At 40.7% G+C, this 246,249-nt stretch overlaps 14 protein-coding genes and 1 long non-coding RNA gene across 20 annotated transcripts; 5 read left to right on the plus strand and 10 right to left on the minus strand.

Annotated features, from left to right (window-relative positions):
• Window positions 1-16,335: 16,335 nt before the first annotated feature.
• Window positions 16,336-22,793, minus strand: LOC138630807 (rac GTPase-activating protein 1-like). The gene is made up of 17 exons (XM_069715381.1): window positions 22,710-22,793; window positions 22,159-22,267; window positions 21,428-21,630; window positions 21,040-21,194; window positions 20,671-20,740; window positions 20,470-20,523; window positions 20,242-20,319; window positions 20,028-20,145; window positions 19,722-19,867; window positions 19,431-19,595; window positions 19,237-19,332; window positions 18,865-19,063; window positions 18,627-18,732; window positions 18,259-18,391; window positions 18,006-18,114; window positions 17,675-17,783; window positions 16,336-16,581 (listed from the first exon to the last, which is right to left on the minus strand). Exons 2-17 carry the CDS (start codon window positions 22,241-22,243, stop codon window positions 16,506-16,508), a joined length of 1,902 nt encoding a protein of 633 aa, XP_069571482.1. The 5' UTR covers window positions 22,244-22,267; window positions 22,710-22,793; the 3' UTR covers window positions 16,336-16,505.
• A 2,853-nt stretch (window positions 22,794-25,646) lies between these two features.
• LOC138628403 (major intrinsically disordered Notch2-binding receptor 1-like) lies at window positions 25,647-32,228 on the minus strand. The gene is made up of 4 exons (XM_069711439.1): window positions 31,990-32,228; window positions 29,047-31,054; window positions 28,357-28,569; window positions 25,647-28,027 (listed from the first exon to the last, which is right to left on the minus strand). The coding sequence occupies exons 2-4, from the start codon at window positions 31,042-31,044 to the stop codon at window positions 27,836-27,838; spliced, it is 2,403 nt and encodes an 800-aa protein (XP_069567540.1). The 5' UTR covers window positions 31,045-31,054; window positions 31,990-32,228; the 3' UTR covers window positions 25,647-27,835.
• Window positions 32,229-32,872: 644 nt separating this feature from the next.
• LOC138628316 (evC complex member EVC) lies at window positions 32,873-39,854 on the minus strand. The gene is made up of 20 exons (XM_069711303.1): window positions 39,395-39,854; window positions 38,997-39,110; window positions 38,799-38,885; window positions 38,055-38,278; window positions 37,875-37,959; window positions 37,679-37,777; window positions 37,466-37,594; window positions 37,232-37,393; window positions 36,906-37,122; window positions 36,076-36,224; window positions 35,806-35,904; window positions 35,506-35,718; window positions 35,307-35,416; window positions 34,918-35,119; window positions 34,530-34,754; window positions 34,285-34,420; window positions 33,856-33,958; window positions 33,624-33,750; window positions 33,425-33,521; window positions 32,873-33,339 (listed from the first exon to the last, which is right to left on the minus strand). The coding sequence occupies exons 1-20, from the start codon at window positions 39,572-39,574 to the stop codon at window positions 33,191-33,193; spliced, it is 2,907 nt and encodes a 968-aa protein (XP_069567404.1). The 5' UTR covers window positions 39,575-39,854; the 3' UTR covers window positions 32,873-33,190.
• A 321-nt stretch (window positions 39,855-40,175) lies between these two features.
• Window positions 40,176-54,129, plus strand: LOC138628350 (limbin-like). Its single transcript, XM_069711354.1, has 23 exons — window positions 40,176-40,651; window positions 40,930-41,005; window positions 41,357-41,535; window positions 41,652-41,708; window positions 41,821-42,007; window positions 42,119-42,219; window positions 42,376-42,441; window positions 42,584-42,718; window positions 42,959-43,098; window positions 43,494-43,818; window positions 43,920-44,159; window positions 44,426-44,601; window positions 44,967-45,126; window positions 45,271-45,447; window positions 45,563-45,873; window positions 46,033-46,207; window positions 47,044-47,187; window positions 48,166-48,393; window positions 48,578-48,810; window positions 48,912-48,999; window positions 49,129-49,304; window positions 52,908-53,009; window positions 53,255-54,129. The coding sequence occupies exons 1-23, from the start codon at window positions 40,430-40,432 to the stop codon at window positions 53,664-53,666; spliced, it is 4,110 nt and encodes a 1,369-aa protein (XP_069567455.1). The 5' UTR covers window positions 40,176-40,429; the 3' UTR covers window positions 53,667-54,129.
• Window positions 54,130-54,433: 304 nt separating this feature from the next.
• On the plus strand, window positions 54,434-56,381 carry cytl1 (cytokine like 1). Its single transcript, XM_069711312.1, has 4 exons — window positions 54,434-54,661; window positions 54,751-54,795; window positions 55,270-55,416; window positions 55,507-56,381. The coding sequence occupies exons 1-4, from the start codon at window positions 54,515-54,517 to the stop codon at window positions 55,606-55,608; spliced, it is 441 nt and encodes a 146-aa protein (XP_069567413.1). The 5' UTR covers window positions 54,434-54,514; the 3' UTR covers window positions 55,609-56,381.
• A 6,707-nt stretch (window positions 56,382-63,088) lies between these two features.
• msx1a (muscle segment homeobox 1a) lies at window positions 63,089-64,825 on the minus strand. The gene is made up of 2 exons (XM_069711472.1): window positions 64,306-64,825; window positions 63,089-64,061 (listed from the first exon to the last, which is right to left on the minus strand). The coding sequence occupies exons 1-2, from the start codon at window positions 64,736-64,738 to the stop codon at window positions 63,643-63,645; spliced, it is 852 nt and encodes a 283-aa protein (XP_069567573.1). The 5' UTR covers window positions 64,739-64,825; the 3' UTR covers window positions 63,089-63,642.
• A 61,596-nt stretch (window positions 64,826-126,421) lies between these two features.
• Window positions 126,422-129,654, minus strand: LOC138628459 (uncharacterized). The gene is made up of 4 exons (XR_011311462.1): window positions 129,587-129,654; window positions 128,961-129,256; window positions 128,617-128,749; window positions 126,422-128,433 (listed from the first exon to the last, which is right to left on the minus strand). It is a non-coding gene; the product is annotated as an uncharacterized lncRNA (long non-coding RNA).
• A 33-nt stretch (window positions 129,655-129,687) lies between these two features.
• stx18 (syntaxin 18) lies at window positions 129,688-143,722 on the plus strand. Its single transcript, XM_069711530.1, has 11 exons — window positions 129,688-129,870; window positions 138,384-138,451; window positions 139,932-140,047; window positions 140,160-140,237; window positions 140,432-140,498; window positions 140,582-140,673; window positions 141,835-141,926; window positions 142,275-142,333; window positions 142,800-142,869; window positions 142,968-143,048; window positions 143,143-143,722. Exons 1-11 carry the CDS (start codon window positions 129,718-129,720, stop codon window positions 143,236-143,238), a joined length of 972 nt encoding a protein of 323 aa, XP_069567631.1. The 5' UTR covers window positions 129,688-129,717; the 3' UTR covers window positions 143,239-143,722.
• A 503-nt stretch (window positions 143,723-144,225) lies between these two features.
• LOC138628477 (neuronal vesicle trafficking-associated protein 1-like) lies at window positions 144,226-149,411 on the minus strand. Its single transcript, XM_069711537.1, has 5 exons — window positions 149,140-149,411; window positions 148,709-148,843; window positions 148,310-148,426; window positions 146,712-146,822; window positions 144,226-145,650 (listed from the first exon to the last, which is right to left on the minus strand). Exons 2-5 carry the CDS (start codon window positions 148,835-148,837, stop codon window positions 145,450-145,452), a joined length of 558 nt encoding a protein of 185 aa, XP_069567638.1. The 5' UTR covers window positions 148,838-148,843; window positions 149,140-149,411; the 3' UTR covers window positions 144,226-145,449.
• Window positions 149,412-152,049: 2,638 nt separating this feature from the next.
• tacc1 (transforming, acidic coiled-coil containing protein 1) lies at window positions 152,050-181,294 on the plus strand. Of its 3 annotated transcripts, none has more exons than XM_069711568.1 (14): window positions 152,050-152,227; window positions 168,965-169,074; window positions 172,086-173,460; window positions 173,989-174,024; window positions 174,428-174,491; window positions 175,195-175,384; window positions 176,137-176,201; window positions 176,601-176,732; window positions 176,829-176,905; window positions 177,021-177,064; window positions 178,053-178,216; window positions 178,315-178,421; window positions 178,541-178,661; window positions 179,508-181,294. In XM_069711568.1, exons 3-14 carry the CDS (start codon window positions 172,151-172,153, stop codon window positions 179,571-179,573), a joined length of 2,376 nt encoding a protein of 791 aa, XP_069567669.1. In that variant the 5' UTR covers window positions 152,050-152,227; window positions 168,965-169,074; window positions 172,086-172,150; the 3' UTR covers window positions 179,574-181,294. The 3 variants fall into 3 exon arrangements, with proteins under 3 accessions (XP_069567669.1, XP_069567652.1, XP_069567661.1); XM_069711551.1 differs by lacking the exon at window positions 152,050-152,227 and adding an exon at window positions 167,007-167,570; XM_069711560.1 differs by lacking the exons at window positions 152,050-152,227; window positions 173,989-174,024 and adding an exon at window positions 167,008-167,570.
• On the minus strand, window positions 156,786-173,907 carry aggf1 (angiogenic factor with G patch and FHA domains 1). Of its 3 annotated transcripts, none has more exons than XM_069711584.1 (16): window positions 173,853-173,907; window positions 162,470-162,525; window positions 162,025-162,224; window positions 161,403-161,502; window positions 161,124-161,308; window positions 160,811-160,942; window positions 160,491-160,691; window positions 159,334-159,772; window positions 159,061-159,169; window positions 158,728-158,779; window positions 158,540-158,641; window positions 158,291-158,456; window positions 158,135-158,214; window positions 157,923-158,050; window positions 157,733-157,832; window positions 156,786-157,638 (listed from the first exon to the last, which is right to left on the minus strand). In XM_069711584.1, the coding sequence occupies exons 3-16, from the start codon at window positions 162,214-162,216 to the stop codon at window positions 157,390-157,392; spliced, it is 2,235 nt and encodes a 744-aa protein (XP_069567685.1). In that variant the 5' UTR covers window positions 162,217-162,224; window positions 162,470-162,525; window positions 173,853-173,907; the 3' UTR covers window positions 156,786-157,389. The 3 variants fall into 3 exon arrangements, with proteins under 3 accessions (XP_069567685.1, XP_069567677.1, XP_069567693.1); XM_069711576.1 differs by lacking the exon at window positions 173,853-173,907 and adding an exon at window positions 162,611-162,692; XM_069711592.1 differs by lacking the exons at window positions 159,334-159,772; window positions 173,853-173,907 and adding exons at window positions 160,228-160,297; window positions 162,611-162,692.
• Window positions 181,295-190,410: 9,116 nt separating the features above from the next.
• On the plus strand, window positions 190,411-224,562 carry loxl2a (lysyl oxidase-like 2a). Its single transcript, XM_069711661.1, has 14 exons — window positions 190,411-190,525; window positions 193,534-193,848; window positions 196,408-196,583; window positions 205,046-205,254; window positions 209,389-209,605; window positions 211,048-211,231; window positions 213,012-213,163; window positions 213,251-213,418; window positions 215,925-216,090; window positions 216,481-216,721; window positions 217,529-217,644; window positions 217,857-217,993; window positions 218,418-218,529; window positions 223,419-224,562. The coding sequence occupies exons 2-14, from the start codon at window positions 193,566-193,568 to the stop codon at window positions 223,487-223,489; spliced, it is 2,232 nt and encodes a 743-aa protein (XP_069567762.1). The 5' UTR covers window positions 190,411-190,525; window positions 193,534-193,565; the 3' UTR covers window positions 223,490-224,562.
• On the minus strand, window positions 222,305-231,024 carry r3hcc1 (R3H domain and coiled-coil containing 1). Of its 2 annotated transcripts, none has more exons than XM_069711669.1 (9): window positions 230,853-231,024; window positions 230,402-230,533; window positions 229,728-229,865; window positions 229,017-229,584; window positions 227,137-227,312; window positions 226,905-226,975; window positions 226,721-226,816; window positions 226,457-226,601; window positions 222,305-223,136 (listed from the first exon to the last, which is right to left on the minus strand). In XM_069711669.1, the coding sequence occupies exons 2-8, from the start codon at window positions 230,443-230,445 to the stop codon at window positions 226,492-226,494; spliced, it is 1,203 nt and encodes a 400-aa protein (XP_069567770.1). In that variant the 5' UTR covers window positions 230,446-230,533; window positions 230,853-231,024; the 3' UTR covers window positions 222,305-223,136; window positions 226,457-226,491. The 2 variants fall into 2 exon arrangements, with proteins under 2 accessions (XP_069567770.1, XP_069567778.1); XM_069711677.1 differs by lacking the exon at window positions 222,305-223,136 and adding an exon at window positions 223,189-223,491.
• Window positions 231,025-232,719: 1,695 nt separating this feature from the next.
• On the minus strand, window positions 232,720-235,960 carry golga7 (golgin A7). The gene is made up of 6 exons (XM_069711605.1): window positions 235,874-235,960; window positions 235,350-235,472; window positions 235,111-235,263; window positions 234,911-235,012; window positions 233,846-233,904; window positions 232,720-233,532 (listed from the first exon to the last, which is right to left on the minus strand). Exons 1-5 carry the CDS (start codon window positions 235,880-235,882, stop codon window positions 233,857-233,859), a joined length of 435 nt encoding a protein of 144 aa, XP_069567706.1. The 5' UTR covers window positions 235,883-235,960; the 3' UTR covers window positions 232,720-233,532; window positions 233,846-233,856.
• A 2,752-nt stretch (window positions 235,961-238,712) lies between these two features.
• rplp0 (ribosomal protein, large, P0) lies at window positions 238,713-241,156 on the minus strand. Its single transcript, XM_069711617.1, has 7 exons — window positions 241,026-241,156; window positions 240,740-240,915; window positions 240,386-240,473; window positions 239,908-240,054; window positions 239,577-239,762; window positions 239,315-239,455; window positions 238,713-239,060 (listed from the first exon to the last, which is right to left on the minus strand). Exons 1-7 carry the CDS (start codon window positions 241,077-241,079, stop codon window positions 238,905-238,907), a joined length of 948 nt encoding a protein of 315 aa, XP_069567718.1. The 5' UTR covers window positions 241,080-241,156; the 3' UTR covers window positions 238,713-238,904.
• Between the last annotated feature and the right edge of the window lie 5,093 nt (window positions 241,157-246,249).

The following is a 246,249-nucleotide window of genomic DNA, read 5'->3' on the forward strand; positions in this document are numbered from 1 at the left end:
AAATCTTTTGTTGGTCCAACAAAACCCGTCTCTCCATACTGTGTAATGAAGAGTTACACCTGAGAAGTGACAAATGACGATTAAATGTCCTTTCACTGTGTGCTGAAAGGTTTCAACACCCTACAGTTTCAGTCAATCATTACTTTTTGCGCCCCTATGGCCTTTTTATTTGGGACCTTTGCTGCATTTCATCCTGCTTGCCCACGCTCAACCTGTCAATCCGTTCCTGTCAATCTTCCCTGTCATTTGTCAAATTTGTCAAAAATTGCCTCAAAATCTTTTCCATAACTCACCTGCTTTGTCATTCATGACAGATATCCACAGATTTTGCCATCAGTTTGACTCCTGCCTAACGAGGCGCTGACAGGTTGCTCTCTCTTCATCCCGCGCTACACATTAAGCGCACGGTGGCCATGAATGTGAATTGCACCACCCAATTTATGTTTAGAATCTTTGAACGCAGAATTTCAAACATACCAGTGACCTTTTTGCCCAATGCTGCACAAGCCACTGCAATGAGAATCCGTCTGATGTCTGGGTGACATGAGCCCGGTAATTGTGAACCTCTCTCCACTTTCTCCGCTGGTTGTTGTGAGGGGAAGCAGCGAGCGTGTGCTGAGGTTTTGAGAAGCCCTACCATTCCCTCTAATAAGCTCCTGTGGGACCTACATGAACACAGCTGCAAGTACGTGCAAGCCGTCTGCAAAGTGAGAACGGCAGCTACTTTTAGGGGAGGGGGGGGGGGAGGTGAGCTTAGCAAGGCAAGTGTGAACATTCACGGTTATAGAATAATGACCTAATATCGCACTCCGCTCTGCGACAGGTTATTGCCAAACGCGCTGGGGTTACAATAAGATGTCAGATTCGATGATAGTTCAGCACTCGCTGCAGCATAAAAGGTTTCCTTGCACGAGAACCGGACTTATGATGTGTGTGATAGTGATATTGGTAAAGATGCTGGTCTAGTACACAACTTCCTTCAGCTGCTGGGGTTTCCTAGAGGAATGCCATTTAATTTCCTGGGAGCTTGACAGAGCAGTCCACTTTCTCAGAGATTTTCATCGTTCGACTCTCCTTTGTTCACCCTGGAGCAACAACATGGTACATGTTGTATGCACTGTGTATTGCCGAGAGTACAGGAAATATAATATATCATCAGTTTTGGAAACAACCCCTTAAAGAAGTACAATTCATGGAGTAAAGGACCCCAGTGATGTCTTCAGCAGGGGAGCTGAGGGGACTTTATTTCTCCAACATGAGGTTTCTACTTAACCCCGACTGTTGACACTCAAACCTCCACAACAGCTCGCCACGGTCTCCAGCCAAACCACTCGATGAAGGCGAGCAGAATGTCATCAGGTGCTGAAGATGGGAGCATTGGTGTAATTAATTTTTCTGGGAGCCTTGGCCCCAGAGCTCCAGAGCCGCTGCCTTTCATTTTATATCAAGTCCAAGGATCTCCCCCCCACCACCTCTTTGCAGCTCATGGTTCTGCCACAGGGGTCTACAGCTTTATCAGTAGCCCCCGTCTTATCTCTAACTTGTCCCTGCAACCTGACTGCGTGGAAGATTAGCTCTGCACCTCTTGTCAGCTCCTGATTTTTCCTTCAGTGAAGACAGGAAAAAGCTCAACATAAGCCAGGATTAAGGTGGTAGTGTGGGTGTGTTAACGCTGTTTTTCTGGGGGTCTTCTCGAGATGAGGTGGCTAGTGTAAAAGGTCAAGTCTGTTTAGTTTAAGCCTTCACTTTTACAGAGTAATTACACTCGGAAGAGTCGGAGGAAAGTTCACTTGGGAAGATATATTCCCTTATAGGCCTCATGTATCTTTACAGCTGCCTTCTTTTCAATGGAAGCCCACATCAACCTCAATGTATATTTCATTGGGAGTCCTGATGTCAGGCTGTCATAAGAATACAAGACAAGGAAATGTGCTCTGTTTAAAGCTCAGTTATGACCACTTCTACATTATTGTAGATCTGGGTCAGTTTTTGGCTGAGCTGTCATAAGAAGAAGGCTAAAAGCAAGAAATTGAATGCTCTGATGATTGGACCTTCTGGGAGAGATCGCAAGCACATCCAATTAGCAGCTGAAAGGCTGGAGATGAACTCTGACCCTGACCGCTGTAGTTTTATTCCACAGAGACATTTCGTTTTGTTCATTAAGCCCGGTGTGCTATATTCTCTGCCATCTACTGCTTATGTAGTGTGGTATATTCTCTGCCATCTACTGCTTACAATTACACCAGCATCAGAAGCAGGGCAAAGCCACACTTGGTTCAATCACTTGGTTTGATCTACAGTAGGTTACAGAAGGAAACCATAGTCATGACTCTGTTGGTCATAAATGAATCTGCCCATAGTAGCGAACATTGGTGCTTGTTCCAGCAGACTTTTAACAAACCAGCATAATATTAGTTCAAATGTTCTGCTGTGACTGAAGGAGTTTCAGGTGAATTTGTAAGGTTGTTGCTGTTGGTTTGTGGTCATGTCAAAGAATCCAGAGTGGATGGCAGGTCAGGAACAGTCAAACAAGTATACGACAGATCATATGATCAGAATGATGACAGCCAATTGAAACTGAAAACCATTGTAAAAAAAAAAAAAAAAAGACGTCAGCAGAAATGTGGTTACTTTTTTTCACTGCCACTTTTTTTCAATGCTAATACAATTTTTTTTTTTTAAATTATACATTTTTTGCTAATTGTATTTTCAGTGCCATAGACCATAGCCTTAAAGCTGCAGCTGTTCACTAAGTCCTGCCTCCATTAGTTACTGTTGCTATGCAAACTTTGCACTTTACAATGAAAGCAGGAACAGACTTATCATTTGTAATCTGCAGTAATTTTTTTCTTCATTTCAGCCTTCAATTTCATGAAGGCTCTTTATTTCTAGCCGACTGCTGTAGATATTGTCGACTAAAATAATAACTGTAGCGTATTGTGTCTTACTTCTGTTGCATAAGCGAAGGCTAGTGCTAAAACCTTGAGTTGATTGAGAAGTCTTAATAAAGTAATTAACATAAATGAACCACCAGTACAAATAAATGTTTAAATAGCCTTTATTGGAATTGTTTGTGGACACACTGAGCAGGGGAGCTTGGTGGCCGTTTGATTGGCCTCTGCAGTGAGTCATACGTTTTGTCCCTGCAGGAAGGGTGATTTAAAACATGTAGTGGGAGTTAACAAATCATACAAGATTAATAAAATTCGCAGTGTGTACCCATAGCTCATAAACAACACCTGTTGCGCTGCCACGACTCTTGTTTCAGCCCCAAACACCAGTTTGGCATGTGGAGAAATCCAAAACTTGACAGGCCTGCTGATCCTTGTTTGTTTGGTATTCTGTGATGGATAAATGCTCTGCTGGGTCATGGTTTAGTGAACAGTCAGTTAGATTCTCATCGATCTGTTATGGCATTACGTCATCATGGAAAGATAACTGACATGGACATCATCAGACGTCCTTTTCTATTTGATTCGCTAGTCCGTCACGATAACCTTCTTTTTACCAGTTATAGCGCCACTGTGTGTTTGATTTGGCATTTTACCTCCTCAGATATGCAGCAGAGCCTTAGGCTACTTGTTTGTACAGCTCATGTGTGGCTCTGTGTTTGCATATGCATGCACTGAACACACAGAGATATGCACAATCCCATCATCAGAATTTAATTTAGGAATGTCTTGCGTCATTTCAAAACACTTGACCATCTGCAGGCGTTCTCTCCACCCTCTGAGGGACTTGGACAGCATGGCAGCGGCTAACAGTCAGCCTGCTGTGTTTGCACAGGAACACGGTCTGAAATCTGTTATGCTCTTTGTTTATCTGTGCTCATGTCTCACCCTGCTGACAAGTGGGGGTCTGCTCCTTTCATGTGGAGGTTTTCTTAAACAAGAATGTCAAATATATATCGAGCATATTATATAATACGAAAGTTTTTTTTATGGCAGCATTGCCCTTCAAAAGGTGAAGTCTCAATTTGGCCTTAAACATCTAAAACTCAGCAATGATTTTATATGTCATATAAGTTAGGCTCAAGAAAGATGATAATGTATTTAGTATTACTGTGCTGTTCAATAGACCAAAAAAACTGCTGTGTGAGCAGGTGGTATTACTACCAAACCTCACGCCACACTGTCTAATTCTGCACGCACATCAAAGCGAGGACGCAGACAGAAACTGTTCAAGCACGATAGAAACTCTCAAAATGTCAAGTGCATATAGAAAATGTGTGGGGCTTACAGGAAGAGACCAATTTGTAAACTTATACTGTAGTTTACTTTACTGTTTACTTTATTATAACATTTATCCAAAAGAACATTTTACTGCTACCCATTTAAATAATCTCTTTTAGATATTCTCAGTAAAAAAAAAAATTAAGTTTTTTTGGAAAAGTTGAAAATACCAGCTAATTGGCTGTTTGTTATATTGAAATACAAACTTTACCAATATCTCAACTGGAATAATGGAAAAACATCTTCAGTGGACACATTCTATGTTTTCTGTGCAGAAAATTCATTAAACTCCAAAAAAACTATCATTTGCCGTAAGATCTAAGAAAATATTGTTTAAAAAAAATTTTTAAGACAAGTTTATTTTGTCTAAGTATTTTTTTTACATTTATTCTGTACTTTTGTTTTTGCTGATTTCCATGGATAGGAAAAAAGAAAAGAAAATCAGTGCAAAAAATAAAATCCAATGCGCATCCCGAGGGCCACCAAACTATGTATAACTTCATACATGTGGTTCTATTTTGAGAGATAAGGACAGGAGACAACTTCAGGAATGACTGACAAGCAACAGCTGGGAAGGAGGATAACACGAGCCTGGAATACATCGTCACAGGCACACTGGTGTCAGTCACAACGGCTAATTAAAACAAAGTCAGCGGTGTTAATGAGAAATGAATAGTGAATGCACTGCAGCTCTCATTTCCATCAGTTTACCTTTGACAAACTTATCAGCAACACAAGACTCTGTGATCTCAAGAAAGTTTGTTGACAAAAGGAAATAATTGACTCTTCTCAGTCAATCACAGAGTGATGCTGGATTAGTAACAGGTACGAACACATTTCATGGCTACACGTCACGCAGTTTGCAACATGATGAAGTCCTGATTTTTATTTTTCCTACTCATTTATATACATGTATAAAGACAACAAAGAACATGCTGAATAACAGAATCCTTTTTTTTTTTTGGCATGAAAGCTCGTCTGCACTCCACTCACTGAGTGCCATTTCCCATGTGATGCAGATTGCCTTTGATATATGAATAGAACAGCAAAACCTCATTTTATAATTCAAATTAAGCAATTAAAGTTAGCTCAATAATAAACTCTATGGCTATTATGTATGTAGGGGCTCTTTTAGGAAGTATATAGTCTATAGAAGCTATCACAGGTCACCCCTCACTTCATCGAGAGGGATGAGAGGAGGCTCATCACATGCAGAAATTAATGAGATTTTGTTTTTCTTATACTAGACCTTTGATAGCAACAGTGTTTTTAAAAAAGTGCCCATACATTACCTCGTGACTGACACTACTATAACGGTCAGTGAATGGCTAAACAGTGTTCCTTAAGAAGAGTCCAGCCAAAACAACAACAAAATGTCTTAACCACAATATTATCTTTCCCTTCTCCTAAGAGCGGCAAAGACTGATGTCTCAAGACGTCTGTCAAAAAAAGTCCCACTTCCTATTTTTCTAAAATGAAAGTTAAAATAATCAAGACAGCTGTGATAGAAAAAGAAAGCCTCACAATAATGGAACATCATTTATTTTTCGAGATTTCAATAATATGAAAAGATTTCGAGGCGATGGTGTATCAAAAAGTTAAAAGGCTTCTCCTGTTGTGCGCGAGCTGTGCACAGCTCAATGACGTGCACAGAGCAGACAGAAGCTGAAACCTTTGTTAGTAAGTACTCCAAGTTTTGTCAATTGATCCACACCAGCACTTGGGTTACACACATCAAAGTTTATGACAAATTATTGTAGAACAGAAATAAGTAGCAGGGAGCCAATGCTCATCCCTAGAATCTGGTTAGGCTAAACTAGTCTGTCCCACTGTCCTCAAAAATGACAGTGATGGAACTAAAGTGACCTTTTTCACATACACAGTCATTTGATCCATTTTTTATATTTTTAATGAGGCATAATTGTGCTTTTTCTAATGTAATCAATTTTTTTTTTTTTTTTAAATATAACATCAATATCACTGTAAAACTTTGATTTCAATGTTTAACAGTTTGCAATTGTTCATCACTACTTGACAGACCCAAAATATTTGTCAGATATTGATCCTAGTGCAGGACCCATTTGATGACAGCACTTGGTAAATGAGTTGACTATTATCTTTTTAGTTGACAGAATGATGAGGAGGTAAAAAGGGCTGTTGCATGTTTGGATCCCAGTACTTGTGTTTTTAATCCTCGAGCGTGGTCTTCACTGAACTTCAAATCTATACGTTTCTCTCTGAATTAAATAATTCCTCAGCAGAACCAGATCCAGAGTCCTGATAATCGTATTCCAGTGTGTCTCTTCTCAGTTGACGGACTTTGTCCTGCAAGCGGTCTCTCTCTGTTTCCAAGGCTCTATATTCCCTCAGTAGCCTTTGCAGCAGGTTGTTGCAGTAGGAACATACCTGCGTCTGTTGAGACTGCTCAGTTTGGCACAAGTCCGCTATGACAGAGCTGTTGAAAGGAAACCGATCGATGTCCTCTTTCCAACTAACTGCAAGAAAACAGAAGTTGTGGGTCATGGATGACGAAACGTATTCCGACATTGACTGCCAATGTGATATCTTGCGATTTGCATGAAAAGATTGTTTTGCATTAAACTTAAACTTACAGGCGAGATGCAGGGAGATGTTGAGAGTGGCTTGTAGTATACACAACACTGCCAGAGTTAAAATCCCTATTCTGAGGAGTCTTCTTTCTGTGAACACATATACACAGTACAGTCAATCATTCGTTGTCAGACAATGCCATGTGACCATCTCCAAAATTTGATATAACACTTTGAGCCATAATATTTCTTGTTAAATGCTTTTGAATTGAAGTTCTTTATGATGACAGTTGAGCAGCAAATGCGATCATTGTTGAGTATTGCTTTATCATTCTGATATCAATTTAATAAAATAACGAAGTCAAAGTAAATTTCACAGCAGCCACAAGAAGCAATTATTGATTTAATACCTGAAGAACAAAAGATATTTTGTACTATTCTTTCACGAGATCTCCTTAAGTAGTTGTAGTAGTTGTGAGGTGTCGTCACTCGTACTCTTATCTGATTGTTTCGGGTTTCTGCTGGTTGCTTCAGTCCCCTGAAGTCCTCCATACACCTGAATAGTGGTGTAGTCAGAAAGCTCAATGTCTTGCTGCATGGTGATCTACCTACTGTGAGAAACTGGCTGAATTTCTGACTTCACTCTGTGTCATATACTGCTGCTTCGGATGGTTTGTGCTCAGCTCTTTCAAATGAAGGAAGTTTCATTTGAGGAAATGCAAAAATGAAAGTCTGGTCTTGTTGAGTCAGCCTCCAGAAAGACTGAATTTAAATATAATGGAATTCCAGTTTATGCAAGTATTTATCATTCAGCTTCTTTAGTATATGAAAAAAATTATTGGGTCTATTTGATTTACATTCCATTCAAAGAAATGTCAAACAGCTTATCTAAGCCAACATTTAAAGGCTTGAAACTTTGCTTGTCGCAAACTGAACAGAGAACCAATTTGTTGAGGTCTTGAACCAGGTCGGTCAAATTTGTCGTAAATTGATCGGCACCACGGAGGATTAAATATTTTTCCAGGGCTCCAAATCAATGTTTTTTTTACACGGCAGCAGTCTGCAGGCTTCAGAGTATTCAAAAGGTAATATGTTTACATGACTTTGACATGAAGGTCATATTACTCATACTGAAGTACTAATAAGATCTCAGGCAGTTTTGTTTACTTATTTCCCACTTGTGGTAAGGAAAAATTCAGAGTAGCTGGTCAAGCGTTCGGTTTGCTCGTCTATCTGGATTTTGGTCCAGATCAAGATTTTGTCAACAAATCCCGAGCAGACTCATGAAATGTGCTTCAGATAGTCAGGGTCCTCAGGGAATGGGTCATAATGATCTGGGTGATCCTCGACTTTACAACTAATGCCCCCATAAGCAAAAAATTTTTTAAAAAAATTCACATTAACACAGGAACCTAACAGGCAGATTTACTGTGCAAATTTATGCTCCCCAGACCTTGATCACTTTCATCCAGTGCAGCCCACAAGCCAAAACATCATTTTCATTGTCATTTTTATGTCGCTATTTTTACAATTGATGAAACACGTTTTACACTTTTGATAGTTCTAAAAATAAAAATATCTGACTGACTGTAATGCTGTTTGTTCCTACACTTTCGTAATATTGAATGTAGCTTGTATCTTGCCTACTGTACAGATGTAGAGGCAACAGTCTCTTTGACCAAGCAGCGGGGAAAACTTTTTAAAAACTCCAATAGTTTTTAAATTACCACGAGGTTGACACCTAGTTGGATGCAACGATTGAAAATGACTCTGTGGCGCATTGCCAGACCCATTTATTCACGCAGTTCATTTGGGCAGTTCATTTGGGTAATACCATGGTTGCCTGTCTGTCCCACTGTGGTCCAAAATGACACTGATAAGAGTGTTGGTCGGTTTGGCCTTTTTAGTCCTTAAGCCTTGATTGCCAGTTGTAAAGCAAAAGGTGTTTCACCGTGTGAGAAATCTGTGGTGTTAGTAGCAGGTAGAAATAAGCCTTCTGAATACCAGTGATTTCCATGTGAACATTTAATTAGAGATTTTATCAATCAAGGTCGCTGCAAAAGGTGGAGCAAAGAAGGGTTTTGTTCTCAAAGTCCAGTGTTACAGTCTACACCTGACAATACGTGTCGGTGGTGTTTCACAGCCATACATTGTATACATGCCATGGTTTCAAAACACCGGTCAGTGTTGATTCATAAACAATTTTAAATCTGTGTACACATAAAACACTTAATAATGCAGTCATATAAGTTTGGCATGATGCAAATATTACCGAAATCCAGCGTCGAGAAAGAACAAATAACCGCTTATACTGTTGCGATGACATTTTTTTTTTAAATGCTACAAACAACTGAACTGAAACTAAATTGAAAACATAATTTATAGATGCGTTTTAATTAAATGGAATTATTAAAGTTGTTACCAGACGGTGCTGCACAATCAGATTCATTTACATATTTACAATTATAATACAATCTATTATTTGGGCAAACTCACTTTGCCTTGAATTTTCAAAAGAACAGAAAATCGCATTGAAAACTGCCGACAGGGCCAGCTGGCCATTGAATGTGTGGCTTAGAACAGAAAAGTAGATATGTAGCTATGCATCTGTAATTTTAGTTTTATGAGCTTGTTATTGCAATTTGGAATGTGCAAGTGTTGAGGGCAACGACTATGTACAAGAGCTAGTATGAGCATCAACACAGTCGAGTTTATAGTACTGAACGGCAAGTAAATACAGCTACGGTAAGCCTGAGGGGAAACCGTGTACAAGTCAGTCACCACCTGCCCTGCTTAAAGGAAGGTAAACACAGCACTCAACAGCTTCTTACACTATTTAAGGCTGTGATGCTTTAATTTAAAAGGCTGGTAGTTAGTTTGGTAGCATATAAAAGCTAAGTAGGTGGTAGAGGGAGAAAGGTTTTGATAATATCAGACTGTAGACTGTGAGCATATGGTTACTTGCAGATGGCAGTGTGTATCAGTGCACTCTATTCACACCGAGCCTTCGAGTACACCAGTGGAGAAGATGTGCTTGGTCCTTTCCGGCCAACATCATTCGGCCGCAGTGCTCAGCCTGTCGTGCAGCTCTTCACGACTTGCCAGTTGCTGCTCTCTCCGAGCTTCAAGAGGCAGACCACAGACTTCACGCACCCAGGCAGACTCTGACCATGTGAACATCTAATGTATAACATCTGTATAAACCTGACGACAGATGAGATTAAAGATTGATGTCTATTGGCAGTCATGAGACTCGTGTTAGCATTTGGTTTTGCTGAATCAAAGCTTTTGGCTCCCGTTACCATCACTGCTGCTTCTTGACTGGCATGAATTCTTTGTGAGCGCCGTCTATTCAGACCAATGTGCAGTAGCATTCGGTTACCTCATATATAAAACCAGCTTAGCATATTTAGATCTACTCTGTTTTATTGAACAAATTGTAACTGTTTTCCTGGTTTTTCCTTTCCTCTCTTTGCCATTTTCTGGAGATCTTAGCAAGGTGATCTGGAAACTAGACATTCGTTCAGTCTAACGCAACAGCCCTGCTGTAATTCCTGCTTTTATGCAGGTCCTAATGTTCCGTTTTTGTTGAAAAGATGTACTGAAAGGTGTCGTCAGTATGTATAAGCTTACAAAACATAAGATTACAGACACAAAACTCTGCTTTCAAGCACACCCTTTTCATGATGTTATGCTCCACCCAGCATTTGGTGATAGGTATCAACTAACACATGCAGGGTGTGCAAATAGCTGTCAACCTCAGGGTTAAGATGAAACCATGAACATGTGAATTATACATGCGATAAGGCTCCTACACATCGGTGCCTGTTCATTTAAGATTTATGTATGAACTCTGATCCACCCAATTTAACATTTTCCCTAGAGGTGAAATCCAGAGGAGGAGGATGTTAATATGTCACCTGAGCAGACTGCCACAGTCAAAGCAATACTTTATCAGTTCAAATTAAAGCTTCAGTGGTGCAAATGATACAAATACTGACAGTACTGTACCACTCCCATATCCTAACAACCACAGGGGAGTCCTACACCATAGAGATGTGGAGATGGGTGAAATTAATGGGTGTGTTCGGCTGGAGAGGCGCCGCTTCATGACACGGGGGTGGATTACAGGATGCAACAGTGCATTCTAGTGGACGAAAGGAACATCACACGAAGCATTTAAAAGAATGCTCGGATTATTTTGGATGCTTGGATGATGGAGTTTGGATGATGGAAAATGTTGGAGAAACAAATAAAATGCCTCATGGGACAGAACAGACTGATTATTAATGCTGTTAAGGTTTAACTTTAGCTAAACTGAAAAAATGATAATAGCAGTGATGTAGTTGTGTGCTCAAGTTTGAGATGTGACCATTTGGAGTGTGAGGTTTCTGAAGATGTGAGTATATCATGTCTTCTACAGTGTTTGTAGCTGTGTGCATCCGTGCAGAGAAAAATAATCCCAAATTCAGAGGCAGAGGCACATACACACCTCCACACATGGTCACTGCACACATTTACCAGAAAACACTCAGCCATTCTTGCACACAGCCCCTCTCTCACTATTCTATATCATGCACCCATGCACACACATTCACATTCAATCACATGAATTCAGATGCCCTCATGCAGGAGGGCACATTCAAACATCCAGCTGCATGCGTACAGGTATTTGTGTGTGTTTGCACGTGAGAGCCGGGATTGTAAAAACAATACATAAATCATGGAAACAATGGCAGCAGCCATCATTGGTGTTCACATACAGGCTGGCAGGAAACCTATCAGTAAAGATTGTCAAGTCTTTGAAGATTTTGTTAAGCCATGCCAGCTGCATAGCTCCCGGGACTATTAAATGGATTAAATTTAAAACGTGATTTTTATGCTCAGATTTTTTAGCCCTTCTTTTATCACAGATTAGTTCAGGTACTATTAAAAGGTCACTCCAAGAGTCAGTTTGCGATTCATGACAGCCAAACAGCATCCTTTTATTTGTTTTTGCATAATGTCATCTCCAGTATGATCAGTGTGCAGTGTTGATTTTTGAATAGAGAGGTTTCAGATATTTTCTGCAGCTTTGTCTGCAATGAAATTGCACAGGATGACCGAAGGTTCGTCAAGAAATGAGCCAGATGTGGCATGTTGTTTCTCATTAGCGGCATGCAGCTCACCTCCACCCCCCCTTAAAACAAATACCCTGCCTTGAATGTGTGCGTGACAGCTGGAGATGAGTACTCCGTTAAGTGGAAGAAAATAAATCAAAGCACTTGCTATCTTTTTTTTTGTGATGATTTGTCTAATTCTTGCCTGGTATGTCCATGAGGAGAGGAGATGGAGAGGTAGTAGAGGAATGTTGAGGAGTGTGTGTGTGTGTGTGTGTGTGTGTGTGTGTGTGTGTGTGTGTGTGTGTGTGTGTGTGTGTGTGTGTGTGTGTGTGTGTGTGTGTGTGTGTGTGTTTGAGATCAGGAGATGTGTGAAAGAGTGCGGTGGAAAAGATGGGAACAGAGCAAGTCAGAGAGAGACAGAGAAAGTGTGTGTTTTGACCAGCTGCACAGCAAATCTGTTTATTCTGCACAATTTGGCATCAAACACAACAGACTGCTGAGTGCCTGCTACTACTTGTGGTGCCCCATTAAAATGGAATTTATTGCTGCCTTAATAGCAAGCCTGAATTACACATTTTTTTTCCCTCTCTGCTCCATTCTTCTTTCCCTCTCCTTCTCTTACTCTTATTTGCACTTTTTGGTTTTCTCTAGCTGTAGGCAGGATAGTGAGTGTCGTCCCCCCCCCCCCCAATTCTAGCAGCAGCTGTCAGACAAGTTATTGGAACGGCTCATTACAGACCCAAACAGGCAGGTATGGTAGGCATGCCCACCTACAAGCCGGGCATCACTGCCATCTCCGCTGTCACCTTGAGTGAGCGGCGCTCAGACATCAAATTGAAAAGAGCCCCGAACGTCCACGTGTGGTGGCATGTCGTGCAGCTGTCGCCAAGTATGTGCTGCACCTTAAAGTTGCTAAACAACGTTTCATTGTCCTTCACTTCTCCCATGCATTTCAAAAGTGTCGTCCAAACGTGTTGGGAGACATTCTCGTCGTCTGAGGGCGTTGTGTGACCGAAATGATCAGATTCCTGGTCGGGCTTGAGGACACATTACATCATCAGTGTGACAACCCGTTAGCCACTTAGTTTACATTTGTAACCAGAACTTATGCTGTAAAGAGAGCGTGACCTGTGGGCGCACATCTCGTTCCATAAATCTCCTCCGCCAATGATAAATTCATATTTAATGACCATGGCCATCGTCTGGGAAGGAGGAGCATTCTTTCATTATTGCCTCTTTCCCCCTGCTGCTTGGTCGAGATAATTGATTTCTCTGTGGTAACAAGGTATCGACCACGCACGGTAGCCAGCTAAGACGGCGGTTCGATTCAAAGGAGGGGTGGTGCGGGAGGAAGAAAAAGAGGAGAGGACGCGGGATGAAGCTGAAGCTGAATAAGAGACAGGGTGAGCCAGACAATTATTTGCGGTTAAGGAAAGTCCGCGGCCTTAGGTGGGTGTAGATTGTACAATGACTCTTGTCTTGTTTTTCAGGGTTTTTAAGGCAGAACATAGTTTGGTATTTCAGCTGTTTGCCAGCATATGTTTAATTCACCAAATGGAAAGCATATTGATCACACAATCTGTCACATAATTAATTGAAAACAGTGTCAGAAACAAATCTGGAGGGCCACTTTTCAAGCACATGCTCAGCCTGCTAAGGAAGCGGTATACAGTATTGGTCCTCTTCATACATTTGCAGCTTTATACTTTTGCTCCTTAAAGCTGACTTTAACAGCTCTTTCTGAACAGCCCATTTTAATGTGAGTATAAAAGTATGATGCCCCGCCTCGCCTGATCCACCTGTAAATCTTCCATTGACATTGAATTACTACTTAACAAGTGCCAAAATACATAAAAAATGTCTTTTATTTGTAGCAAAAGTGCATACACAAGGAGTCAATCACGAGACATGCAACGAACACTCATCATGACTTTTGGCTTTAACCAAACATATTGATTATACACATGATCAGATGTGTGGATTTGACTGGCAGCTATTGAGTTGACATCTCTGAGGTGCTGCTGTTATTTGCCCTGACCTTAAGCAGGCGGTGCTGCAGACACCTGCTACATGCTGTAGGGCTCCAGCTTGACACCTATAGACCATGTTTTCAATCAGTCAATAACACCAATAACTAAACCTTGTGAATTGAGTGATGTATTGATTACATTCAGCTTCCAGAGACGGTGATACTGTTGCTTCCTCTGGCAGCACTGCCTGCAGTTCACTGTATAAATAGAGGAATTAAACAGTGTTGTTGTTGTTATGTGTTTACCAGCTTACATTGTAATTTATTTAAGAGCTCTTAATTGGACTAGTTACTCATTTGGCTCCTCGTGGGTCCCACGGCAGAGTGGAGCTCTATCACTGCACACTGGGGCATGCTGGAATATGGAGCTGCAGAGACACACTGTACACAGCCAGCTGTTTGATGTCTGCAGCCGCCGAGCGTATGCTGCACCGTGCAGCATAAATAAACACACAATCCCCCCGATGAGAGGACAGATCGACACACAGGAGACCTTATTTCAGGCTAATGAACTATTAATGTTGATTTGAAATTCAAACATTTTTGCAGGGGTCTTCTCCGCTAGTCATTCCCAGCTCTGTGTGCGAGAGAGAAAGGAGGCGAGAACAAACTAATTTGAATGAACCCTGGAAGTCATACACCCCTCCCCCCCCCCCCCCACACACACACCCTCCCCTCTCAAACAGCTGGGTTTAGATCTCAGAGGGCCTGATGTGCTCTGTATTAAATGAGGCCATATAAAATGTATGTCAGTGGGTTCAGCCTGGCTTAGTGTAACTGTTAATGGAATAACTATAAGATGTATAAATGATCCCTGCTTTAATTCATAATAATGCTGGCCCTCATCGCCTGCACATTCAGCCCAATAGATTATGGAAATAGCTGTAATGACTAGTGGAACAATGAGCCAAATTGCATTATCATTCAGTGCCACGTCGGCTTTGGAATAACTGGCCGTGCGCTTTTTTGCTCTTTTCACTGAAGAGCTTGAATAACAATGGCAAATATTCAATTTACACCAGGAAAAAAGAAAATGACGCCTTAACCATGAACAGAGGTGAGAATACGGCATTAATAACATACGCTGGTCACTATAATCCATGTCCAGGTGTAAGAGGGTTTTGTTTAGCCTGAATTGCCGGTAACAAAACCCACACGCCTCACGTGCCCTAGAAGTTCATTTCAGCAGGGTTCCTCACCACATGTCTGTCTCATGCGTGAAAACACCCACCAAGACAAAGGAAACAGTCTTTCAAAGGTCTATTTTTAGTGTAGCCAGTGTTATTTTATTTAAGCTAAGACAAAGGAATGAATGATAACAGTTCAAAATCTTTGGCGAAAGTTAGACAATCAGTTACACAGTTTCTCATTTAAAAGAACCATGTAAAGAGATAAATGTACAAAAATATATCAAATATGTATAAAACTATGCAGTATTACAAGTGTCATACAACCTCAAACAGAGCTGGGTTTAGTTTTTAGGACTCAATACTGGCTGTTTTTGTTTTTTTAACCATGATTACTCCCCTCTAAATAACTAATACTTAAAACAGTGTTATTATATTGAGACGAAAGCAGCATTGGGAAGACACATTCTTTCCCAAGTAACTTCTCTTGGTGTGCTGATACAAGAAATATACTGTAGTTACAAATACTTGTGAGGGTGTGCATGCAAATCAGTTTTTACCTTCAGATTTTATTCTGTGATGACTAAATTGAATGTTATTGATAAACCAAGACAAATTCCTTGCATGAGAAAACTGGGAAGTAAATGTGAGACTGAACGATACTACATTAGCATCAGAATCTTTACTAATGATCTGCTGATATATTAATATAAGGAGTGTCAGTAATTCTGACAGGTGATGTGCATAATACACAGTAAATCCTCTTTAATTGTGAAGGCTTGTATGTCAAATGTGATGCAACAGCAGCCTCTAGTGGTGTATATTAGCAGGTAGCAAATGCAATTGTTTTTTTACATGGAGTGCAAAATGCAGCGTCACTCCCAATCCAGTGTTTGCATAGAAGTTGTGTTAAAGTGATCAGAAGTTAAACAAATGTCATGATTGGTATAAATCAAAGCACATCAACATAAATGTTTCAGGACAATGCCAAGGCAACCAAAGCCAAAAGACAGACACTGGCCAGGAATATAGCTTCTCTCTTAGTTCACTCTAGCTGTGTATTTCACGTATGCTGCTGCATCTGTGTCTCTGTGGTTACAACCACATGTTCAGAGAACCAGCAGTAAATACACAGCAGCTCACAAAGCAGAAGATACTGATGTTTGAATCGGTTTCAAAAATGGTTGCTTGGTCATTAAAACCTTGAAACCTCTTACAATCACATAGATGTCTCCGCAGTTTTGGTCAAATAAAAAACATTAGTAATCAAAGTTAGAAAAAAAAATCTGGTTAGAAAGTTTTCTTAAAAACACTTAGATAAAGAAATTCAGTAATACAATTGTTAGATTGCACAGTAATTTTCCCATATGATTACACAGTATAATATATATTCTGTTATTGCAGTAGGTAACTCAGAAGTACAGTATGAGTGAGCTCTTTTTTTTTTTTCTTCTCCTTCTTTGTATTTACTTTAGCTGTGGAGAGGCGAAGAAGTTGCCCTGGCGGTGAGATGCAGATGTTGCTTTGCTCTTGCTCCCAAATCTAAAGGTGAGGAGGTCGGGGGGGGGCACACAGATATACAAATTTAGTTCCAATGATTTTCACAAACACAAAAGCCAGAACTACTGTGAAGATGAACGTGTCGAGGGAAAACATGGAATTCATTCTTAATACATAAACAACTGAGTTGGCGTCATTTGATTTTTGATAATTTCACACCAGTGTAAACAGTCACCTGCCCACATGACACCAGCCTGAAAAGATTTTGAGAAACATTTTCTCTGTGGAATAACATGAATCTCAGTTGCTTTTGTTGATTGTAAAGACCTAAACCGTTTTGGTTCTTTAGTTTAAACATGCTGTCACGTTATGCTGCTGCAGCTGCTCAGGTGTTTTCACTTATGACTGATTAGACCAGGAACGATGGCTCCGTTCTATTCAAGTGTCCCAGGAAGACATGACAGTGACCCAATACCAGCTCAAAGGAATCCAGCCATCATTAAGTATATTATTTACACCTGTTTTTTACACCATTTTTTAGGGCCCCAAGAGGGCCCCATTCCTTCACAGGTGCCATGTTTGTCCACTACTGTGGTCATGGAAATACTTTGATTAGCTTTAACTAGTCTACATTGAGGTTGCATGTTTTTGCTGGCTGGGTGTTGCCATGTGCATTTGTGTTCATACATGGACCATGTTTGACATTAAAGACTGAAGATAGTGCAAGTTATTATATAACCTCACCAGTCACTAAAAGTACATTTACTGATTTTAATTATTGAGGATATGAATGTCATCGAGCTAAAACTAGTTGTCATATTTTTATTAATCTATGTTTCACTACTTCTCCTGACTTGTTTATTATCTTAACCAACATACAGCACATACTATAGCAATGAAAGCCTGAGATTGCACAATTAATTGCAACCAAACAAGCTGACTGCATCTCAGAGAACTTTATTTATCTAGCTTAGCATCATCAACGTGATTTGTTTACTGTATTTTCTTTCCTCAACAAGTGAATTTGAAACGGTCTCTATTTTAACCTGGATAAAGCTAAGTGCTACATGAGTTAAGCGGCCTAGCGTTACGTCGGTTTTGTGTGAACAGAATTTGAGTGTGTGCGTGAGCTTACATGGTGCTACTGGACAGGGTCTGCTTCATGCGCTGAGACAGCGAGCTGGAGGAAGGTGTTTTGGCCATCATCTGTTGCTCTGGAGTTGTCACTGGTCCCAACATGCTCCCTGCAGATAAATCAAAGATAAATAGTTATACAACAGTCAACCACAGATGTTGACTGTTTATGCTCAAAAATGGGAAAAGTTGGTTTCATTCGGGTTTCATTTCATGCTCACTACTAAAAAATAGTAGTAATAGTGGGGAGTTTTCTTCTAAAAATCAAATCCAGATCACTGTGGTAACCTAATGCTATTCATTTTAGAGGAGCATTTATGTCTGTGATTTACCTTTGCGGTTTAGACTGTCAGTGTGGAGAGGGTTTTCCATATCTGCATTATCTGGATAAGCAAACTGGCTCCAGTAGCTTTTTGGAATACTGAGCAAGCGCTCTACAACCTGAGAAAAGAAATCCAGTATTTATAGTCAAACTTAAAGTAAACAAAAGCACAGAGTCGTATACCTGAACTATGTGCTCTTTTATAAACACTAGGTTTTTTGAATATAATGGAGAGTCAGGGCAGTTATTCTCATTCACTCTACCCTTGGTTGTCTGTTGGTGTCATGCAGGATGGTCATAGGATCCGGGTCGGGAACAGCATGACCCACGAGGGTCGGGCCAAACACCCTGGCCAGGTTGTTTTCATCCATCTTGGTATCCACACTTTGAGACACCCTGGAAGAAGAAGAGAGGAAGATTTCACAGTCTTCTCAATAATGAAAACCTGACCTGTACTGCAGGGATGTAGGAGGTTTCAGCACGATCAAAACAAAGTCTCAAACCCTACACAGTTTGGACAAAAACAGTTGTTTACAGCACTCCCGTCTTATGGATAAACATTAACAGCAGCGAGGAGTAAAGATAGGATAAAACAAAAATGTTGTCTACAGTGCTGAAATGTGTGAATTACTTCTGCAGATGGATCATCAGGCAGGCCAGAGTGTCTCGGTTTGGTTGAGGCAGCTCGCTAATGGTCTGATACAACATGGCTAAGCTGTTACCATCATCCTGGATTTCTGTAAAGAAAAAAATTAAAAATCAAACATTTAATTTAGTTAAACCAGGAAGGTACTTTAATCATTCAGTGTTAATCCTCATTCTGAACAGTATTATGTAAACGGAGAGATAAAGACCCTGCAGATACTCACCGGCTGCTTCCATGAAGGCTTTGTTGAGGTGGAAGGTGAGCAGTGGCTCTACAAGGTTTCTGAGGAAGTCTTTGAGGACACCTGTAATGATGTTGATGTCTTCCACTTTGTTAAGCAGAGGCAGAGTCTTCCCTCTAATGAGCTTCTCCTTAAGCTCTTTCACCATGCGGTCATGGCCGGAGACTCTGTAGAGGCCAACCTGGGGCCAGGGAAAGATAAAAGAAACCAGCTCTCAGTGTCCGGCTGCCTGTGATACAACTAAATGAGATAACTAATTGGAGAGAAATTATGTTGTTATCATTCAAGGGAAATGATTAGAGCATTAACATGAATATGACACGTAAACTAGGACTTTGATAAAGCCGGTCTCACCTCATGTAGGCCTCTGTGTTCAATTTCCTTAATGCAGTAGACAACCAAAGCTGGGATCATTGGGGAGGTGACTGGAGCAAAGTCAGCCAGCGTGGCCTATACAAAAAAATGCATTCATTTATATGAAGGTACAGTATAATGAAAAGAGTAGAAAATACTATTTTAAAAATGAAGTAGTGGAAGTGGAACTGTACCTCTGTGGTCTTGATGGGAGTACTGACAGCTGTGGGATTACAGGGCAGGGGACATTGCTCACGGCACTCCGGGTGGCTCACTACCCTGCAATCTTGACAGCGAAGGTACACCTTCCCAAACTTTGTCCTTCTTTCACATGACCTGCAGAACTCAGACTTGATCACCTTAGTGAGAAAGAGAACATGCTGGTTAGTAGATTACAATTAAGATGAAGGAGCCGGTAGACTTAAAGAAGGTGGAGACCCAGGACTGTCTTTCGTACATTTAGTAAATAAGAAATTAAGTCATACTGTTTTGGGGATGAAGTGGTGCTTCTTTCCTCCATTAGCTCTGGGGGTTTGGAGTTGGGCTGGAAAAGGAGAGGCAGGCGTGCTGGGAGCCTCGCTGACCGTCTCAGATTGGTTAGTAGTAGTTGTATCACCCCACGCTGGAGCGACTGCAAACACAATCAAATGTTGGTCAAATCCCAAAACCACTGAGGAAACTCATGGCACAAAATTGTTTCAGCGATACATTTTGTTGCATTTTATTAAGCCAGTCTTATTTTAGGTTCCATAAACAAAAGAGGAACAAAAAAAGCTGCAGAAAATTCTCACCACTTGTCTTTCTGCTGCGAGTCCAGTAGGGCACAGTTTGGATGGTGGAGACAGCCTCAACAGCACCACCATTCACCGGCACAGTGATGGTTGTTTTAGCCACGATAGATTCATTAATCTGAATCATATGGAAAGAGATATTTCATGTGATGCAATCATCTAAACATGATTTAAAGAGTTACTGAACCCAGCCAGCTGCAGAGGTCAGTATTACCCTATCTGATGGACGTCCAGTGGAGCAAGGCTTCTTCACCGCCTGTGGGGGAACCTCAGCATGTTTTCTAGAGGAACGCTGTGGATTAAAGTGTCATTTTTAACAGACTAGATAAAGACTAACGAACCACTGGCTGCTTTTACCACTCCCCTAAAATATAAAAATTATGTTATTGTCAATGCAAACAAAGAGACATCTATTCAAAATGTGAGTAAAGACGTGACTCACTCGTTTCTGGCGTTTGCGCAGCCTCACATTCTTCATCACAGAGGAATCCCAGTCCTACAGGAAAAGTGGAGAAACAGAACATGATACTAAAACCGGCCATTTTACTATGGGAGCCTCTTAGAAATGCTATTCTTACACAATTTTATCAGCAGCTCTGTTAAAATAAACAAATAAACTTTTAGGAAAAAGGGGTCAGTTTACCAGAGAGTCATCCGTTTGGTCATAGCTGATGTCTGACAGCAAAGAAGCTGATTCATCAATAGTAGTTAATCTGTAAAATAGAAGATCAAAGTTCGTTATTCAAAATACTGTCTTGGTCTATGCCTAGCTGGAGAATGACACCTTGTTTTGGTAGAGTGTGCAAATTTTCTTATATTACACATTAAAAAAAATCCTCTTGCCTAGTGTTCAGGATTTGTGTTAAATTCTAACTTCTTGTTATGCAACTGTAATATCCCTTCAGGAATCAATAAAGAATGCTTCAAGTTTAGCCTTCATTGTGGTAATTTTTAAGGGAAAAGGATCAGGATGTACTCTAAATGTTTTAGAGGGAGATTAGGTGAGTCTGACCTTCGGCTGGTGTTGAGGTTGGTTTTAGCAGCTTGTGCTGCCTGGGAGTGAGCACTGAGGAAGGCCAGGGCCGAGCGCTGCTCTTCACTCAGGTGGACACTGCTACCGTTGTTCTCTGAAATCAGCAGCTCCCGGATCAGCTGCAGCTGCCGTTCCTGTTATTCCCACAAAGCAGCAGGTTGACACAGGTCCACACAGAAATATACATTACTTGGTAAGAATGAATAATTGTTAGTTCGACAAAAATAATGAACACTTAGTGAACCATATTGTGCAGTGATCAATGCCATTATTTTAAAAGGAATTTAGATTGATGTATTTTCCTTTTTATAATACCATATAAACAACCCTGCAGGCTGATTTACTGTTTTAATAGTGTGGCACTAACCAGCTTCTCATAGACTGCCTCAGCATTTTGCCGCCGGCGGATCTCCACGTCCACCTGGTTCCGAGCGTGTTTTAGTTTGACCTCCAGTGCTCCCCTCTCAGTCTCTGCTTTAGCCAGTGTCTCTTTACAGGAAACCAGCTCATCATCCGCCTGCAACCACTTCTTACGACAATCCTCAAAGTTCACTGCCATCTGCAGGAACTCTGTATAACAAGATAACAGAGAAAAAGATGCTGCTGTGCAATATAGACTATTTACTTATATGATTCTTGTCTGTTGGGCCTCCAAAAATGTAAATGGTTTTCACTGCAAATTAAGATAGAAGGCAAAAGGACAGTGCTTTACTGTAAAGTAAAATGTTGAATAATGATTTTCGGTTCGTTTTACTACACCCCATTAACTCAATAACTATTTCAATCCCTATTTGTATCAATGGGTGCACAATCAATTTCCAGTCTGTAATCCCGGCTCTGTCAGCCTTTAATGTACTACAACGGAGACTCAATATTCAGGACAGCCTGTGTATTCCTGGTTAATTTAATTCATTGCACCATTGAACACATGTTGGGATGGAAACAAATAAAACGCACTCAACATGTTACTGCTGATGATCGCACCATGCCGCACCACACGAGCTGAACAATAAAGCTGCACAAGTATGTCAACTCCACTGTGACTACAGGCCTCTGAGGACGTGGTAAATACCAAAACAAAGTGTAGAAATAACTTACGAGGTTCAATGTTCTCATTCAGACCGTCCACCTGGGCTCTGAGACTCTGAAACTGGTTGTACAGGTTCACCACAGGCGACTCCATAGTGTCTCTCTGCTGCTGCGTTAGCTGAAGACATTCACTTGGTTAGATTAGTAGGGAGAAATGGGTCAGTTAAAATAATGTGTGTTTTGGTGACGTTTTACGTTGTTGTTAGTGTTGAATTAGCCTCGGTCTAGTCAGTAAATGAGCAGTAACGTTACTACCACTACGTTTCATGTCGTTATTTTACCTTCAAACACGTGAAATGAAACAGCTACGATTACGTTGTATTACAGGATTAAAGAAGAAGAAGAAAAACAGCGCAACTTGTTTTTGTGCTACTTGTGTTTACTTTATAATCACTGTATTAAAACCAGCTCGAAAGCTGCTTGAACCCCACGCCAGATTTGCCAGTTTCACTTTTGTTGAAGCTATCGTCATGCTAACGTTAACGGCAGCACTGTTGTGCCGACCTGACTTTTACAACCTGTTGTTACGGTGCTCAAAACAAAAACAATAAAGCGGTTACCTGTGCAATACAGTTGCTGTGACCGTGCGGCGGACATGTAATGTAATACGGTCCGATGTTAAAAGCAGAGGTTCGGTTGTTTATTCCCACACCAGCAGCAGGACCACACCTGTCTGGTAAAGTTTTCACATTCTTCTTCAAAGTTCAAAATCTGCGCCGGTTTTCTTCTTCGTCAGCTGATAACGGGAGTTTGTGCGCTCTATCGCCCCCACACAGCCAGCGGTGCAACTGCAGGCGTGTGTGGCGATACAATAGACACAGTTTGAACTGTTCAGGATCCCCTGAGGGGGTGAAAAGTGTCTCAGCACATTTCAGTGGAAGTTAGCCCTATTTGTTAAATCTGTATTCAGAGATAACACATTTATGACATGATTATTACACTTATTCCATTATTACTGTTTGACACAAAAAAAATGAATGCAAAATTTTGTATAAATGATGTTACACAATCAATAAGTATGTACAAAATGTGTGCATTTTATGTCATTGTTGCTACATGTATCTGTTATTTTACCTGTGGTAAAATTAATTATATGACACATTTATTTGTTAAGTTTGTTTAGGTCTTGATTTCTTTTTCTGTTGTCCAACTTACTTTCTTTGATTTCTCCAGTGCATTTAACACCATCCAACCACTGCTGCTGAGTGAGAAGCTGCGGGTGGTGGGGGTGGACGCATCCACCGTCTCCTGGATCACTGACTACCTGACAGGCAGACCACAGTTTGTCCGTCTGGGCAGTGTGCTGTCTGATACGGTGGTCAGTGGTATTGGAGCTCCTCAAGGAACTGTTCTGTCCCCCTTCCTGTTCACCTTATGTACAACTCAGAGTCCTGCCATCTGCAGAAGTTCTCTGATGACTCTGCAGTGGTGGGATGTATAAGGGATGGACGGGAGGATGAGTACAGGGCAGTAGTGGAGGACTTTGTGGAGTGGGCTGGTAGAAATCACCTGCTCCTGAACGTGGCCAAGACCAGAGAGATGGTGGTCGACTTCAGGAGGAAGACGAGGGCTCCACAACCGCTGAGAGTTCTGGGAGAGGAAGTGGACATGGTGGAGGAGTACAAGTACCTGGGTGTGTCCATCGACAACAGACTGAACTGGAAGACCAACATCAACGCTGTCTACAAGAAGGGGATGAGTCGACTCTTTTTCTTGAGGAAACTTCAATCCTTCAATGTGTGCAGCATGATGCTGGAGATGTTCTACCAGTCTGTTGTGGCCAGTGCTTTGTACTTCGCTGTAGTCTGCTGGGGGAGCAGCATTGGAGCCGGAGACACCAACAGACTTAACAAACTGGTTAAGAAGGCCGGCTCCATCATCGGCTACAATCTGAATAGTCTGGAAAAGGTGGTGGAGAGGAGGACGCTGAACAAACTATTATCCATATTGGATAATCCTGACCACCCTCTCCACCTGCAGGGACAGCGGAGCACTTTCTCTAAAAGATTCCTCCAGCTCCGCTGTCACAAGGACAGATACAGGAGATCATTCCTGCCCACTGCCATAAGACTTTACAATAACTCACCTCTGGCAAAATCCATCACATAACAATAACACTGTTGACTGTGTTTCTTGGTTGTTTGTATATAATATATATAGATATATACTGTACTGTATATACTGTGCATTTTATATTTTTTACTGCTATTTACTGCTATTTTATTGCTTTTCTATTATTCTATTATTAGCTTATTGCTTCTGTATGCTGCTGTAGCGAAAAAAATGTCCCCTCGGGGATTAATAAAGTAACTACCTAACCTAACCTAACCTAACCTAACCAATTCATTATCAATTACCTGCTGTGTAACCATCTGAAGACTCTGGGGGTCCTTATACTTTACAAAAGTGTAGTGGATGTCCTCAACAATCCAATATATTAACCTCCAAAGTGATTTTATGCATTTTAATATACATTAAATATTCTGTAATGGCCCAATGTAACTTTTTTTTATACTGTACAGAAGACTAACACAACATTTTAAATAGAAATGGGTTGTTCAAATTCAGTGCAAACCTTGGCAGAGTCTGTAAATTAAAGAATCCATAGACATTAATAGATATTAACCCCATTATTAACGTCAGTAACATTAATATATACTTTAAAAAGATAATAATACTAATAAACAGGCAGTTTTGTTTGAGGTGTCAGGCCCAGTACATGTGCTTCCTGCTTTCCTTATGCGTGTCATGTATCAGTATGCAATATGCAGAGCAGTGCAGTTATGTTTGAAATCATAAAATCCTTAGAAACCGTCTGTAATTGTATTTTGTTGTCTTCGTCTTTTCACATGGGATCCACACAACAGCATCATTATGATTAATGATGCTGTTGTGTGGATGGTATGGATGGCATATCTGGGTGCAGCAGCAGCTCCACTCTTCAACATTTAATGAGCATAACACACACGAACACACACTAAATCAAATGCAGAATTTATAGGTCCATAACACATTTTAAAAAGTTTACCACAGACTCTAGCTTATTTATGCAAGCTTGTGTTGAGTTTTCTTTTAAGGAATTAACTGTCTGATTTAGCATTACACTTGTCCCAGAACTGCCTGTGTGTCTTCTGAGTACTGCAAGTCCATTATATTTGATTTGAGATAATAGGATCTGTCAGTCAATATGCCATTTCTGTCTTTATCGATTATTCATCTTTATATGTACATTTCCTCCAGTCATGATCATTTAACTGCCAGAACTGTCTTAACACCGATCACTGTCTTCCCTTTCTTAAACTGAGTCAACTAATTCTGCTGTCTACAAGTAAAAACACACACTAGACGGAAAGAAAAAAGGGAGATAAATAGATTTGCGCAGCAGTTCCTTTCAGGATACTTTTTTTTTCAGTCATCATAATCTATTGCATTTGGGTAATTATTTATTATTTGTTATATCAGATAATAAAACAGTAAAAGGCATAGAAACCTTTTGCTGAGTTTATTCAGACAAGCAATATAAGTCAACTTACACCCCCACAGTAATATGACGCGTTAAACACTTTAACCTGTGCTTTGATAACACTATATTTGTCTTTTAACAGTCAGTTTTTAAGACAGTGTTTACCTGAATAATGAGTTCACAGATTTTCAGTTATGTCTTAAAGATGCATGGATAACACTACAACAGTATTTCAAATCAAATCTTTTTTCCATCTCAGGAGTGGAAAAAGTATCAGGAGGCTTTAATGCTCAGAAGTTTCAGAGGAAGCACCTGCAGATTGTGCTGACTCTGGAGTTAGGCCTCTGCAGTGGCACCATTGGAAAGGTAATGGATCCACAAACAGCCTCACGGGGACCACTTGGCAGATAAACAGCACATCTACTTAGGAGGATACACTGAAGCAGAACACACCCTCTTTACATGCATATTCGTGTACAAAAAGCAAAGTGAAGTTTTGAGGGTGTGACAAAACCAGCGAGCTTCCTGATAAATGTCTTCCTTTGGCGTATGCACTTTTAATGGTAAAGTAAAGTGCTTGTTTATTGTTTTGATTTTGGCATTATGCCTTTATTCATCGTGGCAGTTGAGATACACACACCAAATGTGGGGCAAGAGTCCTGTAACACGGGCCTGGTTGAACCTGAAAACTGGACGTTGTAATAATGCAGGATACGATTTAACCTTTCGATCCCTGCTAACCTATTGTCGAACAAAATAATCCATATCAGAGGAAGTGGGCACAGTAACGTGAATGTTTAGAAAATGTCATGCAATCCAACCAGCCTGGTAGTAAATACTAATATTCTGGAGCTTGTAATGTCACCTTTTTGTGGAGATGTGTTATGTTGAGCTGTGTAATGTAATTATTTGAGGCTGTGGTCACTGATGGTGTTGTATTAGATTACAAGTCAGTGTATGTGTGCCTCATATTTTGACCACACAATATACAGTGCTGTACATTATGTTACAGCCTTACCTAAGAGTTCAATCCACACTACTCTCAGTAAAAACTGAACTATACAAGCTTTACAAGGGCAGTATTTGTTGTAGAGGTACTGTGTTGGGTTCCATTATATTTTACAGGTGTATATATTTTGTGCCAACCCTTCTGGAGTTAAACTCCTGATTTGACAGGATGTTTTTACAAAATGAAATGTCACAACATTGACAAATAAAAGGGCAGCAGATGAATGTGTTGGTGCTAAGTGAGTCTGCAGGTATGTGGAAAAGCTCTGGCCAAGAGAGCACCCTGAAAAGATAATGTGCATAGGTGCACTCCAAACCTCCCATCAATTGAATTACTAGTGGAATCTCCCACTCAGAGAGTGTTTACTGGAAAAGGCTCCCTCTCTTCTGCAGTGCTGCTGGGCCAAAGCACCGTCAACAACAACAACCCTTTTTGGAAACCTGACACTTGGTAAACACTCTGTCCCATTCACAAGTGGATTAACACTTCATATTTTTCCAGTTTGAAAAATGGGAGCGAACTCTATAAAAATATTATTTTTATTGATTCAAGCTTGTTCGAGCAGTGTATCTTGTTGCTTAAAGGAAATACAAGAACATTGATACTAAGTAGAAATGCTCCTGTCCACACAATCCGATACTATTTGTAAATTGTAGACGTAAAACTCTCAGGTACTGATGAAACTAATATCTTACACAGAAGTGAAATAAGCCCTGTATTGTTCTCAAGGGAACAGCATGAACGAGTCAGGCAGTGCTCAGTGCTGAAGCAGATTCACAATGCATTAGTAACAGTGTTGTTTCTCAGAAAAGTGCAGACAAAATGAGCACGTAAAAAGAAATTGACACTTTTGCATTGGCTCAGTATTAGTAGTTTCAACATAGACTGTCAGTTAGTTGAGAATGCTTAAAAACTTTCAGAGTTGAAATAAATCACAGCAAATGGATGGAGATAACTTTGCATGGGAGATGACTTACAGTTTGTTGCACCTGCATGAGTGAATGACTCAGTGTAATTTCAAAGTAAGTAACAGTTCAAATCCTCCTGTTTTTCTGCATGCAGAGAAATGCAAATAGCCACTGACTGATAACTGATCACCAATCCAGTCCGAGTGTCACAGTCTCTCATAGCAAGCACCTTAGCTGTTCAAAATGTTTAAATAAATAAATTAAACGCAAACAGGTAATAATGTGGGTTGTCTGTAAGGGTCCTTATTAGCCCACGGTGCAAATGGGAATGACAATGATGAGAATGATAGCCACTACAGTGGCAATAAGTGCAAGCAGCTTGCATATCTTGGCCCGTCGGATGTTAGCCTCTTTCCGCCTGAGCAGAGCGTCGTAGCCTGGAGTGTAGATGTCATCCATCCAGAACTCCATGTTGTTGGGGTTCAGAGACTCCTGAGCCTAGTGAAAACAATGCCATTTAATGTTACAGCAGATATAAAAGCATATGGATTGAGTAAACATGATCAACTAATTTAGCGAAATATTGTTTTGTCTTTCCTGCTGAAAATCTAATTGTTACATCAAATTGTATTTTACTGCCTCATGCATTTCTGTAAGGTCATTATCTCCAGAAATAAAGCGTATAAGCATAGGAGAACAAGAATTCAACAGCACAGTTAACTTATTCTTTTATAGACTAGAATCCCTGACTCACTGTAAAGGACAATACAGTAAACAGAACATATGTTTTTAACTATTGAAGGCCTTTAAAATGAAACTGTTTTTACCTGTAAGTCCAAAGGGGAGATTCGTGTCTCATCTACAGTCCATATAGGCCTTCCCCTCCCCTCAGGCAGTCTGGGCTCTATGATCTTACCAGAGGTTAGCCCCCCTGTCAGACTGCTGTCTTTGTGGCGGAACAGTGATGAGTTAAACACTTGTTCCACCAGCGTGCTGGACTTTTGGGAGAGTAGGTTCGTGGTGCTGCCTGACTGATCGACCTAGAATAAAAATGGAGCAAATATAGATTGTATATGTAACAGTATATTGAACAATACTTATTTTAACCTAAAATAAAAAAAAAAGTGAAATTCAAGCAAAGTTGATAAATCTTAGTATAACTGGTGGTATAACATGCATGTGAAATTGAATCGAATCAATTAACTTTTTCCCTTGCAGCCCTGAACAGACATTATTTACTGTAAAGGTTTGAACCACAAAGTGGTCTGATTAGCCTGTAATGGCCACTTAATCACATCTGTCTACTCAGCTTGTGTGCCTGTACAACATGGATACACACATTGTGCAACTACAGCACTACTTATTGCCTTCAAAATGATTTACTGTTGTATCTCTTTCACGACTGATTCTCACATGCTGAAAAAACTATTTCTCATCGAACTGTGATTTCTTTTCATATTATAGAAAAAACAACATAAAAAAAACTACAAAGAATGTAGTATGTAAAATGACTCTACCTGTACAGGTTTCATTTGTGAAGCTTTGCCATCTTTACTTTTTGAGAAAGACACGCTCCAGTCTCTCGCAGAGTTAGAAGCATTCACCTTTTTGGAATCAGAGCCACTTTTCTCCTCTAGCTGGGTTTTGGAGGCACGACGGGATGCTGCATCCTTCTTCCCTTCTTTTGCCCCCTTTGAACCCGCCTGACCTTTGCTGTTTTCTTTTTGATCCCTAGGATTATTCCATTGGCTCCACTCCAGACTACTTGTGCTGGTCTCTGGAAACAGATGCTCAGATACAGACAGAGGCTGAGGGTCTGATGAGTCAGAAGGAGTTATAGGGTGGCTCATGAAAGAGGAGACGCCACTGAGAGGCTCAAACCATCTCCCGTCAGTGGGTTGTCCTCCGCCACTGTTGATGGGCTGCTGTATCTTTTCATCCAGTCGGTGCAAAGCAGAAAGGACCTGGGAAATCTCAGACTTCACATCATTCAGTGACTCCAGTTGTCTTTCTATCTGGCTCATACGGAGCAGCAGCTTATAGACGCTGGCCTTGAGCCCATCGTCACTGCTTTCCAGGGAGTGGAAGAGCCTTTGAAGTTGACCCAGCCGGCCACGTCTGGCCTCAGGGGTGTCCTGGTTAATGGTGCCCTCGCTGGGGTGCAGGACTCCCGTAGAACCACACATGCTTATGTCATCTAAAAAACGAAAGATGGCGCTGATGTCATCGTCACCAAACTCAGGGTCGTCCAATGAGGTCATGAAGGAGAAGCGATCAGCGTGAACCAGGCTACGGAGTCGCCGGGTGTCCGGTGGGTCTGTCTGTGTTCCCTGAGCCTTGACCACATCACCTCCACTAAACAGTCCAACATCCCCACTCTTAACTCCTGACAGTCCACCCAAATTGCTGATCGCGGGGGTCGATCGTCTGGGAAGTTGTCCCCCTTGTGATTCCATCCCAATACTGCCGAGGCCTATCCGGTCCTCAAGACTGTGACTCTTATTGCTCCAGATGGACCTTTTTGTGTTGGGTGGTTGAAGGTGCCGGGGGGATGATTCTGGGATTGACCCAGGTCCAAAATAAGTTGAGTCCTGGAGGTCATCAAGGCTCTCATGTTTGACATGCTGCTCTGGTGACTGGTGAACTGTTGAGGGCGACGGGTAAGGATTCGTGATCAATTCAAAGCTGCGATTGTCGAAGCCTTTCTGCCCTTTGTTGGGACTTGGGGACTCACTGCTGACGGTCACCTGGGGTATCAGAGGCGGCTGGTTGTGGAAGTCTTTCCTAAAGATGTTTCTCTTATGGTCGACTGATGGTCCCGGTTCATCTTCAAACACATCCATGGGAGCAGAATCTCCACTAGACTCGCTGTCTGTATCCAAAGGCAGGTAGATATTCTTCATTACCTCATTGGGGATTTGACCGCTGGGGTACAAAAGCGTGGTGTGAGGCAAGTCGAAAGAGACAGCCCTCGCCCTGATAGGAGGAGAGGACACAAGTGAGATGGGATCCGGGGGAAGACTTGCTCGCTTGTGGGCGGAATAATTCGATTTTGGAAACAGCAAGTGCTGTTCGATAGGCCTGCCGCTGGAGTCAGAGTGGGCACGTGCTCTTTCGTGACCAGGAATGTACATCTGTTGGATTCCAGGGAGATTGGGGCCTGGAGACAGGTCGACAGGGAGGACTGTCTGGGCTCTCATTGGCTGGCTGTCATCAGAGACCCCACCTGTCATCTGAATAAGATTGAAGATAGTTACTATGTCAGCAGCGACACCTATGGGTGATAGGCCCTGGCCTCTGGTGGAAACCCGGTCTCTGAACAGAGTGGCTGGGAAACAGGGGTCCCTGCTGGCAGCAGCAAAAAGCAAACTCCTGAGCTCTATGAGGTGCTCCAGGTCAAAGCGGGTGCTGACCATGCGACAAAGGTCCTGGAAGGTTAGCCACTGGCGCATGTTGGCCAGCTCCTCCAGGATGCCCAGAAGGACCATAGGGTATTCCTGCTGCAGGTTAGCCATGGCTGCTCACCTGACACAGAGAACAAATCAGTAAGCAAGGCAAGATCACTATATTTATTGAGCACATATCAACAAAATACATTAAGGCAAAGTATGAAAGCCACATAAACAAGGTTGCAGGTGGAATGGAAGTCCCACATCTTAACATCCCTAAAGATTTTGCAGATGCAAATAAATGTTTTCTTTCAGTGTCCCAAGAAAATAGTTATTTGCTTCATAGATTACAAAATAATAGTATAATCATAATAAAACATACATCTGTACTCCATATTCATAACAGAGCTGAAATTATACCTCATTGTTATACCTTTAATGTTACTATAAATGTATTTTATTATTACCTAAAATATTATAGTGTACGTGTCGTGATTATACTCAATGTCAATTGTACGATCATCGTAAGCAGGCTGACCTTACAATCATTTTTTTGTTTTTCAGTTTCAAAACTCTCTTTCCAGCATGTAACTGCTTGAATATGTGCGACAATCAAAGTAGATTTGTTCTGTTAGAATGAAAAAGGGGGCTTTTCAGTGAGATTGTGGACAGCGACCTTATTTTGGGGTCCTAAAATAACCGACCATCTGATCTGGTGACGCCGTCACACTGCGCACATCCTTACCTCACTGGACGACTTTAATCCACTCATTTCCATTAACGGCTCCGAGTCATTTACTCGCCAATTTACCGCACAAATGCGGCAAATATATTTACTTGAATTTAGTAACTTTATACCAAAGTAGTTGTTGCATTTGAAAACGATTAAGATAACACGTCGGGACGTTTTTGTTTTTTGATTTTTATGAGGCGCATTAATTTGGTCAGCGACACCCTTTTGAGAGTTGGTGTGCTAGATGGGACAATAATGACAAAATGCAATTTGGGTTGTACACATTTCACGAACGGAGTATATAAATCCAAGGTAAACCACGGTGCATCCCTACTCACCTGGATCTACAGAAGGAGAAATACAGCCACGCCTCTACCCATCAACACAAGCCAGATTTACGCAAACAGCGAGGCCATATTCCAAATAGGTCCGGGTCGGCGGCGCATACTGTCACACTCCTTTCATGGGCTTCTCTGTTTGTAGCAGCGACTAGCCTACAGCCCAGGCAGGAGAGGAGAAAATTAGAAATCAGGTCATCTTCCCACAAGTCCCTGCAGTCCCCTAAGGGACCTCAAAATACATCCAAACGGTTTCCCCTCGTCACAGACCAGCGACGACACTCGCAAAGTCGCAGACGTTTCTAATTGATATATCGGAGGAGATACACACTCTTGGCAGGACAGTCCAACGTGTGTGAGTGGATCTGGACTAGGAGCATATTTTCTCAGAGTGCCATTGCAATAATTGGTTATGTGTGCAAGTTGAGCTCACAAAATAAAGGGCAGATTAAAAATTAATGTGTGCTAATTGACACGCCTAAAACTCCAAACTGACAGTAAACCATAAAGGGTTCGGGCTAAATTGCTCAGTGGACTGCTGCACACACATAGAACTGTGCCAGGCTTGAGCCCTCCCAGACTTTTCACCATTACTCTGCATTATCATCCATAAAGTCTCGTACTTAAAACCCCATTAGATCAAGAAGAGGGCAAGGCTTTCATCGCTGAGTAGAGTAGTAGCACTCTGCTACAATCTGAATGGACATCTCTAATTCATCTGACAACTCGATGAGGAGGGCATCCATCATCTCATGAACACAGGAATCAATACAGTGCAGGAGCCGTGGAGGTATGGGCATTAATGCTTTACTGTAAGGCCTGTTGTGGGGCAGTTCTCATAGGCAGGTAAAAAGAAAGAACAAAAGATGACACGGTCAAGAGATTAGCAGCTTTATTTTTCAGACTTGATAAAAAAATATAAACAAAAAAAAAAGGAAACTACTATAGTTACCTGCTTCAAACAAAATAGTTATAAAAACATTAAAAAATATACATATATATATATTTTTTTATACATTTATACATAATATATATTTTTATATATTTATTTATATAATTATACATAACATATAAAGTAGGGACAGATTATGTGCTGGCTTCCTCATACCAACATCAAAGAAACTTTATAAAGGTGCCAACTATAGAAACAAGACTAAGCTTTTATTAGGGTATTACTGTATGAATATGTAAAAAAAAGATTTCAGCTGAGACGAGACTCTCGTTCTCTTTTCTTCTTTGGTTTTGATTTCACCACCGGAGTTACAAAAGTTGGAGTCAGTGAGGGATTCAAGGCCGGATCTAAAGCCGGGTTCAGGGCGAGCAGGTCCAGTATTGCGGTACTCTGATCGCCTGTTGAAATACAACACATTGTAAAAGACAGAAAACAGTGACATAACATGCACATATTTGTATTCATTGGGGTAAGGTTGCTTACCGTCGTTGTCCTCGTCACCACTGGGTTCTGGATCTGGACTGTGAACAGAAATCCGGGCCAAAGCTGCCAGCTCAGTTATGAAGCTTTCTTCTGCCTCCTAATGGACACAGCAACACAGTGCTTACAAAAAAAAATTAACTGTAAGATTGTACACATATTCATACACCTGTCATCTTGTCGAGAAGCACAGCAGACTAACGAGCAACTGTCCGTTGATCTTTTCCATGGTTTGATTTTCGGCTACTTTCTTCTGCCTCAGCTCCTCATACATCATCTCCTGATCCAAAACACACCGCTCCAGCACCTTCCTTTTGTGAAGCTCAACCCTAATACATAAGAAAGCAAAGATTAATTCCAAATTATGCTCATTTAATGTATGAATTAAAAAGATAGTTGCCCTAAAATTACCAGCACCGCCAGTGTTATTGTACCTCTGTTGAAACTCTGCAGAGGCAGGTTTCTTGCCCCAGTTCACCAGCTCCCTCAGTAAGGCTCGGGTCAGCTGACTGCTGCTGTCTTGCATCTCAGTCCCCTCTGAAAAAAAAGTTTACAGCAGTAAAGTTAACTCAGCTGTTCTTTAAGTGTTCCTTCTACTTAAAATAGTTTGTTTATTTATTTTTAAGTGACCAGGTACAATTTACACAATCATTAACAATTTTACAATTTGATGTCAGTGTAAAGGTAATTTTCACCTGCGGCCTCTTTGCAGGTCACAATAACACCATATGTACACCGACAGGAACAGCATGTATGATACAAAGTCAAGTCATACAGAACTGTGGGACACTTACCACCTAATCCATTGAGTGGTGTTCATATGGACATGAATAGATGCATGTGTGTTGTAATTATTATCTCACCCTGGTGTATGTTGCACTGATCCTGCTGCAGTTTCTTGGTAATGTCCTGTAGGTGGGAATAGTAGCTTTGTACCAGTGCAGTAAGAGAATCTTTGGTCACATAAACGCTCTCGGAGGCAGCCTCTGTCAGGTGGTGCTAATAGAAAAAAAAAAAATGTTTGGTGTGTAATATGCTTTTCTAACTCCATAGAAAGTTGATTCTAACTTATGTAAGATTAATGGGATAACTTGAACTAAAAGCCTACCTTGAAGCCGTCGTCCTGTTTAGGAGAGGTCTGTGAGTCCACAGGCGGGGCCGCCATCATCTGTTGGATGGCGTGACTCAGGGCGTTGCCTAGCACCAGCTGTGCATGGCTCTGAAGAAGCTCTGTTCCCGTTTCCAGTTCAGACAGGAACTCCTGCTGGAAGCTGTTCCCCAGCAGCTGACTCTCTGGGCCCAGGTGTCTCTCTGCGAGGCTGGCGCTGCTATTCTATGGTTGTTAGGAGACAGCAGCAGTGCTCAACATGATGTGGTATCCTCATAGGTGGAATCTACCGAGTATCCCGAAGCAAATTATCAGTGTAATACAGAATGGGTTCTCAGATTCAGTACTAAGTTAAAATGCTGTATTTACATGTTCAAATTTTTCCCACCTTGAGAGCTGAATTAACGCACGTCTGGGTTTTACAGGGATCTTCCATCAGCAGAGCCCTGAAATCCATCTGCGAGAGTGCCTTCAGCTTGGACAGCCTCATCTCCTTCAGCATGTGCTGACAGCAGTGCCTGACCACAAAGTACCTGTGCACCGCCACCAACAGGTGCTCATGTTTCTTCTCTATCAGCCTCCCCATTTCACTGAGAGAAAGATCATACTCCATTACTTACTATTAACTCATAACAACTGATGTCAATACTGTATAAGTAGACATGGTGGCTACACGGACGACAGCTGTGTAGGAAATTTGTTGTTAAAGGCAAATGTAGTTTTATTTATCCCCTCAATATGCCATAAATAGTTATTGACAGGTGCTAAAAATTTTACCTGTTGAGTGTGTAGCTCTGTCTGACCAGCATGGCGCGGAGGATCTTCATCTGTTGTTCTTTCAGATGTTGCAGACAGGCCTGCACGAGAGCAATCCCTTCACTCCATATCTACAGAGACAGGGGCTCGGTTAGAAACGATGAAAAGCATTTGTATAATAAGTTTATGATATGTATATCATCCGCAAAGTGTTGTCTACCTGTCCATCTTTATCCAGCTCAGCCCTGATGTCCTCTAGCTGCTGCTTGGTGATGCACTCCGCCAGCTGCAGCTGAGCACACAACTCCTGCTCCAGATCCAACCACAGTTTCTCACAGTGTTCAGCAGAGAGCTTCGTCTGGGCAAGAACAGAGGTGAGAAAGGCGTCCTTGGCCAGCTCCCCGAGCCTCTTGGACCAGGAGGTACGAAGTTTCTGAATATACAGGGTTTTACATAAGAACAGCAGATATGGACACACAAGTATTCACACAAATACACAGTTTAATATTTAATCTTTTACCTTCCAAAGGTCACAGAGGGCTTCGGCCACCCTGTTGTCCTGCTGCAGCTCCAAATCACAAACCTGCTGCCTGTGTTTCATTAGCAGCTCCTGGTACACCTGAGGGACACATTTAGATACCAGTAGATTTACATGTGCTGTCTTTTCCGACATATGTGACCACTGTTAGTAAAGCTGAGAACAGAGAAGAGACTCAAAAAACCTACAGCCAGGTACTTGGCCTATTTATTAGCTCCTCACATTGAATTGTGGGAGACAGGAAGTTCTGACCTTGGTGAGCTCCTGTAGGTCACTGTGAGTCTGTCTCAGTTCCAGTGTGCTGCTCCTCTCCTTGGTCTGGCTCCTCTGAAGCTTTTTCTTCTTGGACTCCTTTTTGCTGCACTTCTCGTTCACCAGCTCAGTTGTCTTCCTCGTGCACTCTGAGAAACATGAAGGTTTAACTTTTAGATGAGCCTGCCTGGTTGAAGATGACCAAAAGTATCGCAGTTTGTAAAGTTAGCTTCCTGAACATGCTATAAATGTTTATTAAAATGCTTTATTTCTTGTAATAGATGAGTAGTATTAATAGTACATCTCCTAACAGAATGAAGTCTTGTGGCTGCATCGCTCTATAGTCTAATAAAGCTTCTCTGAGTGGATACCCTCCTGTCTAACTACTGTCAACACAGTTTACAGTGTTTTCACACCTTTGATTACTCATCAGGGCAGCAGGAAAGTCGTATGCTGAAAGATGCTGCCTGAGAGTCTGAGATGCACTAATGGGCCTGATATTCATCCACTGTCCTGAAAGAACCTGACCTTATTTAATGAGCTAAAGAGGATTTCCAGAAAATGGTCTATTTTGAGAGTGTGTCATTTAAGTTTGAAAAGTAGGCTAGATGTTATCCATTTCTACTTTTTAGGAGAAACTCGTTAAGTATAATTGAAGACATTTATGCTCACGTTTGGTCCATTTTTGGAAAAGTGATATTACATTTTTCATTATCTTCTTTGACAATCTTCCTTTAGCTATAAAAATGTTCACCTTTTTTTTCCCGATTGTACCTCAGTGAATTTTCCTTTAAAATAAACTGGCACCATTTTCAATTTACATATCTTACCCTGAGTGCACTGCTGAAGGCCTTCGGCCACAGTGGCCTGAATCTCTGAAAGAATCTTTTCCATGTGGCTAAATTTCAAGATGTCATCACTCGTCAGCTGTTCCAGTGTTGTGGTTATCAGGCCCTGCCTCAGAGTCACTTCCTGCCTCAGCAAGGCAGGCTGGGATTGAAGAAGCCCTGTCAACTCCTCCCACCACAACAACTTCTGTTGTATCCTCTGAGAAACGCAAAAGAACAGACATATTCAGAGCCACATGTGCAACCATCAGTCCGTCCAGGTCCTCACATGATGACACAAGGGATGAGAATCAGAAGAGTTGCTTTACCTTAAGATCAGCTTCTTGTACCTTCATAAGGTGGTTCTCCACCAACAGGAGTGTCTGGATGAGAGAGAGAATCACATTCTGCACTTCATCTGAAGGGAAAATGCTGGTCTTCTTCAGCAGATGTTGGCACAAATCCTCAACCTGTTTACTGAAACTTTTGGACTGTGAAGAGAAATAGAGATTTAGTTACATTTAAATTTAGAGGAAGTGTTAAATCATTTGCTTTTTCTTTACCGTTTGAAGGCCACGTTCAAGGAGATCTTTCTGAGCTCTCTCAATCTCTTCCAATGTACAGGGAGCATCGTGACTCTTCTCATTGACAGCTTGGACTGTTGGCAACTGTTTCCTCAACTCATTCAGGTCCTTAAATCATAAATGACATTACATCATGAAAGTATGTCTGTACATACAAAATGTCTTTTGCGAGTAATAGACATCTGCCTTTACCTTTTCCTGCATCTGAAGAATATTCTTTGCAAAGTCTGCATCATTTTTGTCTTTTGGAAACCGACAGCTGAATATTATTTTCACCATTTGTAGAAAAATCTAAAGTTAGCAGGAAAACAAAAAGCAGTTAGAACTTTGGCTTGCTTTAAGAAAACACTATATAACTACATAACAAATTTAAAAAAAAAAAGCTCACCAGATATTTTTCTTCTTGAAGCTGAGAGCAATAATGTTGTATATCCTGTAGGGCCAAACAGTAAAGGCTGATCCGACCTTCAAAACTGTGGAGATAAACAGATGAGTGTTGTCACAACCGGGGTCTGTGCATAAAGATTAAGAGGTTGCGATGTGTTGTTAAGGATTTAGAGAGTCCTACCCTGTTTGTGTCAGTGTGAGGGGATAATGAGAGACCCTGTTGAAACTCTGGTTCTGTAGGCTCTTTGGGACCAGCGAGGAGGAGATGAACTGACTGCTATCGTCGTGGTCCTGTTCTTGGCTCAGAGACTCTCCGTCCATGGAGGAAGATGAGTCCTCATTAGGCAGCGCTGGCAACTTTGAGTGCTCGTGCAGGGACGGGTTGGACGCTCCATCTGCCAAAGGCTAACAGGTTTCGTGAAACAACACACAAAACAAGGTAATTATAATCAGTGGCTAACTTGGCATTGTTTTTGTCTTATCATTGAAATGTATAACTAACACATAAAGTCCATAGAAATTATACTTTTTACTGGCTGTACATACATATATATTGCAGTAAATGAAATATCATCGTATATCAGCAGTTTGAAATGTATTGCTACTTGCAGTTATATGTTACTGGAAGCCAAACACCCAACGTTTATTTTGCATCAGGTTACTGTTTCCTATTCGTCCATCACTTGCACTGAACTGCATTATGGGTTGATTTTGCGGAACTTTTTTCGGATGTAATGTTGTCTACTCATGGTGCTTTGTTTATAAGTGTATAACTAGCAAAAAATACATTATACTATTCTTTGTGCAAAATAGAAGATAAAAGAACTGACGGATAAAATCAGTGGCTTTACATAAAACTCGGGCGGATTTGGAATTAGCCTCTGTAAAGGTGTTCTTGGATATGCTTTAAAGATGGAGAACTTACTCTGTACTTTTGGTTGATGGGGTAAACCACCTTCGCTCTGGATGCAAATGCAGCCACATCACTGTTCATGGGTGGCTGCTTCTTCTCCTGGTCAATCAGTAAACAGGGTGAAATGTAGTTGTATGTAACTACTGTATTCACCTGTGCAAAGCTGTTGTAACTTTCAGACAGTGTTTTGTTGTGAGAGAAAAGTATTACTTTGTAATTAGCGGTGCCACTTGGAGCCTCCTTTCTGCTGTTGCTGACACAGTCACTTTGGTTGTTGTCCAGTTCCCCATCATCAGGTTCAAGCAGCCTCCTCGCATTATAACCCTGTTGGGGTACAAGAAAATCAACAATGGAACATTAAGTGTTCATTATGAGTAAAGTCAGTTTATTTATACAGCACATTTAAACACAACCAAAGCTGAACCAAAGTGCTGCACAGCATTTAGACCAATAAACACAAAATAAGCAATAAAAACCGAAATTAAAGAAATTAAGAACAATATGAAGCCAAAACACACAAAGGTATACGTAAGCACGTGAAGGAACATTACGATGAGGTGTCAAGGAAGTTACTTAGTTGGTGGGGGAGAGAGCTGCTGTGTGCTTACTTGTCTGGTCAGTAACAAAGGCTTCAGGCAGAAGACATACAGCAGAGCAGCAGCTAATATCCCCGACAGCCCTCCGCACACCGTGGCCACCGTCAGCAGCCCCGTGTAGATGTGCAGCGATTCGGCGAAACTGACCAAGACGTCGGTGCCGCACTCCTCTATCACTTCCCGCGCTGTCATTTCTCTCCAACTCCAAACTTTAGACAAACCATAAACATTTTGTAGGATACTCCCTCCTCCAGCAATCGGCCACACGTTAGAAGCTAGCTGGAGACCATCTCCTCGAGCTTCTGGGTTTTCACGCTGACGTCTCAAGCTCGCATTCTGCTTTTAAATCATTTCCTTTTTTAAAAGCGTTTACATGTTGGTACGTTTGAAAGCTGCGATTTGCAGAAACGTATGTAGACAAAAAACTTTTCCTTAAAACGACAAAGGTCGCTTCGTAGTTTAGCCAATGGGTGGACTGAGATTTAAGAGGACCGTGCTGCATCAGAAAAAGTTTGCTTGCTAGACCGGAAACGAAACGAATCTCTTTACATTTTAAAACACATTTAAACAGTACGTGTGGCATTTTTGTCTATAATAACAATGACGACATTAACAATGACGCTGAATACGAATAACTCGGTTTCATTAAATATTTATATCTACTGAAGTATGCGCCTTTCCAACCGTCCTTTTTATCTGAAAGGTACAACCGGAAGTTAAGTAGTCTTAATTTCCCTCCTGACACTTCTTGAGGAGTTGCCAGTTTTTCCAAACTTTTGGAGATGTTTTCCGAACTTATGCCGCAGCAGTGGTAATGGAGGTTGTGTTCGCGTATATCTCTTTAAAACGTAGTACGCAGCTTCCCCTTAAACATTAACATCCAAAGAATATGTACTTGTGAGCCAGAGACGCTGTTGCATTTGATTTTTTTTCCTCACGAGACCAAAGGAAATGTTTTGTTTTGTTTTTCATCGCTGTGGCACCTCGCAGAACCAATGCAGCCAGCTAGCTAGCAGCTCTCCTCGGTGGTAGGACACCAAGTTACGAATGCTTCGGGGACACTTCGTCGTGGAGAGGGTCACGATATGGTCAATCTTCTTGAATATCCAAGTTTTGTGTTTGTATCCATCATATTTGCATTTCTGCGGTCACGATGTAACACGGCGTGCCGGTGTGCTGGAGGACAGGGCTGGACGTCAGCCTTGTTATAACGGCACGTCTCCGGACGCATCCTGGCTCACACCTCCTCCTCTCTCAGAGAAACATGGGGTGAGTATCTTGCACGAATCCCGTTTGGTAAAACAGCTGTTCGTACAGCTGCACATCACATCTTCCTGTTTTGGTTGAAACAGTGAATATTTATGAATGTAAATTATTTTGTTGTACCCTGAATAGAGTATTTTGATGCACTTGAAAATTGTAATTAGTGCCTTTTCATGTACTCCTGTTTATGCATGCAGGGTGTCATAAAGCGATTTTATATTTTTTTAAGTAAACAGTTAGCATGTTAAAAGTGTAATATCTAACCTAATTTTTTCCATTGTCAGGGCCTTTCTACTGTGCATGCATTGCAACATGATCCAGGAGGGAAATCAGCAGACCTGACATTGCTCAGGATAGATGGTTTGTGCTTTTTATCTTGCATCTACACAGCAAAAATTAAAAAAATAAAAAAACACCAATTGAGCAACTGCACTTCATAATAGGAAAATACAGTATACTGTATATTTTTTTTTTGGGGCATACACGTACATTTAATCTTAAATTCTACAATTTCTTCCATAATTGCTTTAATTTGAGAATAAATTATATTATGATAATCTATTAGTGCACTTTTAAATAAAAAAAAACAACAACAACCTAGTCTGAATGCATACATTAATGTACATGCATTCAGGTATTTACTTATTGTCAATTTCAGCTTTTCTCCCTTTGCCTTCTTTAACCTCTTCAAACACTGTATTTACCTGACAGGTACAGTGGAACTCAGTGGGCCCATGATGTTTTTAGGAGGGAGTCCGCTCTCCTCTTCAGCTCCTGCTGGTCCATGGGGACACTCTTTTTACTCTTCATTTACGTTCATGTCAAACATGTTGCACCTCAGGAACAGAAGGAGCACACTTACCAGATACTCTGGCCACACTCTGCCTCAGGTGTGTTTCTGCTTTGTCACTACAAACATTCTTAATTTGACATTTTAATTAGAGTTAGTTGAGTGCTTATCATGTTGGTGGTCACAGATCATACAATGTTTTGAATAACTCCGCAGGTTCAGAGTGTGGTGCCACCGTCTGCATTTGGAGTACAATTTCATAAGTGTGCACAGGTATATCAACATCTATGACCCATTTGATCAACATGTTTTGCTTGACTACTTAATCTGTAAATGTATATGTCAGACTATTCATACCCCTCCTTCTCAATCATGTGGGCCCCAGGTGAAGCTTGAGACCGATCCCCCTCAGCTGACATTCTTCCTGCTGATTCGCAACCTGGGCCCTGTGGGGGGCACCAACCTGTCCCAGGTGGCTGTCCGGGACTCCATTTCCGGAATAGTGCCTCTAAAAACTGAGGGCAGGGAAGTGGAAAAAGGCTACCAGACGTTTGCCATTGATTCACTGTCAGGTATGTCTGAGAATTAAAATGTTACAAAGATTATTTTTAACCCACATATGTCAACAGTTGGATTTTCTACATGCTCTGTCTTCAATTGATACATTTATTTACTTTCTTTAGCTGGATCCCAAGTAGTTGTGAATTATACTGCTCACATAAAAAGTCATAAGAGTGAAGTCCTCAACCTTCCATCTTTTCTCACCTTCTCTAACGCCTCACAGGTAATTTCTGCTTGTTTTAACTGGAAAAAACAAATGCTTCCTAATTGACTAAGTTGTCACCACTCCATTTTTTGTTTCACTATTTAAATACTTGCAGTATAATAAGAAAATGCCCTGCCTTCCTGCCCTCAGTATTGTTTTCTTTGCCTTCCACAGAATGATGTCAATATGTTTGGCCCATTAACAGCGAATCTAACGCTGAGGGTGAATTCCACTGACAGGGTACGTTGTGTACTTTTCGTTAAATGGAAACACATCTGCAGCATTGGGCATCATGTTTGATCTTGTAATGTCTGGTTTGAGATTTTCAGTGTTTATAAAACTGGATTAATGGGAAGTCTGACATATCTGCTCTTCGCTCTAGATTTATGCGAACCATGGTGTCCACTTTGCTGGATTTGTTGCTGGGTTCTTTGTCACTTTAGTGCTGCTGTCACTTGGGTTTCTGGCCATGAACCTGATAGGACTCAGAAGTAGACTGAATCTTCTTCAGCGAAGGGTATTACACATTCAAAAATGTTTTTTTTTTGTTCCCGTTAATCTGATAAACTGTTAAGTTAAGTGAGATTTTCATTACACTTGGTAAATACTTGTGATTAAAATGTTGCTAATATATATTATATGTATCAAACTTGATGCATATCGGATTAATGTAAATTTGTTTTTATTATTTTATGGTTTAGTTTAGGTTTATGTTGTCTGATTTCCTATTTGTTTTTGTTTTTGTTTTTTGCTGTAGAGAAACAGAGGTGATTCAGACCCTGAGTATGCAGACTGTAACCTGAGTGAGACCGTCAAAGATGAGGCATCATTTGAGGACAAGATGGTGGATATCATGGTGCTGGAGGATCCACAGAACATGTACCAGGCTTTGGAAAAGTGAGTAAACCATCCCAGAGAGAAATTACATATTTTCCTGCAAGAGATCATTTTTAAAATGACCCTCATTCACTACCAAAAGGAATGAATGAGCAAATGTGCAATTGAATTATGTGTAATTATATTAAAGAGAAGTTTTCAGTTTTCCCCACTTCAGTAAAGTTTATTTTTGTGCAGGATGAAACATTAATTATAGTTGGATTTTTCTGTTGTTAACCATTAAGATACTGCATCACCCAAATTACTACTCATTATAACATCTAAATACCTCAAAGAATATGGCACCATTACACATCACTCACATTCACCATCGACAACTAAATTTATTTGTTTCTACAGTATATCTTAAGCAAAACCTGCAACATACCCACTTATTCTATTTTGTATCCCTTAAGCCTTGAAATGTCTTCACTGCTACATGCTACCAACAACCTGGAGGCCACCCGGATTCAGATATACAAGGACGTGATGTCCTCCCTGCTTGGCGGCCTGCGATCACGGGGCCAGGCCAGCGCCCAGGCCCAGCAGAGGCTACTCAGTGTGCTCCATGGACAGCTGCTGGGTATGGAGGGCCGGCTGAAGGAGGAGCGAGGGGCCCGCATGGCTGCACTGGCTGGTCAGTGTAACCTGGAGACTCGGGAAGAAATGGAAGCAGAGCACCGCAGAGAGGCTGCTGAGAAGGCCCAGGCCGAGCTGCTGTGTCAACATGCAGACCAACAGGTAGTGATAACAGATCATGTGATTTGATGTTTACATTGTTTATTTTTCTGTTCTCTTACTGAAAAGAACAAGAGAAAGGTTCATTTTGTGTTTTATACCAGGAGCTCCTTCAGTGCAGTGTTTTCCTGGAGAAACTGCACAAGTTGAGCCAGAGTCGTCTTCAGCGCATCTTGTTGGTCCGACATGAAGAAGCCTCAGCCAAAGTCCAGAGGCAGATCATCGAGTGGCGGCGGGTGGAGCTGCACAAGATCTTCTCAGAGGAACTGGAGGAAGCCACCAGGATGGGCGAGTTGGAGAAGAGCACAGCCAAGAGTCTTCAGCATGATTACTTTACATGTCAGGTGAACAATTAAAGCTGATTTTCAAAGTATTGTCTGAGGATTAGAATCAACTATTTAAATATTTATCTGTCAGAATAAAATCTTTGGACCTACCTTTGTATGAACCTTTTGTGCTACTGGTTTGTTAACTCATCATCTTATCATTTGGGGTGGAAATATCAGTACTTTGTTGAAATTTGTATTTGTGGTGAAACATCGACATGTAAAAGGTGAAAATGAAATTATTGATGAATTAATGTTGCGATTATGTGACTGTGTTTGTTCAGGATCAGCTGGAGGAGGTGCTGGATGTCATCCTCGCCAATCAGCGCTATGTGCTAGCTGAACGCAGTGCCCAGAGGAAGTTCCTGGTGCACAGCCTCCACAGCCTCAACGGTCTGATTTCTGACACCTTTACCAGTGCCTCCAGCAACTTGGACAGCTGGTTCACTCACATCAAGAGGTTGGTGCTTATTGTAGTATATTTTAAGCAGTTTTTTAATACTGTAAATATGGATAAGTGAGTTTCTTAAGGAAACCAAATATTGTCACTACATCTTAATAATGTAAAAAAAAAAAAAAAAAGTTTTGATACCTATTATAAAATATATTTTTTATGAAAAATTAGGATCATAATGTTTTGTAGTTTTATTTGAAAAAACTGTTTATAGGTCATAACAGTGTCCATACTTGCATTACATACAATGTTTCAAATGTTTTGGTTTTTTTTACAAAGAAAAGGAAATAATTTTGTAATATTGCCTAGAAAACTTTTTTTGTTATTCAAACTTATTGTCAGTTGTGGCATTGTGTTGTTTTGTCCACCAGAGGGAGCACCGTGCCTGCAGAGCAGATCCAGCAGCTGCAGGAGAAGGCTCAAAAGGAGCTGGTGATGGTGAGACAGAGACTGGAAGAAGCACTGAACCAAGACAGGAGAGCCATGCGCTGCGGACTGATCAAGAAGAGGAGGGAGCTGATCTCTGACATGGTGAGGAGATCTTGCATACTCATGGTTTTATTCAATATGCCTAAAGTGTGTATGTTGTGGTCTAATACCACAAAACCTGCTGTGCAAGTTATTCCTGAAATAACATGATACCATTATTAAATCCCTGTTTCTTACCTTCTCCAGTTGAGGGTCCACAAACAGAGACAGAAGGACCTGTCGGGCATGTCCAAGGGTTTGGAAGAAGGGATGGAGGTCGCCCAGCACCTGCACTGTTGGCAGAATTTACTGACAGCTCACAGTTTGGAGCTGGCAGAGCTTATCAACAACCTGGATGAAGAGACAGCTGCAGACATTCGCAAGGTGCCACTCTAACAGTGTGCATCAGGCACTTTCATGAGAAAAGTATCCACACACAAATCTAGAATTGGGCTTGACGGTTTTTGGTTAATCAGCTGATCGTCTACCTGATCTTTAGGTGACCATGCATGTGATCCAGGGTGCCATAGCAGATGTCAAAGCCATCCAGCCCTCTGCAGCCCAGGCTGTGCTCACACTCTTGCCTCCAGGGGCGCAGCGCTTCCTGCTGCAGGTGGAGCCAGAAGCAGCACCGGGACAGGCCTCGGGACAAGGATCGAGCACTCTCCTGCAGGGCCAGGAGAAGCTGCACCAGGAAGGCAAGGCGGCCTTACGCACCCTCAGCTGCACCAGGGAGGCTCTGCAGGAAGCCATTGAGAAGGAGCTGCAAGAGCAGAGGGAGCTCCGGGCGCACTGCAGAGATTTCTTCAGGTCAGTGATATAATAACACTGTAGTTATCATCATCCTGGATTTATGTTAGTCAGAAAATGTAGGTCAAAAGTCAAAAGTTCTCCCAGCACAGCCTGTAAAGTCTCATGGTGGCATTTAGGTGTGTTTATCTGTCTCTCCTTTCCCCCATCCTGTCTCAGGAGTCTGTGTTCGTCCCAGCTGACTCTGTCTGACGATGACAGGCTGAGGATGAAACTGGAGTTTCAGAAGTCTCTGTCTGTGATAGACCGCTGTCTGGTGCTGCCCCACGCTGTCTCCAGAACCAAACTCCACACCGCGCTGTCAGCTTGGAGAAAGGAGAGCGAGAAACAGATGGTGAACACATAATCACACATTACAGAATTCACTTTATAGGCTCATAAAGAGCCGATGTGGAGCTTTACATACTTTTTTCTCGAGTGGCTGCTTTTAGTATTAAAAAGAAGACAGGGGTTAAACAAAACTCTGTCCTGCCTTAATAAATATGCTGAAATTAAATTAGCCATGACTCAATTTCAACTGCATTTTTATTTCTCCTTTTGATAGACATTAGCCAAATCACTTTATTAAGATTATTTAGCTTCTTTGTTCTGTAATTGTTAAATTGTGCACAATGTTCTGAATTAGATTTCTTTTGGAGACATTGGTCAAACCACTCATCATTTCATGAGGTCACTTAAAATGTATGTGGGAACAAGTAGAACACCAATTTTCAAAACCCACTGTCATTTATACATTTTTACTATAAATTGAATAATTAGTGTTCAATAAAACCAGTTGATAACATTTGTTCTTTGGTTCTTTCATACAAGTTTTTCCCTCAAGAAGAAATCCCTATACCCATTCTCTTTACTCTTCTGTTAACTTTGATAGAAAACCTTTTTTTTTTGGAATCCTCTAATCATACATTTCTGAATGTAATTCAAAGCATTAAATTACAGCAGGAGATTATGGTACTTTTAATGTTTCCTCAAATAAGTAAGAAATGGAGAACGGTGACCACCAGTACAAACCACACTGCCATCAGCCTCAATTGTGTGGCTGCTGAATGAGTGCACATTGTTATTCAGAAATAATAAAAGGCTCCACAGAGTGGTTTCCTTTCTAATAACATCATAACAGTGCTTGGAATCCCTTCCCAACCACCGTGTGGATTCTGTGGTTCTTTGCAGACAAATATACTATCCAAGAGGAAAACCAGTGAGACCAGACAGAAAACAGACACATCTGACCTGCAGCTTTTCCAGAAAAGACTTGAGGAAAAGATTCAACTATTTGAGAGGGAGAAGGAGCTGGAGAGTGGTGTGATGAACAAGGTAAAGTTAAGTTTTTATTGATTTCTTTCCAGTTACCTTTAAAATCAACAATTTATAAGTGCATTAACTTTTATTTTGTGAGTAAGTATTCTGAGTTAGATCAGTCTCTGAGTTACACAGTTTTGTTACAACTGGCATGTGAACATTTGCAGCTTTTTTACTGGCCTGAAATTTGAGCAAAGAACGCAGATCAAAGTTCATGTCAAATTTATTAGGAACAGAAAAGAATCTCCGGGAGCCAAATCCGGTGAGTAGGGGTGAAGGTGAATCAGGACGGTGTTCCTCTTTGAATAACTGAATTCTCTGACCAATTGCGCAGCAGTTTGGGTCAAATGCACCAAATGTTTTCCTTCAAGAGTCTCAGAATGTTTCAGTAGAGCTCGGCGCTGACAGTCTTGTCATTCACGGCGCGCAACCCTGCTAATGTCAAAGAAAACCCACCTGGTTGTATTCCTGTCCTGGGGAGCCTCCTTCAGTCTTGGACAGCAATGTTCTGCCCCTCTAAAACACAAATGTCATTCAAAACACCTCTTTGGGCTAATTACTTCCTCGCCGAAGACTTTCTGAAGCATTTCAAGGTATCTCTGTTGCCGATTTACCAAGTTTGACACAAACGTTGATGTGCATTCTGCTCAGGTCCATGGAGGCATCGCAATTGCACACATAAACATGTGTAACTCAGCTGCTGGTGTTGATCGAGCGACGTAACTTGGAATACTTATTCATTAAGGTTGTAGCTTTCCAATTCTCCGTGCATGTCACAGTGCGCTCCATTCGCAACATGAGCCGTCTCTGAACCTTTTGATACTCCCTTGTATTTTTTTACATCATATTAAACACAATAAGCTCATAGAGTCATACGAACCATAATCCTTGAAATAAATGATAATCCATGCTCACGTGTAATATCAAGATTATACGAGGCGGCTTTTGAGTTCATACAAGAGAACTGAAACTCATCCTTTCTAATCTTGGTAGGTGTTGGAGGAGATGCAGAGGGAGAGAGAGGATGATTTGCACTCTCAGGCAGACGTCCTTGCGATGCAGATGGCGACGATCCACTACCAGAAAGCTGAGAGGCGAACCAAAGTTTTGGAGACCTCCACAGCGATGCTCACCCTGCACAGCCTGCTCATTCAACAGCTCAGAGAGAGAAAAACCTTGGAGAGAGAAGACGTGGCTCAGAGTATACAGAGCCACTGCTCAGTAGGTGGTGTTTGACTCGTAGTTAACTCAGGTGCTCATACGCTGTGATGCATATAATGATCTTTACATTAAAGTGTCATTCTGAGATTTTAATTATAAACTTTTGCATTTATGTTCCCTTCTCCCTGAACTCGGTGAGAAAGTCCAGAGTACTTTTATTAGAAGGTTGATTTGACTCTCTCAGGGCCTGGAGGAAGCAGAGCATCAACTTCAGAAGGAGAGGACAGAGCTGGACAGCCTGTGGGTGTCTCGGCCCAGAGTAGAGTCACGAAAAACACACCATGAGGACTCTGATGAGGGAGAGGAGGAATGGGAGGAAGAAAATATTTTTGAGCTGCACCCAGATTGTAGGATGACGTCCATCCTGCAGGAGGCACTTTACAAGTGTGAGCAGGTCGTCACACTGATGGCTGAGAGGTGAGCTGTCACGTCCGTGTTATCTCGGGGGTGTAATGAGGAATGTTTTGGGTTGACACAGATCATTACATTTTACCGTGAGGAAACTCTGTTTTCTTCAGGTCTCAAGCACTGACTGCCAACAATCAAGCTATGGAAGATTTAAAAGAACAAACGCAGCTCAAGAGACTTTATGCAAACTGTGACCAGGTCTGACTTTATTCAGGAGGGTTTTAGGGCGAATATCTGTAATACAAACAATAAAAACATCACTTCTGTCCCAGATAATGCAAAAAAAAATCTGTCCATAAGGTTTATCTGCGCTGCTCTTCATTTCAGGATCTGGAGTTTGCTTCTCAGCTGGTGAAACAGAGTCAAGTGTCTGCTGAGGTTCTCCTGGAGGCTCTGCGTCTGCTCCTTCCAACTCTTCCTGAAAGTGAACTTCTCTCCATCACTGACGCCCTCTGTCCCAAACAGCGCCCTGTGTCAGCATCTGCAGAGCAGGAACACTCGGGGTAAGAACCAGCTTCAGGCCTAGATTGTCATTTTCATGCAGTGTCTGGTCATATCAGGTGAGTGTGTTTGACTTTATAGGGGTGAATATTACTCTAGTGGAATAACAATGAATATATATATTGAGTTTGTGTATAAAGCTCTTATCTTATTCTTTCCTTGGAAAGAGAAAAGAGAATTTCTGCACAGAAATAGGTTCACTTGGGACAATTAAACTGTCGACTTTCGGTTTGACTAATGACTGTTGGTTTAAAAAAAAAAAAAAAAAAAAAAAAAAAAAAAAAAAAAAAAAAAAAAAAAAAAAAAAAAAAAAAAAAAAAAAAAAAAAAAAAAAAAAAAAAAAAAAAAAAAAAAAAAAAAAAAAAAAAAAAAAAAAAAAAAAAAAAAAAAAAAAAAAAAAAAAAAAAAAAAAAAAAAAAAAAAAAAAAAAAAAAAAAAAAAAAAAAAAAAAAAAAAAAAAAAAAAAAAAAAAAAAAAAAAAAAAAAAAAAAAAAAAAAAAAAAAAAAAAAAAAAAAAAAAAAAAAAAAAAAAAAAAAAAAAAAAAAAAAAAAAAAAAAAAAAAAAAAAAAAAAAAAAAAAAAAAAAAAAAAAAAAAAAAAAAAAAAAAAAAAAAAAAAAAAAAAAAAAAAAAAAAAAAAAAAAAAAAAAAAAAAAAAAAAAAAAAAAAAAAAAAAAAAAAAAAAAAAAAAAAAAAAAAAAAAAAAAAAACTCTGATCTACATGCCAAGGCACAGCCCTCACAGTCCCACACTTTGCACCCCATTACCTGTGGTAATGATAGGAGACCTTTTGTTTCATACTCTAAAAGTCCTGGACGGATTTTATTGTATGTCAGGAAACTTCAGTAAGTAGGTTTTTGAACTGCTGCCACACAATATGACTTTTACTGAAAACAATGCAGATTGTTTATCCCTGAGTGATTACTTAATTTAATTCAATTTGTCATCATCATACAAAATCTGACTCTTCACATTTGCATTTGGTCACCAATTACAGTGCGTAAGCTGACTCGTGATTTTCTCATGCACTAGTCTCTCCGTTTGTGTTATTTTCTTTTGGCGACAAAAGTAATAAATAGAACAACTTGAATATAGTGAAACCTCTTCGACAGTTCTGGGGTTTAAGAAAGTAGTATTTTAAGTGAAGTCATTGAATAAGTGGCAGCCATGGTGCAGAGATGGAGAAACGGGGATTTAGACTGAAGGGTTGCCGGCAATGAAAAACATCCAAGGCTAAAGTGACCTTAAGAAAGCCACCTAAACTCCGAACTGTTCCACGGGTAGCTACAGCTGCCCACTGATCACTGGTGTGTGTGTGTGTGTGTGTGTGTGTGTGTGTGTGTGTGTGTGTGTGTGTGTGTGTGTGTGTGTGTGTGTGTGTGTGTGTGTGTGTGTGTGTGTGTGTGTAACTGCTCATGGATGAGTTAAAGTTAGAGGTCCTGTTCCTGCGTGTTTCCATAGCAGCTGCCTCAAACACAGCCTTCTCCAAGCAGTGTCTTAAATTTGAAGAACAAATAGTGTTTGAACTTGAACTCTCCCCTGAGCCAAGATGTAGACATGAATGATTTTGCTCATCATTTAATTTCCCTCTCTCCCAGACACACTGAACACTCACGTCTGGCCCCTGCAGAGTTTGGATTACTTTTCTGATGAATAATGTCTCATGCATGAGGTCGCTTTGAATCTGAGCTGTTTGGCCAAAAGACAAGAGAATGAAAATGCTCAGTTTGGAGCAAAATGCCAAACATGTGTTTTTCTTTTTCTTTTGTTTCTGCTTTTTGTTTGCACAATAGTGTTTATCTATTCTTAACAGCAGTTTTAAATCTTATTCAAGAAAATTTAAGTGAATGGGAGAGTTTCATGTGTATGTGGTGAAAAGGAAGTGTAGACTGTTTACGAATCAATTTTAATTTACTGGGCTGTTGTTCCTTTGAGATTCTCGATCATATTACTTTATTTAAAGCCAGTGGAAACACAATGAAATTCAGCACATGTATCATGTGAATAGTTGAACTGAGGGACAAAATAAATGATCACGGAACGCTGAAGAGGAGATAGAATTGGCCTTTTACCTTCCTCCACTGAGGCGGCCATGTTTGTGAAAATGCTACATGTGTGCCAAGTGATTGTTGTTGCTCCTGATTTTAACTGAATTTGTCATAAATTGGCAAACAAACAGAAATGGGTGATATTTTCTTTATATTTACACTAAACATTAGAACCATAGTTAAAAAGCATAACCTTAATACGCTCATCTTTCTTTGTCACTGAACTCACACAGACAATGTAGTTGTTATTTCTTCATTTCTGTGGTCTCAGAATGACCCATCCTGAAGGTGTCACTCGTACCTTCTCCGTCTGTCCAACGCTGATGTTTTCCTTCCTGCTCCTGGACGTCCGTGGCATCTGCCCACGTAGTACGAGTTTGATCGTTCACTATCCGAAATCTGTGTGTCTAAAAGTGTGCTTGGAAGTTCTGTCTAGTATCTGCTCTGTATGTAGCTAATGACACATCGCTACTGCCTGATACTCTCAATGCAGTCACGTGTCACCTGTTGTCACCCGGTTGATGAGCAGTTTGCTTTTTCTGCCTCTGTGCCAGCTGTGTCCGTCCGTCTGTCCGTCCAGCCCAGCCCATTCTCGTGAATGCAATTTCTCAAGAACGTCTTGAGGGAATTTCTTCAAATGTGGCACAAGTGTTCACTTTGACTCAAGGATAAACTGATTCGATTTTGGAGATCAAAGGTCAATGTGACCTCACAAAAACTGTTTGTGGCCATAACTCAAGGATTCATGCTCTAATTATGACAATATTTTACACAAATGTCCGAGAGGATAAAATAATGAAGTGGTGACATTTTATATCCAAATGATCCAAAATCAACTTCACAGTGTGACATCATAATGTTCTGCAAAAAACACTTTTCTGGGCGTTATTAAACACATAACTCGGGAACAGAAGGAAAGACTGATATTTAATTGGTGACTAATTTTGGGTATCTACCTTGAAACCGCAGTGATCGTACGGATCTTCTGTGCTGTCGGGTTGAAGATGTGTGTAAAGCATCTGAGTTTTAGGATTCGTAACTTCTTTGCAGAAACATCCATTTCTTGATTACATTGTCTACTGTAAATCATGTTTATTGGTCAAGCATGTGATCACCTACAAGGATTCCTCCACAGTCTTCACTACATATATGACATGAGTCTAAACAGACATGGATGTAAGCTGCAGCCTGACTGGTAGGTGGAGGCATACAACCGTGAGGTGGTAATGCTAGTTTGCATTTTGCTTTTGTGACCACTGTGATCCTTTGACTTTTTAAATTGTCACACAGGTTAGACAGAAGTATTCTCTCAAAGAAAATTTGTCTCGTGGGATTTGCGGCTTGAATTATCTGGACCCTTGAATTAGTTCAACCAACCTGACTGTACTCTCTAAAGAAAGATAAGATGTTTAATATCTTCTCGTCTGCCTCTAAACTGCTGAGTTATTACAGCTTGTCAATAGCTAGGCATCCCCCGACATTTTTTTAATCAAAGCCAATCATTGTCTGCAGAGATTGTATTTCAGTTAACTTAACATGTTGATGACTTGTTGACCAGGTGTGTCGGAGAGTTGAATCGAGTTCTTCCTGTCAAACTAAGGGAAGACGTGGTGCAGAAAAACATGCTAAATATGCCGAGCTGCACTGCGGACAGAGAGAGGTGAGTTCAACACATTTCTGTGTTTTTCTACCCGCTGCAATATAAAGACTTGATGTCATATTAGCTCCAAGACTAATTTGCAGTTAAGTAGTCAAACACATCATTGACAAATCCTAAATTGAAGTGAAATGTGCCTTTCATCAGAGGAGTTTCATGGCTTGGCGGCAGTGACCACACGCATGAGGTAAGCACTTTAACACTCCAGTACTGCTAACAAAGGCTCCTTTGTCCTCCAAATCTCCCAGGCTCCAGGAAAAGAGGCAAAGTCTGGTGGAAAAACTGCTCCCCAGATCCCGTCTGCTGCTTCCAAGAGATGCTGCACCGCTGCTGGTTGAGGAAAAAGCAAAGGAGGACAGTTTCACCAAAGCACAACGGCCTATTTATAAAGCAGCCGTGCCTGTTAAACAGCAGCCGAGCAGCGGTGGTGAAGAAAGAGTCACGGACACGGTGAAGGAAGCATTACAAGGCACAGGCGAGGAATACATGACCCCCACCTCGGCCTGCAGCCCACTGGGCAGCTCTGCTACTGGAGAACGGCTCTTTGTGTTTCGGGATCCACCTGAATCATGTGACAGTGTGACTGTCCCGAAAAGAAAAAGGAAAAGGAATTTCCTCAATCTGAAGAAATGTTCCGTGGCGCCAACAAACCTGCCCTGAAATGCATAAACATTGTCTTTTGCCAGTTTTGTTTTTATGATTGTATTTTATAATGATAATACTAAAATAGTAGTTTTGCTATGTTGCAAAAATTGCAAGTTTTCAGTACTTTTTCAAAGTAAATATAGCGTCTGGCTTTGTTTTTTTAAGTAAAGGCAGCTGAATTAACGTGTTACCTGAGATTTCTTCTTCTTCTCAGGGGTCATAAATGAGTGATTCATTCACAGATTATTTCTGTCTATAAGTGGCATCTGCCTAAAGCCACAGCCTCGGACCTTCTCGAAACAATACTCATCACCAACCGATTCATTGGGAAAAGAACAAAACAACGTAAACACAACTAGTCACGTAATACAAAATAATTGATGCTCTACAGTGAGATACACAAGTAGCCTATAACAAGTGTCCAAATGTGTTTTTTTTTTTTTTAAATAAAACATGATAGATAAACCTCATGACGCCAAATGAAGCCCCCCCCCCCAAAAAAAAAAAAAAAAAAAAGAAAGAAAAGAAAATGTGCCTGTCTTGTTTTGACATTAGTTGATTTATAGCTGACATTACTATATTGTGTTGACAAGCCGCAAAATTAGGTGGGACAAAACGTTTGGCTGTTGTCAGCAGGATGAGATCAATCATCGCTGGTATTTGGAGCTCGCGACTGATTTGCTCTCCAAGACACAGCAGACCCCAAATGTTTTCCTGTACTCCCACGTCATCCTCGTTTTTTTTTTTTTTTTTTTTTTTTTTTAAACCGCTCCATCCTTTAAAATGCAGCCGATCCTCCTCGGTGCGACTTGAGAGGCTGTTGAAGCAGCTGGACGTGGTCGCGAGCAGCGCCGTGATCCGACATGAGGCTCAGACTCGCGACGCTCGTGTGCTTCTTCGGCGTTGTGTGGCTGTCGGACTGCGCGCCTCCGACCTGCTACTCCAGAGCGCTCGGCCTGAGCAAGGAAGTCATGACACTGTTGGATAAAATACACACTTACCACCGCACGGTAACAAACTCCACCTTTATATCGTCGTCACGTTTTGAATGTTAGACTGGTACGTAATCTATGTTTTGTAATGGTCATTATTGTTACAGAAAACGTGTGCTGAAGTTCTACCTACGATCTTCCTTGATGTGCATGTAAGTTTCCACCGAGGATGCATATAATGTGGGAAACAGATTTGGGATATAGACACTGTCTCACACTGTAACATTTTCCGTTGATACAGGGTTAAAGTAAGTAGAATAAAAAAAAAAGTAAAGATTTATAGACCAGATCAATCGATCCCAGTTAGATAGGAGCTGTATCTTGCATGTGAACCTATTTTAGTGGAGAATTAATCAAATGAATGCAAAGTTAATTTTTCCTGTGAGAAAATATTATCTGATGGACATTAAAGGTGTTTTCTTTGTATGAGGAGGATTTTTAACATTTTTAAAATGAGAATATGAGACACATAACAGTATAATCAATGTGTTGACCTTTACCTGACCTACAAATGGTTGCGGTTTGTCAGTTGTCACTTTAAAACAAAAACTCTGACAAGAAAGTGAAAATATGTCACCGGAAGATGAGTTTAAGAGGTACTGATAATCATTGTTTAATTTTTCTAGAACTCGTGCATCACCACCAAGCTCCGTGACTTTCTCTACGTGGTGTTGAATCACCCCGACCAGTACTGCAGAGAGCGGCCCAGAATAGGGCTGCTGAAGCGTAAAATCCAAAACCTGTACACCATCATCACTAGAATTTGTTACCGGGTGAGAGCCCCTCTACAGCGTTGTTGACCTTGTGATTCGTGTTTTGGAGTTGGAGCGGCGTGACCACATGTCTTTGTGTTTCGTTGGCAGGACTTGGTGTTTTTCACAGATGACTGCGAGGCTATTGATACTGGACTCAGCAGCCCTCACTGGGCAGAGGACAGGCTTCAGCTACTGCAAGAGGAGAGATGAGTGACACACAGAGCCGACGACAGACCAACACTGGGGCTGTTGCATTCATTAAAAAAAAAAAAAAAACATAGTAGCAGTATGTAGAGCATGTACAATAAGCACCACAGCCTGCAGTGTATCACATGCACATGAGCACATCATATTGCTTTGGCATGCGGGACACAGTGCTGTTTCATGTCGTACCGAGTTGGCTGCGGGTTCGCTCCAGACTCATGTTAGTGGACATGTGTGGTTAAATTCCAGCAAGCAGCGCAGAACTTTCCACAGGAAATTTGCTGAATGCCAACCATGCTGATGGAAACCTTGAAATAATAAACCAATAAGAGATGCTTGTGAGCGGGGGCTTAACCTCTGCTTACTTACCAGGGCTGATCAAAGGTTCACGTGTCATTAAGAAAAATATGTTGTGTTGCCATAACCTTTAGTCCGACTAACATGTCTTAAAGGAGCACTATCCAGCATTTTGTAAACAGCGGAGGAGTCAAACATGATGGGTAAAAACGTTACGTAAGCAATGGATGTCCTGTAAGCATTGCTTTGTCACCTTCAGCTCTACAGTCCTTATGAGTTTTTCTGTATAGACAGTTTTATACCAGAGTAGTTATGATAGCGCTGCTGCTTGTTGCTGAAGCTGAACAAAATACATGTTTTTATGTCCTCGAGCAGAATGAATATGAAGTCACTCACAGACGAAGTAGAAGCGCGTTCCCTTTTATGCGTTCTTACTTTTAATCAACATACGTTTTGCATGTAATAAACCTCATTATTTGTCACCTTTTATGTGTTTGTTGATTTATTCTCTAAAGTTATTTCCAAAAATGTCTGCCAGTTGCTTTTGCGAAACACTATAAAAAAAAAAACTGGCCTGTAAAATACAAAGTCTTCTACTAACCCAAGTAAACTGAACATGCTGTCTTAAAATGATGACTGTGTTGTGTAAGTGTGTAAATGTGGCTTTTACACAAACCACCGTCTCCATCCTGATGGTTCATTAATCAAACAAAAATACCACCAAAGAAAATGTCATTTTTCTTTTGTGTTACTTTTGGCACCATCAATTTCTCCAGAATTAAAGCATTTGGACAAATAATGGCCCTGTTTTCATTATTTTGATAGCACTGTTATGACTTGGAAGCACCTCACCTTGATTGAAGTTGCAGCCTTTGCTGCCCTCTGTTGGCCAAACTATTAACTCAATGCAGAAACTTTATTGTTTACACCGGCATTGAACCTATTCAGGGACTTTGGAGACCATTTAGACCTAAAATATCTTTTATCTGATGTGCAGCATTTTTCTCAGCTCCATTGATTTCTGCCTGGAAGTCATTTAATGCATTTTGAATAAATCTGTTTGAAAGTATAATTCATTAAACTGAAACTAGATAAAGATGAGTGAAGCTGGACTGGACACCATGATCGAACACTTGCTTCACTGGCAATGCAAATTCCTAGTTTCCAATACAATGCCAATATGAAAATAAAATGTAAACATGATGAGTGATGTACACCAGTGAATGATCCAGTCAGCTTTCCATTTTACAAATGAGGCTTCAGTTCTTGTCATGTGGTCAAGTTTGACATCTTTTGTAGCTTGACTTAGCTGCCAAACAACAGCTATTAAAGGAAACAAACCAAAGGTCACCTTGTTTGTGGTACAATGAGTAATTTCTCTTCTGAATTTGCCTCTCTGATATTAGTTGCATATTTGATATTACTTATGCACACAAACATTTACTCCCATGAATCCAACATCTGCATGTTTGCCACAGTTGATGCTGTTTCTTTACTGTTTTTTATCTTTACATTTCTTCTTGTGCTGCCAGTGTTGTCGATATCACAGAAATCCCTTCAACAGGGAAACATGCCGCCTTACATTTTTTCTGGGTTTACATGTGGCTTCAGTGACGGATTGTGTGCCATGTCTGTGTCTTGTGTTCGGCCTGCAACTCTGTTACACAGTGATGTTTTCTCATCAGGTTCACAGGTGTTGAGCAGGATGCTGAAAGACTGCTGCCGTCAGTTTGGGCTTGTTGAAGTAGCAGTCACTCAGGAGTTTCGCTGTTCCCGGGTCAGTAGGATCAGGGACTTCTGGAGACTGATTGAGAGGCAGTTCAAAGGTCATATTATTAGCAAAAGTAGATGTTCAAGGTTTTTCCTGAGGGAGTTTGACAGTGCTTTGATTGATCACAAGGTGGCGCTGGTTGTCCTCGTTCAACATTGCTACACCAGAAGTGGAGGATTTTTCCAGCTGTTCATGCTACAAGGACCTCAGACTGTGCAGACAGATACACCTGACAGGATGCTGTAAAAGGTTTTAACTTCTGATATTTCACTGAATGTTTATTAGCAAAATATTACCAACTATGGCTCTTGAGTAATTTATTCATTTTTGCAAAAGATTTATGTTTTGCAATACTTTTAACAGAATTCATCTCCTGCTAAGGCTGGACGACTACAAATTTATTGTGCATCCTTTGAGGGCTCAGTGGCTTGAAACTTTTTATTTCCACAACAATGTGTCAGTAAGAGATCCCCAAAAAATTGAAACATGATGTAAGCGAGGGAATTTTCAGCAAACCTTCAGCTTTAACATTAGAAAAGTCTCACACATTACTGGATTGTTGGAATATCACAATGCACAATAAGGACACAACATCCAGCTGCCATGCTATCAATCTTTAAACACTAAATTTAAGCAAAAAAAAACAACACTCAGCTTCATGACCTCTGTGCAGAAGATTCTTTAAAATCTTTACAACCCAGATTAATCACTTTCTAATCATTGTACATCCTGCAGTTTAATTTAGTTTGACCCAAGTTGCAGTAAGCATGTTTGTTTGTGTGTTACAAAAAACAAGTTGAGCTCGGAACCCCTCACAGCTAATCAACTAACCCTGCAAAGACAAAAATGTTAGTGAGCAGCATGTGGCTTGTTAAGAAATCAGCCCACAGTGCGGCTATAAAGCTTAATTGCTGTTCTTATTAATCATCATTACATGGCTGCAGAATCCACTTTATTTTAAGGCACAACGAGAACAGAACATTTAAACCGCAGGCGGCCAGGTAATTTAACAACTTTATGTTCTGTGACACCGCACCAAAAATGTTTCACAATTAAAAAAAAGAAAGAAAAAACTTAGCCGAAGGGTGACAGTAATCATTCTCTGCTTTCCTGAAATAAATATCCTTGTAAAGGACAGATCACAAAGCGATTCAGCTACATTAAAGAATCGGTGATGCAGTTTTGTTTATGGGGTTTTCAGGCAATTTTCCATCACATTTAGCGCTTTTATGGCATCTTAAAAGAAATGTTGCCTCATTAGTGCACATAAGAAAATGTTTCCCCCTTGGTTTCCAAGCGATGACTGGCGCGCCCTCCACGCTGGTTAAAATAATTAGGCTGCTCTCTGAATTTGGTTGTGGGTAGATGCTTGTGTTTTTGTGTTCACTCTGCTCTGAGATCCAAAATAGTCGACCCACCCCACCCCCACCCAGCAACACTAAATGTACCTTATACACGCACAGGATGTACACGTTTAAATAATTAGGACACCCAGGAGAGGATTGCTCATATATTTCATTGTAATCACTTATTTGATATCTCTGTGGTGAACTACTTGAGCCTTTCGTGTTAAAAGGCCACAGTCAGGTCACCCAAACCCTTCATGCCCAGTCGGTCAAAACACCACTGCCCTCTGGTGGACCGTACAGGTAAACACGAAAGGAAAACGTGCGTCACTTTATTTTGTCATTAATGTTCCAGCTCTGCTTCTGGGCAGCAGTTTTATCACCCGCACTGATAGAGCTGATAAACAGACTGACAGTGACGACTATATTGATAAACAGCCGGCTATAAGTAGTGCGTTTTATGGATTTGATATTCACGCGCTGGACTCTGCGTGTACAATGGGCCTGTACGCCTGTTGCATTGATGCCGAACTAATGTCCGACTCAATGATGTATTTATACCTTTCCTTTAATATAGACTTTTACTGATTGTCTCCAAACAGACTTCATGGTGATTTCTTTTTTGAAAACACGCTGTAATATTTCTATAAATCCCCTCCATGAGAACATCTGGTTTTCTGCAGGAGACTGGTTTTATTGGTCTTTTTCGGTTTAGACATCCGGAAGAAATTGGTGATGATGGCGATCTTTGAGCCCTGATTTATAACATCCATGCTGTATTATTAATAGTATTTGTGTCTTGCGGTTCCTCTGAGGCGGCTTCCAGGCCTGGAACAAGAGCATAGTACGGTCAAATTAACAGTGTCCTCCACAGTTAAATTAAGATATTATTTATATTTCAAAACCAAATTAAAATATTTATGAAGGTCTTTATTTACATGGAACCGGGGATCATGCTTTTTCTTTTATTTGCTCTTACCTTTTTAAACGTGCGCGACATTTTCAAGTAAATGTTTGAATAAATTACCTGATTTGGCGAAATGAAGATGAAGACAATACATCCTAAACATTTCAGAGAGCCAATGACGTCCTTTTTTTAAAGTAAATTTTTCGGTAATTTCTTCATTGACATTTATTCCGCACATTGAGCCTGTTTTAGGTTGTGTGGCCTGCAGTAGCCCTACCACAAAGATTGTGCTGCAGATGCAATTAGGCTCAGTTCATCGTAAACTCATTCAAAATGAGTTTAGTATCGTTTAAGTGAGGTTAAGCTTTATACTTTTTCTGTTGCAACAGTTTGTGTTTGCTGTGTTACTCCGAGTCTGAACAGAAGGTGGTGGTGTGGGATCTGAAAGAAAGTTGGCTTTTACTAATTTTATGGATTTTGGCTTGAAAAAGGTGTGAGGTAAAATTTTCTGAGACTCAAATGGTAACGATAAAGGCATTTATTGTTTTTTATTAAGTAAACAATTCGAATTGTATTCAATACTGAATTATTATTCAAAGTGTGGTACATACCCTGGAAACACTATCTGATATAAATAGATTTTTTTTTTTTAAATTTATTTATTTTTTTAATGTAGGACCTGAACAGCCTTTGAAACTCAGCGGTTGGCATTAAAGTCAAATAAAATGTGCAGTCATTTAAAAAAAATTCATTAGTTAAACAGAATTTTGCTCATAAATAACCAAATATATTTAAAATATTTCTAAAACTTGCTAGAATTACTATTATTATTGAACATGTCAAATCGGGGCGTTTTTGATAACAAAAAAAAATGCTTGAATTATTCTCTAGGTTTCTTAATAATCTAATACAGATGAAATATTGAATTGTATGGTGGTAAATAAAAGAAGCAACCGGTTATTGAGAAGAAAATCGTTGTATCGATTATAGGATTGTAATTTACGTCTGACTAAATTCGTTGCAATAAAAACAAATTTAATGTAGTGTGTTTACAGATTTATTATCGGTATTGATCAGTTGACACCAGCTGTGTGATAGAGAAGGTGAGACTTTTTTTAAGCATCCGTTCATTGACACTCATTGGTGTCGATTTTGCTCGACAAACTTTCTCCTGTAATTCATTTTAAAACGTCTCACAACTTTTCCTGTATGGAAAAATGAATGACGGTTATAGCCTTCTTCTTTAATAATCATCTATCCAAGCTGTATGGGCGCCTTCTATATTTCCTTTCTTGGGGATCAAAGGGTTTTTACTACAGAGTCAAACAGCCTCCTGTGATCTTTTGGATGATATAAACAAGTGACTTTTGTTTTGTGTTTGGCTCCGGGCGAGATAGAGAGCGAACGGACAAAAGAATGAAAGAGTTTAAAAGAAAGGACGGATCCCCTTTGGCTCCTTTGTGTCAAGTTTCTCTTCTTTTCAGATGGAGCGTCCAGCCGTGTGATTTGAACTTATTGTCAGGGATTATGTTTTCATGCATGCCTCATGGATGAAATAGAGCCGAGTTGAGGAAAAGGCATACAAACAAAAGTAAACACTCTAAAATAAAATATGTATAATCAACGACTTCAAATTATAAAACTTTGGAGGTGATTCTCGAAAAACTGTGAAAGTAGGCCTACCTGAATAAATCACTCTCTGGGCCCTTGTTCGGGACAGCAGGAGGAGGAAATCACTGCGCACTCAGGAGAAGTGTTGCCCGTCCCAGTCCCCCGTTGACGTTTTAGGAATGATAAAAGTTCCGCCTTGCCTGGAGCTACAGCCTCGCTGGAGCCGGCCTCTGTCTGCGGCAGATTGCCTTTGCTCATTACAGCAATTATTTTACTCGCGTTTAACCCCTGCCTGAATGGCAGGGAAGTCAAGAGAAAGCCTTTAAAACTGCTGCGGAGTGGCCTGTAATCTATCTGATCCCTGTTTTGTCATTTAAGTCTTCCTGATGGCAGAAAATGACTCGGCTGTTCAAACTTATATTTTCTTTATATGCTCCAGGAATGTAATATTTTTGATTGTGGATTGGCACATGGGTCCCATCACCCGGTCCTCTCCGTAATGGGGTGTCACCGGGCTTATTTTACACCCTAAACACACATAATGACACTCCAGTGGATTGTTTACGAGCAGTTTAGGCCAGAGAAGGATCTCCAATATTTATCGGTGTGTTTTTGAAGTCAGCACAACTGGTTGCCCCCACCCCACCTCCTCATCTCCACCCCTAAACTCCTCTGGCGCCAACAAAATCTAGGTTAGTTGTTTCAAAGCAATAGGCGACAGCTGTAGCAATACACTCCACCTAATAACATGTGACAAGTTTACATTCGCAGTGCACACCGGCGCTGCGAGGCTGCGATGTGCGCACAGGTGACCTGTTCGATTACTGCCTTTTATTGTCAATCATTTTAGCGTGCGGGTCATTAAAAGATTTTAGTATTCTTTTTTTATATTGAAAAACACATAATATCTAAATTATTTTCCCGTTAAGCTCATCAGTATTTGTATTTTAACAGGCCTGAAAATATTATTTCCTTCTGGTTTTCCTATAGAAACATATTTGTTTTAAGATTACCAAGAAAACGTTTCAAGTCAAAAGAGGCTTGAACCTCGCTCTAAAAATATAGAAAGCACACTAAGTAAGACATAAAGTTTTCATTAAACATAAGACATATTTTTTTTAAGCTCCTTGTCCCGTAAAATGACCAAGAAATAGTCAACTTTGGTGCAACAGGCGTGTGTGTCAGTCAAAACGAACAACTTTTTCATGAAAAAGAATAAACAATTTATTGTTAAGTTATGTCACAAATATATTCATAATATAAATGAGGATATTCTTCAAATATACATTATTTTACAGTACACATATCCCTTCCGAAGGGAATCAATCCGACAACAGACAGTGCTGTTTATTAAAAAAAAAAAAAATTAAAAAAAAAAATGCTGTGGTTCTCCAAATTCTCAAAGAGCACTCAGTGGATTCAGTAATCCACTCTAGTCACGCATTGATGTGAATGCAAAAAATATGAAAAAAGTATGGATTTTGTAGTGTGAGAGCAGCCCACAGATGTTGGTGCAAAATGTCACTCTGCGCAATAGTCTCTGATTTAAAAAAAAAAAAAAAAAAAAAAGCCCTGTCACGTTTCACCTGGCTGTGAGCAGCTGTGAGGGAGTGGGCTGTCTTGGACACACTGGCGCACAGCTTACTGTCCATACTTGACTCTCCATTCATAATATCACAGAGCTACCAGTTGTTTCCCACCTCTGCACCACCGCAAAAATGTCCATCTTAAAGTCATTTAGTCTTAGCTTATCGCATTATTCTAAAATAAGATTTTATGTTTTTTAACTTCATTATATTCGTATTATATATATGCTCGACAAGAACAGATTTAAGACTTTACAAATAAAGTTGGATTATTTTTGCAGTGTGTGAACTTACTGGCGAGGTCAAGAGAAGTGCATAAACTTCAAGGTCCTCAGAAAGGGGTCTTTAAGGGGGCCCTGGCCCCTTGACAAGATGTGACACTGACCTCACCACCAGGATGCTTCTTTATTTAGTACAGTGTCACCTCTCCGCTCCAAAGGGCCCCTTCGCTCTTGGGGCCCTCACAAAGTAGGGTGAACCCCCTTGTGTCCCACTGCGCGTGCCCCTCGTCCTCGGTCCCTGTCAAGCGAGGTGGTACATACTGTATCCCACGTGAGCGGCGTACAGTCCCACAGGGGAAACCGGCAGCGAGTGCCTCTGGAACGGGTGCGACCCCGCGTAGGACGCAGGGACGTGCGCACCGAGAGGAAAGGAAATCCCGAAAGCTGGAGGCAGCATAGGCTTGGCTGCCATTTTCAGTTTTTCAAGTTCTGCCTCCTGCAGGCGCTTGGCTTTGGCTCTCCTGTTCTGAAACCAGATTTTAACCTGGGTCTCCGTCAAGTTGAGAGAGCTGGAGAACTCTGCGCGCTCGGCGATAGAAAGGTACTGCTTCTGGCGGAACTTCCTCTCCAGGGCGAGCAGCTGGGACGTCGTGAAGGGAGTCCGGGGCTTTCTGTTCGTCTTGTGTTTTCGTAGTGGACAGGCAGGAGGGCTTAGCCTTCCTGTAAGGAGACAAAACGCTTTAATGCAAAGTCATGATAGCATTACGCACTGCCGAATACAAGCAGGACAAAAACATTTCGGAAAAAGTTCGCATATGTAAGAAACACTGACAGTGAAACTGACGTCCTGGCATATTGCAGACTCGGTAAATAAAAACACACATCCTTGACTAAGATATGACTAAAGTTTGACTAATTTCTCTCTTCCAGGCACTTATTTGATGAAAACACAACTTTAACTTACTTGGAGGTGTGGGAGAAAAACGAGGACTCTGTATCCACGAAGTCCTCTCGTTACTGTCCGGGCTCTCGGGTTTAATCAGCACATCTTCTGACATGTTCATGATCTCCCCCACCGAAAACGAAGAGCTCATGGGTAACGCAGGAACTGAAGTATCCAGACCACCGAAAGAGCCCATCCGTACTGCCTTTCCCAGGGCTTGGGACGTCCCGGCCACGGACGGGGCTTCCGGGGATGTCACCTCTCTGCTCGGTTTCCTATCAGCCATCAGTGCCTCGACACTGAAGGGCAGAATAGCGACTTTGGGCTTCCCGGTCTCCCCTGCGGGGCTCAGGCTGGTCTGCATTTCGCCTCTGCTGACGAGACCCGAGCGGGGGGAGAGATCTTCGGATTTCAAACCAGCGGTCAAAGCTGACATGGCGGTCGATGGGGCCATAAAGGTCCGACTGGCACCGGTGAAGTTGACTTAGTAACTCGTGGGAAGAGTTTCTGTGGAAATGCTGCGGTGCGCCTTAAGGTGACGGTATCCTCATGTTTATGTGGCCAAATTGGAGCGCAAAGGCTGTAATAAGGCAGACGTGGAGAGAGAGGCGACCAATCAGGGGCGAGATGGGTCGGACCCTGTCAGGGAGGGAGGGGAGGAAGGAGGGGGATCAGAGTGGGAAAGTTAACAATAGTTACTTTTTATAACAACCAACTTCAGATAAATATAAACACAACAAACTCGTAATGGGCCATAGTTTCATCAAGACCAAATCCCACAAAATGAAGTTTAATCCCAACATAACTATTATCCAAACAAAGTTATTTGTATTTTACATGAGAGGGGCTATGTGCATGTTCGTGTGTATTTCTTCTATTAGACTATTACCCTCCTTGTTTATCATAACATAACTAACTCTTTTGACATTTTGACAGGATCGACCGTGCATGACTTTGGCCACGGGCTCAGAGCGCTGAAGTGAGTCTTGAATGTTGCGCAACACGTCGCTGCCCCTCTTTATGCGCTGAACCTCTTGCAGCGCCCTGTTTATTGATGGCTGCGGGGCTCTAATCAGATTGAAACACACAGGCCTTCGCAGTCATTTAGGGGTAATTATCGGGCTTGGGGGAGGGATCACTAGGATCCCTCCCCCCTCCCCCCCTTTGACTACAACCATTAAAGTATGTGGAGTCGGACCAAAAGGGGGAGGAGGCAGCGTGGAGCCAGGGAGAGATTTACCCCAGGACTGTCATTGATTTACCTGCTGCCGCTCCTGTACCTTCTGTAGTCCTCACAAAGGAATTTTATTAGGGCCCGAGCACCGAGCATCGGTGCGAAAGCCCTATTGTTTTTCGTAAAAATCTTCTTGGACGTTCTTATTCTTACGAAAAGTGATTTGCCTTTTTGGAGGCTTTATCATATTCAAAATCTCATGAAAGTGGATACACATATGTCTCCCGGCGAAAAATTTCGTATTCTAGTGGAGTCGCGAGTGGCCGTGGCCAAATGGCTCGAGAGCGCCCCCTAAAGAGATGCCCCGGCGGCCACATTTACCTAAATTCACGAAATCCGGTGGACAGGTGTATCACACCAAGACGCACAAAAAAGTTACATTGCACCATTACGTCAACTCAACAGGAAGTCCACCATTTTGAATTTAGTCGCCATTTTGGGCGATTCTGACACATTGCACTTTGTCCAACTCCTCCGAGGGATTTTGTCGCACCGACTTGAATTTAGGTTCTATGGATAGAAAACATGTTTGGGATTAAATCTTCTTAAAATAATTTGTTTTCGTCGATGTGTGTGCCCGTAAGAGGCGGGCATTTTGAGCGTCTCGCCAGGAAACTACGAGTTGCTTTAAATCTTATGTACATGGACCGACCTTCTCCAAACATCACAGGTATGATAACAGCCTGAAGACCCCTGCGTGGTAATATTCGCTCATAGTCATAGCGCCCCCTGTTGGCCACTGGAAATGACACTTTTCATACTTTCACATTCTACGTCGAGCTGGTTGATCACATGAACGTAAAGTCGGGTCACAATAACCTAAACATGTAGTTGATGATATATTGAGACATTCGTTCGACTTTGTCAATGGGCGTCGCCGTGACCACGCTGCAAAGTTTGAGGTCTCTCCGACACAGGAAGTTGATGTTTAAGGTCAATGGATGCTTGAAACCTCACGAAATGTGTCACATACATCCGGCGTGGTGAGACGCTTGTGTTTTGCGAGTTGGCCTGGCCAAACGGCTCGCCAGCGCCCCCTGCTGGAGACAGGAAACGAGACAAAAATAGCAACATTAACGACGCTGCACGTCGGGGATACAGCTTCGGGGAGATGGCTTCGGGGAGGCGGCGCGCCGGAGTGCGAGGGTCCGTACATCACTGCTTGCAGTTTTAATTTTTTTTACACTCGTTTATAGAATTTTTTTCCTGAACCTGTACTTGTACCTGAACCTGTAAAGGCCCATTACCTCACTGGATGCCTGCATACAGTTTAACTTCATAAATAAAATGCCGCTCCAGTAAAAGTTAGATTCACAAATCTTGGAGCAGAGACCTGAAAATACATCAGGCCCACCTTTTTACGGTATAGTCAGTTTCTCAGGATCACTTCTGCGTCGCTAATTGCCAAGCATAAACAATCTGTCACGATTTGTCAGTCTCCCTAATGGGCAGACAAGTTATGTTGTTTTTAGGCGCCAGCAGCGGCCGGATCAAAGCGCTGCGCTTTCGGGAGACTATTGAAAAAGTTGAACCCGCACCGAGAGCGCAGCACCGCCTCCTCCTCCACCCGCCCTAGCCCAGGGACACTGAGCCATTCAGCCTGAAAAATTAGCTTTTTCTCAGCTGATCGCACGCCATTTCCATCTATTCAAATGAGCGCTATAGTCGTGTAATAGTAGGTTCCTCAGAAGAAAAGGTCAGCGCCCACCGGTTACTCAGAGCGTCACTGAAAAGGATTCCTCGCTGCAAGTGTTTCCCAAGATGCACATTAGACCACAGATCCGTGTCTGTCTGAGGGGATGTGGTGTTCTGACTCGGTGCAGCAGTTTGTTGGGTGCTGAATGCAGGAAATCAGGGAAGTCCCTCTCCAAGACCAGATCAGCATCTCGCAAACTTTAAACTTGTTATTGTGGTTAGTATATGAATTTACTTCCTCCATCTTGACAGTTCATTAATCATTCAAGGTGACACCTTGATTTACACCAGGCATAATAAAGGTAACCTTATAATGTAAGTTAGTTGTGTGCTGAGAAATATCTGTATTATTGGTAATTATAGGAACATTTGCGGGGCTATAATACTGTAAGATTATTAGAATGATAAATCCGTGGAAGTCATTTAAATATTCCCAAAACAACAGGTAGACGTAGAGTCATTTCCGGTTGACACTTTCATATTTAAATCGCTGCCACAGGTGTTTCTTTATCGTTGCCTTGCATTTTAGACCAGATCAACTGATTCTAAAAAAACTAAACACACACATCTTCATTTATCATTTGCTCAGCAGCACATCCTGTGTGTGCAGGTATAGCAGGCTTCGCGTGCAGCTGCAGTGTGATTGGAAACACTTAAAACCTCGAACCTGCCTGGAACGAGGAGTGGCACTGCACCGAAAAAAAAAAAGCTTTGAAGTCACCAGAGTCTCCGGCCCTTCCACGTCCTGTCTGAAGTCCCCTCTGCTTGGGGCTCAAACACTTAACCCGTCCTCCCCAACACCAACTCGTTAAACGAGTCTGCGTAAACACAAATAGGCACACATGAGACGCATTAACGCGCACACTGCAGTGAGGCGCAGCAACATGCACGATCAGCTCATTTTTCCAGTGATGTGCAGAGACTCATATTTAAATTACAGGTCTGTGATCAAGTTTATTATTCCCTCTGCATCTCCCCCATTTTGGCCAACATATATTTGTATTTTCTGATCCCATGATATATTTGAAACATGATGATCCCTTAGAGTGTATAATGACAAAATAATCCACCCCACAATTAATAATGTAAAAACAACAAACTCATCACCAACAGTGATTTGATTGTGATCTCGACCAGAAGCTGATTATAATAAACCTCCATTTAATCTGAGGGATTGCTGCAGTATCATTGTCTCCAGTTTATTTGCCTTGTGAACAGAGGGGCAGCGGTGCTGGAAAACAATGTTGGTGACAATTAGCATCCCAAACAGTGACCTTTAAGGAAGACTGATATGCCGTGGAGAAGACGATTACCATACCGTTTCATTTAAATCCCGAGGCAACAAATGAGGGCAGAGTTGAGTTACAAAAAAACTGTAAGGTTCATCGGGCCTTTATTTAACTTTATAAACTACCTTTGATTCGCAGTCAGGAGGCAGGGACTCCACACAAAGGCCCATTGTTGCCTCCTCTCAAAGTTGTCTTAACCCTTTTCATGCAAGGTCTGTCAATTTAGACTGTAAAGACATAAAAGGCAGAGTCCATGTCAAAAGGTATTTTCAGGCAAAATATTTGCACTTGGTGCCAGTAAATTACATTCGTCTGGGGACAATGACATCGCGCGTGAGTATAACTCCTAAATCTTGGTCCTTTTAAAAAAAAAAAAAAATTATGGCAAAATTTGCGCCTGCATGCACGAGTATTAAAAACAAACAGGCTTTTTCATGAAGCCACTGAATCAAATTTGTGACCTCTCAGGAATCTGGTGAAATCATTTGAGCAGCACTTTACTGGTTTGGAGTTAATTTGATAGCGGATTTCATGATGCACCAAAAAGAGAGATGAAAGGAACAGCCGGCAGTCCAGCCCAAGGTCTCCATAATTATACATAATGTATCCTATTTCAAAGCAATTAGCGCAATCAGGCGGATCGGGGCACTTTGCTGCCGCTAAGTAACAATGCCTCACGGTCATTTAAGCTTCGGGATGCCATTCACACTCTGCAGATAGGCGGCTCTGGCGGGTTGCAGGTGTATGTGTCCAACGTCCACAAATCATCTGAAGCCACTTTATGTTACTTTGATCCCACCCCAAAAAAACATGTATAGTATTATTACATATGAATCTTAAATCCTGGGCAGCCATTAAGGATGGAATCCGGTTTGTTTTTTAATTAAAAACTGTTTTTATTATAAAATAAAGAAAGAAGAGTGTGGTGATTTAAAAAAAAAGAATTAGAATAATACTTTTTTAAATTTATTTTAATAAGCAACAATACAATAGTTATATTTTGACATGTCAAATTATTATAATTTAATTTAATTAAATCTGCCATGATTTTCGTACATAAAGTGGGGCCGGTAAAGGAGATATAATAAAAACAATAACCGCTATTTCACAGGCTATCAAAATGAGCGCAACCTTCACTTTTAAAAGTTAGCTCTGTAGTCCTCCGCGGCGCGCTGCAGCAGGAGGACGGCAGCCTGGAGAAAAAAGAAAGTCCAAATGTGAAGGCACGCCGGCTGAAGATGATGAATGCATCTGAAGCTACGGCGATTAAAGGACTCCGCGCGGCTGGGAGGAGGAGAAGGAGAGGAAGAAATAGATGTTTTTTTCGAATTATTAACTCTCGAAGTCGATCAGATGCAGCGCTTACTGAACTTTATTCCCCATTCATCTCCCTCACCTCTCTCCGGCTGACAGGCGGGATGAATGCGTCCCCACGGTGATGATGAAAACCCTTCTTGCGGTTCAGGAAAAAAACAGAGGTTCGGAGCTCGGTCGTCGCCAGCATTGCGGGGGGGCGGGTATTGTTAGAGGAGACTCTCAGAAGAAATATTTGCGTGGCATCGCTACAAAATCAGGATGATAATTTAAATTTTCAACAAGAAACATTAATATCAACTTGATTTAATTGGAAAAATAGAAGAAAAAACAATAACGCGTCCGGGTCACGCATGAGGATTGTAAAACAGTTCCGATGCTCGACTCTGATTGGCCCAGAAGTGTTAACCGCAGCAGCTCGCGCGTGAAACACACCTGTGACCTCATCAGTCTGTTTAAATATTAACCCGGTAATTAAAAACCATTGCCTTTATATAGAACTGTCACTCAGGTTGTTTAAGACCTACAGGCCAAATACTCGTGGGAAGATTCAAAGTAATGAACTGGCAAAGAAGTATAATTGTAAAGTATATAAACTGTGTCAAAATTAGGGAGCCTACACTTTTCAGCACAATGATGGATTATTATCATGGACTGACTCTTTAGTGGACTGACTTTTGCTTGTTGATTAATATAAAAAATGCACACAGGGTCCATTTTACTGCCTCATTAATGCTATTTGACTATGCTACATATTTAAATAATGCCTACTTTACATTATTATTAATATTTCATCATTATTATTATTATTGCTAAATTCAAAGTTGTCTGTTTATTTTAGCTTTCAAAATAAACCTTTTACCAAATGAATAGAGCAAAAATAAAGAAATTGGCAGAATAAATTTGAAAAAAAATTGTATTTAAAGCTAAAAATCCCACACACTTGATGGAGAGGTTTTTGTGTTGCATTTACATGCAAAGGTAGGGTAGGGTAGGTATATACTTTATTAATCCCCGAGGGGAAATTTTTTAAAAAGGAGCTTCTCATCCTATATTTCTGTCTTTTTCTCTGTAATTCACACACACACACACACACACACACACACACACACACACACACACACACACACACACACACACACACACACACACACACACACACACACACACACGCCCTCAGCCTGATAGGATCACTATCCCTCACACTCTGACCTCTGCGTGACTTTTTAAAATTGAAATAATTTCAGCATGTGAGCGGTGGTATCAGTTCTGGGCCTGCCGTCCATTGCTCTGAAAAACTTAGATAAAACTGCGGCTTTTTAAATTTACAACATTTCATCGTTCAGTCAGAGACATCTCAATTACCCGAGGTATTGGTGTGAAATTGAATTATCGCCCCTTTATTTCTTTCACGCCATTAAACAGGAAGCATACTAAAATCATTTGCAAATCACTGGTCTGGGTAATATGATATCTAAATGGATTGATTAACTCATGGAAATTCACGGGATTTATTCTGATAAGTCCATCATTTGAGCTTTTCAAACGCCGAGTGCTCTTGTTGATTAGAAACTAAATAGAGTCCTAAATGAAATGCTTAATAAGCGCATAACAAGCAATAGTTTCTGCAACAAATCATGTCCATAATCGGGAATTAAAAAGATGCTTGATGATGAAGTAAATGACGTGGAGCATCTAAACGCTGTCACCCATATTCCCAGCTCTCAAAACAAATTGCAGGAATAATGAAAACATGAAAACATGTTCAGTCTTACTTTAGTAGAAATTCAGCTTTTGCAGCCACTATTGTCGTAAAGTAATATCTATACATTGTGTTCTATTAATATAATAATAATAATTATTGTTTTTATTATTATTATATATAGTAATTAATAAACCCACCATATTAGATATTTATTATGACATTTTTTAATATTTGTTTTATTACAGTGACTGCACAATTATCTTTATTTATCTTTTTGCACAATTTTTATAAAACAAATTGCTTCACTACGTAATCACTAATATCACTTGCTCGCATTTGCTGGTACTTTGGATGTTATCACACAATAATGACCACTGTAATTTTCCATTTCCCTTGAATCAATTTCCCTTTGGAAAACTGTAATCATTTTCCATTTCCATCAAGATAAGCAGGAATAATAAGTGTAGGTAGTTGTGTTGGAAATCAATTCTGTGGGAACCGACATGAGATACAAAAAGGTTTTGAAATCCAATCATAAGGATTTATACAGTGGTGTGTGGCTCAGCCATTTTAAAATATCACTGCAAAATCTCTGGCTTGCCCTTCCAGTGACACCATGTACATAAACCATCCTTCACAAAAACCTTAAGCCCACCATTTCGGGCTGCTCCCTCCCGCTTTATAGATGTGGCCAAAGAAAAGCAAACCAAAACAAAAAAGGGGGGCAGAACCAGGGGGCTTGTCTGGGAAATTGTACTGTAGATGGCGAGGCGCTGCGTGCCCTGTCCTTCAGATCACAGCGTAGCAGACTTGGCTCCATCCTAATCTCACAAGTCTCAACAGTCTGCAACTCAAGTTTATCCAGAGGGGGTTGAGCCTCTTGTAGCCCCCCATCGCCGTCCCATCTAACCCAGCCCTGTCTTCCGCTTGCCTCCGCCCAAAGGAACACACTGTCAGTGACCCTTCGCTGACTCGGCCTGCCTAATCCTTTAAATGTAGGCAAAGCCTGAAATGATGAGGAGTTGGGCTATTTTGATACAGGTGATGTCCTTTACCTCTCTGTGTTTCCCTGTGGCCAGCAGGATCAGCCTAAAGGCGAGAGAGATCCTCTGGTTGTAATGGGCAACAAACTCCACGTTGAGCAGCAGGAATGCAGCCGGATTTGTGTCAAATTCAGCTGTGCAGGACACGACTGAAGGGTACATCCCCTCTATGTGCTGTGAGAAATCAAGAGGAGGAAAAATAATTGACAAATCAGGAGTGTTAAAAGCAGACTTGTTGACACTGAGCAGCCAGAAAGAAAACAGTCACAGAAAGTAACACTGAGAGATTAAATAAATGTTATCAACTTTATTCAATCAACTTTACGACGCACTTTCAGGTTGTGTGTTCAGGCTATAATTGTTTGGTGAGATATACTGTATATAGTGTGGTGGTGACTATTCTGTTTGGTTTTTGTGTGCTGTATTGGGTAGTGTGGTGAGGCCAATAAAAACCACACTGCAGCGAGTGTTGGATCAACCTGTCCTGTAACTGTCAGAGGAACTGAGTTTAACCAATAATACAGTGAACCTCTGCCTTAATGGCATTTCTTGAAGAGACCAAATGCATGCACAGGAAATGTGTTGGCACGCTGTGAAACAAGTTAAAATACAGCTGCATAACTACAGATATTATGGAGTCACTTGTGAAAAAAACATTTTCAGGTAGAATTTAGCTGTTAATGAATGTCGTTTGCAACATTTTTAAAAGACATCTTTACTCGGACACCACCTTTGCCCCTAATGAGCTCGTAGCCATTTAAGGGTGTTGTCAGATACCCATAATGCAACGACACCAACGATGCCCCTGCAGTCACAGTTCCTCGAACAGTGAGCTCACTCCGGCAGCAGCACTCGCACCCACCTCCCTCCACAGCCCCACCCCTCTCCTATGGGAGACATATTTAATTTAATTAAGGCCTGTCAGCGCTATTGATTTTGGCACTTTCAATTATGGCCCAGCCGTTTATGGGCTCCATGGGCTGTGGATCTACTGATCTGTGATGAGGGGGCCCTATCAGTGCAGGACCACATGGACGAGGAGCCTCTTTATCTTCCTTATGGCCCTGCGCTGTCTGCATGAGACACTGACACATGGCTGCTGCCTCCGTCCCACTCCCCTCCTGCAACCCATAATTAATCCCTCATTAGACAGGTCTTTATTGTTTAATTTGTGCCGTTCATAATCAAATTGGGCAGATTAATTGCTACAGAATTTAGAAAGCGGGGTGAAAAATAACCACTTTTAATTGCCTTCAGGTTTTTATGACGCCTGAGGCTCTTTAGTGAGCCATCACTGGACATCCTAAAGAATTTTCTCGACATCAGTTTTTGAGTGATGAACCATTACTGGGGAGCTCTTTTTAGAAAGCACAGCTACTTAGCCGAAGCTCATTAAAATGTTTCTCTGAGATATATTTTCCCTTGCAGTCCTAATTGGAAAAGTCAACCTTACAAATTCTTGTGTTTATTTATGGCCTTGGCCTTTTGCTTGTGTTGTGTTTGTGTGCTTCACGCTCAGCGTTGTGTGTGTAAGTTAAGTATTTTAAGGAGGTGTTAAAGTGAGCATGAGAGAGACAAAGCGTAAGCAAGAAACTATTTTTAATAGAGTTGCATGATACCAGTAAAAATAAGATATATTCTGATTTGTGTGTCAGCGTGCTGTAAGATTATTATTGGTGGCTCTCATATTGTCGAGTAGAGAAAAGTGATTTGGATGAATAGCATTAGGTGTGACGATAAAACTGTAACAACCTATTTGCTTGACACATTTTTACAGCATATATTTAAGTGGTGACTAAAACACCAGTAGCTGCTGACACTTAATAAAGAAATACTATTGTACGCTTTGCACAGGCACCTTGTAAATGCAGTTCTAAGCCATATTTAATTGAAAACAGAAATGAATATTGCCGTCACTTTGTATGGGTTAAGGTCCACAGAGTTGAATTAAGAAGTAAAGGTAGACCTTTGTTGCATGTGCCAAAACCAGGAACTGCTTGAACATTGCAAATTAAGCAAATACAGAGAAAGAAAAAAAATAATTCTGAAAAATAATTCCCGGCACAAAATTGAACCATAAAATAAGTTATAGGCATTCTTTGACAAAAGAAAGTAATTTCTTCACCAGTATTAATTATCATATTGCTTAAAAATCAACTTGATTGTGTGGCTGATGTTAGAAAACATGAAAAAACTCTTTAAAATGGTGGTTGCCACAACATTTTGATGAAACATAACGTATTGCATTCCTATTAACCCAATTTTTCCAGGTGCCTATAAGTACCAAATACCTGTAATCCCTTGTACAGACTGTGTGATGCCTGTGTATGTGTGTGCACACGTGTGAAAATGCAGATCTGGCTGGGTGCGTATGTGTGTATGCAAAGCGTCATGTTTCAATGACATCATTTAATGAGAGCATTGATGTCAAAAGTAGGGTAATTGCGTCGGCAGTCGTGTCACCATACACCTTGGCAATTATCGTGTCACTCAGCGATTATGGTTCATTATCTTTCTGAGAGGCCGGCAGTCCAAACAATGGACTCGCACAAAACCTATATACTAATTGCTAGCAGACACGTGGAGCCAGCTGAAGAGGTATATATTTAGCTTCTGTTGAGTGTGTGGGAATTATGAGGGTGAGTTACACAAATATGATTCATTAAATTTCACTTGATGGACAGGTGAGCATAGTGAGAAGTACAAGTGTGCTATTTAGTGATGGATCTAGCTGTGAACTACAGTGCAGGGGGACAGGATTGGATAGCTTAGTGGAAAATACTGAGAGCCACTTGAATGGTGGAATTAAGGGGAATTCAGGAGAGGATATTGACCCCGCTTTTTTGGGGGGGGGAATGAAAGTTGGTAACTCTGGCTCTACCTTGACTCATTGAATGCAGACTGCAGCGCAGGCATAAGACTCATAATGGAAACTCTCTTGGACGTGATTTTATTAATTAAACGTCTCTTAGTTCCACATTCGTAGATGATGAGCTCACGCTGTCCACCATTTTGTGCCCTCACGAATCCCTTTGCCCTCTCTGCACCAGTTGAGACCTTATAAGGCAGCGTTGGATTCCTCTGGCTAGCATGCTTCACATTATCTTCACATCCCCTTCTTTAATATCTCCGATGATTATCTTTGTTGAAGTTGAGGCCCATGACCAGGAGCCTCAGCCCTTTTATGCACAACTGGATTTCGGTTCTTGTTTTTTGTGTCATGTTGCAATAGTTGTGTAATTGGTTTTGTTTCCAGCAGATGGTTGTTCACTGTTACTGTGAACTGTTACAAACTCTGGAGTGGTTGTTTGGAGACATGCAGATTTAGTTACAATTTATTGTACTTTCTTCAACAGGTACAGATGTTTTACAGGAAGGCATGCTTTGGGAGTTATGATTGCGCGGCCCAGGTGATGACAATGAAACTCAGTCGGTATCACTGAATCATTTTTATATAACCGCGCTTCATTTAGTCTCACGTCATGGCACACAGCTCTCTTGGCCCGAAATCCTTCTTAGCAGGTGAAAGCAGTTTAACAAATACAAGTGCAATGACGCAGAAAATTTAAGGGCTGTTTTAATTTCTGTTTGACCTTCTAATTAAATCCATCCATTATCTATACCCACTTTATTCTGAACAGGGCTACGGGGGAGGAGGGGGGGGGCCCTATCACAGCTCACTTTGGGCGAAAGCAAGGTAAACCTTGGAAAGGTTGCCAGTCTATCACAGGGCCAACACAGAGACAGAAACAAAGACCGTTTACGCTCTCATTCACACCTAAGGGACATTTGTAGAATCACCAATGAACCTGAAATGCACATCTTTGGATGGGGGGGGGAGGAAGCCGGAATACCCAGAGAGAACTGCAGACCGGGAGAACATGCAAACTCCACACAGAAAGACCAGGGATCAAACCCAGAACCTTTTCACTGTGGGGCGACAGTGCCAACCCCTGCACCACAGACATCACCAATATAAAAATGTATTAATTACTAAATATAACTACACTACTTGGCTATGTCAGAATTTCTTTTACATTTTATTTCATGAGGATTATAACACAGAGGCTCATACGCACACATGAGTGAATGTATACATGGAGACTCATTTCGAGCTGAGGTTGAGTAGCTAATTATAGTTGTGTTGGGCCGCGATGGTGAGGCGCGCTCCTTGCTGTGTGGTGGAGCCACAGAGGCTGCACAAACATCTCCTCAGAGGCCCCTGCTCCTTGTTTAATGAAACATTGCAGGGGCCCTGCGAATGCACACAGAGAGGCACAGCACAATCTGATGGACAGTGTCACCGAGGCCATGCCAATTATGTTTTCAGCAAAAGCCCACCAACCCGTCTCCCTCCTCCTTCATCTGCACCCCCGTCCTCCCTGCCTGGACATAGAATAACAGGACAAAGATATGATTACTAATCTGACCCCCTCCAACCCCAGCGGTTGGGATTTGTTTGTTCAGTCATCAAGAAGTGTTTCAGACTGAAGTGTTGGTCTGGAGGGATGAAGGTTTAATGAGAGTTTGCAGCTTCAGATGTTTGTTTTTGTTCTGATTAGATTGCGTGAGGCTTGATGTGTCTCTGAATGCTCGCTGGGCTCATTATGAGCACTGCAATCTACTTTTAATAGCAGCAATTTGTTGGGCCTTACCAGGCCTGCTGTCTTTGTTCTGGACACGTAAGACAGTGAACATGTTTTCTGAGTTGGTGGCTTGTCTGTCAAGTCTCCTGTTTAAGCTTCTAAACATTTGTCTTCAGACTCGTGTGTCTTCTTCCTCTCGCCTCCTCTAATTGTCTCTGCTGAGGTGCCTCTGCTGCTCTTTCTACACATATCAGCATGTGATTAAGCACTCCTTTTACGGATTCATTGAAATTTGCTAGCAAAGGTGTTTCATCTGCCTGACAAGGAAGGATGAATAATTCATTTGTCAAATTCTGCAATTGTGTAGGAGTTAGACATCACATATGTAACTGAACAGAGAGCAAGAGGCCGGGGAATAGATGAGAAATAGGGTACAGAGAGCATTCTTTGAAGGTGATTTAGCTTCTGGTTTGAATGTGAATATGATCAGAAGAATAGGTGGCAGTGGTTATTGTCTGCTCGAATAAGATCCATCTCTTTGTCAGCCAGAGCTCTACTCATCCTGAAATCATTGGCCCAGTATTTATGTAGCCGTTTCACCTGCATGAAAAATTATTGGAAAGCTGACTTTTTTTTTCTCCATTTGTTTTAATGATATACAGCCCAGATTTAAAGTATTTTGACCGGTTTTGCTTTTCTGGCTCTGAGCTTCAGCACATTCAGTTTGAAATACAACAATAGGTGCCACGTCTCTGGTTTAATTTGAGTTGGTTTACATCAATATTGCCCATGGACATGAAGATGATGATAATGAAAAATATATAAAATAAACAAAAAAAACCATCAGGATTCAGGAAGCAACGATATGAACTCAGAGGTACAGCAGACAATTATTCATGCTCAGATTTAGCTGAATTAATAAAAACTAATTTGATAAAATTTCACCATAATCAGCAGGATGAATATCTTAATTATACAAAAAGAGTTATATAATATATCTTTGACTGGCTGAGTCACCTGATCTCTATCTGAATGAGCTGCATTCAACTTGTTGAAGACCAGACAGACACCACAGAGACACCACAACAATCAAAAGCTGAAGGTTGCTGCAGCGGAGGCGAGAGAGAGCTTCACCTTCCCAGAAACAATGCTTCGCCTGAGGCAGTCATTGACTGCAGAGGATTTTCCACAAAATCTTAAGTACAAAAACTGTGTCTGACTTCATTTGTTCAGTTCCTCTTGAACAACTTAACATTTGACACTGTGTTCTAAAGGGCTATATCTCCCACATGTTCTACACTGACGTAATCCTTCTCAAAATAAAGCTGCAGCTTCACTGTTGTATCCATTGTTATATTTCATATGAAATGTGCTGGGGCTCAGAGCCTCAATAACAATAATGTTTAACTGGCCAAATACTTATGAGTCTAGATAATGTAGCTATTAAACAATTAAAAAAATATAAGCAAATGACCAACAGATAGTGTGCTGTTTTCTAAAGAAAATTGTACCATATTACTATAAACATCAGCTCCTATCTTCTCTTTTCTGTCGTTATTCTCTTGTGTCTTGCAGGGGAGCCACTCAGCCAACAAGGATGGATAAACCTACATGTATACAAAAGGCAAAAGGGCCTGTAAATGAACAGCGGAGGGGCTCGGGAGCAGGGGACGTGGTCATGTCTTTATTTTTGCGTAACAGGATTACCGAGCCCATGAAAGGCACACAAAGTGACACGATTAGGAGCAGTGTCAGTTTCACCTTACAGTTTGATGAGTTCCAACTTGTGCCTTCCAGGCGAGGAAGCTCAGCGGAGCTCTGCCCCAGAGCATAGATCGCCTGGGCCGACTGTGAACCCTTTAAGGTGTGGCTTTATGTGACACGAGGGCCTCTTCCACTCTCCCACCCCCTGCAGCACGCAGCTCATTGGGCATAAGAAATACAATTAAATTCAGCTAAAGCAAGACCACTGACTGCTCGACTGTAGCCTAATAGGCTTAAGGGGGGAAAATAAATCTAATTGCGTGTTATTGGTCTGAAGTTAATCCCCCATGGTTTGACACTAGAGTGAGTTTTGGTGGGTGCATTGTTCTGCAGCAGCTCGAGATTGAGCAGCGTTTTCGGTAGTAACAAAGCCAAAGAGCTGCACTTGACTCCTGACAGGGGCTGAAAACCACTAAAACGCTTCTTAAGTGGCCGTAAGTCTTATCAAGTGCACACCCTTGTATGAAGAGAGCACCCCGTGAGAGTCCACACACGAGTGAAATGATGATGTCAGGACCACAGTGCCAAGCGATATAAGGTTTCAGTTTCTTGTGCATTTTCATTTGCGATGAGGGGATTATGAAAGCCTGGCAACTTTCCATTGACTGCAGGCGTGGGAGGTAAGAGGCAGTGTTGGGAATTAATTGTTTCATTACACAGTTTTGAGACATATTAGATGGGATTAATATGCAATTACTCTGTCTACCAGTGACACCTGAACGGATTTCTAAGAGCCGCATTAAACGAACCGAAGCAATAAAAAACACTTAACTTGCTGTTTGGATTCTGAAATGGTTTCCAGTCCTGCGAACAGATTGTATTTTTCTGCAGCCCCACTATAATTGGAGCCTCACTTTTTCTCCTTTTGTACATATTATTAAGTTGTTAAAACTATCAAGTCAGAGGTTGGACATATAACCGGATAGCCACACATTGCTAATCCCTTTTCTGTTATTTCAACGAGACAAGATTTGGCCTCTCAAGGTTTTTCTCTACGTGTACAACACCTTTCATCTGTGCATATGGTCGTGAACAGGCTGGTTCGAGACGGCTAAATAGCTCATGGTGTAAATAGGACCCAGACGATTGAGCTCCACACTGGATGGAAACAGTTTTCTATCTTATTTACTTTGGAACGAACAGGAAAACCACCTATTTACTCCCAAGCCCGTCGTCTTCTTTAGAAGATCTAAGTCTGCCTTTAATTTAGTAAGCACTTCAACAACTCACTTTTCACAATGAGTACTAATGGCTCTCTGTTGGACGGCAGCCCTGTGGCATGTGCGTTTCGCAGCACAGCGACGGCCTCCTTTGCTGCAAGCAAACTGCAAACAGAGACATCTGCTAACCTCAGATGACACTTGATTCGGCTCAGTGCAGCGAGGGCCTTTTCTTGTTGCACTCGGTGTTTATGCACCGCTGGTGGCCACTGAGACGCCCGACCAGGCCGAACGGTAACTCCCCGACAGCAGGTCGCCAAGACTGAGCGCTGGTTTGTGGTCACCTCCAGCATGGAGCTTAGCTTCAGCCTGTTGTGCAAAAACATGGAAACTATCCAATTAGAGGAGCTTCCAAAGGTTTTGTAATGGCTAACGTACTTTAGATGTAATACAAAGGATGCTCATACATACAGATGTTTTTCTCTGCTTGCATCAGTTTCACCTATAAAAACGGGCTGCATCAGCATTCCAAGTGTAACAAGGTCATGTCCAAACCAAGTCTTTTGAAATGCTATCCGAAAGATTGTCCTGCATTTTCATATCATGGCGTCACGTTAGTGTTTTATGTTTAGTTTACATGTTATCACCCAACATGATACATATTATAACCTCGCATGTAAAATTATGCAGATACAGAAGCATTCAGTTAGAGATGGCAAAACATGTAATGAAGCTCCAACTCCCCTTTACAGAGGTGACATAGAGACATAGAGATGGAGCAAACATGTGGACTGACAGTTGGCGGTCAGTAATTAGTCAGTTAATCAGTTATGTTTGAAGGGAAAGAATCCTATTGAAAGTTATGTTTTAGTCTTTGATCATAGCCCAATCACCTGTCTTCTTATCTGGACTGTCCTACACACAAGGCCTCTGTTTAGTGTTCAGATAGCATCTTTTGTTAGCGGTGGGGCTTCTTCCTTTGTGTGGTCAAGCGTAGAGCAGATGAGTCTTGGAGAGAGAGAGAGAGAGAGAGAGAGAGAGAGAGAGAGCGAGAGAGCGGCTGGACCTCCGTGGTGAACGCTCCAAACGTCAGCGAAACCCGAAGAGCGCATCAGGATTTTCCCTAACACTGATAAAACCCAGATTTAGTGCCGCTCATAAAACACAAGGCAAATTGTGCACGCTCATAGCTATCTACTTCAAGACCTGGTAATAGGAACAGGGTCCACTAAATTTCCATCTCAAATAGCACTGCCAACTGAGGTGGAGTTTTTGACCCTTTCAGCTCTGTGGGTGGGTGGATGTTTTAATCTTTATTATTCTTCCTAAAGAAAAGAAAGCAATATGGAGTTTTTTAAAATTAGTTTTTTAACATATGTTTATTTGAAGAAGAAAATGGTGTAAAAATGTCCTATAATCTATTTGTTATAAATTATTGATCAGAATATAGTGCAAATGTTTACAGTAATCAGTATTTTAAATAATGCTACATAGGCTTTAATACATACACATACTTGAATACCACAATCTGCAAGCTAAGGAGTAATAAGTGTTGTCATTGGATTAGCTGGCTCATAAATCTCCTTCCCGCTCTCATAGGTCTGGAAGAAAAGTCCTTTCACATGCAATTGAACCCAAAGTTCATATGCTTATGCATCACACCAATTATCTCAATATCCGGTGATACAGAACTTTTAAACTTGAGGAGTGTGGATAACTCTAAATCCAAATTTACTAAAGAGGAACAGCATATCAGACAAGTGTCGGGTGCTTGTTGCATACAGAGCAAATGTTAATTGTAAATTGACAGGTTCAAATAAAGGAGCAATCATTTCAATAATATAATAATAATATTGTAAGGATAGAATAAGGACATAACGCTTAGTCTCCTTATGTTTCTGTCTCGTTATGTGAAATTAACTTCTGTCAGGATATCAATGTGTTGCAGTTTGTTTGGTTTGTTTTTTAACTTTTGAAAAATAATCTAATCTGCCGTTATATATACCTTTTTGCCCAACAACACATTTCTTATTATTTCTTATCTGTTGTGGTGCAGCCTTTTAAAACCATGATGCTTTAACCATATTCCAACAGTAGCTCAGCAGTGATGGTGTGGAGACCACAAAATCAGCCCATGGCTCATTAAAAGTTAAAGAAGACAAGACAGCTGCACTTCCCGTAATTCTAAATGAAACTTTGTAATTTTTCTTAACTCCAACTTTCACTATTTCACATTCACAGACAGATTTTCTCCTCAGTACCCAGTGTTTCTTTTCCCTCTCTGGCTCCCAGCTTCTTTCCCTCACCCTGTCTTGTTTCAAAAGAATAAGGGGAAACAAGAATATTATCACGAGTAGTCAAGCGAGTAACAGCAGCCACGTTTTTGGAACAATAATGGTTACAGTGCTTCGTCTTGACCCTTGAAAATGGCTCGCAGTTAAAAGGAAAGTGGAGGAGGAAGGAGGACAGTGCCAGTGGGGAGTTTTACATGTGTGTAAAACGAATATATCAGCTTATATTTTAGTCGTTCGTCAGAGAAACAGGCCCGCAGAGACCGGGGGGGGAGTACAAGAGTGAGTGAGAGAGAGCAGGAACCTCTTCTGGTATCTAAATGATTACAATGAGTCCCTTTCAAGCCGTAGTGGCCATCGCTGTGACTTGATATGATTTTTATCAGATGCTGAAATGCTACATTACCAAGTGGGCAGTAAATTATGTCTAAACCAATTACAGTGGGACCCTGTGCGGCCCAACAGCCACAGAGGGCCAAGTAGGAGGGAATGAGGCAGGATGGGGGGGGGGGATGAGGGAGGGGGGGGGGGGGGGTTGGCGGCAGGAATGAGAGAAGGATATGATCGGGTGGGTTTTTGGGGGGTGAGGGGCAGGGCTGGAGTTTGTCTTGATTAGTGGAGTCTGAGGGCGCATGAGAGTCTGGCGATAAGGCTGCTTTCAGGGTGTGTGTGTGTGTGTGTGTGCATGCGTGTGTGTACAGAAGAAATGCACATAAACAAAGGTAAGCATGTGTGTTTGTGTCTTTGAATATGTGTGTTTGTATGTGTGGCAGATTCATTTGTGCATTTAAGGAAGGTGAGTCTGTCAGAGGTTAGAGAGGAGAGGCATGGGAAAGTATGTTTCAAAGCTTCCCCCAATAAATGAGAAAGTAATAAATTAGCCTCAGTTGCTTAATGCTTGTCGAATGAAATTGTTCAGTTGGTTTGGTATATCTGGCTAGTGAATCAGTACATATCCCCTTTTTTTAATGTCAACAAAATTGATCTGAAATACTTCACTGACAAAAGATATTTTTACAGCATTATGATAAAAAGAGAATCTTTTACATAATAATGGAACATAATCAATCGTTACATCAGCCACAGTCGTATCTTTTAAACTCGGAACAAGTTGTTAAAATGTATTCCATACTATTTAAAAAAAAATTGTCAGCTAACACTAAATGCTAAAGCTAAACCCAAATCCTTTCACTTTCACTTTCTGAGTGAAATACGGACGTATCAACATGACAGGTCGTCCCAAAGGTTCAATGTTGTGACCAGATGTGTTAAATTAAGACGAGTTATCAATCGGGCAATTAAAGCAGCCGATTTAGGGATGTCACAGGTCTTTCAATATCGGTGTATTTGTTGTTCAATATAAAAAAAGAACTCTACAGATCATATGGCAAGAAAATATTCTGTATTTATGATGTCATATTTGTGAGTGTGCCTGTGAATTTATTTCGAATTATTACACTCCCAGTAAGGATCACTGTTGGCATTTTGTACAGTAAAGTTTATCCTTAAACGGCAAAATGTCCTTAAACCATTACACATTTTTGTCATAAGTTTTTGATAACCACATTTCAGTTAATATATTGATATTTGAACATTTATATTTCCTCTAGTTGGTATTGGTGTCTGTCCCAAAAATCCAGTATCATTCGGGCTCTTGTATTAAATCACCAACAGCACATAACTTATAGCATGTGTTCTTGTGTTCCTCAAGAAGAAGGTCCTGGTTCCAACAAAAACATCCCAAAAAGGTTGCAATTCTCTCCTGATAAATTGAAATACATTATAGTTTATATTTTCTTCCAGAATTCAAATGTCAGTTGGACTTTGAGTATTACAATTCTGCTGAACTGTGAGTGGAAAAGTCATTTGCATTTTGTGTGTGTGTGTGTGTGTGTGTGTGTGTGTGTGTGTGTGTGTGTGTGTGTGTGTGTGTGTGTGTGTGTGTGTGTGTGTGTGTGTGTGTGTGTGTGTGTGTGTGTGTGTGTGTGTGTGTCTTATCCCGCCCATCTGCCCTAATTTGTTTATCCCCATCCTTTTCATAAACACCATTAGAGGGCAAATAGGTGATCATAAAGTGGAATGACTCTCCCGCCCATTTACGCCAACAATTAAGATAAAGTGAAGAGATCCAGCCCAACTTCTTCAGTGGCCTCTTCCTCTGAGGACGAATAGAGCAACTCTCCCTCATTGCTTTTGTGCAGCTGACTCTGCAGAGTTGTGCAATGTGGCTTGATGATTTACTTATTCATTGGGATTAGTTGTCATGCAGGGAGCTATTAAAATCTCCTTCAGGGGAAAGAAAAATGGCAACAATAATAGCAAAATCAACGGCAATGTTTTTTTATGCAAGTGCAGAAGTAATGACAAGGAATAAATAATCATCAGAAAGCTAAAAAAACAAACCCAGCCGCATCCACTTTAACGTGCACGTGGCTGATGTGATACTTCATGATTTTAGCCCTGTTTATAAATTTTCTATTTGGGCCCTTCATTTATTCCACTAAAATGCTATTGGCCTGTCATGTTTAATTCTGTGTTTTGTGTATGATGAAATCCAGTTTGTAGTTGACCCTGTTACTGGCAGCGAGTACTAAATATGAACAGAAAATTGAACCAGTTTGTTGTATGAAACCACCTGAGATGTAATGGAGAGAAAACATCATGCAGCCAATATTTGCCTTTCTGCTATTTTTGTGTCCATTTTATTGTTTAAAAAAGGGGCTTCATAGAACTGAAATAAAAATCCCCTTTCTCTAATGTTTATTCTGCCTTTTCCCATATCCGCTCCCGCTCTGTCTGTTGCCTCCCACCCCTATTCACCATATTCCCGGATGCGAGCGGCTTGGAGCCAGCGATAGACTGCAGATGAAAGGGGAGAAAGAAGGGGAAAGATGGTAATGAAGCAGAGGGAAGAGACAAGAGGTCCCCGCGGGGTCTCTGACGCCTCGCGGGACTTGTTTTGCTGTCAGGCCACGCTGGCCCCCACGTCCACAGTTCCCTGTGGAGTAGATGTGTCGGAGGATGTTCTGGGTCAGCCATGGGAAGAGTGCATGTTTGACCAGATAATGTCTTTTTGCCAAATTACCGCTTATGTGTTTGATGTCGAGGAGAGTAACTAAAAAAATAGAACTGACTTGAGCGAAGGAGTAGAAACTGCTGAGACAGTCTGAAAGTGAGCTGCCCAAATGCATACGTGCATTGAAGTAACAGAGCGAACCGTTTCCATGACAGCAGGAGATTAAAAAGTTAATTGATTGAATGAACGATCCCCAGAATAATTCAACACATCCTCCAAAGTCCTCAGGCCTTTTTCACTGGTAAGCCGAAAGCTTCCGTGAGGGGCAGGCGGCACCACGCTACGTCATCTTGTGTGCAGTTCTGCTTTTGCTCAACAATTTACCACTTTAAAAGGCCCAATGGCCAATCTGCAGACAATCGTCCCCTGTAACACTATCTGGGCCCTGTTGATAAAATGCAGATGTGGCTCCTCTCAATGTGAATTTGTGACCCATTAAGTGGAGCCCCTCCTCTTTCCTCACCACTCCATCCCTCCTGTTGGCAGAGTCTCCAGACCGCCTTTTCACATGCATTCCCTGAAAGCAGGTATGTGGATAGTATCAGGCTAACGAGTCACAATGGTGAATTTGTTCAACAAGGAATACCGCATTACTTAAATCCAAGTGTGGCTCTCCCTCTCTTTGAGATCTGCGGACTAGATTGGCACGGTCTCCCCAGTGTCTCGTTTAGGGACGAACAAAAGGTGAATTCAAGTGCTCCCTTTGAGGTTCACGAGACCTGACTCTAGTCTATTGATGTCAAGTCTCCCCTCAGTCTCCCAAAATGTCTCCATTGGTCAGCCGTCACTGCTGTGGCTCATACAACCTTTGTAACGGCCTGGTTGAACCCCAGTTATAGAACAATGAAAAAACCAACACAAAGAAATCATATTGGTAGAATGACACAGATCCACATGTACAAACCAATGTAGCTTTTAAACAACTGAACATGTGCTAACTCTCCCACTATTACCTGCTTTATCATTTTGATCTTTTCATAACCACTAGTTTGTGCTTACCTGCACAGTTTGCAGTGTTTGTTGATTTTGGAAGAGGAAATAATTATAATTGCAGGTTAGTTTAGAGTCAACAGTTCAACAAGTTCTGCAAGGTTATATAATTGAGCCTTGAGCTGTTGCCATTATGTGGAGCTGAGAAATCAGTGTTGGAAAAACTTTAGACTGCAGTGACGTGCATTATATTATATTATTATATATGATGCAGTTGATGGGAGAGAACAGACAAAACAGAAAAGTACTAATTTATGTTTTAAGCCTGTAGTGAGTGCAGCAACTTTGATGGCTCATCTTCACTTTCAATTTAATTCAAAATCTGATCCCTTTCAATAACACAATAGTCGCTATAATTTGATAGTCAAGCCAAAACAAGTCCAAGATGTGATCTGGTTAGCCTGGCTCCATCCCCTTATTGCTCACAGCTTCAGTTGTCACTGTCTTCATCATCTGGAAACCCTGTTTTCAAGAAGGTTTGCTCAGTCACGCTGGAGGGTTGACCAATCAGCAATCAGTGCGATGAGGTCAAGTCAAGCTAAATGCAGTTCCAACACTGGTGGCGGCGGTAGAGTGAGATGAAGCGATGCGAAAAGTTGTAGCATCACGAGAAAATTACAAGGAATTAAAGCACAAACAAAAATAGTGGCCAATGTTTGTTTTTTTTATAGTCTGTAGTGTGCATTTACCTAATTGGTGTTGCACTCTGCTCACATTGCGGGAGGGTCTCTGTTGTTTACTTCTTGGTGAGTTCTGGTGCTCAACATACATCATGTGGTGATCAATGCCGATTGGTTAAAGGCTGCTCCAGTTATTTGGAAATTATATCAAGGTCTACACCTGTTAGCATGCAACGACTGGAAACATCCCCAATGCAACGTTGCCAGATCTGGAAATACCAGGCTAGTTTCAGGTACCTATGAGACAATACAATAAGATCTAGGACGAATGGTTTGACTAAATGATCCACAAGTAGGAAGGGTTATCAGACTCTGTGCGTTGAGTTTACATCCAAAGTTGCCGCAGCTATGATGATTTTATCCTTCATGGCAGTGATCAGCAGATAAACAGTAGAATTAATCTATTAATATTACAAAGTCAACTCACTGCTCATTTGATTGGTCATTGCATTGGATTCTACATCAAGTTGTTTCATTGCAGCAAATTTTGCGCCAGGTTGAACTTTTTTGCAGCATCATTGAAATGAATAAGGAGGAGTATGGCACCACTGAACCACTAAGTGCAACACACTATCCCACTGTTTATCCATACACTGTGTGTAATTACATTAATATAGAATTAGTTCTGTTACAGTGAGACCAGTAGCAAAAAGTCGCATGTACACGCTGGGTACAAACAGAAGTGCAGCTATCCTGTTTGAAATGCTCAAGTTTCTGTTCCTAAGTTGTAAATTATATTTTATGATTTCCATGTCATTCCTGTAAATTTTGTTTTGACCACCCTGACCACTTCTGATTTGAAAGCAGCCAAATAGCAGTGTCTCAAACTGTTTATACTGACCTCATTGTTCAATTTGTAAAGATCCCCCCTCATCTGAGGCTTGGCCCAGTTCTGCCTCTGGCTATGCTTTTACATACTCTGTGATCTAGCTCATTGCACCACTTCACTGTGAATGGAGAGAGTTAAAGTCAAAGCCCATGGTAACAGAGGACGGCATTATGGATGAGCAGCTTGTGAAAAAGGCCCATTGAAAAAAAAGTCCTGTGACAGTTTAATTGGTCGAATTAGTCACGATATTCAAATCGTCTCTGTTGACCAGCCAGTGACTAAAGTGTGTACTACTGCAAGCTGGGCCAACCACTAAACTTTGTCCAGTTTGCAAATGAGACACATTAGGCTTTCCCTTCCTGCCAGCAAAACCCCAGTCCAGTGGCACAGCAGCTTTGCCAGTGCAGCTCCTTGAAAAAGTTTCATTGCTACTTTCTGGCTACATGGAAAAACATTGAAAACTCCTTTATAATATCTGTCAGCTCCTCCAGTCTCCAACATAAACAGGTGTTCCACCCAAGGCAGTGTATTTACTTATGTCAAGGCTGTGCTTACATATACAGACACTCAACACACTTTTAACATTCTCCTCAATGCTACAGTTGAGCGGCGTTTGGCATCAGTGTCCGCGGCAGCCTACACTGTCTCAAGAAGACAAATTAAAGCCATCTAATTTGCCTGCTGAAACCCAGCTCTGTATCGCAGGTGTCAGGGCCCGGAGCAGGCGTTAACTCCCTCCAGATCCCCACACACACACACACACACACACACACACACACACACACACACACACACACACACACACACACACACACACACACACACACACAGAGCAAGCTCACGCTAACATGTATGTACGACGGCTACAAAAAATATCTCAAGCTGTCACTTAAGTCCCCGTAGCATGGTTAACGCGGTTGTAAAACATACGGGCCTGCATGTGGCTCCGGCTTGTAATAACTGGTGATGACAGTAATATGAGTTTTGTGTGTGAGTGCAGATGGTGTGTGTGATTGTGAAAAATGGATGTTGGTGCAAAGAGAAAGTTTGGCTGAGATTGGTTAAATATTTTGGGAAATACTTTTAGTCTTTTGTCCAAAATCGACATAAGAAGATCAATATCAGTTTGATGTATGTTCAATGTCGTTTTGATGTCACCCATTCATTTGTGAACTGTTGTTTTGAAGAATTACGTCTGGCCTTTTTAACCAGAAGGGACCATATTTGGACAAAATGGGGGGGAGCGAGCCGTGACTCGAACCCGAGGACACTACTCCCGTCCACCTACATGAGGGACATGAGTGTACCACAGACATGTCAATGATACCCGACACGCTCTCAAACATACTGCTTTTTGAGGCCTAATATCTCATTAATTATGGAATCATTTTCAAAAGAACCACCAGAACACTGATCAGAAGGACTGAATTTAACAAATGACACCATAATGACTTGTGGAAAAACGTTATTGACTTTTTACTTCATGAGAGAAGTTGACAGTTTTTAAATGGGAGACAATGGTGCCCAGGGCTTTTTGGAGCCAGCCCCTAGTGGCCCTGAGTGGTATTGCACTTTAAAGCACTTTCACATTGGCTTCTCTTTTCAGATGTGGAATCTAAATACATTTTTATATGCCGTTTCTAGTTCGGTAGTTAGCTTAGCATAGCTAAAAGATTAAAATCAGGGCCCAACTGTTAGCCTGCCTCAAAAGTACATCTGCCAACGCCACTAATTCTCAGTAATGAACACATTCTGTCCACTTAAGTATAATGACAGTGACTGACAAATTGTTTCACTTTATACAATAACTTAGCATGACAAAAGGGCTGTTTTCAACTCCATCTGCTGACAGAGGAAAGTTCGTATGAGTTTGACTTTACTTGAGTTTAAAACTTGTTTGTTTGAGTGTGTCTTGTTGTTTTTTGCATATTATTTTGAAGTTTTAAGTATAAGTAGATGTAACACCTGAGCTTCAGCCAAAGATGCTGCATAAAATGACCTCGTGCTTGTCCAGACATCACACCAGCACGAGTGTCATGTTCTCCTTTTTTGTTTTATATGATATAGAAACAACATGATAGACTGTGTAAATAAGTCTGCGGAGTTGTTTTAGTTGGAAAAAGCACAGCTAGCTTCTTCCTGCTGCTTCCACTCTGAGAAAAGCTAACAGAGCCTTGGTCTCAGCTACATCCTTAAAACACACACTAGACTGATATCAATGTTCTCATCATACTCTCGGAAACCAAAGAAGCCCATTTTGCAACATGTCAAACTTCTAAAGACAGAGAATAAAAAAAAGAAAGAAAAAAGAAGTGGATTGAGCACAGAGGGAGAAGGAGAGGATGAGACGGAGGAGAAGGGGAGGGAAGTGATATTGCATATCGAAATGCCTAAAGTAATAATCCTTATGAGACACAAAGGCGTGCACTCCCCAGTGTTCGTATGTGTGATAATGTGGCTTGGCCTTCAGCCACTTCCAACAGTTAAAGAAAGCACTCGAGAAGAGAACAGAGGCTGTCCCCTCCACTTACACCCCCCTCCCAACACACACACACACACACACACACACACACACACACACACACACACACACACACACACACACACACACACACACACACACACACACACACACACACCTCCCTCTCCGAGTCCCTCTATATAAATGCTTGGCAGTTTTACGCATGGCTGGGAGCAATTTCCCACAATGTGTAAATTAGTCAATCTCCCAAGTCAGTAAAGTGGCCTTTGATGGGGAGGACATTAATGAAGTGTACCATTAGGCCTCACATTTGTATTCTTAGGGGCTCTCCAAGCTTTTGATGTCGCGGGGCCCCATGGCTGATTATCCACATGCCAGCACTGCATGCCTCTGTTACTTAGACGGGATGGAGGGAGGGAGGGAGGGAAAGAGGGAGAAAGCAATGATGCTGGACATTTAATGCTCCCTGCCTTCTCTCGCTGCCCTGCTGTACTGTCCGCGCTGTCCTGCTGGCCGTTTGAATTTGGCAAGAGAAATAAAGAGAACGAGGGAAGGAGCGGAGAGAGGGCGAGCGGTCCAAAAAGTTGCCGTCTAGGAGCTGGATTTCTCCCTGACACTTCAAAGCGCTGTCTGGAGTAAATTGCTGTGGACTGCTTCATTCAGGGTAAAAGGGCTTTCCCTTCGCAGATGACAGTTGCATGGTGACAAAGTTCAATTGGCAGTGGTAGGACTGGAGAAGTGGGGAGGGGGGCAGATCAAAGCGGGACCATTGTAATGGTTTTGTTCCGTGGAAAATCGCTTTTTGTCCCTGGCCTTTTCAAGCCAACTCCTGGCTCCAGTCAGAGTAAATGGGATTTTTAACTCCCTTGTGTGGGTGGAAGGGTGAGGGGAGGTGGAGGGGGAGAGGGAGGGGAGATTCTTAGCCTCGGGGTAAGGAACTCACCCCCCCCCCCACCCCACCCCACCCCCTCCACGCAGCCCCCCTCCCTCTGACAATGCAAGGCCAACTGTGTTGATGTTATTGGGCCTTTCATCTGAACTCGGCATCATAATCTTCACAGAGAAAGTTTAGCAGAGCAGTTGTGCAATTACATTTATTGTAATTACCAGAACGTGACGTGGCAATGACTTATGTCCTGAAAATGTTCTTTATTGTGCTCTCAAGTAGACACACACACAAATCCTCTCTTTATATCTTTCTTTCTGCCCTCTTTGTTTCACTCTCAGTCTCAGCTCCACACGTGATCCCTCATTTAGGAACTTCAGGCGGTTGATCGCAGCCAGTTATGGACGAATAAACATCTTCTCTCACCAGTTCTTTCATCTGTACTGTGTTGAAGCAGGAGACGAGAAGTTGAGGCCCAATTGTCTGCTTGAGTCAGCAAGAAATAGTAGCTGTGATGCGGGAAATAGGGTTTATTTTGATATGGTATATTTATGTCCATGTTGTGTCAGTGAGTAAACTGATCTCTGCAAAGACTTGACAAAAAAAATACACACGAAATCTTACACTGATGTTGTTCTTTTGGGACATACATTATATTACTGTTTTAATATTTCCTTTCTAGTTTAATTTGGTCAGATATTTCTGTGTTTTCTGTGTATTCATTGCATTTTATAAAAAAAAAAAGACACTTCCATACAGTATTAGCATTTTGTTTGGGCTGTTTGACCACATATGATGCAAAACACAAATTAATAAACCACGGCAAGCATCAAACATTTTGTTGCTGTCACTATTTGAGGTGAAATTAACAAATAAAGAAAGAAAAACTATCCTTGCTCTCCCAAAAAAGTTAAACTTACTTACTCCTTTCAGCAAAATTCTAAATTATATTGACATCTTCATCTTCTGCCCTGCTGATGAGTGAACCACACTCCCTAAATTAGAACAATGCAGTTCCAGCATCAAATCTTCATATTCTATTATGCTACATTAGTCAAACTAAGGTTCTGATTGACTCTAAAATATGTGTGTGTGTGTGTGTGTGTGTGTGTGTGTGTGTGTGTGTGTGTGTGTGTGTGTGTGTGTGTGTGTGTGTGTGTGTGTGTGTGTGTGTGTGTGTGTGTGTGTGTGTGTGTGTGCCCCCACTCACACTAGGTATGAGGATATTTTAGTAGCCAAGTGCGTCAGACGGCGCTTGAGCTCGGTCTGTGTGATTGACTGTATGAGCTGCTGGCCAAATGTCTCCATTTTTTTCCCCTGAGCTTGGGGGAGAAAAGTGTTATTTCTTCAAAAGCCCCATTTGAGAAACCCCGCAAGCCTGTAATTGCTAGGGAAAAGGCCGGACAACCTGCCAAGCCAAACACTTGAGAGGGAATTTGAAATATTGTAAACAGTAGAGTAACCCACTCACTGTCGAGACTGAGACCGAGACAAGGGTGGGAGAGAGCAGACGTGGGGGTGTTGGAGGGCTGCGGATGAAACACAGAGTGTGTGAAAGAGAAATGCTTTCAGATTTATAAGCAGGAGTGATGACAACAGCTCAAAGTCTCCTTTGAAGCTCCATCAGAAGGAGGATGTCTGTTTAAAAGGCCTTTTGACTTCCTCTCTATTCTTACCTCCACACAAGATGAATATGTTCCAAGATCACACCTTCTGCAAAACCTGCCGTAACTTCAACAACTTTTTATTCCTGCATTGAAGTTGTCAATTCAGCAACACCTCCCACTCAACAGTCGTGAACGGTGACTGTAGTTTATGATCACTAGCGACCTCTTTTATGTGTTGACACAATATTTTTCTTGTGCTGTCAAATAAAAGCGGAGGATTATTTTTCTAGCATGACCCCATTTTCCCGTCTTAATGACCCGAGCTATGCTCTCCTGGTGCAGGAACCATTAAAACCCAGTTTGGGTTCAGTGCAACTGTAGTTTTGTGGGCTCTAGCACCCCCACCGCCCCTCCCCACCACCCGCTTTCCTCACTCGTTTTTTTTTTTTCTTCACCCATCCCCCTTTTAAAGACCAAAATCCCCCGACACCAATTAGAAGGCAAAAACGGAAATCTTCGACCAAACATGACATTTACAGGCTAGAACTCAAGACTTTTAATAGTTCCACCCCACCCCCCTAACCCCACCCTCACTCACTTGGTTGTGAATGGCACGCACATTGGGTTTATTGTGATTCTTCAGCTATCCAAACTTTTCTAACTAATATTCTCAAGTTCAGCTTTATAGTTTGATGTTTACAAAGAGTCGGTGACCTGCACGTAAAAAGTCATAACGTTCCTTTCATTCAGTTCGTCTCGTGTCAGACCGCCACCCTCAGCGTCGGTCTGTGCCAGTCTTCACAAAATTACATCTACAAGTGTTTGTATGCCTGCACTTTAACCAGACTGGATCACAGCATTAATTAAGATGGAAACACATCATTACCCCCCCCCCCCCTCGATTCACCCCTCCCCCATCCCTCCCTCATCCAGGACGACAGAGCATACACAAAAGCAGTTGGGTAATTACTGTTAATTAAATCAATTACAGGCAGTCTCTGCCTTGCCAGCTCTGGATGGCGGCAGCTGTGTCAGGGCGCTGCAAATATTTGAACAGCACAATCCAAATATTCTCTGCGAGCTGTTTTTCACTTCGACGCAAATCATCCGCCAACCCTGCTCCAACAGCAGCAGTCAGAGTGGCCACGATGGCAGTGCCAGCGGGGTCCTGATGAGCTCCAGCATTAATGACAAGGTGATTAGTCAGCTTTTCCTTCCTGCGGAAGAGCCTCTGCAATTCCATCCCAATCATAGTTGGCTTTGAAAGGTTTTTGGACGACTGTAAAAAAAAAAAAAAAAAAAAAAAAAATTGTGGGGGCAATTAAATTGTTTTTACTCTTTTTTTTGTTGTTGCAGATTTCTATCTGGTGCTCTTGCAGTCATGGTTGACAGCAAAGAGATAAAATGGACCATTTACTGCCTCCTTAGGGGTGGGCTCAGGCAGGGAGAGGGAGACGCTGCAGGCCCAATGAGCACAACGCTCTGCTTCTCCTTTTCAGTGATTCTGCTGGCCAATATGTAACCTTTTACTTTTTTCAATTTTCTCTTGACTTTGCATTTTTGCCCCTGCTAAAATAATTTTTTAGATCTGTAGATGTAAACAGAAAGTGTCTCAGTAATAGCAGGCGCCACCTTTCCTTACTGTTGTCTTTACTTGGCATTTACAATCTAACTGATTCATGAGAGTATAAAGACTCATCTCGTCAACATGAGATGCAACAAGTCAAGCACTGTCAGATGGTTTTCTGTTGACGGTTCCAGTGTAAGCAGCCTTTTACTGTCTTACCAGGTTTTTGTGTGGCATTATTAACTGTCAGATTTGGAGCAGTGCAGTTGGTAGTGGGGGGATGGGGGTGGGGGTGGAGGGGTTTATCAGATACAGATTTGGTGGTTTCGGCGGCTGCAGTGGGGAGTGGCCACCAACGTCTCTGTGTGGTTTTGATAAAGATAGAGATTTATGTTCTTCCACCATTTACGGGCCATTGTGGCGATGCCTACTCAGACCTGCCGCCACCTCTGTCTCGACGAACTGGGAGGGAGGCGGATATCGTTAACCGCTCCTTACCCTCTTACCCCACCGCTCCCACCACTCTATCACCCCACCCCATCCTGCCAGCTTTGGGACAAACACTGATGGACTGGTGCCTCAATGAATTGTCACATGCATACAGTGACCTGGCTGATAAGGCATTTACCATGAAGAGGTAAAGATATGGCAGCAGTACATAGGAGTCCCTCAGGGTATCTCTGTTGGACCACTGTCTTTTTTTTTATTTTATTTTTTATAAGGTTATCAGATTAAACACAGACTTTAATGCCAGGGTTAATTATGAAGGCCTAATTCATATTTAAAGGTCATGGAGGAAGGGGAGTGTTGAAAGGGGAAGTGAAACCTCAGATCTTGCACATCTCTTCTCAGGATGTAGAAATGGAAAAAGGAAGAAAAATAACAAGAATATATATAATGTATAATACTGATCAGGATTCGGGTACTTCAGACCACTAATATAAACCCACTTTAACTTTTTGAATCAAACACAATAGTAAAACTATCAACATGAATCAGGTCTTAATTCTGGATGATTGCTCAGCGGAAGCTGCAGATTGACATGTGTTGCAGATAGTCCACAGAGGCTTCATTCGGAAGAGCGAGGGCACAGAGGGCACGAGGGGGAAGCAGTGCGCCGCTGCGCTTGTCCCCCCTGGCTTATTGAATTACCTAAATGAGCAGAGGAGACCAGGCTGGGGCTCTCAGTTGTTTGAAGTTTACAAATCATCCTGACTGCTCTGGGGCTTAGGGGGGGGGGAATTGGAGGGGGGGGGGGGTGCGAAGGAGGGGGGGGGGTCTTTTGATGCGTTAAATAAAAACATCAGGGAAACAAACAAACAAGGGAGAAAAGGGGGATGAAAATGAAGACGATGAGGAGGTAGTAAGAAAACCATTGCGTTACCCATGGCAACTTGGAATGGTGATGGTAGAGAAACCACTTCCTGTGTGTGATGGGAAAATTTGTTGCTGTTGTTGTCGTCTAGATAGACCGTGTGTGCATGCATGCGTGTGTTTGTGTGTATGTGTGTGTGTACTTCTCATGTAGTGAAGCTGCATCAAGCAGTCAGTTAGCTTAGCTTAGCACAAAGGCTGTAAACAGGGGCAGACGTTAGCCTGGCTCTGTTCTTGGTAACAATATCAACTTACATGCACCTCTAAAGTTAAATAATTTACACATGATAATTTATTGTTTATGGTATACAAAACACAAGGAATATAAACAACGCACTGTGGTTATGAGAGGTTATGAGCCAGATTTTTTTCTCAGTTGGGTGCAGTGACTTTCGAGGTTGTCTCTTTTTTGCCTGGCGACCTCTCCATGATATCACTGACATTTTGTTACCAAGAGTTGTTTTTTTCTCATATGACCTCTGGACGTATTTTTTTTATTTATGTAACACACAACAGGAGATTGTCTGTGTCAGGCGCTTTCTCATCTTCTGGAAATACTCTGTTGGGTTGAATCGAGCGATGATGTTTGCGTAGAACACGCAGGAGAGCACGATAGAAACTTCATTAACACTCGCTCACCTTTAATTCCCAATACAATGACCTGCTTTGTCCACACATCCGCACAACTGGACACAGGGAGCTGGCAGGTTAAAACATCAGTTTAATGTCCAATCTTACTGATTCTCACATTTGCGTTGTCACATAAGGCTCCTCCGAGTCATGTCTCGATAAGTTCAGAGTTACAGTGCAGAGGTGAAAAGGATTATTACACAAAGCCTTTTTGAAGCCAGACATGGTAGTGGTTTAAATATCAACATGAAGCATTTCTGAAATCTGGATCCTTCTTTAGCTGAAGCCTCTTCTACTATACAGACTGATATTTGTTGCAGATTTATCCCAAATGGGTCCCTGTTTCCTTCTGTTTACAGTCTTTATACGGCCCCAAGCTAATACTTTGTTATGACACTAGTTATTGAGTTACATTTTGGATATCGTAATATCATGACATGGCATGAGTGTTTTTTTTTCTTCCTGCTTTTAAAGGCTGCGTTACCGTAAAGTGATGAGTCATCTTCTAAACTTACCAACCGCGTCTAGCTGTTCTATTATTTTTTTTTTTATATCCACATTACTGATGATCATTTATCAAAACTGTTACTGTCCAATTAGTTTGTGAAAAGCAGCAATATTGTCACAATAGCAATGTCGAGGTATTTGGTTTCAGCAACTGAGAGTGGTGTCAATTTTCTCAACTAACTGTCAACAGGAATACAAATAAGCATATTTCCCAAACTGTTGAATTGTTCCTGTAATGCAAACATGAAGTAGACGGATAACTACACGCTTTGTTTTGTTTTTTTACTTCAACTTCACGATAGTAATTGACGAAGAATTACTTTGTTCTGAGCATCTTAAACCTGCTGTAGAGACCTCTGCCCTGACATTGATTTTGGAACCTTTTGTCTATTTGTCCAGCATAGATGAGAGGAAATTCTGTGGTCTATTGCATTCCTGTAAGCATCCAGTTAGAAGAATATGTTTCCAAACAGAGCAGCATTCAGATTTTCCAATCTGGTATCAGTTCAAAATCAAATGGAGAAAATATCTATAAAACCATTTGTCTCTCCTAAAACAGATTCAACATTTTGAAATATAAAAGTAACTTTCAAGTGGATTTCACCCCCTAACAGGGCAGACCGCCGCTTCTTCTGGGAAGACCAATCAGTAATTGATTGTGTCTGGATATGATGGGGAAAAGATAGCATGTTGTTAGTACAATCAGGGGCCTTTTCCAAGCTATTAAGTGGAACTAATTAATTATGGCATGGAAATGCGTTAAAATGTCTCTCTCCCACTGAAGACAACATCCATTTTCAGAATGGAAAAGCAAGAAATGTAATTAGTTGCATAATGGTAAAATAAGGTTGACTTGATTCAAACCATATTGTTCACATTGCATGTCCCCATTTCCCATTTCCATTCCTCAAAGCCCCCGTAACACAGTTTGTTTTTTTTTTAATAGATATTTACCGTTCTTTCTGGCCGTCCCATCACCAGATGATTATTCAGACTCATAAAGCCGGCTCATTTATGTAAACCACATGCATACAGGCTCACGACTAAAAAAATGACAGTGGTGAACAAGTGATTTCACCATCCAAATTACCAGGACTTCAATCAACAACTGTCTGGGGAGGATAGGAGTTCGTTTCAACTTTGTGACCTACTGGCTCCACGTGTCTCTGCGACCACGTGACTCCGCTCTAATTGGACGTTTTGAAGCTGGACAGAGCTCACGGCAAATTACCGCTGACTTCCTGTTCAATCTGAGTGGGCACTCGAGCCGTTAAGGGAGCTGTTGGACTTTGAAAAGTGTTTGCTTAGCTTGGCGTCTCCGGTAACCCTGATCCTGATGTTATGAAGAATAATTTACCATTTTGGAAAAGCTCATTTTTGTGCATGCCTTATTTACAACAGCAACATCCCAGCAGTGCATGGAACACATCCAGAAATGTGAACTGAAATGGCACTTATGAGATTTGATGAGGAAAAAGATTTTCCTTGATTTGACAGAAAAGATGTGTTTAATGTTCGTGTCTTCAGACTAAATATATACTGACAGTGCAGGAGAATTTATTTGGAAAGTGCAATGAGGTAGAAAACAATAAACAATATAAATAGACTTTGTTACACAGGAAAAACAAATGCAACAGATGTATTTTAGGTTTAGGTGAAGCTTTTTTTTACTGCCTTTGTCCATGATTGAGTTTTTAAATTCAGAGTTTACACTTAAACAAATGAATGAATAAAAGTCATTGTACATGACGAATGCACGTACGAAAGTTGAGGTTATTTTCCAGGTATACGATAAAGTTTGGAAAGTAATTTTTATTGTGAAATAATACTTAAGGTACAAGTCACAGGTAATGACCATTTAAAAAGTATACAGTACGTCTGCCTCTGTCACAGTTCGTACGTTTGCTCTGTGTCCGTGTCACCGCCGGCTCCAGCAGGCTCCGTGTCTCCGTGCTCCTGCCTGGAGAGAGCAACGTCCGGTGGAGGAGGATTGGTAGTGACATCTGGCAGTTTGATAAAGTGGATTTGGTTTCTTAGGGGCAATTCCAGGCTGCTCTGTGCGGGCGCCAGGCCTACTCTGGTTAGTATATGACTTACATGTGTAGGCTGCTGCGAAGGAGGAGTGCTGTGTGTTTGTGTGTGTATGTAGGAGAGAGAGAGTACAGTAGTATGTACAGTAGACAGTATATTCACGCAGGTATACGCGTGTTTGTGGTTTGGTGTATTGAGCTGAGGGGAAGCGGTTACTTCAAATGGAAAACAGCAGTCCGTCCACCGTGTACATTAATGCAAGCCTTTCATCACCAGCTCCCCTAAAGCATGGCCTCTCCCCTTCGAATTTACTTTAAACACACACATTAGTCTCATCAATAAACACTAATGGCTCTTTATGAGAACGAGGACCATTTCCCATTTTTCTAATAAAGGCCCTATTTCCCTGCAGAGCCTCAGAGTCCGGTCTAATCCATCGCTCAGATGGCTGATCCGTCCTTCCATAACAACCTCCGCCACCACCGCAAAGTGAAGACAACAGATAACATGCTTGCTAACATGTTCCTCCTTTACAACACATGGTACATATGGAGAATAATACTGAGAACTTTTTAGTCCACTCAAGGCTACTTAGAACACAAAAGGTTTGGCGTTTTTCAAAGAAACAGGAGGTTTAAAGAACTGATTCCATATTCTCCACAACTATAAAACTGAGATAATCTTCTGGTATGAAACCTAAATGATCTTCTTATCGTTCATATTATTTACTGTAATTTACGTTGGCAGACTTAAAGCTGCCTTGTAGATTTTTGCATCTGTTAAAAAGGATAAGAGGATTTTTGAAACAGAGCCATAAGAGATAGTCAGATAAGTCCGAAGATGAAAGTACAAATAATATTTAGGGAAAATAAAATACTGGCAACAAAATAAAAGTTAACAGTGCAACTGTTTTATATTGGAAACCATCCTTAGTCTCTCTTTTCTGCCATATGTTGTTCTTTATGTTTCAAAGCTGAGTGATTGTTGCTACATCTGTACTGAGCGACTGATTTCCGACCATGTTGTGGGTTTTGAGGTGTGCCTCACCACATGAAAGCCGAGGTGAAGGTCAATAGCGCGGGCCCGCTGTGGCTACTAAAACATCCCGGGTGTTTTCTCACCGGGGCTCACACGAACACGCTGGGCTGAGGGACAGACCTCGCATTCTGCAGTGTCACCATCAAAAGGAGAGGTTAGCCCGAAAAAAATTTAAATAAGGTTTTTCATCACCAGGCAATTTTACGTGCACCTTGAAACAAACACAGTCCATGAGACAGCTGTATGTCTTTCACACACAGTTCAAAGCTGCTTTGTCTTTGCATTGTTTGTTTCTAGACCTGCTTACAAATCATAACTATCGTTTAGGAGAACATACATCAATTTTGTTATATGACAATACAAATATACTCCACTACAAGTAAAAGTCCTCAGTTACAAGTTTTATGAAGTAAAATAGAGAAGTACTAATACTAGCAAGAGAAAAAGAACACATGCTGGGTTAAATTTATTATGCTGGTGGATTAATAACTAATTAAGCGTTAACATTAATTTTCAAGCAGTATTTTGCCTCAGAGAGGCACCAGTTTCAAATATTACAATCTACTTTTGAGATCATTGTATCCTTTTACTATTAATTCATGTTCTTGAGCATTGTCATGTTTGGCTTGTCGCATCTTTATCTTTAAAGCAGTGAGTTTTTAAACCTCTTGGCTAAATATACTAAGTAAGTAAGAATTATAATATTTTCTCCACCATTCTGACATGTGCAGAAACTGCACTAAAACAGAAACTGTCTAAATTATACTAGTACATAAGTACGGTACCCTTGCAATTGTAATATTGTGCAAGTTTATGGACTATAAATGATCATCATGTGGCAGTAACATAAATCTGCAAATATTTTGATATTTACTGTTGTAGCTGAAATTATCAAGCGATAGTGTAGGTGAAAACATTTGATGAGAAGTAAGATTTATAGACCTAAAAAAAAAGTATGATTGCATCATCAACTACAATATCATATGAATATGTATTCATTGTTTGAATTATTCAAAACAGCCTGGACATGATTAAAATTGTCTGCTTTTAACTAATGTTTTATGAGCTTTCTCAGTGTTTTCTCGCATATGTGTTAATTTTTTTTTTACTTTTTGAAAAGACCACTCAATATTTAAGTTTCAAAAAGATAAATGCATTGGATATAAGTACTATATAGTTACTGTGGAATGTGCAGAGTTTATGTCCTCTTCCCAGTTTTGATTAGTAAAATCTATAAATTGGCATCATAATGAATTAGCATGTGGAATATCTTCTGTCCTCCGTACTTTAAATCTATATTTTTTTTAACAGGCTCGTCCTGTTCTTCAGTCCTACCTCTCTCTCTCTCAGTGCGGTTTGAGGGGCTTCTCAGGAGGTAAAGGATCTGGAGTCAGGCCTTACCTCACCCGTGGCATTGGAGAGGGAATTACAGGGCTTAGTTCTCTCAACTTGACCCCGCTCCTAATTACTTGTCGAGTAAGTCTTTTGGCTCCTAGTGGAGTGTTGTCCTAACCTCCACTTGTCTGCTGTGTGTCCAAACATGGAGAAAGGAAAACATGTTCCAGTGGACCGGGGGGCTTATCCTCCATGCCACATTCTCACAGAGTCAAACGGCCCACCGCAGGCTCCCAGGGACCCACGCAGGTTAGACTGAGAACTTCTACTTACCTCTTCCTCTTCGTGGATGAATGAGTGGTGGGAAAAAGACAAGCAAACTCTTTAAATCTTATTTGGATATTTTTGTGCATGGATACCTCTTTGCATTTTTGTTACTCATAAATATCAGAAGTCAAATTTCCAGATTTATTCTTTAGTTTTTTTTCCTCATACTGCTAAAAAAAAAAAAAACACAACATTATGTGGTGAATTTGTCTTCATCAGGTCACATTGTCTCAGTCATCTCAGAACTGTTTTTGGCAACTTCCCCTGTAATTATGGTCTCTTCAAAGATAACGATCAGTGCAACAACACAGTGTGTAATAGACACTAATGGTGGATAATAACACTGTCATACAGAGAGACAGGGGACTCATCATGATCGAGCCTTTTAAGTGTTTCTGATGTGACTTTACTCTCTGCAGGAATGTGTTGCGTCTTTGTACTTTTAAAGAGTCATATTTTTTTAGGTTGCGTCCTCTTTCACAAGCACACAGACACAAACATTCAGCGAATATAGTGATATAAAGAAAAGTGATCCAAATGAAAATATTAAAAAGTTAATGTCCAACATCCTCTTATGTTAAATTCCTGATCATATCTCCTCTCCTCATCCCTCCCCCACTGCTCTAACCCTGGGAAAGCACTCTACGAGATTACCAAACTTTCAAATCATAACTCCAAACAGGGATTATCAGACTCCGAGATTAGCTTTAAAATGAGAGCTCCCCAAACTTTTTTAAGGTATGTCATCAATTCTGTCCAAACACTGAGCGATAAGGGACTTCAGTGGAAAAAGACAATTCACCAGGGACCAAATAAGTTAAAGGAGTTTATTCCATTATTGTCTTATAGCTTCCATAACCATCACCCTTTACCCCCAATAAAGTCTCATTGGCCTGAGGATTGAGTCTGGATTACATGGTAGCTCTGCTAATAATGTCAAACACATGAAGAGACCTGACCCCAAAACTCACCCATCGCCATGGCAAGCAGAAGGTTACCTTTTAACCGGAGCGTTAGGTGTATTGCACTGCGGTGATGGGAAACGATACAGTGAGGTTTTACAAAAGTATGATGTGTGTGTAGTGTGTCATGTGCAGTATGTGAAACATGTATTTACTGCATGTAAATACAGTATTCAGGATAAGTGCCATGTGCTGCTTTGAAAGGAGCTAAAACAGAGACAAGATAAAAAAGAAAAGAGCCCCAACCTGAACAGCCTTTTCTTAAATGTGTGTGTGTGTGTGTGTGTGTGTGTGTGTGTGTGTGTGTGTGTGTGTGTGTGTGTGTGTGTGTGTGTGTGTGTGTGTGTGTGTGTGTGTGTGTGTGTGTGTGTGTGTGTGTGTGTGTGTGTGTGTGTGTGTGTGTGTGTGTGTGTGTGTGTGTGTGTGTGTGTGTGTGTGTGTGTGTGTGTGTGTGTGTGTGTGTGTGTGTGTGTGTGTGTGTGTGTGTGTGCATACCTCAGTTTGCAGGCTGCAGCACTGTACGGCTCCCCCCGGGGCTGCATTGAGAGGCTGGTGCCAGAGAGTCTCACCTAGTCAGGTTAGCCTGGGAACATGCTCATACTACAAGCATTTCTGCCTCGCTCCCTCTTTCTCTCACATACACACTTTCTCACATTTTCACATGCATGTACACAATGCTACCCACATCATAAGCTAATGAGCCATTATATTGTCATTAGTGTTTTATTTGCACCACCCTGTCTCTCAGCAATCTGTCACACTGTTCACATGGTGACTCATACACCAACCAGTTGTGGATTTCTCGTGTGCGCTCACTCACACTTTTGTGCAGATTCTGCTGTCAGTGTAATCGAGTGCTTCTGTCTTTTTATTTTTTATATGAAATCCATTTCCACTTGTCAAACGTCTGAACCTGTCTTTACGTCTGCTGTGAATTGGGCCCGTGACTACGCTTCCCGCAGGCCCTCAGAAACCGAATGTGATTTAAGTAGACTTGAAATTTGTTTGGGGAATGTCTACTGTCCAAAGCATGTGTTTATGTGCATAGCAAGGCATTATCTTTACATCTTGATTAAATTTTCCAACGTTTCTTGTGTTTGTACACCTAAATCAGAGAGTATGATGGCAGGACCACCCAAACCGAGTGATCACACGTCAAATAAGAAAAGGGGATGCTCATTATGTGGCAGACAGTTTGACGCTCCTTCTTTGCATGGCCTTAGCTTGCATTTCATGTTCGATAAGATCTGCCCACAGAAGAAGTGAGTGACTATAAATGAAGTAAAATGTCCATAGAGAACTTCTGACAATAACTTCAGGCATTATTATCTCATTAGAGAAGTGATTTATCTTTTCACACACAGGAGCTGAGTGAGGTTACAAATCTGTCAACATCTCCTGCCTGCTACTGTTGCATTAATTTCTTATGTTGCCGCCTGAGTTTATATCCACATAATACCGCTCTTATAAGGTGTGATTTCGTGAGTTAATATTCTTGTCAAAACAAACAAATGAAACCACAGCAGAGGGGCGAGCGCAGAGAGCCGGGCTGGCCCCGAGCAGACGGGCTCTCCCCAGTGTTCGCTCTGAGGAATGCAGCTTCTCCTGCACAGTGTTGACAGGAGCACTCAGTGTAACTCTGATTCCTCCCACACGCCAAAACACACATACGCATGCTGCCACACTTTCATCAGTGTTAATCGTTCAGACGGATTTAATCACAGCAACAACTTCACGTGCAAAACTGACTTTTTAGCTGTTCGCTGTTGAACTGATGAGAAGAATCACAGCAGCATGCAGTGGGTTATATGAAGCATTTGCAGTAAACAGCTGGTAAACAATAAGTCCTAACTTGCAAAAAAGGTTTTGTTCAACATGTAGAAGCGATGCAAAAACTACAGCATGTATAAAAAAAAAATCAAATTTATTAAAGAAATTAAGATCTAAAATAGATTTAGATCTGTGTGTTGTTTTGCATATCCCCAAAAAACAGCTTGTTTTTTTCATTTGAAGTCATTTACAAAACTGACCAAACATGTGGCCTGACAAATATATAATTATTAACTTTAAAAGAAAAGACCATTTTTTTTGTGATTACTGTCACAGAAAATCATGCACTGATGATGTTCCTGTGTGTTTATTCATGTGAATAACTATTCGGAGAAGTCAGGAAGTGACTAAGCATTGAGCAACAAGGTAATGCCAGTGGGTAACTTTCTCTCCTCATGAGGTATTTTTTTCTCCAACTCTTTGTCCTTCATTCTGCCACCGAGACAGATTTTTCCTCTAGTTAGAATACACATACGATATTGCTCAGTGCTGCTTTTGTGACAATAGGAAAGCAATAATTATGAGGACGACACAGTATTTTCATCATTAAAGCCTAGCTGTGATGGATGTGGCTGTTTCAGGATTTCAGTTTAGCCTTTAATTACATTTGAGTGATTGCTTTCATTGCACAAAGCGCAATGATGCTGCTAAGGAGGACATAATTAAATAGCAATTCTAATTACTAACAGCAAAAAATGACAGCACGTGTTTCTGCGCTTTCCTTAAAAGGTTCCCTGGGTAGATTCAGCTTGTATAACAAATCCCAGGAAGCATTTGTGAATATAGTACATATTTAGCTCCATTCAAAGCTGGCCTGAGTCTCACAGCCTGCACCTCTATGAGTCAGAGTTTCAGCATTACCTGAAGAAAACTTGGCACAGCTACTGAGTGAGCGATGGAAAATTAAAAAGCCCAGTTGGTGCCTATGGGTGAGAAACAATTATGGGTTTGTGTTCATTACAATGGTGTACAAAGGGAATGAAAATTCCTAAGCTAAGTGTTTTACCATCAAAATGCCAAGAGTAAAATGAATGTAATTAAACCCACATATACCTCCGGCTTTTGTAACAAAGCTGTTTTACTGCTTTTAGCATCACGCTGGTACTCTGCTTAACACTCATTACAAGAGCTTTGGCTGGGAATGACCCTCGAATCAGTCATGCACAATGCAACATGTCATTGTATCTTCTTGTGTATTTGTTTATCAGTTCTGAGATATTGCTAATTTGGATATTATCTTGAATTTAAGTCTCGATAAACAGAAGATTTGTACTTACTCATCTCTTCCATTACATGGCGGGGTTGTGTTCTGATGTAAGAATCATAGTTTCCTTCAGTATCTCTCACCATGTTTTTCACTCTCTGAACAGAGTATTGAAACAAAATAGTAAATAGTTATGCTGATGCACAAAATTGCATATAAAATGCTCAGGGACAGGAAGTCATTATCATCAAATCACAAAAGGAGTGAAGTTCTTTCATTAAAATACACCTGAGTTGTAAACTACAACATGCAGTCAGGTCGACCAGGATCGAAGCACCTGACACAACTCAGATCCCAAATCACTGACTCAACCAGGCAGCTGAGACCTCTGCTAAATAAAACTTAGACAGGAAGTCCAACACGTGGTTCTTGGGCACACACAGGGCAGAGACCGTGGACAATAAGGCTTTGTAGAATCTGCAGCAACATGTTTCTTAATGAATCATTTTATTCATTATTCACATAAATAATTGAATCGTCAATTGTCCTCTTTAAGTACACGTTTTTTGCACAAACACTTAAAAAAAGTTTTTTTTCAGGTTCCATGATTTTATATTCACTACAGAAGGAAACACCCAGACCATCCACAATATGATGTAAGAACATATTTATCATCATAAAACAGAATTACATAATACTATGTACAGAACAAAATGTGCTCTTTAAATAATGAAGCACAAGGCGAGTCCCAGAAATGACTGATCTTTTAAGTGTAATTTAATCATATTAATTTAAATCAATGGATCACAATATAATGGACCTGAAAACTGGTGGAAGATAAAAACAACCAACACTATTTTTTTCTAATCAACATAACGAAAACTAAAACATACATTAAAAAAATACTAGTTTTTATATAAATAATAATTTGTATTAATAATATGAATTGTTATCACATTAATTCGATTTTTTTTTTTTAAGTATTAATCGATGAGGCAGAACCAGAGATATAAGCTTTTACTCCATTCATTCTTATTCCTTATCTGAACCTGATGCCTACATTACCCACAATGCATCTTGACTGCAAACAGTTAATTTGAAAATTCAGGTGTGCTATGCTAGTAGCAGCTCATTTAATGTCTAGCAGAGATGAGGAGCAGGTCGCAGTGGACTGGTAAGCACATTTTTGTTTAACTGCACAACCCAGAAATATTGATTGTGTGTCGAGTGTCACTTCTTTACTTTGACTTGACTTGATTGACCCAAATGACATCACCTAAGGAAAGGTACTGCTGTTTGCACGGCTCCCTCTGAGGCCTCAAAAAACTTTACACAACTTATACAACAATGTTCTTCCTCTTTAAACATTGAATGTGATGTGATGTAAGAAAAGTAACCTCTTTTGTTGCCAAAGAACTGTCAAGTTCATGTGGTTAACTAATATGTAAAAAAAAAATGATGTAATTGATGCATCACTGTGATTTAATAAGCTGAAACGGTACTTAGAAAGCTAAGATGCCAGACAGCAACTGAAAAATCACAAACAAAACAAAAAAAAAAGCTTAAAAAATGCAAACTTTTTTTAGGTTCCTGAAGAGTAGGTGCAGAATCAACAGCGTATGTTTGCACTGATATTACACACAGCTTGTTATGTCTGGGGTATATCAGGAGGTTACAGTGAAAATAAGGTGCCACAGCAGCCTCAGGATATTTAGACACAGTTTAAACTTGGCTGTTTATGCCTCAGCTTTTGTGTGAAAACAGTAACTCAGCTGACTTTATGTAACTGCGAATGAAAATCCTACGTAGCAGTGTGAGGTTGGGTGTGTGTGTGTGTGTATATGACCTAGTATTTTAGCCTGGGTGTGTGCTCATTTGTGAGAATTACTAAACATGTTGTATTTCCCTGACATAGAGTGTTAATAAGCAGATGTCAGAGTGACCGTGTTGGTGAGGAAAACCACTTGAGTTTAAGAGTAACAACAGAAATCTGTAAAGCCGTGATGGTTAGACACAGCATGTTTCATTTCATGTGGACTTTGTTATTCTATCAAACCCACACTCAAGCACGCCCTTATATATGAGGTCTATATTTCCCCCAATTGAAAACATCTCCATTGAGATACATAAACACATTTAAAAGTCCCATTTTGCTCTACATTTTGGTCCCGCTTGAGATCTGATTTTCCTCTCTTTGATGTTCATATTCTCCGCTCTCCCCGGCAAACATGTGTCCCTCGTTACATCACATCATGCCAATGAACAATCAGTTTGTCAGAACTCATCTCCGGGCTCAGAGAGAAAAAGCTATTGAGGGGAAGAATGGCTGAAAACAGAAGGGACTATCAGGAGTAAGCAGTAACAGATAGCTGCTTTCAGCATGGCACGGTCAGCAGCTCCGGGGCCTTGCCCTTAGCACCTTCTCCTTGATGTCAGCACCGGGCCGCACTGGGACCGGATCGGGGCGGCTCATTGACTGACAGCTTCAATAAGGCTAATTACAGTGGGCTGCAGGGCCCAGTTATGTTGTCTGGCGACTCCACCCACTATGGAGCCAGAGTGACTGTGTTAACTATGGTGTTACACCAAGGTAGGCATCAGTCAGCCATCGCCGGACCTCACAGCGGTAAACACACTGAGGCACAGAGGCATACACACGGGCTCACAGTGAACATGAACACACACATTTATCAAGACAACTAAGACAAGGCATGACTCTGACTCATTTCTACACATATAAAGATATTTTTCTCCAAAATATATTTATTAGAGAACGTTTAAAGTTACTCTTAATGATAATAATGTCAGTGTGTCGTAGTTGTGGTGGATCATAACCAAGAACATTTACTCAAGTCTTGTACTTAAGTACAAACCTGAATTATTGGTACTGTACAGGAGTATTTCTGATTCATACTACTTAATAATTCTTCTCCACTGCAAGTCAGAGAAATTTACTTTTTACTCCACCTGGTTACATATTGTGCAAACTAAGAAATTTACTTTTTACTCCACCCGGTTACATATTGTGCAAACTAAGCATGATTTCCTTGTTATACATTAAACTACCCAACAATACAGATTTATCTTATAAAGTTTTAAATTAAACTTATTATTAAATTGGATTGATATTATTATTATTATTATTATTATTATTATTATACTATTATTATTATTATTATTGAGCGACTACAGCAATAAAATGCTACTTACAGTATTTTATCATTGCTTCAGTTATATTAATTCAGTGATCTAATATAGTATAACACTCACAAGGACAATTTTTCTCATAATACTTGACCTTTACTTTAGTGACAGTTTCCATGCAGGACTTTTGCTTGTAATAGAATATTTTTTATAATTGCTTTTGCATTGCTACTTTTACATCATTATGTATTACAGATTATAGATTGTGACTTATTTTATCTAGTGATCAGTTAAGGAAGCTTTTCAGGAAGGTTTTTCATTTTGTGTGATGTTAGGTGTGGTAGCCTTTGATTCATGCTTTGTGAATCATCTCTGCATTCAAACACAGTGCTGTATTGTACTGTATTACATTTTGTGGCACTACCTGTTTTCCTTGGAGGAGAGTCAAACAGTTTAAGATAAATGTTTATCATGGTATTCTTTTTGTATGATGTGTGTGTATGAGCCAAACTAAAGATTAAAGGATATAGATTTGTTTACATAGCGTATCTAAATGTCATGTGTTTGGCATGTGCTGCTGTGAGCATGCTCACTTCTGTTCCCACAGAGTTATTTGAGAGATCACGCCATGTTCCTAATGTCAGACTTAACACTGAGTTTTTAATCAATGTCTTCAATATAAAATGTTCTGACATGTTGTGACATTTTTAGATCCTGAAATTTTTATCAAGCTAATAAAAAAAAAACTCCTTTGACTTTTCCTCGTCATCGCCAGCAGCCAAATGGCTTTAATTCACATTAATTATAAATCAGGTGCAGTCTTGCCTGTTTATATGAAAGCTGGAAATTATGCTTCATTATAATTCAGCTTGATGACTGTCATTAAGCCATATTGTAATTCATTATGGTGTATTGTAGTTAGTGGTTACTCATCACAGTCACTGTGCCAGTGTGTTGTTTCTTTTATCATTACATGGAGTTTTAGTTCAATCATAAACCTGATATTTTTGTGCGGCAGCAGTCAGAGACTCTTTAAAGATCTTTTAAAAGATTTTTAAAAATGACATTCGGGTAGACAACCTGCCATACATGAAAGGCATTTGTATGTTATTGTATATATACTGATCTGCGCGGCACATATATTGGTCAACCAGCCTGCAGAGTGGTGGTGTTGTGAAGGTAGGCTGGTGTGGGAGGCTCATTCCACAGTGGAACCATGACTGTTTAGAGGCCTGTTGTGTCTGGAGTTTTTCGGGTCACTTTAATATCAGCCCAAAGCCTCGAATCGGCCCCCATGTCACTCCGGCAATTACAGGAGGATCCCTTCCCCCCTGACTCAGCCGCTGTTCCTCATCAAGTTGTTCCTTTCTGCCACTTTGTTGTGTCTTCTCAATTGTGGCTTCTCACATTCCTCTGCTCTCACTTTTTCTGGATTCCTCCAATATATTTCATTTAACACTAAATGTAATTGATGCTGAACACAAAGTATAATTATTCTGCACAAAATCCTAATTTACTACCTCTAAACTTTGCATCTTTGCAGCTGTACAGGAGATTAAAGTGAGAACCCATCCTCAACCTTTTCAGCCATCTCTGTCCTGTAAATCAGTGTTTACTCTGTCATTGATCTGCCAGTAAACCCAGTTCCTGTCTGTGTATTTGTTTAAGCGCACACAAGCCATCCCCGTGAGCTTGCATGTATACAATAATGGTTTTAGGGGATTGGGTCCTGTGTTGGGCCTTTTAACTTCAGTCAGCGCTGCATCCTGATATCCTGGTGTGACTGGTTTGAGGGGGTAATTCACTCCACCAGAAACGCAGGCTTTTAGAGGTTCCACATGTGCTTTGGCACCAGACAGAAGAGAGGCTGGTAGGTTTCATTAATTGAGGCAGCATTCCTGTAGCGTTGTCAGGCAGTTTTATTAGTATTAGCGTTGCCCGCAGGCTGTCATTATGCCTCATTTAGAGCCCGAACCCTTCCCATGGCTGTCAGGTCATAACTGTTGGAGAATACAGTTAACCACTAACAACATAATCGTCAAATCAATAAAGCCCATTTAATATTATGAACAAATTGATCCAATCAGTCAAATGTCTGAATGTTTTTTTTGTTTATAAATACATGTTTTTTTTAATCCTAAATGAACAGGATCAAATCATCTTGGTTAGCAAATTGTAAATGAGGATTTTGAACCAAACTGTGTTCCTAATACGCTCTTTCACTGAGAAGCAGTGACACAAATATTTGCAAGTTTCCCTCGTCAAACATCCCAGAAGAAACGTCAAATGCTCCCTTTAATCCAGGGAGCTCACAGGGTGGATTCATCGCAGCAAACACCCTAATTACAGTAAATCCTGAATAATTGACATGTCAAAATTACTCGCCAAAACTTGACTTTTTTTTCTTGACAGAGACCTTAGAACAGACTGCGATGATTCAGCAGGTTGAAAATGAAAAGCAGATTGATTGTTCCAGCAGGCATTAACCCCACCTTCTGGCTTGATCTCCTCGGGTCAGATGCAGCTACTGCCCGGTTTGATCCGGGCCTGTTGACAAGGTCGGCTGTAACTCGCTGAGAGGTTGTCAGGCCCGACTGCGAAGTGCCTCCGAGTCATCTGTGCAGTCATTTGTCAGCATGTCCTGTTGTTCGAACGAGAAGTTTGGTTACAAAAAAGGCCAAAAATCATTTTAAGGTACTTTTAAATGTCCTTTGTTGGCAAACACAAGAGCAGTTGTGTAATCCTCCTCTTATTTCCCAACAAATGGTTTTCAGACATACTGACACTGGTCACATATCTTAAGCATTTGAATTTATTGTTTGATAAAATATACTTTTACTTTGATTGAAAATAAAGTATCACAGGATTGTGTCTGCAAAAATTCTGGCTGATATTTTGCGTTTTCATTGTCTAGGATTTGCCTTTTAAGCGGCCCTGTGTGACTAGTTAGTGTTGCTTATTGTGGTCGTCTGGACATGATTTGTTTGCACCCATAAAAGCACACAGGAATTGCTTGTTTTTAATGACCATTTTATCCACCATGGAAGCATGAAATTTAACGTCTTTTTTCCATTGAAACCTCCAAAATCACCCCAGGATGAGATAATGAAAGTGAATTGCGCTTTATTAGAAATATATATTGTTTTTTCTGTCTATGAGTAAATGTTTGACTTTGATCAAATGTCTTGATGTGCAGGCTGCATGCGAGCTCCGGCCAGATCTGTTGGTTTGTTTATTACTGCAGGATTTTCACCCAGTCTCAGAAGAAACTCGTGAAATCCTGACATCATTATGACTTGGTCAGAGGACGACCACAGCAAACAGTGTGTGCTAATTCATATTTTCCCAGCGTGTGAGTGAGACCGGGCTGCCTGCACAGCCGGTGGTTGGCTGTCTCTCCGCGTGCAGCTGAGATGTGAAGAGTGAACGAAGCGCACTGCTGCCGTTCGACTGCAGATCAAATACACGTCAGGCGACGTGGGGGCGACAAACAGTCAAAACAGAACCTGATCTCGGGGGCAATTACCAGTGTTTGCTTAATCTTTGGAACGTGCTGTCGAAAACCAGGGTCAATGAAGCTGCTTGACTCTCCCTGTTTAGCCGGGGTGGGAATAGGGATTATTACTCATTAGGACTTCACAGTTTGGTGTTTGGATATGTGTGGGGGGGGGGGAGTCTGAAGGTTTGTGCCCTCCATGAAACGGACAACCGAAAGCAGGCTGGATTTACTGTGTGCATGTGTGAAGGCCAGAAAGTGAAGAAAAGGGATGCAAAAAATTTAAAAAAATGAAAACTTTATAATATTAGTAAAACAGTTAAATCATATGGGCATTTCAGTTTCTACATTTGCTTAATCTTAAACAAGGCCTGTGCTGGTTCTTCTGACACGGACACTCTTTCACAATGTTTCATCGTTGACCCGCTGGCAGTGTTTTCCCAATGATTCGGTTACCTGTTTGTTACCTCAGCATCAATTAAAGCTATTTGAAACCTCAAGCACCCACAGGCTCCCTCCACCATACAATTAAGTTGGCGTGAGACCTGGGTTTGCTTCACACTAATTCCATACCACATTTAAATGATGTGTCGAGGGCCCTTCAGGGTTGTGTGATTGGCTTTATTAGACAGGTGATGATTCACAATTACCTGAAAAAAGTGATTGCAACTAATTCCACCCAGCCCTCAGGATAGTACGTGGTATTCAGCGCAGGCCTCAGGAGTCTAGTCTCTGATCGTCCCTGAAAAGCCAAGAAAAACGTAACTTTGGAATGAAGTGTCTTTGAATTATCGCTTAAAATGTCAAATAATACATCATGTGGATCTGACTCTGGGTGAATAGAGTTACCATTCACACGTCTTTCGTGATATTGTGCATTTCTCTCCATCAATCCATTCGTAGTTATTAAATCAACCAAAATACCTGCAATAACCACAGATTCCAGGAAAGCTATGAGGTCACACAAAACAAGCGCAGTATGAGAATATCAGTCAAAGATCTGTTACCAAAAATTTACCAAATATTGGTTTGTAAACTGTCGTGAATGTTTACAATGGACATTTTGTGTGATCATTTTCATGTTTACTTTTGTTTGGATAACCTGCAGTCTTGTTTACAACCTGTCAAATCATCAGCGTACTCTTGATCCATTTGCCTTTTGGGATGTTGCTACATTTCAAGATCTCATCAATGGACCTTAAAGGAATGATGACCCAAACGAATTCGACAAGTAGTAATAGAGCTAGTCTGACTCACTGGATGTAGATGTTGGTATTAACTTGTCATTGGCCAAATATATCAGTCAAAATTCTCCGCCATCATGTTTCCATGAAAGACATGTTACCGTTTTCAAAATCCCTATAGCGACAATCCTTTCTCATTTCCAGGGTGTCAAATACTGCTGTTTTGTCAAAACAATGTGTTCAGGTTTAGGAAAAGATCACTCACCACCCCAAGTTGAAATCTTTATTGTAATAAAGGAAAATAACAACCAATTGGTTAGCATAAAACTAACTAGCAAATTTGCTAGCTCACATACTTAGCCTACATATAGTTATTTAGTTTCTTTCATGTCTTCTTCTATGTCCATGTTTTATGAATTCTTACAATTGTAAACAATGATATTGAAATAAGTTTTCTTATTTGGGACCAGAACCAAGTTTAGTTAGATTCTGGTTTGGATCTTATACCTGATTGTTTGAATTCAGGGAAATCTGTAACCTTTTATGCCGTCTGGAAAGTTCCTTCTTGTGCATGAACTCTCTCTCTCTCTCTCTCTCTCTCTCTCTCTCTCTCTCTCTCTCTCTCTCTCTCTCTCTCTCTCTCTCTCTCTCTCTCTCTCTCTCTCTCTCCCTCTCTCTCGCAGGCACACACAAACATCTTGTGGTCATGTAGTGACTGACCCAGGGGATGAGAAGAGCTTTCATGCTGACAGGATGTCACTGCTCAGTGGGAGATGGCTAACTAGAGGAGCATCAAAGAACAGCTAAATCAGCTCCCTTCCACCACAGTCACCGCATTCCTCCAAGGTGCATATATGAAAGGAAGTATGCGCTTTGTACATTTGATAGCAAAAAAAAAAGTGGCGCAATCTAAGACAAAATTCGAGTGTCTGTGGAAGTGAAAGACAACTTTTTGTCCGCAGTTTTCCTGACTTTATTTTTGTTCGGGAATTTCTCCTCAAATCTCAGCTCTCAACAGTTTGTAAAAACATACATGTATCTTTCTTCATTCTCTGTCCATACAGCTGCAGCTGTCTTCACTTTGTTCTTTAATGTTGGTTCTTTTCATTACTTTGGCAGCAGTAACACAGTAACCACCAGCCTTTAAAAAAAACTCGTATACCACTCAGCACACACTGAGGGGCCCAGTGCGTGTCTGCTTCCACCAGCGTGGAGCGGTAAATGTTGTCGTGGAGAGTAAAAGAATATAATGAGACATTTATTTGGTGACAGCTTCACTCACTGTGCCTCTGTTTCACACGCATATAAAGAGATGCCATAAATGACAAAATGGAAGTCGTGAACATGGACAGTTCTTTTATTTTAGAGGCAATAACTCTCAGAAATGAGCCTTATGTCAAGGTTTTTGTCAAGAATTCGAGATTTTGGCATTTTTGTTTGCACAAGTTTTACAATAATTGGCCATTTTTACAACTTTCCCACCCTTTTATCACCCTTTCAAAAATACAGATTAATTGTAGGTGAGTAAACATTGACTTTATTTCATCCAGAGTGGGCTTCCCTCTTCTGCGCTTTATAGCCCCACTATTGTGTTCCCGCTTCTCATTCATCTCAGACTTGTACCCCTGTTGCCCCGCAGGCCTTGTGACTCTCTGTGCCCCCCCAACCCCTCTCCAAACTGCTGCCTCAACCCCAACTCTACCCTGCCAAGCCCGTCACACACCCAGACAGGACCTGCTTTGACTGCCACTTAATTACACACCGTTTTACTCCACAGTTTACCAGTCAAACAGAGGGGCCTCATATGGGTATGTGGAGGGGTTGATGTGGGGTGGAGAGGGGGCTGGGGGTACCGGGGCCCCAGTATCCTCTCCATCAATGTCGGCTTCCCCCACAAAAGCCCTCATGACAGGGGATGAGTAGTTATAATGCAGTGGCCGTGCCTGCCGCTCAAAGTCACCCCATTCCTAATTGCCCTCAGAGATGGCAGATAATGGAGGCTTTGAAGTGAAAATGAGCCGTAATGAGCGAGAGAAAAGCAGGCAGAGAGGTAAGGAGGATGGAGCACAGCAAGTATGTGTGAGGATTTGTTGTCAACTTGTTGATATGAAGGAGAAAGGAGGAGAGAAATGTTGAAGAGTAAGAGAGGATGTGTGATGGGGAGTCACTGTCCTCTTCTTTCTCTCCCACTGTGCTCACGGGAGCGCAGAGGAGTCCGAGACGGGAGTCTGAGACGGACACTCAGCAGGGGTCTGCTTCATCCATCTTCCTGCCTCGCCTCCTCCTAACCCTGCTGTCTCCAGTATAACCTCCAGGCACCTGTCTCCCCCTGATGGTGTGTTTTATTTTCTGTCTTTCCTCTCTGTACTTCATGCTCTCCTTCCTCACCCTCCTTTCATCCTTTTTTCTTGGCCAATCTGTCTGTCCATCCCTCCTGTTGTCCCCCTCTCCCCCTCTATGTTTCTGAAGGACAAATTGACAATGGTACCGCCGTTCGGTCTGGCGTCAGGCTCTTTCCATACCAGCACCATGCTTGGGATTCTTTGCACTGTCTTGCATACTTTCACATGACGCCAAGGAAACTCAAATGATTTACATACAAAGCATTTCTCTCTTTACTACATGCTCCTTTTGTCATGCTGTTTGGAACTGTCGCTTGATTACCTTTCTTTGTTACGGTGGTAAAGCTGTCTCCTTTACCTCTGATGTTGTCAGCATACTATAAAGTTCATTCTCTCTTCAGGCCTGCCATGCTTTTAAGTATACAAGTAAGTAGGCTAAAAGTAAACAGAGCTGGTTACTTTTCATGTTTGCAGAAGAATAAAAAAAATCATGAAAAAATGTAAATACATTTTTAATTATGATAAATATCTAACCTGCAAGTCAAAAAGTATCCTAGATGCCCGAGTACCAAGAAAAAGACATGAAAATCAGATGCCCTGGTTGCCTATGAAATATCTACTTAAAAATCATGTATGTGAAGATGTATGTTTGTAGTATGCATATAGCTTCTTTTCAATTTCTGCATGATTGGGAAGCCCTGGTGTGTCTCTAATGTCTCACCATCACATTCATATCACAGAGCTTTGCATCCAGCTTTCCTATATGCCTGTTTTTTTTCAACACTTCTACTGTTCTGAAGGTTTTTCCTCAAAGACTCTTCTCCTGTGAATATATTAGACAATATTCCATCTGTTGCTCAGTCAGAAAATATTTTCTCACAAGTTGTTTCTCTTTTCCCTTGTCCAAACAGAGATGGAAACCAGAAATGACGCGTCTCTTTGCATGTAGTTTGTATAATAAAATCCAAAATTAAACATTTTACTGTCAGTAAAAGTAACGCATTGCTATTTGTCACAATCCAATGTATTATTTTCATCTTAAGATATACAGTTACAATTTACCAAAAAAGAAAATAGTTTTTTTTAAACACCACAATAGAAACATCAGCAGATTACAAATCATTATGAATCATACATATACATATACCTATGCATGCATACATACATACAGGCACACATGCACACATGCACATAGCACATACATATACTTAGTACATACACACACAATAAAGGTAAAAACTCGATCATAGGAATAAAGACCAGCAGCTCATGAGAAGTGTTGGGAAAAGTTATTCTGTAAAACAAAGTTTTAAGATTTAAAAGTAGCAGTCAGCTGATTCGATGCTCAGTGAAAGACTGTGTCGGTCACCATTTGTTTTTAACCTGGACTCTGGAATGGTTAAAGCTCTCGGACTAGAAAACCTGTAGGGCTTTTAGTGAGGAGCTCTGTTAAATACTCGGGCACCAGATCATTCAGGGCCTTGTATGTGATTTAAATGGGTTCAAAAAGAGACTGGAAGCCAATGCAGTGAAGCCAAAATTGGTGTGATGTGTGAAAATCTTTGTTTTTCTGTCTGGTTGCTGAGTTTCGAACTATTTGTTGCTTTTTCAATAGATCGATTGTGTAGGCAGTTAAACAAGGAGTTACAGGATAAACAGTAAGCACGTGTACATTTTTCTGTTACTGAAGGACAGTAACAGTAAGGACCTAATTTTTTTTATATTTTGCAGCTGTACCAACTTTTACATTACATTATCTTGTTACTCTTCCCAGAGAGACTGAATCAAATCAAACTTTATATAAACATATATTGATGTAAGTGAACAATTCCTCAACATGTGTAACTAGAAGGTTGCAACCCTCTCTCTAAACTCAGATTAGCGACACTGGACAATTCCAGCAGCCTGTGACACGACCCGTCCTTGGTACACCATAAAACACCAACCGCTCGACTGATGAAACGACCAGTTAACTGTAATCTGCCTTTATCAGGCCCCATCAGCCATTGTGATACTCCCTATAGCCTTTGTCTCCCTCTCAAACTCGTTGTGTTTTTGGTCCGGCCTGCCATTTCAAAGAGGGGCCTCTCTTCTTGACAAAGACCAGAGCCAGCGGGGCCCTTCTGAATGACAATACTTTGAAGAATCAGTTGGTATTTACTGCAGAGGAGATGGAGTGCATTAAGCCAAGAGACTGGTTGTTGTTGTGTTTGCCTTTACTAATTGGCTGGAAGGCAGTAAGCTGCTGATACAATTAAGAGGGAGAAGAGTGATCAGAGGAGGAGGAGGAGAAGAAGAAAAATGAAAGAAAGACTGGAAACTGCAGATTAAAAAAATCCATGGTTGGTTGGTACTCTGAGGGCTCATGAGAACATTAAGATTATAATGACATGCCAGACACTGACAGGCGGTTCAACGTTGTTTATTCAAAACTAAATTACACCGTGTGCATTCCCACATGCTGAATGAGGTCACGACCCACTTTATCAATGACTTTGTGTGCAATTATAATATTTACATAAAGTATTGACCACCACAGAGGCGAATGATTAAAAGATGGCTTATTTTAGGATCATCCACAATCCATCCGGGTCCCTCAGAGACATTCACTTAAACATGAAGGAGGGGAACCGACGACCAGAGAGACCTGGTTCTGTCTAACCGTGGGTACTTGTCTGCTTGGTAATCAGGACAAGCTGTGGGGAGACTTGGCCTAAACTCTCAACCACAATTTCTTCCTCCGCGGTGGAAGAAGATGAGGAGGAATAACAGAGGTGGAAATGGTGAGAGAAGGTTTTTGCTGGACGAGCAGAAAAGTAGCCATCCCTGGGATATGTGTTGTGAAGAACCGAGGCGAGCCGTTGATCTGAAAGAGACATACTGTGTGTTTGTATGTGTGTGGGCGCGTGCGTGCACATTTGTGTGTGTCATAAGTGTACCAAAGGCATGAACCAGTTCATTTTTTGCTGACAAGAGCTGCCTCGAAAACAGAGACGGTACTCATCAACTTTTAGGTCAGAGGGAGCCCAAATTGAGTGTGTGACATACAGCCGAGAGGGAAACTAGAGGGGGGCGGACTCCAAATCAATGCAAAAGCCAAAAAGCTGGCTTCTCAAATGGTCATGGTTGAGACCAGTATTCACAGTGAATTTCCGGCCGCAGTGCCATGCCTAAGTCGCCCTGATTATTTTCTGGTTCAGGGGTTGCTGCAATTCAAAGCCTCCTCTCTGCCCACGTCTGCGATTCAGTCTTGTTAAGGGGCCTATATTTCAGCAGAGAAACACACCAAAAACCTGAAGCAAAATTAAAAGTGACGATCAATCACACAGTCTTCCATTTGGGGTGTGGCGGTGCAGACCTGGCTGTTCAGCCGTCAGACCCTACCACACTGAGTGGGCTCATATTTGAGAGTGTTGTTCTAATAGAAGGTTAAATTTACAGTGAGACAGGAAAATTCTACAAACTCTTACAGCAGCGAGCTCCTGGACTGACTTCTTGGCTTCAGCAGTGAGAAGACCTTTGTACTCTGTGAAGATGCTTCAGTTGAAATGCACAATCACCCACTGTTGAGTGAAAAACACACAAAGTGAACAAGTCAGAGCTTTTGCACCAAAGAAGATGCTTTTTGAGTTTAAAATAAACGTAATCCAGCATCAGATATTGACAGTGAACAACAGGTCGACATGTCTTCTGTACAATATTTTTTCGATTGGTCTTGGAGGAAAAACTCTTTTTTTGGTTTTAGGCACTAAGGAGATCTTAATGGTCCCGTATGCACTATATGCACTTTGTCTTCATTAGCATGCGCATAGTATCACTTGATTAAATTTAAACAGTCCCTCTAAGATTTTGGAGTTTTTTTTGTTTATTGTTAAAAAAAATAAAAAATGCAAAATTTGTTGGTGACTTTTCTCAGAAATTGGTAATTTGCTGAGATTTATCAGATTTCTTTTGTGGGAGGTAACACATTGTCTGGAAAAAAAAAACATTGCGATTCGTTTTAACTAGTACTTAATGAAGAGTTGGATATAATCACTTCCTTTGATAATGAACATACTGCAAATCACAAATATTTTAGTTATATTTTTTTTTTTTTTTTTTTTAACTTAAAGAAACAAAGGGCTTGAAAATACAAAAATAAATCTATGAAATTATGGAACTTTACAAAACAGTCTGAGACTGTGATATAGCATACAAAGGCTACATCTGCTGTAAAAAAGATTAGGGGCTTAAATGTTTAAATAGTATTAATTTAATATTATTGTATGCACAAAAACAAAGTGCAGTCTCTTTTGACAGCTGGTTTGTTTGATGATGAGAGCAGAACGAGCAGAGACTTGCTGACTGTTATTTTTGGTAAGGTTTACTTTGTATCGGGACGTCTTCAGCAGAGCTCCCATTTTTGTGGAAAAATTGCGTGAATTTTGCAAAATTGCGAGCTCCCACGAACATTGCAGAGATTGCCTGAATTTGCATTAATTATTGTAATGGCAAGATCACTATTTGTAAGGGGACTGCTTAAAGCAAAATTTTTAATGAAGAGTCCAACACGGCTTGGACCTGCTTTTTTAACGGTTGACAAAATTACCTGGATGACCAAGGGTTTGAGATTCAAAACTTTTGGCAGAAAGCCTGTATTACAAACTGCAGGTGCTGCAAAGAACTGGGGGTTTAGGTGGCAGGGAGGGTCTAATGAAAGTTGCATTGTGGGAAATGTACTATCCAGTGTTTTTTAATCTAAATCCATATTCATGTTATCTTGAACCCAGTGGCTTCAAATCTTTAAAAAAAAAAAAAAATCTGTTTCCTATGAGTGCCCAAGAAACAGACAAACAATTACATTCATTGTACTCTATTTACATTTAATACCAATATTATTCCAATTATTCCAAATGTTGAGGATACTGAAAGTTACCTTTGTAGAAGGTCAGACATTTAGTGCGTGTGAAGAGTGACCTTATATCTTAATATAATCTTGAGAAAGAAATAATTGCCCATGGGCTTAACTCGTGCAGGACATAAAAGGAAAGAATGAAAGCATTCAGATGAGGGACCAAGTATCTGTTTCACATAGTCCCTGTCACTCCTCTAGGACGCACCCCTCCTCCTCCCTTCTATGAGACATGAAAGAGTGAGCCTCATAATAAAATGGAATAAACCATCCTCCAAGGTTGAATTATTGTAATTACGTGTAATTGAGTGTTTGGCGGCAAAACCATTTCCTCCTCAGATCCCGCATGTACTTTTTGAAAATCAAAATCACTTTGTTCTTGGCCCCAGCACCGACTGACCTTCTCCGATTGCAGTCTTTCGTGAACGGTTGTGACATGAGACAGAGTGAGACTCGGGGGCGTGGGAGGCCAGTGAGATGGGTGCTGCGTGCTACGTTGTCACAAGATGAGTTACTCTCCATCAGTTCCATATGGTTTCAGTCGTCTGCTCGGCTCCTTCCTCTCTATTCCTTTTTGTCCTTGCCTATTTATAAATACATGAAGTCTTTTACAATGTCCTGGCCTTGGCCAGAGCCCGGGGTTAAGAATGGGAGAAACCACCAAAACACAGATTAGTTCATTCATTTCAGCGTCTCTGAGGAGGTTGGTTTGTTCTGGGGCAGGAGTACGTGCCTGTACAGTAGACATGCCTGACGGTGCATAATAGCTGCTATTGTTTTGGGGTTACGCTGGTCAGCCAACTGTCTCTCTGCAGTAGAGCACGAGTTTAATTGACCTCAACTGGCCAACTGTCTCGCTGGAGGACTTTGTTTTTTGATGTGGGTCAACAAAGGTTGTACAAAAATTAAATAGTATTATAGTGGTGGATGAGAAAATTGCAGCACACTGTATGTTACCTATTATGCCACAGTATAATAGCCTTATTATAAAATACATTTTGTCAGTGTACTCGCCGGCCTGCGCTCACACCCGTAATTCCTTATCACTTCACACTGATTTTTTTTTAACATTACAGCTGTCCAGTGAGGATGAGGCAATGGGGCGAAGAGTATCCAACTCTGTCAATGCTTCCATTGAGCTTTTCATTCCTCAAGGACCATTGTGTCATTGTGAATGTACTCGCCTGTGTCAACTGTGTAAAGTCATAATTGAGCGGCCGTGCAGAAGTTGTAAGAAACTTTTTTTGTGAACTTGAGCTCAGAGGGCAAAGCAACACTACAATTACCATTACAATGCTGGCAACATAACTTAAATTAATTCTGACGAGTACAACCTGGTGACTTAATATTACACTAAGCCTGTTTGTGTTTTTGGTTGGACTTACGCATATTTATAATGACACGATGCAACCCTTTAGTCCAGCCGACATTTATTCCATGGTTAACAGGAAAATAAATCAACTGTAGAGGTTGAACGACTGTGAACTTATATGGTTATAATATTGAGCATGGTTAATATTAGGTTGTGAAAGAAAATGCACATGCTTGGATTTCATTCTGAAAAAAGAAGACAATATGCATTTTTTGCGTCAATTCATCCTGGTAACGTGCAGAAATATGTAATACACTCATTAGTCCACTAGAGGGTGACGTGTCAATGTCGCATTTTGTCCCACGTAGGCGTGAAAAATAAGGTAACTTAGGTTTAGGCCCAAAAACCACTTGGTTAGGGTTAAGATAAGATCATGTTAATGAGTAATTTTAAATAAGTAAAGCTAGTACATCACGAAAGTTAGTTAACATACACAAAATATTTTATGTTTTGTAAATAACTTACTCGTCGTTTGCTTTCTCATGGACTCGATTACCAGTCCCTCTTTGACCTTTGTTCCATGACATCCCTCCCTGATCATACATGTATTTGTCATGCCTAGTTGAGGTAAAATGTGACACTGACACAGTATCCTGCGGTGCACTGACAGGTGTAGTAAACGCTTTGTCGTGATACCAGTCTGGTAAATTCTATGTGACAAAGGCCCCCAGTCAAACCTGAATCCATGATATTGCAGCTATAATGAAAACCCCAGCGGTCACAAAAGGTACTCAAAGACTGAAAACCTGTTTAAGATATCAGTTTTAATGTCCTGCTTGCTGTTATGGTGACAGTTTACATCAGACAAGTCTTTGCATTTATGTTAGAATAAGTAGCATTACTCAGGGTTCACTGAAAAGGTGATCATTTGAACCAGTAAGAAGTAAAGAGATAATTACATATATCAGACGTTTCGTAGATGAAGTAAAGGTTTCATTTTCATCTTAAAAGTAAAACATTTTGTGAGTTCATAGTCGATTTGTCGGTGGGTATCATGCACTCCCCCTTGATTACATAGACTCCAACTAAGAAGTAAGTTGTGATTGGGAATGTCAGGTTGCCATTTTCTTATGATTGGCTGATGAAAGGTATAATTTGGGACTGCCAAGACAGCAACTTCAAAAGCCTCCAATGCCATATTAGGCTGGAATGTGAAAGCTGTCCAGGCAAAAAATTATCCAATTTTCTACTGGCTTTAATTACAAAGAGGATCCCCTTTCATTGGTGGGGCAATTGCTGTCCATTTCTGAAGACCGTTGTGGAAAATGATCAAGTCAACCATATCCAGAATGCTTAAATCTGGACTTTCTTTCTGTGGCCATGTCATGATTATATCATATTTGAAACTCGCATATCCACAGTTTTTGTAAAATGACCTCCAAACTGATGGAGACCAAAAACCAAATGACTGGTTTTGTGCCAAGAATAAACAAAATAAGACACAATGATAACATTGATGGCCACAGTCTTGTCATGCAGTGTCCGAAACGTAGTTTCTTAAAGTTTGTGCTTGTGGTGAGAGAAAGACAAAATAAAATAAGTGGGTAAAGGCTAATTTGCTTTGTAACCAAGTCTTTGAGAAACTTTCCTTCTCTTGGCTGTCACCACGCCAGCAAAATAAAAGCATAAATTGTGGTTAATCCCTGGAGCAGGGAGTTGTGCCTGAAGCCTGTTGGTAATGGGCAATGCCCTTTCTATTCTAAATAAAGTTAAGCGTTTGTAACAGCGACTGCATTATGGAAAATCCAATTTGTGATTGCAACATCTAAACTCAACCTATGGGTAGCTCTTTGTTGGTCACAGCAGCTAAGCTGCATGTCTTTTCCATGATTAGTTTTCCAGGAAACTTGCATGTACATGACCTTGCATGCAATACTTATGATTCATATGCAAAAACTGGATTCTGATTATTATGATGGTAAGAAAGAATTAACATCTAAATATTCTCAGACTTGCAAACCCATGTACAGAGCACAGAACCCTGAAATACTGCACATGATCACTTTCTCACAGCCTAACACGAACAGACATGTGCAAAAAGCTATACATAAACAGAGTTTATTTACATATAATACATATAATACACATAATATAATACACATGAAGCGCTATTGTTATTGACATGACATCACAAAGCAAAAACAGAAACTCAGATGATTATCACCTCAGTCAAACAATCTGTCCTGGTACCAGTTGTCTCATTTAAAAGGCTTTTTCTATTTGTTTTGTCGTCATAATGTGAACCAAAGCAAACTTAATGAGTTAATTTAACACACTGGCCAATATTTCTCTCTCTGTCTCCACCTGTCAGATCCTGTCAGACCATATGTCACCCGGAGAAGGAAGAGAAGAGACTGCCCTCACACATTTTGGGACGTGTCCAGCGGCCTATTTGTAAGCCTGCAGGGTGTGGCAGGTAAGCTTCCACCTCAAAGGCAACAGCTCCCTCCCATCTAATTGCTCTTCATCAGATCAAGCTGTATGACATTCCTGCATACTATTTCAAGTGACTACTGCCAAAAGACAGAGTTAACTGCCATCAAAGGGGACTATCTCCAAACTGGATCAATGGTGGCTGATGGGATATTGTTGTGCCATTAGCTCAGGTTTCAGACTACACCCCCCCCCCCCCAATAAACAATACGAACCCGAAAAAACAGCACACTGAGATGCTCAGCTCAGCAAAACACAACAGGAAAACATTCAGCATCATGTATAAAAAAGCTGTGAACCAAAACAGGGGTTTTCACCCCAATAAGGGATCCTCTTATCAGACCTATGACCATTCTAGCGAGTCAGAGGAAGGATGCAATCCTAAGGCAAAGCAGAGATAAGGGCCTTTGATATAATTAAGCCAACGTCAAACAGCCAGTAGATGAGTCTTGTGAAGATAAAGCAACCAGGACTGACAGGTCTGATAATGGTCCAAACAAAGAGAAAGTGGAGATTAAGGGGTTCCTTTTCAGGGAGTTAAGTGGACTGCCCAGAGGACACTCCGAAACATGGCTCGTCTGTCAGGGACCGGGGAATGGATACCATCACTGACGCGTCATCCACGGAGAGATAGTAACAAGGAATTCGATAAAGAATGCGCAGTCTCCTGTACTTTCAGTTTTTAGGTTATCATCAGTGCGTTATCAGAATGTTTTACATTATTTTAACATTTATTTTTTATTTTATTTTGTATGTATTTATTTATAAATATATACATTCTTTCTGTAGCTGATACTCCTATTTTGAAGGGAACATATTTAATGCAAATAAAGAAGCAGCAGAAAAAAAAACATCCACACAAGCAGAGCTCAAAGGTCAAAGAGCAGCCAAGGCTCATGTCTTCAGATAAGTGGAAGAGAAATAATCATTTAGAGGAGTCGTTCCCAATCAGAAGTGTACCCAATGGAGCACCTCAGCAGTTTATAGGGGGTGTAAGTGGAAAGTTTTAACTACTCTGAATGAAATTAATTCAGAGAAATTGTGATTTGATTAAAAAAGAATATATATTCTTGCCAAAAGACAGAGTTAAACATATATCCATGTTTTCAGGGAAATGAATAGCCAATGAAGAGCAATGAATAAATAGTTGAGGTGATGACCAAAAAGTCAATTGCTGGATAAAAATAATGGAACACTACTTTTTTTATTATTACTTTTAACCAACTCAAACAAAACAGTGATAAAAAAGTAAGAATCAATTGTGTTAATAACATCCAATTTATCCTTAAAAAGACCATATTTGAGTGGTGCAGGTGAAGGGGTTGAGCTCATCTGACACCTAACATAAATAATAATCAATAGATAAAGTTTAGGAACCACATTGTTGGATATTATGAGTGATAGAGAAAACTTTCCAGCACATGAAGGAATAAAGTGTAATTCTATCTAACTTATTGAGATAAAATCAGTTGTTGAATCATCACCCCATCATCCAGCTCTGTTCTAGCCCAGTACAGCTTGCAGAAAGCTCAATTAGTGTGTTTTATCCTGTGGTAAGATAAAAGTTAGGAAACTTTAATGCTTGGTTAGACTACTTGCAACAGATTTTGTATCACAAATGCAATCATCCCTTAGCTTGCGCCCATAACTTTGGTCCTTTAAAAAGCTGCTCTCTTTCCACACTCGCAGCTAAAAAAAAAAAAAAAAAGATGTGTTGTTAATGCTGAACAAGCAGAAATGGAGAGACAGTCACAGCACTCAGCTGTAACACAGTCTGGCACAACACTAACAAAGGAAATGAGCAAACCACACAGCAAATAACAGACTTTTATTCAACACTCTGGGCCCCTCTGCTTATATCTGGGTGCCAACCCCAGTCACTTACAAATAAACAGATTTATGAGAAATACTACCTACAAATTACTACATTTGTCTAGACAGGACATTATTTTAGCTTTACTTACATTGGCATGATCAAGTTTGATTTTTATGAATATGTCAAACATTTACAGCTTCCAAATTTGCACTTAACAGTAAATGGGATGAATCAGCAAATAAACTACATTTCCCACAGCATTGAACTATTCATATGACTCTGACACTTTTCTGCAAGCAAAACACAAATTATACTTTCTACAAAAGAAAAATCTGATTTAAAAAGTTGAGGACTTTAATAGTTGAACTTTCAGTCAGGTGAGACATGTGACCTGGGGAAAATATTTCAAGATTGATTAACTTTTGTTGTCATCTTTGTTAATGCACTTAGTGTACCACTACAATACAATAGACAGTACAATAACAGAAAAAGCACAAGACTGAAAAATAATGGAGGATGTTTAACTCATATTGTCTATATATTAAATTAAATCAGTGTTTTCAGACCGTGATTCTAAACAGTGTATGCTTAAAGCAACACATGATAAACACACTTTCCCCCTTAATATGGTCATAAAGTGAAGTTTAAAATAAATACAATATTCGTAAGCACTTTTTCACTGTACTGCAGTAATTTTTTTTTCTGTTTCAGTATGATAATACAAAATTAGAGGCAATACATCTTTGAATTCCTTTTCGCACAACAAACTGTGGTGAGGAGAAAAAGCAGAAATCTATTTCAAGAATTTCAACATACAAAATGTACATTGACATACGTTAAACAGGCAACACAAGATCCATGCACTGGATTACTTTTTTTAACAACTCCAAAAATAAATTGTAAATCTGTAACACGATACAGTCCACTTTATACTGACAAGCACATTATTTTAGCAACCACAGTACATTAAAAATAAATTAAGAACACATTTGTTCCGAGTACAATCAAGTACAGCAACAAAAAAAAGTTCTCGCTTGAATAATCCAATTTGATTCCTTTTGGTTCGTGATCATCATCATCTGCCAGAATGCAAAGTGGTAATACTTAATATAGATGCCTGGTGCAGACAAACATGCTGTTGGACCATTAATACACTCTAAAACAAAATACTTTCTCACAGAAAATTTACAACTTAAGCTAAACACACAAAAACATTTCCTCATTCAAACATAGAGACCGCATTGACATGGCTTCGCACAGAAATGGCACAGTCTCTGAGAGCAAGGCTCCAAAAAAGGCATCTGAAACCATCCACTATATCCAGTGGACCATAAATCCTCAGACCAACATTTGGCACGTTGGTGGCTTTCATTACTGCCAGCTTTCTGTAAAATAAATCGAACTGGCAAATGAATGTAACTAACTGATCAGGTCACAAGATATTTTTCACAGTTGTGGCCATGCAGGCTCTGTAGAGTGACAAAACTAAACCAACCTGCTGTTTGTTTGTCAAAGCAATACTATATATATATATATATATTGTGAGCCTACAATCAGATTAAATATTGTTTTTATTGGTTCTCCACACCTCACTTTACAGAAAATGTAAAATATTTTAACTGGAGAACAGAAAAATTTTTGGTGGTCACATTTCACCGGCAGGCACAAGTTGCATTCAGGCGCGAAACTGTTTCAGTCCTTCTGGAGGGACTCGTCCACCTGCTTTTTCATCAGCTTGATTTTAAGTGTGTAATATTCCTGTTGGAGCTTGAGGACTTCCTCTTGTCTTCTCAGCACGGACATCTCCAAGTTCATTCGCTCCTGCAAAGTTGTGCAGTGCGTTGACGGCAGAGAGGTAATGCAAGAAGTATGCAGGTGTTCTCCAGAGTGGGAGAAGACGGCAGCATGAGGAGGGCTAAATCGCACCGTGAGGGATTTAGCCGCGTTAGCAAAATCAATTTTTTGTTCTGCTGGGGAGAATGTTGGACCTGGATATGTAGGCAGCCTTTGCTCTGTCAGTCCATCTTCATCACATCTGGAAAAAAGTTTGTCCAAACATTTGTCGTATAAATCATATTTTATAAACTAATTGGAACATCTTTTTCCTAAAATAATGTCACTGTTTCTCTGAATATCCCACAGAGTTCACTATGATTTAATCGTAGATACAAACACTAACAACAACAACAACAAAAAATATATATATATAGGCTTTTACCTTTTTTGTTGAGTCTCCATGAGCTCTGAGACTGAAGAGTCTTCTCTGTCCTGTTGCAGCATATTGGAGAGATTCATCACAGAAATAACTATCTGGGTCACAGCATTGAACTGTTCAGGGGATGGGTCTTCATCTGTGAATGAGAAATTATACATTATCTAATAAATTAATTTAACATATAAACAGAAAGCAAATGTTTTCCTCCAAGTTTTAAACTCATTCTTTCTTTTCTGAATCCATCCTCACATTCAGAGCTTCAGCTTACTTCACCAGCTGTTGATCATAGATTTGATGATACTATTTTAAAAACTTTTTATTGATAACAAACTGCTGATTTTTCTCACCCGGTTGCCTTTTCTGCCGTTTGATCTCATCCCTTGTCTTTGCGAGTAGATTTTCCCACTTTTTGTTACAGTCTGAAACTGTACGCTGAGCCTGAGGAAAGGCAGCGTTGATGATGTGGACTATCTCCTCCCAGGCTTGTCTCTTGTCTGGTATTGATACTCCGGTGCTGTACTTTCCTCTGATTATGCTTTTCCTCTCCTGCACAGCCTGTGCAAGAAGAAAGCACTCCTGGTCTGTCCAGTTAGGTCTTCGCTTCCTGCTGCTCATCACTTCAGGAGCCTGCAGTGGCATTAGTCTGAAAGAGAAACACACACAGATTGATTATCCGTTATTGCTTAGCTGTATGTACAGCTCGTCCCTCAAAACATGCCTAAAACTGATCATAAAATTTGTAAGTAAATTCAACACTACTACTCATCAGGATCATGAAACCCTCAGGTAAAGGCTTCCACTTAAGACTCTTTGCACTTAAGTTATTATAGTTAAGAGATTTTTTTCAGTTTTAAGATTTTCGCCACATTAACTGAGTCAAAGCGACGAGTTATCAGATATCTGTTCAGGCGCTTGCAGGATGCAAATACTATGAGGTACAATACATCCTATGACATTAAAATACTGGTAAAACCTTTAAGGTAAAACGTTAAGGCTTTCGTCTCCGTTTTAGGGAAAATCCACAGTGTCGCAGGAAAGTGACGTCAGCGCGCGGTGACGTGTCAGTTTGTTTACAGCGTGTCCCTATGCTGCAGCGGCGCGAACATGGCTGCGGATATAACTTTACTTTTTAAAGCCAGTGTCAAGACTGTCAAAACCAGGAACAAAGCCATAGGAATAGGCTTCGACTCCCCCAAAGATGAAATCTTCAAGCGAAGCAGACCAAAGAGTGGCTTCTCTCCGAAGGCGAAAGAGGTGGTGAGTGTTCACTCAAGCTAGCTTTAGCTAACTGTGCTAGCAGCACCGTGACAACCATTCTTTACATTAAGCAGCAGCTTTAGATATGCACTATTTTAATGACGCTGTCGCTCCTGCTGTACTGTAGAAGCAGCAGCAGACTGTGATACGTCTGCAATAGGACAGACAATAGCTGTCAAACTGAAAGTCCTTGATAGTGTGTACTAGCTGTTTACTATTAACAAGGCCTCTCAGCAGCATGTATACAATTTTACTAAATGCAGCATGAACTTAAATGAGATGCAGGGGTGGACGTTATGGATACAAATGTTTTAGCACAGTATGTGTAACCTTTTAAGATGATTTGTTTTGAGTGTTGTTGTTGTTGTTTTTTCCACAAGCAACTGATAAACGAATTATTTTTCAAATAATCCCGTAAGTAGCCATGTATTGTTAACTTTGTGAAGATCTTCGTCATATCCAAGAAGCAGTTTCACACATTATGACGAACATGGTGCTATAATTCACTGACTCAGAACTTTATTTCTCCTTGTGAATGTTATTTACAACTCCTTAAAAAAGAAACGACTATGACTGTTACCTCAGCCATTACCTTGTCAGTTGTATCGGGGTGTAAATTTTAGTTAGCAAGGGTGATGGCTTTAGATCAGAAGACCTTGTTGCCGTTTAGTCTTCGAGGATAACTTTAGATAACTGCTGACTCAATGTCACTCGCTGTGTTATGCTGCTTGTTTGTGTAACCTCTCTCAGGACCTACTCAGCTTGGTGGCATTCTTGTAGGTACCCAGCATATGCCAAATTGAAGAAAAAAAACATTATTTTAAGGTTGTACGTCTCTGAAAGGACTCTGGCCAGCCAACCTGTCGAAGTTTTAAAATCCAGCAAAATGTGCGCGTATAACGGCCAGCAGTTATGTTATTTGCAAGTCAGTAAATGTGGACCAAACACTGCGTTATCACTTCAGTCAATCTATTTGTAAAGATAAATCCCTTTCAAAATGTCATCTGGACAGAGAAATAAAGATGAAATGAAATAACAACTTCAAAATGACTTGAACTTCAGTGAGACATGTAGGAATGTTGAAATCCTGCTTAATGCGGGTAGGTCACAATAAGTGGCTGCTCTGCTTGAGATTGAGGCAGACAAAAGCTAAGTTGTTTGAAAAAAATTAAATAAAATCACAGTGGGCCAACTGGCCAGACTCTGCAATTTTGAACCCAAAATACTTTAATTCCAACTGCTGAATCTTACTGTGCCGTCAACACTGACAGGGTTGGACTCTGAATTGACCCCGAAAATTTGCCCAATATGATCTGGACTTTAGGCAGCGGTAAGTTGAAAATTTACTGAGAAAAGTCATCACCCGAACACTGAGCAGACATGGCAGGTTCTCTTGTGATGCTCCAAACTACTTAAAACAGGGGTACATTCTTTTACTAATCTTCATTTAATTGTAATTTTACGCAAGCCTAAATTAATGGTGTAAAAAAATTAATTAAAAAAAAATTTGTTTTAAACTTCTTGTCATGAGACACGGACATCAAAAACCTGGCATGGAAGGTAACATTGGCATTTAATTAGCTCAGAAAACTTCACAAAAAAACATCTTTGATTATATTCTTCCATAGAGGCACAGAACCATCATCTATGGTTGGCAGTAAGAGATGGATCACTGGCAAGTAAAATGCTTCGCTCCGTGTCATGAGTATCACTTGTACAGCCAGAAGTCCTTGGCATGACATGAATATCATGAACACAAACCTCTTCAAAGGTACCTTGAAGAACCACTTTACGTTTCCCTAGGGGAGTTGGGGCTTTAAGTTGTACCTGATGTCTCCAACCATCAGTCTGAGGCAAACGTGAGCCCAGTTGCAGCAGCTTTGCACAAGCAGGTTTTTGTTATGTTCTCTTATATTGATATTAGAAATGGTGGTTTAATAAAAGAGCTGCTGTGGACTCAAAAGAAACCCGAACCTGTCCTGTGGTGCCTGCCCCCCCCCCCCCCCCCACACACACACACACACACACACACACACACACACACACTGCTGTGTCCTTTGCGCTGCAGATATCATCTCGGACCATCTCGCTGAGGCAGTTTTTGTAGCAATTGAAATTGTGAGTTTGGAATGTCCTGACTGCGTACAGTTATGTCGCGGTTTTCACCCACATCTCCCCCAACTCAACTATCCATTCCTTTCTCTATACAGCTTGACATAGGCAGCATTTTTTGCAAAAGTCGCCTCTTCCCATGTATGATTCCATAAACATGCTGCAATAACATTTTCTTTCGGCTCTCGAACAATTTCTAGGGAAAGCCGATCCTCCCAAGAGCCAGTGATTAAAGGTGCAAGATCAAAACAGAGAAAATATTAAATTAGGTCCCCAGTAACAATGTTGACGGCCGGCACCTAATGCACAACAGATGTGGGTGCCCTTCAAGACGTGCATAACTCTCCCACTAACTCTCCCTCCCAAGTTCCCATTGAAGCTTCACAAAAATAGAAAGAAAACATCAAAGTTGACAAATACACAGTGGTCCTGTGAGACTTTTTTCCACTCAAAAATCAGCACAGTGAGAAAGGAAACGTTGCTTTTTTCAAGGCGATACAAAAAAGGTTTGATTGACTAATAAGAGGGCCAGTGTTTGGTCAGGGGAATCTTCTACTTCATAGGGGTTGGTTTTTGGGCACTGTGATCTTCGTTTCACCGCTCACCTCGTCACTCTCCGCAGCATGCTGCCCTTCTCAAGTTTAAATGGAAGAGGTCACTCTAAAATTGTTAAATTGGGTGTAGAAAATAGTGCTTGGCTCCACGCTGTGCCCTTAGTATTGGTATTCCAAAATTGGCTACTTCTCAGTGTTTTCTTTGCAACTCAAAAGTGCGGCCATCAGCCAGCACTTAAAAGTACGCTGTGTTGTTAAAGCGGCTCTTCCCTGTGAAAACTTCAGATTGAAATTGTATAGTCGTGTATTTTCACAGCATCTAGTTGGATTTTTAAGATTCTATGACAATTCCGTTTCCAACTCTGAAGTGTTTTTTAAACATGTAAAATGTCATTTAAAGTAAATATGAGACGCTTTAAATTAAATCATCCAGTGCAAATGCTCACATACAGCTGTCTAAGCCACGTCCGCGCCGAGCGATTTGCCGGGATCTCCCCGAGATGAACGGTGCTGCTAAATGCTCTCTTTACCAGTTGGCCTAATCTCTCCTTTGTTTTCCCATGAAAGCCGCGCAAATTGAATTTTGAGGCATCTCCTGGCAGAACTGTGACCACTAGACCTGATTATGTTTCGCTTCATGCAGCAAAGAGGTTTTTTTTTTTTTTTTAATGATTTGCAATGATTTGAAAAAGTTAAATTTAGATTTGCAGATGTTTGTCAAACTGTAAATCAAGAGATGAACACCAGATATATTGCAGACTAAATCTGTTCAAGCTAAATAAAAGTAGTGTCAAGCTCAATTGTTGAAGGGTCAATTTATGCATTTAAACATGCAGCGAGACTGAAGCAACAGCTGTGGACACTTTTTAAAGAATGTTGTAAGGCCTTGTCATTAGACAAATCTTAGTTATTGTGATTTACAATCGCTGTAATACTCGCAATATAAATAACAGCAGGCTGCATACTTGACCCTGACACTCCAAAATACAGATTCTGAACCGCAAACTATAACGGATGTGAACTCATCTGCTTAAACCGATGACCGCTCTAAATGGCACCAGTGTGCCTCTTGTTATAGATTAAGATGTTGGAATAAGTCATGGGGTATTGATTATGCATTGTCATTTTACATTGATACTGAACGTGAAACTAAGGCAGATAATGCTATTTAGATAACAGTAAACAGATTGTTTTGACTTTTCAGTTGTGGTTGTTCATCCACAGTGTACGAAAGAGTGGGGTTTTTTTAAGGCAGAAGTCAACAGAAGAGTTTGTTAGCTGCCTTTGAGGTGAGGACTGTTTATATGACTCTGCTTTTAAGGGTCTTTGAGTATCCAAGCATTGTTCGAATTTGTCATCCACTCAGCTGAAAAGTCAAGGTTTTTTCCAGGCGCTTTCCAGGCATTCCTCAAATTATATGGCTTCATTGAAATCAGTCAGACTGTTTCGTTTTTGACACACACTGCCTTGTGGTTTTTGTCTCTGTGGAACGTCTTTATTCCTCCGTCTTCACTTTTTGAGAAGCAATTTTGAATCAAGTGAGAAGCGTTTTTTTGTTCAGAAGTTACCTTACAGATTTAGCAATTTATAATCTATGATGGACTTAAGTAAAGTTATTATATCACCATCTGTTTGATGAAATTAATATTCTACAGCATGACAAGAAATGATGAGGATTGTTAGTTGTCCTGGATCTCCCTTAAATGTCTTTGTCATTGTCAGATCATGACTTTTGGAAAGTGTAGTTTTGGGGATTTTTGTGTTGTTGTTTTTTTAAAGCTACTTTATGAAGCATCTCAAGTCTAGCATCAGTTGTTAAGCTCATTAACATAAATTATTGTATATTCTGCTGCATAGTTTCATAATTAAAATATTCATACGACTTAATTCTGATATTTAAAGTAGGTAAACCTTTCTATTTTTTTTAAACTTTCCTATGATTAAAGTGGGTGAAATAAAGATGACTGCTGGGCTGAAACAAACATGGCCTTGCGTGCACATGCAAATCACGCATATTCAAATTCCCAGACCGAAATAAAAACAGTATATTGGCAAAGCTTTGAAAAACGGCTTCCGTGTGTAAATCCAAGGTGTGTTTGCATTTGCAATTTTGGATTTTACACCTTAAAAGAGGAAGTGAGTCTTAATAGGAGGAGTAGGGCTGTTAGAGCAAGTCAGGTGATGTATATTGCGGTAATACAAACAGCATGCCGGTGAGTATGACTCGGGTAGAAGAAGACTCCAGAAAACATGACTGTCAGAAATTTTCTTATTATTTAAAAATATATAGCAGAAATCACAAATAATACATGATCACATTCCCCAAAGAATCCCAGTACAAACTGATACATCGCTCGTATTGGCATGTAAGTCATCTGTAAACTGGAACACTTCTGACACAAATGTTTGTTTTCCATTTCTAAATAACTGCTCAGTTGATTTGCTTTTGAATTAATGTCACCCGCCTTTCACATAGTCAGCGCTGCCTTTCTGTTTGTTCATTTATTTTGTCTCCTGTGGAGTTTTTTTTGTTGTTGTTGGTTAAATGTGAAAGCCTCACCCTTCACATCTGTTTCATATGAAATTGATTGTTGTAATGTGATTGCCTGAAAATGCAGCAATGGAGTTTCCATTGAAATTGGTCCAAAGCAGACTACAAGATCTTTTCTCAGTGGTGATGTCACCATCTCGGTCCCCCTCGCTGAGCTCTGGCAGCAGGACAGTCACAGGTATACAAGAGATGATCTGGCTTGTTAAATTCTTTCTGTCTGTTGCGAATGGGAGAGGATTTGGAAATGTGACACAGCATACGTGCAACATACACTGTTCCTCAGTGTTGCAAAAGCTCTAATATTTGATTGAAGGGCAGTTTGCTTGACATTTTATATCCACGCTTGATCTGACCTACATGAAAAAAACACCCAAGATTCTATGCAAGAAGCGCTTAGCACATCTTTGAATCTAAATAGAGCATCTACTAAAAATCCTACACATTAATTAAACTTTAGCACATGTAAAAAAAAAAAAAAAAAAAGTAAAAGACCCTGTTCATCACTCCTCTTAAAAGCTTTGTTTCACTGCTTTTGGTTTGTTTACAGATCTGACTAAAGCACTCTAACTGTGACTAGACATGAGAAGAGAAAACTCATCCCATTAGAGAGTCAGACATAAACATGATAATAAAGTCAACATGTGGCACCGTGCTCTCCACTGAAGCATCCTCTCTGTATCAGGCCTACATACCTAAACATAACATAACGTGGCGTCAGTATGGATAGCCCACGGTCAGGACACACAGGGACTTAAACCAAAGCAGGGCAGACATCATCGAATTCTGTCAGTTACCTGGATTTAACAAAACAAAGAGCCATCCAAGCTCTTTAGAAATCTGCTAGCTAAGCCTTTTCCCTTTTCTTCCTCATAATAATCCCCCCTGATGGTTTGTTTGGGCTCAGTCAGGGCTGGAGGGAAGCAGGGGGAAGGAGAAAGTGAGGAGGTAAAGTGGGGGTCTTTGATGATGACGAGATTAGATATAGCCCGGCAGACTGTCTCCTCCTGCCCTCGCTGCGAGCTCTGTCTCACACACACACCTATGGCAGCTGCACATATACACACACACACACACACACACACACACACACACACACACACACACACACACACACACACACACACACACACACACACACAGTGAGCCGCATGCACAGGCTACCCCCTTCCTCATTGTTGAGGAATTACTTGCTCTTTAAGGTCTTAAGTTACAAGAGCAATTGATCCCTCTGACCCCCTGCAAACCCTTGAGGTTGTGCTGGGAATCTGAGCTCCAATGTATACACACAGGAGACAGCTCAACCCCCAAAGCAGCAGTCTTGACACTCCCTGGCACACCCACAATATGGCACGGCACAGCACAGCACTCTTTTTCCCTGATTCAGCATGTTCCACTGCTGTGGTTTTAGCACTACCTGCTGGTCAGAATAGTGTAGTACCATGAACAGAGAAAGCAGTTTATTGTAAAATATAAATTAGTCATGTCATCTGAGTTTATATTTTCCACCTTGAGGCAGGCCACTGAGAGCATTACTGAAACTCCAAAAAGTGCTTCCACAGTGGTTTTCCTGACTTATAAATAACCATTTTTCAACAAGAACTGGTTCTGCTTAAATAAATGGAGAGTCAAACGCAAAGATTATGACATAAATCAATGATTGATGCTGCCTCTATTGCACTAAAAGGACCAGGCTAAGTTGCAAAAATATACAATTCAAATATATTGACAGAAACCCCAGTGATGCCAAAAAAAAATGTATCTATCCAGTCAACAGTCCAAATCCCAAAATTACTCTTGGCTTTTATCATTGAAAATATGCACATTACTTTAAAAAACCTCATCAAATTATTTATCCAAACAGCTTTAATTCACAAATTATTTCAGCTCTAATATCATTCATATCTTGTGTGCTTTATCTTTGAGGTGAGACAAAAACCTTTTACCTCACGTGTTTCAGTCAAAACGACCCCTAAAAATCATGAGACACAAACTACAAAGTCACAACAAACAATGTTTAAGCAGGTTTCAGTAAAAAAAAAAAAAAAAAAGCACAAATACATTTGTCACATCCCCTCTAAAAGATCCTGTCTGCATGCTTTGTTTAATTACAAAAGAAACCTCTAAGTTCATTAAAACAATTAACATCTTGCTACATAACTGATCGTTTTTTGACTTTGAACCATCAAAAAAGTTCTGTTCTCCGTGAACTCCCCTCTGAGTTCGACTGCACTGAACAACAATTAACTCTTGACCTCAAATAATTGTATTATTACAAGGGTCTGCTTGCTCACGCAGCCCTGGCCTGCGTTAGCATGTCTCCCACAGCAGTGCCATACATCACTGAGGTAGCTTCTGAACCAGAAGAACTTCTCGGCCTCTAACAAATTGCCCCTTTCTGTTTATCTTGACACCTCTCTGCGTTAAAAAACTTGTCATTTCTCAAACGTCAGCTGAAATGTAAAACACGGCTCCAGGTCACCGTGACGCTTGCAGCGAATGTTTAGAGACATTATTAGACGGCTGGTGCCAGCCAGGTGACTCTTTACAGCCGAGGCAATTTGATAATTGAGGTTGTTAGAGTGAAAAGGCTGAAGGCTGAAGACAGCGTCGTTATGCTATCAAAATAATCCCCTGCGCTCGCTGTCACAGTCACACTCATTGTCATTTTTTTCCAATCCTGGACTTGTCTGTCTTCTGTCTTCTTGTGGATCCAACAGAGCCCACTGTGTGTGTATTCACACACTCTGCCAGCACAGCTCTGTGGACAGGGAAGCAATTTGGCCTTTTTTAATATTTGACCGAATTATAGGAGCAAATATTGGATTGAACCGAGTTTCCTCTGGTTTCCCTGCGTGCACGCACACACTTGGACATTTTCTGGGTGATAAATAGTGACATATCATGAAAGCGTATTAGGGATTGCTCTGTCAGCGCTCTGTATGCAGCAGCTCATGGTTTTATTTACGAGAGATGTTTGACGAGGAAATTGCAGGTTTGATTTTTGTATGTCCAAGAGTTGATGAATTGTCATAAGTAAATATTGAAATTTCACAGAGCTAGACAGACATTGGTCCCCTGTCACATTTACTAAATATTAAGTTATACATTTACTCTGGCTCCGTCTGAATGTAGTCGGGAGAAAATAGTTTCCTGATACGTGTCTAAAACCTCTTTCTCAAACTGTGTTGACAGGGTTAACACATTTAAAGGCGTGAGCGAGGGATAGCATTTAAAGGGGCTCATTGACGTGAAAGTAATGAAGTGGAGTAATGTATCTTCTCACTTTATCTTCGCAGATCACGAACATCACCAAGCTCAAAGACTTTCTGCTACAACACAGAAAAGATTATGTGAGCGCCGGAAGGTAAGTCTCTCCAAACGGCCCCAGTAATCAACGCAATCAACAACAGCACCGGAAAAACCCTTAGAGGTCGCCGGCTGCAGACGGGACAGACTTTGATTCTGACAAAATTCACAGAGGGTCAGGGTTATTTGATGGCACCTTCAATTATGTCCTCGGTGTGTGCGTCTGTCTGGCTGGCTGGCTGGCTGGCTGCTGGCACAAGGTCAGCAGCGAGTAGGGTGGTCTGTAGTGGCAGGCTCCAGTCTAATTGTCTGGAATAATTGAGCTGCAACCAAGTGGGGAACAAATCACGCCCAGGGACTAATCCAGGCCTTCCTCTTCTGAAGGCCCCTCTGTGTTTAGTAGGTGTGGGTCTGTGGAGTCGCCCATGTTGTGCAAGATTTGTCGATAAAGCCTCAACATTAAGTTAACATTAGAGATGTGGGTGGAATGCAGGAGTGTTAAGTGGTGGGAAAATCCGTTGGTGTCTTTTAGCTTTCTGTCTAACAGCTTCTCTTTTAACGTCCTTTTCCTGGAATAATATTTATGGATTACAGATTATAACTGAATTAGTTTAGCTGGTCGTTATTGTAGCTCAAGTATGGCTGGAGTTAAAGTTAAAAAAAAAAACTGATTGATTGTGCCTTAAAATAGAAAATAATACAATGCAATACAGTGTAATTGTTATAATATAATAGTATCTTAAACAAACATAAAATCATCTTGTTCAGCTTCATGTCTTTCCTTTTATCGCCTTTTTTATTTAGAGGATTTTTTTTTTTTTCCATTGTCAATTCACCTAACAATCAGTTGTAATGTAGCATTTCCAGGGAAAAAAATGTTGTACAACAAAGAGCCCAAAACCCCAAAAGATACATAAAAAGACTAAAAAGCCTTTATTGTCAGTGTATTGTGCAAAAATACATTGGAATTAGACTTTATGCTTGAATTAGCCGTCTTAAACCAATAATTCAAATTCCAATCTGACCAATCGAAATCCACCTTTACAGCAGAATAAATCACTGCTTTCTGTGTGCCAGGGCCTCCGGTGTTTCCGTCAGCTCTGTGTTATCAGCTGAGCAGAAGGATTGAGTCTTAGAAGTCCATCAGAGTGTGACATTAATTCTCACCTGACAGGAAGGAAGTCGTGTGTTTGGATTTGTACTCTTTTTACTGTGTGGGAAATTCAGTTGTCCTCCGTGTTCAGGTTTCCTCAAAGAAGTTTAATTTCCACTCATAGAGCTAAAACGTGAGGCTCAGGTGAAGGAGAAACTCTGCTTAAATGTGTAAGAAGGGTTTAATATTTAATGGTCAATGTGCCTCTGCTTGACATGAATGAAGGTTAAAACTACACATGAAAATGCAGAAGGAGGAAGGACATTAACACCACATTGACCAAGTTTGACTCGATAGTATTTAAGTTCCGATGTATTTGTCAGGGTAACTTGAATGTATTGTAGGTAAAAATAGTTTAAACTGTGTGTTCCTGTGTGTTTTATAGTCTAATTTCATCAGATCTTACCCGCATGACGGACAGTGAACGAGACCAGATCGACCAGGACGCTCAAATCTTCATGAGGACCTGTTCTGAAGCAATCAAGCAGCTACGCAACGAAGGTTTGTATTACTGTGCAACTCAAATGTTATTGGAAATAAAAACTTGTACTAACAGGAGATGCTGGTTTGAGTTCTTATCTTTAACGTGAAAGTGTTCCTATTTTCACATCAGCGGGGAAACGGGTGACGTCAGCTCAGATAAAGGAACACAGGGGTGCAGTGCTGGACCTGGTTGAAACATATCTGAAAGGTGAGTTTATGCAATCAATTACAATTCAGACTGAACTGCACCGAGTCCTCTATGGACCTTTTAATGTGTCCTTATTTAAGCAAATTTTTTTGGTTGGCGATTTTTTTTTTTCATGGTGCATCTGAAATCACTGAATCTATATTTCAGCAAACATACCTGCATGGTGATATCGTGTGTATCTTTGTGTTTGTAAGGAGTATGCAAGCTGTACTCTGAGCAGAGAGCAATTAGAGTCAAGAGGATGGTGGACAAGAAGAGGCTGTGAGTATCTGCACACCTCATTCACATAATATTACTCATCCTCATTTTAAGACTGTTGAAAATATTGTGCTCTGTGGTTTCAGATCAAGACTGGTTCCAGAGCACCAGATTCGAGTAGAGAAACCAGTGGAAGTGGAGCCCACAGAGGAGAAGATTGTCAAGGAGGAAAGTTCTGGTAAGTTAGTGAGTCTCCAGAGACGTTGGGCTTCTTTTTCTGGGAAAGCACAAAGACCGAAAAAAAAAAAAGCGGCCCTGCTGTGGTATATTTAGTGGCTGTGAAGTACGCTTTGCTGGTTTGGTTATTTTTGGTATTTTCCTATTTTTGTCTCATAATGTGCACTTAAATTTGCGCGCTGTGCCAAGACATTGTGTTTAAGTGCAGCACCATTACACATGATGATCAATACAGAGCACTTTGTTTAAATCATAACCAATAACTTCTAATTCTCCAACTTTGTGATCGTAATCCAGACGTTTCGATCAATCTTCAACATGCAGGATATACCTGACCGTTCACACAATTCACAGTAAAACATCAGAAAATACATAAATCTTCACAGTGGTGTCAATTAACATTTTCAAAACCATCCTCATTCATATCTTCAACCAAAGTAAACTATGTCTCTTGTTATGCAATGCCTGAGAGTATTTTCAACTTAAATACACTTTTACTGGCAACAGTAACATTACATTTTGAGTCTTTAAATGTATTTTTAATGACATTATAAGCATTACAGGTGTATTATTACGATACAAATTTTAACTAAGTTCAATAGTAGTCAGTCAAAGCAAATTTATTGCCATTATCATGTCAACTGTATTTTTATATGATCATGAAAACTGCTTAAAGACAATATTGTCTTGGTCTTAATAAACAAGATAAAGTTTAAAACTTAGTAAATGGCTGAAATGTGAATGAAAAATGAGAGGGCTTTTAATTTTAAATGGATAAAGGAAGTCATAACACTTGGCTGACCAGTGGTGTAATTTTCTCACTCAGTCAATCAGTGACAAACTTGATCATTTATAAGTCTGAGTCCGCTGTTACAGTCCTCCCAACAAACTGGAGGCACTAGAAGCCATTTTAAAACTTCACCTCTGTTCTACTCATTATCATTTAATTGCACATAATAGCAGTTATATTTGTCAAAGCAAAAACAGACTATGCTTAATGCTCTTAAATTCATCGTGACAAAATGTAAATAGCCCATCTAATTAAATCCAACTAAATTACTATGTATGATTATATTTTCCCTTTTTCAATAGATGGATTGTTGGGGGTTTTGCAGTATATAAAAAGTATGGCTTTTTAATTAGTCTGTTTTCCTTTCTGTAGAGAAGTGTGTGTCAGAGGTCCTGGATGAGCCTGTCGACCTGTGGGAGGAGGGCCGAATGGAGGACGAGCTCTCACCTGAGGAGATCCAGATGGTGTGGCACCCCAGAAACCATTATTCATGTTATGGAGTATACTGAATATGTACAGTAGATCTGTATGATTCACAGGAGTGTCACAGGTATACAGCTATACTTGGATGATGTCTCAATGCACAGGGACTCTGGTCATTTCTTCACTGAGGAGGTTTGTCAGAACTGAATTTGTAGAGAGGCAAATAGCCGAAGAATTTTGACTCGTGATTTATTTGTCATCACAAAAACGGCTTACTGGCATTGCCAGATAAAAACCTATGAAGGTTTACAGCTCAGTAATTGCAACATATCCTGAAATATTCTGATGCATCGCTTATGAAGATGTTACAATGTTATGTTTTTGTCTAGTTTGAGCAGGAGAACCAGAGGTTGATCAGCGAGATGAACAACCTGGTGGATGAAGTGAGGTGAGTCTCCATCAGGTTCCTTTTTTTTTTTTTTTTTTTTTACTAAGTCTGCCCTGAACAACATGACTCTTACCAGGGAAGGTCAGTAATTTACTTCTGTTCACACAAGCTCTGTGATTAAGTCATGTGAATCGTGGCACTATTTATACTGTCACTTGTCCTTTCACCATTGACATGGTCATGGTGATTGAAGTGCCAGGTGAGCAAGACAACAATTATTCGTGAAGCCAGATGTCGATCCAGACAGGATTAAAATGACCCACACACGTTTGTCAGCAGATGACATTATTACTGTGGGAGCCACAGAAAATCACAGTCATGTTTGTTCCAGATGGAACAAACCTCAGGTGAAAATCATCAAACACCAGACTAATGCTGCTAATACTGATGCCATCTGGAAGGGCTTATATATGCCTGTCACACTGTTTTCACATGATGTGTCATGCTTACTTTTTGTGCCCACCAGGCAAATCGAGGGGAAGGTGGTGGAGATCTCGCGACTTCAGGAGATCTTTGCTGAGAAAGTGCTGCATCAGGTGAGCTGAGTTCATTCTGTTTTAATCAATCAGTCACTTAGACGTGTTTTAAGAAGAGGTTGTACATAAGCTGCTACTCATTTCACTTTCTGTGACAGGAAACGGAGATAGACAGTATTCATCAGCTGGTTGTGGGCGCAACAGAGAACGTCAAAGAAGGCAATGAGGATATACGAGAGGTACCATTCACCAGCTGAAAAAGAAATACCTGCACTTTCTTTTGGTTGGTAAGCGCAGTCGTTTAAATGTAATTCTGTTTCCTCCTTTCACAAGGCCATCAAAAACAATGCTGGCTTCCGGGTATGGATCCTCTTCTTCCTCGTTATGTGCTCTTTCTCTCTCCTCTTCCTGGACTGGTATGACAGTTAACACAGCTGCCACCGTGGACTCTGTAGGACAGGAAACTGTTTGGACCTGGTACACATTGGTTATCTCATAAAGGAGTGATGACAACACTGAGACAGAATGTACAGGTGACTGTGCTGGACCTGGTGGACAACTTGTTCCTCATGAAGATCGTGCGTCTTCAAGTGGTGCCGGCACTTTGTTCTTCCTTCATGTTTTCTGTTATTCTTTGTCCAGTGCTCTCAGGGGTGCTCTAATGTATAAATGCACTTCTGTGGAGCACTTTGTCTGGATACACAGTCAGTCACTCTCTACCACTAAAGGAGTGATAATGGTTTGATTGGCACCAACTGCTTCTGTAAAACTGGCTGAAAAGAAAAACGGATTTTGGTTTCTGCTGATTCCTTTTGGAACCAACTTTAATGTACTTCTATCTTGTCATTGTGGTCCCATGTATTTAATTAGACTCTAGATTTATCGCTCACTGATACATTGAAATTATACTTCACTCTCAAATGCTGACAATGTTTTGCTTTCCAGGCAAATATGAGCAGCAGAAAATGTTGACATATCTATGACAGAATAACACTAACAGTGACACACCACTTGCATTCAAGTAAAAGGAAGTAATGTACTCTTAACTGAATTTTGTATCTCCTTTCTTCAGTATATCATTTTATAACGGTTGAATCATTTCATATTTATGTCAGCACGTCAGATAACATCGAGAGCATCAGAAAGCCACAGCCTGTCTTGTCTGCTTCATGTCAGAGGAGAAAAGAAGCTGTTGACTCCTGAAATTTCTCCTAATCTGTTTATTAGGATTAACCTAGATTCGAGTGAGAGCGCTTTGAAATTTTTTCTTTGATCTGAACTTGAGGGAACTGGAAGTATTAACTGTATTTATTTTGTGCACTGAGGGAGTTTGAGCAACACTGACCAGATTTACTCCTGAAATCACTCATGAAAATGTTGTACATACACTATAGGGATTCCACATGGACATCAGTGTGAAATGTGGGCACTTTATTTCAGTTTTTCATTGAACATTTTTATGTAGCAAATGCACTTCAATGGTAATCATTACATTGTTTGAAAAAGGTACATAATTTGTGACAGTTTAAGTTAAATGACAAATACAGAAAAAAGCAACAGGACAAGCATCTACTGTCAGATTGTTCCACTACATCAACCTAACTCTAGTATCTGTGATGGCTGCCAACGGCCATCTATGGTGGCGTTAATCAATGCAAAGCATTGCACAATACAGTGTCTTCACTAGCAATGCAAAAACATTCAATACAGTAGCATAAAAGTTATGCTGTGAAAAGTAACTAAGTCTCGTGAAGCCAGCAAAGAAAAGCATGTGGTGTTCACAGAGTTCAAATGAATGGAAACAATCATTAATGTCTGTTAAAAGACTTGATGAATCAAATACTGAAAACTCTTCAACAGCACTATATGCAGAGAGCAGAATGGGCTGACGCGAAACGACACAATTTAAAAAAAAAAATTCCGCTGGTACGTTTCCTCAACATCATGACAGTAAAATATTTTGACACAAATGACCTCGATGGCAAATATGCTTCAAATGTTGCCGCTTCATTAAAAGTTTACCACTTGCCTGACCCTCGACAGGTCCGACATGCTCTATTAGTGCGTGAAGTATTGGAAAAGAAAAATATTCAAAGCAAACTGATTGTTATTAGAGTCGTGCGTGCATGTGCGTTAAAACAAGCGACGCAGACACGAGATGGTTCACAGTCATTTCACAATCGGAGTACTAAAATGTGTTCTGTTACATATGTGTATGTACAAAGACTGTGTGTGTGTGTGTGTGTGTGTGTGTGTGTGTGTGTGTGTGTGTGTGTGTGTGTGTGTGTGTGTGTGTGTGTGTGTGTGTGTGTGTGTGTGTGTGTGTTTGTGTGTCTGGCTTTTTCTACACATTTGCCACTGTTTTGAAATGTAAATAAATAACAGCACATGCTATTCAAACAAACCAGGAATCCTCCCAACATTTAGGCTCACTTTTCTGAAACATGTTCAAAATCTCCCCAAATTTCCTGCTAGAGCACACATCAACTGACCAAACTACATCAACAAGGCAGCATAGCACCTCACACGAGAGAAGTTGATTTTTCCACAGAAAGCCACAGGACTCTGAGGTTTGCTTGAATGGCACAACCATATTTATTTCTCCGCAGAAGGGGGCGTCACCTCATGATCCCAGGTTGGTTAAGCCAGTTTCTGGGCAGTCTCCGTTTCCTGCTGGGTGACCTTCTCCTCAGACATGATGGTCATCCATGGTGATACTGACCGGGTGATGGTCTGCTTGGCTATGTTGTAGTGGTTGATGAGGGTAAAGAGACGACCGCGGCCCCCAGGGCCCTGAGGGGGGTAGTTGCCGTACAGTCCGGCCGGCATGCAGCGACCTTGCTGCTCCAGAAAGAGAAGATCAAACACACCAAGAGATGATAAATCATTCAGTCTGCACTGTGGGTAAGTAAACGGCAAAGAAAAATGACACAAAGTGTAATGAATTCTACGATGTAAACTGTGATTATGCTACTTGAGGAAATGGTTTAATCAATGCAAAGCAGCAGCGCAAAAGACCAAAATTTACATAAAAGCCAAACAAGAAAAACAAGTCTTAACATGAGCTAAACCTTATCTATACAAATGCCTGTAAAATGGATCAGAGTTATACATAAAATAAGACGATACTCATTAACCTCAGTGGTACAGGTTTTAAAATGAGACAATGCGACTTTTTCTGAACAGCAGCTACAAGTGACATTAGTGGAATAATGCAAAACTCTAATGTCAAGTATTAAGCTAAAACGTTATGCTACTGGAAAAGAAGCATCGGTGGAAAACGGCCAAAGTCAGCAAACTCGATTGCGTTTATTAACTAACCAACATTAGCCACCATCAGCTAGTAGCCAGACCAGATCAGACCAGAAAGACTGTATCAGCAAAAACACTCGGTGTTGAATTGGACAGTGTTGGACAGATTGCTTATTAATTCCACTTTTTATCTGAATTTGGAAGAGTTTTTTTGTTTGTTTTTAATCATCAAAAGTTACATAATTTTACATGAATTTGTGGCAGCAGTAATATAATTAAAAATCACATACAAATAGATAATCATTCTACTAAAGTTCAGGTCTACAGTGCAGAGAAAAAAATGCAGAAAAATTATGGACCAGTACATTTTTGGCTTCATTGCAACACATTGTAATATAAACACTAATATATTGTAACAGCCTGGTTGTAGTATCGGGTCTCTTATTGTATAATAAACCATAGAGTACTTTTTAAAATTGCTAAAAATGCTTTTACAACATAGACAACAGGTGAGTTATGGTAAAATTCTATTAATTTTGAGTTCTCAATAGAGATACAAAGAGAAAGAGACAATAGCAAAAGATTGGCATTGACCTAAACATGTTTACATCAGCCGCTGCCACAAACAGAGAGAGCTCGTAAGTGTTTACCGTGTAAACAAAGCTCTCTGGACAAGGCTGCTCATACTGGTAGACCTTGTAGACGACCAGGAACACCACACAAACCAGGAAAGCCAGGGCACAGATCACCAGCAAGGTCACCTAAAGGAGACGCACAACGACGTCATCGTCAGCACAAGACCTGCGGGACAGTTCAGTTAAAGGACGCCACAAAATGGACTGTGTTGATGAAAAGAAACGAGTGGGCAGAGTGGAACAGATTTCATTTTTAGATTATTACCTTTTTTTTTTTTTTTTTTTTTTAGGGTTGCTGTATTGAAATAAAAAATAATCTCCATGAAAGGGTGAGATGTATGCAAATACGTGGATGTACGTGTAACGGTGACAATGAGGTTCCGGCAGGATTTTCTGCATGTCGTAACTGAATAAGCGGGTGGCTTGTGTGACCATCTGTACATCCCAGCTCTCACCTCTCAGGGGAGTTATGTAACAGCGACTGGTGTTTCAGGGTAGCGGGAGAGGAATAAGATAAGATGTGGGAGAAATGGACTCATTATTTCCCAAGATGTTCAACCTCAAAGGTGTGATCAAGTTATTTTTGAGTATGAGTGAATCTGTTACTTTGTTATGTGCTCTTAGAGAAATTAGATATTTCAAAGCGATGACAGAGTAATACAGTAGTTCTGTATTTGTGTGATTATACAGATGCAACAGAGCAACCATCTGTTGTGCTGTTAGAATATATACGTTATAATCTTCAGGATTTCATGGGAGCGAGACGCCATGTATCCCAGAACTGCTGTGTTTGGCAAAGGTTTGATCAGACTGTTTAGTGTGCACCAGTGGGAATACAATGATATCCTTTTTATCGTCCTGGTTGAATCCTGCAGGTACAAAGCACAGCAACAGGAGCTTATGAAAGAGACCGTCGACGATAAAAGGCCAGCCTGCCACATTTCAAAGCAGCGACCTGGGGATCCGAGGTGTGTTCTCAGAGACAGCGATGTCCCTCTCTGCCTTTGAGATGTAAGAGAACTAAAGCTGTGCTAAGGAAGCGTGACACACCTCTCAGAGACGGTTTCATTTGTTGATTTTGAACGATGAAGGGGAGAGTAGTGGAGTCTCCATGCAGCACAGGTATTGTGAAAGTGAAAAAGGAAGTCTTTTACTAGTTTAGTCTCCCAACTACGATTGTGTTCTCACTTCTTAATTTTACAAAACCATATGTTTTAATCCCTCTGCAGGTGTGAACAGAGAAACACATCTGCCAGCCAGGTGGGTGTTTAGGAAGGTGGGAGAGATGCTGCCGTTTGGAGGCCATCGCCATGGCAGCAGCTGAATAAATGAGAGTTTCAGGGCGGGGTTAAGTGACTCATTGTGCATTAAGTCTCCCAGTGTCGCCTGAGAAGATGACAGGCGGCACAGGACATGAAGGAGACCTGAGCGAAGCCGCCTCAGAGTGTAAACTTGAATCGGAGAGGGAACATTACAATGGCTGTGATAAATGTCCTGAGCTGCAGGGAGGCAGCTGGCTGCTCCTCTGGCATATGCACGTGTGGGAGTGTGAGCAGATACTGGAAATGGGGTGATGTGTGAAACACAGACGGTGGCAGCAATAATGGTCTTACTTTGAGTCGCTCAGATACGCCTTCGATGATACTTATTGAGAACTCTGCAATTTTAGGAGACCGTAGCTTTCCCTTACTGCTCTCACCGTCATAATCTGCCTTTGTCTTCACCACCACCTGGTGGAAGGACATTACACAAACATTTACACATGAAAGAAGATCCAGTCATGTTGCAGTTTCTCAGAGGAAGTGAGACTTAAGAGAAGGAGGACTGGTCAAATTATTTGAATGTTTAAATGTGGAGGAAATATATACGATACATATGTAATGATGAACATTGGTTATATCCCCCCCAAAAATGTAGTTTTCATAACTGGACTAATTGACATGAGGTAAATACATTATTAAACACATTGGCCCCATAAAATCAATGTGGAACTATGAAATTAAGCATCTTACCTTATCTGGTGGCGGAAACTGGAGCTGACTGGCATCTAATGGTGTTATGAGAGGGATGGTGTCAAATCCGTCTTCAGAAGCCACCTTCCCGTTATTTTTCTCGCTGAAATTATTCCCCAGTTTAACCATTTTTCCCTGCACGAAAAAAAAAATAAACACCAACCTAAATGTAAGACATTATCGATCATCCTCCGCTGCTGTGTGATTACATTCATCGTTCGTGGAATCACAAATTTTGAATTATCTTTTTTTACACATGAAAACAGCGGTGCAATTTAAAGAAAACGAGGTGCACGGTGTGGGGCGCTTTGTGGGCCACGAGAAACCCCGTGAACCACAAAAGCGCATAAGATACACAAAGCTTCGACATCATAGGACTGATGCATCACCGGGGGAAAAAAATGAAGAATTCTCCACATCCAAACACTTACCAGCTAAGCCGAGTCGCGTATTGAATCAGTATGCTTCTCTTGATGTGTTCACTTTATTGTCCCGGTGCTGCTGTGTGTGGGTTTTTTCTTTTAGGTGTGACGCAGCCGATTTGCGAGGAGCTGGTGCACAATATGGCCAGCTGGGTTTGTGCGCCGCGTTACCTCCGAGCTGGATGCTGCTGCTGGCGTCTGGCTGCACTGCAAGTGATGTAACGTCCTCTTCACATCCATCCAAACACAGAGGCAGGAAACCCAGGATCAGGTGCCCATCAGCAGCTCGGATTTAGAGTAACATGATTTTTAGGCGCAATTCTTTTTAGCATACAGTCCATAGTTATGCTGTCTCCTGCAAAATCAACAGATCTTTGCATTTATATTCTTTGTTAGGACAGATTTAGTGCAAGACATATGGAGATAAGCAGGCTGCGACATTGTAATACAATTCTGTAAAAGTATTGATTTAGTGTATTTTAGTGTTGTCTTCAAATATTAAAGCAAATACTGATTCCATCAGTATTTTCATGAAAAATTTAGAACTCAATATGCCAATGTAAGGACTATGGTTGTAGTCGTGAATGTCCAGATCATGTGAATCTGCAGCTTCCCTGGCTTCACAGAGCTTTTTCTAGTTTGAGCTCATTGTTTGGCTGTTCAGCTCACAGACTCCCTGTTTTTCTGTTACCTCACTCTCCGTTTTGAGGTCGCAGCAGGTCACTATTCCTTATATCAGCATTAAGATGACGTGTGAATGTTCACAGCCTGTTTTTGCTGCCCCTGAGTGGCCAGGAAATTTAGTTATTGCATTTTTAAAAGTATTTTTCTCTACAATATGAAGTATTTGATGTATTGACTTCCCACTTGGTCATACATATACAGTCATTTTCCAGATTTGCCATCAATCACTTTAAGTGACTTATCATGGACATGCAAATATATATGATTCCATTTGGAAGATACACAGAGTATATTCAAATAATCACATTTATCTAGCATCATAAAATATATGATATTTATATGATACTTCATCCACTGGATTTCTTCATTATGTCCCCAGTAATGGGTGAAATGAAACTAGCATGTGGCTACATATTATCCAGTGGCTTGTTGCCAGGCTACCGTGTGTAAAATGGGGTTGGAGGAGGATACATAAATGATCAAATCCTGCCTGGTAATCCATGTTGACAAGGAAGCAGTTGCAGAGAAAATTACAATGATCTCATCACATACTGAGATAGGAACCACATGTCTTTGGTGGACTGTTGACTGACTCGACCTGGTGGCCATACGGCAGCTGCAGAGGCTCCGTGTGGTGCTACTTGTGTCTGGATGAAGAGTTTTCTTATGAGTCTATAGTAGATAGTCATTAGCTATCACGTTTCCCCTCTGGGAGCTGCAGAGGTGAAGTCATGTGTTTTCTGAAAGGATATCCACTGTAGTGAGGAAGTGACTGTGCAGTAACAAAGCGTGATAGCTGACATTGCATACTTTATTCATTTGGATGTGAAATAGTACCTGAACTGGAGGGAGATGAGTATCGCACTGATGGTTCATAAAGCAAAACCCTTTAATTTCAGTGTTACACATTAAAAACCATTGATGTGATTATCAGTCTTAATGTAGTCAGAAATGTCATGGACATGGAAGTGTCACCCACCTCAGAGCCATGTGATCTACATCATAACTTTTAATCATACAAAGAGTTTCAATATGGTTTCCTTAAGATCTCGTCATAACCACATCTGTATGAAAAATGATATCGGCCCATCAATGCATGTGTTGCAGTGCAGCTGGACGGTAGATTCTTGTAATGCCTTAGCAGAGACGTAGTTTCAGCCTCTGCAGGGAGGTTCTCCATTAAATGAACTGTCTTGGCCTCAATACCTGCATGATGTCATTGTAATCTTAGCGGCCTACTGTGGAGGCTGATTCAAAGTTTTGCCTGGAAGAAACACGCAAAGCTTGTGACCAAATTAGACAGAAAAGTGGAAATCATATCTGATCAAGGAAAGCTGTTGTTGTTTATTTCCAGCTTTGATGCACTTTGAGTCTTTGGCAGTAGCAACAGTCGGGAGACGTGAGGCAAGGCTTTCTGCTGCAGTTGCTTTCTCATGAAAAAACACTAGAGGGAGACACCAGCTTCTAGACTTTATAACTGCACACTGTATGTTGTTACTCTGTGGCCATAATCCTCACTATACCCTGCAAAACTGTGAAGTTATGATCTAAACTCTGTTTTTCTTATAAACAGGCTGAGCAAAAAGAGAGAAGTGGAATGACAACCGATTCATGACAGGTGAGCACACGTTTCCATTTAATTTAATTTATACTGTCCATTTAAATCTAATTTTCTGGGTGATTTGGATTAGTTAGACCAAAATCATATTAGCTACTGAGTTTTTCACAAGAACAGAAACAAAATGAGTGATTACTGAAGAGGGCAGTGTTGGAAGAAATATTCAGATCTTTTTACTGCAGTAAAAGTAGCCATACCACAATGTAGAAATACTCTGTCACAAGCAGAAGTTTTGCGTTAAAAAATGTACCTGAGTAAAAGTGCAAAAGTTTTAACATCAGAATACACAAAATGTAAATCTACTATTTTGGCATAATGTACTATATCATATTTGTATTCTATATAAAGATTTGGAGAGGTAAATAAAGTTTTATCTTAAACTCCATAATAATCTATTTATTGATTTTATTTTGTGTGATTAATATGAATCTTTAAAAATAAAAAGTAACTAAAGTTATCAAATGGACCAAAAGGATTGAAAGTACATGATTTGTCTCTGAACTGTGGTGGACTGTGACTAAACCATATATAGCACTGAAACTGCTGTTTCTTTAAAACCACTCTGTTCTTGGCTCCTCGCCCAGAAAGTTTATTTCCCATTTCCCATCCAGCCACATGGACTAAGCTCCGCCACGCAGAGAGAAGAAGGACTTCCACCCAGAGAGCGGCAACTCGAGCAGCAGTCGGAACACAGGACCTCTATATTTGACCAGGGACTTTAACATCCATCACACCGTGAAGGACTTCCACCTCCCAGCAGATCTGTGACAGCCTGTCGGTCCTCGGAGAAGAGAGGTAGGATTTACACTCGTAAACTCAAAGTCAGGCAGCTTTCTGCCAGTCAGGTGCACCGTTATTCCTGCCAGTAAGCTGAGTGTTAAGTGTTAAGCGGTGTGAATACAATGTGTTTTTGTTTTAGGGTTTTCTTGTATTGATCTGCTGACTTTTGGACTTTATGTCACATGACTCATTGAATGTGCTGTGTCTGGTTTAAAGGTCCTGCTGCCATGCAGGAGCTATTGTCTGATGCATAAACACAAAGCCTCTTTTCATGAAGCTATAGTTCCCCCGCAGTTTGTGGTAGCTGTGATGTTCGGAGCTGTAAAGAAACTCTTCTCATTAATGATTTCTCTGATGAAGACTAACTGTAACAAGCAGGTCACTGAAAGTTGGCACACTTGAGATTTATTTTTCCCTTGAGGAAGAATTATTCACAGAGATTATAATGGTAAGAATGTTGGCAAGAACAATTAGGTTAAGACTGAAAGTTTGGTTTGTTGAACTTCTCCCAGCCAGCAGCAGTAACCAGCCTGTATAAACACACATTTACACACAGAGACCGATGCTCTGGTTGAATGAACGGGCACCAGAGTCAGCGATGTTGATGTAGTAATCCAAGTGAGCGGTTGTTGCTAGAAACTGCCTGCTTTGTTATTGTGGACAAACATGCCCAGAGGCTGCATCATGTGGGCAGTCCTGCCGCTGAGGTTTCTGTAGGATTTTCTGGGAAGATGAGGTCACAGGGAGACACACCCAGAGGCTCTGGCTGTGAGCAGAAACAGGGCCAGGGGTGGAAGACATTCAACAGTGGCTTCGAGTGAGTCACTTGCTGGGAGGAAGCCGTAGAACTGTTGGAATTTCCATTCAGTTCAGAGCAGAAGAATTTTGTTCTGGATGTGATATTTAGACCGAAGCGTATGGCTTAACATGCATAGCGGGGTCAGTTCTCGTTCACATACAGAAACAGAAGCCGCATGACAGCTTCAACAAGATTTACAAAATGTTTTCCACAAATTATCATTTTGCTAGACATTTGGTTTTCCAAATATTGTACTGTCATCTAATCTCCTCAACACAAAATGCTGTATGAATATCTTTCATTAGGGAAATAATATATTGGCAATGAAATAGGGTTGGAATGTGTCCTATTTCCTCTTGGTCAAAAATATCAAGTTGGATAACATGTCAACTCTTTCTGGCGCCTCCTCTCCTGTCTTTTGAGTCACAATGAAGTTTTTCAATCGTACGATATTGTGTTTTCTGCCAGAGGGCTCTGTTTTGAGTTGGAGAAGTGCTGCAGGCTCAGATTTAGCAGTGTGGACAGACGTGGCTGAGCGGCTTGGCTGAGGCGGAAGTAGGGAGGGGGTGTTGAGTCAACACAGGACTGTGCCTCAGACTGGTCACTTCTGGTCTCATGCCTCTCAATGGACTGGCAGGGCCAGGCTGAGATTGCAATCAGAGTTGCAGATTGGGGCAGACAGTTGTGATCTGGCTAAAATGAAATGAAAGTGAGTTGTGTATGTCTGGTTACTGGTTACTTACAATAAAATACAAGGTTGTATTGTGTTTCAAAAATGTACATATCTAGACTCTTCTCGTACTGCTACATTTTCCTTTCATCTCCTGATCTGTAAATCACTCTTTTGCATTTTCCTAGCAGTAGAAATGCTTCATAACATGCAATAATGGAGAAAGGGCTCCCATCTGTCTGCAGAGCTATTGTCTCCATTCTGTGGCTTTGATCACTCACGCCGCTCGCTGCTATGTTTATACATTGTATATTGCACGCAAAGACTTTTTTCAGCTGCACAGCTGTTAGTCACCCTGATCAACACATTTCAATAGGATATTGTTAATGCTCTGAGCGATGCAATGCACCCAACAGGTTTTAAACACACGCAAGTGCAATTCAAATCTTCTGAATAATGAATCCATTGTGATTTGTTCCTCACTGAACTATTTCTGAGCTATATTTTCACAAATGACATGCTTCCGTGACTGATGCTTGTAACACAGCCCTTAACCAGAATGAAATGAATTACATCTGATGAATGATGATGGAGGAGCTGTTTGATTCCTGTGGTCGCTCTGACAAAGACGACACATTCTTATAGTGCACCAGTTTACTATTGATGTCAGGCCTCACTCCGCGATGGATCATGATAAACCTGATTGTCTGGACAACTGTGTCTTCCCAACTATTAGTTTGGTGTAAGAGATTATAACACTGTAGTCCCAAATCTTTTTGGTTTGTGACCCCTGAGCAGTCCATCCAAACTGTTTTAAGATCAGACCATGCTCACAAAATATTTTACGTTTGATAATTTAACGATATTTAGGTTTTGTTGATTGTTTATTCAAACAACCAATTATTGATAATTAAATTACTTTAATTTAGTAAATGAATTTCATTTTATTCAAAATTCTTCAATTATTTGATAGTCTATTTAAATAGTTTTACCTCTTTCATTAAATTCCATTAAATTAATGTTACTTCATTTGAGTTTTTTTAAGTTTTGTTATATTAATTAAATTCAAATAAATCAATAGTTTATATAATAGTTACATTTATTTTGGTTTTAATAGATTTTATTGAATTCAACTAGATTTCATCTATTTAGTTGAAGTTATTGTTATTTCCTGGTTATGATTTCATTAATTTCGTGTAATTAAACCAACTCACTTCCTGAGTTTAGAAATTAAGTTATTGGTCTGAATCAATTCATTTGATTTAGTTCAGATTACGAGTAATGTCCAACTCATCTCCGCCATCAAGCTCCCAACACTGTTTTTTACAAGTCTTTGTGGCCGAGTGTACGCATGTGGTGCAATGTGTGGTATGAAAGAGGGTTTGACCTTTTCCTGCTTCCTGACCTTTGACCTGTTTACAGCTCAAAGCAAGAATGGGTGGAAAACAAGGCCCCTTTATCTGAGATGTGAGGATTGCAATGGCAAGTTTGAGTGACTAAAAATGTTCCAGTTGGTTCTAACTTTCAAAATTCTCATCACATCAGACACTTCTCTGATTATGGTTGGTTAAACCACCTCAGCTAGAGTAGGATGGCGATATTTGATAGCTATCTTCCTTGTTTAACACCAAAATCTTTCTGAAAAGTGTCTCAAAATAGATGTGATGATAGAACAGAAGTATCTTTTTCCACCTTCTTGAATCCAAAATGCCTGTTCAAGTAGATTTGTTTGTTTAGATGTGTTTTATTGCTTTCCAGGCTGAAGCTTATCTGGAACTGGAATTATGAACACAATTTCTTGTCTATCACATAACCCAGATGTTATTTAAGCTCCAACCTCAGACTCAAACTGAACTTGTTCGCACATGCTTGTGACAGTTCAATCGAGGAAAAAGGTGTTGCCTCAGGAATGATTACATTTTCTCACTTTGGGGGATGACAGGTGAAAGTAGTTTCTTCCTGCTAGATTAATGTGCATTGGCACTGCTTATGTTGTACAGGTTATAAAACCTCTTTCAGTTGAACAGTAGGAAAAATGGCCAACAAAACAGAAGAGAAGAGATTCGTAGTATATTATGTTTGCCACACAATAAGCCATGTATTGAACTTAAATCAGCAGATTTTTGCATAACTTCTGAAAGAAATACATTATGAATAGCCTGCACTTGAAAGAACAGCGGCCCCGTGTTTTCCTGACTGCTCTTGCTACGTCAGGAACTAGTCAAGCCAGATCTGTCGTAGGCCCTGAGCCACATCCCACTTTATCTCATGACATCTATTTATGACTGAGACTTTCTACACAAAACAATAGGGCAACACAGGGCACGAGCTAATCCCTCCCAATTTTATGACACTACAGTATCACAAGTCTAATCTTTGCTCAAGTAAGTGCAGTTAAGTTGAGGGAGGAGACTTGAAAGAGTAGCTGAGGAGAGGAGGGAGGTCCCACCTGTCAAGACAGAAGAAAATCTGACAGCAGAGCACCACTGTTACCTACCGAACTGTCGCACAGGAGTGTTGCATAGTATGTGGACTGGCTGAGGGAAATACACAGTAGCCGTGGGGTCTGTGCATCGATTGGAGAAACGGGGCGATCAAAATGGGTGGCACTGTAAGTCAGAAGAGCAGCAGCCGAGCCAGCTCAAGGAGTTACAGCAACATTATCACGTGAGTCAAATCGCTCACTAGTTTGATGGTGATTTATTAGTGACTTCAAACGTGTTTTTTCTCCTGAACGAGTGATTAATGAGGAGTTTTGCTTCTCCAGCATTACTTAATATTTATGAAGTTGTATGTTGCGGTATGAACACGTTCAAAACGTAACAGACTGTATTTTTATGTGTCCTAAAATAACTAGAAAACTGAGCTTGTAGATAGATTTCAATTTGTTTTTACATTTGGCGTGAGACTGGCCTCAAGCTTGTACATTCACACGCCCTTAAAATGAACCCATAGATAAGGCTGCATACAGATGGACTGTTACATATGTCTGATCACTGAAACTACAAGTATGTGGATGTCCCTGTGCTTTTTAGAAAACATGCCAATGACCATTATCTGATCTCACAGAGTCCAACAGACAAAAAAAAAAACAGTAAGCTGAGCATATTCAAAATTTGATGTGCTTCATTCATTAAAAAGCAAGTTTGAGACACTTAATACTGAGCAGTTGTGACTGCTTTAACATTATCAGTTACAGTGTTGCCTGAACAGATCCCAAGTTGTCTCATCACAGTATGATGTCATTGTGAGAAATACAGCTTCACTGTGTCAATATTTGCGTGAGGCGAATCATGTTCTCTTTGTACTGTGGGCCGAACTGCAGACACAGTGGACCGTGAAACGCTGAAGCAGCTCAATCCCTCAGCCACTCTTCTTGGGAGTTTTTCTGAACAAACATTGCACACAGAGAGGCAAAGACAGAGTACACAACCACTGCAAGAGAATTTTACAAATTCTGTTACTCAACAACAGGCTGATGGTGTTTTACATTGACACAAACATCCTGGTAACATAATAGTTTTGGTGATTTTCTGTTCTCTTATGTATAAAGTGGTGCGAGAGAAAATGAGTTGAGATTGAAGTGGCTGGTGGAGTCGTCACTGATGTTTCCTCATGATGACAGATGAGTAAATAAATAAACTATGACAGTAAGCGGACTTCACTTCCTCTCACTTTAAACCTCCCAGCTTTCAAACTCATTTCACCCTAACTTTGGCCGCCGGTTCCGGAGCTCATTTGTGTGGTTTCCGTCTCCTCAGATCTGACCCAGGCTTTGGGTGACTTGTTCTTCTGTGTTTTGGGTGACTGCATGTCAGGCTGGCACGAGTCAGCGAACCTCTCGCGTGCTTTCTCCCAGTTCTTCTGGGACTTTGTTCTCGTCAAGGACACGTTGTCTAGAGACATGGCGGCACCTGCCCCCAAACCTGACTGAGACTTTCTGATTTTCAGTTCAATCTGTGGTGACAAAAGAAGAAAATCAAATCATTTTTGTTCTTTCACGATAAATCAAAACTGAACAACCAGCAACAGAATCAGCAGATCATCTTACCGGGTTCTTTATCCCCGTTCCCTCTTTACCCAGCCCTTCTCCTTTCTTCCAGCCCATCTTCTCCAACATCTTCCGACCTTTATTGACTTCACTGATCTCCCTTTGAGAGAATGAGACACAAAACTCATCACTTGAATCCACCATTTCCTTTCCGTAGCAATTACTGTCAATCTCACTTTACAGTACGTACTCATGGACAGAAGCTGGTGCATCATCTCTCTGGAAAACCCCCTCGCTGCCCACCGTCTGTCGTCGAGACTCGGCTCGGTCCTTGTATTTAGGGTTCTTCTGGGCTTTGGTTTCCTCGTACTCGCTGCTCTGTATACAGAAAAGCGCAGAGATGAGTGACTTCATGAAAAAAAAGGATTAAAATTCATCACAAGCAGCCAGTTTAACACTTACTTGCAGGCCATATCTGGCCTTCATCTGCTTCAGCTCCTTCTGTCTCAGAGATTCTTTATCCTCTTTGCTGAGCGCAGGACCTTCGGAGAACAACAATGATAACTTCAACTCAGGAACCTGCAAAACGGTCTTTGTTTGTGATGACTGTTCACTCACCAGTCGCCTCCTCTCTCCTGTGCTTGCTGAGGTGAGCCATCACCTGACCAGGTTCACAGCCATCGCAAGTATCAGTGCCTGAATGGATATGGAAGGACAACACGGTGTCTCCCATCTTCACCTCATCACCATGCATCAGTGCATGTGGCTCACACTTGATTTTGGGCTGAAGAAGAAATATTTATTGACGACGTCACTGCCGAGTTGAAGATTTTACCGTTTAATTTAACAAACAGATGAAATGCTGACCTGTAAGATTCGGTTGCCGTTGATGACCGTTCCGTTCTGGCTGCCTTGGTCCACCAGCATGTAGCTCTGCTGCTCCTGGTCAAAGTACACCTCTGCATGGAACTGGAACCAAATATATTTAACATTTAAAAACATCTCATAACCCTGGATGACACAAAATAATTATTCTGATCCCTGTAGAGTGGTACCTTGCTGATTCCCACTTCAGGAATTCGGATTGCGTGGTCCATATCTTTCTCTCTGCAGAGAAGGGCAGCATGTTGTCTTTAAGAAGGTCGCTGAGCTTTTATACAACTAAGAGATCAATTCATCCTGTTTTTATTGACTACTCGTCATCTTGCAAAGAGGTGAACTTTTCCATTCTTGCTTCAAGCCATGTGAGCACTAACACTAACAATTCTCCCTGTGAGAACCCATTTATAAAATAACACGCATTCGCTTTTGCTTGGTATGAAAGTATCAAATCTTGTGCTGAGATGGAACTCATGCTGCCATACAACAACAGAGAAAAGAACACAAACCTGCCGATGGTGGCTGGAGAGTCGGCTGTGATTATGAACAGAGTGCCCACCTGCAGCAGAGGAGACCTGACCACGGTCACGCGTACACAGGGAGGCCAAATGTCTTTGGCTGTGAGAAAAATAAACCTTTTACATTATCACAGGAACATGACGGCCTCAGAAAGCCAAAATAACAGCTTCAAGTTATTAACAGATTAAACCAATTGGTAGAAAAAGTAATTGAATGATGTGTGCCCTCCACATGAGTTGAACTCGACCCGTTTCTCATCTCACCTTCTTGACTCTGCGTTTCCATTTCTGAGTCTGAACTTTCCTTTGAGGGGGAACTCGAAGATGATGAACTTGAGGGTGTAGAGTCCCACTCTTCTCTCTCAGACTCTGTGATCTCACCTTCCTCTGGTTCACTGTTCTCCTCTGACTCGTTGCTCCATTGCTCCTTTTTCTTCTTACGCTTTGCTGACTTAGATTTCTTCCTTTTCTTCCTGGACTTTCTCTTGTCATCATGGTGTGAGCCATTTTTCAGCTTTTTCCTCTTTAACGAAGATTTCTCACTCTCTTCTTGACGTTTCGAAGAGTCTCTTTTACGTGGAGCCGCGTCTGGACTGCGAGACCTTCGATTTCGTTTCCGTGATTCTGTGTTCCTCTTAGTTGTCTGCCTTTCACACCACTCAGTCTCTTCTTCCTCCTGCTTTATATCATCCAATTTCAGTTCCTGCCATCAGACAGTCAGCAGTGAGATTACCATGTCCAGTGACAGCAGGTCAGCTGACTTTGCACAGTAGTTCCCGAATCTTTTGGCACAGACTTCTCATACATGGTCTCAGTCTTCAAAGACATTATCCAGATTACTTCAGGAAAACCTCAGTGATCCAAATATTATTTTGCAGCCAGATTTCTTTGCACTGGTGGCAAAATGTTGGCAGAGTCGAGCAACTAATGTCCACCTCATACATGTAAACAGTTGTTTGACAACTTAAAACAACAGATTTTAATTCTGGCAACACAGTTATTGGGGTCAGTGTATGAATATTAAATTGCTGCTTGTGTGAATGACAGTGAAGGCAGTGGAAATATATTATTGCTTTGGGACTGTTTAGTTCTCTAATTGTGAGGGCAAACAGGATGAAAATATTTCAATGGTTTGCTTGTTAATATTAAAAGCTGTACCTCTGTAAGAAGCAGTTTTCCAGTAAGAGGAAATCTTCATTTTAGCCAAAGAGTTAGTCACATCTTGCACCTGGGTCAGAGGAATAGTCTTTTAGTCAACTAGCCTTCCATTAATACAAACAGGAAAATTCAACTATTTGAAGACTGAGACCAACAAAGTCGTGAAGATTTTAAAGAAAACTACAGAATCAAAAGCCGACTGACAGACACCAAATACAAAATTTCAGATCGATGCATGGATAAGAAATCTGGTTGTTACGTACCCGATCATCCTGTTGTGATGCTTTCTTGAGCGCTTTCTTTAACTTTCTGGCTTTTTTCTCAGCAGCACTCTTCTCCTGACAAGGATCTGCACTCGTCTGTGCAGCAGGAACCTCAATTCTGGAATGAAACTGGTATCGTCCGCTCTCTGCATCGTAGTAATAGTAAATGCCCGTATTGGCATCATAGTACAACTGAGTGGCCTGAAGAAGAGAAAAGAATGTGTAAGACAAGACACGATTACAAAATATGTGTTAAAAAAAAAAATTGCTTCTACAATTCCTTTTGCTATGAACTTTACAAAAAAATACTGTTGACAAACCGAGTCATAGTAGAAGCTTGTGCTGTGGTCATAATACATCCCAGTGGTCTCATCAAAGACAAACCCAGTCTGTGTCATAGCCTGCTCAGCAGTGGCCCTCAACATATCAGCTATGGATCCTCCATCACCATCCTAAAACAGACATATATATAGTGCTGTAATAATGTACATTACAATTTATAAAAATCAATTTATACATTCCTAACAACATCTTCTTATTTCAGTATTTGAGAATAGTGCAGATACATTTTTTCCTAAAGTAAAACAAATACATAATTGCCACAGCTAATAATAACTTTTTAATAAAACACACCTCCGTTGTGACTGCAACACTGCTCTCTGGTTGACCCGATACATCTGCAGCTGCTGCTTCATGTGGTGTTGAGACCTCTGCTGACTCGCTGCAATCTGCTGCATCCACCGCTGCGTTCAGGCTCTCCTGAGTGTCTGCCACCTCTGTGCTGTGAGAGTTGTCTCCATAGTAGTAATTGTAATAATCTGAAAAGGATTATTGAAAGATTTTTTTTTAACAGATTTTAAATCAGTGATGTGATCTGCCAATTCAATTCACGTATGTACAATAGTAACTCACCAGATTCTGTCCACACATATTCTTCTGTCTGGGTTTCAGTGTTGACTCTGTCTTTCTCTTTCTTCTTCCGTTTGTGAATCTCCGCGCTCAGCTGGTCAACCTGCAGCGATGCATTTTTTTCACATAAATTAAATTGCCAGATATTCGTAAAAGTCAAAAGAGTTTGATGGTTTGTAACAATTCATAAACCCCCCCAAAAAATTTATTTAGAGTTTTGTGCAGTTTCGTAACTGATTTTTTTTTTTTTTTAAATGCTGGGAAAAAAATTACACTCCACTTAGAAAAATAAATAATCAGATCACTTTAATGAAATAAAACAGGAACCTAAAGGGGAAAAAATAAGGAGACTTTTTCTCCCAAATTTTTATGTGATAAGACAAAAATAAATAATGTCCCACTATATTTTAATACAGGAAAACGTTCTATGCGTGAGATTTCACTAGGAATAACAAGCCTTCCTTATGCAATTAACGTTTCTATTTTCATGTATTAAACGCTATTTTGTTTTTCAAATCAGGCATCATTTTACTGTTCAACAAACTGAACTTAGAGACCTGTTGGACACACGTGTAGAGTTAAATAGATACAGATAATAATAGGAGGCTCTTCTGGACTGACTGACCTGTTTCCTCAGGTCCTCGTTGTAGCTCTCTGTGCTCCTCTGCAGTCTTTCCGACTGGCTCAGCTGCTTCTGTAACTTGGCCAGCTCGGTTCTGCACTCTTTCAGCTCCCGCTTCAACGAGTCTACTTTCAGGCGGAGCTCGGTCACCTCAGGCTCCGCGTCCTCCTCCCCGTTCCCGTCTTCGTTGTCCATGAGTTAAACTAAACACCAGGACATTTAGCGATCAGCATTAGAAGAGTAGCCACAGCTAACGGAAACTAGCGCGTCTGTCTGCTAATCACTTATTTCTGGAAGTAAATCATTCTTTCAACGCAAAGAAGATAACAGTTTGCAAAAAAATACTTAAATATAAAATAGTCGACGAAGCCCTTTACCTTCAGAAACTTTAAATAGGTACATATTAACTACATAAAAGCAGATGCTGACATTACATTTGTCTTCTTACCCTTTGCTTCGTCTTGTCGGCACTGAATTTCCTGTCAGCGTGGCACATGAACCGACCTGAAAGTTGAAAATAGACATCTTGTAACCACGCTGCATGTTCGACACAGCCGAGTACATGTTTTTAGGATAATTAGACAGTTACAGTTATAAATGTTGATATTTTACAGTCCACCCTGCTCGCGACCAACGTTTACTACTAGCTATCTACGTCACGGCGGAAGTACTTGTTCTTCTTCGGGTGTGACGGACCTCTCCTCCGTCGAGCGGCCACACCATTAAGAACTCTACCGCCACATAAAGGCGAAGCGTGGTCATTGTTATTTGCCACTAAATCAGCCTGTCTTTTCCTCCGCTTACTTTCTGTTTGTGCTTTCATGAAATGTACTTTATGTTCTTGAGGGCACAATGTTTCATAATGGAGTCCAGTTAGTGCTGCTTTTTCACTACTCGGTATTTTGTATCACTGCGTTCAGACAAGATAATTGATAGTATAGAGACTGAATAAAGAGAGAAGCATTCCTTATAGAAAATGTGTGATGTACACCTACATGCTGATTATCTTGACTTAAGTGGAGACTTCTTAATACTTGAAATATAATTAGAGGTAAATTATTTTTATTTTTTTTAGATTGTAACTTTTTTTTTGTAATTCTTTTAGTGGTTCTCCAGTAGTTTCTAAATTTGTACCTGTGTGTAGTTATGACAATGTTATAAAATCCGTTGGAATAAATAGAAGTAAGGCTGCATACCAAAAGACTGCACTACCAGGGGTTGTTATTTTTTGCCCTAGATGTTATGGAAATTAGCTCAAGTATTTTCAGAAATGATACAATAATTGTTGTAATACGATTATTTATGGCCGATTAGTTTACATTACTGAGCATTTTCAAATTAGATTGTAGCCTGTGTTTGTAATAGTTGGGTTACAGCATACCGTGGAAATAAATTTAACAGGCTTTAATACATCATACAACTCATATGTACATGTCATTATCATGGGCTTAATAATGCAGTAGAGGACATTATGGATTAAGTATAGTTATATGTTATATGCAAATTAATACCCCTCTGCAACATTGAGCCTGTTGAATATGAATGGTGTTTATACTGTCCACAAGTACGTCATGTAATGTTTATCATTTGTTAATTTTAGGTAGTTTGTTAATTTTGGTGTTTCGTGTATAAACTTTGAAAGTGAAGTATTTCAACTGATGATATTTAATTGTTATCAGGATATTATCCCAGCAATGGTTAGGGTCCACTATCGGGGTGTCATTACGCTCTTTGACCACTAGATGTCATTGCAGAACACTGATTTGACAGTTCAGCTAAGCAGACTTATGAGAGGAATGGTGTGGTATTTACAGTAGTTTTGTGACTGGAGAACGTACTTACACTCATAACTTATTGCTGTTTGTAGTTTTGCTGCTAGTTCACAAATATTCATGTCACATTGTTCAGTTTGTGCCACTTAGAGCCTCTTTATTTGATGTTTGAGTGCTGACATCTAAGTCTCCCTCACAAGGCAGAAGAACTTTACTGTGCTACTGCATCACCTCTGTTAATACATCTGACTCGTCCTTCCTCGCCCTCTGTTCCTCAAACACACACTCTTCAGGTCACATTTTGACTCACTTCCGTACACTTTGTTGTCTTGTCAGCTCCTCTCCTGCCCTTTCTGCCTTATTCTTTTTACATTCGTTTATTTCCAGGAATATCTGATGCATTCAGTTAGTTTGCGGTGACATGCCATCTCTCTGTGTCTACACTTATTTTAGGCTCCACAGGAAGGGCTGTTATATAATCTTGTGGCTCTGCTATTGTCTCCTTCTCTATTTATGATGAGAAAGTATTTAAAGTTTTATTACACAGTTTGCACATTTTATCTCTTCATTCTTTTAGACACTTGCTACTGCATGTTAATCCGCAATGACACGGAGACTAAACATACATGTGTCATTAGTCACATGTTTACAGGCAGAAATGCAGTTGATGTGTCAGCTAAGGAACCCAGATTGCTATGCTTCTGGTGACTTTTTGTTTACTTAAAAATGTCTTTCGGGTTCCTCCCACTGCCTTTGAAATCTGAGCTCTTTTTGAGCTATGTTTGGATTTTGGTGGAGCTCTGGGGTCTGTGGTGCTGGTGGCAGAGCAGCCTTTAAGAGTTGGGGTGGTCTTTTATCTGGAGATAATCTGGAGATCTGCCTACTGATGTTTATTGATGCCATTTTTAGACGAGAAAAGCACTGGTCCTCAAGCTCTCTTCTGTGAGCAGGACCACTTGTATTCTGGAGACGGAAAAATAAAAAGACTGTCAGTTCAGTGTTTTTAGATTGGCTTTCAAAAACAGACAAAAAAAAAGTATTATTATTATTTATTTATTTATTATTATATTAAAGAAATGGAAACCCTTACTTATGTTTATACCTGGTTACTATGTATTGTCAGTGACCCCTCACCACTGTTGGAAGAAGCCATTTGAAATAAGTGAATCCATGAAAATAATAGCTTTAATGCGCTTTTTAATTCCAATTTATTCATATAAAAACACAACTGATTCCAGAAACACACCATTATTTCCTTCCACTTTAGGGTTGTCACGTCTTTTAGCTTTTTCTATTAATAAAATATGACATTGGAATAGATCAAGGATTACCTAAATTCAATTCAATTCAACTTTATTTCTATAGCGCCAAATCACAACATAGGTTATTTCATGGCACTTAACACATTAAAGTCCTTACAGCAAGACGTTACAAATTGTGGGAGCTGAGCTGCTGAGGGGCTTTACTGCAACTCAGTAATTTAAAAAACCTGAAACCTGGAGCTCACTAATAGTTCCTTATGCTCCAGTGATATTCTCTTTGTACCACCCCTTAACCACTCCGTGCCCACAATTAATGCCTGATAGTCTCAACTCTCACTCCAGCCACAAGCTCCACCAGACCCAGACAATGAAATAAGTGGGCAGAGGACAAACTCCACCCTTTCTGGTCCAGTGTGGAAACTCTGAGCCTGACTGAGGGACGTGTGTCTGCTCCTTGATGGGAATTTGGGAGGAGTTTCGCTGCTGCTGCACAGCCAAGCCTTGAGTTTCTGGCACTGGAGTCCTCAAACACAACGCACACAGGATGTAATATCATGTTATGACAAAAGACTCGCAACAAAAAAGGGAAATGATTTTGCAACAGTTGTTAAAAAAGGAACAGAAAACATGATTTAACCAAGTCTGCAAACACGGCTGCCATAAACTGCTGCATGGTTAATATTTACACAGGGATCTGTCAACCTCCTATGTACTGTAACTGTACTGCGTGTGTCAAATACAAAGCTTGTGTATGCTGTCCCTTGTTTTACATACAGTTTGTCATGCGATGTCTGAGTCTTCACTTCACTGACTGAACCACCTGCAAAATCTCTAAGTTATGCCCACCACTGAGCTCTGTAAGTTTTGAAAATAAAGCAAAACTTACATGTCAAAGTGGCAATTTAGATTTGTCTTATAACTTATTAGAGCTGAACAAAAAAAAAAAAAATCTATCAGTTAGTCCTTTTTAATCATTCTCCAAAAATGCCAGTTTAAGCTTAAAATTGATAAGATTTCTTGCTTTGTTTATCTAAACTGTGAAAAAAAAAACCACATTCTTCAATATTTTATCGACATTTTAAGGTCCTCAAAATAAATCAGTTTGTCAGGGAAATCACCTGTTGATTAATTTAAATATGATAATCATTGGTTGCCATCATTCATCTGATTATTGCTGCTAATTCTGACTCCAATATGAACCACCTTTGAAGCAGTGGCTAAAGTACATATGGGTTCTTTTTCCATTAGACATTCCTAGTATATTGTAAGGTTTCTGTTTGGAGGCTTGAATGTATATTATTGGATGTATGTGGCCTTTTTTGGTTGTATTAGTTATCCCACAGTACACTTTGTTGTGCTATTGAGGTATTTCAGACACATATCATGAGCGATGTCGTGCCCTCTCTCCCTCCCTGTTAGTTGATGATATTCATAATTTACCTGTGTAAAATACTACAATGGAGGTTTTTACCATCCATAACTAAATGTGTTTAAAGCCGTGGTTCCCTGCAGATTTAGGGGTCTGAACTACTTCAGACAAATTGAATTCAGCCAGGTACAGAAGATCTCCTGGGGCTTTTCAGCAGAACTGGTTCCCCTGGTCAGGCATGCCTGCCTGCCACTGGATGGGAGAAACAGTTAACTGTTAAACTGCCTGGGGGGCAACGGAGGCTTTAAGATCCAGCCCCACATTCCTAACCCCTCTCTGGACTATAAAATGTAGAGCCCCAACAGTTTAGCTCCTCCTCCACCTCCTCCACCTCCCTCCTCCCTCTGTGTTTGTTTTACAACTCCCTCCTTCTGTTTCAGAATGGAAGAGCAGTCAGACAAGGACGTACCATTCTTCAACCACAGGGGAACTTGTTTAGCAGAGCAAAGAAAAGCTGCATTCATACTGAGAGCTTTTAGCTTCCTGCCTCCCCCGCCGCATTTTCAATCAGTGAGCTGTTCAGAGGTGGAGGGGAGAGGTTGGAGGAGATTCAGAAGAGGAGAGAGTGAGCACAGCATTTGAGAAACCAGCTGATCAGAGCTGAGGTATTCTGCCACAGAGGCAGAGGGAGAGAGTGTGACTGGAAAAAAGAACAGGGGAGATTGAGAAGGCAGCTCAGGTCTTTGTGATTTTGAGAGTAATAATATAGGTAGGCGAGTGGAAAAGAAATGTCTCCTTCCCTTCATGGGAAACTGAAGGCTAATGTGAAGAGAGGAGCTCTGTGGAAAGATGTGAGAGCTTCTGACACGGTGGAAATCTGAGGAAAAGTCTCACAGAAAAGGATCAGTCGAGGGCTGGAAACTAATCCTTGGCCATCAGTGAGTCGACAGAGGGTTGAGGGACCCCCGTGCAATAAGGAGTGATGTCTTGGCTGTCACCTGTGTCATGGGCCAAATGGACGTGGACGGCGGTGAGAGGAGCAGAGGGAGAGGAGGATGAAGAAGGGCAGGAGGCCAACGAGGAGAGAGAACAATATGAAGGGAGAGAAGAGGAAGAGGAGGAGGAGGAGAGATCTCAAGGCTGCAGGCAAGTGTTGGGCTAGAGCCCTGAGAGTCTCTGACTGTTTCTACTGGAGGATTTCTACATGTGACCAACTGTCAGGTTGAATCTCTGATATTTTAAAGGTTCGATGAACGGGACAGAGGATAAAATGAGAAAAACATATCTGTTGCCTTCTATGTGTCGACATTTTGTTTTGTTGTCGTGCAGAGCTGACACGTTTGTCACCACGGCTGTGGTTTGAACTGTCACAGCGTCTGAATGTTTTTCTGAGCCTCACAGACACATCTTCATTTCTATACAGAAAATAACACTGCAGTCAGGTACGCTGTTGTTAAATGAAGTGACACACAAAGCTGACACATGCTCAAGTCATCAAGGCCTCCCTGCGTCTGCTCCTCGTGTCTGCTTTCATGTTATCTTGGCCATTATTTGAAGTAGACACAAAGATCCACAATATTTTTTTGAAGTGTTGACTTCACACACTTTACCAGATACTGTATCTGTACCTTGGAGTGTTTAGTCATTAAATCCAGTCATTATTTAACCAGAGTCACATCAATATTTAACTACTCTGTGATGTGACTTCCTGATGTGATTGGCTAAAACTGAATGCTGCTCTGCTGTGAAGTTCAAACCACAGGCTGATGATGAAAAAGGATCTTTATATAACTCTATTCTGTTGCAGTGTTCACATATTGACATAAATGAATACATCATTTACAGCTTGTGTTTCTCATACCTCATGCTGTATGGTTGTTACAATGTAACAGGAAATCGTAGGCTGCCCTACAAGTACTTCCTCTTCCTCAACATATCTTTTACTTTATCTGTAGTTTACTCTCCCTCCTCAACTCAGATAGTGTTGACACCAAGACACACACAAAAACATAGGAGAAATTAAGATGCACTGCAGATGGACTTGGGACAGTAAAGACTTCGAAAGTCTTATTGCACATGGTAAAAATTAAAGCAAATGTAATGTATGATTTTAGTTATCCAGTATCCTTCAATCTGAAATCTAAAACATGACTGGCAGTGTTGTAATATCGTGTGGATCAGTGGTACTGATTCTTCATCTTCAGGCCTCAAATAAGAATTCAAACATAGCAGCATACAAAAGGAAACGCCACTGATGAAGGATAACAGTGGTTTACTTTACAACAAAGTGCAAACTCATTTGTTCTTCTACTGTACTTGCATATATTGCAGTTCTGTTTATGCTGGTCTGTTGCTGTTCACTGCTGATTCACTCTTTTGCTTTTGGGCATCACCAGTCTTTCTGTCTCCCACTCTCCTTCTTTGTAACATGATCGCTAATCCTCAGTTATGTAAGAATTGTTCTGTCCTCCTTTCCCTTGTTTTGAATGCTTGAAAAGTTCATGCTCTCATTTCCATGTCTTTTTCACCGCCTGCCACAGCTCTGACTCAGAGGGTCATTTTGGTACTCCTGAAGCAGCAAGTCCCGCCCGTGCCCCTCCGACCATCCCGGGAGAGCTGGAGAACAACAACACTGATGCAGACAAAGCAGGTGAGATCCACCTGCTCAGCAGAGCAACAACAAACAGACAGAGATAGGGAGAGGGAGAAGGAGAAGAAGAGGGAGAAGAAGAGGGAGAGGGAGAGGGAGAGAGAGAGAGAGTCAGCTGACAGGCTGTCCAAGACCTAATCATTGTAACAAGGCAGGCTAGATGAAGGCTCTCCTTAACATTTCAAACACACAACAAATCAGAGGAACTGCCTGTCAAAGTACACACAGACAGACAGGGTCTCTCCTTGGAGTTGCCATGGAAACAAGACTCTTTTTGATGTTGCACACGTGGGTTTATCTTGATAGTTAACAAAAGAAGGAAACTTGTCTACATTGTTTTAACTAAGTAATCTTTTTATGTTAAAATGAGAATTTTAAACAGCACATTTGGTCATATATGACTTTCTATGTCTGAACTGTGTGCGTGGTGTATCACGTTCACCATGCCAGAGTAATTGGATACAGATGCTGTCATTTCAGGAATGTACCTACCTACTGCCTTTCAGCTTTCAGTACAGATATATCTCCCTTTTAAAACTGAGGATGATGACAGGTTGTTTAAGTGTTCAGATTTCTTATGTTTTATACAAACATGTTAACAAATGCATAAAACACTGTTTAGTTACAGGTAACTGTGGTTAGGTTATACCTAAGCAGACAGCAAAACATGCTCTGCATGCTTGGTATGTAAGCCGCTATGCACACTGAGCAGGGATTTCTGGGTTTTGGGTGTGATGATGGCTGAACCACTGTCATTGTCATTTGAATCACTAAGAGGCAGAGCCTATAACTAAGTGTGGGAATGGCCTTTGCTCTGGAATTCAACAGGTTCAACAAAAGCTTTGGTTTGCTTTGTAGAGGTCACTGATAGAGGTCACCATGAGGGGAGTGACTGAACAAAGCCTGTAATCAGGCTGAAACCATCATGCTGCTTGTTTATCAAGGAGGTTTTTAGGAGCCCATGCATTGATGTGAGGCAGTTGCTTTTTTGTTGGGAATAAATTATTTCCTGTAGAACAGCTCCAACAACATTTTCTAGAAGTGGATGTTGAAAAGGCCAATGTGTGCTGCAAAGAGGGAGTTCACTTTTGTTTAAACTGCAAACGTACCTTCCTGCAGCTGTTGGAGAAGTTGAAAATTATTTAAATGTAAACATGTTATGGTTTGTGTTTGTCTGTGGCCACCACCCAGCTTTAGTCTATACATGATTACAGTTTATACATTTTTTTGTATTCCTCCACACCTTTGACAGCAACGGCTAGAGGCTTTTTGTTTTCGGTTCGTCTGTCCATGCGTACCGTTGTTGTGAAAGAGGGCTTGAGGGAATTCCTTCAGTTTTGGTGCAAACGTTCAATTTGACTTAAGAACAAACAGATTAGATTTGATTGTCAGTTGTCAAAGTAACATAAAAACTTTGTTTGTGGCTATAACTCAATAATTCATACACTTATTGTGAAAAAACTTGTAACGTTGTAAATGTTTATTAGGATAAAATGGTAAAGTGATTTTAGATCCAAAATGTCAAAGGTCAACTTTCCTGTGACATCAAAATGTTCCGGTGATCATTTAACACCATAGCTCTGGACCACATTGGGAGATTGTGACCATATTCCGTATTTGGTCACATTGAATCGGTGACACTAATCTTGGGTGTTCACCTTGAAACTGTGCTGATTGTAAAGATCCTCTGCGCTGTTAGATTGAAGATGTCTTTAAATTTATAGATTTTTTTTTGCAACAACATTCAGTTTTGGAGAATTATCTGCTGTCATTCAGCTTTAGAGGCCAAATTCTTTCAAATTCTTCACCAACTATATTATATGAGTCTTAACAGATGTGGATGCAAACTGCAGTTTGACTGGTTGGGGGAGGCGCACAATTATAACGTCAGAACTCTGGTCTCATCTAAATAGTTGAAGACTTTGACTTTGCAGTCAAAGAGCCTAAACTGATCTCTGACTTGAGTTAATACTTCTACTATTTTGTAATGGCTTGGCTAAACAATAAAATAATGATAATCATGAACATAATGTGCATTAGAACTGTTTGACTCAAAACAACTGTTACGCACAGGTACATGATACTTTTTACTCACACAATATTAGAAAAGTCGATCTTAATGGAATGCTACAGACATGCAAAACTGTTCATTTTATCTCTCACGTTAGAACACATGATTTGTGTACGATGCCAACAGGCATGCAGCTGAGTGAGACTTACCCTTACTGTGCCTCTACACAAACACGAAACACGAGAGTGACGGAGGTGAATATAGCCTCCATGTTTATGTCGTCATGTTTCACTTGGATGGAAACACAGAAGCGGGACACAGAACCAGGATTTTAAAAAGTAAGGGATTAATTGTTTCAGGGGAGGTGGAGATGGTTGGAGCTGGTGAGAGCAGGCACAATGAAACTAGGCATATTTTAGGCACTAGGTCCTGTGTGTTTGTTGGCTGAATCATTTGGCACCTCATCGTCAGCCACTATAAGATATGGATGAGGACATGTTTGCATGGGCATGTTCAAGTGAAAGACTGTTTTGAAATGGCGCTCTGAAGACATGGTAATGTTAATGGAAGTAGGTAGAAACACAGCAGGTTGTGCTGGTCTCCTAGCAACATAATATGAGATGAATACGGTGCCTATGACAGGCATACTGAAATATGCCGTAGTGTCAAAATGTTCCTTGGAGCTAATAATTACATCATAATGTGCCTGTTGTCATCAACGCAATACAAGATAAATCACAGACCTCTTTTTTGGGGGGGCTTTCAAAAACTTCATTCAGATGTTGTTGCCATCATAGTAAAATGTCACCATGGCAACAGCAGCAACTGGAACTGTTGCCTGGCTACTAACATGCTTTCAGAGAGCCAATCAGATATCACATACATCTGAGGTTAGATGTGATTGGAGATATTACCACTGACACCAGAAGTATGTTTGAACTTTAAATTTGATATTGTTTTATGGATAATTCAGGTGTTTTTTCTCTCATTTACTCTGCAGACTTGGAGCAGGAGGAGAACCTGATAGTGACCGCCGGGGATCAGGATATTTTCCTCAGACACAGCATGGGTCAGGATGAGCCTGCAGCCACCATGGCTGGGCCGCTAGAAATAAACACCCAGACCGTAGAACAAGAACAAACAGAGCACTTTCCAAAAGACTTGGGCTCAGTGCCAGATTCATCCTCACTGAAGGAACTGACTGAGTCATGCCAAGACTCAACCCCCCTCCTAACTGTAGATCCAGTCCCAGATCCGGCTCCGGCTCCAGCTCCAGCTCCAGGTCCAGGTCCTGCTCCTACCCCAGAACCAGACTTGGTCCAGAGCAGCGAACCTGCAGCCTTCTCAGCTCCAGACCCCCCTGAGGAGAAAGCTCTTGCTGAACCTGAGACACAGTGCAACAGCCTCCATGACCAGGCAGAGACCTCTCAAAATACTAAAACCAGAAAATTCAAACCTCCATCTCTTACAGTGAAGGCTTCACTGGATGACCTCGCTGAAACACATAAGGAACAAGAACTTCCTGTTCCCAATGCCACATATAACTTTGACCCTGACCAGCTGGATGACAGCTTTAACCCCTTTATCAGCGGCGGATCCAAAATCCAGAACTCTCCTCCACCATGCGGCCAAAGCTCTCTCCCCAGACTGGAGCCGCTCGGCAGCTCGTTGCCCGTTTGTGAGGCGAGCTCAGCATCACAAGCTGACGTGGAAATGATGGAGTCATTGTCAGAGCTGAAGCCTGTGATGCTGGAATTCGGTCTGGACGAGGAAACGGTTAGCAAGCCTCCTCCAAAGAAATTAGGCGGGAAAAAGAGAGTCAGCAAACTTGCTGCAAAGAAGCAGAGGCCCAAAGGGTCAGAGGCCTCCAGCAAACCTGCACCAGAACCCATAGTGTCAGAAACTGATTCTCAACCAGTGGTGGAACCATTTTGTCAACCAGTACCAGTACCAGAACCAGTTCCAGTTCCCCAGACTATGATGGTATCAGAACCAGTTTCAGATCCCACTGCAGAGACTTCTTTACCAGTGTCAGACACTTCTGCACCTCTGAACCTGGACGACGTTCCGATTCCTAAGACTGGAACATGTAACTTCGATCCGAGTCAGTGGGACGACCCAAACTTCAATCCGTTTGGGAGCAATAACAAGATGAGCAGCTCTCCGGTGCTCCCCAAGGCCTCCCACAGCTTTGACCCGGACAATTTTGACGACTCTGTGAACCCTTTCAAACCCTCTAAATCCGTCAGCACCGAGGACTCGTCCAGTAGCACCCCTCAGCCAGAAAAAAAAGTTAAAGACGGAAGCAAAGAGAAAGCAGGGCAGCCGCCCGGGGAGAAGAAAGCGAGGCAGATTCCCAAGAAAAGCAAAGAGAGGTTTGTCACGTACATCTACAGCAAAGGGAAAACTTTCCTTTGTGTCCTAGGAGTTTGCAGTTTTGAGGTTGTAACATATATCCCTCTTTTATCATTTAGATTTACCCTTCTGATCTTCCTCTTTCCTGGGCTGAATATATAATTATTTACATCTGATAGTGGTTGGATACACACCAAATAATGCTTTGAACACACCACAAACACTTAACACTGCATTCTGACCATTAATGCAATTTTCAGACAGGTTATTTATAGGCTGTTAAAGAGCCTCTAGCTGCAGCGGTTGGACTATTTTCAGCTTTTCCACGTCTGTCCGCATCCTGTGTTTACGATCAAACTTTGCAATCTGCTGAGTGTCTAACATGCTGAGCTGAACACCTTCAGTAACTCACCTGCTCTCCTTTGTCTCTTGCCCCTATCTTTTGTTCCCCTTATCAAAATCTCTCCGCTCCTTGCGTTATCCCCTTTCATCCTCCATCTTCCTGTCTGTTATGCAACTCTGCTTCCCTCCACTTCTATCGGCCTCAGGACATCTGAACAAGTCAAGTTTCTCTGTTTTCTGTTGTAAGTACTCTCACAATCGACGCTCTCTTTATTTCATGCATGCTTGCTTCCCATTTTACCCTCATCGTGGCACGTGCTGTGTCAGAACTGGCTTTTGAAGCAGCATGTGAGAGAAATAAATCTTTTCCTCTCTTTCACCTCAGCTAACAAGGCCATCCCCTCCTACATTAGCAGTTTCATTTGTTCTATCTTGTGATCCCTCCAGACGTTGTGCAGCACCAGTATGGTTACACATGTATGTTGTTGCACTTCATTTGATATCTCTCTAAGCTACAAGGCACAGAAATGCTTGCAGCGTTATGGTTATAGAAACAGTGAAGATAAATTTAAACTTTTAAAGATTGTACTTTTTTTTCCCTACATATTCTAACTGCTGTCTTCTCATTATGTGTTTGTTTTGTAGGAATTCCTGTAAACTACAGAAATATGATGACAGCCAGTCCTTGGTTCTGGACGTGTGCAATCAGGTAATTTGTGTGTGTGTGTGTGTGTGTGTGTGTGTGTGTGTGTGTGTGTGTGTGTGTGTGTGTGTGTGTGTGTGTGTGTGTGTGTGTGTGTGTGTGTGTTGCTGAGGTGTTTCACCTTACTGTAGTGACACTGCAATGTTCATTATTCAGCAGCTGCCCAACCTTTTGGCCTCCCCTCCAAACACACACACACCCACAGACAAAGAGAGTCACACAGGCTGACAGCATCAGCAGTGTCTCTGCAGTACTGTCTTGCCGTGGTGACAGATCTGTGGCTTATTACTCTGCAGTCAAATATTAGTCAGCTGCTCTCGTGTGCCCTCAACAATATATCACCTGTATCATCCTCCTATAGATATCTTAAAGATGTTGTCGCCATAAAGTACTTAAAATATCTTAACATCATTTTTCAAGACCTTTAATGTTGTCTAACTTCCCAAGCATGATGCGGTTGAAATATTATAATTCAAACACTGTGGTGACATTGGATGCTTATAACATGTACTGTGTTGGTACATTTGCTCCTGAAAAAGAGTACATGCCTACTAATTGAATGTTTTTCTCAGTATGATTTTTATTTTTCATTGAACTCTTTTTTTTTTCTTTTGCTCAGAATATATATAGTTTATAAGCATGTATAAATATATACAGAGATAATATATTCCATTTTGATATTAATTGTATCTGTCTCTCTTCTATCCAGCATGAGGATGAAGTGGTGGTTCAGACCCCAGATATCACTCAGCGAGTTCATCACGCCACCGATGAGGAGAAGCTGGCGTCCACCTGCATGATGGGCCAAACAACAGAGAGCCAGGAGGAGAGAGGAGAGCCCGAATGCCATAAAGCACCTGTGGAACAGCAGCCAACCAGTGAGAAATCTGTCTTGGAGGGTAAGTTCAACCAACATTTGTGCAGACGTGAACTTCAGATATTGAGAGAAGACTTTGTGCTGATAGAACTGGGCTACAAGTTAGGGTCACTTCTAAGTGATGAGTTGGCAAGATGCTCTCAAGTTCAAGAGATGTTTGGAATAGATAATAATTTTTTTTTAAAAACCTCTTTAAGTCACTTTAGATTAACTTCAGTGGAGTGAAGAGGCCACATTAGATGTCAGTATGATTTTCAAGAAGTACAATAGAACAGAGGTGTTTTTATCAATTGGATGAATTGGAAAATGTGGTGAAACATGGAAGGTGATGTAGTTACATAATTTTCTCAATAAATACCGCTGGGAGTTTTGGAGACGACAAAGCCTTATGAATGTGTCAGGCTTTATTTGGAAGAAAAATGGAGCATGCATTGTCAGCAAAATTGTGACCTGGATATACGACACTGAGGAAAAAAAATGCTTCCCACAGTTGTGCATTAGGACTAATATGTGTCAGTATCATACCAACGTTTCATCATGGAAACAAAACAATCCAATTAACTAGTCAAGTGGTGCCCATATTATTATTATTATTATTGTTATCATTATTATTATCATTACTATTATTATTCGTGAGGTTCCCTAAGTTTTTAACAAAGGGCACAAAAAGGCTGCTGTGTGGATTTGGTTCTTTTTCAAATTTAGATATGAACAAATTATATTCTTTCTTCAGTTGTTATTTGTCAGTCAATTATGTGTTTTATTTTCTCAAAGGTCATGAGACCAAGATGACAGATGACCTGCGGGAGAAGGACACCATCAGTCTGAAAGACTATATAGTAAGTGAACTATTGGAACCACAGAGAGACCATGAATAATTAAACATGGCCGGTTTGCTTTGCATCAACTGTTGTTTACCTCAATCTGGAATAAGTTAGTTTAACCATAACAGGTCCTGATGTTAAATGTTTTTCATACTGGCAGTCTGATGCCAAACTAGATATTTTTACTGAAAGAATCACATCTTTTTTAGTCCCATAATATTTGTTCAAGATAACCACACTTGTGCGTATGTTTTTTCTAGAGCACTCCTTGTAATGACATCATGTGATGATTGCAAATGTCTAAAACAAACAGTATACACAGCAGAAATACTGATTTGTGGCATAGCAGCTGTGACCTGCCTACAAAATACAAGGATCCGAGATGTTTGTGTATCAGTGTGTTTTCTTCTACAGAGTGAGATATCCATGATCCAAACAACGAAAATGATCAGCAGCGAGTCCACTGACATCGCAGCCCTGTCCCGGGACGGCATGCCTCTGAGTGAGATGGACAAGGCTGCAGTGCTCACCCTGATCAGAGAAGAGGTATGACACATACTCAGACAGAGAGAGAAACTATAACTATATTTTGATTACCCTTTTGTTCATTACTTTTATTCAATGTTCTTTTTTTCTGAACAGATTATCACTAAAGAGATTGAGGTCAGTGAGTGGAAGAGAAAATATGAGGAGAGCAGAGCGGAGGTAATGGAGATGAGGTAGGAAGCTTTTTGTGTCTCTGGGACAAAATATTACAGCACATTTACAGAAAAATATGAATGATTTAGTGAAACAGAGTTGACAGCGGACTGCTTTCTATTCTTATCTTGACAGGAAAATAGTTGCAGAATATGAGAAAACGGTTGCACAGATGATTGGTAAGTTGCTGCCACCTCTTGGTGGTTCATTCGACATGTTTTTTTTGTGTTGTTGTTTTTTTAACAGCTCCTCATGGCTCCACAATTATAAGTACTGACTGTTTATTTCATACCTGCTCCCACAAGTCTGTAACTGCTTCAGGGATACATTACGTTAAAAAATACATACTTACTTGTAATGAGAGTCTTCAGTCAGAATATTGTGTTTGCGCTGTTTCAGCACGTTGGATTTAAATTTAACAATGAGGTGTCAGCGCTCACCTTTATACATATACAGTGTTTACTTATTATTACGGATAATTTTATCAGAGCAAAAACAGTCGTTGGAACAGGCTTTTCTTTAACTTCAATATTGCCATCATATTTATTGTTTGGGTGGATTTATTTGTAGTCAGTAACTGAAGTCTTTGGCTCAAAAGCACCAACAGACTCTCTGTATCCTCCTGTACAATGCTGTACCAGGCCTGTGCTGCCAGCAGCTTCACCTTTTACTTGTTTTTGTGACCTTTTTCCTGCACTCTGGTCTCTGGAAGTTAAACACATGATTAATTGTACTGAGGTCAAGTCCCTGACTTCAGTCAGTCAAGCCCATTACACTGTGTAGTCATTAAACCCTGTTGTTCGTTTGTTTCGGCTCACTTTTCTGCTGCAAATTGTCCTAAAACTGCGGGGGCCACCGGTAACTGTACAAACAGCTCGGAGTCTCACACTGAGTCTGGACTGATCTCACAGTTATTGGTTCATTTTAAACAGTGTGCTTGAAGAAGTCTAGAGCCAGTACAATAAAAACACAACATTGCCCTAACGCTGTGAGGTAATGCCAATACAAGTGTGGTAATGTACACTGATACGTTGAAATGGTTTTACTTCATTTTGGGAATTACATGCATACATCTCGAGCTCCATTTGGCTGTTTTGTCTCACAGCAATCTTTAAGGTGTAGTTTTCCTTTAGCTCTTCTCTCACCCTTTGATTTGTGTGTTAACAGAGGATGATCAGCAGCAGAAGAGCTTGTCCTGTAGTAAGTCAGTCAGGCAGCTGACCGCAGAGCGGGATCAGGCCATGGCTGACCTCAACTCAGTGGAGCGTTCCTTCGCTGATCTCTTCAGGAGGTATGAGAACATGAAGGGAGTCCTGGAAGGCTTCAAGAAGGTCGGTAGAGTATCAGTATGAATCTTATTAGATGCTGTGTACAACGTCCTCATAAAAAAAGCCAGTGCATTACATATGTTTGACATGTATCTCCCCAGAATGAGGAGGTGCTGAAGAAGTGCGCACAGGACTACCTGATGCGGATCAAACAGGAGGAGCAGCGATATCAAACCCTCAAAGTTCACGCTGAGGAGAAACTGGACAAGTAGGCGTCACTCTCTGCAAGTTGCAGTCCCGGGATTCTGTCATTAGACAGTTTTTGCATTTAAACGCAAGACATAAATGCTCATTTTTGCAGTGTCCCCTTCACTTCCTTTCTAACAGGGCTAATGAGGATATAGCCCAAGTACGCTCCAAGTCAAACGCTGAGGGTGTCGCGCTAAATGCAAGTCTGAGAAAGGAGCAGATGAAGGTGGAGTCACTTGAAAGAGCAGTGCTTCAAAAGGTAGGGTCCCTGCAAATATGATTAGAATTGATCCAGTGTGTTTTAACTGTGTGAGGGAAAGGCAGTCTGTGCTTAAAAAACAAAACAAAAAACCTACTCTGGATAATTGAGGTTGAAGACCTTTTACTCAGTGTGAAGTTGTCGGTTTGTGCATTAGCTTTCCATCTGGCCTGAAAAGATGTGTTCAACGAGGCATGTTTCAAAATCAGTGTATCGCTGTTAAATGAATTGTGCTGTGTGGGAATTATTACTGGAAGCAAATCAGACCACATTCAGACTATTTGTGTTTTTATTTCACACCAGTGGTAAGATTACAGCACTGTTTATTTCCCGAGGCTAAGAGCTTCCACCTACTCACACAAAAACCTATTGTTTTCTGTTGCTTCTCAGTGTCTTTGTTTTGTTTGATTTTGTCTATACAATAGTCAATGTGATACATGTGTTTTCTTGTCAGATTTTTACTTATTGTGCCAAAAACAAAATACAATTTTATTTTGTTTTTCTTTTCCTGTTTTGCAGTTAAATAACACAGATTCATGTCGGTGTTTGATTTCAGTGATTTAGTGATTCCTATAGTGCTTCGTTTACAGTGATTTCACAGCCTTTGTTACTTTGAGACATCCAGGCTTGAAAACAGTTGTATAAATGCACATCTGCCAAAACACTAGCATGTAACTAAACAATAGGGGGCAGTGTTTAATTTACCAAAACCAGAATCTGGTTGAAATGAAGAAAAACTATAAACAGCTGTTACAACCCTTATGAACCGTTGAAGAAGACAATAGATCATAAGTTTATATCCTTGTGTTTCTGTTTATGCATGTCAGCATTACCTCTCTTTTACAGAATCAGGAGATCGAGGAGCTCACTAAGATCTGTGACGAACTCATCGCCAAACTGGGAACAGAATAAAAGGCCCTTGATCAACCTCTGTGGCACATGATCCCACTTTAACACATGAGCTCCTTTCAGATTAAACACCAGACTTTCTTACAGCAGCATGTGATGTAAATCCTGTACATGATCGCACCACCTCAACCTTTTCAACATATGGTTGTTGTTTGTTCTTTAAATATACAACTGTATATTATTGAAATACATTATCGTCACACTTGCTCATTTTCTCCTTTCAGGCTGAAATATAAAACCAGAACAATAATTGTTCGGTGTGTTAATCATGTCATGGCAACTGAAAAGGCACAAAATTATCATTAAGTGTTTTTTTATTTGTTTGTTTGTTTTTTACCATTTTGAAGTGGCGCCATGATTTAACAATCTTTAGTTAAGGATTTACATTAAAGGACCATTTTATGGTTCAGATATTCATCCATTTTTAAGTTTTGTTTTTCTTATTTTTAGAAATTAGTATGCATTAAAAAAAAGTATTTGTTTTCTGAGAAATAATTTCCATTACGACTTTATAAAGCATGTGTGCACAAGCTAAGGGAAAGATGATATGGACAGACAGTACAGACATTTTTTTACCACTGCACATTTACACTGAAATTAACTGACTTAATGATTCAGAAGTCTGCAGAAAAGACAAATCTCTCTATTGAGTGCCTAAACCAAACATAGTCTGTGTTCGTTTTCTAGCTGGCATTTCTTTTGTGGTTCAGGCAGTTTAGTTTAGATTTATTAAGTTGCCTTTGAGTTGCCTTTGAGTTTGTCTTTCTTTTTTCACAGAGTGACAGATAAAATGTATCCTCACTTATGCAAAGTTTGAAGTTAAACAACAGAGTTTTGACATTATGTAAAATAAATCACAGGAATTGAATATAAAGAGCACTTAAGATGAATCAAATCGTATATTTAGTTTTGTAAATGATTTTTAATTTGATGAGACTTTAAGTGATGGGTGATGATGAAAGTTTGAGGCAGTAAAAACCTAACTTGTATTACACTGCAATATTCAACTATGTGCCATGTTAAATTTTCTATCACTCTGTGTGAGTGTGGAAAAGTCACCAGATGCTACGTATGTAAATATCTTTGTATTTGTATTTTTTCTGTGAGCCCAGATGTTGCTGGTGTGCCTTTATTTTGTCTATTTTGTAAAGAAAAAAAAGTACAATTTTTGTCCTCATGCTGTTTCAAAACTCTGTTGCCAAAGTGTACTGTACACAGTATATTTGTTGTATGATCAAAATATTCTGAAGTAGTTATGATGGGTTTGCAGTTTTAATGCTTTACCTGCAGTGATAGATTCAATAAGGCCTGTGTTTTAGGGAGCGGAGGTTCATTACTTAATTATATCTGCTCTGCCAACATCAACATTTTCTGGACTGATTGAACTTGAAGGAGCACACAAGTGCATATGCACTCAGATATGCATAAAAGACTTTTGTATGGAAATCTTCTCTTACTTCAGCACAATCATTTCAGCACAATCATTTGCCAAATATCAGCGTAAAATGACTTGTGTGTTTGACTCCATGTCCTGTTGTGGTGATGTTAAATTTGCTGAAAGGTGCTTTTCAAAGCAAATCCATTGTTATAGTATAAAATGTATGCTTTTTATACTTTATGAAAAAAAACATTCAAAATTTTGTTGCTTATATTTGTCAAATTTTAATCAGATTGTATGTTAACTGCTATATTTTGTGCATTCCTGAATAAATTGTTAAGATTTATTATTGTTCTGCTTCCTATCTTTGCCACAATCATTTAAACTGTGTACGTACTTAACAAATCCGAAACAAACAATATATCATTGCAGCAATGAACTCTTGATAACAGAGAAAATCTTGGCTATTGTTCTGTCCTCAAGAGCCAAATTTCTTCTCTGTTTTCTTGCACCCAATTTACGTTTACGTTTTACAAGTGTAGTATCTATGTAACACAGTAGATTTCCTGTGTTTTAGTTTAGGACTGTCTTTAGGTCGCTCTGGGAGTGAATGAAACACGGCAAATGTTTGCAGTTTAAAACAAGGAACTGAACTGCAATTTATTATAGTTATTAACACAGAAAATCAAGGGAACAACATAAAAGAAAAATAACAAATTCAAATAATAACCCCAATACCGGTATTTCTCCCAGTCAGTCAGTTTCAGTCTCTTGTCTTTCAGTCTACTACCCGGGTAGTGTATGTCTGGAGGCTCTCAGCCTAACTCTGATCTGAATCTTCTTGCTCGTCGGTGCTCCGGCAGGAGAATCCAAGAAGACCAAATGCAGCTTCACCCACGGTGAAGATGATCAGGGATTACAGGGTCACTCAGCTCCAGCTCTGTGGAGGTTTCTGGGGATCGCTGTCTCCATCACAGATCCATACAAAAAAAACAATCTGCATACAGCAGAATTGAATACGATGTCAGTACTATAATTTTTAAACTCTATTGTTGGTGTAACAGTAAATGACCAGTAAAATAGTATACACACATATATATATATAAAATATTCACTATGGTCAATATTAACATACCAACATATTTCACACACACATGTACTCATGTCTCAATGACATCTGTCACTTATACCTAACAGACATTATTTAAACGTCCACCGTTACTAAGCAACACAGTCAACAGCTGTTCTCAATCTGACCGTTTACTTCTGGCGCTAAAACAAGAAAATGGCGTCATCGTTCCCGCTCGGTTCAACAGGTCCCGACGCATTAACCCCCAGCGCTTAGCTAGCGCTTAACTAGCCCCGTCGGTCACATGTAGCTCCACAATCACAGATATCAACCACATAAAATAATATTCATCAACAATTTAATATTTATCTCCGACTGGTTTTTTTCTGTTCTCTCTTGATCGGTATCTTTAGCCCAACTAAATAACTGTCCTCCTTTGTAGCTCTACAGCAACGGCTAACTCTTAGCAACGCATTCGTCACTCACCGGAGATTCTTCTCAAGACTTAAAGAAACTTTTTCCTTCGGAGTCGGTCTGGTTAACGATCAAATAAATAAACATCCTCAACAGCAGTGAGCAAAAATCAACCAAATGAGATTCTTCATGGTGTCGCTCATGACGCTGCTGTTTCATTCGAAGCATAAAGGGTCGTCTACCGGGAGAAGGCTTTGATCTCCCGACGTGCACCACAGCGCCCCTCTGGTGAACGTCGGTATTGCATGTTTGAGTTAACCCTTTAGTTGCTGGTAAAACTAATGTGGGTTACATCCTCCCCCCCTAAATCTGCATGCGTCTCTGCATGTGCAACTTAAACATGAATTATCTGGTTAATGCCTGGGGAAGGTGTAAACTCAAGTTCTTTGGTAAAGTCAAGGGCCTGCGTGAACGCTTGGTTAAGACTGTGTAGAATAGAGTGCATTACTAGAGTCAAAGGATTTCCAAGTGACTTGTATGATAGTCTTTCGGGCTCTGCCCTTTCTCTTTGCGATCTCCGGACCTCTGGTTTGCCACCCTCTTGAACAGCGTTATCTCCAGACACTTCAAACTCATCTGCATCATATTCATCCTCTACTTTTCTCTCCTCCTCTCTTAGTTCACCCAATTCTTTTTCCACAGCTTGTTTTTGTTCAGGTTCTTCTCTGACTGCTCCGTCTTCAACTCCTGGATCTCCATCAACAGGTAAGTGTTCAACAGGGTCATTTTGTTCATTCACAGGTGAGTTTTCATGCGCTCTCTGTTCCCCAATCTGACCTGGGATCTCATCCTCAGCACTTTTTTCATCTCCATCTGTCCTGGGCTGAAATACTTCAGCGGCAGGGTTTAGAGTTGATATATCAGGAATCATCGGGACTTTGTTTGATTCTGGGGTAGGTTCAACTGCAGTTCTTGGAATTTCATGCACAATGGTGATGGTTGGGTAAGTGACGTCCTCTTGAACTGGGATGGGATAGTAGTACTCCCTTTCTTCATGACTTTCATACTGGTGTTCCACTTCTTCCATTTCAGGCACAGGACTTTCCTGCGGTGCTCTGACTGCTAATTGTCTCTTGGGTCCCAGATCTACTTTGTCTTGTTGCGATGATGCTAAAAATCCACATGGTAAGAGTAGATCGCGGTGTACCGTTCTCTCTGGGCTGTCAGAAGTGAGTGGAGCCATGACATACACAGGAGAATCCCCAATGTGCTTGACCACTTTGTGCACAGCTCGGCTCCATCTGTCGGCTATCTTATGCTTTCCTCGTATCCCAACATTCTTGACAAGAACATGATCTCCTACATCCAAAACAGATTCTCTCACTTTCAAATCATATCGCTGCTTGTTGCGATGAGCAGTTTTCTCGCTGTGTTCGACTGCAAGTTTGCCTGTAGGCTTTCTCTGAGTTTTTTCACGTACTCAGTGTGTGTGATTTTCTTCTGCCCTGCCAGAGAAAGTCCAAATGCTACATCAATGGGAAGGTTTGGCTGTCTTCCAAACATCAGCTGATAAGGGGAAAATCGAGTTGTGTCATTCTTGGTACAGTTATAGGCATGGACCAACGGCTGCACAAAATCACGTCACCTGGTCTTGTAGTCTTCTGGGAGCGTCCCAAGCATCTGTAGGAGAGTGCGGTTGAACCGCTCGACTGGGTTTCCACGTGGGTGATAAGGAGTAGTTCTTGTTTTCTTTATCCCCAGCAAATGACATAGGTCCTTAATAACAGCAGACTCAAAATCACGACCTGGGTCGCTGTGCAGGCGTTCAGGTATACCGTAGTGAACAAAGAAACTGTTCCACAATGCCTTGGCTGCGGTCTTTGCCTTTTGGTCTGATGTGGGCACTGCCACGGCGTACTTAGTGAAGTGGTCCGTTATCACTAATATATTCTTTGTCCCGCGGCCGTCAGGTTCCAAGGACAAGTAATCCATACAGACTAGCTCCAGCGGTCGACTGGTCTGTATGTTCACAAGACGAGCAGTTTTCTCTGCTTTGGCCTTGCGGAGAATACATTGCTCACATTTCCTGACTTTCTCATCAACATCAGTGCACATTCTCGGCCAATAGAAGCGTGTGCGAACAAGATCCATAGTTCTGTCAAATCCCATGTGACCCACAAAATCGTGGAGACTTTGAAGAGCAATTTCTCTGTATTTCTTGGGAAGCACGAGCTGGAAGGAAGCCTCACTTTGGTGAACCCGCTTCCTATACAGGACTCCATCATTTAGAACGAGCTGGTCTTGGACTCTGAGAATCAGCTGCACTTCCCTCTCCTCGTTCTGCCTAACACGGTAAGACAGACGTCTCCTGGCATTTACAATGTCTATGACTCTGCTGATCGCTGAATCATTTCTCTGTTCTACAGCCCATTCCTGCAGTGACATCCTGGGAAGAGTGCTTGCTCCAGGGGGCAGGTCAGCTTGAAGGAACTCTGCAGGGATCGCATTCACATCCATGGCAAGACTCTCAACTGCAACTGGCACAAGGATGTTTTCTCTTTCCGTTTCAGGAGTTTTGTCAAAGTGGTGTCTCTGACATATGGCTTTGACAGCTTCCTCAGGGAAAGTTGTCCCTCCTTCCTTTCCTGGGTCACCCTCTGTCACAAACTTAGAAATGAACTGCCTCACTCTTTCATCCTCAGCAGCTGCACTATGATCCACCTCGGGTGATTCGTGTGGGCGTCTGGATAGCCCATCCGCATCTTGATTCCTTTTCCCGGCTCTGTACTGAATGCTGAAGTTGAAATTGGATAGTGCAGCAAGTCACCGGTGTCCTGCAGCATCAAGCTTGGCAGATGTCAGCACATAAGTCAATGGGTTATTGTCTGTCATGACGGTGAACTCAACTCCATAGAGGTAATCAAAGAACTTCTCAGAGACGGCCCATTTAAGAGCGAGAAACTCGAGCTTATGAGTGGGATATCTTCGTTCACAGTTTGACAATCCTCTACTGGCATAAGCGATTACCTTAATTTGACCATCTTGCTCTTGATACAGAGCTGCACCAAGTCCAAGTAAACTGGCATCAGTGTGTAAGATGTATGGTTTCTTGGGATTTGCGAAACCTAACACAGGTGCAGTTGTCAGCTTTTCAATGAGCATTTTGAATGCCTCTTCACATGATAGTGTCCACCTTCCGCCAAATGGCTGTTTCAGGGCAGTGCTGGAAACAGACTTTTGGTTTTTGGACTTCTTCGCAGGTATGTAACCTGCAGTCAGATCGTTTAGAGGCTTGGAGATTTTAGAATAGTCCTTCACAAACCTCCTGTTACTACAGGAGAACCCAGTGAACCCTAAAAATGACTTCAGCTCGCTGATGTTGGTTGGTCTAGGCCAAGTGGTCAATGCAGCTATCTTTTCGGGGTCAGTTTTTACACCATCCTTTGAGACAATATGTCCCAGGTATCTTACTGACTTTTTAAAAAAATGGCACTTTTCAGGTGACAACTTCAGACCAAATTCTTTAAGCCTGTTCAAAACTCGCATGAGCCGCTCCTCATGTTCCTCAAGGGTGTCAGAGAACACAATAAGGTCATCAAGGAAAACAACGACTTCTGTTAGATTCAGTGAGCCCATACATTTCTCCATGACCCTCTGAAAAGTGCTTGGTGCATTGGTCACTCCTTGTGGCATTCTGTTGAATTCCCAAAATCCCATGGGCGTAACAAAGGCTGTCTTGTGTTTATCCTCTTCTTGTACCTCGACCTGATAGTAACCTGATTTCAAGTCCATGACTGAAAACCACTTGGATCCAGTCAGAACTGCAAAAGTCTCCTCGATGTTTGGCAAAGCATAAGCATCCTTGATCGTCTGGATATTTAACTTCCTGTAGTCCACACACAGGCGGATCTGACCATTTTTTTTTTTTACCACGACTATCGGTGAAGCGAATGGACTCTCCGACTCTCTGATGATGCTTGCGTCATACAGTTCTTTAAGGTGCAGACACACAGCTTCATAGTCCGAAGGGTGGATGGGCCTCGCCCTCTGCTTGAAGGGAGTTGGATCGGACAAGCGTATCTTATGCTTGACAGCAGTTGTATGTCCGTGATCAAGATCTCCCATAGCGAACACTTCGGGGAGGGAATTCAGCTTTCTGGTGATTCTGTCTTTCCATCGCTCTGATAAAACGGAATCCGAGAAATCAAAATTAATGGGGCCTGCGGAACTCACTTGAGATACACCATAACATTCAGCTTTGGTGCTTGGCTGTTGTGAAGCCTTTCGTTCCATTTGAGGCTCACCCATTGGGGGGACTGATGGGGAGATGGAAAAAGGGACTGAGAGCTCTGCTAGGGCAAGATGGGCTGGCAACTTGATGTCATGTGTGGTCTCATTTTTAAGCAGTATGGGGACTTTGAATGAAGTCTGACGTGGGCTTGACATAATGTAGCTGCAAAAGGCCAAACCATTTGGTAGATTAGAGGAGGTGGGAGGCTCCACCATGAGGGGAGCTCCAGGAGCAGTTGGAACATTTCTCGTGTATCCTGTCACTGCCATTCTCTGACCAGCTGGTATGACTTTGCTCCTCTTGCATTGTAGTTTGACTCTCCCAACTTTACCATTGCCCCGTGTCTTGTCTTTGTAAATGCTATGCAAGTGTCTTATGAGGGAAGCATAAGCACAATTCTCTGGGATTTGTGGCTCACCTTCAAAACCTTCATACAGGGTGTCAAGGGCATTTGTACCAATTAGAACAGGAACTTCTGCATTAGCTCTGTGATCAGGAACGATGAGTGCTAAGGTGCCAACCTTTACTGGTTGTCCTGTAAAACTCTGGGGGAAGAGTATGTCAACTTCAATATAGCCAAGGTATGGAACAATTTGGCCAGCAGCTCCCTCCACTTCCAATAAGTTACCCAGAGGGAGAATCGGCTGGGAAGATAAGTGGCTATCATGAAAGGATTTTGAGAATGTTGTGACCTGTGAATTAGTGTCAATGAGGCAACTGCACTGAATATTTTCAATCGTAACATCAGCTACATATGTTGCTCATGACGCTGCTGTTTCATTCGAGGCATAAAGGGTCGTCTACCGGGAGAAGGCTTTGATCTCCCGACGTGCACCATAGCGCCCCTCTGGTGAACGTCGGTATTGCATGTTTGAGTTAACCCTTTAGTTGCTGGTAAAACTAATGTGGGTTACACAAGTGTGAAAATATCAGTAAATTTTGGGAGTCAAGAGGCCACAGTTTCACAAAGTAGTAAGATTTGCCTGTAGATGCACTACAGATGTATTTCTCATGGTGAAACAATGTATACGTTACTGTTAACTGTATGTGGGGTTAGAAGAAGATTTTGTGTCACAAGTTGTGTTCATCTTTGTTGTTCGGTTCTTACGTTTTCTGCAAAAGAACCAACAGATGGAGAAAAGAGGAAGGCCTCAGAATTTGTGATTAAAAAAAATAAAAATTTAACTTGCCCTCTGCAGCTTCTGGTTATTGCTCTTTAATTGCAAAGAAGACTTACATTTTGTGTTGGTCAAATGTTTAGAGAATATTTGTGATGATATGTAGGATTTATTTTAAAATTTGTTTGAAATTGTATCTATTTAAGCATTTAGTCTGCCATGTCCCAGCGTCTTCAGTTATTGCACCTTGTCTCCACATGGTGGTGTCCTTGAACACCACAGCACAGTGTTCCCCTTATAGCCTAAAGGTTAAAGCCCATACTACATAACTGTTATGTTCCAGCTGAGAACCTGGGTAGCATGTTATTCTCCTCTCTCTTCCCTGGTCACCTCTACCTCCACACAGAAATAATAGTAACTCAACTAAATACTAAAAAAAACCCTACTGTACTAGAAACCCAGGGCCAGCTCTAAGGCAGTCCAAAGAACAGCTTGTTCTCATGGCTTTGTCCTTTCATAGCCTCGTAGTCAACATTATTCTCAGGTGGACAGAACAAAATGTGTTTACCACAGTAAACCAAAAAAGAGAAGTATTTTTTTCCCCTCAGTTTTACATAACTTTGTGAGAACAGTTGTTGCTGTTTTATCACCTTGTCGTGTTGGACACAATCAGAGCTTCACTGACTGTATTTTTCTGGCAATGCTTTTGTGTGGTTGACAATCAATCCATATGAACCGAGGCAGAAACAAAACAATAAAAGCAGCAGCTAAAAGTTGTTGGGTGTTGATTCTCAGTGGAATCGAGTGTCATTTAATTGAACAAATCCAAATGGCGTATTAATCAAACTTTTAAGATACTTCAATGGATTTTATTAACACCCATTGAAGCCCACAAATCTCACTTGTTGAGCTGAATTTGAACCATCAACAGCAAACTGGGAGGAAATTGAGGGCCAGTTTTTTGTGTTTTAACTAAATTAGTCCTAAACTTGGCAAAAAGAGTTTAACTTAAAATGATCTGAAAAAAAGAGGGAAGCTAAAAAATAAATTAAAAAAAACTCCAGGGAAAGACGATAATTTATGAATACAAACTTCTGAATACACAGATCCATGTCCAACGTTGTTTAGAGTGCTTTAAAAGCAACTGTATTTAGAAACTACCTCGAGGGAATAACAGCAACAATCAATTGCAAGCAGTGATGTACGGGCCCTCGCACTCCCGCGCGCCGCCTCCCCGAAGCCATCTCTCTGACGTGCAGCGCACGAGGGACCACATTGCTTCTCGCAAAACAGGTATATAATGTATGGTCTCACACCGGATGTCACTTTTCGTGAGGTTTCAAGCATCTGTTGACCTTAAACATCAACTTCCCGTGTCACGGCGAGCGAGCCGTTTGGCCACGCCCACTCGCAAAACACATATCAGATGTATCGTCTCACCACGCCGGATGTATGTGACACGTTTCGTGAGGTTTCAAGCATCCTTTGACCTTAAACATCAACTTCCTGTGTCACGGCGAGACATCAAACTTTGCCGCATCGTCACGGCGACGCCCATTGACAAAGTCGAACGAATGTCTCAATATATCATCAACTACATGTTTAGGTTATTGTGACCCGACTTTACGTTCATGTGATCAACCAGCTCGATGTAGAATGTGAAAGTATGAAAAGTGTCATTTCCAGTGGCCAACAGGGGGCGCTATGACTATGAGCGAATATTACCCCACAGGGGTCTTCAGGCTGTTATTCATACCTGTGATGTTTGGAGAAGGTCGGTCCATGTACATAAGATTTAAAGCAACTCGTAGTTTCCTGGCGAGACGCTCAAAATGGCCGCCTCTTACGGGCACACACATCGACGAAAACAAATTATTTTAAGAAGATTTAACCCCAAACATGTTTTCTATCCATAGAACCTAAATTCAAGTCGGTGCGACAAAATCCCTGGGAGGAGTTCGACAAAGTGCAATGTGTCAGAATCGCCCAAAATGGCGACTAAATTCAAAATGGTGGACTTCCTGTCGAGTTGACGTAATGGTGCAATGTAACTTTTTTGTGCGTCTCGGTGTGATACACCTGTCCACCGGATTTGGTGAATTTAGGTAAATGTGGCCGCCGGGGCATCTCTTTAGGGGGCGCTCTCGAGCCATTTGGCCACGCCCACTCGCGACTCCACTAGAATACGAAATTTTTCGCGGAGAGACATATGTGTATCCACTTTCATGAGATTTTAAATATGATAAAGCCTCCAAAAAGGCAAATCACTAAGAATAATAAGAAGAAGAAGAACATTTTTACAAAAAACAATAGGGCTTTCGCACCGGTGCTCGGTGCTCGGGCCCTAATTAAACACAAGAAACTGTTTCCACGTCAAATTACCAGTCAGGGGCGTTGTAGGATGTCAAGCTCTTCCTATAGCGTCATCAGTGTGATTTTGTAACCCTGGTGATTGGCTCCGAGGGGGCGGGTTCAGGATGCTGAGACCGCCTCTGATTGGCTTCTGCGTGTGGTGAGAAGTGGGACGGGAGCGCGCTGCCAGCTGTGAGGATAGCCCACCAAGCAGCCGGGAGAGTACTAAAGGGACAAAGAACCGCTGCTTCACATATCATCCTCTCCAACAGGTTGGAAACGTCAGAGCCTGGGTCTTGAAAAAGGTGTGCAGTCCGTTTTTCGCCTGTCAAAGTAAGTCCTTTCACTTTTTAGACACCTCTGGCTGTCCGACTGCTGACTGGATGTTGCTTCGCACGTGCATGAATGTGTAAAACTGTGACATTTTCTTTACGTGCCTTGTATGTACGACTTTACATTAAGCTACATTCACTTTTTGCTTTTTAATATTCATTTTATTTTATTTTGTTTCATATCCAATATTTGTTTCTGTTTTAGTGAGTCCACCAGAACATGTTGTACCATTAGCATAAAACGCATAGGCTCCCATTATTGGCTAATTTTGGTGTTGACAGTGGACTAACTTCTTGAAGAAGCTGCAGGTTTTTCTGACTTTCTAAACTTCCATAAGTTCTTTCTTTTTTGTACACTCACAGGGAATATTTGGATCTGTGTTGTCCAGGGCTTAACAGTCACTAGATGGCTGATTTGTCCTTTTCACTAATGCACAACACACAAAACACACGAGCCATAGCTTTGACTGAGAAAGCAATGAAATAAGCAGCCTATGTGGGATTTTCCAGTTGACTTGACAATGCTTGGCAATTCCTTTCATTGGCAAGCAGCTTTACCGTTTTTGCCTTATTGTTCCTACTGTATGTGACTCATTCTTGTTCAATGTTTTGTTCTCAACCGCTTGCAATGTTTCTACATGTACATCTTTGCTGAACATTGTACACACTCTTCTGAAGGACATGGGTGTCTCTCCTTGTTTTGTAAACAGTATTATCTAAAAATATATTTTTTTAAATTAAGAAGCGTAACTTTTCTTTTATATTAAAGTTGCAATATGTCTTGTAATAACACTTTGCACCTGAAGAGAAGTCAGTGAGTCGCTGTGGCGTCCAGGCAGTCTGCCCTCAGTCCGTCAGTACTGCACTTTGATCAAATTGTGCATTTAATAGTTCTGTTGCTAATTAAAGATATTGATTGTCAATTTTATGCAGCAAACAAACAGGGCGTAACAACCTTGTTTGGACAATTCATAAAATGGATCTTTAGCAGAGTTAATGACAACACAAATGGGACCAACAAACACTTAAAATGTCGTCGATATATGGTTCTGTTGTGCAACTCTTGCAACTATGATCTTGCTAAAAACAGAGATAAGTTATAACGTAAACTATAAACTGAAATTATCACAATTTCAACAAATTGAAACTACAGGCTGAAATGATCACAATTTCAAGAAATTGTGATCATTTCAGCCTGTAGTTTACGTTATAACTTATCTCTGTTTTTAGCAAGATCATAGTTGCAAGAGTTGCACAATAGAACCATATATCGACGACATTTTAAGTGTTTGTTGGTCCCATAAAATTGACACAGTTCGGTGGATCACTAGATGACAAGCTAATTGAGCAAGCCAAATACAACTATTCTAGCTGTTATAAATCGATGGTCAACAAACAGCTGCTGTCAGTAATGTTATGCAATGTTATAATGTTATCTATCTTTATAATCTATCTTTCCATAGCCAACGTTGGCATTAATAGTTGTGTCCAGCCTCGTGTAAACATTGTGAGATCAGCATTAAACTTTATTCCTTTACTCACTAAAAGGTGTCTTCAGCAGCTTAAAGTAATGCCAATGCTAACTCTGGTTTTACCAAGTTTCAGCCATTGTTGTTGTTTTGTTTTGTTTTGTTATATTCATCATAACAAGAGGATTTTTATTTTATTATTTTATCTTTTATTTTATTTTTATTTCTAATCCCTCTCATGTCGGACTGAGGGCAGACTGGGCGTACACTGACTCACGATCACCTCTTGTGGTGTGGGGTGGTATCACACGATAGGACAGGCCAGGAGTTGCTGGTAACTTCAACTTCAGTAGACATCCGTGTAACAATTAAAAACATCAACACTGTTATTCCTAAACATTCTGTTGTTCATTTTTTTTTAACATTTTAAAAGAAAGATCTGACATATTGTACCTTTAAAGGTGCCTTGAGTGCTGACTGGAGTGATGTTTCTTTGCTCACAGCTGCTCAGAAGTGCACTCTCAAGTCTAATGGTCACAGTGCTAATGCTTCACTCACTGCGTTAAATTAACGTCTGTGACACACTGAATGTTAAAAAACAAAACAAATTAAAGTGTCTCCTGCTGAACTCTTTCCTTTCATGGAAAAATGAACCAGATGTTTTACTCTAAGTGAATTCCCACACAGTTTCGCAATTTATTGACCGTGTACTCCAACCCTAAGTTTGTTTGGCTGTTGCTATGACGTCAACATGGAAAGCACCCTTCCCCTCCCCCCCCCCCGCACACACACACACACACACACACACACACACACACACACACACACACACACACACACACACACACACACACACACACACACACACACACACACACACACACACCAGAGGATGTGGAGGTCCTCTTACTTTCACTGTCTTCCTTCCCTCCCTTGACTTCAGGAACATTCCTCCCTTGGGACTTTTGGTTGTATCGTTGACACTTTCATGGTATGCCATGAAATATTGAGGTGGAGTCAACTTTCTCCTTGAACCTCCTTGCCTCTAGGATCAGCAGATAATGAGCAGGGCTGCATTCTCCCGACAGGAGCCCACATTTGCTGTCCATTAGGCTGCCAGAAAGACAGTGAGAGGAATCCTTGTCTCAGCAATTCAACCCTCCTTCTTGACCAAACCTTCCCAAATTCTCCATTTCTCTCTCTTAGTGGCGGTCAAATGTATTTGCTGTTTGCTCAATATACTGTAAAACTCTGGCGAATCCTGTTACAATACTTGTGGTTGAATAGAGACTACTGAAGGGCCTTTGGGCGCCTGATATGATTGCCAAACCTTACTGTGCACGGTTTCATGCTGACACTCCTCACATTATCGACAACGCACCACAAATGACTGTCTGTCTCTGCCTGTCTTCAGATAACATTCAGCCTTCAATTTAACTCTTTGGAACTGGAAAAAACTTTTAACCACTTTTACAAAAAAAAAAAAAAAAGTTTTATACTGTTGATGCTAACGTTGTTTTGTCTTTGTATCTCCCTTTAGATCGCTCATCGTTTCCCCCATCATTCTGCATCATGTTGCGCCCAGTTGCTATTCACTGTCTCCTGTCCACCTTGCTGTGTATGTGGGTGATGTGCGGCGCCCAGTCAGACTCTGGCAAGCCTGTAATCCAGCTACGTCTAGCGGGGGAGAAGCGGAAACACTACGAGGGCCGGGTGGAAGTTCTCTACAATGGAGAGTGGGGGACAGTGTGCGATGATGACTTCTCCAGCTCTGCTGCCCAAGTGGTGTGCAGAGAGATTGGCTTCATGGATGCAGAATCCTGGTCACCCTCAGCCAAGTATGGAAAAGGAGAAGGTAAGAAAAGTAGCAATGAGTTTATGAGAAGTGTCTGTTGGGACCTCAACTCAGTATTAACTAATCAAAAACCTCTAAAGTCCAGCCTGAAATCATGTTATTCAGCTGTTTAGAAACTGAGGTGTGGGTTATAGGGTGTTAATTTGAGCAATCCATCAGGCGCCCAACCGCATACACATCTCTCCATGCACTTGTATGTTCCATGGAAATCCCTGAATGAGGTCCAGGTTTCCTCCTGTCTGACTGCTGATACCTTCAGGCACTGGTTTCCCCATCAAAGGAGGACTGAGACTCTCCAATCAGTTCAGAGCATGGAAGTGGGGAAAAGATGGAAACACTGGGCGTGTAAACCAGACACACGCAGATGTAATCTCACCTCGCTTTTCTTTCTGTCGTGCGAGATTTCCTCGATTACTGATGAGATTCCCAACTCCCTAAATGTGATAGCTGCTGGTGGTGAATGTATGTTGGTAGCTGTAAGGGAGCCTTGGGTCCCTTGTTAAAGACATGTTTTACCACTGGGTCAGCCACAGTTCCCAATTAACTTCTCAAAGCATTACAGTCATTGTGGAATTTTTTTAATCACAATTGTGAAGTTATGCACTCCATGCATATACTATTTTATGAGAAGCAATAAACAAGCAGTTTGACATACAGCATACGTTTATGCTGGCTGTGCAAAAAAGTAACAGTTTGCACTTCCTTTATGTAGTAGTTTATGTTTAGGGATTAGGTTAGACTGTCCTTCAAATGTTCAACAGAAAGTTGTGAAGTTCCATGTTTTCATTATTAGTTGGGGAAGAAGATAAATGTTGATATAACATTAGCAGAAAAAGCTGATTTTTGTCACAAAATGTAAAGTTGCACAGTATGAAATGAAAAATTACCTTCCTAACATTTGTAGAAGGAGGAGTACAGTTCCTGCTTTCCTGGCAATCAGATTATAGGAGATTTAAGGGGGCTGAATGTGTGTGGATGGAAACTAGTTTTATCTGTGTTTTATAGTTGTTGATGGAGACACGTGGCTATAAAAGGGATTAAGAGGATTTTCCATTTCCCAATCAGGATGATTTATGCTCTGGTGAATTAAACCACCAAATGTTTTTAATTGAAGACATTACTATGTGACAAGTATAAGGACATCCGTTTTGGATGCAGAGGGTTTTTCCTGCAGGGATGTTAATCAGATCCCCAACTGCTGTTACACAACTATTATTTGCTATCTCAATGTGAAAAAAACTGAAAATGCAAAGGTTGGCCAGTGTTGGGCTACAAATTGCTCAATTACAAAATCCATTTTAGTCAGATCTCTTAAGGAGTTTGTTTGATTTGAATTTTTAATGTGGTTGCCAATAAAAGCTCAATTGTTGGCTCCATGTGGTTTGTGCTCTCTGCTCTTTTCAGTGGCTCGTTAAATCCCTGCAAGGCCTGCAAATGATAGTATTAACACAGCAATCCAGATTTATCACAACTGGCAATGCTGAGTACTTGTTTAGACAAAGATGTACTGAGCACATGCCTTTTTTCAGCACCAGAAAACTTGGCCCTTATGACAAAAAGTTTCCAGAGGCTTTCTGCAAACTACGTGACCGTACAACATGCAGTCACTTTGTTGGTATGATCAAGATGTTCCTCAGCAACATGTTGAGACTGCCTGAATGATTAACGGCCTTTTGGTAGTTTCCATGGCCACAGGTATGTGGTTTCCCTCACGGGTGACTCAGAACAGCCAGCTGGACAGCAGATGACTACATTTATTGGCCAGGTTATGATAGAACCCAAACACATCTCCAAGTGAGTAGTTTTACTGTCTCTGTGACGAGACTTCAGTGGAAATGCTGAATATGTCAAAAGGGTGTGACTCACAGCTTTAGCTATCAAAGTATGATGTTTGGGCCAATATTTTATTTGTATTATTTAGATGAAGTAATCCCTTATTAGGGAAGTTTAAAGGGAAGTGAGGATTTGCATGTAGCTCAGTGGAACTCCCGCAGTCCAATAAAGAAGCATTAAGTAATGGTTACAGAGAATGTCAAAATACAGCAATAAATTTGTGCTTCAAATAATGAATATTGTCATTTATATTGGTTTATTTATTTTATTGGTTCATTGGTTTAGTCGTCAATTATATTGTTTCATAATCAACTAATGATTGGGTCAAATACCCAAAATTAATCAATTTACTACCACATAAGACGAAATAAAGCAACAAAGAAGCTTTAATGATCACTCAAACATCAAAGCAGTTGCAGATAAATTTTCTGTTCATTGCTGAATCACTTAATTTACTCATAGTTTCAGTTCTGCAAAGGGAAAAAAAAAAAATCAAAATACATGACAAACCACAAAGAAAAAGAACAACAACAACAAAAATCCTATAAATGTATTGTAACTGCTGAATAAAACCTTCAGGCTGATTAGCTTCATCCTTTCAAAACTAGACTGAACAAAGTAACCAAAGAAAAATCTCAAAAGCATACAGTGTGTTACACAAGGAAATCTTCATTTACATCTGAACACATGTCCATTTGGTCATATCTTTTCCTCTTTCCATTCCAGGCCACATCTGGCTCGACAATGTGCACTGCACCGGTGCAGAGAGGAGCCTGGCTCAGTGTGAGTCCAACGGCTTTGGAGTGTCTGACTGCAAGCACTCAGAGGATGTCGGGGTGGTGTGCACCCAGAAGCGCATTCCAGGATTTAAGTTCATCCGGAATCAGGCAGACAGCAACGAGGTAGGTTCACATGGACACACTCGCAGTCAAAGGTTCACACTCATGGTGTAATAAATACGTGTATATGTGCATATAATCTCACACAAGTGTTAACAACAGGGTGGAATCGCTTGGTCATAGAATTACCAACACTGACCAACACATGCTTCAAGTACGCACACATAACCTGAACAGATGTTCTGTACAATAAAAAGAAGGAACAGAGGATAGGCTGAGAATGAAAGAAAAACCTTATCACCGTGCATTTCTCCGAAAGTCTCAAAGTGATTTATTTCCTTCAAATCCTTCCAGCTCTCCAGAAGTCTGAAACCGGGTTGGGCTCATCCTTCCAATAATATGTAAAGTGTCTGCTGGGAAACATGTCCCATCCCATAACAAGCTTGAACAGGAAGCCACTGAAACAAAAATGATGGTTATAAAAGGCAAAACAAAGTATGAAACTTTACTTCCTTGAAGGCATAATTTGTTTTTATAATGTGAAGTCACAGCTAATTGCTATGTAAGAAGTAGTTTGTACTGCATGCAACCCATTTTAATTTAGTGATGTGTACCTCTCCACTTGGTAAACAGTGTCATAACAAGGCAAAGTGAATAACAGCTTATTTGACCAGCTCCTGTATAAAAAAAACATACAACTAGTAATTATAGTACTGGCCCAGAGGAAAGGTAATCTCTGTGTCTGGATAAAATGAGTGTAGCAAGTCTCATCTATCGTAACATAATGCAAATGAAATGATCCCCGAGTTAGTCAGAATGGTGCATAATGTCATGCTGTCCGCGCCACCTTTCGAACTAATGACTTCGCCAGGCTCCTATTAATCTATCTCTGCCCACATCAGCCCCCCTCCTCCTCCTCCCTACGTGCAGTCTGGGAGATTGTGTAGCTGACTCAGAGGAGGGAGACCGTCCCGTCTGGCTGCAGAAAAACGCCTCTGTACCGATGGAAAGTCAGTGTGGGCCTGTGAACGTGACAGCAGAAAGGGGAGGGGGGAGAAAACAAGATGGAGGCATTCCTTCAACTTGTCTGAAGGCAAGTTGTTGAACGACATAGAGGGTTTTCCTCTCAAAACCATATGGATTTAGATGAAGCAACATTTGTTTGGCAGAGGCAGATTAGAAGAGAGTTCAGCACTTTGTGACGGCATTCATACCAGACTTTTTTGTTTGTTCATGGGAGGCGTAGATTTGGCTGCATCACCAGAACAGTCACTGTTTTTTTACTGGATTCAGTTAAGATAACACGCCTGAGGAGAGCATCTGAAATCCTCTTTTATCTTTCCAGTGGCTGGTTCAGTCCTGGGAACGGAGGACCAGGAGAGAGGAGAAATTGAAATGATTATTTTGGTCTGCTGAACGTTATTCGCAACACTCAGATTTTTGTAGGTTATGTATGAAAGCAGCACCCGCTTGTTCTCTATAATTGTCCTGTGTATTTAGGATATCTGGGGGGTTACTGCAGTTCTGTCCTCCACCCCGTAAATATTTCCTTGGTCTGGCCGAAGTCTTTAAAGTCATAGGGGAGAGGAATAGGAAAAGGGTGTTGCTACACCTCTTTAACTATGCTTGAACTGACATCGCCAATGGGCAGCACTGTTCCTGTAATCTGTTTATTCACAGCATGAATTGACATTCTGTGCTCAATCCGGAAAGTTCACACTCCCAACTGTGTGCACTAAAAGGGTGACGCAGTGGGTATTTTTCATTACTATGAAAATTTGTATTACCACCAATTTCTGCTTGTAAGTTTGAAAGAAGCAGTGTAGTGGCATGTAGCAGTGAGGTTGCAGATTGCAACCAACCGCTCGCATCATCCGTCCCTACCAAGGGTGTTCGAGAATTTACAGTGGCTGCCAAACTTGTGGAAAACACGAAAGTCTGTCTAAAGTTTGGTTTGTCCCTTCTGGGCTACTGCAAAAACATGTCGGTGCAACATGGTGGAGGAGGATCTGATCCCTAAGTAGATATCTAGGGCTCATTCTAAGGTAATTAAAAGGCACCAATTCTTAGTTTCAGGTGATTAAACTCTAATAAAAAACATGATTATGAATATAATTAATCAATTTCTGCCACTAGATCCCACTAAACTCTTCTCACTGACCCTTTACTAGTGCATGTCAGGGTGAATGTACTGTTCACAAAGTTGCCTCAAATGATTATTTTGGTTGTGTGAGGGTTACATCCTGAGACTGTTTTACGGTATCTGGGAATGTGAAGAGCACACCATAATAGCTCCATCTGGCAAGATCAGATTTAACCACAAATAATAGTCTACTGAAAATATCAGTCTGTTATTAATAAAAACAGCATGTGTTGCTGGATTTGAATTCTTGCAGATTCAGTCAAAGACAACCTATGAGGTTAATGAGGGCATTTACAGAATATCAAGTAATTCTGCTGAAAAACCTCTGACCCTCCCAACTGCTTCTTCTTGGAAGTAACGTCAATTTTTAACACGGTCTGCTGACCTCTGGAGACAAAAGATTCGTGTCTCGCCGGTACAAATGGTCTCGGCTGGTAATGCAACACTCTTGAAACAACAAACGAACGTGCATTCCTGTGTGACTGAATCATGGTCTTGCATATTGTTAGATATTTTACCATGCAGCATCTAATGCCCCCCACTGGTCCAACAACAGGTCCTGGAGTCTGATTTATTGGGCACAATACCCCACCACAGTCACGTTAGTATTATCATGTGCAGGAGATGGTTAATGTCCTTCTGAGTAGGGGGTAACATTTGTCATCAGAACTAGACACAACAATGGCAGGGAATTTTGTTTATCTCACGTTTGTACAGATGATTTAATCAGCTCTGCCATGGTCACTTGTTCATGTGGGAACAGCAAACCTCAGCGCATGATGTATCTTTTGAGGATAATTACAGGTGGTAAGGTTTGATAGGAGTTATTTCAGGATGTTCTTCGCCCTGTGTTTTCCACACAGTTATGCGAACTGCACAACGATTCCACACGTGCACAGCACGTGTGGAATCGTTGTGCAATGCAGCAGATTGTGTTCCCTGCCAAAGAGAACAATCCAACAGGAAGTGTTACTCACATGAGCTGGAATCCCTTTTATTTGTACTTCGATTGCTCACAAACCAGCACAAGTGAAGAAAATAAACAAATTTCAGATAGAAAATTACAGAAACTCCACATGATTATAAACAGATGACGAGTTTAGCTGAGTTGATCTTCGGACGTGAGAGGAAATCTTCTTTCTGAAGGGATACAAAAAAATTGAGCAGCTGCAGTGGACCACCAGACCATTAACCTCGTTAACTTCAGCCAAACACTTACATCTAGAGTCAGCACTCAGACACAGACTGACACACGGGTTGTTATAACAGACTGCAGCCGCTGAAAGCCTTTTGATTCTTTACACATCTGAACGGGGCCGAGTTTGTGCTTGTCAATCAGGTGTGACGGTTTCTGCTTACAAGAATTTCAAAGCCTCACATTCTCTATACAACAAAAAGGAAACCTGAGCCAAAGTAAGATCTGCCTTCAGCGTGATGTTTGCAAGGGGCTCACGAGGAGGAGAGTGATCGAGGGGAGAAAGGGTTGATGCATGTCAGGAGGCTGAGGCCAGTTTCTCTCTTGAAGACAGAGTAGCAGATAGATTCACCACATGTTCAGCAGCTGTGGCCTCAGCTCTCCTTTGGGTTGCAGAGAGCCCAACTTCTGACTTTTATGATTCACACTTTTTCTTTATGATTTAACATCTGTGCAGCTTGATGACTCATTAAATGTGAATTATTGGATGTGAGCTGTAAATCGACATCATGGCTGAAGTATCAATATTACACAACTTAAACTGTCCAAACACAAGTATCCATCAGTCACCCAAAATATTGTCAGTGTCACTATGCAGTAACCATTTCAATGTTTGTATAGGAGCAGCATAAATTAAATTTCCCAAACCACAAGTTTAGCTACTGTATTATATATTTATGTATATCTCTGTACTGGACATGTTGACTGAAACGAACAGTTTGACATTTTGGGAGACATGTGTATTCGCTCTCTTGTTAGGATTCGGATTAAAAGATCAAAGATCAGTAATAGTAATAGTCCTCATTTTTGTTACATGAAGCTACAGATAGGAAATGGTTGGTTTAGCAAAACTCGGCTTAAAACATCTACTTGGCAATCTCAAAGGTGGTAAAATCTGCATATCAGCACCTGTAAAATGTATGGTCATTTCTTGACTAACAGCAGTGAGCTGGTCACCTGGCTAACTCATGCTTAAAGGTAGCCTACTGTACCTGCATTTTGACAGGAAATGTTCGAGAGTCTGAATCACAAATTGGTGACTAAAACAAATGAGATACCAATTGTAAATTGGGGGACCTTAGTCTCTATGCTAAGCAAACCAGCTGATGGCTGTAGCTACATTTTTACAGTTATTTATTTGACATGGCTACATGCTGTGACACAGAGAGTCTCATCTGACTGTCAAATACAGCAAACGAGCATAGTTCCCAAAATGTCAAACTGCTCCTTTAATTACATAGGCAGCAGTTTGCCTGGGGCCTAGTTAGTAGAAATGGGGTTTCCACTGATTATATGCTGGAGTTTTAAATTATCTACATCTACTACATCCAACACAGCCAGTTGTGCTTTAGCCAGGTAAGTCCAGTCTGAGATGAGTTGTGCGCCTTTTTCTTTACACTGCCACTATGGGAGCATTACAGTCTAATAGATATTCCAGATGCACACACACACACACACACACACACACACACACACACACACACACACACACACACACACACACACACACACACACACACACACACACACACACACACACACACTGCCTCTGTCAGTCCGGCAGACTGGGAGGCAGAGAGTCGGGTGGGGCAGATGTGAAAGTCATTTCAAAGAGCCTTGCTGTTCTCTTGCTGTCCATCTGGCGTGATTAGCATTTATACTTGCCATGTACCGTAAGGAGGAGCGGGTGTGGGTGGGGGGGTGACTGATGCACGTGCAGATAAACGTGCAGCAGGGCTTGAGGCTGAATAAAGTGGAAGAAATGCACAGTAGTGGAAGCATTAGTCAGACACTGGCTAGACCACAGCCTCATGTTCACACATCTACATTGTGACGGCGACCCAGTCAGAAAAACAAATCGGCTCTCCAGTTGGAAATAGTTCAGTAATGGTCAAAGCTCACTTTACAGACTCTCATTGAAAGAAGAATGTTTTTCATTTCTTTTATTTTTTCAGTCGCCACTCACAAATAAGAACAAAAAAAAATGTACGAAATTATTTTGGGGAAAAAAGCAGTAGAATGAATAAATATGATAAAATATAAATAAATAGGGAGTTGTAACTGGTAAGATGAGGTAACACCGTAGAAATGTCCAGTAAAGCGTTAACCTCAGTATGACCTGTGGGAAAGAAGCCTACACTCATTACTAATGAGTTCTTAAGGCTGATCTGTTTGCCAAAATGGCCAAAAGACTCGCTGATCCACGAGATCCATTTATCTACACTTCAAGGAAAATGTTGACACTTTGGGAAATATACTTTGTTTTCTTAAGTGAAACGTTTAGGACACATGTATGTACCTACTGCCAGCTGCCTATTATCTTAGCTTAGCTTAGTTTAGCTTAGCTTGGCTAAGCACTGAAAATGGGCAGAATCATCTAAATCTAAAGTTTAAAATCCACCTAGCAGCACCTCTAAATCTCATCGATTAGCATGTCATATCCTGTTTGTTAAATGCATACCATTGCTTTTGGTTACAGTCTTTGAAGCTAAGCTAATTTATGCTAAGCTCTTCATATTTAGCATGCAGGTATGACCGTGGTATCAATCTTCTCATCTAACTCTCAGCAGTAAAGTGAAAACTATTCCTTTCTTGTATTTCTGTACTTCCTGGTTTCATAAATTGATATTAGGGTTTTTAGTCGTGTAATGTGAAACAGTTTATCATGTGTCCATGTTCATTGCTCTGTAGCTGAATTTTTTTTTTTTATGCATTTCCCCACAGAAATTGCTATGATGTGACTGATGTAGAGTTGGGCTTCAGCCAAGCAGGCTTATGCTGAGTTTATGTCTGGTGGTCAGGATTTCGGGGGGTGGAGCACGCCTGGACTGATCCCAGCTGTGCATATCTGTCCACTTCTCTTCAGTCTCACACATTCAGACAGCCAGTTTCCTTCATCTGAGCCAAATGCAACACTGGTCAGACCCATCTCAGTGCCCCATTTTTCACTCATACTCGTCTGGTATTTTAATCTTCACTTTTTTTTCTTTGATTTAATTTTCTTTAGTTTTCTGTCGGGTACATTCACCTAACAGTCATCTTCTTTCTCGTTCCTTTTCTTTTGTTATATGTTATAAATTAGCTTCATGTTTTTTTAATTTTCTATTATCATAATAGATAATCTCTACATTATTCTTGTTTTGCTTTTACATTAAAGCAAAGAAAGTCAAAACACTGAGATAGGCACCAGCTCCCTGATCATGATCACATCTCCTGGCTTTCCCTATCCTGTCAGGCAACAACGGAAAATACTCTGTCATGCTCTAGCCAGCAGGAATCTCCTCATGAAAGAGTGGTTTTTACCCCCTTTAACTGCTGCGGTCAGTAGGCCAGGGTCACTGTTGGAACAGTCTTAGTCAAAGCTCCTCCTGTGCTGAAGTCTTGAGTGTTGAGACCCTGTAGCCTTGAACATTCCCTCAGGCTGACGCCATCTCAGGAAACCACCCTGTGTGCAAACATTTAATATTCCGGGAGACATGCCTGAATGTTTTTTTTTTCTCACTGTTAAATAAACTAGCTGTTCCAAAATTACCGATATCAGCATTTTGCTGATCTTTGCAGCTCAGAGCTTGAGCTCTTTTTGGCACCCACACTACAACCTCACACCCTGCCAGGAACTACCAGTGGCAGCATTTGGCTCATGCAGGAGAATGAACAATGTTGTTACGTAGCTGTTTTCCCATAAAGCCATGCCTTCTGGATTTAGGGCTCTTCAGGACACATGATGCTAATTGAGAGCATCAGTGACCCTCAGTCCAATCAGCTGGGTTTATAGCCCTTTGTAATAATCTGTGGACCACCCATTGACACTCTCCAACCTGAAACACTTGCTCACTGCATCTTCTGTCTTCCACCTCTGTTTAACATCTCAATCTACACAATTTCATGGATCATTTTTTTATTCTTTTTTAACTTCTTCTATCACTGCTTCACCTTTCTGGTAATCGCCGACATCTAAGACGCTAGGTGTGAAGCCTTTAAACAGACATTTGGCCTTGATTCCTTCCACACATCCCCACAGGGAGAAGATTTGTGTTTCTCCTTTTCTGCTGTTTTTTTTTTTTTCAGCTTCTTTGCGCACTGCGTTTAATTTTTTTTTTTTTATCTTAACATCCAAATCATCTATGCAATATTCCCTTACAGTACTTTACTTTTTCCAAAACAATGCCAGCTAGTTATGACAGAACTCTCATGTATGTTGTTTACAAACTACCTGCCGGCCCTTAAATCTCAGCTCTAAACCCTGATGACCCAAAGAAGACAGAGAGAAAATTCCAGATATTTATTTGATCTGCTGAGACCTCTCTGCAACACTTAACAAGTTTAAACAAAATTTCAACTTCACGTTTTTCAGCTTGACTTGTTTTTTTCAAGCACATGAAAAATGTTGAGTTCCTGCAAGACCACAGCACAATTATTTATTCTTTCTTTAACAGTTTTACGTTCACACGCAATACAGTTTTCCTTTATGACTCAGGCTGTATTGTATTTACATTATATCAAGTGGAAGAATACATGTGAACTCAGTGTATATACAAAATCAACTGCATCATGTAAATAACATTTGAGATTATGTTCACCAATTACATAAGACTATTTATAAAGCAATGACACTGAGTCAGTGTAGTTCATAGAAGTAATGTCACATTTCAAGTTTCACACTCTAACACGTGACTCAGGGAGAAAGAGTCCATATGCGCCAAATACCCAGAACGAGTCTAAGGGGGAATTTAATGGCATTAAATACAATCCGTTTCTATATATTATACATAAAACTACAAGTGTAACCTTAAAGGAAAAGAAAGGAGGGGGTCACCAAATCTGATTATTCATCCTCTGGGGAAAATGCATATGTGTTGCAAAAACTAATGTCAATTCATTTAATAATTGTAGATATATTTTAGTCTCGATAATAGTAGTGAATTCTGCACTAATAAAGCATGTTTGCAAAGATAAAATAAATGTATGGAAACTTTAGTCATTGTTGTGTAGCTGTGGTCAAATCTTTGGCCAGTGTTTAACTGATGCCATCATCTGGAGGTGTATCCAACAGTGAGGCATCCTATAGGATAAAACTGCAGTTTTAAAACTGATTATAAATCAGTTGTCTGTATATTGAACATTGTCTGTATATTTTCTGCTATCTGGAGAAGAGTGGTCAACCGTTTCCTCTGTTGTGTTTGTCAGAGTCTGACTGTGCAGGTGGAGGAGGTAAGGATCAGAGCCACGTACTCTCACAGGAAAAGGATTCCCATCACTGAGGGCTTTCTGGAGGTGAAAGATGGAGGCAAGTGGAGACAGATCTGCAACGAGGGGTGGACGGAGATGAACAGCAGGGTCATCTGTGGCATGCATGGTTTTCCCGGGGAGAAACGCTTCAATAGCCGACCCTACAAGTGAGTACTGGTGCCAGGGCCACAGCGTTTAAACGAGGACAGTTTGATGTAATGAAAGGCTTCGCAAACTGTTAACTTACTTAAATACAGCTTAGGTTATAGGAATATAGCAGGGCTACATATATGAATCCTTTTATTCATGCCCGTGTAAAAAATATGAAAAAAAAAAAATCATCTCTTGAGGGACACCACATGATTCAAACACTTTTATGTTAAAAATATTTCTGGGAGGTACCCATTTGGCTTTTTTTGAAATGCTGTGTTGAGCCATGTAGGAATGTTCAGCCCATACTAAACTGATGTGAGGACCCATTACATAACCAAGTTTGTTTACTCTGGTAATCACTCACCCCTTCATCCATTTTCCACACTGAGATTAAACAGGCTCCGGCCTGTAAATTCTTGACAAAAAGCCAAATCCTGCCAAAGGAAGTTTTAGCAGATGAAGGATGAGCTTTGCTGGGAAACGACTGAGTGCACTTCGCTGTGAAACAGTGGCTCTTCTGACTCTATGTAATTGTTTTCCTCCCAGCAGCAGTTTTAACATGCTGCTTTTCATAAGTGTCTAATACAATGCTGCGCAGCTGTTTTGTAGAGCACTTTGCATCTGAACCTTTTTATGTGCTGAACTAAAGTTCAAAATCAAACAGATGCTCACAGCACATGAGAAAACAATCACATGAGCAGATCTTACTACCAGCCAGCGTTGGACTCTGATATCTTCTAAAGCATCTCAGAACCACAGGATAAAAACTCTGAAATCAAAACCTTACAGACTTAAAAATAGATTTATTTACAAGTCCTGTTTAATCCGTGGGATGTGTAATGATCCATATCTGCACCTGGATCTTCACATACATTTTTCTGGCTTTTTGTAGTGATGTCTGTGATATGGTAAGAATAAGGCAAAGAAGACAAATGTTTTTATTTTGAAAGCTTTGGTAGACATGATCACATCTGATTTAATGTTAATCTTACATATGGATGCATTTTAACTAAAGGAAATACAAGGCACATCAAATCAGCACTTAACTTTGGTTATCACTTAAGATCACAAAGCTTGTGTGGTTTCAAACCGTGTGATCCTGCTGTGGTCTCATATGTTTTGCTGTTTCAAGAGGTGAAAGAGCACATTTAATCTTTTTATTTTTTTTTTTTACCTGAGCAACAAAGGGCAGATCTGTTCACCAAACATGCCAATATCAATCCAACAAAAATGAAAAGCCTGAAGCTAAATTTGGCATCAGACCACAAATTGTTGCTGTATTCAAACCAACTTGGAGCAACATAACCACAACCTGTGAAAAAGCTGTAATAACTAAAAGGCTGTAAATGTAGCTCCTGCTGGTTTCATTACATGGTCTGCTTCTTCCAAGCCTCGGACCCGCTTCAAGGGCCACTGTTGTTGGGCTTCCTCTGTGACCTTTAGTCGATGACTCCCATTCAAGTATGGGGGCATGGAAGTGTTATGGTTTTCTCAGAATAATACTCCCTTTGTGCTTCCCAGTATTTGGATGAGCACTGATGAATTCCTCAATCTCGAAAAAAAAAATTCCCACATCAAATAAAACAGCTCCTTATGATTTTAGTAGAGTGAGAAAGAATGGTAAAATATTTTATGTGCTCTTTTACATGAGAATACTCACAACTACAGTGGTGTGAAAAAGCGTTTGCCCCCTTCCTGATTTCCAATTTTTTTTTGCATGTCTGTCACACTTAAATGTTTCAGATCAGCAAACAAATTTAAATATTAGTCAAAGATAACACAAGTAAACACAAAATGCAGTTTTTAAATGAAGGTTTTTATTATTAAGGGAGAAAAAAATCCAAACCCACATGGCCCTGTGTGAAAAAGTGTTTGTCCCCTCCTGTTAAAACATAACTTAACTGTGGTTTATCACACCTGAGTTCAATCTCTAGCCACACCCAGGCCCGATTACTGACACACCTGTTCTCAATCAAGAAATCACTTAAATAGGACCTGCCTGATAAAGTGAAGTAGACCAAAAGATCCTCAAAAGCTGGACATCATGCCGAGATCCAAAGAAATTCAGGAACAAATGAGAAAGAAAGTAATTGAGATATATCAGTCTGGAAAAGGTTATAAAGCCATTTCTAAGCTTTGGGACTCCAGCGAACCACAGTGAGAGCCATTATCCACAAATGGAGAAAACATGGAACAGTGGTGAACCTTCCAAGAGCGCAGCGACGACTCATCCGAGAGGTCACAAAAGACCCCACAACAACATCCAAAGAACTGCAGGCCTCACTTGCCTCAGTTAAGGTCAGTGTTCATGACTCCACCATAAGAAAGAGACTGGGCAAAAATGGCTGCATGGCAGAGTTCCAAGACCAAAACCACCGCTGAGCAAAAAGAACATTAAGGCTCGTCTCATTTTTGCCAGAAAACATCTTGATGATCCCCAAGACTTTTGGGAAAATACTCTGTGGACTGACGAGACAAAAGTTGAACTTTTTGGAAGGTGTGTGTCCCATTACATCTGGCGTAAAAGTAGCACCGCATTTCAGAAAATGAACATCATACCAACAGTAAAATATGGTGGTGGTAGTGTGATGGTCTGGGGCTGTTTTGCTGCTTCAGGACCTGGAAGACTTGCTGTGATAAATGGAACCATATTGTCTACCAAAAAAGATCCTGAAGGAGAATGTCTGGCCATCTGTTCGTGACCTCAAGCTGAAGCCAACTTGGGTTCTGCAGCAGCACAATGATCCAAAACACACCAGCAAGTCCACCTCTGAATGGCTGAAGAAAAACAAAATGAAGACTTTGGAGTGGCCTAGTCAAAGTCCTGACCTGAATCCTATTGAGGTGCTGTGGCATGACCTTAAAAAGGCGGTTACTGCTCGAAAACCCTCCAATGTGGCTGAATTACAACAACGATGAGTCGGCCAAAATTCCTCCACAGCGCTGTAAAAGACTCATTGCAAGTTATCGCAAACGCTTGATTGCAGTTGTTGCTGCTAAGGGTGGCCCAACCAGTTATTAGGTTTAGGGGGCAAACACTTTTTCACACAGGGCCATGTGGGTTTGGATTTTTTTTTTTCTCCCTTAATAATAAAAACCTTCATTTAAAAACTGCATTTTGTGTTTACTTGTGTTATCTTTGACTAATATTTAAATTTGTTTGATGATCTGAAACATTTAAGTGTGACAAACGTGCAAAAAAATAAGAAATCAGGAAGGGGACAAACTTTTTCGCACCACTGTATTTTCCAAAACTAATTCTCTTTAGTTCATCTTTTTTTAAACATCTTTTTCACTCCTAAAATTTGCTTTGTGGTATTTACATCTATGCATTACCACTGTTTGGCAACTCAGTTGGTAACAGACTGTTTTGACAACTCTTTCAATGAGTGCTCAGTGTCAAAGCCTCTCACCAGCTCTTGAACACACCAAGTGACATTTATACATACAATTTTTGAGACCGTGACGACCAGCTCAAACTCTTTGTAGTTATTTCCTGTTTTATTTTGTAATCACTAGCCTCCTGTGTTCATATTTGTTTTACTTCCTGTCTTTGTGTTTATTGTGCTCACCTGTGTCTCGTTAGCCAATCAGGCCTCTGTGTGTATAAAGTCCAGCCTCTTCCCCATTCACACAGATTCATAGTACCTGTTAGTGGAGCCTTTCAGCCATTCCTGTCACCAGTTTATGGTCCTCATGCATGACTATGTTCTTGAGGTTTTTGTTGTTCTTTTGCCTGCTTCACACATGTGTCGTTTGCTGCACTGGCTGTTTATGACCTTTGGCATGCTCATGAAGACTTTGAACTTAACCTGCTTCCCTGTGTAATCCCTGCATGAGTCAATTCCCTTCTTCTAAAATTTATAGAGCAACAGCATTGCCAAGCAGTGGTGACATAAAATAACAAAAACCTAATATTACAACGTATGTTAGGCACAATAGATACAATTTTTTGAAGCAAGTTTCACATCTGTACCTTTTTGCATGAGGTAATACTGATGGGTACCTGAAAGCTTGGAAAAAATGCTGACACTTATCATTCATTAACCTGAAAAACAATCCCTATGGTTTGTACCTTTGCAGAATTAACATAAAAAGTACACAATATAATTTGTAATAGTTTGTATTATTGTATTTTTCCTTCTCAGATTGCTGGCCAAGCGTCGTAAGAAGAACTACTGGGGTTTCTCCATCAACTGCACAGGCAACGAGGCTGACCTTTCTGACTGCAAACTGGGCCGAGAGATCGAGCTGAGGGGCAACAGCACTTGTGGGCAAGGCATGCCTGTTGTGGTCAGCTGTGTGCCCGGACGGGCGTTTGCGCCGAGCGTCAGCACCGGATTCAGGAAGGCCTACAGGGTGGAGGTTGGTCAGATTACACACACTTGGTAAATGGTCTGTACTTATATAGCGCTTTATCACCTTTCAGTCTCAAAGCGCTTTAACATAGTTTTCCCATTCACACACTAATGAGACAGATCACCATGCAAGGTGCTGCCATCAGGAGCACATTCACACACTGATGGTACACCATCGGGAGCAACTTAGTGTCTTGCTCAAGGACACTTGGGCATGTGGACAGGAGGAGCTGGAGATTGAACCACCAACCATCCGATTAGTGTGCAACCCACTCTACCACAGCCTCCCACTTGGCTGCACAGTGAATCAGTGGTCATCTCTTTTGCATCACAGCAGGAAATCCAGGGTGTGAAACTCAGCTCTTATCCTTTATGTATGAAAGTTGTGACCAAAAGGGATCTTTGTTTTAACCCTGCTGTCTAATGGCAGTCCTTATTATTATATACTGTATGTAAAAATTCAGAATGTATTCCTGAGTGGACTTCATACAAGAGTGGAGCGTTTGAGGTCATCACTTGAATCAGATTTTGGTGATTTTAGAGTGAGCAGAATCAGATGTATGGAAAATCTGAGTGTGTCTAATAGAGGACAAACAGGCATGCATTTTGTTAAGTGTAATCCCTTCTGGAGGCCTGAGGCTTTCCAAAGCCGAAAACAATCATCAGATATAACACCACATGGCTCATATCAGGGTTTGCGATTAAAACTAGACACAATGCAGATGTTTGTGCTTCTTCTGACATCGATACAGTTAATTTATTATTAATCCTGAAGAAAGACATAAATGTCTAATCCAGAATCTGTTTTCTTTATAAATACAGTATGTTGATAATCCATTACATTGCATATTAAGAAGCGTAAACATTTCTATGTAAGTAGAGAGTTCAGTATGCATATTATATTTCATACTATAATCAATTATTGACATGAGTACACCAGTGGATTAAACCATTTCCTGTTTAGTACTGGAAACATTTGAATGGATGAACACTAAACATTTGTCAGGGTTGCAATTAAATCAGTATTTCTTTTTGGACCAAGGTGACACTTTTTCCTCTCTTAACTACAAAAACGGTGACCCTTGGTAATTATTTCACTGTAAACATTGAGCTGATGTTTTGTTTATGTGTGGTGCAGCTTTATTTTGAGTAGTGCATTGTTTAAGCTCTTATTTAGTGAGATAAAATTAGGTTTAGTGCAGACTAATAATGTTGTATCACTGGCTCATTAAGTTGTTAAAGAAATCCCCTTAGACAATATGCATGAACAACATGTGGATGACAGTGTTTCTAACCTAAGAATGTTGTCAAAAGTTAATCTTTCCTTTAAATTATTTCTTTAGCGTTCAGCTTTTGAGATTTTTCTAAATCCTGTAGCATTTAACAATATTCTTTCATTCTCTATAATATTTCCACTAATTTCTGTTCTTTGGTGTGCTGTTTCCATAGCAACCATTGGTACGTCTGAAAGGTGGAGCTATGATAGGTGAGGGCCGAGTGGAGGTGCTGAGGAACGGAGAGTGGGGAACAGTGTGTGACGACAACTGGAACATCCAAGCTGCCACCGTGGTGTGTCGAGAGCTCGGGTTTGGCAGCGCCAAAGAGGCCCTGACTGGCGCCCGACTCGGACAAGGTACCTACAGATTTGTCACTCTGTATCATTGCACTACATATGGAGTCTGAAGTGTGTTGGAAAAGAATAATGTTGGGGGGAAAAGAGCTGAAGGTTAAAAAGACGTTTTGTAATATAAGTCTTATTTGTAATGTACTAATTTATATATTTATTTTAATTTAGGAGCAACTTATTACTTGATTTTAGCTTGAACTCACCCAATTCATAAATTTTGAAAATACATTTAAAATTTTAATATATCCAAAAAGGGGATTTTCTGTTAAATTACTCTGTAGACACAGAAAATAATTAAGCTAGTCTGAAAAACTGGGCTTGGCCAAAATTGCAATACAGAATACGTTTCAAGTAAAAATTTCTTCATTGAATAGTTCTGTACATACCAAATTTTTTCATAACTAAATTTAATCAATCTTTTCCAAAAATGCTTATTTGTGTATTAAAAGAAAATCAGAGATTGTTGTCAGATTTTTTTAAACAGGGCCTCAGAAGTTTTGGTGTTGGTCAGGCTCACCGCTCTCACCCATACTGTAACAGGTTCTCTGCACATTTTGTTGAACTTAACTGTTCACAGGTTGTTTTTTTTTTTTACCTTTGATGACATTTCACAGTTAGAGTACTATCATTCAACAAAAGTTCAAACACAACTTCAAGCAGAACTCATTCCCAGCTGTGAAAATGAAAGGTGTGGACTGAAACCAGAGACATCTACCTACACCTTATCTTTGGTGTATGTATCACCTGTTTTTGTCTCCGTTCAATCAGTCTAGACCTAAAGTCAGCACATGAAGGCATTAGGGATGTATGGAGTAGCACATTAGTGTTTGTACATTGACCCAAAACCTGATTCTGTGAAATGCAATATACCGAGGCTTTATGGGAATCATATGTTCTCTGGAACAGTTGTCTATTCCTCTGCCTTATTCTCACAGCTAAACAGAAAAGCGCACAAAATGTTCCAGTAAAAACAGCTTTTATGGGTTTCAGAAGAGGAATTCTTTGTTGGACAGTTGACAAGGTTATTTGAAGGAATTCTTTATGAGCTGGCCACAGTATCCAAAAATGGTGCCACACACAGTGAAGTGGACTAAACAAGAAAATATTCCTAAGTAAATATTCCTTTATTTGTATTGAAGATATGTAATTTGTCCTCCTTATTCAGAACAATTGACAAATTTATGATTGTTATTTATATCTTGTTCACCCTTTGTCAGATTATAATGCTGATAGAAACATGAATTATTTCTTTCTCTTGACCCGCAGCAGTTTTCTGTCATCCGTATTTCATCTGTATTTATTCGATCTTTGATAGTCATCTGTCAGATCTGGACTCAATCTATGTTGCTCCACTGTCTCCCTGTCCGTCACCAGAGACATTCCTGCTCAGTCACATGGGAAGAAAATCAGCATCAAGTTAGCATGCTATTGTGGAAACCTCACCACACAGAGAGAGAATTTAATTTTTTTTATGGGCCTTAAGTGTCTCATTTTCATTTGACATAGCTGACTGCTTGTTTCCTTTGCAGGGTAATTCTAGGAAATGCAGATCTGTCTTTGGATGGGCTTGTTGTTCTAACAAAACACTCGGGCATGCGAGGCTACTGCTGTTTCAGTCATGGCAGGGCTAAAAAAAAAATCAACGTATAACCTGAGGATCAAATTTCTTCTTTCCAGATTATTCCCTGTGATGTACATGATGTTAACCCTCCAGATGCGAGTTCAGTCATAAATTCAACAGAATCATAGTTACATATTTTATTATATGTCTGCTGTGTGCCTGCAGGAATCGGGCCGGTCCACATGAACGAGGTGGGGTGCTCTGGATTTGAAAAGTCTCTGACTGAGTGCTTCTTTAATCGTGAAGCTCTGGGTTGCAGCCATGAGGAAGATGCAGCTGTCAGGTGTAATGTCCCTGCTATGGGCTTCCACAATCGAGTGAGTAATTCCATCTGCCATACAAAAAACAAAACAAAATGTATTTGTAAAGCACTGGAGGGGAAATCTTCATATCCCTCTCCTTAGCTTCGGTTAAGTGGCGGCCGTAACCCCTATGAGGGCCGTGTGGAGGTGCTGGCAGAGAGGAACGGCTCTCTGGTGTGGGGCACAGTGTGCAGCGACAGCTGGGGGACCATGGAGGCCATGGTGGTGTGCAGACAGCTGGGCTTGGGCTTTGCCAGCCATGCTTTTCAGGTAAGGAAATAGATGTTTCCCTTAAAGCCTACTCGGATGAAATATTTTTTAAGATGAGAGTATTTTTACAGCACAGACTTTCAGCATAAAGAAAGTGGTTTGGACTCTGTGCTCTGACATAACATTAGCAAGCCAAAAGGATGTATTTATTCTTTCATTGATATACTTGTATATAAATCAATAACCCTTTGAAATGAAAATGTATTATTTACTTTTTGTATTTTTGCATATTACTTCAATTTAGATGGAAAACCATAAATTTGTTCTTCAAGTCACTAGTCTCTGGCCTCTGGGAACACAACTTAGTTTGTATTTGCTAACATGCCCAGTGTGACTCAGTGTTTCCATTATTCTTGTTTTGGGGTTTTATTTTGTAGAGTTTCATTGTTGTCAGAACCACAGTGTTGAAGCACATACAATACAATGAACACAAAAATGACTAAGTTAAAACAGATTTAAAAGTAAAACTGATAAGATTTTGAATAAATACACACAACAACAGTAGAAGTAGCCAGTTTCCAAAAGGTAGAATGGGGTCTGTCTGCACCTCAGGCACAGCAACTTCTGCTGCTATGTCAGCTTTATTTTCCCTTATATTACAGTGCCACTTTGATAAATCTAGTTTTATTAGTAGTTTAGAAAGTGTTCAGGATGTTTTACAGACAGGAGGAACAGGAGATGATATGAAAGTTACAGCCACGTGAGATGTGGATGAGATTAAATCAGCCTGGCAGTTCTTTCCAGTTTGATGTGTGTGTGTGCTTCAGTGGACTCCATTAACTCTCACTCTAACAAGCTTGAGTTTTATTGATCCCAGAAGGCAAAACAAAGATGCCACTTGCTTAGTAACATCAAAAACACAGTCAGCACAGGTTCGGTGGTGGTAAGCACAAATGTGCTCAGCTCCTCAGCAGGAGTGAAGGGAAAGGTTTGACTCCATGTTTGAAGTTTAGTGGACACTCCACCAGTAAACCACATGGCATGACCTGTCAGCATCACAGCTCTGCCCCGCTTACATTTCCCTCTTGCTTTTTAAAGAAGAGCCCAGCTCCCTTTCATGAGGTGAGACGTCTTCACTAAAGAACCCTCTTGTGTTCTTTTTATTTTTCTATTTTAAGGGATTTGGTGTTTATGGATGATATAGGTGTGGAAAGTATGCGTGTGAATCATGAGGAGGTGTGCTGATAACAGCAGGGGATTTTATGAATGGAACTTGGACTGGATCGGATTAAAGAGTCCCTTTCTGTGCCAAGTTAAATAATCAGGTCAAGGTATCCTAATAACATCTCTCTTTACATCGAGTAAATTGTCATTACATAAGTTGTCATGTAAGAGTAATAAATGCCTGGTCTCTGTTATCACGGAGCTGACTGTCTGACTTTTAAATACTTCTCCAGGCAAACCTGACCGCCAGATGGAACAAATGACACCAAGCTTAAACTATACTGCTGTACATCTGTCCTTCTCCTCAGCCCACCAGCAAGTCCTCCCACATCCATATCCCCTCAGCTCAATTTCTTTCTCATGACTTCTTTAGAAGATGATGGAAAGTATGAGTTTCCTTCACGGATGGTTTCCCTGTGGTCTGCAAAATGCTGTAATAAGGCTGAGTCAGGACTGTGAGGACAACGGAGCACCTCTTGCTGTGTGATTACACCCTTAGACACATGTCTAAGGGTGTAACACATCAAACACATGTTTGCTTCTGTATGCTGCTGTAGCGAAAAAATGTCCCCTCGGGGATTAATAAAGTACATACCTACCTACCTACCTACCTACCTAGATGCAGGACAACTGCCATGTCTGCAAATGAAATACAGGAGGAGAATTAAAATAATGTTCCTGTTTAAAGTCCCCACACAATTATTCCTTTCTAGAATGGTTTGAGGGGCAAGATCTTAATTTGTTTGGTTGCAACTACTTATTTGGGGGGCATGAGTGAATGAGCCTCTGTAACAAAGCTGTTGACTTGGGATTAATAAAGTAACTACCTAACCTAATCTGACTTGACTTGGAGTCCAATGAATGATTTGTTTATTTTGGAATAAGCTTCTTTGCTGAGAATTGGATGAGACGATTGATACCACTCTCGTGTCCGTACGCTAAATGTAAATCTACAGCTGGTTAGCATAGCTTAGCATTCAGACAAAAAAAACAGGGAGAAACAGCGAGTCAGGTTCTCTCCAGAGGTAATAAATCTCATGTATTATGGTACCACATGTGAGAGGCAGAAGTTATAGCTAGGTTACACTTTCTCATACAAAATAAATTTGATATTTTTATGAGCATTGTTTTAGATGTGTTGGTGGGGAGAGTTTATTATAGATGAAAAGAGCCAGGCTACATGTTTCCCCACGCCTTGCCTTTATCCTGAGCTATAAAAAGCAGCTGCTGGTTTTAGCTTTTTACAGTATAGATATGAGAGCGGTATCAGCCTCTGGATCAGACTTTTGATCATTCAACTGTGTTAATCCTGTTTTCCATGCCTCTTTTTTTTTTTTATCAGGAAACGTGGTACTGGGAAGGAGATTCGTCCGCTGATGCCGTAGTGATGAGCGGGGTGAGATGTTCAGCAACGGAGCTGACTCTGGATCAGTGTCTGCATCACGGGCAACATATTCTCTGTCCCAAAGGAGGCGGGCGCTTCGCTGCTGGGGTCTCATGCACGCAGAGTAAGGAACTCCAGAAAATAAGTCACATCGCATGTGGAGTCTTATGAATACACTATTAAGCCTTTTGCAGTGAATGATGGTTTAAGGTTCTTGGTTTAAACCAAATGTCATGAGTTACTGAGACACATGAAAAGAACAGAGCGATTGTTGATGCTGTTAGTAACACCAGGTTTTTTTTTTTTCTTCTGTGACTTTCTTTTGATTGTTTTAGAATTAAGTGAAATATGTAGCAAATACTGTTTTGCTGCTTTTGGATATAAAGTTTCTAAACTGTGGTAGTAAGGAATAGTTCTTAAAAAATATTGTCTCAAAGACAAACCTGTGGCTAAATGGTGGAGTTTCAGTGATACATGTTAACCACCACATCCCATGTTGCTCTTACCATCCCAGCGGCCCCAGACCTGGTCCTGAGTGCTCAGGTTGTGGAGCAGACATCCTACCTAGAGGACAGGCCCATGTACGCACTGCAGTGTGCCCAGGAGGAGGGCTGTCTGTCCAGCAGCACGAACAAAGCTGACTCTAGCTCCTACCGCCGCCTCTTCCGCTTCTCCTCCCAGATCCACAACAACGGCCAGACAGACTTCAGACCGCGGGCGGCACATCACTCCTGGATCTGGCATGAGTGTCACAGGTGAGACCTCAGCAGGACTCACAGTTGGCGTTTTGCTCTTACCATAGTGAGTGTGAAACCTTAACTGTTACTGTCAAATAATTACACAGGGCTAGATGGTATTACTGCAGATGCTAAGCAGCAAAATGCCAGCAGCTAACTTTCCAGGAAATACTCATATCCCACTGGAATTAGGCTTTCTCTAATGTGACTCAAAGAAAAGCCCCTAGACACCCTAGACCAGGGTTGTCAAACAAGGGGGTCCAGTTCAGCCTGCCGGATGACTTTGCTAAGTGTGAAAATTACAGAAAGACATAAATTGCATTTCTATGAGAATATGGAGGTTCATGAGTACAAACGTCTTGTAATTTTTTTTTAATCGATCCAGTAATTGCTTCAAAAACAGCGTAAATGCGACGTCTGCTCCGGAGGCTGAAGCGCTCGCTGCTCGCTTTGTGACGCATTTCACGTCAAACGCGTCACAAAGCGAGGGAATCTGCAGAGGAGAGCCCAGGCAGATAAACAGTGGGCTGATGTCTGAGTCTTTGGTCTTTATGTTTCTAGTTTATTGTAGAAAGACCTTAAAATAGGGTTTATCATCCAAAAACCTTCACCAATGATTTAAACATAGAGAAATGTTGTCGTTATGTATGCGTTTTATGCTATGATTTTACTGGTCTGGCCCACTTGAGATCAAAGTGGGCCATACGTGGCCCCTTAACTAAAATGAGTTTGACATCCCTGCCCTAGACAGATAAGAGTGTGGATAATATTGTGGAGTTCCTAAATATAGGATGTTTCAACCTTTTTTTTCTTTGTATAATTCAGGCATTACCACAGTATGGAAGTTTTCACCCACTATGACTTGCTGAGTCTGAACGGCACTAAAGTGGCGGAGGGACACAAAGCCAGCTTCTGTCTGGAGGACACCCATTGTGACGAAGGTAAATAGACACCTGCCTTCCTTTTTTATACTGTGGCTTTCGAGCATATTCTGGTTCTGAGTTTACATGTCCTCCTTACATTACAACTATATTGAAACCTATTATTTAAAAAATATGTTATGATCCTGTTAAAAACAACATCCTGCATGATGTCCCTGTGATTAAATACATTTTTGAACAAAGCTACATCTTAAAAACTGCCCTGAATTCAGGTATTCAGAAGAGGTACGAATGTGCAAACTTCGGCGCACAGGGCATCACAGTGGGCTGCTGGGATACCTATAGGCACGACATCGACTGTCAGTGGATCGACATCACAGATGTGACGCCCGGTGACTATATCTTCCAGGTAAAACATCTGGTTTGTTTGTCTAGCCATAGACGATATGGCACATCTGCTGCTGGAAAGATCCATCTCATGTCCAGTCATATAGACCATATATGATATAGACATCAACGGTTTCCACATCTCTGCATCTGCTAGTGTTTGGCAATAAGCCCAAGTCTACTCCTACTTAGACATAAAACAAGTGAGCAGGGGTTGTTGAAGGACACTGAACACAAAACTAAATTTACAGTCTCAGGGTTGCATAAAAAAAACGGACTCCATCTTTATGGATAAGCTTTGTGTTTTTGAGTCATGTTACTGACAATCACTACACCTGTATAATTGGTCCATCGTAGTAGTTTTTTCAAAGTGCTGCTTCTTGTGTAGTGTGATGTGTAAACGGGAAATACTTACCGACATGTAAAAAACTGTTTTCCTCTTCCAGATTGTGATAAACCCAAACTATGAGGTTGCAGAATCAGATTACACCAACAACATTATGAAGTGCCGCTCTCGGTACGATGGACATCGGATATGGACATACAACTGTCATATAGGTAAGACCATTGCACTGTGAGGATCATAATCTTATCTGCATTAGGGACACAACTATATTTACTACAATACTGCAAAGGTTAAAAGGGGCAGGGGGTTGCACTGTTCTCAAAGTAATCTGCATATGAAGTCTGTGTAATGTTTGAGACAGTTTAATCATGGGATTTCAAACTAATATGACTTAACTTGACTTACATTGTGTCAAATTAATAACTGTGTAGTTATTGTATTTTTATGAAAATGTAAAGAATAGTCATGTTGTCCAATAGGTCATAAAAACTTCATTAAACCGTCGTATGTTGTCCAAAAAGGTTATAAAACGTCGTCCTATAGTGTGGGGATGCTGTGGCTCAGATGGTAGAGTGGGTTGCCCCCTAATTGGACGCTTGGTGGTTTGATCCCCAGCTCCTCCTGCCCACATTAGTGTGTACTCCTGATGGCAGCGCTATGAATGGGTGAATGGAAAACTGTGTAAAAGCGCTTCAAGACCACCATACAAGTACAGATCATTTAGTATGTCGTCCAAAGAAAAAAAAAGTGTCGTCCATATTTTGGACTATATTCTATGGTGGTGCAGTGGTTAGCACTGTCGCCTCACATCAAAAAGGTTCCGGGTTCGAATCGGTCCTGGGCCTTTCTGTGCGGAGTTTGCATGTTCTCCCTGTGCTTGCGTGGGTTCTCTCCGGGTTCTCCGGCTTCCTCCCATCATCCAAAAACATGCACCTCAGGTCAGGTTACCTGGCGCCGCGGTCGTGGCAGCCTGCTGCAGCATCTCCCCCCTGAGAGCCCCCCTGCTGTAGTGAAGACATTTCCCCTCGGGGATTAATAAAGTGTATAAAATCAAAAAAATCAAAAAAAAAATATATATTCCATATTTTGAAGACATTTTGTCACATTTTGGACGACAAAATATGACTTTTTTTTTCGATATTTTATAGTATGACTTTTTTGTCACATTTTGGATGACAAAATATGACTTTTTTTTTCGATATTTTGGGCGGCATGCCATAGTATGACTTTTTTTCACATTTTGGATGACATGACATGACTTTTTTCTATATTTTATAGTATGACTTTTTTTCATTTTGGACGGCATGCCATAATGACTTTTTTTCACATTTTGGATGACATGACTTTTGTCATCATATTTCTGACGACGTGCTATAGAATGACTTTTTTGTGCTATTTGTGACGACATGTTATAAGTATAACTTTTATTCATGTTATGCTAACCAGCACAGCGCAGTTGTCAGCGCTCTATTGCATGACTTATAGGACTTTTAAACATGTCATGGCAGACAGTAATGATGCAGTGGTTAGCGTTGTTGCCTCCCAGTCAGAAGGTTCTTGGTTCAATTCTTGCCGTAGACAGGACTTGTCATCTAGGATGTTAAGTAATTCAGTACCGTCAAGGACAAGAATCGAACCTGGAAATGTCAAAAGTAACCCGAACCCTAATATGAAAATAAAGCACGTCGTCCAAAATATGAAAAAAAGTCATATAATCCAAAATGTCACAAAAAATACCACATATGTCAACTGTCAAACTAGTATGTCATATGCGTGTTGTTTCATAAATAGATATATAGACATATAGTGGTGTGAAAAAGTGTTTGCCCCCTTTCTGATTTCTTATTTTTTTGCATGTTTGTCGCACTTAAATGTTTCAGATCATCAAACAAATTTAAATATTAATCAAAGATAACACTCCTGCTGCAGAACCCAAGTTGGCTTCAGCTTGAGGTCACGAACAGATGGCCAGACATTCTTCTTCAGGATTTGTTGGTAGACGGTAGAATTCATGGTTCCATTTATCACAGCAAGTCTTCCAGGTCCTGAAGCAGCAAAACAGCCCCAGACCATCACACTACCACCACCATATTTTACTGTTGGTATGATGTCCTTTTTCTGAAATGCGGTGTTACTTTTACGCCAGATGTAATGGGACACACACCTTCCAAAAAGTTCAACTTTTGTCTCGTCAGTCCACAGAGTATTTTCCCAAAAGTCTTGGGGATCATCAAGATGTTTTCTGGCAAAAATGAGACGAGCCTTAATGTTCTTTTTGCTCAGCGGTGGTTTTGGTCTTGGAACTCTGCCATGCAGGCCATGTTTGCCCAGTCTCTTTCTTATGGTGGAGTCATGAACACTGACCTTAACTGAGGCAAGTGAGGCCTGCAGTTCTTTGGATGTTGTTGTGGGGTCTTTTGTGACCTCTCAGATGAGTCGTCACTGCGCTCTTGGGAAATTTTGGTCACCACTGTTCCACTGTTCCATGTTTTCTCCATTTGTGGATAATGGCTCTCACTGTGGTTCGCTGGAGTCCCAAAGCTTTAGAAATGGCTTTAGAACCTTTTCCAGACTGATATATCTCAATTACTTTCTTTCTCATTTGTTCCTGAATTTCTTTGGATCTCGGCATGATGTCTATCTTTTGAGGATATTTTGGTCTACTTCACTTTGTCAGGCAGGTCCTATTTAATTTTGCTGGGCGGCACGGTGGTGCAGTGGTTAGCATTGTCGCCTCACAGCAAAAAGGTTCAGGGTTGGAATCCGGTCCTGGGCCTTTCTGTGCGGAGTTTGCATGTTCGCTTGCGTGGGTTCTCTCCGGGTTCTCCGGCTTCCTCCCATCATCCAAAAACATGCACCTCAGGTCAGGTTACCTGGCGCCGCACTAGTGGCAGCCTGTTGCAGCAGCTCCCCCCTGATAGACTCCCTGCTGTAGCGAAGAAATTTCCCCTCGGGGATTAATAAAGTGAAATAAAAAAAATAAGTGAGTTCTTGATCGAGAACAGGTGTGGCAGTAATCGGGCCCGTGTGTGGCTAGAGAAATTGAACTCGGGTGTGATAAACCACAGTTATGTTTTAACAGGAGGGGGCAAACACTTTTTCACACAGGGCCGTGTGGGTTTGGATTTTTTTTTTCTCCCTTAATAATAAAAACCTTCATTTAAAAACTGCATTTTGTGTTTACTTGTGTTATCTTTGACTAATATTTAAATTTGTTTGCTGATCTGAAACATTCAAGTGTGACAGACGTGCAAAAAAATTGGAAATCTGGAAGGGGGCAAACACTTTTTTCACACCACTGTATATAGACATATATGTGTATATATATATATATATAATGTATGTATATATATTTATATGTATATATACGTATATATACATATATGTACATATATGTGTATATATATATATACATATATATACTCTATATTTATATAGATATAAACACGCACACGTATATAATTACATATCCAAAGGATATTTAAGCAAATATTGTGTAATCAAGACCAAATGTGTTTTCATTTCTATGTTGTTGATTTCAACTTGACTAGATCATTTTAATTTGATGTACTGAAAATTCTGCTTGTTACATTTTGTTTTTGCAATGACAGCAACATATTTTTTTCAGACAGTAACAGATACCTAAACAGGTAACTGTTCAGTAAATAAGCTAATACATTACGTTTCAGGTCATTGTTAAACTGTACATTGTAAACTGTTCTTAATACTAGACGTGGGCATTTCAAGCAAAACTACTATTCGAAAGTCGCTTGCTCCGAGTCCCCCCCCACACCGCCTCGCGATGGTTACACCCATGACTATAAAGGGACATAACATTCCACGTTTGCAAAGCTCAAACTCCAGTGGATCAAAAAGTTTTGTGTAACGTGGCGTAAAGAGCTTAAACACTTTGTCTAAGGTAGTTCTGTGTTATTTAGACGGACAAAAATACAAAGAACAATTTAACACCTGGGAATTTATTGAAAAAAAAAGAAGTTTTTTTTAAAAAACAAAACGTTAGCAGATATCTGTGTCCAGTATAACATTGCTTTGACAACAGTGTCAGACTTTAAAGTCTGACACTGTTTTTTCGGAAAAAAAAATTCTGTTAGTGGATCCACATTACCCGTTATCTACAAGCAATATACTTTTTTGACCAAATCCTGATGAGGAATCTGACATAAAATAAGAAAGGTATCAATAACACTTAAGGTGAATTTTGCAACCAATGCTGTTACACCTAGTTGACAAGGAAACACATTTTAATCTCTGGTCAACGTGCAATAGTAGTACGAGTGTGCCCCATTTAATCCTTCAACCTTCAATGCTATCTGAAATCGTAAATGCATCAAACAGTTTTTATATTCATTAATGCTGGTGCTGTAATTGCCTCATTAGTATAATAAACAACACAAACCTCAACAGTAATGTCCAAACATCAGGGGTCAGGCTGAGCTGTAGAATGAAGATCAGTCTATCTGCGATCTTGCAGACTACACAACACCCCCCCTGAGAGAGCTGCCACTAACCCTAACTGTAGTAGGTCTTTTGTGTGGTACTGTGCGTCTGCAGATGGACCTACTTATACAAAACAGAGTCTCTGAGTTCATCTTCTGTGTCTTACTCAGAGACACTTGATCAGGGTGGATAATGTTGGTGATGCGGGGCAGTGCTCTCCGTCAGTCTCTTTCACTTTGCCAACCTCCTGTAGTGATCACTGAAGAAGGCAAACAGAGCCACAGAGCAGTTAGCTGTTTGTGGCAGCTGTGGAGTCTCATCCGATGATCAGTGAAGGGAGGCAGACCTCTGCTGGACCTTTCTGTAGAAAACAGGAAGAGCAAAATAACTTTAAATGAAGGTTTGCCTGATTTTTTTAGTCAATATTTTTCAAGTTGCAACATCACTGTCACCTCATCACATCAGGCGTAGGTAGTGTCTGAATAGCTTGTTTGGATGGTACATTTTAATCAAATAAAAAAAGGTGGCACCGACTCAATTTTAGATTTGTTTAACCAAAGCTTCATGAAGGAGTTTATCATTTATTTGTCTTGCGCTCCAGAGTATTGCTAATGTCTTTATCAACCTCTGTCCAACTTCACAGGTGGCACACGGAGTTCAGAAACAGAGGACACATTCCCCGGATTGCTGACCAACCAGCTCTCTCACAGGTAGACCTGAAATGGACAACACGGACGGACGGACAGCATCAAGGAAGTGTATACTTCTATTTGACAACCACTAGAGGGGGCTGTACGGTTTTCCTTCCTTGAAGCAGTGTTGGGTTGTTGTTGGAGCTCTGGGTTCATCTGGTACAATAAACAATGACTCGGAGGGGAAAATGAACAGCTTGCTTACTAATCCATTAACCACATTCAGCTGTACTACAGTGTTTGTATCTTTCAGCGATTTTGCCTTTGTTGTCAGTGCAGCAGTGGTCAGGCCTGATGCTACTTAGGACAATCCCATGAGGATTACTTTTTAAACTACCTGTGCCAACAGTTGAACTCTAAGCCAAAACTTTAGCTATTTTTAAAAAGGCCTCAAACTAAAAAAAAATAATAGACAAGACCCTGACCTCTATTTCGAGCTCACTTTAGTCAAATGAGAATTGTTTTCCGTGAAATCTGGTGCTAAAAATTCTGAATCTTGCATTGTATGTTTGTTTTTTTTTAACATCTGAATTGAAGGGCAGGTGTACGAATCACATTTGCTTCAACAGTATTGGATGATTAAAGGTTTTATCAACTCCAGACTGAAAACAAATACAGTACCGATATGTATGATATCCGATACAGAGCAGCATGCATGTTGTATGACAACAAAACATCACTCCTTTTCTCAGGAGGATTGTATCCAATTTCATAAAAATGTTTTTTTGTGTTCGACAGACTTGAGCTCACTTTTGCTAATGTTCTATTTATTGATTTGTTTTCTTGGTTGTGACAGTAGACAAACATTTTTATCTTCATAATCTGTACACCCCCTTCGGCTTCTTTTCTCATTGTCTGAGTTTTGTTAAATTATTACCGTCAGGGACTATGAAATTGTGGAAGTACTGTAACAGCTACATGTATGTGAAAATGCCTCTTAATGGTTTTGTAAATTTTAAACTTTTTTTCTAATGTAGCAGTTCAAGGATCCTTCATTTTATAAGGGCACTTGTTATTTGTGGTTTTTATTTTGTATGCATGGATGAATGTGGAAAAGCATTACATTTTTTTTAAATAAAAAATGGTGAAAACAAACTTTTGTAATGTTTTAGTGCCCTAAAATTCTTTCAAAGCCACGCAGGATGAACGTGAAGAGAGTGACATGAGAGAAGAGTTCAGTATACAGTCCTGTGAAATAGTACATTTTCAGCTTTTTCTGACATGTAGAACATTTGATAATTTTTTTAAACAAATACAGTACCAGTCAAAGGTTTGGACACACCTTCTCATTCATGGTTTTTCTTTATTTAATTTTTTTTTCTACATTGTAGATTAATATTGAAGACATCAAAACTATGAAGGAACATATGTGGTAAACAAAAAAAATGTTCAACAAACCAGAATATGGTTTATATTTTAGATTCTTCAAAGTAGCCACCTTTTGCTTTGATGACAGCTTTGCACACTTTTGGCATTCTTTCAATCAGCTTCATGAGGTCGTCACCTGGAATGGTTTCCCAACAGTCTTGAAGGAGTTCCCAGAGGTGCTGAGCTCTTGTTGGCTGCTTTGCCTTCACCCTGCGGTCCAACTCATCCCAGACCATCTCAATTGGGTTTAGGTCGGGTGATTGTGGAGGTCAGGTCATCTGACGCGGCCCTCCATCACTCTCCTTCTTGGTCATATAGCCCTTCCATAGCATGGAGGTGTGTTTGGGGTCATTGTCCTGTTGAAATACAAATGCTGGTCCTACTAAGCGCAAACCGGACATGATGGCATGTCGCTGCAGAATGCTGGTTAAGTATGCCTTGAATTTTGAATAAATCACCAACAGTTTCACTAGCAAAGCACCTCCTCATCCATGCTTCACGGTGGGAACCACACATGTAGAAACCAGCCGCTCACCTTTTCGGCTCACCTTTACATGGCGGGTGGAACCAAAAATCTCAAATTTGGACTCATCAGACCAAAGTACAGATTTCCAATGGTTTAATGTCCATTCCTTGCATTTCTTGGCCCATTTCTTCTTCTTCTTCTTCTTCTTCTTCCTCAGTAGTGGCTTCTTTGCAGCAATTCCACCATGAAGGCCTGATTCACGCAGTCTCCTCTGAACAGTTGATGTTGAGACGTGTCTGCTACTTGAATGCTGCGAAGCATTTATGTGGGCTCTAATCTGAGGTGTTGTTAATTTGCAGTTTCTGAGGCTGGTAACTCTAATGAACTTATCCTCAGCAGCAGAGGTGACTCTTGGCCTTCCTGTCCTCATGAGAGACAGTTTCATCATAGCGTTTGATGGTTTTCGCGACTGCATTCAAAGTTCTTCTAATTTTCCAGATTGACTGACCTTCCTGTCTTAAAGTAATGATGGACTGTTGTTTCTCTTTACTTAGTTGAGTGGTTCTTGCCATAATATGGATTAGAACTGTAGTCAAATTAGCCTATTCACTGTATAGAGCTGTGCACCAATCCTGCCTCTGCACAACACAACTGATGGTCTCAAACACATTAAGAAGGCAAGAAATTCCACAAATTAACTCTCGACAAGGCTCACCTGTTAATTGAAAACCATTCCAGGTGACGACCTCGTAAAGCTGATTGAAAGAATGCCAAGAGTGCAAAGCTGTCATCAAAGCAAAAGGTGGCTACTTTGAAGAATCTAAAATATAAAACATATTCTGGTTTGTTTAACACTTTTTTGTTTACCATGTGTTCCTTCATAGTTTTCATGTCTTCAATATTAATCTGCAATGTAGAAAAAATTAAGAAAAACCATTGAATGAGAGGTGTGTCCAAACTTTTGACTGGTACTGTATATCAATAAATGTAATATTATTCTGTGGTTATGTGGTTTTTCATGTGACAACCCAAGTTTAGTGTTGTGATCACTGTTGCCCACAGGCTGACTTTCAAGGGACACAAATCAAATTAATTTATAGTAATTCCAACTCTAAGGTGTTTTAATGTTAGAACATAAAAGTGAGTTTGCTTTACCTGTAGTGTATGCCAACAGTGGTTTGCTTTTCCCTTCAATATCGGTACCCTCTGCCTCGTCCCTGTATGCCCAAGGCTCTGGTCACCATCCTCCTGGCAACAGCACTGTCTGTCCTGGGACGGTCCTTCACTGGCTGGATAAACTCTGGAGGAAGACACAGAAACAGCACTCTGATCCACATCATCAGCATTTAGCCCAATGGTTAACAAAATAACAATATTGTGGCTTAAGATATCCTAAACACACGTAGGTGAATCTCCTACCTGCCCGCCTGAAGGCCTTGCCTTGGGCTTTTTTACTGCCTTCAGCCAGTGCTCGTACCTTCAGCAGTGGGTGGCAGATGGAGAGGGCATGGAGAGCTGCGTATGACACAACACACACATCAGTCATTTCCAGCTTTTAACCTCAACCCCAGCGCCACATTCATTATACAGAGGAAGCTCTCACCTGCTGACTCACTGGAGAAAACCCCGAGTGCATGTGTGTTGTCCACCCACTTGATCTTCATTCCACCATTACTGCAAAAGAGGGAAGCACTTTATGAACTTGGTGGCTTCATCACTCGTTTGTTACAAATAGAAAACCTCTCAGCTACACACCACAAAGTTTAAAGACTGAGAAAACTTCAACTCGGAGTTCCTCAGCTAAATCTAATGCAATTCAATTTCTCTGCTCACACCTGTACTCTATAAATGCATCGACAAGATCATCTGTCTTGAACATAGCTGGGAAGTCGTAGATCTCGATCACGTGGCCAAAGTCATCAGAGATCATGCACACATTCTCGTACATAGAGAAGTCCTTCTTGACACGCTGAATGCAAACAGTAGCAGCCTCCTTTAGATGTGCCTTGATCTGAGAGAACAAACAACACATACAATATTACCTTTACATGAATAGGTTTATGAAAAGTGCAGGTTAATAAAAAAAAAATTTTTTAAATACGTATCGAGCAATGGAACCCAATGAAGATGATAATACTGATATATATATATATCTGTGGGGGGGGGGGAAATAATCAAAATAATTTGTTGGTTTGCTCAACAAGACAATTTTCTTTGCAATAATTTGAGACTAACAAAAGTAGTTTTGTATATTCTTAACAAAATCAAAAATTTGTATTAAACAGAATATTATATTTAATAAAAAAAAATGGCAAAGTTAATAGGACACTGGTTGTTTTTTTGCACAACCTTCAGGGACGATCACTGTAAACAAATGACTTGTGTAGCTCCAAGTGAGACTTCTGCATATGTCAGCAGGTAGTTTGGTCTGCTCTTCCTGAGCAAACTGCTCCAGCTGTCTCAGGTTTGAAGGGTGCCTACAAACATGTTCCAGCTCCTTCTATAGATGTTTAACGGTATTTAGATCAGGACTCACAGAAGGCCACTTTCGAATAGTCCAATGTTTTGTTCTTAATCGTTTTGGGGTGATTTTAACTGTGTTTGGGTCCTTGTCCTGTTGAAGGACCAATGACCTATAATATAACTTTCTAACACCAGGCAGTACGTTTTGCTCCAGAATGCCTTGATAGTCTGGAGATTTCATTGTGCTCTCAAGACACCCTGTGCCAGATGCAGCAAAGAAGCCCTAAAACAGAACCAAACCTCCCCAAAGTTTCACAGCAGGCGTGGTGTTCTTTTCCTGGAAAAGTTCTGTGAACCCACAGCTGATGTGACTTACAAGAAAGCTCCAGTTTGTGTTATATTGCCAAAGAAAGTTCACCTTAAAGAATTTTAGCAGATTCCAATTCGTTTTTTGTTTGTTTTTCCTTTTACCAGTGAAATCCTTCCGAGTTGCCTGTGACACATGCTGCAATCAGACCTTGATGTACCAAGACTCTTGGAGTTGAGCTTGTATTTCTTTGGACGTTTGCCTTGACTCTTTGTCTACCATTCACACTATGCTTCTGTTTAATCTGGCGTCCATTCTCCTTCTCTTAACAGGCCGTGTCCAAGGAGGTTGGCTAAAGTCCCGTGGACCTTAAACTTCCCAATGACATTTTCAGCTGTAGTCACAAGAACATCAAGCTGTTTGGAGATGGTCTTATCTTTTACCTTTAACATGCTTGTTTATAGTTTTTGTTCAGTTCTTCTCAGAATACTCTTTGCTTTGCTTTCTCTGGTCCATGTGTGGTTCACACAATGAAACCAAACAGCTGAGTGACCATTTCAGTCCATTTAAATAGACTGAATGACTGATTACAAGATTGAAGACGTGTGATACAATTTCAAGAAAAACTGCTTGTTTGGAATATCACTATAAACCAATTATTTCAATTTTTATGAGGGTACCACCAAATGTAACTGGGTCTTGTTAGAGTAATATTTGTAGAAGAAACATTATATATATATATAGATATATATATATTTATTTTTAAACACTTTCTTTGTTGTACTTTGAGACATAAACACACACAAAAAAATTGCTTTTAATTTCATCACATTTCAGAATAAAGCATTTCTTCAATTAGTCATTAGTGATACCAACAAATTCATCCACGACAGTAAATAACAGGAAAACAATTAGACCATCAAAATTAAGTGCGTGTTAACTTACCTCTTCAGTTGCATCATCTGTGTCTGTGCTTGAGTCTTCTGTCTGGGAACTGTATGGCACATTAACAAGGGCATCCTCGTCCTTCTCCTTCTCCTCTAAGGTCATGTCAGACAAGCAGGACTGAATCTGGTCCCAAACAGGGTCCTCATCTTCATTCAGCCTCAACTTTTGTTTCTCCTCCTCAGGACATAACACTGAACTGTCTGCAGGAGGGTCAACGACACTGTCCGCTACTTCAGGGAATGATCCCTGTCCTGATATAGATGAGTACTTTGTAGTTTCAGTACAGAAACAAGAGTCAGATGAACTGCTGACGGAGCTACTGCTAGGACGAGCTGAGCTTGGTAACTCCTGGCCTGTGGTGGGTCCTTGAGAGTTTTGTAAAGACAGTCTCTCTCGAGCGGCCCGTGGCATGTAGAGGGGCTTGTCCGGCCTCTTAGGTGCTCGACTCCTTGATGGGATTGAAGGTTTTGACTTCACATTGCCTCGCGTCTCCCCCCTGCTGCTCAACAACTCTTCACACAAGCTGCTGTTGCTCTCCAAATCACTCTCTTCCTCAACTTCACCTCTACAGAAACACGAACAAAAAACATGTCATGATGACCACGAACAACCAACCCGCTCTGCAAAAAACTGAAAAGCAGTTTTACACTAAAATTAAAAATGCACAAGACACACAGATTTAGGTTTGGTTAACACTGCATTGAGTACCTGAGCTCAGAATGACAGACCACCACCCTGCGGCACCAGCTCTCCCCCACCGAAAAGGTGGTGAGCTCCGGCAGGTCTTCTATGGTCTTGTGAATCAGGTATCGCAATCTGCTGGGTAGAGGGGGGAACAGGAGCACACTGGACAGAGACACAGAGAGCATGACAGTGGAGATGGAGAAAGTGGGTTTTTTTGGGGGGGGCTGTATAAACACATCATCATTTTCAACAACATAACCCAGCACTGAGTCATAAGTGTCATGGTATATGACCCTTATTTCATCAGGCAGTGTCACTGAGACCAGTGAGAAATAAATACAGAGTAGAAACACACCAACACTTCCAAAACACTCACATCTTATTAAAAAGGCACAAAATTAACACTTGAAATCTAAATGAGCCCTTCATGTGTTAGTGGCCTTTGGAATTATTTGCCAGTCCTGAGTTTTTGTCGAACTTTTATAGAATACACAAGTTATTGATGCTGCTTTTGGTTAGAATTACTACAAAATGTATTACAATTAATCTCCCCGATAAAGTCACAAGTCAACTGTATCTGAAGAGCAGCAAGTCAAGTACAGACATGATTGTTGATTACACAATGGTTTTCCTAGCCTCAAGAGGACGTGCGGTTTTTTTCTAGCAGGCCACTCTAGCTGGTGGTAATTTTACGTTACCTGTTGCGGTTGTTTGTCTTTTGGTATGCTTCCAGCTCATCCATGACATGATGCACGAATTCACTTTCTTCCTTTGGGAGGTAAATGCCATCGAAACAAGGAAACGCCAGGGTGGACAGAGACGGACGGGTCCTGTTGACAACAATGAAGTTAACATAGTACGGACATAAAAAGCTGCAGCGTTCAAATAAATTCATCATAATTCAAATGCAAATTACGATGCCCACGAACGTTAGCTTGCTTATAGTAAGATAGCCGAAATAAAGTAGCAACTCCTACGTTATTTGTAGTCAATGAGAACAGAAAACTAGCTGGTATTTTGATGTTTAAATGTCCTGAAAAACTCATAACAAAGCTAGCTTACTTTGGCTAGTGCTAACCACGTGCGGAAACGTTAAATGTCAGTCTGCCAGACGTTACCGAATGCTTCTAGTAACTACAACGTGCTTACCGTAAAAGCTGAAGCAAGCGTACAGTCCTGCCTTGGGATTGTTTTAATCAGGTGCAGCAGTGGTGGGAACTCGTTTCAATGGAAAGTAGCGAACGCCTGCTCGAAAAGTCGCCAGATGACGCCCGCGCTAATTTGCATATTTTGACGTCATTACGTCTTATTTGCATTCTTCCGAGTGTCAACCCTTAACATCTGTCTCTCTCTCTCTCTTAGTGCTCAGATTTACTCTTTAAATACAGCCGAATTATTTAAAAAAAATAATTTAAAACGGCTTTTTTTTTTTTTTTTTTTTTTATACATTTACATTTCTGTTTCTGTTGTCAAGCAACAGGAGGAGTATGAAAAAGTGACTGAAACGTGGCTCATTAAGATAACATGTTAACCAGAAGTGTTGTATCTCAAATTATTGTCCCCAATAGTTTTCCCCGAGTCCGTTGATCGAAGCAGTATTTAGGCAGTTACCGGTTTTAGTTGATTTTCATTAAGCGTAGTTTACAAGATATCTTGGAGAGCCCAACATCAACCTGAGGTCTCTTTGTTGGATTCTGACTTCCCCCTTTCCAGCACATACACTTATACTATAGGAAGAGGTGTTACCTACAGTGAGGCGGGACATTTGCATAGTATGTTTGTCTCAGTACTTTTCCACTGTCCTCTGTTTGAACCACATCTCCCTTTTGATCTGATAGTGAGTTGCACCCTACTGTGACCCCAACGTGTTAAGTTCCTGCATAAGCCATGTGTTCTACAATGCTTACAGTCAGTATGTATTTTGCGCTTCTGTGCTAGGATATGTTTACAACAATACAACACATATATATATATCATATCATATTACTTACATATAGGTCGTACCATCACTACCAATCTTAAGGTGTAGACAAAAGGCTGTGTATGTAAATGTGAGTGATACTGCTTGGCCAAACCAAAAGGTCACATACCAATCTTAAGGTGTAGACAAAAGGCTGTGTATGTAAATGAGAGTGATACTGCTTGGCCAAACCAAAAGGTCACATACCAATCTTAAGGTGTAGACAAAAGGCTGTGTATGTAAATGTGAGTGATACTGCTTGGCCAAACCAAAAGGTCACAGTAGGAGGTCTGCAACCTGTGGAGTCACATACAGTTGTTCTTTGAGGCATTATCAGATGGCTGTCTGGAGGACTCCAGGGGGTGAAGGAAGACAACCCCCACCTCCACCAACCAACAAAGAATACATCAATATACATGACTTTTAGGTGGAAGACAACCCAAATTATATTGTATTAGCATACAACATATGAGCCCTCATATGCACTAAGCAGATCTATATTCCACAGAAGTCACCTCCGAGCATTTCCAAACCGCTGCTCTTCATTGCTACATATTTCATAATGTGGCATAAAGTAGCTAGTTTTTCCAAAAAGTCTCTAGATTTGTCAGTCGGCGCTTTGGTAAGAAAAAGTCGCGGGAGAGGTACACAATGAATTAGTTACTGGAGATGTTGCCCGCGTTACCTGAAGACACATCTGCATTCTGAGGATCCCCGCCCCTTCGGTGCCTCTGATTGGCTCTGATCCTATACCAGTTCCAAACAGCCAATCAGAGACATGGGTAAGGCGAGTCTTTGGGGAATGCGGGTGGTAAAACAAAATTGGCCTCTGGAAATTGATTGATTGCTACAGATGCAGAAAGATTTACGCACTGAAATCTAGGAGAACCACAAATGCAATTATAGTTTGAACTTTTATACAGTAATAACTAATTACTTATAATTTTACATAAGGGAAGCAATAATTTTGCAAAACACTGCCCAAACCTAATATTAGTTCTCATTCTCTTCAAAGCCTTTTGTACTCTGATATTTGAAATAAGGTCCAACACTACACAAGGTCAACAGGTTTATTTAGATAAAACATAACAATACTTGTAAGAAAAGTAGATCAGTTGTTAAAACACCATCTACAATCAATTTGTGGAGAGTTCATAAATTCTGTGATGTTTGGTGATAATGGAAAAAGGGATATTTCCAACACAGATAGTAAACATTTTGCCAAACATGTAGCATGGACTGTTGAATATGGTTTGGGATATTAAGTGCAGTTGTAGTGTGCCAGTGAGGAAAATAACATTTCTTATAATGTAGGTCAGGTTATTATTTAGTGATGGCCTTATTAAAGGTAAACATGCTCCAACTTTGAAGTCATAAAAATCTGCAGTTCAACCCCCACCCCAAAAAGTATGTCACGTTTATGCACAGATAAAACTAAACTAACATTTTCCTCGACAAAGGCAACAATCATGTTAATACTGTCGAGAACGATCCATAACCATAGTGTTTACAGACTGTGGCAACAACTCAGACTCAACCAGTCTCCGTGTTAATTCCTGGCGACTACACTTTATGTGACTTTACATCATTTGCAAAACAACACACACCAGATCACCCATAACTGCCATGGTCAAAAAGGGGCATTTAACACAATGGCATTATCCAATAAGACTGGTCCTGATCAACCTCACCATGTGTATATAAAGACAAGAAAACACATTTACAAATGTATAAGGATAGGCAGACAGTAGAGTACTTATAAATAACAGAGAAAAAGGATCAGAGTAAAATTATAGACATCATTCAGGCGAAGCAGGAGGCTGAATATGTGCTGTCAGACACATAGAGGGTATCTGGTGAGTCATCAGCCTGTGTTGAGGTAAAAGAAAGAGGAAAATTTCTGTTAGAGAATAAACAAAGGCTCAACCCAATGATGTCTTCAGCATTGTTATAGCTTATTTTAAAGTCCTGCAAAGTGTTTCACATCCATTATGAAATGATGGAATTTCAAGAACCCTCAAGATCAATTTGACTGATGCTGTGTAATAAGATTGATGTGTGAATTTTAGGGGGGGGAAGAAAAACAAATCCTGAAACTGTGGTTTCCTTAATAACAGGAATAACCATCATATTGAAGCTCCAAACATTTTCTAAATGAAGCGGACTCTGAATGACAACATACCCAGAATTCATTTATCTTCCAGAACCAATACTTCTGTCTTCAAAGACGGTGATTTCAACCTGGGAGATAGCAAGTTAAGGAAAATACAGAATGCTACGTGGACATCCTTTACCTTTTTTTAGAATTCATATATTCTCACCACGCCAGTCCTATCGCCACCTCGCAGTGTCAGAGCTAGAAAATGCTCTGGCTGCACCAATATATCATTTTTGTAGATGGGGTGTTTGTATTTGTCTGAACCAATCACAATCGTCTCAAGCAATGCTAAGCTCACGATGCACTGATAGTGGCCTTACAAAATACTGTTGCGGGAGAACTTGTTTTGGTGGAACATTTGCACTGGCATCAAAATGACTAAATCTCAGCAAAAGACAAAAGAACTAAGCAGGCCGGCCTTATTGCATTATTCAAATCTTCGTCAAAGCTTTCAGCAAGTAGGTTGCTGCTCTGACGTTTTTGTTATCGTTTCCTGTCGTGACTTGGGATTTTGAAAAGGGTAGTAACACACTACTAGCTAGAAGAGAATGATGACTGAAATAGCTGGACAATGGCACATTTTGAACAACCTTCAGTGAGTCAGAATAGTATATGCAAAGTAGTATTAGTTTAAAATAAATTATTCAAATTACCATAGGACTTACTTAAAGCTGAATAAACACTTGTCAATTAGAATCGGTGTTTTAACTTAGGTGTAAAACAAACTAATTACTGATTATTCTGACCAAGTCTGCAGGTGGAAAGATTTTTGAGTGGGTCGCACAGAAAAACCTATTGATAAGCCTAACCTTACCTCAGACCTCCATCCTATTCAACTGTTTATTGCCATATCTTAACACTTGTCAAAAAAAATTGCTGATCTGGAGTCTAGTCGTGACCAAAACAACACACACAGAAACCAAACAAAAACAATAGCTTGTTATATCACCATGTGGAAGTAGCAAGGTATGAAAACAACACAGACATACTCCTTGGGCAACAATTGGTTGCATAGTCCCTAGACTCCATTACTGTCAGTTATCCCTGGAGATCATGCAGTTTATCAAACGTTAGCCAGGTTAAGGATACCACTCTGAGGCCTCTCTCTACAGGGTCAGTCAGCAACAAGCCCCTGGGAGCATATATCTTCTCATTCTGGTCTTTAATGTATCTGGCAATCTTCTTTAACACCTGTACACAGAGAGACAGAGCAGAACACAGATATAAGCTCAACTGCAGAAGAAATATGAATTGATGCCATTCACAACAAAGCCCTGGAGCAGTTTTACCTTTTCATAATGTGTCTCCATACAGAGGAAGACGGTGTAGGCGGTTAGACAAGCCAGGCAACCCTCCAAATAGGACTTCCCTCCAAGTTTCTCTGCGTCTGCGTACAGGTTGTTTAGAGCCTGGATGGTCTCCTCAAACTGCTGCTTATCGACCTGAAACCACACCAACAGTTTGCATTCATCTTCTTACTTAAATGCTGAGCAAACAATTATAACATCCGCATAAGCAATGTACACACCCTTGACTCAAGATCAGAGGGGAACTTGGTCTGGAACTTGCATATGGTTCCCGAGCTGTAGTCTCTCTGGATAAACACCTTGGAGGAGATAGTTGGCTGCTGGAGGTCCTGTAAGCTGTGGGTCTGGACAAACAATCCAAATTTAAGCCACTACCTTTCATAGAGAAAGGCTGGAAGAGTAACATCTACTGTGAAGCTAGCTAACACAAACTTATCTCGCAAAACCTAAACAATAACTTACATAAACTACGATTATCAAGACAAAAGTTACCACAACATCTAATTTCGTTGCTTACACAATTCTAATCCACTGACATTTACCACCTATGTAATGTTAACTCGGGGGAAAATGAGTAAATGAATATGTGGGCTAACGCTAGCGTTAGCTTACGTTTGCTGAGCCATCAACGCTACTGGAAAGTACGGCAACGTTAGCCTTCATCAAACATCCACAACAAGCAACCAATGTGTAGTTTATTGAGACACGTGAATCTTTCTAAAACGTATAAAACCTCAAATCTTACCTCAGCCATAGCGGACGATTCTCCTGTGGCTACTGCACATCAACTCTCCAGCTGCGCGAACTCGATTCCATTTCCGGCCCATTGTTTTCAAAATAAATGTGCATTTTGCTCAGAAGTATACTGTGTAGTTTAAATGTAGTAATTTAGTAATGAAATGTTTTATAAGGATGTACATTTTTCCTTTCTTTTTGAAACTTTCATTCACCTGAATTCTGTATTTTTCAATGAGGTAGAAAATATATTTATAGAATTTCTAACCAGGTAATTTAACTTCATGTGAAAAAACATTATTCAAAGTGCATTCAAAGAGTATCTTTATACACTTTCAATCATCTTAGAAAAGGGTGACACTTCCAGACTGAAACATTACTTTCAGCAATTTAGCACAAGGTCAGCCAAAATTACAGCTCATATGCTTTCAAGTTCAAATCTGAATATAAGCAAAACCCAAGCTGAAAAGAATTGCTTTAAGTTAAATATTGTCACCTTCCTAAAATAATGGCCCAAGTAATTTTTTTCAGGTTTTTCAGGAAACACAAAAAACTTAACCAAATGCTGATTATATGATATTTATTAATAATTTCAGTCAAAAAGGTTATGACAATAGATGACTATTGACATACTAATAACAATGTCTGTCAATGATGACATGGAATAAGAGGAATAAATGACTTAGGCAAATTTTTTAACATGCCTTGGTGACTTAAGCCATTTTAAACCTTCAACTCTGTCAACAATAAAGCATAATTAACAAACTAACATAACACCATAATGCTGAGGAGGCATGTGCACCTCCTCACTTCTCCCTCCAGCTCTTCTTTGCTGGGTTCTTGACTGATGCCTATTGATGTGGCAAATTGTCAAAGAAGTGATGACACTCAACGGCCATGACATGTTTCATTGACTGGAGGTCCTGGAACTTTCTCTCCTTGATTGGTAGAGCACATGGAAACATTCTCATCCATGCTATCGGCTCATTTGGCACCCGTACCCTCTGTGGCAGTGCTTCCCACGCAGAGTCCTCCAAGAAGGACAGCTTGAAATGGACCTAATCCATTGTACAAACGGACTTCTCATTATTCGCAGAATCCTTGTATTCTTGTATTTCTCTTGCCTCACTTCATCTTTCTTGGTGACATGTGCATCATATTCGGCCTTACTGATATTCCCATGCTTGAATGAAACACAAACATCACACTGATCTTTTGGCGGAATGAATACGGAATAGTTCTCTTCATGGAACACATCTGTGAAATATTGTATTCCAACGGCCCTCACTCCAGCAGTTGCAGCTGCCTGTTGATATTCACGATGTAGTTGGGAGATGATTGTGCCTGGGAGAAGGAACTTCTTGTCTTTGTAGGTCTTCTGAAATATCCACTGCTGCTTCTCTTCTGTAATGACTTGGCAGTCTCGAGTTAAGACTCGCTGACATAACTTTGAGTTGCAGGGAGGATAGCCTTTGCATTTATTTCTTTGCCACCTTTGTATGACATTCTTTGAGACGTTTCTCCTTGGATTCAATTTGCTTCCATGTTCCCGGACTAAGGCATTTATTTATTTTCCTTTTAACCGTATTGTTTAAATCAACATCCTCATCCTGCTGTTCTGGAGTTGTTGCCACCATGGTTAGGCTGTCCTCATTTTCAGGGGCAGAGGACACGTCCAGGATGGGGTATAGTCTGGATCGCTGATGACATCATCATATCATGTGTAATTGGGAAATTACATATGTCCTCTTCATGGTGTGGATGTGTCTGCTAGGCATCTTCAACAACATCAACGAGAGTGTTTAAGGTACTGTCTGCTCCATCTGAAACAGTCTTGGCCTGGTACATGCTGCTTCATCTATTCAACAACGGTCTCATTGTCATTTTCGGTGGATGAGGCCTGATCGGTGTCAGAATTGTCAAGTGCATCTCCTACCAAAATGTAAAAACATTTCAACCCTTTGAGGTGTACGGTCACAAATGTGTGATCATTCTGAAAAACATTCATTGCCTTGTGGTCACTTGTATTAAGCTACATCAGAGGTTCCCAAAGTGGTGTGCATGCACCCCTAAGGGTGCATAAGCTCCCTCTAGACACTGCACAACAGGCATACTATAATACCGGTCAAATGATATTACTATTATGTTCAAGTGAGATTTCCATTGACTAAAAAGACTAAATAACTATGCAATAGCCCAGCTTATTTTATAGTAAACCTCATCACTTACCAATAGGGGACAAGCCCTGGATCATGGAAATAACTCCAGTGGATAGGTAAATTTTGGTTCTTTGATGGAGCCGCCCTCTTGAAAAGCTTGTAAAATTGCCTGTCACATTGTCTTTTGACTTAAGCAAAATAAAACAGCCTAAGCCACTACAGGGGTAGAATCGCATGATCTGTTCAACTGAGAACGTAGGTGATTTTACCAGAGGTGGCCAGCATCATGAGATGACTTAGGCAACAAAATCATTTTTTGTAAAAGATGACATGGGCCATTATTTTATGAAGGTGACGATTTGTGCCTTTACCATGACTCTGGTCATTTCTGCACTATATCAATTTAGGAATTAATTCTGCAATTTGGCTGAGCATGTATTGTAAAATATACAATTACATTGAAATGTTCAGATACCACATTTTCATATGCATTTCTCTACACTTCTCCAGTAGTTCTCACTTGATTTGGAGTAACTAGTGAAATCCCTACATTTCCTTCTGGCACTTATTTTGGGGAATTAACACACTTTAAGAGGAAATCTTTAGCATTTGCCCATTCAGCTTCCTGAAAAAAGGTGATGTACAACTTTTCTCCTCTAGTACATTTATTAGTTTACAACTTAGAGAGAATTGTTTATTTTTATTATCAACTGTTAGTTCAGTGGAATGCATTAATTTGCAAAACATGTTCATTTTATGCTACAACATATCAAATGAGCCATATAACTATACAAGTGACCCAAGGAAAATGGTTTTTTTCGGAGTTTTTATTGAATCATGATCTTATTTGACTCAAATCTGGTTCTGTTCGCTGTATTTTTATTAGTCGAACAAACCGAAGCCCATGTCGTCATCTGATTCCTCAGACTCCTCCTTGACTTCCTCCTTAGCAGCAGCTGGAGCTGCAGCTGTCTCGGCAGCTGCTGCAGGTGCTGCCACAGCAGCAAAAGCAGTTGGGTCTGCCAGGAAGGCCTTAACCTGTGGGGGACAAAGTGTAATATTAATTTCCCAATTACACAAAATGGCTTCGTAATCTGGAAAAATATTAAGCTCAGTCTGACAAGTATTATAGGTAAAAACTTGAAATCTTTCGAGGGCATTCTGAGACCAAACATGTAAATAGAAAAATGCATTTCTGTTGGATGATGACCAATGTAGCAAGCTACACCAAAACCTATCCTTCAAGTTTACTAGTGGTATAATTTATGGTTTAACATGCATAGGCATCATACTTTGTCTGCCAAGGGGAAGGAGTATTCGGTCTCCACAGTGACAGCCAGGACCCTCTTGTAGCCATTGATGATGGAGTGGGGGACTGAGGCCAAAGTGGGGTAGCCAATCTCCATACACACACTGGCAATGTTCCTCACACCCTAGAAAATTCACAACAATATATGGTCAGACAATCAATTTACATATATTAATACATACAGAAGTTTTTTTAAATTTTTGTTTAGTCTCAAGAACATTCTGTAGACAAACGTGACCTCTCACCTCCAAGAACCTGGCATGCAGAGAAGCCTCTGTGATGTCAAGCACCTCGGGGCTGTAAACACTGCCGTTGTCGTAGACCTGCTGAATGATGAGTCCGTAGGAGAAGGGTGAGATGTTCAACATGTTGAGCAGCGTGGCCTCGCTGGCACCAACCTTGTCACAAGTCTTTATAAGACCGACATCACTCTAGGAGAGGAAAAAAATCTGGTTAGCTGCTGGATTGAACAATTTGATTTACATTTGCTAGCTTGGTTCAAACAAATACAAGTGGGGAATAAAATGTCTGCCTTTCAAGCACAGATTTCTACAGTATTTTAATAGTCAAACTCACCAAGATTTCAATGGTTCCCCTGGAGATTTTGGTGGTGATACCCAGAGCCTGGAAGAAAGAGGTCTTCTCAGGACCCAGACCAGTGTTCTGGGCTGGCACCACCACATCACAAGGGGCAATGGCTCCAGCACGGGCAGCTGCAGGCACCTGGGGTGGTTTATAGAGTGACCAGTACATCATACTGCTTAGACTAAATCTTAAGTGTTTTAACATGGTAAACAATTAAATTTCAGATAGTGCATGTCTGAAACCTTGCGTCTCTGGCAGTCAAGAGATGCAGACAGACAGAGACAGCGAGGAAACAAATTCATGTTTGCAGGGGGAACGACAATGCAGCACCACACGAGCTGCACAGTAGATGTCCTGCCATTTAAAATCTGATCATAACTCAAACATATTGCTCGTTCGGAACATAAGGTGGCCCACACTGTGTGGTTGTTTGTACTCCTGTAGTCAGATTTCTCTTTTGGGCTCTCACCTTATTGGCCAACAGCAGGTCCCTGACTTCAGCCAGATCCTCCTTGGTGAAGACGAAGCCCACATTCCCCTTGATGTGGGGCAGGAGCCTGTCAAATCATAGAATCAACTGTTAAATGTTAGCAAATCATTATCTGTAAAAAAAAAAAAAAAAAAAAGAGCATTTTTCAAATGTCTGAAACCTTACGTCTCTGGCAGTCAAGAGACACAGACAGACAGAGATAGCGAGGAAACATGATGCTTTTAGCAGGGGGAACGACAATACAGCACCACACAGGCTGCACAGTAGATATCCTGCTACATAAAATCTCATGGCTGGAGGGAGCAAACAGCAGAAAGGGGACAGTAAACTTACTTCTCCAAGGCAGGATTGTTCTCCAGGTGGCCTCGGATGGCTTTGCGCATCATGGTGTTTTTACCCATCAGCACCACAGCCTTTCCGCGCAGAGACAGACGGATGGTCTGCATCTGCTTGGAGCCGACATTGTCTGCACCCACAATGAAGCATTTGGGATAGTCATCCAGAAGTTGCTGCAAACGTACCACTGTATGTCAGACTAATTGCAATATAGAGGAATATATAATAAAGCATAAGGTTGTGAGTACATAAGGTAAACTGATGAATACCAGCCCATACTTACGATGATTTTCATAAAATAGTTGGACTTCCACGTGGCCCTGTCTTCCCTGGGCATCTTGCAGTGCTTCCAAGGATCGCTTCACAGCTGGTTTAAAGACAAGGTAGTATCTACACATCCAGGGAACAAAAACGTTAGTAGATTTACTTTATAAACAGAACAACAAACAACACAACCAGGACCACGGTACACTCCTGACATGTGGCCGACAGCTAACGTTAGCCGGCTAATGGCTAGCAATATTTTAGCAGGCCTCGCTTGGCTAAAGCGCATCGCGGTACGTTTCTGGGACACAAATTGCATGTTGTTAAGCGCCATATATACTTAGCTCGTGAATTTATAAACTCCATGTAACATAATTGGCATAAAGATCCTTTTCTTGCTATTTGTTGAGCAGGCAGTAAGAAGTCTTACCTTATCGGAGGGTCGCGTGAAAGAAAGAGGAAGAGAAAAGACGCGAGAAGAGTATATATTGGACCGTCAGCCAATCAGAGGGGAGTTATGGGCGTCATCTTCACAATAATTGGATCGTTACTGTGTCAATCACTTTTATTGCCAAACGACACTTCCGTGTCAATTTGAAGCAACAAGCGTGGTGTGAAGAGTGGTATTTCTACTTTTCGGTAACGGTAAAATAGACGCTAGCCGAGGAGCTGACATATCCGTCTGCAGAGCAAAGAGGATGGCACAGTCGTCTCCACAGTTTCCCGCTGAGATCTGGAACCACATTTTTGGGTATCTGTCAGCAGCAGACAAGTTCAACGTCCGGACATCTTGCAAATACTTCAAGAAACTTGTCGATCACGGGTCTCTCTGGAGAGACTGGACAGTAGTTTTGGATTTTAAAAATGGCTCTTACAACAGCCAGTTCTGGGCCACTCTTCGCAGCAGAAAAGTCACCAGTATGGTGATGATGAGCACCAAAGCCAAGGACTTCAAACAGCTCGCCCTGACCCTTCCTACTCTCACCACAGTGATAATGGCCCGAAGCACTCAGGAGAGCCTCAGCTGCGTAAAGTACTTTCCACATCTGAAACGTCTGGCTGTCAGAGGCAGTTCCACTCCCCTTTTGTTAGATGCATCCACAGTGTGTCAACCCCAGCAGCTGACACACCTTAGCATGTGTGGTTTTGCATTTTCCAAAATATGGGGCAGCTTCATTTCTGCAGTATCCCAGTTTACAAATCTTACATCCCTGGTGTGGCATCAGAGGGGAATCTTTGGAGAAACAATCTGGATGATTCACTCCATACTTAAATGCCTGCCTAAACTGAAGCATCTCTCCGTGTGTGTTGTGCACACACATTGTGCCTTTCACAGTATTCCCACATCAAACCCAGATTCGCAAGCCCCAGACCTGTCCAGTTTGGAACTGATCGACTGCTTGGATCACGCATTGCCAGAAGATGCAATGAGGCTCATGCCTGGCCTCAAACATCTTGCTGTTTTCTACAAGCATTCGACTCAGGAGATAGCTGAAAACTTGGAGCCACCTGTGCATCACCTGGGAACGTGGCTGCATGACCTCCCTCAGCTGTCAACCCTGGTCATCGTGAAGGGTCCACCTGTTATGATGTATGCCAGCTCCATTCCAGCATCAGTGACCAGTCTCACACTGTGTGTCACAGGATTATCCACAGAGGACATGGCGGCCGTTGCAGTGCAGGTACCGAATCTCGTCCACCTCCATGTCGACCCCTGGCCCTCACATTTGGGAGCTCACGTTGCTGAAATCCCACGACAATTTCCAAAGCTCAGAAGTCTCAAAATTCGGCATGATTACGTACCCAAGAAAGATTTCTTACACCTTCACAAGCTGCAGGACCTAAAGTACTTGGAGATCCTAGATAATAGGCCCTTTCTCTCTGAGCTCATCACCGAGCTTCAAGCTGTCACAAAGAACAGATTTCAGGTCACAACTTCTCACAAGAGAGATTTCATGGCTTGTTCTTGTGTTTATCAAGCGTGCTGAATTACTTTGCCATTTGGACTTCTGATTTGAGTATCTGCAGTGCCTTTCCATACTTTCCATATCCTTGAACTAAATGAGTGGTAACCAATCTGACTGTATGATGATTAAGATAAGATGTTTGCCTTTTTCTTTCCAAGTGCATGAGCAAGTTGGCATCATTAGCCAAAAAGTTGCAAATCAGCGTAAACTCTGTTTACCAAATGTTCTGTTTCCATTTGATAATGTAAAGTGAACATTATGACTATTTTTTTTTTTTTACATTTTACAAGCTACGCAATCTAATTTTGCTCCTTTTTGTAAAACAACTTAGGCATTGCATTTCTTCTGCATGAGACTCGGGTAAAAACAGAAGATCTTTTTAATACTTTTTTTTTAAGACAATGTTACATCTATTTTGTGAAAATGTGTGCCAAAGATCTGATTTAATCAAAATGTTGAATATTAAAGGTTTCTGTGAAAATAAAAAGTGACAAAACAATGCAAATACATACTTTATATTTTATTTGCAGAATATTAATCAATCAGCAATCAGGACCCACAAAAGTTTACACACCACCCAGGCAAAGAGCCACACATGTTTATGGCTCATGAGGAAATTCAAATAGTAAAAGATCACATGAATATGTCTTCGTTTACACAGCAAAGTTCACCGAGTACCAATAACGGTAAAAGGCTTTCTTTTTGTTTTGTTTTTTAGGAATTCTGTGAGAGAAGCAAAAACTATGAGGCAATAAAGTAAAGAAGATAACTATACATGAGCAAAATTAACTTAATTCCTGTTCTTTTTTTCAGAGGCATACACAGTTTAACTGAAAGCGTAAATGTTGAAGTCTTTTCCGACAGTCACATTTGCCCCTGCTACATCCCGTGAATCTGAGTCCGCTACAAGGGAACACTTACACTGTCTGCTGAATGACTCTGTACAGCAGGTTTCTCCTTGGCCTGTCTACTACAGTGTACAGTTCAGAGTTAAGATGCACCGCAGCAGATGAAGCCTCTCCCAGAGTTCAGCCCAAAAAGAGTCAAATCACAGGAAAAAGGCTGAGAACTCCACAGTGTATAAGACCTTATTGCATTGACACATTTGGCACAAGAACACAAGAAATATCTTCTCAAAAACAATCTGAGTGTGGATACTGTGTATTAACTCCTCGCGCACACAGGGATCAAAATTAAAAGACAAGAAACATTGTCCAAATAAAACCACATAATGCCTCATCTGACAAAAACAGAGCTACAAGGAAAATGAAGTTGAAACGATTCGTCAAATAAATTCTGCTAAAGGCTCAGCCCTGTGTTTCCTGACCAGCTAACATCCAGCTTCCATCAGTGAGCTTTGCACTGACACCACTCTGACAACAGGATCATAGTTCATGATTCTTAATAAAAAATACTGAAGGCTGCGTTTCTTTTGAAGTCTGACACACTGGAATCCAAGCTTGTGTGTGTGCGCGCTTGCGTGCGTGTGTAGGAATGAGACCAGGGTAAACTATTGTTGGGCTACATGCCCGTTTTGCATATCAGTGTGAGCTCTAACAGCTCAAAAATATATACATTTTCATTAAAACTGACAAAACACAGTTCTCCAACAATATTACAGGTATATAAATTTAGATTGTGATTGTAACAGCAACTGGCAGCTGGTGCTGATTAAACTCCACATATAGAAACTAGTATCTCCTCAATGAAAAGGAAAAACACATCTGAAACCTTTAACTGGCCTAATTAATAAATTTAATACAGTGATAAATGCACAGAAGTAGCAATAGCAGAATAATGAAAATGTTGAATTTGAGCATTTGTTCAGAAGAAAATTTGTTTGAATGTTCTGATAATTGTGGGTAGATACAGCAGTAAAATCTCTGGAGCAAAAACAATCAACTTTGTTTTGGCTTGGTTTTCTCATAGATTGCACCAAATGTTCATAAATTTTTAAACATTTTACTTTATTTCATCTTAATTTTATATTTTTATAAATGTAAATGACACAACACACACTGAAGTCCCATGAATCTACAGCTGTAAATCTAAAAATAAAGTTGCAACAGGTGAAAAGCTTCAATGTGATATTTTTGTGATGTTTGATTTCACTCCCTGGTGGGTAAAAATTGCATTAAAAACAAGCACAAATGTCAATAAAATGTATGCTTAAATGGAGAAAACATCTGGATTCATTCATCACAGGACAACTGTAGAAAAATAAGAACTAACATCTGGATGACACAAAATGCACCTTAAGATGGTCTCATCAAGAGATCGGTTGTTGGAGTGTGCAAAGAGGTTGGACGATTATTTTAAAAAAGACGAGAGGGTTCATTGTGTGTCTGTGTACATATGAAGTATTTTCATGCTTATTTTAAATGGCACCTCAACAGTTTTCAAAGTTAGAAAAATACATCTTTTTCAACACTCAATGGCCAAGCACTGGTTACTCAACATACTTTAAAACTACTTAAATCAACTCTCCATGGCCCATGCAATCAAGCAACTGTCTCATAACTGCATCAAACTATGTCAACATACACTCATCACCATATGATGCAAGGGATTGCCCTGTAATGGGGAATAAAATATTTTACAAATCGGGGCTCTCAACTCGTTTCTCGTATGCACAAGGGGAAATGAGCATCTTTTCTCTCCTGTCCCTGCTGCACACAGGAATAAAACTCTAAATTAAAATCTCTTTGGGTTCTGTTAAAAAAATTTATTTTGTGAAAGACTGAAATGTCAAACCTGAGAGGTTGGACAGCCAGGGAAGACCCTCTGTCATGAGTTAGTAGTCAGAGACATTTCTCACCTTTCTGTGATTGACAAATCTGTCTGAAAAACAACTGACTCCTAAATGCTAGACGCGCGAGTGCACATTCATCCGCAGATGCATTCAAACACAGATGTATGCATGTACACGCACGTTTGCACAAACACAAATGCGGTCTAACTGAAGAGTTTAACGAAGCAGCCATGACAGTAGGGCTTGTCATTCTGCTCTTTGAAGGTGCCTTTGTTAAGCTGCTTGAGGCAGAAAGCACACACGAAGAGCTCGGGGTGGAACTTCTTGCCCATGGCTGTGATGCAGCAGGGTCATATCTATCTGGCCCGTAAAGTTCTGGAAGGAAATGAAAAAAAACAAAAACTAAAAAAATCAACAAAAGGCAGCATCATGTTTATGAATCCTGAGGTGATATAAACTGGATGTAATTTGTAGTGTCGTAAAACATGAATGATGATGTAAACTGATGAGGGGATCCTCTTTTT

The sequence above is a fragment of the Brachyistius frenatus genome, unplaced genomic scaffold (assembly GCF_029030835.1).
Source record: "Brachyistius frenatus isolate BFR_SWC_R1_liver_20210118 unplaced genomic scaffold, ASM2903083v1 Contig_4, whole genome shotgun sequence".
NCBI lineage: Eukaryota > Metazoa > Chordata > Actinopteri > Embiotocidae > Brachyistius > Brachyistius frenatus.

What these genes read in the sequence shown, in the direction of transcription:
- LOC138630807 (XM_069715381.1), bottom strand. Translation starts at nt 22,243, where the DNA reads ATGGAGTCGCCTGTGGTGAACCTGTACAACCAGTTTCAGAGTCTCAGA. An exon ending in TCGCAGCAGAAAGACAAGTG is followed by an intron (nt 19,868 to 20,027) that starts GTGAGAATTTTC and finishes TTGTGTTTGCAG; the next exon opens with TCGCTCCAGCGTGGGGTGAT. An exon ending in CTCCCATCAAGACCACAGAG is followed by an intron (nt 19,333 to 19,430) that starts GTACAGTTCCAC and finishes TTTTTTGTATAG; the next exon opens with GCCACGCTGGCTGACTTTGC.
- LOC138628403 (XM_069711439.1), bottom strand. Translation starts at nt 31,044, where the DNA reads ATGGCTAACCTGCAGCAGGAATACCCTATGGTCCTTCTGGGCATCCTG. An exon ending in CACAAATGAAACCTGTACAG is followed by an intron (nt 28,570 to 29,046) that starts GTAGAGTCATTT and finishes TTTTTATTCTAG; the next exon opens with GTCGATCAGTCAGGCAGCAC. An exon ending in TCTCCCCTTTGGACTTACAG is followed by an intron (nt 28,028 to 28,356) that starts GTAAAAACAGTT and finishes TGTTTTCACTAG; the next exon opens with GCTCAGGAGTCTCTGAACCC.
- LOC138628316 (XM_069711303.1), bottom strand. Translation starts at nt 39,574, where the DNA reads ATGACAGCGCGGGAAGTGATAGAGGAGTGCGGCACCGACGTCTTGGTC. An exon ending in TTGAACGTGGCCTTCAAACG is followed by an intron (nt 37,394 to 37,465) that starts GTAAAGAAAAAG and finishes TTCTCTTCACAG; the next exon opens with TCCAAAAGTTTCAGTAAACA. An exon ending in ACCTACAGGAGCTCACCAAG is followed by an intron (nt 35,905 to 36,075) that starts GTCAGAACTTCC and finishes TGTGTCCCTCAG; the next exon opens with GTGTACCAGGAGCTGCTAAT.
- LOC138628350 (XM_069711354.1), top strand. Translation starts at nt 40,430, where the DNA reads ATGCTTCGGGGACACTTCGTCGTGGAGAGGGTCACGATATGGTCAATC. An exon ending in GACATTGCTCAGGATAGATG is followed by an intron (nt 41,006 to 41,356) that starts GTTTGTGCTTTT and finishes TTTACCTGACAG; the next exon opens with GTACAGTGGAACTCAGTGGG. An exon ending in GCAGAGCAGGAACACTCGGG is followed by an intron (nt 49,305 to 52,907) that starts GTAAGAACCAGC and finishes CTTGTTGACCAG; the next exon opens with GTGTGTCGGAGAGTTGAATC.
- cytl1 (XM_069711312.1), top strand. Translation starts at nt 54,515, where the DNA reads ATGAGGCTCAGACTCGCGACGCTCGTGTGCTTCTTCGGCGTTGTGTGG. An exon ending in TACACACTTACCACCGCACG is followed by an intron (nt 54,662 to 54,750) that starts GTAACAAACTCC and finishes TTATTGTTACAG; the next exon opens with AAAACGTGTGCTGAAGTTCT. An exon ending in CGATCTTCCTTGATGTGCAT is followed by an intron (nt 54,796 to 55,269) that starts GTAAGTTTCCAC and finishes TAATTTTTCTAG; the next exon opens with AACTCGTGCATCACCACCAA.
- msx1a (XM_069711472.1), bottom strand. Translation starts at nt 64,738, where the DNA reads ATGGCCCCATCGACCGCCATGTCAGCTTTGACCGCTGGTTTGAAATCC. An exon ending in TTTTTCTCCCACACCTCCAA is followed by an intron (nt 64,062 to 64,305) that starts GTAAGTTAAAGT and finishes GTCTCCTTACAG; the next exon opens with GAAGGCTAAGCCCTCCTGCC.
- stx18 (XM_069711530.1), top strand. Translation starts at nt 129,718, where the DNA reads ATGGCTGCGGATATAACTTTACTTTTTAAAGCCAGTGTCAAGACTGTC. An exon ending in GATTATGTGAGCGCCGGAAG is followed by an intron (nt 138,452 to 139,931) that starts GTAAGTCTCTCC and finishes TGTGTTTTATAG; the next exon opens with TCTAATTTCATCAGATCTTA. An exon ending in CACCTGAGGAGATCCAGATG is followed by an intron (nt 141,927 to 142,274) that starts GTGTGGCACCCC and finishes GTTTTTGTCTAG; the next exon opens with TTTGAGCAGGAGAACCAGAG.
- LOC138628477 (XM_069711537.1), bottom strand. Translation starts at nt 148,837, where the DNA reads ATGGTTAAACTGGGGAATAATTTCAGCGAGAAAAATAACGGGAAGGTG. An exon ending in AGTTTCCGCCACCAGATAAG is followed by an intron (nt 148,427 to 148,708) that starts GTAAGATGCTTA and finishes TCCTTCCACCAG; the next exon opens with GTGGTGGTGAAGACAAAGGC. An exon ending in CAGAGAGCTTTGTTTACACG is followed by an intron (nt 145,651 to 146,711) that starts GTAAACACTTAC and finishes TTTCTGGAGCAG; the next exon opens with CAAGGTCGCTGCATGCCGGC.
- aggf1 (XM_069711584.1), bottom strand. Translation starts at nt 162,216, where the DNA reads ATGGACAACGAAGACGGGAACGGGGAGGAGGACGCGGAGCCTGAGGTG. An exon ending in AGGCCAGATATGGCCTGCAA is followed by an intron (nt 158,051 to 158,134) that starts GTAAGTGTTAAA and finishes TTCTGTATACAG; the next exon opens with AGCAGCGAGTACGAGGAAAC. An exon ending in GAACGGGGATAAAGAACCCG is followed by an intron (nt 157,639 to 157,732) that starts GTAAGATGATCT and finishes TTGTCACCACAG; the next exon opens with ATTGAACTGAAAATCAGAAA.
- tacc1 (XM_069711551.1), top strand. Translation starts at nt 167,407, where the DNA reads ATGTCTTGGCTGTCACCTGTGTCATGGGCCAAATGGACGTGGACGGCG. An exon ending in CACTGATGCAGACAAAGCAG is followed by an intron (nt 169,075 to 172,085) that starts GTGAGATCCACC and finishes TTTACTCTGCAG; the next exon opens with ACTTGGAGCAGGAGGAGAAC. An exon ending in TCAGTCTGAAAGACTATATA is followed by an intron (nt 176,202 to 176,600) that starts GTAAGTGAACTA and finishes TTTCTTCTACAG; the next exon opens with AGTGAGATATCCATGATCCA.
- loxl2a (XM_069711661.1), top strand. Translation starts at nt 193,566, where the DNA reads ATGTTGCGCCCAGTTGCTATTCACTGTCTCCTGTCCACCTTGCTGTGT. An exon ending in ATCAGGCAGACAGCAACGAG is followed by an intron (nt 196,584 to 205,045) that starts GTAGGTTCACAT and finishes TGTGTTTGTCAG; the next exon opens with AGTCTGACTGTGCAGGTGGA. An exon ending in CTATGGGCTTCCACAATCGA is followed by an intron (nt 213,164 to 213,250) that starts GTGAGTAATTCC and finishes CCCTCTCCTTAG; the next exon opens with CTTCGGTTAAGTGGCGGCCG.
- r3hcc1 (XM_069711669.1), bottom strand. Translation starts at nt 230,445, where the DNA reads ATGGATGAGCTGGAAGCATACCAAAAGACAAACAACCGCAACAG. An exon ending in AAGACAAACAACCGCAACAG is followed by an intron (nt 229,866 to 230,401) that starts GTAACGTAAAAT and finishes GTCTCTGTCCAG; the next exon opens with TGTGCTCCTGTTCCCCCCTC. An exon ending in GTCTGTCATTCTGAGCTCAG is followed by an intron (nt 229,585 to 229,727) that starts GTACTCAATGCA and finishes GTGTTTCTGTAG; the next exon opens with AGGTGAAGTTGAGGAAGAGA.
- golga7 (XM_069711605.1), bottom strand. An exon ending in TGGAGACACATTATGAAAAG is followed by an intron (nt 235,013 to 235,110) that starts GTAAAACTGCTC and finishes CTCTGTGTACAG; the next exon opens with GTGTTAAAGAAGATTGCCAG. An exon ending in TAGAGAGAGGCCTCAGAGTG is followed by an intron (nt 233,905 to 234,910) that starts GTATCCTTAACC and finishes GCTATCTCCCAG; the next exon opens with GTTGAAATCACCGTCTTTGA.
- rplp0 (XM_069711617.1), bottom strand. Translation starts at nt 241,079, where the DNA reads ATGCCCAGGGAAGACAGGGCCACGTGGAAGTCCAACTATTTTATGAAA. An exon ending in AACAATCCTGCCTTGGAGAA is followed by an intron (nt 240,474 to 240,739) that starts GTAAGTTTACTG and finishes ATGATTTGACAG; the next exon opens with GCTCCTGCCCCACATCAAGG. An exon ending in GGGGAACCATTGAAATCTTG is followed by an intron (nt 239,763 to 239,907) that starts GTGAGTTTGACT and finishes TTCCTCTCCTAG; the next exon opens with AGTGATGTCGGTCTTATAAA.